The sequence below is a fragment of the Asterias rubens genome, chromosome 3 (genome assembly GCF_902459465.1).
Source record: "Asterias rubens chromosome 3, eAstRub1.3, whole genome shotgun sequence".
NCBI lineage: Eukaryota > Metazoa > Echinodermata > Asteroidea > Forcipulatida > Asteriidae > Asterias > Asterias rubens.
In genome coordinates, this window is record NC_047064.1 from 20719804 (window position 1) to 20954981 (window position 235178).

The 235178-nt window shown below is 38.7% G+C and overlaps 11 protein-coding genes, 1 long non-coding RNA gene and 13 other non-coding genes across 28 annotated transcripts; 11 read left to right on the forward strand and 14 right to left on the reverse strand.

The window, feature by feature from the left end:
* Positions 1–9956: 9956 nt before the first annotated feature.
* Positions 9957–14269, reverse strand: LOC117287808. 3 transcript variants are annotated; one of them, XR_004518849.1, is made up of 5 exons: positions 13683–14269; positions 13197–13273; positions 12643–12712; positions 11560–11646; positions 9957–10635 (listed from the first exon to the last, which is right to left on the reverse strand). It is a non-coding gene; the product is annotated as an uncharacterized LOC117287808 (long non-coding RNA). The 3 variants fall into 3 exon arrangements; XR_004518848.1 differs by having other exon boundaries at positions 13678–14269; XR_004518847.1 differs by having other exon boundaries at positions 13197–14269.
* Positions 14270–26303: 12034 nt separating this feature from the next.
* LOC117288478 (microfibril-associated glycoprotein 4-like) lies at positions 26304–27263 on the reverse strand. Its single transcript, XM_033769355.1, has one exon. The coding sequence runs from the start codon at positions 27261–27263 to the stop codon at positions 26304–26306; it is 960 nt and encodes a 319-aa protein (XP_033625246.1).
* Positions 27264–45726: 18463 nt separating this feature from the next.
* Positions 45727–65682, reverse strand: LOC117288551 (vacuolar protein sorting-associated protein 16 homolog). Its single transcript, XM_033769451.1, has 23 exons — positions 65585–65682; positions 64701–64795; positions 64083–64180; positions 63744–63872; positions 62682–62826; positions 61803–61918; positions 61164–61283; positions 60653–60783; positions 60093–60187; positions 59849–59925; positions 58855–58980; positions 57177–57304; positions 56595–56630; positions 55209–55317; positions 53834–53968; positions 53378–53486; positions 52452–52549; positions 51195–51299; positions 50495–50572; positions 49308–49477; positions 48399–48495; positions 47530–47633; positions 45727–46343 (listed from the first exon to the last, which is right to left on the reverse strand). Exons 1-23 carry the CDS (start codon positions 65632–65634, stop codon positions 46202–46204), a joined length of 2493 nt encoding a protein of 830 aa, XP_033625342.1. The 5' UTR covers positions 65635–65682; the 3' UTR covers positions 45727–46201.
* A 500-nt stretch (positions 65683–66182) lies between these two features.
* Positions 66183–66255, reverse strand: Trnar-ccu. The gene has a single exon. It is a non-coding gene; the product is annotated as a tRNA-Arg (tRNA).
* Positions 66256–66540: 285 nt separating this feature from the next.
* Trnar-ccu lies at positions 66541–66613 on the reverse strand. The gene has a single exon. It is a non-coding gene; the product is annotated as a tRNA-Arg (tRNA).
* Positions 66614–66777: 164 nt separating this feature from the next.
* On the forward strand, positions 66778–66850 carry Trnar-ccu. Its single transcript has one exon. It is a non-coding gene; the product is annotated as a tRNA-Arg (tRNA).
* A 201-nt stretch (positions 66851–67051) lies between these two features.
* On the reverse strand, positions 67052–67124 carry Trnar-ccu. Its single transcript has one exon. It is a non-coding gene; the product is annotated as a tRNA-Arg (tRNA).
* A 533-nt stretch (positions 67125–67657) lies between these two features.
* Positions 67658–67730, forward strand: Trnar-ccu. Its single transcript has one exon. It is a non-coding gene; the product is annotated as a tRNA-Arg (tRNA).
* A 204-nt stretch (positions 67731–67934) lies between these two features.
* Trnar-ccu lies at positions 67935–68007 on the reverse strand. The gene has a single exon. It is a non-coding gene; the product is annotated as a tRNA-Arg (tRNA).
* Positions 68008–68303: 296 nt separating this feature from the next.
* On the reverse strand, positions 68304–68376 carry Trnar-ccu. The gene has a single exon. It is a non-coding gene; the product is annotated as a tRNA-Arg (tRNA).
* Positions 68377–68680: 304 nt separating this feature from the next.
* Positions 68681–68753, reverse strand: Trnar-ccu. The gene has a single exon. It is a non-coding gene; the product is annotated as a tRNA-Arg (tRNA).
* Positions 68754–68894: 141 nt separating this feature from the next.
* Trnar-ccu lies at positions 68895–68967 on the forward strand. The gene has a single exon. It is a non-coding gene; the product is annotated as a tRNA-Arg (tRNA).
* Positions 68968–69230: 263 nt separating this feature from the next.
* On the forward strand, positions 69231–69303 carry Trnar-ccu. Its single transcript has one exon. It is a non-coding gene; the product is annotated as a tRNA-Arg (tRNA).
* Positions 69304–69594: 291 nt separating this feature from the next.
* On the forward strand, positions 69595–69667 carry Trnar-ccu. The gene has a single exon. It is a non-coding gene; the product is annotated as a tRNA-Arg (tRNA).
* A 277-nt stretch (positions 69668–69944) lies between these two features.
* On the forward strand, positions 69945–70017 carry Trnar-ccu. The gene has a single exon. It is a non-coding gene; the product is annotated as a tRNA-Arg (tRNA).
* Positions 70018–70308: 291 nt separating this feature from the next.
* Positions 70309–70381, forward strand: Trnar-ccu. The gene has a single exon. It is a non-coding gene; the product is annotated as a tRNA-Arg (tRNA).
* A 1825-nt stretch (positions 70382–72206) lies between these two features.
* LOC117288479 (trace amine-associated receptor 1-like) lies at positions 72207–73190 on the forward strand. The gene has a single exon (XM_033769357.1). The coding sequence runs from the start codon at positions 72207–72209 to the stop codon at positions 73188–73190; it is 984 nt and encodes a 327-aa protein (XP_033625248.1).
* A 1491-nt stretch (positions 73191–74681) lies between these two features.
* LOC117288584 (heparanase-like) lies at positions 74682–84638 on the reverse strand. Its single transcript, XM_033769496.1, has 11 exons — positions 84253–84638; positions 83158–83272; positions 82570–82728; positions 81460–81605; positions 80980–81147; positions 79366–79540; positions 78284–78532; positions 77220–77334; positions 76716–76843; positions 76033–76185; positions 74682–74957 (listed from the first exon to the last, which is right to left on the reverse strand). The coding sequence occupies exons 2-11, from the start codon at positions 83253–83255 to the stop codon at positions 74795–74797; spliced, it is 1554 nt and encodes a 517-aa protein (XP_033625387.1). The 5' UTR covers positions 83256–83272; positions 84253–84638; the 3' UTR covers positions 74682–74794.
* A 3929-nt stretch (positions 84639–88567) lies between these two features.
* On the reverse strand, positions 88568–100013 carry LOC117288366 (organic cation transporter protein-like). Its single transcript, XM_033769204.1, has 11 exons — positions 99397–100013; positions 98579–98682; positions 96927–97081; positions 94059–94227; positions 93224–93368; positions 92709–92806; positions 91515–91723; positions 91005–91113; positions 90202–90410; positions 89062–89189; positions 88568–88669 (listed from the first exon to the last, which is right to left on the reverse strand). Exons 1-10 carry the CDS (start codon positions 99814–99816, stop codon positions 89080–89082), a joined length of 1728 nt encoding a protein of 575 aa, XP_033625095.1. The 5' UTR covers positions 99817–100013; the 3' UTR covers positions 88568–88669; positions 89062–89079.
* A 4447-nt stretch (positions 100014–104460) lies between these two features.
* LOC117288583 (organic cation transporter protein-like) lies at positions 104461–120447 on the forward strand. 2 transcript variants are annotated; one of them, XM_033769494.1, is made up of 10 exons: positions 104461–105053; positions 111874–111977; positions 112692–112846; positions 114174–114342; positions 115626–115767; positions 116558–116652; positions 117864–118072; positions 118504–118612; positions 118874–119082; positions 119664–120447. In XM_033769494.1, exons 1-10 carry the CDS (start codon positions 104634–104636, stop codon positions 119801–119803), a joined length of 1752 nt encoding a protein of 583 aa, XP_033625385.1. In that variant the 5' UTR covers positions 104461–104633; the 3' UTR covers positions 119804–120447. The 2 variants fall into 2 exon arrangements, with proteins under 2 accessions (XP_033625385.1, XP_033625386.1); XM_033769495.1 differs by lacking the exon at positions 112692–112846 and having other exon boundaries at positions 104879–105053.
* A 484-nt stretch (positions 120448–120931) lies between these two features.
* Positions 120932–135680, reverse strand: LOC117288480 (NADPH oxidase 5-like). Its single transcript, XM_033769358.1, has 14 exons — positions 135622–135680; positions 133323–133443; positions 131839–131989; positions 129480–129690; positions 128459–128664; positions 127542–127742; positions 126862–127052; positions 126148–126342; positions 125155–125287; positions 124247–124674; positions 123183–123326; positions 122437–122649; positions 121710–121970; positions 120932–121089 (listed from the first exon to the last, which is right to left on the reverse strand). Exons 1-14 carry the CDS (start codon positions 135678–135680, stop codon positions 120958–120960), a joined length of 2646 nt encoding a protein of 881 aa, XP_033625249.1. The 3' UTR covers positions 120932–120957.
* Positions 135681–139971: 4291 nt separating this feature from the next.
* Positions 139972–158914, reverse strand: LOC117288481 (NADPH oxidase 5-like). The gene is made up of 14 exons (XM_033769359.1): positions 158862–158914; positions 154357–154465; positions 153777–153927; positions 151382–151592; positions 149988–150190; positions 148063–148263; positions 146682–146872; positions 144537–144731; positions 143848–143980; positions 142767–143377; positions 142192–142320; positions 141564–141776; positions 140696–140956; positions 139972–140166 (listed from the first exon to the last, which is right to left on the reverse strand). The coding sequence occupies exons 1-14, from the start codon at positions 158912–158914 to the stop codon at positions 140035–140037; spliced, it is 2793 nt and encodes a 930-aa protein (XP_033625250.1). The 3' UTR covers positions 139972–140034.
* A 7716-nt stretch (positions 158915–166630) lies between these two features.
* LOC117288189 (coiled-coil domain-containing protein 13-like) lies at positions 166631–186826 on the forward strand. Its single transcript, XM_033768930.1, has 15 exons — positions 166631–166704; positions 168082–168335; positions 168989–169060; positions 169326–169431; positions 170182–170417; positions 170983–171105; positions 171570–171674; positions 172627–172839; positions 173519–173695; positions 174118–174324; positions 175039–175211; positions 175934–176038; positions 176731–176862; positions 177492–177740; positions 186125–186826. Exons 2-15 carry the CDS (start codon positions 168132–168134, stop codon positions 186291–186293), a joined length of 2271 nt encoding a protein of 756 aa, XP_033624821.1. The 5' UTR covers positions 166631–166704; positions 168082–168131; the 3' UTR covers positions 186294–186826.
* Positions 186827–192494: 5668 nt separating this feature from the next.
* Positions 192495–209181, reverse strand: LOC117288532 (zinc transporter ZIP10-like). The gene is made up of 8 exons (XM_033769428.1): positions 207866–209181; positions 200652–200901; positions 199562–199737; positions 198798–198998; positions 197699–197900; positions 197098–197409; positions 196192–196379; positions 192495–194045 (listed from the first exon to the last, which is right to left on the reverse strand). The coding sequence occupies exons 1-8, from the start codon at positions 208424–208426 to the stop codon at positions 193896–193898; spliced, it is 2040 nt and encodes a 679-aa protein (XP_033625319.1). The 5' UTR covers positions 208427–209181; the 3' UTR covers positions 192495–193895.
* A 491-nt stretch (positions 209182–209672) lies between these two features.
* On the forward strand, positions 209673–230181 carry LOC117288242 (zinc transporter 2-like). Its single transcript, XM_033769020.1, has 7 exons — positions 209673–210556; positions 212864–213010; positions 214253–214406; positions 222552–222882; positions 223484–223589; positions 225010–225144; positions 227246–230181. The coding sequence occupies exons 1-7, from the start codon at positions 210055–210057 to the stop codon at positions 227392–227394; spliced, it is 1524 nt and encodes a 507-aa protein (XP_033624911.1). The 5' UTR covers positions 209673–210054; the 3' UTR covers positions 227395–230181.
* The last annotated feature ends 4997 nt before the right edge of the window (positions 230182–235178 follow it).

Genomic DNA, 235178 nt, shown 5'->3' on the forward strand with positions numbered 1-235178 from the left:
TCAAACACTTTTCATTGACCAACTCACCCAAACCAAGGCAACATGTCCCTTTAAAGGCAGTGGACACTGTTGGTAATTACTCAAAATATTTATCATCATAAAACCATTCTTGATTACGAGTGGGGAGAGATGGATGGTATAAAACATTGTGAGAAACGGCTCCCTTTGAAGTGACATAGTTTTCGAGAAAGAAGTAATTTTCCACGAATTTGATTTCGAGACCTCAAGTTTAGAATTTGAGGTCTTGAAATCAAGCATCAGAAAGCACACAACTTCGTGTGACAAGGGTGTTTTTTTCTTTTATTATTATCTCGCAAATTCGAGGACCGATTGAGCTCAAATTTTCACAGGTTTGTTACTTTATGCATATGTTGAGATACACCCTCTGTGAAGACTAGTCTTTGACAATCACCAATAGTGTACACTGTCTTTAAGATAGCTGCTTAGTGACGTCAATGCGTAAAGGCAATTGTAAGGTCTCTGCATTCAAGTAGAATATTCTACTGCCATTTACCATATTTACACTGACTTTCGGCCGAGAGTCCCAAGTCCCAAGTCCAAGCTTTAAATGTAATAACGCTTTCTTGAAGTTATCCGTGAGGACCACTCCTGGTAGATTCAATATTGACACAAATAATGAAGGTGCTCTGCCCGACTCCCAACATCTCCCGAGAGGTTTCAAGTAAACTAGATCAGGGTTTTAAGAAATGCATCGGCTGCGGATCTTGACAGATGAAGACTCTTAAAAGTTCCTCCCACACTTGATGGATGTTACCGGCAGGTAAACACGGTGAAGTCCTTGTTATTAAAGGGTGTGGGTACTTTTTGTAGGACACAAAACACAATGTCCACAAATTTACATGAGATAATGATGGTAGAAAGCTTCCCTTCAAATATGACTTACTGAGGTGCTGTAGTTTTTGAGAAATGAGTAAAACAAGTCACGACAATAATTTTCGCCTCAAATGAGAATTTTTTTTATTTTAGCATGTTATTTCGTGACATTGTTTTACTCATTTCTCAAAAACTACAGCACCTCAGCAAGTAATATTTGAAGGGAAGCTTTCTAATATCATTTTATTCAAATTGTGTAAGTTTAATGTAAATCTGTGGACATTGTGTTTTGTGTGACAAAAAGTACCCCAAGCCTTTAAGGTTTAATCTGTTGTTTTCTTGGCCTTTGCTATAATGCATCATCAAAGATTGTCCGAAAGATCAACGCCTCTGCCCAAGATTACTTTAGGTCCTCAAAAGTTTTTTTTTTAAAAAGATCTTACTGGGAGTACCTGCTCATTTCTGGGCCAAATTTCACAAAGCCTGCAAGCACAAAAAAGTTGCTTAGCCCAGAAAAGTATTGCTTAGCAGAAACAGGTTACCAGCACAAATTACGTTAAGTTCGCATTGTTGTGGCTGGTGCTCCAATCAATTTTTGTTAAGCAAAGAAAATTTGTCATGCAGTATTTTCTGCTTCAAACAGCTTTGTGAAATTGGACCCTGGATTCATTTGAGAGAAGCTAAAGTCATGTAAATAACGAACTGCATTAATGTACAATGTATAATGTACATCATGTATAACAAAATAACATAAGCTGTATTAACTATCATGAGAATTGTACATTTTTTAGAATTCAGTCAAATACTTACCTGTATTCATACAAAATTACATGTACCTCAATTTGTTGATTCACAAACTGCTTTATGCAGATTATGGTTATTCATAAATTTAAAAAACAAAAACACATTTTTTGTTATTAACTTGCTCAATTTCGACCTCTGACTTTTCGCGGAGTGGTACAATGTATAGCTTTATAAAATGTGATCATCTGAAATGAAGTTTTAGTGAATAATTATTAGCACCTTATTTTGTGTTGATGGTGCTTTGTGCTACGCAATACGCATTGACGCAAAGTTGACAGATGAACTAGCCCCATTGAAGGGGGGAGGGGGGGGGGGGTTCTACAGATGCAAAACTATAAGAATAGATGTCCAGGTAACCCTTCTGAATCATGTAGCGTTCCTATCAGTGTTTTTTAGTATGTAGACTCCTTGTAGATGCTACATGCAGCTACCCTTGTAGTCCTTTACAAGCTGCTTGTACAACTGGGACCTCTAGATGGCAAGTGGATGCAAACTTACCAGGGGCCAATTTCATAGAGCTGCTTAGCACACAAATTTGCTTAGCATGAAATTTCTTCCTTGATAAAAACAGGATTACCAGCCAAATTTCCATTTGTTTCATAATGCTCGTTACTGGTTTTCAGCCGTTGTTTGCTTATCCTGAAAATCACATGGACATTTGGTTGGTATTCCTGTTTTTTCATCAAGGCAAACATTTCATGCTAAGCAAGTTTTTGTGCTTAGCAGCTCTATGAAATTGGGCCCAGGGCCCAATAGCTCTGCCTGTGTTAGCAATGGTCATTGAAAGAATTGCTTGCTAAAATGGCGCCCAGTGCATACAATGTGTATATCAGCCAGAGTGCTTTGGATACCAGGGGCTGATTTCATAAAGCCTGTAAGCACAAAAATATGCTAAGCAAAGAAAAGTATTGCAGATACTTACTAGCCAAAATTACATAAAGTTTACATTGTTGTGGCCACTGCTACTCTCAGTTTGTGCTTAGCAAAGAAATTTGCCAAGCTAAAATTGTCTGCTTAACAGCTTTGTAAAATTTGACGTGAGTAACGGTATACATGAACAGGCAATGCTGCCACATTGCTATACAGCATCGTCGTAAAGATAACACCTTAGTGTAACCAAGCCTAGACTGATCAAAAATCAGGACAAGTATGTAGTTGCTGTTTAAAGTGAAAGTTCAGCTGCAAGTCTGTGCTTTGCTCTTCGTAGTTTTTTTATCGTAGAATTTGCAAGATTTTTTTATTAATTAACTAAGCAACTGCACTGACAGCATTTTTTGTAAGAAAAAAAAGTATTTTTCAAAAAACGAGCTTTTTATTATTGTTTCATTTGAATTCATGTGCATCTTTAATTGGTACATGTATCAATGTTGCGCTGTGAGGTTGAACCCGTAACTTTTAATAACTGTACAAGTAGTTGAGAAACTAAGTCGAGTAAGGTTGTTTTTTAATAACATTGTATGACTGTTTTCCCTAAAAATAAACTGGTAAAAAGCAAAATGGATGGTTGATCAGATGTTCAAATATTTGATAATATTGAAAGAAGTTGTATCAGTTATAGCACACTTATAAGGTGCTCAAGGTGCTTAAAGAAAAAACACAAGACATGTTATTGAAGTTTTATAAAGCCATTATACACAAGAGAGATATTGACTATCATCTTGGTAAATCTTTCTCGAATCTGTTATGCACAATACATTTCTAACCTTTTTTTTTTTGCAATTGAAATTTATTTATTTATTTAATAATTTAAAACAAAGTACATGTGTCGGTGGACACTTCAATTTTCAATGTGAATCACACACCGATGTTGAAATAAGAAAATTATTTTAAAATACCTTTGATGAATTGCATAAATCAATAACTTGTGAAAACGCAACTTTGTAGACACCAATACTAATTTTAGTCATTGTGAAGTCTGGGGTTAACTTGGCTGGATTGGAACCCACAACATTGTGATTCTAACCTCTTCACCAGTCACAGTGAATTTACATACCTACATGTACATGGAGTGGTTTTTATGTCCAAAGTAAAACTATCATTTCCGGTTCTACTTAATTGCAGAAGGATTATTGTTTTTGAAAATAAAAACACATTCCATGTTTTATTTCATTGTAATAAGTACAACTTTTGAAGAGCCTTCACCCGAGTTTAGTCAATATGCTCTATTCCACCATTCTAGCAATGGTTTTCCTTTCTCTACAAAATCAAACAAGGACATTTATAAATTTATCCTCCCTTTTTAAATATAATTTTTACAAATTTGTACATTTTAATTTAGTTTAGTTATTTGCATTTGATTTTGATTGTGATAGAATCCTAGCATGAAAATAGGTGAACAAACAATTTTTTTGGAATTCGTGGAACTGTTAAACCCATGTTTTGTTTATTCACTATGCTGTTTGAAATTTATTGAAGGATGCTAGGTCCGATTTTTGGCCCTTTTGACCCGAAAATGTAGATTTAAATTTGAAATGGCTAGCTTTATAAATTCAACAAAAGTTATATAAGCTTTCATTAAAGGGATTGTACAAAAGAATGTGCAAACGATAATGGTAGTTAATTATAAACTAAAAATGAGTTATTGATCGAGATCATGACATTGTATGTTTGTCTCACATCCATTAGTCATGTACATTGTACAAACAACCTTTCATCTCACATCTGTGCATCTTCATCAGCATATACAACGGGTTTTGTTTATTTTTCATTTCCCAACAGCATCTGTCAAAAAATCAAAGAAATATTCCTTTCAGTGAAAGATAAATAAGTCCATGCAACTCTAAATACAAAATATGTTGACTTTTTGTTTTCATTCAACATCTGTTATTTTCATATTCTTAAACAAAAAGTATAAACCTGAGAAACTAATGTTGTCGAGCTGCTTAAGGTTACCAGCCATAAACCTATACCACTGGTGTTGTCTTTAACCCCTTTCACACGAGAGCAATTTAGCAAGGGTCCCCTGCTAAATTGTAGTATGGTTGTACAATTTTTCAAATTGTCCGTTGTGAAAGGACAAACAAAATCATTCTACTGTCCAAGTTCTCTTGCGAAATCTTGTCAAACATTGCTACATTTTACAACCATACTAAAGTTATCAAGGGACCCCAGTTAAAATGCTGTCGTGTGAATAGCACTTTAGACTGGTTGCTCACTCAGTTTTTCTCAGCAGTCAGCAGCTCTATGAAATTAGCCTCGGCGTTTGTCATTTATGATATTGATTTTCGATGCATTTAACCTTAAAGTGTATTTTTGTTTGAATGTATATGTTTTTAATAATACAAAAAATGCTGCACACCAACTCCATTATGGGGAAATGTATTTCATTATTAAAATTAGTCTTGATTCAAGAATGACTGTTTAAGATTGGTTTCACAGCTGTGATAACAATACAAGGAAATGATGATACTGCCAGCTATGAATCAGTAGTGAGTGACAGGAGGAAAGACTAGCAGATGTGTTCACATCAGGAAAAGATGGCAATGTTTGGCATTTCATTCTAAAAGTTCTTTGATGGTGCTTGAAGAAAATGGTTAAATTAAGGTTAATACTAATTGTTTATTATCTATGTTCTATTTATTTAGATTGCTATTTTTATTTTTGTTTGTTGGAGGAAGGATAGGTACACACGTATGAAATATTGAAATCAATTGGACATTTTAAGAAATTTTATGCAAGTTCAATTTTCTTGTTATTTCTAGTTTTATTAGGTGATGATAAAATGTGGTTAAAAACGAATTTATTTTATATCTGTCAATGTTTTTTTATTGAATGACTTGACACATTGGTTATAAAATAAATTGACTTTAAAAAAGGTGACACCTTGTGGATAGGTTGCTAGAACTTATTTTCTTAATGTCATGTCATAAAAATTCTTACGATAAAGAAGTGGGAAGGATCTTTTTCTTGTAAACCCAATTTTAATTACAAAAGACCAGTTCAAAACCAGGGCTCAATTTCATAGAGCAGCTTAAGCAGAAAAGATTGTTAACCATCCAGTAATAAACTATTTTTAACACAAGTTCTGCTAAGTTCAATTTTAATAGCAGGAAACCATTCATGTGAAATGGTTTATCGGTTGGTAACCTTATTCTGTTAATTAACATTTTGATGAGCTTAGCTACTTTTTTATGCTTTTAAAAGCAGCTCTATGGAATTGGGCCACAGGCTTCACCTAAAATCACATTAAGATTCTTAACAAGGTAACTGCCAATGTAAGATGTATTTTTTTTTTTTTTTTATATAGGGAATCACCTTTTACATTGATGATAACATCAGTTAATGTTATCTCAGCAGACTGTGCAAGTTTAGTGGGAATTTAGTTGCATTAAGCGCGCAAAAACCAAACTCACACCCTCAATGGAGCTCAAATGCACACTAGACTTGTACAGTCCTTACTGTGTATGAAATTTCATGTACATAAGGAATTGTAGAGATGTTACCATGTAGTGTATAGCATAGTAATTCATAAGTAATTATGTCAGAATATATTGTTAGACTTATTAATAATTACCGATAGTGGTTCATATTAAATGTAGCGCTTGTCAACAGCAAACTGTAGCCTCATTTGTCTGCATGGTTTTTTTTATTGTTCGTTGCAACTTTGATATTATATTGATTTTGTTATTAATTTAAAGGGATTTTAAATTTTGGTTGTTGGGACCCACTGTTTGCTTCAATCATAGTTTGAACTTGTATAAACCATAAAACTAACCCTAGAAAATACAGTTTCAAAAGGCGGTAGCGTTTTTTTAGATATTTTCCACAATCTTAAAGACTCTGGACACCTTTGGTCATTAAGAAAGACCAGTCTTCTCACTTGGTGTATCTCAACTAATGCACAAGATAACTAACCTGTGAAAATGTTAACCTCGAAGATCCCGGAGCATTCTATTTTCCCTCGGCTTACCTTGGGCGTCATAGTTTTAACCATAGCACTCGAAGCAGTCAATATTTGTATACTCTCAACATCTCCCAATTACTCATACCCAAGTAAGTTTTTATGCTAATAATTATTTTGAGTAATTACCAAGTGTCCAGTGCCTTTAAGCGGTTATGTCCATGCAGGAACAGTAATCTGCTATTAGAAAATACAATCTGAAAATCATTACCGTCAGTAATGATTTTGGAGTTAAAAAGCGATATATTTTTTCATAAAACATCTTTATTAAAACCCTGCATATGGTTCATGTTTGTTGGCAGAAATAACCTTCAGAAATTGACAAACTCTATGTCGTGTATGGAGAAAATGACTATTAGTCGTTTTGACATTGTTTTCTCTGTTGTCAACCAAGGGGAATCTGGCCTTAGTGGATTCACATTACATTTATTTTGAATGGCTTCCATTACGTTGAAACTTGTATAAAGTTACTGGTGCTTTTTGTTCACTTTTACAGTGACTTTTACACACCAGGTGACTCCATTGTGTAGTACGCTTTTGTTCTGGTTCATTTTATAAGCTTTGAGAAGGGGCTGGAATGCAGGATTTGAGGAGCTTAACAGCTAGTGTTTGGAGGATGAAGAAGATGGAACCATTGAAGGATTTGACTGGGGGTTGACTTCTCAAGACGAAGAACATAAGACCATTGAAGGAGTTACCTGGTGGGTGATTTCTCTACATGAAGACGTAAAACCATCGAAGGATTTGCTTGGCCGTTGATGTCTCTAGACGAGGAACGTAAAACCATTGAAGGAGTAGAGTTGCCTGTTTTCTCTAGACGGAAGGAGATAAAACCGTTGAAGGGTTTTGATGCCTCTAGTACTTCTTTAAGGAACTGTAACACTTTCTAGGCAAGTCTTTGCAATGTGCCGACAGTAGATGAGGATGTACAGCTTTTGATCTGATCCAAAGCTCAGTGAAATTCAAAGCTCGGTGAAAGCTCACTGAAACTCAAAGCTTGGTGAAACAGCAAGATGGAGTGATGACCCATGTGCCGACAGTTGACAACGATGTACAGCGATTGATCCGATCCTGAGCTTAGTGAAACAGCAAGATGAACTGATGACCCCTTCTCTCTCAGTTCACACACTCCAGTACTCAACTCCAATAGCACTAAGGTAGGGTATTTTATTTTACTGTTTCTATGTCTGTTGTTTGTAGATTTATTGGTAAACTGTTCAACATCTTGACTAGGTAAAGCCCGGTTCATACTTCTTGCAAATGCGTATGTGATTTGAATTTTTGCTTCACAAATTCACAAAGAATAAATCTCAACACTTGAGCTGTGTTCAACTCCTGCGAAACAAAGGCTGCGAAAACAGCCATGTGATGTCGCATTCGCAGTCACAGTAAGTATGACCTAGGCTGTAGTCTGTCAAAGTTCTGAGCATTCTGTATATTTTTAACAAATTGTCGATAATTAGGGAAGAGAACAGATTCCAATGAATGTCAAAATGATGCCTCATTCAACTATAATTGATTATTTAATAATTACCACTACTAACATAAAAAGTATTTACTACATATGAACAACAATGTCTGCGTTAATTGCTTGTTACGAGATGGGTGAAACTCCCATCTGGCTTCAAATTTCTACGGCACCCAAGTTTATAACTCTGTAGATCGGCATCAGTTTAATTCTAAGGCTATACATACATTCCAAGTACACCATGGCCCAATTTCATGGAGCTGCAGAAACAGCAAAATGTTGCTAAGAAAATTTCTTTTTATGCCTTCTCACAGCTCTATGAAATTGGCCAGAAATTAAGTCTTGGTGCAAGACGTTCTTATACATTATCTACAACTCAATAGTGCCTGGCACCTCACCATTTGTTAGAAGCAACAAACCAGTCAAACACGAACTCAAGTTTTCTAAACAGTTCCCCCTATCGTTTGATGGTTCGAGTCGTAACAGTGTGCTCGTATAGGGGGAAGTGTGACAATAGAGTGTTAACTTAGGAACAACGTCTTGCACCAAAACTAATTAGATATAAACTACATCATGGTACATAAAGTAGGCACTAGATAATACTATTCCTATCAACCCCTACCCCCCCCCCCCCTCCACTCCAAGTCTCCTGACAACTTTCTTAAGCAATTACCTCAGCCAATATCGAGCACTGTATATCAGTTAAGAATTTGGTACTTTTTGTTTTAACTCGTGAGTGACTTAATACTTGTGTGTCAAGACACCATCGTAAGAATCGCACAGCATTGGGTAAATTTTGCAAATATTGTGTATTGCGATTGAATCGGTAATCACATAGTGCACAATTATTCGGTTATGGTTCATTAGTTGTGGTGATATATTAGGTGAAGATATTAGTGTGCAAATGGGAAGTTATTTGGGTGCAAAGTATTGTTTGTGAAATTGTAGCACCAAGTGATTACCGATTTTGTTTTTTTAACTGATCACTGTATTTGATCGACGCTGTACAGCTCCCTTCTCTTTTTGAGCAATGCGGAGCTGCATTCAAGAGGAAAAGTGTATCTGATAAGTGTACTTGATTGGCTGAAATAATAACCAAGTAGGCCAATGAAGTTGTGACCCTAGAGTCTCTAGGTGTCATTGATTGGATGAAGAGAGTTGTGAAAAAAAGAGGTTCCAAATGGGTTTGACCCTCTGCAGTGCCTTGCAATTTTTTTTTTTTAAACGCAAGAATTTTGAGAGCAACTTTTGCTTTTAAAGTATCTAAAATTTGTATGAAGTACTGGGATATATCATACTGTCAAGTACATATTTTACTATAAATTTGAAAAAGTAATGAAAACGCAAAAATAGTGGCACAATTATTTATTGTCTTTAAGGATACAAGACGTCCCAACTCTCTGAACCATTCTTGTAAAGGCATTTTCTTTATGATCCCTCAAATGCACTTGAAAGCATAAACACCCAAAAGCTATAACGTACTAAGATAAAACTACATATTAAGCCCGGTTTATTCTTCCTGCAAATGTGAAGCGAGTTTAACGTCACAGGGCTGTTTTCGCAGCGAAGGTTTCGCAAGAGTCAGCCCAACTGTTGGGAAATATTCGTTGCGAATTTGTGAAGTCAAAATTCGTATCACATTTGCATTCGCAGGAAGTATGAACTGGGCTGTACATATTGAAGATAGTCTGTCCCCTCTATGCAATGAGAATAAGAACTAAACCAATCATAAAACTCAAAACTTTTATCACGGTTTGACCATCTAGTTTACCATATACACAATATCATTTTCAAAGGTCTTATTCTCATTGCATAGAGGGGCCAGACTATTTTTATCCAAGCCTCTGTTTGGCTAGTGAGTTATATGAATTGATCAGGGGAGAAACTAGATGGTTGCAACTTGATAAAAGTCTATAGGTCTACAAAGCCATGTCCGAACTGGCGGCTACAGCTACGACTAGATTTTCACTTCATCAAGCTATGAAGTATAGGACGTTCTTAGAAACGCAATAGCAATAGTCGTAGGCGTAATCGTACTGGGCTGTACATATTGAAAATAGTCTGGCCCCTCTATGCAATGAGAATAAGACCTTTGAAAATGATATTGTGTATATGGGAAACTAGATGGTCAAACCGTGATAAAAGTCCGAGTTTTATGATTGGGTTCTGAGAACCAAACCTCATTTTCAAAGGTCTCATTCTCATTGCATAGAGGAGCAAGACATTTTTCATCCAAGCCTCTGTTTGGCTAGCGAGTTATATGAATTGATCAGGGGAGAAACTAGATGGTTGCAACTTGATAAAAGTCTATAGGTCTACAAAGCCATGTCCGAACTGGCGGCTACAGCTACGGCTACGACAAGATTTTCACTTCATCAAGCTTTGAAGTAAAGGACGTCCTTAGAAACGCTATAGCAATAGTCGTAGCCGTAACCGTAGCCGCCAATTTGGATACAGCCCACGGCTCTAGTTGTCACTGTGATCCGGATGATGTTGATCCTCCTCTTGATTAGACTTGCTCCAGTCAGTCCTTAGCTCTTGTCCATAAGATCCTCAATCCAGCCAGAGTCTTCTCTCATCATCTCAGGCTGATGTCATCATGATGTCATTATCAAGACTGTCTCCCAATCTGCAGTTTGAAATAACTAAACAGATTATTATTTGATCACTCTCACTGAATCTATTAAAGATGCTATGTCAGATTTTTGGCCGATTTAACCCAAAAATTTTGATTTAAAATTCAGGTATTTTGATGGGGGGTCGAGAAAGTTACAAGCTTTCATTTGAGCCATTGCTCGAAAAAGTCCGCCAATAATTAGTAGCAGTGAAATAAAGTGCTCAAAATTAGTTTTTGTCGGGATCCCGACAATATATCACGTGACCAATTCTTATGTGTTTTGTAAGAAACATTTTAAATTTTTGTCATGGTTCCTGACCATTAAAAGTAAAAGTTAAACTTGTTTTCGTTAGAGCGATTGATACTCTTTGGAATACCATTCACTCAAAAAATATATATTTTTTACTGTTTGGGGCCAAAAATCTGACATAGCATCTTTAAACAAGGTCAGCAGCTTAAACAAAACCTGCAACGCATCTCCTCCGTTTCTCCGATAATGTTTTCTTTATCAATGAGTATGAGTCACCATTTTGTGAGGCTTCATTTACCATCAATTTTGAGCCTAAAGGATACTGAAAAAAATCAAGTACACTATGGCTGGCATGGATCGATCCTTTATTTTGTAAGAGTTTCATTGAAGAAGTAACATCAAGTTTTGGACGGACTTTCTAAAACACTGAGCAAGTGGGCCCAATTTCAAAGAGTTCCTTAAGCAGAAATAAAAGGCCCTGTAAATTGTCTGCTTAGCAGAAATGACCAGGATTCGTGAGGGGTATTTTTTCTCTTTATGGATGTGTTCTTGAGAAAATCTTGTGCATGATTGTCTACGAACAGATGGTCTTTCTTACAAAATTTGAAGGAAAAAAATGCACTGAGCTAACGGATTTCAAGTGCTTTGAATTCGATAAAAACTTGAAGGTCAAAGGTCTCAGGTACCTGGTAGTGGTCATTCCTACTATGACGATAAACATAGATGACATCAGTCAGGCAGGTTCACTAAGATCACCATCTTGCACCAGAAAACTGAATACAAAGAAAATAAGTAAAAGTGGTTTTAACATTTTGTAGTGAATTTTCAGATTTTGAGGAGTTTGAGAGCAAGCATTTAAGAACTGCTAAAATTCAATCCAAACTTTTGTTCAAAAACAAACACCTGTATGATGTGATATCAGCCAACTTTCTCCCTTGAAGACTAAAGTCCAACGTGTGGGAGATTAATTTTAAGAAGTAACTAACTAAAACTAGTGAACTTCTGGGTACAACCAAGTGTAAAATTTCTTTTTTGAGAAGTGTTGGCTCTGAAAAGAGCTGATGGGGTCTGGATGTTTCAAACAGAATATACCATAATTGAAACTAGTGAACTTCTGGGTACAACCATGTGTAAAATTTCATTTTGGAGTAGTGCTGGCTCTGGAAATAGGGGGTGTTGTCTGGATGTTTCAAACAGAATAATCCATAATTGAAACTTATAGTGAACTTCTTGGTACGACAATGTGTAAAATTTCTTTTTGGAGTAGTGCTGGCTCTGAAAAGAGCGGGTGTTGTCTCGACGTTTGGAATAGTATACTCTGCTTGTCTTCAGGTGGGTTTCCATACCATGCAGAGCTTCAATTGTCACTTAGTTAATTTGTTTGATGATCACTTGTAACTGTTTAAACCAATCATATCTCCAAGCAGCCTGGGGTAAGAGACCGTTTGTAAAGCTCTCTTTGGTAGTTAAAGGCAGTGGACACTATTGGTAATTACTCAAAATAATTATAAGCATAAAACCTTTCTTGGTGACGAGTAATGCGGAGAGGTTGATGGTATAAAACATTGTGAGAAACCATCTAAACGCACACAACGTCGTGTGACAAGGGTGTTTTTTCCTTTCATTATTATCTCGCAAGTCAATGAACGATTGAGCTCAAATTCCACAGGTTTGTTATTTTATGCATATGTTGAGATACACCAACTGAAGGCTGGTCTTTGACAATTACCAATAGTGTCCACTGCCATTAATTTCCAGTCAAGCGTTACCTCAATTCAAATCGATACATTACCAAACTCCTTCCCATGCCAAAGTGACAATGTCCATCGCCTCTGGTATCTGTGATAACAAAGAAGTTCTAAAGACATTAACAAGAAAGTTGCCATTTTATTTAATAAACAATGTTTACCAACTAAATCATCAGTTGCTACAGTTTTTTTAGAACTCATAAAAATAAGTCAAAACTTTTGCTCCTTTGAAGGTTTCAGACCCAATACATGGGAGACTGCATTTTTTTTTTAAAGTAAAGTAATAGTGTGGAGTAATTTTCTTCAATTTTTGATGGTGTTTGAAAGCAAACATTTTAGAACTCATAAAACTTGGTCAAAAATTGCCAACAGCAAACATTTTGAAGAAGTGAAATCGGCTATTAAGGTGCTCCTTTGAAGATGTCAGGTGCAATGTGTGGGAGATTTAAACTTGTTGATGATCGACTGCGTCCAAATGTTTGTACTAGGTGGGCCGAGAGACCTTTGTAAAGCTCTCTTTTGATAATTCTCTTTTCTGATCAAACTTTACCTTGTAACTTAAATTGATACTTTACCAAAATCCTTGCCATGTCTGAAGTGAAAACTGCATTGATGAAGAGACCTCTGGTATATGTGATAACGAAGAAGTTCTCTAAAGACATTGAAAGAAAGTTTAATCGTTATAACCAATGTTTACCATTTTAGTTAAACTCAGGTCAGTTGCTACTGTCAACTAGTTGGACTTTTGTTTCCAACTGTTGTATCCAAACGGCTTGAGATGAGAGAGATTTTTTTCATGAATTTTAAGATTTTGCAAAGTTTGAAATCCAGCATTATAGCTACTAAAACTTCATCCAAATTTTTCGACCAACATATGACTTTAAGAAGTGAAGTTGCTCCTTTGAAGATTTGAAGCCCAATGTATAGGAGATTAAGTCTTTTAATGGCTGCTTCTAATCGTACCAGGTTGGGTGAGAGACATCCCAGTTCTTAAAAGCTCTCCTTTTGCGATTAACTTTCGGTTAAACTTTATCTCAACTTAAGTTAATACATTACCAAACCTCTTGCCATGCCAGAAGTAAAGAGCAGTCACCTCTGGTATCTGAAAAGAAAAAAAGTTCTGAAGAAATGTTAGCATTAATTTTTTATAAATCATGTTTAGTTAAGCTTACCCGATAACTCACCCAAACATAAAATCTACTGTGTCTGAGAGATGGCACCATCAGATATGTCCAGAAATGAGGAGATATCGGATGGTGGCATCTCTTAGACACCTTAGATTTTTAGTTTGGTAAGTTGAAGGTAAGCTCAACAAGAGTCAAAAGGAAGGATTGGGTACACCATGGAGGAAGAAAATAGATTCTTCCTCCGTGGTTACACCCTACCATTACCTCATATCTTACCAACCATCACTTTCTGAGCGTCCAATTCACCACAGGATGGAAACAAGCTTTCTGCTGGAACAAAAATAAATCAAGTTAGTTGAATTTAGGGCGAAAAGGAGTTATTCAGAGGGAAGAAAACGTTTTTTAGTCACTGGGAAATGAACGGGTGTTATTCGCTGTGAAAGGAAAAGTTGGTTATTTTGGTCCGTCTACCCACCCTGAACTTACACGGCCACACCTGACCTTACCCGACCTCACCTGACCTAACCCAGGCCTGGAATTTCATCTTTGAGAAGGCAAGGCCATTTTCATTTTGAAAAGAGCACTTCAATTGTAAAAATCTTAAAGTCTATGGGAAACTTTTGAAAGGGCACCAAGGCCAAGGGCAACAGAGGTCATGGCCACCGTGGCCTTCATGAAATTCCAGGCCTGTTTAGTCATACTTAACCTGTTGGTAATCGGTGTGTACTTCAGGTAGTTTGGTCCATCTCAGACCATCTCAGACCACCAATCATCTCTGCAACCAATCTGTTGAAATACAACACTTAGTAATTGGGTCTGGCCCCAGAGATCACTCTGGCCCCCTATTCGTCAAATTCAACACCTCATCTGTATTTGATCTCTATAAATATGTGTACTTTAATGTATAACTTTGAAAAAAACTGTGTCATTACCGTTGAATGTTAGAAATCTGTTTGTAGGAACCCTAACATTCATACCTATAACACTAGGGCTTCAGATAAACTTCAACTAATTAAAGTTAGGACAACTCTCTACCTTTCAACTGTAAGATATCAGAGACCTCTCCTTGGAATTAAATTTGATCTTCATGCCCACTTACTTAATTAAGAGTTTGTAAGAAGTACTAAAAAAGCAAATTCTTCTTAGTTAACGATAACTAGGAGCTTTATAAACTTTTACTTAAATTGCCATATAACTCAATATTAATAAAACTGTGGATAGTTATTTATTCTTCTTAATTGTATTTTTTTACTTGTCAGGTTATGAACAATTATAAAATTAAATTACTCAATAAGTAAACCACATAATTATTGCTAATTTATCTATTTTTAAAACTCATGATTGAAACTTGTTAATTATATGTCTTCTTTTCGTTGAGGCCAGACCCTGTGCAAGCCTAGGCTTCCTGTTTGCGACCTCCTTATACTGTTATTAAGTTAGTAACTATTAGTTTAACCTTACATTGTACATGTACAAATGGTATGGAAATAAAGCTGAAACCTGAAACCTGAGAGTTCTATTTATTTATTTATTTATTTATTTCCTTTATTTACCCAGGGTAATCCAAATGGGTAAAAATAATTAGTTTCCATTTGGGCCCTGCAAACAAACTAACATATTAAAAGTAAACTTAAAATCACGTGATAAAATTACGATATAAAAGCATCCTCTTCTTAGGTTACGATAACTAGGAGCTTTATGAACTTTTACTTAAAATATTGCCATATGATTCAATATTAATAAAACTGTTAAGTTATGGATGGTTATTTTTCCTTTAAATTGTATTTCTTGACTTGTCAGGTTATGAACAACTATAAAATTAAATTACTCAATAAATAAACCACGTAATTAATGCTTATTTATCTATTTTCAAAACTCATGATTGTAACTTATTAGTTATATGTCTTCTTTTTGTAGAGGCCAGACCCTGTACAAGCCTAGGCTTCCTGTCTGCGACCTCCTCTTACTGTTATTAAGTTTGTAACTATTAGTTTAACCTTACATTGTACATGTACAAATGGTATGGAAATAAAGCTGAAACCTGAAACCTGAGAGTTCTATTTATTTATTTATTTATTTCCTTTATTTACCCAGGGTAATCCAAATGGGTAAAAATAATTAGTTTCCATTTGGGCCCTGCAAACAAACTAACATATTAAAAGTAAACTTAAAATCACGTGATAAAATTACGATATAAAAGCAACCTCTTCTTAGGTTACGATAACTAGGAGCTTTATGAACTTTTACTTAAAATATTGCCATATGATTCAATATTATAAAACTGTTAAGTTATGGATGGTTATTGTTTCTTTAAATTGTATTTCTTGACTTGTCAGGTTATGAACAACTATGAAATTAAATTACTCAATAAGTAAACCGAATTGAATATTGCTTATTTATCTATTTTCAAAACTCATGATTGAAACTTATTAATTATATGTCTTCTTTTTGTAGAGGCCAGACCCTGTACAAGCCTAGGCTTCCTGTCTGCGACCTCCTCTTACTGTTATTAAGTTCGTAACTATTAGTTTAACCTTACATTGTACATGTACAAATGGTATGGAAATAAAGCTGAAACCTGAAACCTGAGAGTTCTATTTATTTATTTATTTATTTCCTTTATTTACCCAGGGTAATCCAAATCGGTAAAAAATAACTAGTTTCCATTTGGCCCTGCAAACAAACTAACATATTAAAAGTAAACATAAAATCACGTGATAAATTTACGATATAAAAATTTGCGTAAGTATTTAAGAATGTTACTGAAAATTAAAAGCAATATAAACAAAATTAAGAGTAAAACATATCACAAGAGTGATATCACTAATCAACCAAGGCAATTAAATAAGACGTAAGCCAAGTGATCACTAAGATTACATTTAAACGAAAGTTTCTTCTAGGCCAATTCTATGCCCTATCTAACCAACTTACCATATACTTACAACAATCACCTTTTACACCAAGACGGGTTGTACATGTATGCTTCGTCTTATTCTTCTTTTCTTCTTCGTAGTTCTGGTTTCTCCTCCTCCTCCTTTTTTTTTTTTTTTTTTTTTTTGCTCGCTTCTCAATTTATCGTTTGCCTGCTGCGCACGCTCTCAAACTAAATTTAATTCAAATTTTTGTTTTCATTTGCTAGGCTTGCATATCGATTCGCTAAAAATCAATTGATAAAATCCTTTTGTCAGAAATATTAAACGGTTAATTTAAGTCAAATAAATTAATCAATTTAACATCCCTAACTGAAAGAATTTATCAATGATTAGTTTACTGCAAATGTACCATATGTTAACATGGTTTTACACTTGGGGGAGGGGGGGGGGGGAGGAGGTGTCATTTAGTGCTTTTGGTTTTTAAAATAAAAACACTAATTATAACTAGTTTGTGCATCAGGCACACTGAGATAATGTTTTTTCTTTATTGTTTTCATATCTTTAAAAACTCTATTTTTTATTTGTTATTAAAAAAAAAAAACTGACTACAAAATTACCTTTATAAGTTCTCTAAACTGCTTGGGACACAAGGGAATTAAACTTTAAAATGACAACAAAAGATGGTTATTGGCTTCCTCCAAATCCTGGGAAATGCTCCAAGAGAAACTATTTTAAGGCATCACTCTGGCCACGACCAAAATGCCCTCAAATCAAGAAAACTGGATCAGAATAAAAGTGGATGGCTTCACCATTGAAAATATTAGTAGACAACACCCTGTACGACTAAGGGAGGAATTGGGTTAAACCTTTTCTAACTAGTAGCTACATGTACCTTCTTAAAGTTTGACAGCCCTCAATAAGGGCAAAGCCAAACTGCCATGGGCCTTTTGAAAGGTAGCACTTAAGTTCTAGGCCTTCTCTATGTCCCTCTAACCACTTACGTGCCATAGTCACCTTTAACATCAAGAGTGGATGAGATGGGACGTCTTCTTGTGTCTTCGTCTTCTTTCTTCTTCCGCTGCTTTTTTTGCTTGCTCCTCAATGTGCGCTCCTCTCATGCGCAGCAACCGAAGCGTGGTAAATTTGCTGCGCGCATTTTCTACTTGCTCGCAATCATTGATAATATTTATTGAGAAGAAATACTAAATGCATGATTTAATTTAACCATTTTAATATTACGAAAATTATCACCTATCACGTATACTTCAAAATGCTCCATCTTAACATTGTTTGACACTATTTTGGAGCAGTCTCGGTAAACACTATCTTACATTTTTTCTTTTTGTAAAGTTTAATTCTGATTTTTTTTTTATCTAGCTCACTTAAATAGTAATTATGCACCTTATCTTTTTGATTGCAGTCAATTGATAACAAGTTTTCATCAGAAATATTAAAGGACTAATTCAGCTTTCCAAATTAACCTTTTTAATATTCCCAACTGAACAAAATGTATCATCATTTAAGTCTATACTACAAAATGTTCAACCTTAAAGTACTTAACTACTTGAGAGTTTGCTTCCATTACTTATGATTTTTAGTAAAACACTAACTTGTTTATAAAAGTTATTCTAAGGGAAAACAATATTCCAAGGGAAAAAAACTGTCGAGTGGTTTTCAATATCCTAAGTTTCCTAGAGTGGAGAATTATTTAAAATTATCCAAACGCTATAATTTTGTTTATAGTAAGCTTCAAGATTTTTAAAATTAAGTTATCAATGGGTCTCTAAATAATTTTGATAATTATCGAATTAAGCAAATGTATAACTTTAAAATGACAACAAGTTCAGATTCTTCAAAACCCTGGGAAATGCCCAAGAAAAGGTTTTTTAAGACATCACTCTGGCCACGACCAAAATGCCCTCAAATCAAGAAAACGATAAGAAAATAGGGGATGGCATCACCATTGACAATATTAGTAGACAGCATCAACAAGTACTGAGTTGAACACCATGTAAGGAATTGGGTTAAACCTTTGCTTACCATTAATAGCTTTCTTTTTAAAGTTTGCTCGCCCTCAACGAGGGCAAAGTCAAACCTATTGAAAGGAAACACGTAAGTTCTAGGCCTAGTCTATGTCCCTCTAACCACATCTGTACCATAGTCACCTTTCACTTCAAGAGGGGATGAGATGGGATGTCTTGTTTCGTCTTTGTCTTCTATCTTCTTCCGCCGCTTTTTTTTTTGCTCGCTCCTCATTCTGCGCTCCTCTCATGCGCAGCAACCAAAGTGTGGTAAATTTGCTGCGCGCATTTACTACTTGCTCACAATAAAAAAATTATCAAATTTATAAAGAAGAAATTATAAATGAATATTTTAAATTAACCACTTTAATATTTTAACTAAAAAATAGTCATCAATCGCGTTTATCGCAAAATGCTCCATCTTAACAATGTTTGACAGTATTTTCGAGCAGTCTTGAGAAACGCTATCTTACATTTTTCTTTTTGTAAAGTTTAATTCTGAACAAATGATCTTGTTCCATTATACGGTAATTGTTTTTATACACCTAATCTTTTCTCTTTCAATCAATTGATAACAAATTTTCATCAGAAATATTAAAGGATTAATTCAGCTATCCAAATTAACCTTTTTAATATTCCCAACTGAACAAAATGTATAATCTTAAAAGTCTATATTACTAAATGCTCTATCTTAATTTTTCCCATTTTGGTTTTGCTTCTATATTTTTATAAGGCTACAAATGATTTTTAGTCAAACAGTGTATGCATCAGGTGCATACTGAAGTATCACTTTCAAAGTTTTTCTTAATTTTAATAGGGATGGGGCTATTTATTTTTATAAAAGTTATTCTAAGGGGAAAAAAATACTTCAAGGGAAAAAACTGTCGAGTGATTTTCAATATCCTAAGTTTCCTAAAGTATAGAATTGTCTAAATTTATCTAAACGCTTTAATTTTGTTTAAATAGTAAGATTAAAGATTGTTTTAATTTTATCAATGGGTCTCTAATTATGTTTGCTAATTAGCAAATTAAACATGCGAATGTATAAGATTAAAATGACAACAACATCAGCTTCTTCCAAACCATGGGAAATGCTCCAAGAGAAACTATTTTAAGGCATCACTCTGGCCACGACCAAAATGCCCTCAAAACGAGAAAACCGGATCAGAAAATAGTGGATGGCATCATCATTGACAATATTAGTAGACAACATCAAAGAAAACCGATAGGTATTATTAGTGATGAAATGGGTTAGATTTTCGGGTTAGATTTTCGCTTACCACTTAACGTCATCTTAATGATCTTGTCTTACCACTTTGACGACTTGTAAACCCATACCACACAATCCATAGACATTTCTTCACCCAGAGGGCATGTAAAAGTTTCAAAGTTCTGACAACAGTCAGAATAAAAGTTTCAAAGTTCTGACAACAGTCAGCAAAAAAGTTTCAAAGTTCTGACAACAGCCAGCATGAAAGTTCTGACAACAGTCAGCAAAAAAGTTTCAAAGTTCTGACAACAGTCAGCAAAAAAGTTCTGACAACAGTCAGCATAAAAGTTTCAAAGTTCTGACAACAGTCAGCAAAAAGGTGCTCAGTTCTGAAACACAAAACCGAGTCACTTTAAACGACTTTGACGACTTGTCTTTTCACTGGGACGACTTGTAGCCACTTGGACGACCTCGTTGTAACCTTGGACGACTTGACCAAACCCATACCACACAATCCATAGATCTTCTTTCTTCGCCCAGGGCAGTGGGCATTAAAAGTTTCAAAGTTCAAAGTGACAACAGTCACAAAAAAATGTTCAGTTTTCAAATTTAAGCCACATTTTCAAGCTATTTTAGTGCGGTGTATGCAAAGAGCATCTCACACCAACTTGACGGTGCTCGCAAGCAAAAAGCGAAAGTTCAACAGGAGAATGCAAGTCCATTTTGTAAAAAGTTAATGTTCTACAGTTCTGGTTGTCTTAAAAAAATGTACAAACCCCCGGAACCTTCTAGCCCTACTCGCAAGCTCAACGTCAGAGTTGGTCCATGCCACCAGCGGGTTGGTTGACTACACCGGTGACAATTCTGTCCAACTTGGAGGAATTCTCAACTAGCAAAAACTCCGTGGGAGTTTTCAAGCAGGTCGTAAACTCGACTACAAAATTAGACTAAAATGTGAGAGTTGCTCGTGAGAGGCTTTTGGTAAAAAAAACTTGACCAAAAGTCCTCACTTTCGTCTGAAGTTTTAGGTACATTTTACCTTCAGAAGTTCATAAATAATGTTCTGAATGTGACTAGTGACTACTCAAAGTTAGAAACTCAGTTTGTTTCAGTGAAACTTTGATAGAGTTCAATCCGATAAAAGCGAGGTCCAAATTCAGCCATGAAGATTCGCCATGTTGCCCGTTCGCCGACTCGTGTAGAACTAAACCATGCGGTATTCGCTGCGTCTTTTTTCCTGCTTTGTCTTTTACCAGCCAAAAAGCGCAGAGACGATAAATTAGAATAACAATACGATTTGCATATACCTCAATTGGCTTGGTAACATCTGGGCCAATAACAATGTAAGGAATTTCAAAACCTCAGCCCGATTGGATGATAGACCCGCCCGGTTGCCTTGCTCTGGCGGTGCAACTTACGGTCCGTTGTAGAATAGAATTATGAAATAACTGCACCAAGGATAAAAACTATAATATTTTTTGAAAGTTTTTCGCCCCAAAGTGTTTTTAAATTGTGTTGGGTTAGAGAAGACCGCTCTAAAAATGCAGGTGGTACGATTCCCATCCAAGGGGGCCCTGGCTTTGTTTCTCCTCCAGAGGGAGACTCAACAGTAAAAGGAAGGAACAGCGCAGAAATCTACGTTTGCACCGATTACTGTCTGTGTTGGCAAAAACACTTCATTGTTGAAGATCATACTAAGCTTAGAATTTATCATCCGCTACACATCTGGGCCAAATTGCAAAAAGATGTTAAGCAGAAAATAATGCAAAGCTAATTTCTTTGCTAAGCAAAAAATAAGTGGGACACCAGTCGCAACATTCAATATGGAATTTTGGCTAGTACCCAATTTATGTTATAAGCACGATTTGTCTGTGCTTAGCAAGGATGCTTACCTGCTTTATGAAATTGGACCTAGCCCAGACCCCAATTTCATAAAGCTGTGAATCTGGAAATTCTGCTTGAAAAATTTTCTTTGCTCAGCGAAAAGATAGCTGGACAGTATACAATGTAAACATATTATAATGTCTAATTGAGTTGGGGTGGTTCTGTTAACATTATTAAATGTTTGGCTATTAGGGGCCTACGCAGTTTTTGCTTAGCAATTTGTTTCCTGTGCTTATAGCCAATAGCAAAGGTTTCCAATTTCAAAAATATTATAAGCATTAAACTGGCTAAGCATAGAAAAATCTTGCTTAACAAAAACTGGTAACCAGCTAAAATTCCAAAAGGTGAATTTGTTGCAACTGGTGTCACACTAATTTTGCTCGGCAAAGAAATTTGCTCTGCAGTATTAACAGCTTTAGGAAATGGTCTAAAGTGTCAATAGGAAAACAATTATTGTTTTCATCATGAGAGGCTAGCAATACGATTTGCATAATACTATAATGGGAGACTTTTTGAAAGCTCTGCCACTAGAGGGCAGCAGACCTACCAGGTAAGGGTGCACAACTCCTATAGCGAACAATGGTAAATGCTAAAAATTCACAAATACTCAACAAATATTTAGAAGTCTCTCAGCCTCTTGAAAATTAAATCAGATACATTGTCATACAACTAAACTTCAGATTTCTTCTCAATTTTTGGTAGGTCAGCATTTTGGAATTTTTGCTAATTACCCTAGAAGAAACACTCCCAAAAACTCATGCACACCGCTTGTTATCCTTGGGGAACTAGTGTCCAGTACGTCCTGTTCCAGAACAGTTTGGTTTATGCTGGCATTGTGTTATGAAAAACAAAATACAGTTTGGCTAAATCTAAATACAAAATCACAAACACGCAAAACAAAAGGTATTTGCTGTCAGTGACCGTCACTCATGCTTCTCCAATTCCTAAGTTGTTGACATTACCTGGTGAAGAGCGCCCTCTCTTGGTGATTGGCAGATAGTCTAAAGTTTCCCATTGGCTTGGTAACATCTGGGCCAATAACAACAATGCAAGGAATTTCTCGAAAGCTAAGAAACCTCAGCCCGATTGGATGATAGACCCGCCCCGTTTGCCTGACTTGCGGTGCAGTTTACGGTCAGTCTTATAATAGAATGATGAAATTCATGCACCAAGGATAAAAACTATAATATTTTTGGAGAGTTTTTCGCCTCACATTATTTCTAAATTGTGTTGGGTTAGAGAAGACTGCTCTAAAAATGCAGGTGGTTCGATTCCCATCCAAGGGGGCCCTGGCTTTGTTTCTCCTCCAGGGGGAGACTAAACAGTAAAAGGAAGGAACAGCGCAGAAATCTATTATTGTCGGTGTTGGCTAAATCATCTTCATTGTTGAACATCACTCCACCCCTATCATTAGGTCTACCACACACCTGGGAAAATTGTCATAACGCTGTTAGTGTAGCAGAAAATACTGCTTGACATTTTCTTAGCTAAGCAAACAATTAGTGGGGCACCAGTTGCAATCATGTCAACTTTATGGAATTTTTGCTGGTTACCACTCTCTGCTAAGCAATATTCTTCTGTGCTTAGCAAGTGTTTTTTGTAACAGGCTTCAAATTGAGCCCAGGGTCCAATGCCCAATTTCAGAAAATTATGCATCATGACATTTTCTTTTCTCAGCAAAAATTGAGCGAGGCATGAGTTACAACAATATAAACATTGAGTTCTTGCCGGTGTCGTATGCAATTGCAATACCATCCGGAGGACATTATTGCATATGCAATAATGTCCGCTGGACGGTTTTGCATAAAGTATACAATCGTGTCCTCCCAGACGCTGCTGCATAATGCCATCGTGTCCGCCCGGACACAATTGCATTATGCAGTTGTGTTCGCCCCAGTGCAAAACCGTCCGTGCAATAAATTAAACGCCCTTCGATTGAACACATTCGCAATTTTTTTTTTGCAAGCTAAGTGCATGTCATGAATGCCATAGGAAATGTTCGGCCGTCGGGTATTCGCTGCAATCATAAAATACGTGAATATTCATGCTGCATTTCGCTTACGATGTCCACTGGACGGTTTTTGCATAGCAAAATAAGATTGCGAATGCAAAAGTGTCCGGAGCGGACAGTATTGCATGGCGGACACAATTGCATCTGACACCAGTACTCAAATTCTGCTATAGCAATGTGTTTCCGTGCTTTGACAAAGTTGTTATTAAATTGGGCCCAGCTGGGTCCAATTAAATACATCTTGAAATAAAATACTTCATAAATCCTGTAAGCACGAACAATTTTTTTAACAGAATCTGAATAAAGTTTACAATGAATTGCAACTGGTGTCCCACTCAATTTTGGCTAAGGAAAGAAATTAGCTAAACAGTATTTTCTGCTGGTGAGCTTAATGAAATTTGGTCCTGGATCCAGTTTCATGGCTCTACTTACCTAAGAATAATGCGCTTGTAGCACACAGTTTCTGGGACGTGAGTACAATGTTAAGCAAATTTATGAAATCGATGTTTAGTTCAGTGTGTTGATTCTGACTGAACCGCCTAAACATTGTACAATGTGTTGCTTTATAACAAAATCTTACCTAAATAAAAAGAATACCATGGTAAATTAACCTTTTAAATCCCACACTGCGTTTGTCCAGCAGTAATAGATCAGCGCTTATGCATACTCATTAAAATTTTATTTTTTACTTTTTCTAATGACCAAATATCATGCCTGCTGACGGAAAGGTCAGGTGTAGAAACATAAACAAACACAATGTTTAGGATTGACTATTCTTATTCTACTGTTTTATTATTATTATTGCACTATTGGCTACAACCAACGATTCGTTTTGTACAATCAAATGGCAACAGCTTAATACCTGGTCACGTTTAAAAGAACTACACTCCAAATTACTATCAATTTGACAAGTAGGCCCATTCTCCCCTTAACAATAATCTTGTACCGGACCGGGATATCTAGCAACATCACTGTTATCTAAATCGTTAGCTATTATGCAAAATTTTTAATTAATTAATCAATTAAATAATTAATTTTTTCAACAAAACCTCCTTAAATGAAGAAGATACAAAATATTTTAAATTATTAAAATAAAAGGTGCATTCATAAACATAACCCTGACACTCATGATGGACGACCCCCATACCATCCAGACAAAGTATGAAACAAATTGATCTGAGCAGCTGACCGAGAGTACCAAGATCATCACATGCAAGACACTGGTTACGAAACAAAACTCAACTGAGACTATCACACCATAGTCTATAATACATACTTTTTGGTCAGATTTAAATTTCCTTCTGAAATAATGCAATTAAAGTCACCTGGAAATAGAGCTTCTTTTTTTTCAAACATAAGAGTATTATGTTTAGTAACAATAAAACAATTTTTTTAAGTAATTGTTTGTATCGATTTATATGTTTAAACAATAGATAAAGTTGTTTGGTACGTACAGTAAACACACGTGCAAATACATTCTAGTCCAAGTCGTGAGTTTGTACGTTTCGAAAACAATTTATTTCTTGCATTTTTCCGGCAGTGACGACCAAGTGTAGTGCTGCTAGATGCAGCAAAACAACTGAAGATGGGGTCAGTCTGCATGGCTGGTCAGACTCGCAAGAGCAATAGTACCTAGTGGTACGGTCCGACGTCTTTTTCAGCGCTGTGCAACATTTTCTCTTCTAATATCGCGCCTCGATTGACGTCACGAAAAGCGCCCTCTCGGGTCGGGCCTACCCTTAAATTTGTAAATAAGATAAGAACTAATTTTTTAGAACCTTATTTAACTGTTTATTTACATTCCTACTCATCCACTAGGGACAAAAGCTTTATTTTGACAAAATACCACTTCCAGGTAACTTTATGCAGCGAGAAACCCTGTGCAAGCTAAAACTATTTTTTAAATATAACAATTAAAAAGTGTTAAAGTAGTAGTTTTATAACATCATCAAATGCTTTCGGGCAAACAATGTGCAGCCTTTAAAATGACATATTTTTATTAAACAAAAACCTGGTTAAGTCAGCCCCAAAAAGAAAAAAAATAGGAACAAAACAATGCTTCAATTTTATTTAAAAAAAAAACATTTAATCCCTTCAACATCAGGGTTGATCAAGTACAGCGGGACTGATAACTAAAAACCCCGGGGTCAGAGCTGACCTGGATCCTAATTCCTAGGTATCCGGACCACTTTATGGGTCAGGCTGACCCCGAACCGACCCAGAAACTTGTTCAACCAAGAACTTGGTTTGAGCTTGCATCCTGCGGCATTTTCGTGACCCCTAAGATCCGGTGCTCCAAAATCTGCACTGTTTTTGTTGGTTTGTTTGGAGGGGGGGGGGTACACTTCGGTTGCTTGTACTCTAAACACATCAGGGTCGTATTGACCCGGATTAAAGGTCGAGGGGCGTGACCCATTCCGGATCAAGCCACATGACACATGACACACGGATCCGGGTAAAGTCTGACCAGTTTTTACAGTGTAGAAAATATTAAATGTATTATTCTATTAATATTGTCAATAGAGATGATTCTTTGGGAATGCCAAAAGTTTGGGTTTATACGAGTTCCTTCATGGACATGTAGCACTTTTTCATACTATACCAGTCTTTCTTCCACTCTTGCCATTGCAGCCCATGTGCAACTGGTTCCTCTCCTTGCTGGTAGTATATCCCATTCAGGTGCGAAGAAAGACATCCCTTGAACCACCATGCCCCACCAGCTCTGACAGCGCAGTTTGCAGATTCAAGATGTTCAAATACGTCATTGTCCCTGTCCTTGGTTGTGAAGTTTAGTCCATTATGCCACGCCAGAGCATCACCAGCAGGACTGTTGGCATCGAAGGAACCAACGTGAAGGGTGTATAGGTCACCAGATACAGCAAACTCTTTGTAACTCGCCCAAGCCGTTCCGTTCTCCCAATCCGTTAGGCCTACTCTTAGTTCCCATTGGCCCGACTTAGTCAGGGCTTGCAGGATGTCATTCCCGAGCCAGAACTCACCAGATGGATCGCCAAAGCCAGATTGGTAGGTGGCCCAGTCGCGGTAGAAGTCAACAGAGCCGTCTTGTCTTCTCTGGAACACAATCCAGCCTCCTTCATCAGTTTCCATGTCACAGTAGACCCGTATGCCATCAGTCAGACCAGCAGGAAAGATGGTATAGATGCCATTATCACGATGACCAGCTGTGTACCACATCTGGCAACTGGTGTACTGGTTACGTGTCATATCATAGTAGGCACTTCCATCCAGCTGGATGAAGTCAGCAGGACTGTGATCTCTTGTAGCGTTATTCAACTCACAAGATTTGTTACTGATGTGGTAGTTGAATGAGGCACACTGTCGATCAGAAGAGCAGTCTCGCCCACAGAACACTGGAGAAGATACAGTCTTCCATTCATACTTGTGATTTATCAAAGTGTGGTTGTACGTCAAGAAGAAGATGGATTCCCTCCATTGAAGACACTGGCATAACTTTACCAAGAATGCCAAAATCCACACTGAGATGGTAGCCTTCATTTTGAGGAGCGATATCAAAACAAACAAACTTGTGTCCGCGAGCTTTTATAATATTGTCTAATAATCTTGCCTCAAACTTGACTCCAAAGCGCATTTATAGGTAACACGTCTTAAAGCTGTCTTGATAGTTTGATGATTAAAGAAGTTCGAAGACGACTCTAATCATCCTAGTGTGTGTTTGGTTCTTCAACAAGATGTAATTGTCTAAAAGTCTTGCCTCAAACTTGACTACTAAAGTTGCATTGGGTTACGTCTTCACGATATTGATGGTGGTTTGACGATAAAAGAAGACGACTCAAAATCACCAAGATGTGTATTCTGCCTCCAACCGCGTCTTGAGTGAAATATTTTGTGCGAATCTTCGTTTATGAGGAGCTTTTGATGAAGTATCGTGACGTACATTAAAACCAAGGCAACCAATCAACATCGTGTTTGTAAGTTAACAAGCCAGTTTAAAGCGTAAAAAGCTTCAAGATTGCTAATTTAATTTTATACACGTATAAAGAACAAAGGAAATACAATAAATTATTATCTATAATGAAAAGGTATCAACAAAGTACACGCAACGTAACTGCAGTAAATTAGTTAAAGGTTTTAATTAGCTGTCCATCTTGGGTCACTTGATGGTCAATTTTGCCGGCGATGGTCACCTTATTGAATTAGTTGATCTTTCAGCTCCAATATAGTTGAAACCAGGGTACAAACCTGGACAGGTGTTATTGCTATAGGCACGTGCTATTATTTAGGAGCTTTCGTGATTGTGGTGTTGCAATTAATAGGAGCCTTCGTGATGGTGGTGTAGCAATTAATAGGAGCCTTCGTGATGGAGGTGTTGCAATTAATAGGAGCCTTCGTGATGGAGGTGTTGCAATTAATAGGAGCCTTCGTGATGGAGGTGTTGCAATTAATAGGAGCCTTCGTGATGGAGGTGTTGCAATTAATAGGAGCCTTCGTGATGGAGGTGTTGCAATTAATAGGAGCCTTCGTGATGGAGGTGTTGCAATTAATAGGAGCCTTCGTGATGGAGGTGTTGCAATTAATAGGAGCCTTCGTGATGGAGGTGTTGCAATTAATAGGAGCCTTCGTGATGGAGGTGTTGCAATTAATAGGAGCCTTCGTGATGGAGGTGTTGCAATTAATAGGAGCCTTCGTGATGGAGGTGTTGCAATTAATAGGAGCCTTCGTGATGGAGGTGTTGCAATTAATTTTTAGTCAACATGCTACAGTTCCCTTGACAGACGTCTTCTGTGCTTAACACGACCCTATAGAGCACGTCCATGGGCAGCCCTTAAATCGCAGAACTCTGAAAAAGCACACCATGAAAATGGGCCCTTGCCGGTTAGTCACGCAACTGCTCAATTTCACTGGTATAACGATAATGAAAATACAATTACTTTGGTCCTTCATCAACCCAACTTTTCAAATTAAGCTGAAACTCGCGGTTTCAGAACAAAAGGATAATAGCTATTAGCAAGTGCTGCTTGCTGGCGGCCGATCCTGAGCAATTTGCACAACTTTTGTTTGTTAATTAGTTAGCCTACACTTGAAATAGTTTTACCTAAGTAAAGGGTAAGAAGAAAATTGCTAACTGTATTAAGGACACGCCCTGTTTGCACCAACTAAATACTTCTTATTTTCTCTTTTAAGCAGGTGCATAATATACATCACTAAATAAATATATTACAAAACAGTTTTCATGGCTCGGGAGGCTAATTGTTTTGTTTTGTATACTCCCCAGAGACTATTAAAAGACACTGAACACTATTGGTAATTGTCAAAGACCAGTCTTCTCACTTGCTGTATCTCAACATATGCATAAAATAACAAACCTGTGAAAATTTGAGCTCAATCGGTCATCGAAGTTGCGAGATAATAATGAAAGAAGAAAAAAACACCCTTGTCACACGAAGTTGTGTGCTTTCAGATGTTTGATTTCAAAACCTCAAATTCTAAATAAAAAATTATGAGGTCTCGAAATCAAATTCGTGGAAAATTACTTCTTTCTCGAAAACTATGTTACTTCAGAGGGAGCCGTTTCTCACAATGTTTTAAACTACCAACCTGTTTCCATTACTCGTATTAAACCAAGTAAGGTTTTATGCTAATAATTATTTTTTCCCTTTAAACAAAGGCATCGAGTTCGAAGCATTGAAACAACTGAACAAAGTTTCTCAGACAAAGTGAAGTCTGTCCCTTTGTTTGATTATATGGCTCAATAAGAGGAAATTGAATTTGTCAGGTGAAACATCTTGGTTGTCAGGGTGATTGGCAGCCACCCCACCCCACCCCCGGAGATTCCGTTCCCAAAGATTATGTTCCCCATTGCAGCAAGCTGTGTACAAATTTCTTCCGATAGCGCCCTCCTTTGAATCTCTGTGCCAATTTTATCTTGGTTTCTGAGGGTTTTTAGTTCATTCTATGGTTTTTATTTTTTATTTGTTGTCCGTTCCTCTTATCGTTGCGGTGTTTTGTTGTGGGTGTAGTTTTTGTTTTCAATAGTCTGGTTTTGCTTGTGTTTTAATGTTTTCTGTTGTGTGATTTTAAATGTTCCAGTGCAATCACCTTTTTAAATGTTATATTGTATAATTATACTTTTTATCGTTGGCAGGGGTTTGGTTTTACACATCTTTTGATGACAGTTTTTATACTTTTGTTTTAATGGCACTTTTGGTAATTACTCAAAATAATTATTAGCACGAAACCTTACTTGGTAACGAGTAATGGGGAGAGGTTGGTAGTATAAAACATTGTGAGAAACGGCTCCCTCTGAAGTGGAGTAGTTTTCGAGAAAGAAGTAATTTTCCACGAATTTGATTTAGAGACCTCAAGTTTAGAACTTGAGGTCTCGAAATCAACCATCTAAACGCACACAACTTCGTGTGAAAAGGGTGTTTTTTTCTTTCATTATTCTCGCAACTTCGCTGACCGATTGAGCTCAAATTTTCACAGGTTTGTTATTTCATGCATATGCTTAGATACACCAAGTGAGAAGACTGGTCTTTGACAATTACCAAAAGTGTCCACTGTCTTTAACCTTGACAGCCCCTGTACAACATGTAACTATTGTGTATGTCTAAAGATTTAAAATAAATAAAATAAATAAAAATCCTCCTCCAGTCCATTATGCATGGTTTCTCCTACAAACAGTTTTCCATGGGACACTGGGTTAAAGGAACACGTTGCCTTGGATCGGTCGAGTTGGTCTTTGAAAAGCTGTAATAACCTGTAATAACCCGCCCCTTTGAAGCCCTAAGACTAAGAGGGATTTGACAAAAAGTGCGTCTAAATTAAAGTTATTATATGCTGCATTTTTATTAAGCGTAATTCCCTTTAAAGTGGTGGAATGCTGCCTAAAACTCTACGAATCCAAAGATTCTCTTTTTTTTCTGTTGTCAACCATTATTGTACGATGCTCAAACACCAAGGAAATGTAATTTTTGTTAACCATGCGTGCACAAAATTTGTGACTGTAGCTTTATTTTTTGCATTAGGGGCCTAGTCCCTTTAAGAATTCCATATTTTATCAGCGGGATATAGCTCATAATGTTTTCTCACAAATCAAGAATAATGAAGGTACATCTCCCTCTCTAGTCGACCGAGGTTGGAATCATGTTGAGATTTGCTTATTCTTGTCTATAAGGCCTCATTTATCTGGGTTACGCCGATGTCCCTATAGCAATAGGAGACTTTCCAACGCTAGGCGGCAGCAGACATACCGGGTAAATTTCCATTGTTTACGTAGTTCTGAACATGCACATAATTCTGAGAACAATGGATTTACCCGGTAAGTCTGCTGCCCTCTATCGTCCCAGAAAGTCTCCCATTACATCTGCATAGCTGAGCTTTTGTCTTCCCCCTGTTTCACATTCCATGTTTTAGTGACCAGGGCTCTATTTTAAAGCCATCGGACACTTTCGGAACAGAAAAAGAAAAGAAAAAGTTCACAGATTTACATAACTTACAGGGTTTACAGAAGGTAATGGTGAAAGACTTCTCTTGAAATATTATTCCATGAAATGCTTTACTTTTTGAGAAAACATTTTAAACAATATCAATTCTCGATATTGAGAATTACGGATTTATTTTAAACACATGTCACGACACGGCGAAACGTGCGGAAACAAGGGTGGGTTTTCCCGTTATTTTCTCCCGACTCCGATGACCGATTGAGCCTAAATTTTCACAGGTTTGTTATTAAATTTATATATAAGTTGTGATACACGAAGTGTGGGCCTTGGACAATACTGTTTACCGAAAGTGTCCAATTGCTTTAAGCTGTAAAGCAGAACATACTGCCGGGCAAATTTCTTTCCTGAGAACAAAAATTAGTTGGGCACCTGTTGCAACATTGTAAACTTTATGTAGTGGGGCGGCATAGCTAACCTATCGTGCATTTTGTGATAAAAGCATCAAATTTGGCACAGATGTAGAGAATAGTATTTTGAACAAAACTGGATATTGGGCCATCGCAAATTCCGTCCCTAGGGGCCGTGGCGGCCATTTTGAAAAATGGCCGCCAAATACTACTGTTTTATGGGCATATTGGCTTAGAAATCAACACCAGAATTTACAAATGTCATTAATAGGCACTTATCATCTTCTGAAATGATTGTGTAATAATTTAAGCAATGTTAAAAGCACATTAAAGGGGCATTTTGCATCTTAGAGGGGCATTTGGCCACTTTTCACCAAAAAAGACCGCCAAATACCCGTTTTAGGGGCATGTTTGCATACAAATCAGCACCAGCATTTACTAATGTCATTAAAAGGTACTTAACATCTTCTGAAATGATTGTTTAATAATTTAAGCAATGTTAAAATCATATTAAAGGGGTATGTTGCATCTTAAAGGGGGTATTTAGCAACTTGTCATCAAATTCTTCCATTTTGCAATCGTCTTTTTCACATAATAAAAACACAGCAAAATAAAAAACTCAGCAAAAAGCTCTGGAATGATAAACCTATCCTTTTTATCCAATTAAATTAAAAATTGCAAAAATTGTTAAATATTAACACCCCTTTAACTCATAAGTTATGTTAAGATCAGTAGAATAATATTATGATTGTTTCTCAAGAACCTAAAAAATGGTTCACTAGTCATTATCAACTAAAAATGTCGATGTCGGGATTGCTGTACTATTATTCGGCCACCGGGGATCACAACCATGATGGAAATATTGAAGCTACGATCTCCCATTGTGGTCAGTTCAAATCAACTTGTCACAAGGCCCCTTCACATTCCCCACACACGTCTGTGCATTCAAATGCAGATATGATGCATGTGCACTTTTCTCCACACATTCTTGTGTTGCAGTACATCTTACGAGTTCATAGCAGGCTTGGGAGGCATCTGGTAGTGTTTTCCAATACGGTTCAAACAGACCATCATCTGTCTCGGTCCAGCCCCATCTGGTGAAAGGAAGTGCTGGATTGAGAAGCATGAGACAGGAATCTAAAGAGCTCTGTCTTGATGCTGTCTACACGAAGACGTTCTTGCAAATTCTTGGTATGGCAGTTTCTGCAACTGCACGTCTGCGTATGCCCTTCTCACGCTTTGCTCTAGCTGTACCTATCAGGAAATTGTCAATATACGCGATACCAGATCGACACGTGACGCTTTATGAAACTGTGAGGTAAATGTTTGTAATGAAGGTATTGTTTGTATATTTCTCAAAGTCCTTAATAGCTGCAGCAGGCCTTATCATCAGTATGATAACTGATCCATCAAGAACTATGCTGCTAGTCATAGGAGCCTCAGAGTGTTCCTCACTAAATTGTTCCAAGCACACAAGAAGATCACTTTTGGTACATAGATACAGGTTTCTGCCACCATAGAGTGCTGGGGAAATGCTTGGTTCTCGTGTCAACAAAATTCTTCCAGGTTTCCGTATCTATTCTGACAGTCAATATAGAGCAACTGAGCGAGAAGAGTGCCAGGTCAGATTTAAGTGAAGTTATCTGCTGCTTTCCGCTCATGGTGGTTGGTTTTAGTAAAGCGTTTAAACAGCTTCAGCTTACTGGATGGATCACATCGTTGAAGGTTTGACCTTTCCATAAGACATTCTCTGATGAAACCTTTGAACTGTTCTTAACCATTTTCTTAGCATGTTGCACACTCTGAACATGGTCTGCAATCTCTTACTAGGAGGTCAGTGCTCCATTCTCGAGGCAAAGCCGATATCACAGAGACAGGTGTGGATGGCACACGATGCCAAGAGAAGGGAGTTTGCAGCGGATCTACAGAGTGGTGAGGATATAATGCACTTCTTTAAGATTGCCAAGCAGATGGCAAGGAGCGGCAGGATGTGACTGGTGCGAACGGTGTCAATAATGACGATTGTAGCATGGTGACGGATAGTGACCTTCACTATCCGTCACCAGCAGGTGTTGAGAAAATACACGGAGCGGTTGCTTTATGTGGAGAATGAGTGAGACAGGGAGGTGGAAAGTGGAGTGTGGAGGGTCCTTTTTGCCTCCTCTGAAGCTCACCAAATCTGGGAAGGCCGCTGGTCTATCCGGAGTGTCATGGTTGGTGAGAAGTTGAATGCCTCTACAGGTGTCAGCTTACAGTGGTTGACGGCATTTTGGCAGAATTACACATTCCCGCATGCAGCACAACATCTTGGTTCCCCTGTTTATAGTGAGGGTGACCCTTTGGAGTGTGGCTCTTTCAGAGCAATCAAGATCCTGGATCAGGCGATGAATGTGTGGGAGAGAGTACTTGAGGTATGGCTGAAGAAGCAGGTGGAGATTGATGAGATGCAGTTTGGCTTTATGCCGGGAGAGGAACTACTGATGCCATTGTCATTGCCAGGCAGGAACAATTTCTGGCCAGGAATAAGACGCTATACCTCAGATTTGTTTATCTTGAGAAGGCTTTTGACTAGGTACCAAGGAAGCGGGTTGGTAAGGAGTGGCTGACAAGAGCTGTGATGATGTTTTGCTTTGGTGCTAGTACGGTGGCGAGGACAGGCACAGGGGATAGTAGGAGTTTTAAGGTGAAGGTTGTTGTATATCAGGGCTCGGTACTGAGCCCCCTGGTGCTTGCTACTGTTTAGATGTGGTGTCACAAAGACGTGAGGCAAGTTGCCTGGGACATGACAGACGACCTGGTTCTTATAGCAGAGACAAGAGAGCAGTTACAGGCAAAGATGGCAACATGGAGAGATTTTCTGGGTCTGAAGATCAGTGCTGGGAAGACCAAGGTGAGGGTTAGTCAAGTCAGGGATGGGTCAATGACAAGCTCTGGTGTATGGCCTTGTGGTGTGTGTGGGAAGGGTGGTGTGATGGTAGTCTTCATGCTGCCAGCGTCACGTTCTCCTGTAAGAGATGTCGGGGTGATAGTTCACAGCGTGAGGAAGAGAGAAGCGGGTCCAGAGGTCTGTGGCGACATGTATGAGCTAACTGGGTGACATGCTGGGTGCAGCATTGACATCACGCATGAGGAGTGGATGGGAAAAAAAATTGACACCAACGGCGCAGCCCCTGAAGATGATGGGCCAGGTAATACACGACCTGTGATGACTGAAGCTTCATGGTGTACGGCTGCGAAACATGGCCCATGGGGGTGGGGCACATCCAGCAGATGGAACGAGCAGAGGTGAGAATTATCAGGTGGATGTGTGGGGCGTCTCTGGCTGACAGGCTGTCAGTGAGGAACTGAGGAGGAGAGTCAGCATCGGGATCAGCATCGTATTGGGGAGGCACAGGCTGAGGTGATTTGGCCGTTTGGAGAGATAGGAAGATGCAAACTGGGTCATGAGGTGTCTCAGAATAATTGAGGGTGGGCCCACTTCAGTTTGCCGACCAGTAAGACGTGGCAGAGCTCTGTGTCAAATGACATGGAACTAACTGCTTGACACCTCTATCTGCTTGTACAAAGTGTGTAGTTACTTATTGATAGTTGCCAACAACTTTGCAGACCTGTTAAACAGTTTCGTAGCCGCATAGAAGCTCACTTTCAAGAAGATTTTGCATAATGATATAGAGACAACATTGGCTTTTGGCGGCCATATTGGCGGCCACTTTGAAAATTGGTCGCCAAAATTACTCCTCTATCCGTACAAAGTGCGCAGTCACTTATTAATAGTTGCCAACACCTTTGCAGACCAGTGTTGTAGCCTCGTAGAAGCTCACATTTAAAAAGATTTTGCACAATACTATAGAGACAAAAGTGGCTTTTGGCGGCCATTTTGAAAAATGGTTGCCAAATTTACCCCTCTATCTAAAGAAGGTACGTCGTCACCTATTAATAGTTGCCAACACCTTTGCAGACCAGTTAAACAATTATGTAGCCGCATAGAAGCTCACATTTAAGAAGATTTTGCATAATAATATAGTGACAAAAATGGCTTTTGGCGGCCATATTGGCGGCCACTTTGAAAATTGGTCGCCAAAATGACTCCTCTATCCGTACAAAGTGCGCAGTCACTTATTAATAGTTGCCAACACCTTTGCAGACCAGTGTTGTAGCCTCGTAGAAGCTCACATTTAAAAAGATTTTGCACAATACTATAGAGACAAAAGTGGCTTTTGGCGGCCATTTTGAAAAATGGTTGCCAAATTTACCCCTCTATCTAAAGAAGGTACGTCGTCACCTATTAATAGTTGCCAACACCTTTGCAGACCAGTTAAACAATTATGAAGCCGCATAGAAGCTCACATTTAAGAAGATTTTGCATAATAATATAGTGACAAAAATGGCTTTTGGCGGCCATTTTGGCGGCCATATTGAAAAAAAGGGCCGCCAAAATGACTCCTCTACCGTACAAAGTGCGCAGTCACTTATTAATAGTTGCCACTACCTTTGCAGACCAGTTCAACAGTATCATAGCCTCAAAGAAGCTCACATTTAAGTAGGTTTTGCATTAAAAATAGAGATAAAAGTGGCTTTTGGCGGCCATTTTTTAAAATGGCCGCCAAAGCCACTAGGGGCAGAAATTGAAATGGCCCAATATCCAAATATTTTTGTACCATATTTATTGACCTATATCCCAAATCCCTTGCTTTTATCACAAAATGCACGATTGTTATTAAATTTTGTGTTATGCCGCCTCACTAATGGAATTTCGGCTGGTAAACTGGCAAGAAACATTTTTGCTGTGCTTTAGCAAGCTTTATGCTTACAGGCTTTATGCTTACAGGCTTTATGCTTACAGGCGTTATGAAGTCGAGCCCAGGGCCTAATTTCATAGAGCTGCTAAGCACACAAATTAGCTTAGCATGAAATTTCTTATTCGATAAAAACAGGATTACCAACCAAATTTCCTTTTGTTGCATATTGCTTTTTACTTGTATTCAGCTGTTGTTTGCTCATCCTGAAAATCATGTAGAAATATGGTCAGTAATCCTGTTTTATGGAGACAGAAATTTCATGCTAAGCACTTGTGCTTAGCAGCTCTATGAAATTGGGCACAGGTGATAAACTGAGAGACAGGGGTTATTTGATGTTTCTGTTATAAGTGCATGCTGCTGAAGGCATTTTTTCTTTTTTTAGTGGATAATGACAATCAAGTTGATTATACTTTCGGATGATAACAGATCCATCACAATCTATAGTAGTTGACGGTTGAATAGATTGGTCTTTTCATCTTAACTCCGACAGGTGTGAAACAGTAATAGCCTATACCTCACATACAATATGATGTAAATTAACATTTAAAAAACACTAATGATCATCTTCTTCATCGAGAAGCACGAAGCATGTTGCCTACAAAATGTACATCTACAAGGTAAAATTACTGTTATAACTTTGTTCTAATGTTTTGCTGATAATTTTCTCTTCTAGCAAATTCTCAACTGTCGTCCATTTTTATTTTTCAGAAGTGTGTTTAATTTTATATTATGAATGGCATACGATTTTCAGGGGCATTCTCAATAAAATAAAAAGACAACTCATTAATGAATTATTTACATCTCATAATAAGTATGACTTTTATTAGTACAGTTCAAAATTATGTCGCCTAAACATTACTTTGTATAAGTAAGTATGACTTCACTCAGAAATCATTACTTTATTAGCATATAAATAGGCGAGTTTAATTCGAACCAGTTCTAGCAGCATTATTCCTATATTTTGTCGAACTGTTATCGTTAAACTTCAAGTACTAAGTATGGGTTTTAAACCGGTTCAGGAATTGGACCGCTATACAAACACCGTAAAAGAGAGTTTGAAGTATTTTATGGTGAATTTATTAACGACCTGTTTATTTAGTTAGTTCAGCTTAAGGTGTGTAACTCGAGAAGATTACACCTTTTAAGTGTGTTTAACCAAAGACAACTCATAAACATGTGCTAAAGTTCAGGTTTTATTTCGTAGTTACGGACCCAGTCTATCAAAAACTCTTTATTTATTCATTTTTTAGAATCTATGAACATGACCCCAGGGGTTAGTCAAATAGCTAAATAACAGCACAATTGTAGATTAGAGTTCAGTGTGTGGGAGTTCCGTCCTCAGACATTGAAGGCCTACAACTTAAACTTAGACATTGTACACCTTAAACTTTACAATCCAAACCGTGAAATAACAGCAACTCTGTGAAAATATTATTCTTTCCACATGTTTTACCAAAACCCAAGTCTAAGGGTATATAAACCTCCCTATTGGTGGGAGGATCTTATTATATTCACGTGGTTTTATTTCAGAGTAAAAAATATTACACACGAGGTAGTTTGGGTGATAATCCTCTATTCACTTTCCCGATTTATCTTGAAAAAGCCACTTGTACCACAACTGTCTTTCTTCGCAATTTTTTGAGTGCACTTTCCCTCTCACTTGATGAGAGTTTATCTGGTTTTGTTTAAGAAAATACTGGCCAAAATACCACAGTTGCTGTGACTAGTTAGTACCCGCTCATTTCAGACTATTCAGCATGAGCCCCAGGCGGTCTATGTTGCTGGCCCGTCAGGAGGACAACATCATTTTCGTCTCACACGATCAAGACAAAAATATTGATTCTATTCATTGATTCACAAAGAAGAAAATGTTAAGTGATACGTGCTTGGTTGGTAAACATGCGAGAAGTAGTATGGAGACAATGGAACATTTAACGTGAGCCTTGGGCCGTGATTACGCTCTGATCGACTCGTTTGGTGTTACTAGGTGCCGAGTTGACACCTCCAAAACACCAGTGCCAGTTCCATGTGAAAGGCTTGCGAGTCAACCTCCAAACTTTCAGTGTCTCAAAATAATTGTTATCATAAAAAATGGAGAGCTATTGATAGTATAAAACATTGTGAGAAACGGCTCCCTCTGAAGTTACAAAGTTTTTGAGATAGTGGTTATTTTTCATTCAAATAATAAAATACTTCAGGCCTTGCCCTTGTTAGGCATATTGAGAGCACACACACATTTTGAGCAACAAGGTTGTTTATTATTTCATTACTCTCTGTAGCAACTTCGACGACCAATATTGAGTCCAATTGTGGACAGGTTTGTGATATTGTATGCATATGTTGAGATACACCAAGTGAGAATACTGGTCTTTGACAATTACCAATGTGTCAAGTGTATAATGTCGGTAGTTCGTTCTGGGCGAGACGAAATTATCTGAACATGCATGGTTCAAGAAAACACAAGCCTTTAAAATGAGTTAGCCCACAGCTTAACATGGGTGCCCCACTCCCTAACCTGCCAGTCATTGAAGTTACTGTCGGGGTTCTTTTTTTTTGAGGATGCATGCACCTACATCAACCCCACTCACTGAAGGGTCCTTGATCAAACCATAGAGTAAAGGATCAAACTACACACTCGTTTTATTTGACATCTACTCGTGGTATTTGGGTTTATATTGACACTGTTTTCCATCTCGGACTGGCCTTTGTCTCTTGTTTGCTGTTTGTGCCTATGATTTGATGTAAAGCCTATTGTCGACTAGGTTGTGAAACACTGTCGAAACGGTGATCTGATAGTATACAACCGAGTTTAACTATCCGCCATGATGTTCCTATAGCTGTAATCACACGAGTGTCTAAACTCTAAAGCCAGCACAGACGCAATCTACAAAAGCTATTTTTCCTCAGTCGTATCGCAAAGTTGTAAGTTGTACTCCTTTAAATATCTTTAAATCAGCTTGCTGATCTTCAGGAATCTTTTCCAGGCTTTGAGGTAAATACAGTTAAAATTTGGAGGCATTCAAATGACTGTCTTTATCTGGGGTTTCCTCGAGAGGAGTGAAGGATAACTATGCAGCCTAGCCGTCTTTAGAATCACTTAGAAACAAAATTGCATCACTGAAAAGGAAAAACTACATAAATTCTTACATGGTATAATAAATAGGAAGTTGACACTTGTATAAATATTTCCGTGTGAAACGCTGTCACTTTTTAAAGAATTGTATGAATGAGTAATTATCTTATGTGCCAATTTGATGCTATCACTTCGAGAATGCAAGAACCTGACTTCAAATTACCAAGGAATATATTTCACCGATTGTTTTTGTCGATCACTAGTTCACCATTCATACTGAACGTCTTGATTTCCAAGACGTGGTCAAACTTGTAGAATGCATCTTTACACGCTATGCTCAGCCATAAAAGAAGACGACCTTGTTTCATTATTTGGTAATTATTTTTTAACAATGACCATCGATTTATGACTGCATATATACACGATGAGTCGTGGTTACCAACGTCTCACAGTAAGCTTACATCATCTAAATAATTAAGGTGACATTATTGACGGCGAGTGTGTATGAGTAAACATTGCGAGGTTAATAGTGTGAGATTGCTAGGATCATCAAACCACATGTACGTGGCAACTTTATCTGCCAATGGATGTTAGCACCAAGCTTGCATCAGTCATTTCTCGACCGTCTTGCTCTATGGCGTTGTTAACAATGAATTTGAGATTACGGAGTGAATAGATTGAGTGTCTGGAGCAATAACGCAACTAGGTCACTGGTGGCAACATTCGGTCAATTGTCAACTGTGGAATCGGCCCGGCGGTCGGATAGGAATTCAAATCCCACGATCTTGCGATGAGACATAAGTTTTAAATGAGAAGGATCAAACCACATATAACGTGACAAACTCTTCTCTCAATGAATGTTAGTACCAAGGTTGAAACAGAAATTTATCAATGGTCCTTCTCTACGGTGTTTTATTAACAATGACTTTGATTATGAACTGAATAAAATTAGGGTCTGTGTGGAACTAAAAGAGCAACAACGTAACTTGGCTGATGGCAGCACTAGGCCGATCGTCAACTGTGGAATCAGCCGTCGGATTGGAACTTAAACCCCCACAATCTTGCGACTGAGGACATACTTTTTAGTCTACTCGAGTTGCCGCCAACATTTCCATTGTGATTGGTGTTAATTTTGAATCAGTGGAGTTGACACTCACAACGATGTCTCGTCTGTTGCTGATAGTTCTTCTTGATATTTTGGAGGAAAATGAATGAGAGCCTAGTTATCACCGGCAAACATCATAAACCTGTTGTGAAGCAATTAGTAAAAACTGCCGTGGTATGTATAATAAATGGGTGCGAAATCGACACATCACTCCTTAATTTTTAATAAACTTGAAATTAAATATTATAAATGTATATTAATACTTTATTCTCCACAGAAATCCCTTGTTCCACCTACAGGGGAAGCAGACTCATCACTCGTTCATTATTAACTTGAAATCAAGAATTAAAAATTAAAATTATGTTTGTATTCTGTCCAGAAATCTCTTGTTACATCTGACGGGGACGTAGCGTCGTCATCACCCGCGGATGCCACCATGCCAGAGCCGTTAAGCCTCGTGGGGATACGCCATGAGCAGAGACGGGTAGCAGCCCTGCTAGATGCTACCAAACAGTTCGGTGTCGCTTTGCCGGTACGGAGAGCCCCCTTTTAAAAACTCTCCTCCTTTTTGTAACTCTCATTTTGTTTATAATTTTCCGGTAACTTCCGAAAGAATTGCCCCAAACTTACAAAATCAGGGCAGAATAAAACTTTAGTTATACGTTTTGGTTATTACAAAAAAAAAAAAAAAAAAATTGTATAAAGCTTCTAAAAACAAAATAATTTTGAATCTGAGCATTGTAACGGATGTAAGATACGTTTCTCAGATTGAATGTGTTTCCAATTACGGATTATTTTCTGCGTGGACATATCTCCGGATTCCGGCGATATCTCAACAACGCAAACCACCCTTTGTAATGAGATTTTCACAGTTTTGTTTTGTTGTATATTCATATAGGATTAAAACAACAGAACGGTTAAAACAAACTAAAGGTACATTCTTTCTCTTCAAACACTTTGAAGATTTGAAAATGATGATTCGTGGTGAATTTTGTTTGAAATTCTTTCTTTTTCCCCCCATAGACTCGGCAAGATGGAATTCCTTTTGAAGATTTATACAAAAGTGACTATTATTTACAAATGCAGTCTGGACTCGGACAAATGAAAATTACCGGAACACAAAAGCAGACGGCCATTTCATTGCCAGGAGGGATTGGCAGTTTCGTAAAAACACACGGTAACCAGGCGAGTAAAGACTGGGCACTAGACAAGGCAGATAAGACATCAACGGCTGTGTTATCTCTCGATTCTACTGAGGAAGGCTGGAAACAAATACGAGATGTCAGACAGAAGAGAGAAAGTTATAAGAAACGGAAACAACTTAAAACTGAAAAGGGAACTTGGAGTGGGAGTGGTAAGAGGTTGCATGACTCGGCCGATGGAGCAGTAGGGTGGTCACCGGATCAGGCAACCAGAGAGCAGTGGACACGGAAGAAAATCCGGGCGGATCGTGAGCTGAGCCGTGAGCTATCCTCACGAAGGTCTGATCCGAAATCCACACCCAGCGTGAATTCTTCCGAGATGCGGTCCGGGAAAGGTTCGAATCGGTCGGCACGGAGTGTTGACTACCGCCTGCCGAAACGAGTTGCCCAACCGGGAAAGTTGGCGGCTCCCGGTGGGATAACAGAACACGATGGAAACCGTGGCTCTATCTACGGGAAACCGTTGCTGCGTTACAACCACGGAGACAAGGGGGCCGACTTGAACTTAAGTTCACAGAGATCACCAAATACAAGGACAACTCAGGGTGGTAGCGAAGGCCAAGGGAAGACTTCAAACCACTTGAGCTACTTGGGTGCTTTGAGAGGTAGTGACCGAGACAGTCCGTTTTATCCTTTCCCACCGTCTGTCTCGCCAGCGAGTACATGCTCGGACTACGAGTTCGATCTCTCCGGGAGAAACTATAACACCACACCCGCGGCTGCTGATGAGCGGGGGAATCCGGGGGTCCGTACAGGGGCTGGGGATGGGTCGGAGGCTTTGGGTTTTAATCAAGGGATGAATCATAAGAGATCATGGCAAGATGGACTTTATAATCAAGCATCAGATGCTTCAGCATCACACCGTGGAGATGGCGGTGTTTACCCGGCCTCGATACCCACTGCATCGAACCACCTCCCTCTTCCCAGCACCAGGCAGCGGATCCACGGAGAACAACAACGGCGTCGAGAGTCTGAACTAGCGGTAAACGCATACCGTGATGCCTACACGAGGGCACTCGCCGTGGCTCGGTCCCGCCGTCTACCGGACGATTTCACCGGGCTGGGTACGCGGACCACGCCTGCTTATACTTTCTCCTACTTCACACACGTGCCAACTTGTAAATGCCAGAAATGCTTGGACAGAATATTCCTACAGGACTCTGGGATGAAGACGAAGAGGAGTAAGAAGAGAAAGAAACCTCAGGGGCTAAAGCTTATCCTTGGAGATGTGGAACTAAATGATTATTACAGATAAGCTATAAATAGAAATAGTTTTCTGGGACAGGGTAATTTTACAAAACTTGGTGGCACTGTATGCAAACGGAAACTTTGGCAGCGAAAAAGATAAGTACTGGGAATGTAAACGAATGTCCTCATTGGAAATTGCCTGGAACTGGCTGCCTGTAAATTGCCTTGTGTTTCTGTGACATTATACCTTTTATATAAAGATAAAAACTAATGATGCGACTCATAATATAGGTTTTCTCGGTCAAATTCGGCAAATGAGCAGTCAGTTTAATTTTCATGCGTTCGAATTAAAGCTGTTTTGCTTTTTCAGTTGTTACTGCGTTTCAAATTCAGAATTCGGCCATTCAATTTCGTTTTAAGTCGAGTCAAATTCCTTAAGCACTCTGTTCAATTTAGCGTAGCGTCATTCTTTTTCGTGACACACACACGCCTCAAGAAGCGTCTGCGAATTTGAAAGCTGCTTTGATGAATTGTTAAATTGAATGATTATTTTGTTAATTCGAATGACGCAACATTACATTTAACTAATCCCAAAACGAAATCGAATGACCCTTTCGAGTAGCATTCGATTTTGCGCGAAATAGAATAGCTTGGTGGTTAAATTGGCTGCTCTTTTTCCGAAATTGACCGAGAAAACCTACATACAAATGCCATTAATAAAAATTTTAAATATTTTGAGTAATTTGGTATGATTTAGCTAAGAACCAAAGTTTAGACATAGACAATTTGTTGTCATGGAAACTCTAACCATGAAGTTGTTCTGTGCTATAGAAAATTAGCGAAAGTCTCCATACATAAAAAATAATAATTGTTAAACTTAAAATCATCTTAATCCGGGCGAGAGTCACTGCCCACAAAAGGTTTTGGAACTAAGATCAACATTTTAGGAGGTAAGTTAAAAAGGCATCTCAAGCTTTTAATAACCCCATTGAGTTATAGATTCATACGAGCACTTTACAGAAGTAGATCAAAGTGCAGGATTTCTTTATATCAGGTAGAAATGAAATACCATTTTCCACTAGGCAGAGCAAAGAAATCCTCCGAGTTGAGGTAAAGCTCACCAATTTCCAATCCCTATTTTTTTTTTTTACTGTCAATTTATTTCCCGTTGCGAAGCAACCAACTTGAAACATCTCGTAAACAAGAGTCATTTTTATTGTTTACGGCCGTCACTGTTTGTGAAAGGAAACCAATACATACAAATAACCTTGTATAAACTAAAACCAAGCATGGTTAACACTTCATAATATCCAATCATGGCGCAAACTCTCGAAGTTTCGGTGGCTATTGTCAAGTTGTAAACTGTGTTTGAAGATCGTGATACATCTCTCCAAATGTAAATGGTTGTCCTCCCAACTAGTGGGATTGGGAACGGAGGGGGTGGGGCAGGGAACTCTCCGCCACAAGCCCCACTGAGTGACGGATTTGGGCGTTTAAGGCACTGGATAATTTTGGTAACTACTCAAAATAATTGTTGGCATAACAACTTACTTGGTAACGAGCAATGGAGAGCTGTTGATAGTCTAAAACACTGTGAGAAACGGCTCCCTCTGAAGTAATGTACTTTTTGCGAAAGAGGTTCTCACTCAAATATTCAAAGACTTCAGGGGCTATGTCTGAAGCTTTTTTGAGGCATCTGAAAGCACAAATATTTGTGCCACAGAAATGTTTTTTTTCTTCATTATTCTCTTGCAACTTTGATATACAATTTTTCATGAGATTTGCTATTGTATGCATATGTTGGTATACACTCAGTGAGTACACTGGTCTTTGACAATTTCCAAAGGTGTCCAGTGCCTTTAAGAAGCTACTATTATTCCTATTATGATCTTGATGGTACATTTTGAATGATTAAACACAACTAGTCAGGAGTCTAAAAATAGTAACCACTGTCAAAGTTTGATAGATTTAACTTTTGTCCTTGCGTTTTGGGGGGTACAAAATTGATGGTATACATATTTATGGATTTTCAGTAGATAAAGTAATTCATTTACTATTCTTTTCACAACACGAATAGAAATAATAATTAAAATGACAAACAAGTATTTATGTCAGATATATACATGTATATACTTATTTATCATGTCTTGGCTTCATCCAAAAGAAATTCCCCCAAAATAAAATAGTTAAAGAGGTGTAAATCTCCTCATAAATTCTAAAAATTTCAACAAAAATTAAATAAAGATATTTTGATCCAGTTGTGTGTCTGTCATTGAAATTCCATCTTTAGTGGTTAGATAACTGCTCCAATAACAGAACACTGATTTTGACAGCGAGTTTTTTATTGTCCTAATTACAATTTGTTGGTTATTATAATATTTATTGCAACTTGCTAACTCCCATTGTGTTAACCCAATTTCATTGCTACTCAAAACGTAAGTGGGGTACCAGTTGCAACAATGTAAACTTAATGGAGTTTTGGCTGGTGACCAGTTTCTGTTAAGCACGATTTTTCCGTGCTTAGCATGTTTTTATGCTTACCTGCATGGCTCTGCACCATTTCCCCCTAACTGTGCAATCACCGCATTGCTGCACTAGCAGACCCCTGTTAATGGATACATGTATATCCACAGATTTACATTAAACTTACACTGTTTTGAGATAATGATGGTAGAAAGCTTCCCTGAAAATATTACTTGCTGAGGTGCTGTAACTGTTGTGACACTGTTTTACTAATTTCTCAAAAACTACAGCACATTAGCAAGTACATTCATATTTTAAGGGAAGCTTTCTACTATCAATATCTTGAAACTGTGTAAGTTTAATGTAAATCTGACGAGTACCCAGACCCTTAAGAACCATGTCTTGCTTCTAGCTACATAGCATTCAGTTCAAATAACTGCTTAATAATGCAGAAGGTCAAATTTTCAATTCCACTGGAGGTGCCTGGACACATTTCCTGCAATTGGCAAGGCTCATGAAGCACAGAGTATACATTGTTATAAGGCAGATCATTGTCGCAGGGCAACATTATCATTATTTTTTAATATAGTATTTTTATTCCTAAATATATTACACTTTTCATAATGTTCTCCCCATCCATGGCAAATGGAATATTCCAAGTATTAAATTCAGCAAGGCAGGATTGTTCCAAGAATATCCAGGAGGGGGGGGGGGTTGCATTTCAACATCTGTTCATTTGAAGTTATAGTTGATGATTGATGGCGGGTAAGTAGGTTTCTCACTGGTATCCTGCTCACCTCTTTGCGACCAACTGTGCCTTCATGCTTTGGATCTTAGCGCTTAGAGTTCGGTTACCAATGCTCTGACGCAGTACCAGGTTCAAGTCTTCCTCGTTGCGTTGCTGGAACGCTAAATCAGCAGCTTCTTCAAGCGATCTTCAACAAGATGTAGAAACAAAGATCAATCAATTCACAATGGAAGACTTTAGGGCTTCAAATTGCAACATGGTCAGAGACCTTCTGAGAAACCAGCCGTCGATTTCACAAAGAATTAAGACTCGTCTTATCTCGAGTTAGGACGAGTAACTCGTCCTACCTTAGGATTAATCTTAAGGTCTGCATGCTACAATGCAGGGCTGGGACTCGTCATATGTCCGAAAATTAATCTTAAGTTAGGAAGAAGTTGGTGAAATAGACGGCTGGGCCCAATTTCATGAGCTGCTTAAGCAGAAGAAGAAGCTGAGTATTTACAAAACCATGCTTACCAGACTAAGGTTACCAGCCGAAATACTATGTGACATTCAACATGTCTGACTGGTATCCTACTTACTTCTGCTAAGCACACAATTTGTAAGCAAACATTTTTCTTTTCCCAAAAACATTGTGGAACAAAACAATTTAGATATAAATGTAGCCCTACATGTAATCTTTATAGTGGTGTATGATATTATTAACTGGTTTATGAGAAGTAAACCAGTCATTTTCAACCCGAGCGCAAGATGCAAAATTGACGAAAAAGGGTTGAGTTTAAAGGATTTAACCAATCAAGGGAGCTTGCTCAAACTTCTGCTAAGCATAAATGAGCAGTATACCAGTCACAAAGTATACATGTCAAATGTTATTTTGACTGGTAACCTAATTCTGGTAAGCATAATTTTGTTGGGCTTAGCTGTTTTTTTTGTGCTGAAAGGCACTGGACACTATTGGTGATTACTCAAAATAATTGTTAGCATAAAAAATTACTTAGTAATGAGCAATTGTGAGAAAGGCTTCCTCTGACGTAACAAAGTTTTTAAGAAAGAAGTAATTTCTCACTAAAATATTTAAATTGAATAAGAGACCTCAGCTGAGGTCTCAAATTCAAGCATCTGAAAGCACACAACTTGTGCGAATAAAGGTTTTTCTTCTTCCATTATTCTCTGGCAACTTTGACGACCAATTGAGTTCAAATTTTCACAGATTTGTGAATATTATGCCTAAGTTGGGATACACCAAGTGTGAAGACTGGTTTTTGACAATTACCAAAGGTGTCCAGTGCCTTTAGGCAGCTCTATGAAAATAGGCCCAGGGGAATGATTTTGAAGGAGTTGTTGGGTAGTAACGAGATCCGATTGTAACTCACCCCATACGTATGTACATCTTGACTTTGTGTTCTGCAGTGACTCTCCCGATGTACTTATTGGCCTCGTACTTGTTGGCGTGCTTCATACAGACTTCAACAAACGGCTAGCGAGGTTAAAAGAAATTAGACATTAGTATTCAGAGAGGACAGTAATCATCAAAGTGGTAGCTTAGACTTGGACAATTGTAAATAATTATTTCTGAGAGGTAACGAGTGAAAAAGACACTCGACACTATTGGTAATTGTCAAAGACCAGTCTTCTCACTTGCTGTATCTCAACGTATGCATAAAATACCAAACCTGTGAAAATTTGAGCTCAATTTGGTCATTGAAGTCGAGATAATAATGAAAGAAAAAAACACCCTTGTCACACGAAGTTGTGTGCTTTCAGTTGCTTGATTTTGAGACCTCTAATTCTAAGTCTGAGGTCTCAAAATCAAATTCGTGGAAAACTACGCTACTTCAGAGGCAGCCATTTCGCACAATGTTTTATACCATCAACCTCTCCCCATTACTCGTCACCTAGAAAGGTTTTATGCTAATAATTGTTTTGAGTAATTACCAATAGTGTCCACTGCCTTTAAGCCCAGTTAACACTTCTTGCGAATGCTTCGCGCCCCCAAACAAAACTCTTGCATCAAATTTGGAAAAATACACATTCGCAGGAAGTATGGTGCCCTGCTGATTTTTGGTCAGCACACAAAGAAGAGGTTCATAAAATTCGACACAAATCATTTTCTTTTTTTTCTTCAGAATACCAATCTAAGTTTGTTTACATAAACACTTGCAGAATTGACAAAATTCGTTGCATACAGAAGACATTTCAATTGATTTCAATTCAAAATGGTTTTTTTTTTCAAAAGGCATACCTCATATCCGATTGGTGACTTCTTACTCTTTGCAAACCTCTCTAGTTCTAACCAATCACCAGCGCTGGCTAAAGCATCAACCTTCATCCACCAGAACCTAGAGTAGAAACAGAGCAAAAAAAACTTGGACAAATGCAACTGAAATCTCCCTAGGCCCTTTTTCCTACAGTCCTCAATCCACCAATAACTGCCACTCCTATAGACCGTATTGAAAATGACGTCACCGTTCAAATATCTGACCTACAACATGGCGTCTGTGCGTGCAATTGTGCGTGCATGTGCTGTTGAAATCAAACCAGGAATGCTGCGTGCTGCGTGCTTCATTGATGTACGCGTTTGGACGCGCATACGGTTTGCCCAACAAGATGGCGACTTTCATAGCAAAAAGGGATTATTCAATACGGTCTATACTATGTCACCAAATTGATTGGAATGGGATCAGATTGGAATGCTTGACTCAGTGATAAGCAATTTTAGTCTTGACCACCTGCCCCCAGTCCTTCTGAATCCTTCACTTTGGCAACAAGGATATTGATCCAATTCCAAGACTTGTCTGGAAAAGTTCTGTTTCTTATCTTGTCTTTACTGCACAAACCGCCGCCACTGGGCTATAAACGTGCAGACCCTCATGCATGCATGCTCCTACTCAAATTTTTTATTCTCAAGGAGGGACTTAAAATTATAGGCGTGAGGGACTGATTCAACCTGTGGCGGGAGTGAGTTCCAGATTGGTATAGTTCTTGGATACAAGGAGTAACGGTAGTTTCTTCAGATGCCTTGAGTACCTTTTTGGTCTATTATGTGGGCTATTGTTAAAAGTTCTATATAATTATAATGATTTACTGAGGAAAATTACTGATTCGTAATTGAGTGCAACAAATGTTTGAACTTTAATGATAAACCCCATACCTCTTGTCTGGAACTTTGAATTCTTTTCTGAGTTGCTCGGCTAACTTGCTCATATTCTTAGAGATCAGTTCATGCATGGTGTCGTGTAACGTCTTGCCTATATACGTCACTTTATACTGCTCCTCTAACTTCTGTTGATAACCAAGAAGTTTAGCTTGCTCTTCAGCTGCCTGCAAGACAACATAAAAAACGGCTGCATTGAAAGACTAAGGCTTTGGATACATACGTAGTTTAGCTTGCTTTTCAGCTGCCTGCAAAACAAAATAAAAACGGCTGCATTGAAAGACTAAGGCTTTGGATACATAAGTAGTTTAGCTTGCTTTTCAGCTGCCTGCAAGACAACATAAAAAAACGGCTGAATTGAAAGACTAAGGCCTTGGATACATAAGTAGTTTAGCTTTCTTTTCAGCTGCCTGCAAGGCAACATAAAAAACGGCTGCATTGAAAGACTAAGGCTTTGGATACATAAGTAGTTTAGCTTGCTTTTCAGCTGCCTGCAAGACAACATAAAAAACGGCTGCATTGAAAGACTAAGGTTTTGGATACATAAGTTGTTTAGCTTGCTTTTCAGCTGCCTGCAAGACAACATAAAAAACGGCTGAATTGAAAGACTAAGGCTTTAGATACATAAGTAGTTTAGCTTGCTTTTCAGCTGCCTGCAAGACAACATAAAAAACGGCTGCATTGAAAGACTAAGGCTTTGGATACATAAGTAGTTTAGCTTGCTTTTCAGCTACCTGCAAGACAAAATAAAAACGGCTGCATTGAAAGACTAAGGCTTTGGATATAAGTGGTTTAGCTTGCTTGTCAGCTCCCTGAAAGACAACATTAAAAAAACGGCTGCAATCAGAGACTATTCACCAAGCGGTTTCTTTTACTTGCACACATCAATGAAAAAGACAAAAAATAGGGAAAATATTAACAAACCCATCACCAAATCCTTGTTTTGGGGAACTAGGTCCAATTTTATGGTTTTGTTTACAGTAATCAATGAATCAGAGCTTAGGACAGCTTGTGCGCGTGTGTTATCCACAGTACTAAGCATTCTTTACGTATACATGTACAGCTAGCGCAGACAACTTGCGCTTGGTCTGTAAGCAAAGAATAGTGATCGCACAAGCAGAATTCAGCGGTAAGCAGATTCATGGGGACCCTATGGGTTATAGTGTCAATTGCTATTTGTTTACCTTTGCTGCTAGTTCATTCCTTGCCTTGGTGTAGCTATCTTGAGCTTGGTTGAGTTTGTCTAACTTCTGCCTCATATCCTAATATCAAGAAAGCACAAACATTAATATGGAACGAATTGGGAGATTCTGTTGAAATCTATTTATTTGTTTATTTATTTATTTCCTTTATTTACCCAGGGTGAGCCAAATCAGTAAAGAATAACTGGTTTCCATTTGGGCCCTGCAAAAATACATTATTAAGAAAAAACAAACTAACATAAAATCATATATTACAACAGTATCATCTAAAAATATCCAGTTATAAACTATAAAGGGAACCCAGAGGGCAAATTTTTGGCTAAAAATTTCTTTAGCGGGAAGGGAAAATGACTGGGGAAATACCAATAACTTTAAATTTCACCCAGTAAAAAAGGACAGAGTGGAATTTGTTCCAAAAACTTAAGGTCTAGAGGGCTCAGTTGGTAGAGCCCTGGCATTTTAATCGTGAGGAAACTTTTCTTTGTTCATCCCCAAACCTAAAAATCTATTTTGATATTCAAATGTTTCTTAATTACAATTTTGTCCGACATGGACATTTATGCCCCGACAAAGTTTTGGGATGTAATGATTTGTTGATTATGTCAACATATGTTGTTGAAGTTACTGGTCCACCTCATAATAGACAAAAAGATCCATACTAGACATTTTACTAAAGACTTACTGAAGTCTGGAAACTTTCTGCGACTTGACAGTTTCCCATCTCCTGGAAGTCATCGTTTTGATAGTGAAGATCTGACAAAAGGGCTGGGTTCTGTTCTCGACAAAACTACATCAAAAAGAAATAAAGGTTCAGTCAAAAAAATTACAAAGTACGAAAAATGTCATAGAGCTTGTAAGCGTATCAGCAGATGACTGAGCTTAGCAAATTTATCAAGGAACCATTCAAATACCAGGTATTATATGGTATTTTTGTCGGTAATTATTTTTTGCTCAGGAAAAATGTTGAGCAAGATACTAAACAATAATTGCGTCTCAACATACTTGTTGATTTAGCTTAGTGTGCATTATACTTGGCAGCTCAGGCTGCATACACACAAGGGAGTTGAGATGATTTATTGGAATGCAAGAAGTGGCCCAGTGACCAGTGCCTGATTTTAAAAGGCTGCTTAAAGCCTGTGGACACTTTCGGTAAAAAGTGTCCAATGGCTTTAAGCATGTGCATGATATACATCACTAAACAAATACATTACAAAACAGTTTTCATAGCTCGGGAAGCTAATTGTTTTGTTTTGTTTTTCAAAACAATATATTATTCCCCAGGGATTAAAGATACTGGACACTACTGGTAATTGTCAAAGACTAGCCTTCACAGTTGGTGTATCTCAACATATGCATAAACTAGCAAACCTGTGAAAATTTGGGCTCAATCGGTCATCGAACTTGCGAGATAATAATGAAAGAAAAAAACACCCTTGTCACACGAAGTTGTGTGCGTTTAGATGGTTGATTTTGAGACCTCAAATTCTAAATCTGAGGTCTCCAAATCAAATTTGTGGAAAATTACTTCTTTCTCGAAAACTATGGCACTTCAGAGGGAGCCGTTTCTCACGGTGTTTTTTACCATCAACCTCTCCCCATTACTCGTCACCAAGAAAGGTTTTATGCTAATAATTAATTTTGAGTAATTACCAATAGTGTCCACTGCCTTTAAGCAGAGAATATTACTCAAACATTTTCTGCTAAGCAGAAATGAGCAGGATACAAGTCACAAATTGTACTTGTGACATGGCAGTTTGGCTGGTAAACTTATTCTGGCAAGCATAATTTGCTTGTGCTTAGCTTTTTTTGTGCTAAAGCAGCTCTATGAAATTGAGCCCTGGTATAATAAAGCTTGAAGAGCAAGGCTAATATTTTTGGATTATAAGAGCCGATATATTATTGTTATTGAAGAGGTGTTGGTCTGAATGTGTTGACCTACCTGCATAAAGAGGCTCTGTGCCATTGGATGGTTTCTGAGTGACATGAGGAAATCACCCATTGGCATCGTCTCTTTCATCTGGAGTAGAACCATGTACACTGTATGAAGGAATAGGGAAACTTCTGGTTAACTCAATGGACTGGTCAAGTCTAGCTTTGTAGATAATTATGACTGATCCTCAGAAGTTATAACTACCATTTGTGGTGTGTCGTGGCCAGGCGGTCTAGTTTTAAGGACCCAAGCTCTGGGCCCAATTTCATAGAGCTGCTAAGCACACAAATTTGCTTAGCATGAAATTTCTTCCTTGATAAAAACAGGATTACCAACGAAATTTCAACGTGATTTTCAGGATGAGCAAACAACAGCTAAATACCAGTAACAAGGAATATGCTACAAATTGAAATCTGGTTGGTAATCCTGTTTTTACAAAGGTAGAAATTCCATGCTTAGCAAATTTTTGTGCTTAGCAGCTCTATGAAATTGGGCCCTGGTGTTGTCTGCAGCAGAGTGTGGGTTCGATTCCCGGTAATGACTCTTGCACCATTGAGCAAGGCACTCAACCATAAGTGCTTAGTGAAGGTAGTGCATCCTGCTCTACAAGCCAGGCCCATATTGGATGATACCCATGACGACATCATTACGGACTGTGAAGGGGGTAATCGTTTCAGCAAACTGGGCCCTGGTGGCAGTTGATTTGGGTCGATAGCCCAAATTAGTTAAGTGTACATGTAGCCCCCACCTTGAAGTGGACATCTGTGTCTTTCTGATGTTAGGTGATCTCTCATTAAAAAGAAAATTAGACAGTAGACCACTGCTAGGGCAGAACGCTGGGTAACAACTCATCGCATTGAAGCAATTGAGGCAATGCCAGAAGACCTAAGCCCAGCAATGCTCATCGTTAAGACATATCCCCCTCTGAGACTTACCTAAGTCAGTATCACCACTCTCTATTGCTTTAATAAGAGCAACTTTTTGGTCTCTCATCGTCATCAACAGAGGGACTTGTTCAGCTGCTCGAGGTTCATATTCCAGAAGCTGATCAAACAAACACAATATGCACTCAAACTGTTAGACTTTGTTTATGGCGGTATGCCTCGATCCCGTGAGTGATTCACTAGAATTGATAACAATAATAATAACAATAATAACAACTGCACTTCTATAGCGCCTAACACCTCCAAAAGAAAGTCTCTAAGCGCTCAGAGGAACAAAAGAATAATTATGTATACGATGAATTGAACGGAGATGTTTTGAGAAGAGTCCTCAATCTGAAAAAATATATAATCAGTTTACTGGAACAGTCCTCGGTCCAACAGAATGAAACAATACACGCAGTTGGATTTTGAAGGGTTGCCGTCTACTAGGATTGACATAATACATACCCTGACGGCAAGTTGGGTACGCCCACATTCCGAAGCCTTCTTAGCAATCTCAGAGTAAGCAATCCCTGGCGTGGTGTCAAGCTTACTCTTTATATCTTGAGCTATCCTTTCGTCCGCTATATGCTTCTGCAATACCTTCATACAAACAGGAAATTGCACAAGTCATTGTATGAAACAAGAAAAACCATTAGAAAACAAAAATATTAGCTGCTTTTTATATAGAACTCAAATCTGACACTCGGTGACCCTTGTGGCGCTCGTACATAATGACCCCTCGTCTTTGGGACAATTGTTTCATTCAGTTAAAGGGAAGGTAACACATTTGGTAATTGTCAAAGACCGGTCTTCTCACTCAGTGTATCCCATCATGTGCATAAAATAACAAGCCTGTGAAAATTTGGGCTCAATCGGTCATCGAATGTTGCGAGAAAATGATGAAACAGAAAACACCCTTGTTGGAAGAATTTGTGTGCTTTCAGATAGGAATTAAAAGACTTCTAGCTTTAGTGAGAAATTACCTCTTTCTCAAAAACTACATTACTTCAGAGGGAATCGCTTCCCACAATGTTTAATATGACCAACAGCTCTCAAATGCTCGTTACCAAGTCAGTTTTTAATTTAATATTTGTTTTGAGTAATTACCAAACGTGTACCTTCCCTTTAACCATCTCAGCTCCCTCGGGAGTATACAGCCTTTGCTTAAAAATATGTAGCGCACTAAGCTAAATCTTTCACAAGAACCATCTCTGCCCTCACAGGTACCCCTTTACCCAGTTGAAGAGAAGCATTTACAACTAAGTATCTTGCTCAAGGACACAAGTGTCATGATCGGGATTCAAACCCACACCCTGATGACTCAGCTACCTGATTTGAATTCGGTGCTCTTAAAGGCAGTGGACACTATGGGTAATTACTCAAAATAATTATTCGCATAAAACCTCACTTGGTGACGAGTAATGGGGAGAGGTTGGTAGTATAAAACATTGTGAGAAACCGCTCCCTCTGAAGTGCCATAGTTTTGGAGAAAGAAGTAATTTTCCACGAATTTGATTTCGAGACCTCAAGTTTAGAACTTGAGGTCTCGAAATCAACCATCTAAATGCACACAACGTTGTGTGACAAGGGTGTTTTCGCCTTTCATTATTATCTCGCAACTTAGAAGACCAATTGAGCTCAAATTTTCACAGGTTTGTTATTTTATGCATATGTTGAGATGCACCAACTGTGAAGGCTAGTCTTTGACAATTACCAATAGTGTCCACTGTCTTTAACCAGTCAGCCATGACCCCCCTTTAAACTGACTGGTTAATTATACATTTTTTGTTTGGGAAAATACAGCCAAGAGTGGAAGTGATAAATGAAGGTTCTTAGGTACCTTGTAGCAAGCCCAGTGTGCGAGTATTCTACTCTCTCCATCAGCCTCAGGTAGTTTCAAGAAGCGACTGATGTGCATGGCGAGACACCACTGACGTCGCAGGATCAACCTGGACAGATAATTCAAACCAAACATCAAATAAAACAAATTTGTAACTAACAGACTTTATAAACGCTTCATTAAATAAGTTCATCTGGATTGTTGATAATCATTAATTACGAGGTTCATTTTTAAACAATTTGTTTAAATAGTTTTAGCTAGTTACGTTTCACTCCTAAGCTTGTGAGACCCGTAGTCTTAAAGGCAGTGGACACTATTGGTAATTACTCAAAATAATTATTGGCATAAAACCTTTCTTGGTGATGAGCAATGGAGAGAGGTTGATGGTGAAAAACATTGTGAGAAACGTCTCCCTCTGAAGTGCCATAGTCTTCAAAAAACTATTTTCCACGAATTTGATTTTGAGACCTCAGATTTAGAACTTGAGGTCTGGAAATCAACCATCTAAACGCACACAACTTCGTGTGACAAGGGTTATTTTTCTTTCATTATTATCTCGCAACTTTGATGACCGATTGAGCTCAAATTTTCACAGGTTTGATATTTTGTGCATACATGTATGTTGAGATACACCAAGTGTGAAGTCTAGTCTTTGACAATTACCAATAGTGTCCACTGCCTTTAAAAGCTCCAGAACATTTATGACCAACCCACACCTACCATGCCTACAGCGCCCTCTATGTCCACCAAGAAAGGGTATAAAAGGCAGTTCAGCATTGCACATGGTCACCAGTCTAAAGAAGCTCATAGCTTAGGAGTGAAACAAAACTAACTCAAATAATATGGAAGTAACACCTACATTATTTTTGGATTTGTAAAAATGAACCTCAAAATTCATGGTTTAACTCTTTCACCACGAAATTTATTGTGCAACTGTGACGGATATTGGGAAAACAAATCTTCTTATAAAGCTCCTTCGTTCAAGGCCTGGTAACTTCCTATGTTGTAACTACAAGATGTTTCATACTAACAAAAAACTTGCAATACAGGGTTCTCCCAATGCACAAGCTAGCGTATCAGGCCGATATTGCTAAACAAAACATTTGATTGCTAAGTACATGTAGCTACATGTATCTAACAGAGATGCAACTTTTTTTACTTGAATCGGAATTACGACTTTTCTGATTTCACCTCCAAAATCAGTTTTTTTTTGCTTAAAATCTGAATATGTATAAATCGGATGGAAAATATTAGATTTTTTCCCGATTTATGCGTCCAAAACGACACCACAGCATTTTTCAGATTTGGTTGTGTCTCTGATTTAAGTTACATCCGTTTGTAAGTAAAATAAAAAGTAAGACAAAAATTTAAATAAGAAAATCTTACCTGTCGATTAACACTGGTAGAGTCAACCGTTTGAGTCTGCAAGAACACCTTCAGGAATCTAATTACTTTAAGTATTTCTTTATGCATTTTTGGTTGTTTCTTTTTCATTTTTGGTTGTTCCTTTTTCATTTTAGATAACAAGTAGCAAGTTACTGCAGTATACTGGAGTGGAGTGTCAAACTTTTAGTATTTACAATCACTATCAAACAAAGGGATCATAACCAAGATGGCCAAGTGTTTTAGAGCATTGAATTCAAGTTCTGGTGGTTCAGTCACCAGAGTGTGGGTTCGAATCCCGGTCGTGACACTTGTGTCCTTGAGCAAGGAACTTTACTATAATTGCTTCTCTTCACCCAGGGGTATAAATGAGTACCTGCGAGGGTAGAGGTTGATATTGTGTGTGAAAAAATCACTGGAGTGCTATGGTTGCCCTAGGCTGTTTACTCCCCAGAGAGCTGAGAAAGATTAAAGGAATGTTATTGGCCCAATGAGCAGGGCACTTATGTAAAATTGTAAAAATGCACTATATAAGAACTTGTAATTGTTATTAATATTTATTCTTATGAGGGTAGCAAAGGATACTGTTCATAGCTGAGTGGAACTCCAACGTGGTACTCCCTCACCGAGTTGAGAACTCTCAGTAATTTACACATATTGACAAACTTCTCTGGATTCAAGTTGGTCAAGAAACACTTGCCGAAGGAAGCAGCCTGAAAAAATAATAAAATCTTGATGAAAATAACCGATAGAAAAAGGCCCGGTAAGAAAACGGTGCTGACCCATCATAATACACTGGTCACTCTTTAGTTTACATTCATTTGCAATAAGCCATTTACGAGTTGCGACTATAGACCATGTGACCGTCTCTTAATTAATTAGCAAAAGCTTGCCCCTAGTCTGAGGAATTCAAATGTAAACGGTACATTGTGACTAAGCAAGTCATTGTTCCAGACATTATTCAAATCTAACTCGCAAATGGCTTATTGACCCATAGAGATTTGTGCCCATGTCAGGTCAGTGGAGTTATGCGCGTGACACAGCGAGGGCTCACTCTAAACCTACTCAACTCTTTTATTAACAGTATTAAACAAATAATGCAAAGCTTATGATAATAAAACATCATATTGTAAACTGGGTGCAATTTTACTGCAGTTTTCACTCCTCAGATGCAAGGCTATTTTTAATTAATTTTTTTAATATTTATTTATTATTGACATCCAACAGCGGATAGCCGCCACTTACAGGAATCATTAAAAACTATGTATAAATATAAATATTATACACATAATGAATGTTTATGAGTGCAATGGTGCGAATATGTTCATGAGTTGAAAGATGGAATGTTCTATTCAACGAGGCGGAGCCGAGTTGAATGGAACATTCCAGCTTTCAACGAATGAACATATTCGCACCATTGCACGAATGAAAAACATTCATTATTTGTTTTATATAACATCCAAGTAGAACTTTGTAATTTTGATTGAAAGATACAACTTTCAAAACAAACAATTTCAACTGTAGAAGCCGAATTTTACTATGCCTTCTTGCAGTAACACCTGCTGCGTTACCAAAGACACGCGCACGCAGTGATGTTTTACTCAGCTTTTTCGTTCCATCCGAAAAGTACCATTGCACGCTGGCAGCGTGCCAGCGTGCAATGGTACTTTTCGGATGGAACGAAAAAGCACGGTGAGTGACTCAGCGTGCAATGGTACTTTTATTTGCTATCACGTGACGGACAATCCTCCAATCAAATGGCAAGGATCTGCTTGGGTGTTATATAAAAATATATAATGAATAGGATAGATGGCCTTAGCTTTCGATCCAAACCGGACCTTCTTCAGAGGCATAAAACAAGTACAAACAAATACATATCCATTTATAGAAAAAGAGAGGGGAGAGGGATTAAGGGAAGGATAAACAATATAACAATATATAACAAAAATTACACAATATTCTGCTTAACAATCGCACAGTGTGGATTGATTTTACAAATTTTAAGCAAATGACTTTTGCTGGAAGAGGAAGACCAAAAGCCCGATAGACTGACAACATTCGTGCACTGAAAAGACATAACATGCTTGAGCTAACGACAACAGCTCTGGACAAGGAGGCTTGGAGAGAGTTTGTTTCTCGGACCACCACGGGACGGCAGAAGCCAGAAATGGACTTAAGAGAGAGAGTCTTTCAGTGAGTAAATATCTAAAAACAAAACTTACTTGAAAGATCTATTGATGAACTTTATGACCAAAACACTCACCCTAAGAAGCATTCGTTGCGTTGCGGGTTCGTACTCACACCCCGCTGCTTCAATAGTCTGATCAACGGCCAATGAGAGCTGGTCCTTCACCATCCGGATATACTCATCAGCTTTCTGACTTTCTTTCTGTCAAAACCAAAATGGAGATTAGTGTTATTTATTTAGGCATGAAGGTTTGCTGCATCCTCGCTACCATGGGCAGTGTGCCATGTCGACACCTCTCACCACTAACCCCTGGTAGGAATGTACTGAGACACACTATTGATTGGCTGACTAAATGCTTTATCAAAAACTTTGGGCCCTTGTCTAGCACTAAGTACATGTGTGTCAAAAAGCAAGTATTTGATTTTAAGAAAAGAACATAGTTAAAACTTTTTTTCAGGGCGGTGGTGTTGCCGTGGTTGTTATCTTTTCTTGCATTCCACCTCTAGGATGACAGTTCGAGTCCTGTGGATTGTTTTTTTTTTCTGTCCCTACCAGATTTCCCTACTGAAACTTCCTCTCTTTGTCTTCTCTCCATTTAGGTTCAAAGTGATTAAGTTTGCTTTTCTGAGAGTGTTTGGCTTCAAAACTAGAATTGTTAAATGCAATGCAATGAAACTTGTATCTCTTTTAAGGAGAATAGAGCCCTGGACATAAATTTCAACTAATAATAATAATAATAATAATAATAATAATAATAATAATAATAATAATAATAATAATAATACAGCATTTTTAAAGCGCACTAAATCTGTAGAACATTCAAAGGCGCTGGTCAAAGAACAAGAAGAAAATTTCACTGTATATCTACAAAGGCTAATCTGAAGAGATGGGTTTTGAGAGAATGTTGGAATCGAGAGATGTCATGTGTGTCCTTGAGATGTTGAGGCAGAGAGTTCTAGAGGCGGGGTGAAATGTTACCGAATGCCCTGTTCCCGTAGCTGGATAAACGGGTCAGAGGAACATAGAGCATGCAATTAGTGATATATACGTAAACAGGTGCATGTCATACCTGAAACTCCTTAGATGCCTCAAAGAGCATCGCACCGGGTGCCATGGAACCAATCTTAAAAATCTCCTCCACAACAACTGTCAGAAAAAGAGGGGGGAAAAAAAACACTTATTTATTACTAAATATATTGACATTCGTGCAAAAGGCTTAGTATAATTAACAATTGAGACTAAAAAGGTTTTTCTTTGTGGATTCACAAGATGTGAATGGTCAACAAGACAACTCAGATGATATAAGAACTCACCTGGTACTCGTTGCAGTAACTCGTGAGTGTGAGTGTCAACGATACGTACTCCATCTGCTTCTGGTACCAGGTAGGCATCACTGTCCATGTTGAATGTGACTCACGAAAGTTAAGAAAAATGTTGTAAAAAATTGTCATGATTATTTGTTACATTTGGCATGTTTGGCGTGTCGAAGCAGAGCAGACAAGAGCACCGAACTTAAGCTCTGGTGTTTATGATCAGCAGAGTGTGGGTTCCAGTCCCGGTCACTTGTGTCCTTAAGTACGCCACTTAACCACTGTTGCTGCGTCCTTCGGATGGGTCGTAAAGCCGTAGGACCAGTGTGTTGTGAATGCACGTAAAAGAACCAAGGGCACTTATTAATAAGAGAAGGGGTTTGCCCCAATGTTTTTGGTTTGATTGGCAGCATATTATTGCGACGCAGCACCTTGTAAACAATTACATGATGCTATGAAAAGGAATAGGTTATGGGTAATACCCTGGAATGATAATATTAATAGTGTGAAAATAAAAAGCAACAAACAAATCAGAGATTTCTTAGAGATATTTTTAAGGATATTTGATCCAGTCTTTGTGAGGACCGATGACCAGAAGGAGGTTCTCCCAGTAGCCGACCACCGCTCCGGTGCCGCACCATGCTAACTGCTTGGGTCTCATCTGACTCTTTGTGTCAAACTCACAGTAACATTTCTACAGAACGGAAACAAAAATTGAAACCAAAGTCAGACGGAGAAAGCAAATTCGACAAAATTTCTTGAGATAATAAAGTATAATTTTTTCTTTTTTCTTTGGAAGATCTACCCCCCTCAAGGGAACTCGAAAAACTCCCACAAGTGAATATTAACAGCCAATCTCTCTTATATAACCATTGGTTTAACATCTATGAATATGAATTGCAAAAATCCGAAGGACGAAGCAATGGTTAAGTGTCTTGCTTAAGGACACAACTGTCACAACTGGCACTCGAACCCACACTCTACTGATCAGAAACACCAGAGTTTGAATGCGGTGCTGTTAAACGCTCGGCAACGCCATTTTCAAATCAATAATAAAAAATAATTTGATTCTACCTGAAGATCAGAGGAACCAATCCACAGAAGTCCAGTGTCAGCAAAGAGAGCTAGGAGACGGTTATCAAACGAGACGGCCATCTCAATGAAAGAGTTGACGTTACTTCTTGTTTCTAGCATCTAGAAGACAAAGAAATTACCACTCAATAAGTCAATGACAATGCGAATATTAAAGGGAAGGTTTAGGTTTGGTAATCAATCTTAAAAATAATGGCAAAAAAAATTTGCTGGGTTAGAAGTACAGCAGCTTGTGTTAGAATGAAGAATTTTTTGATAAACATTTCACTTTAAAGTACTGTCAGACTGTGGTTATGTAAAAGGATAGCAGTTTTTATACCCCAAAATTTGAATCTGACAAACATTACTGTTAGCAACATTTTCCACATTGTGTACTCTAATTATGGATTATTCTCTCTGCTTGGATATTATCGCTCTGTATGTTTGGCAACATCTCAACTGTTTCTTACATAGCTATAAAAAAAGTCAATGTCATATTATCCTAGAGTTTCATTAATGAGATTTTACAAATTGTTGCATTGAAACCAACGAATCCTTAACAATACTTTGCACTTTAACCTAAGGCCTTAAGAAAAAGACAAAGAAAATTTGCTGAAGATAAGATAGTGGACATCTTCTTACCTGTTCATGTACATCTGTGTAGTCCAGGAGGAATAATTGTCTTTCTTTGGCAAGAAGAATCTGGGTGTGTCTGTCTCGGCAGATGATGGACCAACTACTGGGAGGACAGTCTAGACCTGTAGAATGAAGAGTGGAGGTCGCTAAGTTAAACTAATATAAGGATGGTTAAGGAAGATGGTGCAAAGTTCAAAATCATGTTTTTGGGTTTTTTTTTACTTTTGTAATTATTGTTAAATGCTATTGAAATGGCTGATGGGAGACTTTGGAACTCTAGGTGGCAGCAGATTTACCAGGTAAATTTCCATTGTTTATATAGTTATGAGCATGCACTCATTTCGGAGCACAACGGATTTACCTTGCAAGTCTGTGTCAAAGAAAGTATCAAATTTTAACACTCTCCTCAAGAAGCCAAGAGGACAGATTTGCGAGAGAAAAAAGTAAAGATAAAATAATACAAATTATACAAAGGAAATGGCAAACTTCATTTAAATTGGTAGGGTGCTTTTCAGTTTTCTGCCAAAAAAAGGAAGGAAATCAGCTAAAAAGTTGCATGCTTAAAGGAACAGTCGTCGATTTCACAAAACTCTTCCTAACTTAAGACTAATCTTAGGACTTAGGACGAGTCCCAACCCTGCACTGTAGCATGCAGACCCTAAGATTAATCCTAAGTTTGGACGGGTTACTCGTCCAAACTCGAGATAATTTCGAGATAATTCAATTTTGTTTTCACAAGATAACTCACAGAAAACTATCCTTGATCTGCAACCAGTAATTAAAAAATCCGTAAAAAGTTTACTGCTCATCAAAAACAAAACGAAACTGAAAAAGAAAAAATATATGATAAAATACAAAATAAATCCAAAGCAGGAGTGATTTTACCTGGCACTTCAACCATTTTACGGCTATGAGGGTCGTCAATGTTATTGATGACAAAGAATCGATAGCTTCCAGTGAGAATGGCAAGACCCGTACCCACGAATCCCTGGAAGATCTTGCACTCCAAGACCTTGGTGTCACGTGCCTCCTGAAGAAACAGCAGGAAAGAGAAGCTATATGAGTGAATGGATTGGACTGACGGGATGAAATGGAAGGGGGAGTTGTAGGTTGGTAGGTTCAGATACACATTTATTTGCATACTGCTATACAAAATAACGAGAAGTACCTTAGGCCGAGTAAAAAAAGAAACATGTTTGGCGTCCCCGCCCGGTTCCTTTTTAAAGGCCGCCTCCTTTTTAAAAAAAATTTTAAGATTTGTTTTTTATTTTATGAAAAAAGGGTTATTGTAAACGATCTTAGCTAAAACAATCTGAATGTCTTGTCTGAATGTCTTGACCAAAATGTTTCATTTATGTATAGTGTGTTTGAGCAGTAGAAAAAACAATGGATATTTGACATTTTAAAAATAATGGCGGCCATCTTGAAAAAAAATTAAAAAATAAAAAGCCCCTCCTCCTTCCTTTTTTTAAGAAACCCGGACGCTAAACATGTTTCTTTTTTTACTTGACCTTATTGGGGTAAAACATTAAAGAGCATCCAGCAGGATTAATGTATTAAATAGAGTATGTGGCTGTTTTGACATGTTTGATAAGCAGAAGCTTGTAAAACAGCCAGATGAAAAAACAACCCACAAAAAACAGCCGACATACACGAAAACAAAAGGACAGTTGAACATTAGCCTTGATCGCTACACTGACACAAGATACAGATCAGAGATAAAAACAACAAATTAATAATTTAGCGAAAAGAAGGCAGAACATGTTAGCTTGGAACAGGCTATAGGGATCACGGAAGAAACCATGCGCATGAGCCTGGTTCTAAATGGTCAACCACAGTAGTCAACCAATGGTCGACCAGCCTGGGTTCGAGTAAAAATACTCAAACTTTAGTTAACCATGGTGTACACTCGAACTTGCTCCATGACGCATCTTACTCTGTACTTACCTGACCAAGACTGAAGTTTCTCTGGAAAGTTCCGAAGATGTCGTACACTAAGACGGTTCCGTCGTCTTGTACGCAGAGAAGATCTTCTCTACTTGACCATCCCATTTGCAACAACTGGCCACTATCCCACTGGATAGAGGTAGAAATAAAAGAATCATCAACACAATGAAATCATGGCTTTGTCTAGAGTACATCTTTGACAATTGGCAATAGTGTCCAGTGTCTTTAAGACAAAAAAAAAGATCTTAAGGCACAAAGAGTAGCGGTACTAAAAACTGAAATCTTTGCCTCTCAATTAGGTCATTAGGTGCTTCTTTGAGACCAGCAATTACTACTTACCCTAAACTGTGAGATTTCTCTTCCAGATGATGTATAGATGTAGACAGTTGGGCGGGTGGAACCTCGGACTCCTGTCTTACTGTCATCACGAACAAGTGCTGAAAAGAAACAGGAATGAAAGCATTTTGACAGAGTTATGAAACTTTGATCTCAGAAGGTTGTAAGGTTTGGTAAGCAACCCACACACAGATAGAAGTTGCACGTTTGATACAGTACAGTTGACTCTACAATGTATCTATAAGCTGCAACCGCACCATGATACAGGCCTTTATGCTTCAATTTTGAAAGGGCAAGAGCACCAAGGAATTTTCTTCTTGGTTAAGGGCACCCTATTAGCAAATTGTAAATTTCTACTGGAGCATTTCATGGGCACCAAGGCAATGACTAGAGGGCATGGAAGCAATCGCCTTTGTTGTTTTCGTGAAGTGGGATCGGGAGACAAATAATACTTATCAGGGCTGGATTTCACAAAGAGTTAAGACTAGTCTTATCTCGAGTTAAGACAAGTTACTTGTCCTAAATTAGGACTAGCCACCTGTTTTTATATCTCCTTGGACTAGTCCTAAGTTAGGACTAGTCCTAACTCTTTGTGAAATCAACCCCAGGACTTCTACTTACCGATGGGTCCTCCGTAGGGGGCGGCAGCCACCTTGAACTTCTTAAGGTCAGCGACCTCTTGCCAGCTTCGGTCCATACTGTACAGCTCCAACTTCCTGTTTGGTTAAATTTTAAATGACGTATTATTTTAATTAAGCAGTTAAACTGAGCAGTGGATATTTTAGTCAGCTTAAAGGCATACTTTTGAAGAAGCTAGAACATCACCAAATATGCGAAGTGACTGGGTTTTTTTTGTGCTTGAGACATTTTACCATGACAAATCTTAGTCTGTTCCTTGCCAAAATTGTAAACTCCTCAAGGGGTAAAGGTGATTTCGCATTTCATGAAATGGGAATCAGATTCAGACCATTTACAATTTTGGACTTTATCCTTTGACTGGGAGAAACAAATAAAGAAGAAGAAAAGTAAACAAAAGGGAAAACTTTCCGTATCCTGTCACTACTTTTTCACTTATTTTTTACCAACGCAAAATAACTTTGAATACCTCAAAGTCAAACAATTGAGTAAAATCATTTAATTTTAATAATTATAATATTATTATTTATAATTTAATAAATAAATTGGTCTTTTTAAAAATTTTAGATATCTATTTTTTAATTAATAACAAATGAAAAAGTGATGGGAGGACGAAATCTACCCCCCCCCCCACCACCCCACAAAAAAAAATAAAAAAATAAGAAGCAAAGAAACACTCATACTCCTTTTATGAGCCAGGTGATAACAGTAACAAAAAATAATGTAGCGACCAAGGCAGCAGAGAAAAGGGGGCAGAGCTATTGTCCGGTAACTGGGCAAACTAAATGGCTCCCACAAAACACAACATTTTGCCTATGACCACCGTACACCATTTACAGTAACAATTGAAGTGTTTGTATCTTCCTTACCGGTAAAACACCTCCCCTAAGGGGTTCCAATCACCAGTAATGTGCGCCATTGTCTTCGGTTCTGGATCTCCTTCCACCGAAAATCACATCACTCCTTCTTTTTTAATTATTTTGTCTAATAAAAATGGCGCCCTCTATTGATCCTACCAGTCATGACAATAAGCGCGGCGCTGCACTTCTGACAAGGCCTACCTAAGCCGTAGAAGTTTTAAAACAGAGAACAATATGGGAAAGTTTCTGTATCCTGTCACCGCCTTTTCACTCGTATTATATTATCAAATAAAAATAGTTATCGACCCAAGCAGAGTTCCAATGGCCATCCATAACAGAAGGCTGGCTTTACCCGCAGCCGAATAATTTTTCAACAATCACCCATTTTTTGAGATGATGATTTTTAGATAGATAGAGGGGGTACCGATTTAATATCGAGGCACTTTTTGAACCAGATTCAAGACACGTGTCCAGGCTGATTGTCTGGACCAGATTTAGGCAGTTTTGGGAGTTGAAATTAACATGAAGTAATAATCATTTCAATCGTTGTTGTATGTTCAAAATAACAACACTAAGAAGATGAAACTAAAAAGCACGTTCACGTTTCTATCCCTGGCGGGACTCGAACCCGCAGTCTTCGGTTTAGGAGACCGACGCCTTGTCCATTAGGCCACAGGGACGGTGGTGGTTATTTTAATTTGACGACGATTTTTTTTCCCCTTCTTTTTCTGTAGTTTGTTACTCAATTTTTATTTTGGCTTGTTTGCATCGCAATATTTAACAATAATAGGCCTACCCGCTCATAAAAATGCTAATCAGTTTTTATACTAGAAAGGCAAGCTGGCTGGGTTGGTTATTAACATCTAAAGGTTAAACATCAACTGCTGAACAAAATTTCTAAATAAAAAAACTAATGTTTTTTACAGTGTTAAAAACATGAAGTTTGCCACCGATGAAAACGCGTTTACCCCTGGCGGGACTCGAACCCGCAGTCTTGGGTTTAGGAGACCGACGCCTTATCCATTAGGCCACAGGGACGGTGATTTATTCGACGAGGATAATAATAATGGCTCTCTGCAATGCGTCTACTTCGAAGGTTTTTCAATAAAACGCAATTGAAAAAAATATTAACATAAAGAAGAAAAACCTTTCGAAGCAGAGACGCACGTTGGTGCTTATTGTCGTCTGGATTAACCACCGCAGCCCCTGTGGCCTAATGGACAAGGCGTCGGTCTCCTAAACCGAAGACTGTGGGTTCGAGTCCCACCAGGGGTAAAGGATATCCATATTGGGGAAAACAACTTTTTTTCTTTCTGAACACTCCTTTAAAAAGAATATCATCTAATAGTTATTTCATCTGTTGCAATTACTAATATCTTATTGTTCGACATCAAACGCAGCACGAAAATATGAACAATTTCTTTTTAAAACTGTTGTTAGAAAAAACAGTGATTTTCCCCAATATGAAAAATCCTTTACCCCTGGTGGGACTCGAACCCACAGTCTTCGGTTTAGGAGACCGACGCCTTGTCCATTAGGCCACAGGGACTGTAATGGTTAATGCTGCTCTCCTCAAACACAAACGCGCGGCTGTGCTTCGAAGTTTTGTTTAATTTTATGTTTTATTGAACTTTAATTGTTTGCTATTAATCTAGTATCGCGATGGCAAAAAATCTGCTCATAAAAATGCATTGCAATTTTTAGACATTATTTAAACTGAGGCAAGCTGAGTGGCTAGCTTTATCATGTTGTTCAACATGCTGCAAAAAGAAAACTTAAACCATTTACAAACATTTCCTTTCAAACACTGAAAATCAGTTGTTTTTCACAACTGAATATGATTTTACCCCTGGCGGGACTCGAACCCGCAATCTTCGGTTCATGAGACGGACGTCTTGTCCATTAGGCCACAGGGACGGTGATTTATTCGACGAGGATAATAATAATGGCTCTCTGCAATGCGTCTACTTCGAAGGTTTTGCAATAAAACGCAATTGAAAACAAGTATTAACATAAAGAAGAAAAACCTTTCGAAGCAGAGACGCACGTTGGTGCTTATTGTCATCTAGATTAACGACCTCAGCCCCTGTGGCCTAATGGACAAGGCGTCGGTCTCCTAAACCGAAGACTGTGGGTTCGAGTCCCACCAGGGGTAAAGGATTTCCATATTGGGGAAAACAACTTTTTTTCTTTCTTAACACTCCTTTAACAAGAATATCATCTAATATTTCATCTGTTGCAATTGCTAATATCTTATTGTTCGACATCAAACTCAGCAGACGAAAATAATTTATGAACAATTTCTTTTTAAAACTGTTGTTAGAAAAAATTGTGATTTTCCCCAATATGAGAAATCTTTTACCCCTGGTGGGACTCGAACCCACAGTCTTCGGTTTAGGAGACCGACGCCTTGTCCATTAGGCCACAGGGACTGTAATGGTTAATGCTGCTCTCCTCAAACACAAACGCGCGGCTGTGCTTCGAAGTTTTGTTTAATTTTATGTTTTATTGAACTTTAATTGTTTGCTATTAATCTAGTATCGCAATGGCAAAAAATCTGCTCATAAAAATGCATTGCAATTTTTAGACATTATTTAAACTGAGGCAAGCTGAGTGGCTAGCTTTATCATATTGTTCAACATGCTGCAGAAAGAAAACTTCAACCATTTACAAACATTTCCTTTAAAACACTGAAAATCAGTCGTTGTTCACAAAATGAATATGCTTTTACCCCTGGCGGGACTCGAACCCGCAATCTTCGGTTTAGGAGACCGACGCCTTGTCCATTAGGCCACAGGGACCGTATGGTTACTTGACGACGATCGTACTGTTCTCTGCAACAACATACGTGTCTACTTCGAAAGTTGTTCTTAATCTTTCATATTCATTTTTCATTAAACTATGAATTATTTACTTTTTGCACCGCGATAATACAATTTACAATTAAAGTGATTTAATACAATTAATTCTTAAATGCGATAGGCAAGGTGTTAGGTTGCTTATAATATTTATGTAAATGGTCAACATCAAACGCAGCAGAAAGAACACTGTTTAAATGAAAATAATAATTTATTTTTAAAACAAAATATTTGTTTCCAAGCTCTATACCCCTGGCGGGACTCGAACCCGCAGTCTTCGGTTTAGGAGACCGACGCCTTGTCCATTAGGCCACAGGGGCTGCGGGAGTAACTGCATATGAAGGTCATTTGAACAAGAAGAAGGGCAAGTGTTCTGAGCGAGGAGGGGCAGCTGTTCCCCCTGCTCATCTGCTCCATAGCAAGCTATGCCATGTGTAAAGTGTGAACCGAAGACCATGCAAGTCCCTGTGGCCTAATGGACAAGGCGTCGGTCTCCTAAACCGAAGACTGCGGGTTCGAGTCCCGCCAGGGATATACGCCTATTCATTGTTGCAAAACTGCAATTTTAAACAAACTTTATGATAAAAAGTTAGTTAGCAGCAATTGATGTTGAACATTAATATAACCTTTCCACCCAGCTTGCCTTTTAGCACCAAACTGACTTGCATTTTTATAAAAGTAATATAGTTTGTGTTTAATGACAACTCAAATAAATAAATAAAGACAACTCTTTGAAGTAGAAGAGTGTTAAAGCTTGCCGGAGAGAATTGCGCGATCCTCGTCGAATAACCATCACAGCCCCTGTGGCCTAATGGACAAGGCGTCGGTCTCCTAAACCGAAGACTGCGGGTTCGAGTCCCGCCAGGGGTAAACACATTCCTGGAGGGTGGAAATAATTTTTAAACGCCTTTTTTTGAAATAAATTATTTTGTATTTAATTAAAAGTTTTCTTTGGGGCAGCAATTGATGTTGAACAATCAGACATAATTGGTAACCCACTTAGCTTGCCTTTCAGATAGGTTGGACTTGACATTTTTATGAGCTGATATTTATCGAGATGCAAAAAAAACCGTTTAATTTATTTAAAAGAAAAAATCGAAGAAGACGCGTGTTCATACTTCTTGCAGAGAACAGCATTATGATCGTGGAATAGCCATCACCGTCCCTGTGGCCTAATGGACAAGGCGTCGGTCTCCTAAACCGAAGACTGCGGGTTCGAGTCCCGCCAGGGATAAACGCCTATTCATGTTTAAACAACTATTTTTTTAAACAAACTTTAGTTAAGGTTTTTTTTTTATAAAATTTTTTTTTTTTGAAGCAATAGATGTTGAACATTAACTATTAGCTTTACACCCAGCTTGCTTTTCAGTTTTAAACTGTCCTTCATTTTTTGAGAAGTTTTTCATCTTCGCGATGCGAAAAGGCACAAATTGTGTTAAATAAAATGAACAATTAATTAAGACAACTCTTTGAAGCAGAGAGATTAGCGCGACCATCGAATAACCATCACAGTCCCTGTGGCCTAATGGACAAGGCGTCGGTCTCCTAAACCGAAGATTGCGGGTTCGCGTCCCGCCAGGGGTAAACACATTCCTAGAGGGGGGAAATAATTTTTAAACGCTTGTTTGAAATAAGTTCTTTAGTATAATTTAAAGGTGTTATTTTTTGGCAGCAATTGATGTTGAACAATCAGACATAATTGGTAACCCACCTAGCTTCACTTTCAGTATAGGTTGACATGACATTTTTATGAGCAGATATTTATCGCGATGCAAAAACAAAACCGTTTAACTTATTTAAAAGAAACAATCGAAGAAGACGCGAGTTCATGCTTCTTGCAGAGAACAGCATTATGATCGTGGGATAGCCATCACCGTCCCTGTGGCCTAATGGACAAGGCGTCGGTCTCCTAAACCGAAGACTGCGGGTTCGAGTCCCGCCAGGGATAGATTGTATCAAACTAGTTTTGTTTGCCAATAGTCACGTAGCCTTTTGAAGGCATCGTTGATCAACAATGGTGATAACCACACGTTGTTAAGATGGCAGGGGATGGTGATAAGAAATTGAGGATTGTGAGAATCTTTTTCCTTCCTCAAACATACTAATAAAATGCAGTTGTTATCAAATTTATTTCAAGGTTTCGCATAATTTGGTTCTTTTAATATCCATGTGACATTATTCGATTCGATACAATTTGATTTCATTTAAAAAAGTTTTTTTCGACCTGGATTTCTATATGGGGAGCTGCCTGATTTTTCTTCACCTATTAATGTGTTATTTACGCATTGTCGTTTTCCCGCGCAAAAAAAAAGATTAGATTACCGTAGTCATGGCGCATCATAATGTCACGTGATAGCTTTTAAGACACTGGACACCTTTGGTTGTTGTCAAAGACCAGTCTTTTCACTTTGTGTATCTCAACACACGCATAAAATAACAAACTTGTAAAAATTTAAAGAACTCAATTGGTCGTCGAAGTTACGAGATGGAAGAAAAAATACCCTTGTCACACGAAGTTGTGTGCTATCAAATGCTTGATTTCGAGACCCAAAATACGTTTTTGAGGTCTCGAATTTAAATTCAAATACTTTTTTGGTCGAACTTCTTTCTCGAAAACTACATTACTTCAGAGGGAGCCGTTTCTCACAATGTATTTATACTATCAACAGCTCTCCATTGCTCGTTACCAGGTAAGTTTTTGTGCTAAAATTTATTTTGAGTAATTACCAATAGTGTCCAGCACCTTTAATGCCTCTTGTATGGTTGGATAGCGTGACGTTAAGATTCAGGGAGCAGCATCTCGGCACGGGTTTTGTTTCATCTATAAACATTCAAACTCTATTCTATACCTCTTCGTTTCGAAGACGGCTGGTGAGACAGCAAACCAACAAAACTACCGAGCAGGCAAAACAGAAATCTCTAAAAAGCTGAAATCTGTGTTAGTAGTTCCATTGGTTCGCTCACTCTAACGCTTTAACTTGACCTTGTCGGAACGGCGCTTTATAAAATTAACACTCTGTTGTATGTATGTATAATCAACGTAAGTGTTTTCTTTGTTTGCTTTTTGGTACAAAAGGCTGAATTCGATTTCCTTTCATTTGATTACGATATGACAATGACAACGATTTAAACGAAAAAGAAAAAAAAGAAGAAAAACAAGGGGGAAAAAGAGGCCGCTCCGCAAAATTAAATTCGGAAGACAAAACTCAATATTTATCTTCTTGAAGTCTGTTGAATTTACACGGTCAGTATGCGTAGTTGCGTGTGTAAAATGCAATTATTTTAATGGATTCGACCTTTAATTTGTGACATTCTCACAGTTGAAAAGACATTAAATGAGTACGGTGGAAGGAATCATCAAGTCAGTGTGAATCCCGAGGCATACACGGTGGACCAGTCAGACCAACGTCTCGGCTCAGATACATCAACTCTGCAGACTTTTGTCTTTATAAAATCAGCAAATTGTAGTTAACGTATTCATTTTCCTGAACCGAACCGAGTGCTATACGCCATGGCATACAACAACAAGGCTGTCAAAGCAATGAACTCCAACTTCGAAGACTTTTGTCGCTAAACACAACCAAAGCTGCAGATTCGGATTTCATTTTCCTGAGCAGCACCGACACACCACACCATGGCCTATAAGAACAATTAATGCCGTCAAAGCAATGAATTTCAGTTGAAGAATTTTGTCGCTACCCCCCCCCCCCTCCCAGCAAACTGCTGCAGTTTCTGATTTAATTTCCCTAATAGGGCTGAGTGTACGTTAAACAATGGCCTACGACAACGCTGTAAAAGCATTGGATATTGTTATTGCTTGCTCTGCCATATTGGGAAACGGTTTGGTGATTTTCGTCATGACGGTCAGACGAAAACAGTTCACGTCTGTCACCAACAGACTCATTCTACACCAATCCGTAGTGGATTTCGTGTCCGGAGTTACGTTCCTAGGGCTCCGCGTCATTAAAGGTCCGGGCTCTTTTGTGGGCGCAGAAGTTGGTGACACCTTTTGGGGTGTGCTCGTTTGTCGGTTAATAGAAAGTGATTATTTCATCTGGGGACTGAATGTGACGTCGTCGTACAATCTGGTGGTGATATCCCTCGAGCGTTTTCTTGCCACGTGCTATCCGGTCAAACACCGCAACTACTGCTCACTCTTCAAGATCAAAGTTTCAATGTGTGCTGCTTGGATCATTGGCTTTGCGTATTCAACGCGCGTCATTGCAATGAGACGCGTACACCAAGGTATGTGTGTTCCTGTACGGTTTTCAGCTGTATATCTGATACTACCTCCTCTTTTAGTTGAGTACATGATTCCTGTGACTCTGATGGCATTTTCGTACGTGAAGATATATCTCATGCTGCGACGCAAACTGGCTGGTGAAACCAACGCGAACCAGCGAGGCCAGGGAGTGTTGAGCAAGGCAAAACGCAACGTACTGAAGACCATGCTGATAGCTGGTACCCTGTTCTTTGTCTGCTGGTCGCCCATCATGGTAGTGAGATTTCTAATTATTACCACAAACATCGAATATTTAGAGGTTGTTTTTATCGCATGCTATGGGCTCGTCATGTGCAACATGAGCGTCAATCCAGTCGTTTATTGCTTCAAGTATGAACATTTTCAAGTTCAGCTCATGCATCTGATACGGAGCACATTTCGTCGCAATCGTGTTCAGGCTGGAGGTGAGACTAACCCAACGCCTCTGTCCATAGACCCAATACAGCCAACAAGAGCAACGCAGCTAACAATGTGAAGCAAATAAAACTGACATGGAAAATGTGGGTCTGGCTCTGCATTTTCTGCCGTCGATTTCACCACTCTATTCCTAACTTAGGATTAATCTTAGGACTTAGGACGAGTTCAGTTCCTTATCCTAACACGTTAGCACGAATTGACTCCATCCTATGCTAGGACAGGTTACTCATCCTAAACTCAAGATAGGGTTAATCGTAGCGTTTCGTTCAGAATTATATGTACATCAACAAATATAGGTCTTATCTTTGCCTCTGCTTCAAAACATTGCATAAATCGGAATGGTTTGTTAGAAAATTAGTAATTTGGGGTAATTTTACCTATAGTCTCAACCGACCCCATGAGGGTGACAGGGTTTAAAGTAATACAACTCGACGTTTTATTTGAGACGACATCTTAAACTTGAGATTTGTCCTTAAAGACAGTGGACACTATTGGTAATTGTCAAAGACCAGTCTTCCCACTTGGTGTATCTCAACATAAACATAAAATAACCAACCTGTGAAAATTTGAGCTCAATCGGTCGTCAGAGTTGCGAGATAATAATGAAAGAAAAAACACCCTTGTCACACGACGTTGTGTGCTTTCATATGCTTGATTTCGAGACCTCAAATTCTAAACTTGAGGTCTCGAAATCAAATTCGTGGAAAATTTCTTCTTTCTCGAAAACTATGGTACTTCAGAGGGAGCCGCTTCTCATTATGTTATACCATCAACCTCTCCCCATTATTCGAATACCAAGTAAGGTTTCATGCTAATAATTATTTTGAGTAATTACCAATAGTGTCCACTGCCTTTAACCTTCAGGAATTGATCAATTCAAATTAAGACATGTTATTTTAGACTGCTATGTTGACATTACTTTATTAATGTTAAGAACGCCCTTGGAATAAGCTATTATTGACTTGAGAACAGACTTGTCTGCAAACATATTTTGATATCAGACTTGATTTCAAAGGAAAGAGACTTATACTGCAAGCATGGCACAATTTGGACCCCAACTTTGATTATCCAATTACCCTTATAGTCCGCTGTGCTTGACCAGCCTGTCATTACACTCTCAAAATGTCACCTAAGAAAGCCCATAATATTCTGCTTCTACGACTACATGCATGTATATTCTTTCAGCCGAACATTATTTCTTCAAAAATCCATCGACCAGCCATGCATTATTAACAAATGAGTTAAAGATGCTATGTCGGATTTTTGGCCCCAAACATTTAAAAAATAGATTCTTTTAAGTGAATGGTATTTCAAAGAGTATCACCCGCTCTAACGAAAAACATTTTAACTTTTACTTTTGATGGTCAGGAACCATGACAAAAAAATTAAAACGTTTGTTATAAAACACATAAGAATTGGTCACGTGATATAATAACTGTCGGGATCCCGACAAAAACTAATTTTGAGCACTTTATTTCACTGCTACTAATAATTGGCGGACTTTTTCGAGCAATGGCTCAAATGAAAGCTTGTAACTTTCTCGACCCCATCAAAATACCTATTGAATTTTAAATCAAAGTTTTGGGGTCAAATCGGCCAAAAATCTGACATAGCATCTTTAACATTATTGGCGCTCTATCTCTCTCTCAATCGCTGTAGTTCTCATCCAATACAGGATTCTGCCTTTGCATTATTGACAACGTAGAACCCATAGGACAGGGGTGGTAGAACTAGCTGACGCCCTCCTTTGAGTCGAACATGTTTTATTTCCGGTAATGTCCTGTCATCGACCATCGCCAACAAGTTGTTATTCAGCTCTATTTGTCTGCAAAATAAACACAGCAAAATGAATTACTTAAAATTGTTTCTTAAAGGGTCTATGTAACTTTTGTAGGACAAAAATCCCAATGTCCACAGATTTACACTAAACTTACACAGTTTGAAGATAATGATAGTAGAAAGCTTCCCTGAAAATAGTACGTGCTGAGGTGCTGTAGTTTTGGGGAAATGAGTAAAACAATGTCATGAAAATTATTTTAATCATTTACAAACGTATTTTCATGACATTGCTTTACTCATTTCTCAAAAACTACAGCGCCTCAGTAAGTGATATTTGAAGGGAAGCTTTCCACTATCATTATCTTCAAACCCTGAAAGTTTAATGTAAATCTATGGACATTTTGAAAAAGTACCCAAATCCTTTAAATTAATTGCCTTTAATAACATGAGGTAATCGCGTAGTCACATGACCGGAAGGCCACTTCAAGGTGGGGGACGGCCATAGACTTGACTGAATTGCGCTGCCAACCAACATCAACTGTCACCAGGGACACGTTGCCAGCTTAACCCACATGGTTGAAACAGTCTGTAAGGATGTATGCATCATCCATTAGGAGCCTGTTGTGAGCAGAATGCAGTACCTTCCAAAACTGTTATGAAGCAATTTTAAAGTGTATTGCTCAAGTTATAACCGGGATTCAACCCGACACTTTGCTGCTCTGACCATACCAGAGCTTGGGTCCGGTGAACCAGACCGCTCGGTGCATTACGCAATATTGGCAACTACGAACTAAATGAACGTCTTAATAAATTTTTGATTTGGCTAAATAAACATTTGTTAAATCATTGCAGTACCCGCTGCTATAACATAGGATTCAAACTGCCTCTAGCTACCGGGAAATCTCGGTGGTCTAGTTGGTAAGACACTGCTGTAGAATTGCAAAGGTCTTGGGTTCAATTCCATCCCACTCGGGTAATACACCTGTGATGCATCCACAGAGCTCGGGAAAATACCGAGTTACATTGCTTACACACATCGGTGTAAGGTTAAAACCAAGTTAATATGAAAAAAATAATAAAAAATGGACGTCGTCAACTTGTTGCTGCTGCATTTTACTTACAATGACGTCATGCCCAACGGCCCATGCGGCGTTAGTAAATACTGATCCACGTCTTGTCCATAGAGCTCTTGAAGGAGCGTGATGTTCGCCGAGTGGCCCTTATGCAAATTCATGACGATCAGGGTCACTGCGCCTGCGTCGTAGCCACTTTTTCTTATGATGATTAATTGAAGAAACAAATAATAATGAATAAAATAAAAAGTAGTATAATATGTTAATATTAATTCGGAATCATATGCATGCAAACGTGGGCCGTTTTGACTGTACATGTAATACAAAAGTCGGGTGGACGTAAGCACAGGTATACATGGGTTTGTATGGCCTTCCCTCTGAGGACATTTTTCAATAGAGACAATAGGTCCTCACTAGTCGGTTCTTTGTTGTTTTCATGGGTCCTCACTAGTCATTTGTGTACAAAACCAATAGGGATTGCTTCAATACATGAACAACAGAAAGAACAATAGGTGTCCTCTAATGTAATGGTCAAACACGTGTGCATCATTGTGTGTTATTCTTTTGTTTTTCCTGTGTCCCCGCACTGAACGGTATCCCAATATAGTTTGTACACACATGTCCTTGTGGAGCACCAGTCTTTTTAAATTCCGTCATGGAGTCCTTTTATTTCCCCTTTCTTGTTCTGTCCTTGGTCTAACTCCTAGGTATACAATGAGCCCATTACTTACTCTGTTGATGTACAGTGTGCATACACACGCACAATGCGATCATCTTTACTCGAGTTTGTGTTGACTACATTTGCTTCAAGTACTGTGGTGTTGACTAGACGCTTGTAGATGTAAGCGGACCAATAAGTCTGTAAAAAGGTGTCGGAAATAAGTGCAATTTAGAACGAACCCCGTGCAAAATGCAAATAATGCTAAGTCCTACAGCAGGGCCAAATTTCGTAGCGCTGCTTAACGGTAAGCAAATTTGCGTGCTTACTGTAGCAGAAAAATTCGCTTAAGCCTTGGCGTATTTCACAGGTTAGCAGAACAATTGGGCGGCCATATTGCGTGTTTACCGCGGATTTGCATTGTGACGTCATTTATTTTCGTGCGGTAAGCACCAGAAGGTTAGCATGCCTTTTCGTGTGCTTACGGTTAGCAGCGATATGAAATAGAAATTGCAAAGTAAGCACAAAATCTGCCGCTAAGCAGCGCTATGAAATTGGGCCCTGAGCTCATGCCTACCGGTTTGGGGTCGAGGTTGTCGAGATCCAGCATCGTGTAATCACTGCCGTACAGGGCAGCACGCATGACGACATCGAGCCCCATCTTAGCACTCATCCCAAGCTTATCTAGGAGCCTAGACAAAAAGAAAGGAGTTATCCTATAATAAGATGCCATTTTAAAGGCAGTGGACACTATTGGTAATTACTCAAAATATTTATAAGCATAAAACCTCACTTGGTAACGAGTAATGGGGAAAGGTTGATAGTATAAAACACTGAGAGAAACAGCTCCTTCTGAAGTGACATAGTTTTCGAGAAAGAAGTAATTTTCCACAAATTTGATTTCGAGACCTCAAGTTTAGGTTTTGAGGTCTCGAAATCAAGCATCTGACAGCACACAACTTCGTGTGAAAAGGGTGTTTTTTTCTCGTTTCATTATTATCTCGCAACTCCGACAACCAATCGGGCTCAAATTTGCACAGGTTTGTTATTTTATGCATAATTATGTTGAGTTACACCAAGTAAGAATACTGGTCTTTGACCAATAGTGTCCAGTGTCTTTAAGCACGAAACCAGGATTAGGTCAGTCAAGCTCAAGGATAAACAATACCTACCCACTCCCTGGCCCAACTTCATAAAAGTATGAAGTTGGACCAGGGAGTGGGTTGCTTTTTTACTGTAAGATATCCATTTTATATCACTGCTAACCGTAAGCACTCGAAAAGGCATACTAACTCCCTGGTCCAATTTCATAGCGCTGCTTAACGGTAAGAAAACATCAGAACAAATTGCTAAGGTGCAAGCGTATTTCACAGGTTAGCAGCAGAATTAGGCGGCCATATTGCGCGTTTACCATGGATTTGCATTGTGACGTCATATATTTTCGTGCGGTATTAAGCACTGGATGTTTAGCATGCCTTTTGTGCTTACGGTTAGCAGCTCTCTGAATTGGAAATTGCACAATAAGCACAAAATCGGCCCCTAAGCAGCGCTATGAAATTGCGCTATTGAAACTGTTTTGATACATAAGCAAGGAAAATCTGCGTACTATTAGGCAGTGCTATGAAATCGGGGCCTGCTTACATAAATCCTGCAACGTATCTGTCAGATAGATTTTTGGCTCCTCCATTGTAGGCACTGCCCGTTTCTCCCAGCATCGGTTTAGCTTCTTTCCCATAGTACTTGTCAACCGTAGATTTAATTAGGTTGATTTCACCCGGAAGAACATCAAGTACTTCCGGGTCAATGAAGTCATCCAAGGTAGCAGTGCTGCCATCGAGGTAATAGCAGTGAAAGGTCGTACCGTTCGTTGCGTTAGTTGCCGCAACAAATCTATTCATAAAAACATACGATTATTTTAGACGATAAAATAAGCATATAAAAATTTCAACATTAAGTTGTACCCGCAAGTTTTTTATTTGGAGTTTCTTCTTATCTCTTCACACCATGCAAAGCTTCAAACAATAGTCAGTTTCCCTACGGGTTTATACTTGATATTTTGGTATTTGAAAAAAATCGCGTCTCTTTATAAGGTGTTCTCCAGGCTGCCGCTTCCCAGGTTGTTATCGTAATATTCTATCAATTATGTTGAGTAATTACCAATAGTGTCCAGTGCCTTTATGTAGAGCACCATTATTTTCAAACCGTGTAATTTTGTAGACGATTGTGTTGTACAAAAAGTACACAAATAACCCTTTAAAGGCAGTGGACACTATATTGGTCTGGTTTTTTTTAAATAATTGCTAGCATAAAACCTCACTTGGTAACGAGTAATGGAGAGCAGTTGGTAGTGTAAGACATTGTGAGAAACAACTCCCTCTGAAGTGACGTTATTTTCGACGAATTTGATTTCGAGACCTCAGAGTAGATTTTGAGGATCCCGAAATCAAGCATCTGAAAGCACACAATTTCGTATGACAAGGGTGTTCTTTCTTCCGTTATTATCTCGCAACTTCGACGACCAATTGAGATTAAATTTTCACAGGCATGTTATTTTGTTTGTTGTGATACACCAAGTGAGAAGACTGGTCTTTGACATTTACCATTAGTCTCCAGTGTCTTTAAAGAAAACCGACCGGAAAGAAGGGGATTACCAATAAAATGACCGATTTGGAACCAAACTTCACTAAACACAAAACTGAACATGTATCATAACAACGTTGAACCTTTCCAGAAAAATTGTTGTAACTATGGCTCCTCTGATGTTTATATCTGGACCAAAAATGACGGCGTTGCGATAGTTGGATCTCTTGTTGAAGATGGTTCTTAAGACGTTGAAGTCCTGGCCAATCTGTTCTCCGGATAGACTGATGTTTGCGTGACTTAGGTAGCTGTTGGGTTCTTTGATATCAAATAAAAAACGAGGAGAACAAAACTGATTATTTTTTAGTTTGAGTTGAATGCACTGGGGTCGATTTCTCAAAGAGTTAGAACTTACTAGTCCTATAACTAAGGACTAGTCCTAGGAGATATTTAAAAATTAAAGCTAGTCCTAAGTTAGGATGAGTAAGTCGTCCTAACTCAACATAAGACAAGTCTTAAAGGCCATGGACACTAATGGTAATTACTCAAAATAATCATTAGCATAAAACCTTACTTGGTAGCGAGTAATGGGGAGAGGTTGGTAGTATAAAACATTGTGAGAAACGGCTCCCTCTGAAGTGGAGTAGTTTTCAAGAAAGAAGTAATTTTCCACGAATTTGATTTCGAGACCTCAAGTTTAGAATTTGAGGTCTCGAAACCAATCATCTAAACGCACACAACTTCGTGTGACAAGGGTGTTTTTTCTTTCATAGTTATCTCGCAACTCCGATGACCAATCGAGTTTTGACATTTACCAGTAGTGTCCACTGGCTTTAACTCTTTGTGAAATCCACCCCTGGACACGCTTAGTAATTACTCAAAATATTAGCATAACCGACAACTGACCAATGGGAGACTTCTGGGACGATAGAGGGCAGCAGACTTACCGGGTAAATCCATTGTTCTCAGAATTATGCGCATGTTCAGAAATACGTCAACAATGGAAATTTACCCGGTATGTCTGCTGCCACCTAGCGTTGGAAAGTCTCCTATTGGTCGAACAACGGAGAGCCGTTGATATTATAAAGATTTGTGAGAAACGACTCCTTTTGTAGTAACGTATTTTTTTTAGGAAGCGGTAGTTCTCACCAAAATTAATACTTGAATGAGAAAGACACGTCAGGCCCTTAAGCCTTTCCAAGGCATCTAAAAGCATACACATTGTGTATCAAGGGTAATTTTCTATCATTATTTTCTTGCAACTTCGATGACCAATTGAGCCAAAATTTTCACAGGTTTGTTATTTTTATGCACATGTTGCGATCGCATACTGGCCTTTGACAATATTATCAAATGGGGCCGTGTCGTCCTAATCAAGGCATGGTGTCGTCCTAATCAAGGCATGTCTGTTTACGTTGAATTGTGAACACTCACCATCAGTTATTGCACGTGCGCATCCGTCCCTCCGTTTTCACAACATGAGCTTTCCCTTATGCATTTTAATTTTAGGGTGTGCATTTTTTACAACATGGCTATGGTCACGTCACACAAGGCAATTCGCAGGCAACCAGTTCTTGTCAATTTCCAAGAAGAAAACCCATTAAAATTTTCAATGTCCGCAAATTTGAACAAAAATTAATGACCCATGCGCCATACCAAAGTGGTCTTGTAGCATGCACTGCAGTCGGTTGCCTGTGCAACTTGCCTCGTGTGGCAAGGCCCGTAGGGACGTCAGAGAGCCAGACCTAAACTCATACCGTTCCCTAATTCCCATGCAGGCACATCGTACGTGTTGAAGTCTAGGAGCTTCTCCGTGTTAGTCGGGTCCCATTGTCCATCCTCTGTACGTTTCAACTGGTTGAGGGCGTAGACGAGGTGCAAACCAGTAGCCAAACAAAAGTCATTCAGTCTAATCCAATCCTGTGCTACGCATTAATTTGGGGGAAACAAATTGCATAGATCAATGAATAATATTGACACAAAATTACAGGATTTCTGAAAGTAAGTGTAGAGACAAATTTAATGGTTTCCAATTCTTCTGCAAAATATATATATATATGTTCTGCGACTTCATTTGTGGTAATGCCTATATTATAACAATCAAAGTCGATACTATTACAAAGAAAACAACACAATTGCAAAAGGGGCGATTCAACATTAAATAAAACAGTAATATTTTATTTCAAGTTGTATAATAACACTAAATCTCTATGCTGGCTTTCTAATATAAAACTTACGACATAAAATTGTCTGTTTATGATGATTGCGTTTGGCTACTTCTTCTTTGCATGGATTTTGGAAGGTGACGAAGTCGGAACTCGTGCCACCAACACGTAGGTAAGCTGGTGCCAGTCCCCTCATCAGAGTCTGCAACTTGGTTGAGCTAATAAGGGGATAAACATTTATACGTTACGTGCAAGAATTGTACAAAAGGCAGTGGACACTATTGGTAAGTACTCCAAATAATTGTTGGCATAGAACCTTACTTGGTAACGAGTTATGGGGAGAGGTTGATGGTATAAAACATTGTGAGAAACAGCTCCCTCTGAAGTACCGTGGATTTCGAGCAAGAAGTAATTTTCCACGAATTTGATTTCGAGACCACACATTTAGAATATGAGGTCTCAAAATCAAGCATCTGAAAGTTGACGAATGTTGACGTCACAAATTCGCAGCGTAAAGTTCGCAGAAGTTGCCCTCCGCTCAACTCACTTGCGAATATCGCTGCGAAAGGAGGGTTGTGACGTCAAATTCACGTCAAATTCGCTTCGCATTCGCATGAAGTATGAACCGGGCTTAGCATGGGCTAAGGAGGATCATTCAAAAGAGGGCGCTAGCAGAAGAAGTTTGTACACAGTTTGCGGGGGACCGAATCTCCGGGGGGGGGGGGGGACACATAGAATCTCCTGCCACACCGATGCCATTTGAAGAGAAATATGCATCCGGAGATGTTTCTCCCCTGATGGGAGGTTTGGCCAAAAAAAAAAGCGCTGAAGGAAGTATAGTTAATACAGTGGTATAATTATTATGTGATTTGAGGCATTGCACGGTCAATATGTATATCCCTACCTGCCAGGTAGATTTTGTTCTTTAGAGAACTGTCTTGCTATATATTATATCTACCGCATAGAAGGTTTTTTATGGATTTCGATAAGTAGTTTGCCGTGGGGGGGGGGGGGGTTGGGGGGGGGGGGGGTCATTCTCTCGCCACACCATGAAGACTATAGAAGACGAGGAGAGGCAATTCAATTGATAGTTTAACCACTAATTTGAAAAAGAATTATAACCAAAGTTCATAATGCCGTTTGCCATTTTCCATTTTCAGGCAAAATGTTGAGGATTTTTACCTGAAGTTGAAGTTTGTCTTATTGAAGATGGCACTCTCGACGTTGTGGGACAAAAATCTTGTATCCGTCTTGAAGATCGGCAATTTTAAACTTACGTTGACCTTATAATCTAGAACTCTGGTCGACAAATCGGGGATCTCGTTTATTCCTAGCATAGGCCTACGAGAGAAAAGAATAATTGTTTAATATAAATGATTACAAACTATCCCTTAGTTTGATGTTAAACCCGAATTCAGTATTATGAACTTGAACAATAATTATACAAACAAGAACAAAACAAACTTTGCAACTTTTATAAAAAAAAAACAATTAACTTATCTGCTCCAAATTAGGAAAACCGACAACCGAAGTCAGATTTTACTGACTCTATTCAGCTTATTCAGCTAGGTATAGTCAATGACAAACTTCAACAAGAATCCGTCAGCATGAAGCGTTCTCAAGCGAACACATTACCTTCGTGAGTCACTTGTACAAAGAGGGACGAAGGAGCTGGATTTGATGCTCAGATTCTCCCTTTTCCTTTTACCAACATTATAATACCATAGGGACGTCCATGAAGCTATTGGATTAATATGAGTTAGTTCTTACCCTTCGTGTTGTCTGAAGCCTGTTACGTCAACCTTGGGGAGCAAGAAGACGGCTTGAGCGAAGACTAAGACCAGGAAGGTGGTGACATGACGTAACATGATGATGCCAAGCAATCCTGGTAAAAAAAATACAGATTTGATTGTCGTTAATAAACACTATTTCGTCTTGTGATCAGGGAAACCTAGATCGAAGCATTACTAAAGGAACACGTTGCCTTGGATCGGACGAGTTGGTCTATAAAAAATACGTTTTAACCGTTTGTTATAAAATAATGCAATGGTTGGAAAGATGTTGTAAAAGTAGAATACAATGATCCACAAAAATGTGCCTCGAATTTGCGTGGTTTTACCTTTACTTTGCAAACTAACACGGTCGGCCATTTACGGGAGTCAAAAATTTGACTCCCATAAATGGCCGACTTGACTCCCATAAATGGCCGACCGTGTTAGTCGACGAGGTAAAAAGAAAACCACGCAATTTCGAAGCATGTTTGTGTGGATCATTGTACATGTATTCTACTTTTACAACATCTTTCTACCCATATGCATTTTATAACAAACGGTTACAAACGCTTTTCAAAGGCCAACTCGACCGATCGAAGGCCACGTATACAGACCCTTGTCACGATTGGGTGGTTTTTCAAGGTTTGGTGTATAGGCCTAATAGGTGTAGTGGTGTGTACACACATCACCAATAAAACTGTGTAAATCAAAATGGGATTCGATTGAATTCAAATAAACTAGCCACATGAAAACAACAATATGCAAACAGATTCAATGGTTCATATTTAACAGAAATTCAATGTGCTGCTGATGTTCTTCCTCGATAAGTTATTATACAGTGATTGTTTCGGGAGTCTCTGCAACTCTTCATTTTATTTTTTATTTTTTGTTAATAAAACCCCACAACTAAGGCATACTGCTCAACACACGTCACTGTACAACCTTTGAGGAAAGTTGTCTTTCCTCCAAGGTACAACATATCAATGTGAAATCAGTTACCGAAATGAGTTTTTAAACTTCAATGACAAATTGCAATTCAGAACTTCATGCTATGCAATCAATCCAGTAATTAAGAGTGATATTGACAACTTACCTTTTCTCTGTGTCGAATTCTTTGGAGTGTTTGTTTTTGTATACACTTTTTAATAACTTATGCAGACTGACTTCAACTAACATAGGAATAAACCGACTAGCTTGGTGTTGTTTTTTGTCCCACTGCTATGCTTTAGTTCTGCCTTTATGGAACCCTTGCATGTGGCAAAAATGCTTGAGTGTTTGTGTGATCGTACGCTTTGGTGCGCTGTGCTTCCTTTGTCGATGTTTTTATTGTCTGCTTGGATATCCAATCTCATGTATTCTCTAGAGGATTTCAGCCGGGTGCAATTTTTTGTTTTCTACCACATGCTGGCTACGGGGTCAACAGTGAAGGGATCCGGGAAAGCGCTCATACTTCATGCGTGTATGCGATGGCCAGCGTGTGGAACGAAAACCAAAATTGCCGGCCACGCTACTTCTGTGTATAGACGATGTGACCTGTGACATCACATGTTTACAAAAGAGCCACAGAGCATGGACTGCCTGCAGGCAAAATTTGTACACAGCCTATAGAAGGAAATCATAAAATCTTATATTTTATGGAGATTCCACTGTCTAACTCTTATCAACTTTTGATATGATGAAATGGGGCACATCTCAAAACTTGTCCAGCTTTTACTTTCATAATTCTTGGATTTATGTGAAAGTTATGACATAAAAAAGTCAACTTCCTGCAGGCAAAGTTTGTACACAGCCTAATACTATAGAAGGAAATCATAAAATCGTATATTTTATAGAGATTCCACTGTACAGTCTAATTCTTATCAACTTTTGATATGATGAAAGGGGGCACATCTCGAAACTTGTCCAGCTTTTACGTTCATAATTCTTAAATTTAGGTGGAAATTATGACACAAAATTTCAACTTTCCCATACAATCTGTGCAGTATCGTGCCTCAGTGCCAGAAAACTCAAAAAAATGTACAAGGTCACACTTTTTGTAAAAAAAAGTTCACATGGTCTAAAATTTAAAGCCTTTATACACTTTCGGAACAGAAAATAAAGTTCACAGATTTAAAAATAACTTACAGGGTTTACAGAAGGTAATGGTAAAATACTTCTCTTGAAATATTATTCCATAAAATGCTTTACTTTTTGAGAAAACATTAAAACAATTATCAGTTCTCATAGCGAGAATTACGGATTTATTTTAAACACATGTCGACACGGCGAAACGTGCGGAAACAAGGGTGGGTTTCCCCGTTATTTTCTCCCGACTCCGATGACCGATTGAGCCTAAATTTTCACAGGTTTGTTATTTTATATAGAAGTTGTGATACACGAAGTGTGGGACTTGGACAACACTGTTTACCGAAATTGTCCACTGGCTTTAAAGTGTTTGTGAATTTAATGTTAAAGGCCTTTTAGTCCTTTATGATGCAGCCATCTCGAATTTCTCCCATTGATGCGCCTTGATCACCCAGCAGGGTGGATATGTGCGCATTACAAGTCTTATTATTATTATGATTTATTATTATTGATATCAATGTTACCAAACCGAGGATAGACGTACAAAGTAGTCTGGTTCCTCATTGCAAAATGATTATTGGCATTTATTATTGTTATTCGATACGAAAAACATGACCGAGATGGAGGGAGCATGATAACGGTCTATATGCCTTCTGCCCCAATGTCAGGCAGTACAGCAATGTAGTCTACTGAACTAGCTTCCCTGGCTCGACCCCGGTCCATTCCACAGGGCCCTGCTTGGGGACTGGTAGCCTGAACGTCTGACGTCGTTCTTCGAGGCTCGTGAATAACGCCAGAGACCGGCCTCAAAATTTGCAAAACTGGCGTGTAGTTTGACCTCTGACCTCGGTCATTTCACATACAGATACGCAGTCAAATTTCATTGCGGATTCGAGAGCAGTGACTATTTGGGCATCTAATGTCACTGCGCGTATCCAAATGATATCAGTGTATCCAATGGAATCACTGGATCATAGCGGCAGCGATCTGTCTTTATCCTTGCGGATAAAGACAGGGACCAGTCTAGTGGATTGGGTCACTTGGGGGTGACCCGAGGTGCATGCCGTTACCACGAGATAGCGAGTGTCATCATCATCATCATTCGGCATAGACTTGCGTCCGTGGCCGCCTCGTCCTCAGGTTGTAATGGTGGCGCACTCCTGGAGTTGCCGCCATCACCTGGTGTCTTTCAATCGCTTCTCGTCTCAGTTCTTTGACGCTTCTTCCACTCCACTTTGTGACGTTGTCTATCCAGCGCAGCTTAGGGCGGCCTCTGCCTCGAATTGTGCCTGTAGGCAGACCATCTATAGCTGCGCCGGGTAGGCCTCCCTGTCTCATCACATGAGCGCACCATTTCGCCTTCCGCTCTAAGACCTCATCACTCGTGAGACACCACCGTCCACCAATCAGTTCAGCCAGCCTTTCATTTGTGATGAAGTCTGACCACTTTATGCCCAGCAGGGTTCGCCAAATCATTCTGCCAAAAGCATCGAAGCGCTTTAGGTCAGCTGCTTTGAAGGTGAGTGTGGTGGAGTTATACAGCACTTTGGCAATAACCAAAGACTGTACTAGCTGTAACTTTGTGTCAAGGGAAACACGCGAAGATGCCAAGTATTTGCACTTCCGAAGTACTGCCTTTCCGATCCCTTTTCTTATCCGGACTTCTTCGCTGTCATTGAGATTGTGAGTTATTGTTGTGCCAAGATAGCTATCACGTGGTATAATGGCTCCACGAAAGGTGATTGTCGAATCTGTTAAAACCTTCTGGATGACGAGGTACTCTGTCTTACCCGGATGTTGTATTACAAGGCCATACTCCTCTGAGATATCTCCAAGAATGGCAAGCATGTCCTCAGCATGCTTTCTGGAGAGAGCCATCAGGACCAGATCGTCAGCATATCTCAGCTCTTTGATGTTGAGACCACTCACATCGGGGGCTCTCATCAAGCATTCTGTGTAGAGGCTGAAAAGTGTTGGAGAGAGTGGGCAGCCTTGTCTCACACCAGCTGGGGTGTCAAAAACCTGTGTGAGTTGGCCCTTCCATCGGAGTTGACCATTTGCATTCAGGTACATGTCTTCAATGAGTCTCAGTACATCACCCTCAACACCGAGTTCGCTAAGTTTTGCAAACATGAGCTCGTGGTTAACTGAGTCAAAGGCTTTTTTGTAATCCACAAAGACCAGATGGAGTGGAGTTTTGGCAGTGTAGTAGGCTTCCGATACTGATTTGAGAAGATATGCGGCATCTGTTGTACCCTTTCCTTCACTGAAACCGCACTGTGTTTCGTTGACTTGAAACTGTGCGATTTTCTTGAGTCTTGCCTGGATGAGGTTGAGTACAATTTTACTCGCATGACTGATGAGTGCCAATGTTCTATAATTGCTGCAATTCTGTCTATCTTTCTTCTTGTGTAGAGCTATGTATATTGAATTTGTCATGGTCGTGGGCGAGTGTGATCGTTCGATTAGCTCTTGTCAGGGGCTCACCCGAGTGAGCACCGCGGGGTTGACCCCGGGAAGCTTATCGAACGCACCCATAGGAAAAGGAATTCTCTGCGAGCAGGATAGTTAAACGTTTTAGAATGTGCACACACAAGTCGTACGATTAAATTATCTGATTTTTGTTTACAACTTGTAACATTTAATGCATTAATTCAGCTCCATTGATGTTCCTAAAAGTTTTAAGAATATATATGGTCACACTAATTTGTCAATTCTGTTTTTATTCAAACTAGAAGTTTAGCACTCATCTATGAATGAGTGAACTGGACACTATTGGTTTTTACTCAAAATAATTGTTAGAATAAAAACTTACTTGGTAATGAGCAATAGAGAGCTTTTGATGATATAAAACATTGTGAGAAACGGCTACCTCTGAAGTAACGTAGTTTTTGAAAAGGAAGAAATCTTTTTCAACGAATTTGATTTCGAGACCTCAGAATTAGATTTTGAGGTCCCGAAAGCACACAACCTCTTGCGACAAGGGTGTTTTTTCTTTCATTATTATCTCGCAATTTCGTCTCCCCAATTGAGATCAAAATTCCACAGGTTTGTTATTGGTGTCCAGTGTCTTAAATCAAGACCACATCTTTAAAACTACTGTACGTTCGATATCTGGAATATGTTTGCATTTGGTGTCACTGCTGCTAGGCTCAGGGTTGCCCTAAGGCCAATTTCGTAGAGCTGCTTAAGCACAAAATTTGCTTAAGCACGAAAATAGCTCGCTTATTTTCACATGTTACTGGCAAAAATTTCATGCCGTATACATTGCTTGTGACTGGTATTTAGCTGTTGTTTACTTGGCTTAGCAATTGAGTGGAGTCTTGGCTGGTAATCTGATTTTACTAAGCAAGGATTTTTTTGCTTACGCGAAATTTTGTGCTTAAGCAGCTCTATGAAATTGGGCCCTGTTTCCTTTGGTGTCATCAGGTAGAAACTCTGTCTCTCTAGAGACACAAACGAGAAAAGAAGCACAGAGATGTATAATTAAAGTGCAAGACTGGTACAAAGATGTGCAATTTTTGCCAAAATATGGAACAACATTCAACGGCCACGCATCTCTCCCTCTTAAAGGCAGTGGACACTATTGGTAATTATACTCAAAATAAATATTAGCATAAAACCTTACTTGGTAGCGAGTAATGGGGAGAGGTTGGTAGTATAAAACATTGTGCTCCCTCTGAAGTAACGTAGTTTTCGAGAAAGAAGTAATTTTCCACGAATTTGATTTTCGAGACCTCAGAATTAGATTTTGAGGTCCCGAAATCAAGCATCTGAAATCACACAACTTCGTGTGACAAGGATACACCAACTGTGAAGACTTGTCTTTGACACTTACCAATAGTGTCCGGTGTCTTTAAACTTCTGTATGTTCCTCATCTGGAATATGTTTGTACTTGGTGTCACTGCTGCTAGGCTCAGGTTTGCACGATTCCTTTGGTGTCATCAGGTAGAAACTCTGTCCCTCTAGAGAAACAAACGAGACCAAAAGCACAGAGATGTATAATTATTGGTGCGAAATTGTTAAAAAAAAAACATGAGTAGTTTAATTTTTTAAATAATACTTCCCCTTTAAATCTAAATTGACTTTTAAACAAAGAAGACACTAAAAGTTCCAACATTGTAACGTAGGGGTTGATCACTCTTAAATTTTGGTACTTGGGAAATGCCAGGCACCCTCTGAAAACTTGGTCCAATTTGTATCCACGTATGCCTTTCTACATGGACGTGCAGAGATTTTTCTTTGTGATATGTATAGCGTGATTCACATTCATAAGAAGTTTTTATCAGAAAACAAAAGATAAGGGGTGGATTAAAAAACAAAAATTAAGAATAGTCTTTTCTCGAGTTAGGACGATCGTCCTAACTTGGGACTAACTTTAAAGACACTGGACACTATTGGTTATTGTCAGGGACCAGTACACTTGGTGTATTTCAACATGCATAAATTCACAATTCTGTGAAAATATTTGAGCTCAATCGGTCGTCGAAGTTGCGAGATAATAGTGAAAGAAAAATACCCTTGTCACACGAGGTTGTTTGCTTTCAGGTGCTTGATTTCGAGACCTCAAATTCTAAATCTGAGGACTCGAAATCAAATTCGTGGAAAATTACTACTCTCTCGAAAACTTCAGATGGAGCCAATTCTCACAATTTTTTATACATCAACCTCTCACCATTACTCGTTACCATGAGTAAGGTTTTATGCTAATAATTATTTTGAGTAATTACCAATGGTGTCCACTGCTGCCTTTAAGCGTTTAATATCTCCTACTAGGTCTTTTAGTTGGGATTAGTCCTTACTCATTTTGTTCCATGGTTAAATAGACCCCTGATGTCATTAATATTTTATTTTAAAGGTTTGAGATTTCTTTAAAAAAATCTTGTTTCAACAACATTGGTCATTTGGCCCTATGCAAGCTGTGTTACATAGATTCAAACAAAAATTGCCGTGTTTTTGATATTTCATCCAACTCACTTCCAAATATTTCTCCTTCTTCAATCGTTTCTGGTAAAGGTTGGTTCAGCGTCTCGGGTAAAAGTAGAGTGAGTGCGCCCGCTACGACAGCACTGGTACCGAAGATGACCAACGGAAGTGGTTCCCAGAACTTGCCGAGTAAGAGGATGACCGGGGCCAGGGTACCACTGATCCTAGCTGACATGGATGATAAACCAACACCGATGGTTCTGTGTATAAAGCATAAGAAATAACCTTAACACTGAACAGACAGGTACATTTTACAACGCTTGGTGGCAGCAGACATATTGGGCCGGGTAGCATTTTATTCTGTAGTATAGAGCTGCCATCCTTAAAAAACTGTTCTGATTTTTGTTTAATGAGATCAATTTAGAAATAAAAGTCCACATAGAAAAGCGTTACGACAGTGGCAATTTTGATGTACATAAAAACAAATTGCGGTCGGGTAGTCAACAACCATACAATGACTGTTATTAATCTTGCAGTTTTTTTTATGCCAGCACACGCTAAATTGAGCAAAACCGACGCAATAAATTGGAGCTACTGTACACTCTGACACTATCCCTATTCTCACTTGGTGTATCCAAGAAAATACCATTGGTGCACAAATTTGTGGACTTTCAGATGCCTAATAAATAAAGTATTTTAATGTTTTGCGTAAGAAATCAAATCAAAAGCTACCTTTACTTCAGAGGGAGCCGTTTGTCACATGTTATATACTCTCAACTCTCCCTTACTCCTTACAAAATGAGTTTTTATGCTCACAATTTTGTTTTTGTAGTATCAAGCGCCTATAAGGTTACCTTATGGGTGTTGGGTACAATTCAACAGACAGTGTGTAAATCGCGTTGAAAGAACCTGCTATGCCAAACTTTCCAATCATCGCCACTACAGCCCGTCCAATACCAGGAGCTACACAGTGGAAAACAGAACAAAAAGCAACAATAGTATTCAGCTGGGGGAAGTTGACGTGAAAAAATTCCCTTAACTCCTTGGCACTTTATTACACAGCTCTGGGAAGGGCAGAGTGAACCCCCGTGTTAAAACTATAATGGTTAAGTGTTTTATTTAAGGACACATGTGTCATGATCGGGACTCGAACCCACTCTCTGCTCTGATCAGATACAACAGAGCTTGAGTTCTGTGCTTTGCCACGACAATTCCACTTTCACCTTTCTGCTACGAACACCGTTACAAATTTTTAAATTATTACAAAGCCCGACTTGATTCAAGTCTAACCTTACGTCAGGCATTGCCTGTGAAAAAGTTCTGCTTCTTTCACCATGCATATAACAGAGTTCCAGACTACTTACAGATACACGACGTAATGAGACACGCCAATCCAGCAATACCCAAGTAGCAACAGACTGATATACGACGACCGAATCTCTGCATGAAATACCAACTGGAAATGAAGGCTGGGAAATCAACAGCTCCAGATACGAAAGCAGCAATGTATGGATCGATCCCAAGACTTGAAGTACTAAGAGAAAGTCCGTAGTACACAAACCCGGATACAAACCTGCCGGGAACGAGGTGGATTAATATCAGGGGACGTGTCATAAGCCGTGTCCGAATCGATGGCCACAGCTACAGCTACGGCTACGTCGACTATACGGCTTGATGCTAAAATGTTGCGATGTACGTCCTCTAAACTGTGCAAGTTTTGAGTAACCAAACGTGTTATAAGCAACGACGTGGGACCAAAGTGGTTCCCCATAACAAACTGTTTTAATAATAATAATAATAATAATAATAATAATAATAATAATAATAATAAGACTTGTAATGCGCACATATCCACCCTGCTGGGTGTTCAAGGCGCAGATACGTTTTAATACGCGCGAGACTTCGACGGTTGACGCAGGATGACGCAGAAATCTACCTGTAGCCGTCACTTGGACACTTTGGGACGCTGGGTGGCAGCAGACTTATCAGAACTACGTAAAACAATGTAATTTTACTTGGTTAGTCTGCTGCCACCTAGCGTTCCATAGTCTCATATTCGAACACGACCTCGAAACAAATCCTTTACGTGCACTACTACATTGTGCATCAAGACCTACGGCACAATGTCCCATCCGACAGCTAGGACAATAGCTATGATAATGGTAAGTATCCTGTTACGGTCAGGAACACAAGTGCCACGACTGGGACTTTAACCCACACTCTGCTGATTAGAAACACCAGTAATCGACCTCCGTGCTCTTAACCGCTCGACTCGGTTCGATTACCCCTATTTTTGGCATTAACATAATGTTGATACACTAATCTGTATTAATCTAAATCTGGGACCAATCTGGTAAAAACAGGATTACCAACCAAATTGCCACGTGATTTTCAGGATAAGCAATCAACAGCTGAATACAAGTATCAAGCAATATGCAACAAACGGAAATTTGGTTGGTAACCCTGTTTTTATCATGGAGTACATTTCATGCTAAGCAAATTTTTGTGCTTACAGTTAATAACACGCCAAACCTCTAACCGAATGCACACTTACGCACCAATTGTACAATAGATTAATTGTCTTCTTCCTCATATTTGGTGTTCGGAACAGATCGATGTGGGTCGGCTGTCGACTCGTGGAACTTTCAGTGGTTTTCTGTGAAGAGGGATAATACAATAATTATGTGAAGAGATGTTATAATTATGCAGTATATAGTTTAAATTACCAGCCAAAATTACATAACGTTTACATTGTTGCAACTGGTGGCCCACTCATTTTGTGCTTAGCAAAAAAATTTTGCTAAGCAGTAATTTCTGCCACAAGCTTTATGAAATTGAGCCGATTTCACAACTCTCTCAAGACACAGCTCTTAAAAAAACTAGTTAGGCTACAGGTAGATTAAACTCTGTAATAAATGGGAGACTTTCGGGACGCTTGGTGGCAGCAGACTTACCAGGTTAAATCCATTGTTATCGGTAATGTGCGCACGCTCAGACCTACGTTAACAATGGAAATTTACCTGGTAAGTCTGCTGCCACCTAGCGTTTCAAAGTCTCCCATTGGGCTCTATACCTCCTTTTCATCATGGTCCTCCGGATCGTCAAATAAGTTTTCTGGGACTTGAGTCCCGTTGACCTCAGCAATTGTATCGATGACCTTCTTTGCTTCCTTGTACCTTTTCTTCGAGATGAGCCATCGCGGAGACTCTGGAAGAAATCTTTGAAAAGGGATAGCGTTGTTAAAGACCCCGGACACTATTGGTGATTGTCAAAGACCAGTCTTTCCACTTGGTGTATCTCAACATGCGCATAAAATAACAAAGCTGTGAAAATTTGAGCTCAATTGGTCGTCGAAGTTGCGAGATAATAATGAAAGGAACAAATAACTTGTCAGACGAAGTTGTGTGCTTTCAGATGCTTCATTTCTAGACCTCAAAATCTAAATCTGAGGTCTCGAAATCAAATTCGCGGAAAATTACTTCTTTCTCGAAAACTACGTCACTTCATCAGAGGGAGCCGTTACTCACAACGTTTTATACTATCAACCTCTCACCATTACTCGTTACCAAGTAAGGTTTTATGTTAATAATTATTTTGAGAAATATTGTCCACTGCCTTTAAAAGAGTTCGTATTGCTGCTGCTGTTGTTTCTGCTGATGTTGTTGCTGCTGCAGAAACAACAGTCACATTGTACATGAAGCACTTGCTTTCCAGCAAGCGCGGTCTTTACAGTTTTTGTTTTAGTTCAAGGTATTTTGTCCATGTGTTTTGTGTTTCACAACGGAATGGAAAACACGAGGTTTACATTCTCTTATTTAAATAAATCTTATTTAAATCAAACGAGAATGTCATTCTATAATACATATTTTGAAAAAAAATAAACATGTTTGAAAAACATTGATACTTACATGAAATATAAGAGGAATATCGAAATTGGTAGAGATAGTGCTAGCTGAAGATGACGCCACTCACGAAGAAGATACGCAAACAGAGACAAGAGTACGTATCCCAGTGCAAAACACACTGATAACATGGTACCCACCTGCACCCGGTAATCAGGACCAACAATCTCAGACACTGTGCATTCAAACAAAACAAACTTGATATGATCATGAAGATGGAAAATTGCAACGGGAATGAAGAATAACATCATTTTGGTGTTACCATGTAAACGCCGATGTGTGTTGCACTGTATATTCCGTATCGTCCGGCAGGGCTCTCTGAAAACGATTACAGGGATATTACTCGGGTAAAGGTACGCGTTGCCTTTGATTGGGCCAGTTTTAGCTATAAAAAGGCACTAGTTATGAAATAAATTGAAATAAAAGAACAACATTTTCGACTTCACAAAATGGCGAAATGTGTTAGTTCACGAAGTACAAGGAAACCATGCCCACAATGTTTTAGCATATTTTAACGTGTAGAAAACATGAATCATTCTACTTTTTATACAATTATTTTCGTGCGTAATTATTTTTCTTCATATCAGAACGATTTATAGCCCAAATCGCCCAATATAATGCAAGTCAACGTAGCATGCTAAATACAGGCGATAACGAGAAGACATCAAAAATGGGCTCCGAACTTGTTTTGCTTTCTAGAGGTCAAATTGATAACTTTACCCCATGATCATCGTCCAACAATGATTATCTTCAAGCAAACTTGAAAGCTCGATTCGGATTGTACATTTCTATAGCAAAAAGAGTGCCTATCTTTCTTATCGCACTTAAGCTCACCCGTTCCAGACAGGCGCTCCATAGTCAGTCGCGCCGAACCAAATAGATAATGGATGCGTTCGTTTAGCTTCCCTGGGTCGACCCTGGTATGTGGCGTGGTTTTTTTCCAGGACAAACGTGTGCAGATAATAACCCACGTTCGTCCTGGAAAAAAAAAACCGCCACACACCGGGGTCGACCTAGGGGAGCTAAACGAACGCACCCAATAGGAACAATTTAAATGGAGGTCAATCAAAATAATTTTTAGTTTCAGACATCAGTTGACCTTTGGCTGGAGATAAGAACACAAACAAACGCGCCGCTGACCTCTAAAGTTGCAGTGTCAAAGCCGGTCAAAGAATTGTATTGTTGGAATGTGTGGAAGTGATGGTATTTGTGTTTCGCCCGTATAGTAAATATTGTATGGCACGGGCCTATATACATAAATGATTATCACTTGGTGGGGATTCGTGCCAAGTACCATGTTATACATAAAACACAATAATAATGTATTTGAGATGAAGTATTATTGTACATGTACATGTACATGTATATTAAAGGTAGTCACATAATCTCTTGCCCCATCTTTACATGTATTCATGGGTACAACTTTAGGCAGGTCACACTCTGCTTGCATAAAAAAAACCTCATACGATCCACGCGTTTGCCGCTAGTTGTACTCGACTCGTGGACGCCGCCATGACAGCTACCGGAGGGTAACGGATGACTCAATACGGCACTAAAAATGGACTACTTTCGCTTGCTGTGCGCAGGCATCGCATGACGTAATGCTACCGTATTTGGTCATTCGGAAAACTGAACACAGCGGAAAGTTGAAACCGCCACACCGGTGAGCCCCTGGAGTGACGTCAAAGCTATTCGAACGCACCGGGGGCAGACCGGGGTCGGCCCAGTGTAGCTAAACGAACGCACCCTATGATGCTGGAGGACATCGTCTAATTACCATACATTTTCATAAAATTTACATCATAAAGATCGACGTCTGAAACCAAGGCGTGCCAGATTCCGGTTTCTAGCGCGTCCAGTCGCTCTTAACTGCTTCAGAGTTCAAAAAATTTCATTTCAACATGTCAGGTCGAACTTTCATTTAATTCGCTAAACTTTGGTTCGATTAGCCTCTAAGGGGCCAGTCTGGAACAATGATTGGCCGGGAATATGCATGGCGTGTCATAGCTTATATTACCATGTGTATTGTACGGACACACTCCGATATAGGAGTGCGTTATTTTTGTGTGAGGTTCAAGAGCTTTAGTGTACTCATTTGCATTTAATTTTTAACAATGATATTATCGCCGTTATGGGTGGATATGAATACACGCTCTGATAAAAGTGACCAACTATTCAAAGTTTGGAATCGTTTTCTTCATGTTGGTGTGATAGCTAATTGTATAGACAATGGACCTTGTGGAGGCCTATAAACCAGTTTTAACAGCGTATACCGGTACTGTTACAGCTTGCATTTTTGTTTGTTTATTGGTGATGTTTGTTTTCTGTGTTTGTTTTGTCTCAGTTTACGTGGTTCGAAGGTTCATCCCGAAAAGTCTGACTTCCATCGACGTCATTAACCTTGCGATAATGTAATCATTAATGGGTCATGTTTTCATTGACATATTCAACTTCTCCTTGTAATGCTCTTGGCCCATCTTAAACGTTTTGTCTTTTTATAACTGATTTACTTTATAGTTAAATGCACCGGACACCTTAGTTTACTGTCAAAGACATACATTATTACTACATGTATCCAAACATAATGCTTTCAATAACAAATCTGTGAATATTTGAACTCATTTGGTCATCGAAGTTGCAAGAGAATAATGAAAGAAAAGGCACTTATGCTGCACAATGTGTGTGCTTTCAGATGTTTTCTGGTCTGAATGGAGTATTTGATTTATTATTTGCGCGAGAAATTACCCTTTTCTCAAAATCTACGTTACTTCATGCAGAGGGAGCCTATTTTATACTAGTAACAGTTCTATATTGCCATAAGCCTTACCAAGGCATATTTTAAGTAAATACCAATAGTGTTCAGTAACTGATTACCTAAAATGAACGCCATCAAATATATGCCGTAGTTTCCTGCTGCTACAAAGAACCTCATGGCAGCGAATGAAGCAAAGTTCGGCATGAAACTAACAGAAGTTGCTGAGACGAGTGACATTGTGACACAAACGAAGAACGTTGGTCGCCTACCGGCCCTGGAATTCAATTCAGAGAAACGCTCAAAGTGAAACTCACTCTCACGTGTGTAATATTTTCGTTTTTCATTTCCTTTAAAGGCACTGGACACCTTTGGTAATTGTATACAACAAAATAAAAACAAAATAAAAAATATTATTCTCACTTGGTGTATCCCAACATATGCATAAAATAACATTATCTGTGAAAACTTTGACCCAATTGGTCCTCGAAGTTGCAAGAGCATAATGAGAGACGAAAAACACCCGTTGCACGAAATGCGTGTGCTTTCCCCAGCCGTAACACTTGTGTCCTTAAGCAATACACTTAACCTTTGCTTCGTCCTTCGGATGGGACGTAAAGCCGTTGATCCCATGTGTTCTGTAACGATTGTAAAATAACCCAGTGCCGTTATCAAAAAGAGCAGGGGTTCGCCCCGGAGTTCCTGGCTGTGGCTGCTGTATGCGCCGTAGCACCTTGTAAATACTTATAAGGTGGTACATAATAGGGTCTCAAAATACATCACTGCAATAACCTATCTTTCTGAAAGATTGTATGTACTCGGCGCCTTGAGTACCTTGTTTGGTAGATACGTGCGCTATATAAGACTTCGATACTTTTATTATTGATATTATTATTTCAGATGCCTAAAGGCTTCAGGCTTGAAGTCTAATAATATTTTAGAAAGAAATTAATAACTCTTAAAAAACAAACAAAAACACGGTATACTGCAGAGTGTCAAGTGCCTTAAAGGGTATATGTACTTTTTCCTAACAAAAAAACACAATATCCACAGATTTACATTAAACTTACACAGTTTGAAGATTATGATAGTAGAAAGCTTCCCTTGAAATTTTACTTACTGAGGTGCTGTAGTTTTAGCATGTAAAAACGTATTAAACAGTTATGCTATGGATTTGGTATAATATCATAACTGGTTAAGGGGATTTTACATGCTAAAATAATTTTGGTCTCATGAGACCAAAATTATTTTGTGACTTGTTTTACTCATTTCTCAAAAACTACACAGCCTTAAGTAGGATTTGAAACTTTGCATGGTGGAAGTAAGATATAGAAAAGTTTGCGGTAACACCATGTAATAACAATCTCTCAATGAGTTGGGGTGGTTCTGAAAAGAACCGTTGGATTAACTCGACGTTTCGATCAGTATGCTCTGATCGTCTCCAGAAGACGATCAGAGCATACTGATCGAAACGTCGAGTTAATCCAACGGTTCTTTTCAGAACCACCCCAACTCATTTAGAGATTGTTATTACATGGTGTTACCGCAAACTTTTCTATACACAGCCTTAGTTAGTAATATTTGAAGGGAAGCTTTCCACTATCATTATCTTCAAACCCTGTAAGTTTAATGTAAATCTGTTGACATTTTGAAAAAGTACCCGAAACCTATAAACCAGAGAGGGTACAATTTGCAATACTATAGAGGACATTATCGCATCCAATAATCTTTTGAAATGACTCTATGGTACCAGGGCAAAAAGAGGACTACGAACCAATCAGCAACTGCTCCCCAGATGAGAGATCCGCTGAGGAAACCGGCAAAGAAGACGGACTGCGCGATACCGGACATGTCGGCCTTAGCACACACCAGATCAAACTGATAGATAGAATCAACAATTAAAATACTAATTAAATAATAAATTTAAATGTTGTATTCAAAGCACATTTCAAAGTAACGTCTTAAAGACACTAGACACTATTGGTTATTGTCAATGACTAGTCTTCTCACTTGGTGTATCTCAACATATAATGCATAAAATAACAAACCTGTGAAAATTTGAGCTCAATTGGTCGTCGAAGTTGCGAGATAATAGTGAAAGAAAACAACACCATTGTCACACGAAGTTGTGTGCTTTCAGATGCTTGATTTCGAGACCTCAAATTCTAGATCTGAGATCTCGAAATCATATTCAAGAAAAATCTCTTCTTTCTCGAAAACTACGTCACTTCAGAGGGAGCCGTTTCTCACAATGTTTTATACTATCAACCTCTCCCCATTACCCATTACCAAGTACTGTTTTATGCTAATAACTATTTTGAGTAATTACCAATAGTGTCCACTGCCTTCAATGCACTTTGCATTGGTGCCCTGGTCAAACCATCTATAATACTTCCTGTGGGAGTATACAACCATAAACTGCTATGACACTCCTGCCAATATCAACCTCAACCCTCGTAGGTACCGCTGGTTGAAGAGGGGCAATTAAAGTGAATCGTTTTTCAATGACCGGGATTCGAATCTACACTCCAATCATTTGACTTGTTTCGAATTAATTTCTACAATATTGTCTAGTGATCTTTGTTTACTTACGTCTTGTATGACAGTTGTTTTATACTGGGATCGATCGTACTCCCACCCTGCATCACACTCGATGGTTTCATTGGTCCAGCCATCATCCTGACCGTCCGTCAAATTGGAGACACCTTGCTCCGGACTACTCCGAGCATTGAGGTACCGCTCGCATTCGGAATACACCGTGTTCCCATCCTCGTCGACAGTGAACGGTAGGGTTAACTCCTTTTGCAACTCCAGACAATCCGACTCTAGAGAGCTACAGTTTAGAGATTGACTTTCAGGAACAGCACACCAATGGTCTGTCTTGGCCGCCAGAAACACCTGAGCTATGGCGTGCTCCGATAGGGGTATAGAACACAGATACAGCAGTACTCCAAGAACTTTCTGATACTTGCCAAAAACCCCGATCTCTACTAAAATATCATCAAACTTCATGGTTACAATTAATTAACTTTAATTAACCAAGGACTAAGATGAAATGTTTCGCATATACTCCACTGAAGGTTCCAGCTCTTGTCGTAGTAGTACATTGGACCATCATTAATAAGGAACAAAGGTTGCCTTTGGTTTGCTTAAAACACCCCAACAAACAAAACCAACAAACTGAAACAAATCAAAATCAGGTCATTGGTACCCGCCCACCTTGCACAGTGCAACAGAACGCTTCCCCAAATTAGGCCTTTGGGGTCTTTTCACCCTCTAGGCTTACAACTGTTTCGTCCACGTGTCCACTTTCCGACCAACCAGGGTGTGCATAATAATAAGATTTTTGTTAGAGTGCCATAAATCTATTTTTTTTTATTCTGAGGAACATATGTTTCTAATAGGCCTTTGCTAAGTTTTTGAATTATGAGACTGGTTTAAAAAAGGATGATGCAGCACAAAACATTTTCGTGAAGGCAACACTCATAACCAAAATATACCGTTGGTTTTTGGAAACGTTAGATACAATAAATACAATAAAATAAGCCTGTTAAAAAAAATAATTCATTTCAAATGGAAGTGGTCGCTTTTTTTGAGATATCACCAAAAATCCGGAGCGAATAATCTTCAGGCAGGAGGAATAATCACAATGGAAACTACGGAAACCTGAGAACCATCACCGCCTCTCAGATTCAAATTATGGGGCAAGAAAACCTGATATCTTACACATGTTTATTAATCTTTTTACGTAACCACACTACTTTATACTATCGGAAGCTGTTGTAGACTTCTAATCAAAAGTTTGTCTTGTCATTTATTTCAAGAGTGTTTACCAATAGGAGACTTTCCAACGCTAGGTGGCAGCAGACATACCGGGTAAATTTCCATTGTTTACGTAGTTCTGAACATGCGCATAATTCTGAGAACAATGGATTTACCCGGTAAGTCTGCTGCCCTCTATCGTCCCAGAAAGTCTCCCATTGTATTAGCATATATTTAGTATATATACCTTCTCTTTAATGGCACTTGGATATTTGAGAGCACAGGCACCGTGCGAAAAGAGCCTTGTGAAGATTACAAAACTTGGAAATTATGTTTACTCTCTGATCAAAATTAAGGCGAACAATAAGACAGTTCCTGACAATTCATTAAGGTATTATCACTTATTGACCTACACTTCAAAAGCAGTGCTTCGCTAGATTCGATTATTTATTTCTCATTAAAATAACATTTCAGACCGAAACAATTTAAAAATTGATGTTTTCTGCCATCATCATCATTAGACCGTGTAAGTTTAATGTACAAGTGCAATCTCCCTTGTTTATTTTCTTACCAATGCTGTAATGTTCCTTTAAGAGTTCCAACAAGAGTATTGTCTATTTTTAACCATCCCCTTGGTCTCCCTAACCATCTCCCATGGGTCGTCACTGTTGCGTGCGGCAACAAGTTTTGTTTGTCGCAGTTCTGAGTCGTCCCCCTAGTGCTCTAACGGCAGGTCAAGGCTGCGACCTAGTTTCCATGCGTCATAGTCCGTTAACACCTGTTGACGTTTCTCAATCTTGAACTTAGGACTGATCCCATGTGCTTCCTCGCTGAAATCATGTTTACAAAGTGATTATGTCAAAAGTATGCTACTGAACACAACAAAGAGTTGTAGATGTTATAAACACATCGGGACAATTGTAGTGAATGCAAGTGCGCCACCAATCTTACTTTTACCCATAGAGATAATTTTATATGCAAGAAGCATTACCAGTGCGCACTCTTGTTCTTATATATAACTCTATGCTTTTACCTGATAGGGGCCTACAACTTCCCTGTTTAGACTGGTCCCCTGTCTTTCTTATTAGAACCAGTGATTTCATTGGATGCAATGATTTGATTGGGTAAACGTGCAATGAGGTGAGCTTTCCGTATCGGTGCTTTGATTGGTCTGAGGTGATGTATGTGCAGCTGACAAACATTACCTCGGACCAATCAAAACACAGGTATGGAAAGCTTACCTTTGGTCGTCTGCATGTTGTGTGATGTGCACTGTGTGTACTGTACAGTGTACTTGCCCAGTGTATATGATTTGACGTGAAATTAAAGGGCCACACCGGCTCACCATTTTACGCAATTTAGGGGTGTAGAATCATAAATAATGTTTGTATAGATGGTTGCTGTAAACAAAAAATCATTAAAATGTCACGCAATTAGCGATTTTATTTTTTAAACCCCAAAGCGGTAAAAGGCCACGGTATACGTGTTTTCAGCCGTTGCAACTGTCAAATCTTCGTGACATTGTCGCACAATGTTGTAAGTAGACTGGTGCTTTGTTTATAGCAACGTTTTACTACGACGCAGCATAAGGATCCAGTCTATCCATGTATTATTACCTTAGCTAGAGACCACTCTCTGGCGTTTTTCACGAGCCTTGAAGTGTGACGTCATATGTCAGGCTTCTTCCTTCATGTTGCGTTTACTGTAAATGTTTTCGCGACATGTTACCGTTTTTTTTTCCTTCCATTTTTAGCTTTGAGCAAGAGAGGACTCTTAATGTTCTTCCCTGTGGGTATTTATCTATATAGACCTTTATCACGGTGTGGCCATCTTGATTTTACTCCAAAGACGTAATTTTCCACGAATTTGATTTCGAGACCTCAAGTTTAGAATTTGAGGTCTCGAAATCAAGTATCTGAAAGCACACAACTTCGTGTGACAATTTATTTCATTCATATCTCGCAACTTCGACAACCAATTGAGCTCAAATTTTCACAGGTTTGTTATTTTATGCATATGTTTAGATACACCAAGTGAGAAGACTGTCTTTGACAATTACCAATAGTGTCCACTGTCTTTAAAGGTTTTCGATGTTGAATATCACATGTAATACTCATTATAAACTCGTTATAATATTTTTTGGTTTTGGTCCCCTAACCTAAACCCATCTGTGTTAGTTTTTATGAACGAATATTTTTTATCTAGTTATAAAATTTTATTGTAATTCCAGTTTTCGAAAACATCTGCACTTTACACAATCTGCTGGTTGATAATACAACGCATACAACAACAAATACATAAAAATTAGTACCAGTGAACACTTATTAAGCCCTTAGACGTTTAACGACTTGATTAAAGGCTAAGTTTAAAGCACTGAGTTTGAAGGCTGTTGTGAGATCCTTTCATCCTTCATAACAAACCCGCTAAGGAAATCCGATAATTAGACGTGGCTCTGTGTGTTTTGAAATAACATATACAAAAAAAAAATCCAAAGTCATAATCATATGCTTTCAAATATCAATATATAAACCAAAAGGGAAACTCCCTTGTAGTTTAAACTTGGTATTTGAAAAAGGGGACATAGCCACTTGTAAGGGAATGTTAACCATATAATACGGACAGTATTGCATGGCGGACACAATTGCATCTGACACCGGCATCATAATCCAGATGACGTTGGTTCAAATACCACCAGTCTATAGTCAATTTGTCTTTGTTCAACCCAAAATCATTTAGATTGTTTGAATCGCAAACAAAGCATATACACTGGTGACACGTTGTAAGCTGCAGGTTTCGAAAACAACTCTACTAATCATAGTGTTCAACACAAATGGGACGCATCAGGATGTTTTTAATTAAAATGTTTTAAATAATTATTCTCGTGTCATTTTCCAGCCTTGACATGATCAATTGCGATGCCCTTGGACTGTGCCCCTGTTCGTGTAGCCTTGTGTCAATGCTTTCGTGGCTTTGACAGCTTCGTAGAGCCGAGATCCCAAGCGACTGGAAGAGGAGACCACTCGGTACGTGGTATCCACTTCCAGTCGCTTGGGGTAGCTGTTCTATAGCTGTTCAGGCTACTGGTCGTATGGTGTACCCAGAATGGGGCTGTTCAATGGTTCAATTGAGTTCCACTAAAAAATATTCTCACACAAAAAAAGGTCAATGGAACAACTGAGGCAACAAGTCACCACGATAATGCGTTCAAATGGCTCCTTCTTGATGCACACTCATTGTTATTCAGTTGGGACCATGTCCCTTTTTTTTTAATTTCATTCAGATGGATTCGTTCCGGTGATTAGATAACACAAAATCCAACCCGATCAGTTCCTCTCTCTAAATGCAAAGAGTGTAGAAGCAGTCTTTGAAGAGCCACATGAGGGACAACTCTTTTTCAATTAGTTTGCATCTTTTTGAGTGATTTTTTTGTTCACTCTGTCCTGGAGTGAAACCCCTCTTAAAGGAGTGAAATAACCACCACTCTTTTTAAAGAGCCCACATGAGGGACAACTCGAAATGTAAAGAGTGGTGTTTTCACTCTTTTACATTAGAGAAATGCAGAACGTGCAATACAATCCATATGGTGACGATGCTTTCTGAACCACTCCCCCCTTCCGCCCCCGAAAACTCTCATATCAGAAACTAAGAGCAAGAATCCTTCCTCTAAACACAGATTTCTCCACTAATAAACCCGAGTAAACCATGTTACTGTTGGTCTTATTTCGGACCGCACGTAGCATGGACAATCTGAAGATTTCCTTCTGCTGTCGTTTGCTTAGGTTCAACTTGTCATCGCTTGAAAGCACAGCCACACAAAAACGTACATGTTTTCTGAATAATTGACATCTGAAACCTGTCACGGGTGGTTGGGTGTTGCTCCATTGTAGCAGCCAACAAATGGATGTGACTACCCTACACTGCTGTACAAGCAGTAGCGTTAGTTGTGCACAATTTTGTAAGTGCGGCATTAACGTTTTGCGATCTGTTGTTGACACACAGTCTCTAAGTTTCGAGGCCTATAGTTCGTGGCATTCCTTCCCGTGAAGCCACACCATCAGACCACAGGCATGAAGTTTGATAACATTTTAGTGGAAGTAGGCATTTTCGGACGGTATCAGATAGTGTTGTGTCTACTGATTGCTTTAACAGGAATTCCTTCAGCATGGCATGCTATTGGCCAAGTGTTTCTGGCGGCCAAGACAGACCATTGGTGTGCGGTTCCTGAAAGTCAGTCTCTAAACTGTAGCTCGCTAGAGTCGGATTGTCTGGAGTTGCAAAAGGAGTTGACTCTACCGTTCACTGTCGACGAGGATGGGAACACGGTGTATTCGGAATGCGAGCGGTACCTCAATGCTCGGAGTAGTCCGGAGCAAGGTGTCTCCAATTTGACGGACGGTCAGGATGATGGGTGGACCAATGAAACCATCGAGTGCGATGCAGGGTGGGAGTACGATCGATCCCAGTATAAGACTACGATCATTCAAGATGTAATGTATACTCATCATTTCTCTTTTCTTAGTACAATTTTTGGAATTATTGGCAAATTTTCCGTTTCTTGCCATGGGTTAGTAACTTATTTTGACGAAAAGGAATACCTCATATTGAAAAGTTAGATATTATTTCATGTCGTGACGAATGAAACAGTGGTGACATGACACGAAAACTGTTCCGACTGTGGGAAAAAGAACGTGAGGCTATGTGACCTTCGGGCACAAAAAGAAGGATCAACCCCTTTTCCAGTAAAGCCCCCCCCCCCCCACCCCCTAAAAGAGAGAAGAAGAAAAAAAGGGGACAAAAAGAGCTACTTTTTGCGGAAGAACCCTCAGCGCTAGCTTAAAGGGACACGTTGCCTTGGATTGGGCGAATTGGTCTATGCAAAATGTTTCTAACCGATTGTTATGAAATGCATATGGTTGGAAAGATGTTTTTAAAATAGAATATAAAGATCCACCCAAATATGCCTCGAATTTGCACGGTGTTCCATTATACGTCATGAACTAACACGGCACGCCATCAAGAAGTCAAAATGTTTGCCTCCTCAAAATGGCCGCCGGTATTAGTTTGCAAAGTAAGAGGAAAACCACGCAATTTCGAGGCATATTTGAGTGGATCTTTATTTTCTACCTTAAAAACATCTTTCTAACAACATGCATTTTATAACACACGACTGCAAAACTTTTCATAGACCAACTCACCCGATCCATTTGCTAATTGCTCATGGTTCGATGTATATTGATGGATTAATTTTTTGTATTTTTAATATTTCCATTTTATGGGTTTAGGCCCTATATAGTATATCTAGGTCTGTTGTTTCTAATGTTTTGTCGGTTATTATTCGGTTTAATAGTATTTTGCCTCTATGGTTTTAATTGGTCTTGTTTCTGTTTAGCCTTTTAGTTTTTATTGTTAGGCGCATTGAGGAATCTTTTTTTCATAATGCGCCTTATAAATGTTGTTTATTATTAGGCAACGTGTCCCTTTAAAGGAGGCTTAGCGCGATTTGCACTCCGCTGGGTCTACTGCCAGGCTATATATTATAATAATTAAACAATTTTGTCTAATAAGCCGTTCTCTTGTTAGGAATTGTTTGGAAAGTTTTACTTTACTCTGCCTACCAAACAATCTGTACACTGAGATGTTGTTCCGTATTTACTTAAAGACACTATTGGTAATATTGTCAAAGACCAGTCTTCTCACGTGGTGTATCTCAACATTATACTTAAAATAACAGACCTGTGACAATTTGAGCTCAATTGGTCATCGAAGTTGCGAGATAATAATGAAAGAAGAAACACCCTTGTCACACGAAGTTGTGTGGTTTCAGATGCTTGATTTCGAGACCTCAAATTCTAAATCTGATGTCTCAACAAATTCGTGGAAAATTACTTCTTTCTTTCCATTACTCTTTATACCAAGGAGGTTTTATGCTTATCATTATTTTGAGTATTCACCAACAGTGTCCACTGCCTTTAAGAATGAATGTCACGAGACTTTACTTTATAGTTCAGGTCAGAAATGGAATGCGCCGAGGGGCCATGGGGCAGCGTTACCAAGCTCATACAATAGGAGACTTTCCAACGCTAGGTGGCAGCAGACATACCGGGTAAATTTCCATTGTTTACGTAGTTCTGAACATGCGCATAATTCTGAGAACAATGGATTTACCCGGTAAGTCTGCTGCCCTCTGTCGTCCCAGAAAGTCTCCCATTCACATTAGGTTTAACCGTTTTATTCCAAAGTGAGTGGCTATTTACCTTTTATCAAAATACCACACATTCATTCACGATCATTCCTACAGAACTGAACCTTGGTATGTGTTTTGAAAAGAGTATTGTGTGACTGGTGTGCCATTAAGTTTGTCTGGATCGTTCATCATTTAATAGATAATGAGCGTTCGTTTTTCGAATCAAAGAATGTTAACTTAAACATATTATTTTAGTTACGTTTCACTCCTAATTTATGAGCTTTATCAGACTGGTGACCATGCCCAATGCTACAGCCTTGTATACCCTTTCTTGGTTGTACAAATGTATATAAGATGGCGCTGTAGGCGTGGTTTTGGGCTAGTTGGTCATAATGTTCTGGGGTTTGTTGTTGCCCCGTCATCGTCTTTGTCGAAACCCTTTTCCCCTGGCATGTAATTTTCTAATGGCCTCTGCTTTGTGTAGAGTTTATCACGTGTCCTTTCGGTTGGCTGAACCAGCAGTTGGGTGCGATAAAGGCATGGTTTTAACCCTCCAGTGCCCCGCCCTTGAGATTCATACGAATGCCACGGCGAACTGCACCCAGTAGCCCGTCGGGAAACGTGGATAGCTCATTGGTAATGTTGATAAATGAGTACTTTTGCAAAGCCAATAATGTTTCCAGATATTGCAGAGACAGTTTGACCCAAACAGAATTTGAGGTTTCGAAATCAACCATCAAAATGAACACAACTTCGTGTGACAAAGGTGTTTTTCTTTCAATAATTTATTATCTCGCAACTTCGACGACCAAATTGAGCTCAAAATGTCACATGGTTTGTGTGTTCTTTTATGCATATGTTGAGATACACCAAATTAGATGATCTTTGACAATTACCAATATTGCCAACCAAAATGATCTATTGGTATACACAAAATTGTTAATTACCTGACCTATCGACCCTTGCGGAGTCTTTCTCAAACTGAACAGGTTACTGTAACATAGCAAGCGTTTTTCATTCGATTTAACAATTCTTGTGTCATTTAGCTGAGATAGTAAATAAATCCGAAAATAAATCCGATATTCTCGATATCGAGAATTGACAAGTGTTTTAATGTTTTCTCAAAAAGTAAAGCATTTCATGGAATAATATTTCAAGGGAAGTCTATCACCATTACCTTCTGTAAACCCTGTAAGTTATTTGTAAATCTGTGAACTTTTATTTTTTGTTCTGTTTAGAAAAAGTGTCCAATGGCTTTAAAGGGTCACATTGCCTTGAATCGGGCGAGTTGGTCTTTGAAAAGCATTCGAAACCGTTAGTTATAAAATGAACATGGTTCAAAAGATATTTTAAAAGTAAAATATAAAGATCCACACAAGTATGCCTCAAATTTGCGTGGTTTTCCTATTACTTTCCGAACTAACAAGATCCGCCATTTCGTACGGGTCAAAAAATTGTCTCCACAAAATGGCGTACCGTGTGTAGTTCACCATGTAAAAGGAAAACCATGCATTTTCGAGGCATGTTTGTTTGGATCATTGTATCCTACTATTTAAACACCTTTCCAACAGTATGCATTTTTTTAGTAAACGATTTCAAACGCTATTGATGGACCAACTCATCTGATCCAAGGTAACAGATGAATCGTAGCGCTTTGTGAAATCGGCCCGTGTATCTTTAGGAATGTCCTTTCCTTTATTCTCTTTCGTTTGTGTTGAGGCTAGGGGTCCACCCATCACAAATCGAACTCTGTATACTTTTTATTATAAAGATTACTATTTTGTTCAACTCCTTTCGAAATGACAATAATTGAGTCCCTTTCGTGGCACAGTGGCCTTGGGAAAGGTAATTTACCATTTGTTCGTCCTCCTTTATAAATTGAACACCAATCCAGGGTTCAGGAGTAGTCCTACATGCGATGGATTGGCACACATAACAGATGGGGTTAACCCCTGTGTTTCTGGTAATTGCAAACAGGTTTCCTGAGGCTCAAAACCACATCACACCGACCTCGTTCTCACTACGTTCTGGGCTTAATAAAAATAATAATAATATTCGATTTTATATAGCGCTTTATACACCATGTCTCATGGACGCTTCCAACATTATTATCCTTTTTACTGGGGCCATTTCATTCCTGAAACCATCTCAGCTCCCGTGCCGCCAAATATGTAGCGCACTATAGCTAAACCAACCACACGAACCATCTTTGCCCTCATGTTCCCATTTACACCTGGGCACAATTTAATAGAGCTGCTTAAGCAAACAATTTGCTTAAGCACGAAAATAGCTTGCTTATTTTACACATTTTACTGGCAAAAATCTCGTGCCATGTGCATTGCTTGTGACTTACATTTAGCTGGTGTTTACTTAGCATAACAATTGAGTGGAGTCTTAGCCGGTAATCTGATTTAACAAAGCAAATATTTTTTTTGCTTAAGCAACATTTTTAGCTTATAAGCACCTCTATGAGGTTGGGCCCTGGTTGTAGAAAAGCAATTGTGGTGGAGTATCTTGCTAAGGGACACAAGTGTCACGACCGGGATTCGAGCCCACGCTCTGCTGAACAGAAGCACCAGAGCTTGAATTCGGTGCTCTTATCCGCTCGGCCACGACACCCCCATGAACTTAAACTGTGTGCACACGAAGTGAACATATAGTTTTTAGAACTAGTTTGATGTGACCCAGCCTTAACGAGCTACAGTGATGAGGTTCACTTTATGAGGCAGCATTATGGTTTCTATTCTAGATATTAAAAATCATACAAATACCATAAGGTTTGAGGAACCATTAATACCACTACTACTAATAATTATAATAGTTATAATACAAAATAATACAAAATATTATAAAACAGATGTTTATTATCGACCACAATAATAATGCAAAATGGAGCATGAATCAATAAAAACACAGTGCATTAAACGGCCGGTGCAGATGCAATTGTGTCCGCCATGCAATACTGTCCGCTCCGGACACTTTTGCGTATGCAATCGTGTCCTGGGCTATGCAAAAACCGTCTGGCGGACATGTACATGACTCTACATGTATTATGTGCGCATGTGAGCGAGCGTGCATGCACTGAGCCTGAATGTATAATGCAGCATGAATATTCACGTATTTTATGATTGCAGCGAATACCCAACGGCCGAACATTTCCCATGTCATTCATGACATGCACTTAGCTTGTAAATAAAAAGGCGAACGTGTTCCGTCGACCAAGGGCGTTTAATTAATTGTAAGGACGGTTTTGCACGGGGGTGCGGACACAACTGCATATGCAAATGTGTCCGGGTGGGCACAATTGCATTATGCAGCAGCCGGACGTACACGATTGCATATGCAAAACCGTCCGGCGGACATTATTGCATATGCAATAATGGCCGCCGGACAGTATTGCACAAAGGACGAAATTGAATGCGACACCGGTTTGAAATTATTATTATCTATGAAAGAAAACATCAATATATACGGTCATTCTTGTAAAATAGATGTTAAATTTGCATCGGGGATAAAGAATATTAATTTTGGTTTTTACCCATACACCGATGTGTGTTAGCACTGTATACTCAGTACTTTCCCGAGTCCTGTGAAAAAAATATCACAGGCATGTTACTCGGGTGGGATTCGAACCCACGACCCTTGCAATTCTAGAGCAGTGTCTTACCAACTAGACTACCGAGGTTGCCCGGCAGCTAGAGGCAGTTCGAATCCTATGTTTTGGCAGCGGGTACCGCAACGATATAATAGATGTTAAATTTGCATCGGTCATTCTTGTTTAAAAAAAACCGGAATAAATTATTGAGCGATTAGGGTATTAAATAAGGTTTCATTTTGTTGGGACGGGACATTCTATCCAAACCTCGCGTGTATTCGAATTTCGACTAGATACAGCGCGACCTGGATTCGAACCCACAAATGTGTGAACGACATCATTTGAATTAAAATGACACATTTTGGTAGTGTATACGGCACTTGGACGAATGCACAAGTTGGAGTTCACACACGTAGGCCTATTTTTGGTTCCGCTGAAAGAGTTATTCTAAATGGCAGATGTCATGTCCATACACCAGTGCTTTTCATCGAGATTTTTAAAGATTAACAGGATTACCCAAGGAAAGGATTCAAATTGTGTTCAATAAATCTTTTTTTGTTTCCTCTGTTGTTGTTGTTGTTGTTGATGTTTTTTAATGATGGCAATCCAATACAAGTGCCTAAAAGATAGTAAACGTTATAAAGGGGGGGGGGGGGTAAAAGACATGAGAGAAACAAGGAAAAATCACAAGGTTTGACAAACCCACAATGACGAAAGAAGTTGAGATAATCCTGTTGCACTTCTTTTTTTTTCCTTTTTTTTTAAGTACCGGTATTAAAGCAGGATACAAAAAGGGTTACCAAGTTAAGGCATTGATGGGGGACTCCATTCGTGCTGTACTATTTGTTTTTCGCTTATTTTTGAAAAAAACATCGACAAGAACATGTCAGGTGAATTAAGAAAGCTCACGCGATGGTAAGCAATGGTATTCGGTCGAATTGCGATACTAATTGCGTTGCACTAAATACTGGTTTCCTGTCTCTTAATACTAAGAAAATAACTTTACTTCTTTATAAGTGACAATTTCCACACCACCGGGAAACTTTGCATCAAAAGTATGTTGTGTTTGTTTTATTTTCTCCACCATTCTGTCAATTAACGACAGTGGACACTATTGGTATAAACTCAACATAATTATTAGCACAAAACCTTACTTGGTAATGGGTAATGGAGAGAGGTTGATAGTATAAAACTTTGTCTGAAGTGACGTAGTTTTCGAGAAAGAAGTAATTTTCCACGAATTTGATATCGAGACCTTAAGTTTAGAATTTCGAAATCAAGCATCTGAAAGCACACAACTTTGTGTGACCAGGGTGTCTTTTTCTTTCATTAATATCTCGCAACTTCGACAACCGATTGAGCTCAAATTTTCACAGGTTTGTTATTTTATGCATTTGTTGAGATACACCAAGTGAGAACACTGGTCTTTGACAATAACCAATAATGTCCACTGTCTTTAATTATAAAACTTAATTATAAAACTTCGTATAAAACTTATATAAATTTTGTTGATAATTTTTCTTTTCAGTTCGACCTCGTCTGCTCCAAACAAACTCTTCCTAGTTTGGCGCAGTCTGTCTACTTCGCTGGGTTACTCTTCGGATCTTTGTTTTGGGGAATCGTTGCAGACTGGTGAGTTTGTCTTCTTATTGCGATTTTTGATGTATTCCTTCCTTGAGTTGCTCTTAAAAAAGGGCAATCGACACCTTCATAGCTGTCAAAATTATTTCCCACTTGGTGTATCCAAACGTATGCACAACATAACTGATCTGTAAAAATATGGACTCAATTGGTCATCGAAGTTGCAAGAGAATAATACAAACAACAAACATCCTTGTTGCACAAATTGTGTGCTTTCAGATGCCTTTAAAAAGGCTTCTGACCTGAAGTCTTTTAATATTTGAGTGGGAAAATACCCCTTTATCAAAAACAACTTTACTTCAGAGGGGGCCGTTTCGCACATGTTTTATGCCATCAACAGCTCTCCATTGCTCATTACCACGTAAGTTTTTATGCCAACAATTATTTTGAGTAACTACCAATGGTGTCCAGTGCCTTTAATTGGATGGCAACAAAGCCCGACAAAAAGTTCTTTAAAAAAAATCTGTTTTCGAATAAAGAAAAGGAAGCTTTGCATATTTTTTGTATACGTGTAGGACTGTTTTGATTTATGTGAGCCAATTACTTCTAGACAAAACTATCGAAACGTCGAATGTCTGATTAACGTCGACTTGTAAAGTGATCTAAGGTGTCTGTCGTTTGTTCAAATCGGCCTAATCAGTGCCCCGCAATATGACTGCATTTGTATTTCCTTTTAACTTTCGCGAACACTTTTCCTTTCTCTAGGGCTGGCAGGAAACCTGCTTTCTTCCTCAGTCTTTGCGTTGCTGTTGCAGCCACTACTGCTGCGGCATTTGTCCAAAACATAGCATTCTACACAGCGTTGCGGTTCTTCATTGCTGCTGGGAATTTTGGCGTGTATCTGATGGCCTTTATCATTGGTAATCCCCAAAGATTCTTTGCCTCTTTGACATGTCTAAGATTGTGTCTAGAAGAATAGTCTATTGAGGATTTAGTGAAGGAATGGTATAGGTCTCCGACCGTCCACCCACCACCCACTGGCGAGGTAAACTATTGGACCCTTCTTGACCCCCGCCCCACCCTTCGAAATACCGTGTATCTTATCATGGAGGTAGAAATCGCTGATGTCCTTTATTAATGGTAATCCTTCGAGACTCTGGCCCTTTGACATTTCTTAGATTGTTCTCAGAAGAATAGCTTATCGTGAATGACTGGGATGAATGTAGTAGGGCTCCAATCGTCCACTTGGCACTGCTTCAGCCACCCCACCCTCTCCTCCCCTGAACCCCCGCCCCCACCCCCAGGAAACATGTTTGGTGAAGCCACTGGCCTTAAGATGGAACCGCTTGGGCTCAACAACCTGGTACCATTAAGGCGACATTTTGTATTGTAATAAATACCAACCAGTAATTGAAATTGGTAAAGGATCATTTTGAAAGGAGCATGACTTGACCAGCTGTGCCAAAGAACATCAGGGATGGTACAGATCATGATATGTTTTGAAAGTATCACAACAATCTGAGGAAACTTCAGACGATCTTCAAGCTTAAGAGTGATAAATATTTATTCTTCAAACATTTTCACGTTAACGACCTCCAGGTTTCCAATACCAACTTTTCCGGGTCGCAATCTCGTTCTTGGGGTGACCTGTGAGGTGCATGCCGTCACCACGAGAGGGCGAGTGTGATCGTTCGATTAGCCCGATCAGGGGCTCACCCGATCCCGAGTGAGCACCGCGGGGTCGACACAGGGAAGCTAAACGAACGCACCCACTATTGAAAGATTACAGCATACAGTTGTATAGTTAACGCAGTAAGAAGGAAGTCTGGGTAGATAAAAGTAGGCCTATTTATTAACTTTTAGCAAAGAAAAATTACGCAGATTCCGTTTACTCCGAAATGTCTTTCTACAGACCTCCAACTATAAGTAGAGAGAAAGCCAGATCAAAACAACATACCGGCATGAACAATATCGTAAACTTTGTGTTGTTTTGACCCCACCTTTACCTTTTCCAAAAACGGTTTACTAACTAAGAATTAACAATTTACATCTTGTGGAAAGGTTTGCGATAACACCATGTAATGACTATCTCTAATGAGTTGGGGTGGTTCTGAAAAGAACCGTTGGTTTCAACTCGACGATTTGATCAGTATGCTCTGATCGTCTTCTGTTCTCCAGAAGACGCTCAGAGCTTACCGTATTTCCACCATGCAAAATTTCAAATCCTATTATTCTATATCTCACCAGTTACGGAGATCGTTGGGCCAGCTTACCGGACCATGGTGGGGACGATTCTAGCAATGTTGTTCTCTATAGGGTACGTTCTGTTGGCGGTCATGGCGTACAGTCTACGCGAATGGCGCCATCTTCAATTAGCCATCTCCATACCAACCTTTATCTTCTTCGCTTTTTTCTTGTAAGTAATATTTAATGTGATATTTAAATATGGTACGTATTTCTATTTGTGTATATATTTTGGTACACAAACCGTCCAGCGTGAGCAGCCGCACCCTTGTTAAGATGCTGAACAGGCTTTGCCAAGTAGCTGAATGGATGCAGATGTTGATGGTGTGGCTACACAAGGTCAAGTTATCTCATGACAGATTCATTGAAAGAAATACACTGAAATTTTCTGTCTGACTCATTCTGGGTCAACAAAATGGGATTTTGATGGTAGTATTCTAACGTCAGTTTGAGGTGTTCCCGACGAGTCAGTTTTGGTACAGATTTCGGGGATCAAGTTGACTCAGATATAGGGTCGGGTCCTACGGAACCTGGATCCGGATCAATTCTTATCCAGAAGGTTGAGAAGTGTATATTTAATAGGATTTCTGTACAATCTAAACCAAGAAGTCAGGTTTCAGACTTCCGACCATCCGGTATCGACCAGCTCACCCGTGAAATTTCTCGGTCGCCTTAAAAGTTGGGTCAGGGCTGACCCTAAATCGGGTCAGACATGACCTTAAGTGGTTCAAACATGGCCTAAATTGGTTCAGACTGACCAAAATCGGGTCAACCCTGACATGAATCAAGTCGGGCCTGCACTAAATCGGGTCATCCCTTGCATTCATCGGGTTAGGCATGGCCTAAGTTAGTAATATACGTCAGTTTGAACTATTTACTGGTCATTTTGATGCAGTTTGTTAAAAATTTGAACTTCTATAACAACATTTCGTTTACTTCAAAAGTTTCATCTGTCTGAGTGTATAGCTTTATTTGACCGTCTTTATTTATTTAAAGGATTTGGGTACTTTTTCAAAATGTCCATAGATTTACACTAAACTTACAGGGTTTGAAGATAATGATAGTGGAAAGCTTCCCTTCAAATATTACTCACTGAGGTGCTGTAGTTTTTGAGAAATGAGTAAAACAATGTCATGAAAATACGTTTGTAAATGCTTAAAATAATTTTGGTCTCATGAGACCAAAATTATTTTCGTGGTTTTGTTTTACTCATTCCCCAAAAACTATAGCACTTCAGCACGTAATATTTTCAGGGCAGCTTTCTACTATCATTATCTTCAAACTATGTAAGTTTAGTGTAAATCTGTGGACATTGTGTTTTTTGTCCTACAAAAAGTACACACACCCTTTAAACAATTGTTTAATATTAGTTTGTTTATCACCAAACTGATATTTCAATGAATGTTGAAATCGTTTTAGAAGAAAACTAAAATGAATTCAACATTCTATCTATAGCTTTTTGCCAGAGTCTCCACGTTGGTTGATATCAAAGAAGAAATTCAAGCAAGCCGAGAAGATCATTAAGTCCATTGCAAAGGTGAACAAGAAATCGGTGCCGGAGAACATGTTCGTCGAAGAGGATACCATACAGGAAAAGGTGAGAATAAACCGATGGTCTCGGGCTCGAATCCCACCTGAGGGATTGATGGTTTTATAATTCAGGAGCAGTGGTAAACGAATGCCATCTAGTGTTCAAGTCATCATCATACCCGGCACGCTCATGTAATCTTTCCCTCCCAGCGTCCCACATTGGGGAGAATAATTAGAAGGTCGTTGGTTCGAACCCTTCTTGTTTCAATGGTTTGTTTTTTTCCATGGATTGTTTCCATCGTTGAAGAGCGTGGGCATAGGAATGTCGTATATGTACCCGGTCATCCTCGTACACGACACGCTCTAGTAATCTTTTCCTCCCAGCGTCCCATATTGTGGAGTGTATTTAGAAGGTCGTGGGTTCGAATCCTTCTTGTTTCAATGGTTTGGTTTTTTCCATGGATTGTTTCCATCGTTGAAGAGCGTGGGCATAGGAATGTCGTCTATGTACCCGGTCATCCTCGTACACGACACGCTCTGGTAATTTTTCCCTCCCAGCGTCCCACACTGTGGAGTGTATAAGGTCGTTGGTTCGAATCCTTCTTGTTTCAATAGTAGATTGTCTTCCACTAAGTCATACAATCAATTTCACAACGAGCTAAGATCGATCTCACTCGCCATAAAATGTGTCTTTGGGATTTGTGAAATCGACCCCAGGTCGGCCAAATCCGTTACCTGTGTTTTGTATCATATGTCATTATAACACAGTTTAAACATTGAAAATTGTTTAACTATTAAAAGACAAAAAATTTATTGCAGATTTTCTTTCTATTTCTTCTCTCCACGTCTTTTCACAGGAAACTAATAATATTTTGACTCGTCAGCCAACTCAGATTGACCTTTTCAGAACTCCTAACATGCGCAAGAAAACCCTCAATATCTTCTTCAACTGGTAAGGAAAAACAAATCTAAAAACCACCAGTAAAATCGACGATTTCATCCCTTTTATGCGCCTCGAGCATCCCTATGTGTGGATATGTGCATTCATTTAAACGATTAAACATGACTTTTTAAACCTGAAATATATATATTTTTTTTTTATTAATTGCGCAAGTATTTAAAAAATGGTTTTCAAGAGATTAAGGGAACCCGCCCCGCCCCTAAAAGGGAGCCTTCATTTGCATAAACGTGACGTCATGTCGGTAACCCGAGCCGTCGGGCCCCCTGGCTGTGTGCATATAGAGACGTGTGGCCTGGTACCTAGGCGCGTGTAGTTAGGGACCAGACTCTTTTTGCCGACGATATGTTTGAATTCCCGACGTGACGTTGATGGTAGGGGGCGGTAACAATCCACAAAAGGGGGGGGGGGCATGACATATTCGCTAATTACGCAAGTCAGATATGTCGGGAATAAACAAAACACATTTTCTTGATGTTCAATACAAATATCAGATATAAATGACAGCAAAATTAACTGTTTTATTTTAATTCACTGCAGCATCCCTCTAATGAGGTTCAGCTGCACGTAACGCTAGCAAATACGTGAACGTGAACGTCAAACAATCGTTGTGCTTCTTCGCCACTTTTTGGGCTTACTGCATGCTCTACTGCACGTACGTTACGTACCTGAGGTGAACAATGGTAACTTCACGTATGCTAACGAGACATAGTTTTCTGACGTTCACGTTCACGTTCCCGTTCACGCAAAGCGTGCAGCTAAACCCCATGTTATCATTAATCAGATACATCACGTTGTATAATTGTTTGAGACAATCATGGGGTAACACTTTGGGTCATCGTTTTCTATACTGTATTTCGTTCGTAACCGTTTCGAAAGTTTTGTCCTTATTTTTAATTTAGGTTACTTCATACTCAAAAAAGGCCCATGGGCCGCTCTTGTGGCTAATGCAGCACTTGCCAGCCAGAGGCGAAGACATCCCCTACTGGGTCGAGGATCGGCCCCTCAACTGGGGGCAAGGACACCCCCCCTTGAAAGAGTCATTTGTTGTTACTTTAAAACTCGCCTAATTAATTTTACTCAGGCCTATGTTGCATCGATACTTTGTTGCATTGTTTTCACTTTCAACAATTATAATAATGGTAAAAATTAAAATCGAAAAAAATTATGGCAACAATAATTTTTTTAGCAATGCTTTCTTTAAGGTTTGTGAATAGTCTGGTTTACTATGGACTCTCCTTGAGCACATCAGATCTAGGTGTTGATGACTACGTGGCGGCTTTTATATCTGGAGCAGTGGAGTTACCAGCCTATTTGTCCAGCTGGTTTACTATACAACGTTGGGGGCGCCGTCTCCCCTTGGCACTGTATCTGGCAACTGGGGGCGTGGCTTGCCTAACTACTATATTTATTGGTTAGTTAAATTGCTTGATTGGACATTGTTTGTTGGTGTCAGTGTAACAGTTGCTTGAGATTTGTTTGTTGTATACTTTTTGATATTCCATCTTTTTGTGCTCTTAAACCCAATGACACCCATTCTAAAAAAAACAAAAAACAGGTATGAGTATCCAGGTGAAAATACGGGCTAAGAAACTTTACCCAACGGGAGACTTTCTCGGACGAAAGATGGCAGCAGACTTACCGGGTAAATCCATTGTTCAATTATGCGCGTGTTCAGAACTAAACTACGTAACGATGGAAATTTACCCGGTAAGTCTGCTGCCACCTAGCGTTGAAAAGTCTCCTATTGTGTTAGTTTTGCTACCGACTAAACGACAAACTGTACGGCGCACAATGTCTAGTTCTATTTTGTAGTTTTTCTTTTTTCTTGTTTTATCATAACAGAGCCGGGTGTAGCCAGGGCGGCAGTTGCTATGTTAGGGAAATTCGCCATTTCCGGTTCCTTCAACGTCATCTACATTTATTCGGTGGAATTGTATCCTACACCCGTTAGGTAAGACCAGTCATTCGAACATTCATTCATTCATGGATTATCATACGGATTTACAAATAGCAGCCGATTTGCAAGTAAATTAACAATAAACATTATAGCTCATTTAATACTTCATGCAATTAATTTTAGTAAAGGTTTGGGGTAACACCACGTATGACGCAAACCTTTCATCGTATTTCCACCATGCACAGTTTCAAATCCTACTTATTCATGCGAATTGTTTTGTTAAACTTTTTTTTTTTTTTTTTAACTTTTGACCAGGAGCATGGGTATGGGAATGTCGTCCATGTTTGCCCGTATCAGCGGCATCATCGCCCCGGTCATCCTCATCCTAGGAAACTTCTGGAAACCATTGCCTCTAATTGTCTTCGGAGGTTGTTCCTTACTCGCCGGAGTCTTGGCTCTACTTCTGCCTGAGACTCTCAACCAAGACTTGCCGGAGACTATCCAGGAAGGAGAAGACTACGGAAGTAAGTTATCCTCGTTTTATTTTTTATTTTTTTGAATTCACTGTGGGCCGAAGGGAGTTTATTAATAGAGTTGAGCAATGCTTGATATGCACTGAAAACTGTTGGTATTTACACAAAATAATTGTGAGCATAAAAACTTACTTGGTAGTATAAAACGTTGTGAGAAACGGCTCCCTCTGGACGTAGATTTTGAGAAAGAGGAGATAAACTTCTCACTGAAATTGATAAGAGACTTCAGGCCTGAAGCCTTTTAGGCACACAAATTGTGCACGAGAATGCCTGGGGCTTTTCTCGGATTAAAATTTGTGTTAAAATAATCCCTTTCTCTAAAACTACATTACTTCAAAGGTTGTCGTTTCCATCAAGGTTTTGTAATATCAGGAGCTCCCCAGTGCTCTTTACCAACGTTTAATGACCATTTTGGGGGAGTAATTACCAAAGTTGGTAACCTCCCTTTAACAAAACTTATTAAGGGTGGGATGGGGGTAAGGAATCAATCAAATCCAATAAATCAATAAAATAAAATTGTTTGAGTAGTAATGTAAAAGTTAATTGAATGTTTCTTGTTTTCCTCATTTTAGAGGGTCAAGGCTTCGGACTGAAAACCCTCTTCAAGAAACCGTCTGCACCCGAGGTAAACGACGCAGACAACACAAATCAAAACTATAAGAAGATTCCGACAGACGAGAAGAAAGATACCAATGTGTCCGAAGTGGTTTAAATTGAGGTTCAAATGTATAATGGTTTCGGGAACTTGTTCATTTTTTAACAGTTAGAAGGGGTAAGAACTAAATGGCGTTTAGATAGCTATAGTGTTTTGGCAGTGTTGGCAGCCAGCTAGAAAGTACACGCAATCTTACCATGACCACGCGTCGTTTTGCCCGGCGAAACATGACGTGTACAGTGTTTGGTCAACAGAGGGCGATTTGAATGTAAACATCGGGGACACATCGTCTAAAGCTTATCAATGGTGGCCATTGCCTCTAAACTGAGAAGGGGTGGACGCGGAACAGACTATCCATGTTTTGCCTACATCTGGTTTCAGTGATATCGGGAAACTATGCCAGTACGGTATGAAGACCCTTCATGGGGACATTGTGTTATTGCACGAACTTTAGAATTAATTAGACAAAAGTTATCTCTTGGCCTACTTTTGCAGGGTGACACCCAGTTATATGCAAACAATTTCAATTTCTTACATTTGAAACTTTTTTACCATTGTTACATTGTTTAAAGTTATCCTAAAGTTTAAACTAACAAAATTAATCATCACTTAAACTGTCTGTATTCTAACCGTGGAGACTTGAGATGAATATACTATACAATGATTTTGTTCATTATCGTTGATTAATAAAAAAAAAAAAAGAAGATGCTTGCTCGTAAACAAGTTAAATTTAATCCAGTAATAAAATGGCATTTCATTTATGCTTGTGTAGTGAGTGCATCATAACAACAACATGTGAATGCTTTTAAAAAATTAACGGTAAGCGTTAAAAATAGGTGGCTTTTAGACGATTTTATCGCTGTGTGTAAAATCATTGGGCGTAGGTTTCACAAAATAGTAATTGTTTCTTCTGTGTTATACATCAACAAACAAATATAAAAAAATCAGAATGAGATATCACGATTATCTGAACCAAGGCTCATGATTGATACCCACCCCCACCCCCCCCCCCCCAACAACAACAACGACAACGACAGCGACAGCGACAACGACGGAGAACTTTGTGGCAACACATTTCCTGTTTTCAGCTTTATCTAGAAGCTCTCTTTGTGGAATTTGAAGCCGAAGGTATCACAGTGTTGTTTGATGACCGATCCTAAAGCTGCCGCTCCGCAAAAGTATGGCAGCACATTTCCTGTTCTCAGCTTTTTCTAGAAGCTCTCTTTGTGGAATTTGAAGCCGAAGGTATCACAGTGTTGTTTGATGACCGATCCTAAAGCTGCCGCTCCGCAGAAGAACACCGACACCTTGCCTTTTTTCTCAGACTTGATCTTTGTAAATAGCTGCAGAAGATTTAAAACAATATACACCCATTGGAAAACAAAATGAGACACAAATTAATGCTTTTTAAAGACACTGGACACAATTGGTAATTACTCAAAATAGTTGTTAGCATAAAAACTTACTTGGTAACAAACATTGGATAGCTGTTGATGGTATAAAACATGTGAGGAACGGCTCCTTCTGAAGTAACGCAGTTTTAGAGAAAGAAGTAATTTTCCATGAATTGATTTCGACACCTCCAATTTAGGATTTGAGGTCTCAAAATCAAGCATCTGAAAGCACACAACTTCGTGTGACAAGGGTGTTTTTTCTTCCATTATTATCTGGCATTTTTGACGACCAATTGAGCTCAAATTTTCACAGGTTTGTTATTTTATGTTAAGAAACACCAAGTGAGAAGACTGGTCTTGGTGTCTAGCGTCTTTAAGTGTACTTTCACACCATTTGCATGATGAAATAATAATTTAATGGTAATGGAAATGTAACAAGGATACTTGATGCTTCACTCTTGGTTATAAAACAGATGTGATTTCAATTACAACATATCGAGTTCCTCGACGTTTCGACAAGTCTTCACCAGGAGAGCGAATAATACACTCAATGTATAGAAGCGCTTTACCTTTTTCCAGTCAGGTCTCCCCGCCTGCAGTTTGGTCCGAAGTCCCGTCAATAAGTCGCGTTCTTCCTTCTCATGGACCAAGTCTAGCGCCATTTGGAGGCCAATATTCTTCAGGTCAAGTCGCTTCATACCGGTCATGAAGAGGTGGATGTCTAGGAACCGATCCAATGAGTATTCACTCTGTTGATTCTCCAGATGTAAGAGTAGGTCAACGAACCATTCAAAGGCCATGTAGTTACGGTTTAACCATATGAAATCAACCTGACATGAAAGAGATGGATGGAAATCCAACAGTCAAACAAAACTCGTCATGATGTAGGAAGAAACTAAAAATAAAAGTAAACTTGCGGGTACCATGTTTAAATCTCGTGAGTGTGAGTGTTGGCTCTGAGAAGAGCCGGTTTGGTCTCGACGTTTCGAACAGTATACTGTGCTCGTTTTCAGGAGAAACATGATGTGTACGAATTCATCCCAGAACCCTAAATCAAAGATCCAGACAGTGAATAAATCTAAGAGTTAAAGAGACCTCTTGCATTGGTCGCCATCTTTGATAATACATGCACGCGTGAAAGAGTATCACTGATTGAGATTATTCACTTTCAATTGTTTCACGTCAAAGATGGTGGTTAATGGCGTCATTTGCAGTCCATCTATTCTGACAACTCTTCAACTCAAGCCCTTTCCATATCATCACTTTGGACCGTGTACCTATTGTGACGTCACTTACCTTTTTGACCCTGAGGGCGCGCTTCTGGCTCTCCAGATCCACCCAGGAGTGGTTGCAGTTCGGGCACTCGTGGAGGATGTTACGATGTCTGTACATGATGGATTGGAGAATGGAAGCGTATGGAGTGACACCAATTCCTGCTCCGATCATTACGGCATGCTCTGAGTGGAAGATGCTGGTGCTTGGGGTACCGTACGGTCCCTGTATGTGAACCTATGGTAAAACAACAACTTTTAGGACCCCGGCGCGGCAGTGCCAACGTGCCAAGGAACAGTAACATAGTGTTGTTTGATGAAGATGTTTGGTTGTAACATAATGACGTCAGCATTCACGCAACTTGTCGAAGATAAGAACTGCGCAAATGGAACTACACACTCCATTAAACATCAAAATGTATTACATTTAATAGGTCATAGGCCAAAACCTGGAAATAGCTCATAACAAGCTGATTTGTGTTGATAGGTCCAGGAATGCGCCTAGAATATCACACTAAAAGTCCCCGCAATCCCACTGTTTGTTCTGTCAGAAATCCAAGAACGGGCGTAAAAAAATGGCTGCTCTTTGGAATCTTTCAGGCAGGCACGCCGGATAACCGTAAGCACGGTTATTTTCTACCCAAATCAGCACGTTCTATATCTGCTAGGCTTGTATCTGGTTTCCCTCAAAATGTACCCCATTCCAAGAAATATTTCATGTCTCAATGTTTGCACAGGGAAAAATGTCTTATTGAACCATGCAATACTTACGCGTATTCGACCCTTGGTTTTCAAATCGAATGTGATATTGCTGGATTTACGACGAGTTTCGTCCACCGAGATTGCTGCTGGTTGTTGAGTTGTATCATCCATTGTGGATTGGGAAACTGTACCGTGACCATTAATAGCGTTACCCTGCAGAGAAAATTACAAAATAACTCTTACAGGAAGATGTGGTTAACTTCTCATTCATAAATACCTCAGACAGTTTCGCTATTCCTATTGGTGGAGAGCGCGTCACGTGGGGGTGTTTAAACCTGCGATAAATGACCAGTGTTTATAACCTGTTGTGAGAAGATACTCCGCGCTAGTCTTGATGCAAGACGTTTCTTGTTACGGGCGATGCAGGCGCTGTCGGTGAGTTGGCCGCGCTGTGTTTGAAAGGAAAACCAGAACTTGTTGCACCAAGACTATACGCGCATGCGCACAAACGGAACTTGAAACTGTCGTAAATAGGCATGCAGCACACGGACGTCGTACATGTACATGTTAGATGTACATACCATGGAGGTAGTTAAACAAACACAGAGCTCAAGCACGTCGGGCACGGATAAGTTTTACAGAGTGTCTTTTACTTCATTACGCCTTTTAATCAAAAAGGTATTTATGAATGGGAATAAAAGGTCAAATTGCTGTGTGATAAAGGCCCTCGCCTTCGGCTCGGGCCTTTATCATACGGCAATTCGACCCTGCCTGTTTTAAACGGGCGTGAAAGAACCCTAACCGCTATCCTTTTATTCCTTTATCAGTTCTTGTTGCGTCAACAAGGACTCTCAGAAAGAAAAAAAACAACTTAATTTCTGTACGAATAGCCAAGGACTCAATGGGGAAGAAAGGAAATGTTAGTTTTAGATGTGTGAGGAAAACCCCAGAGAATTATTCCATGGAAAGCCCACACATTCAGGTCGGGACCGAATTAGACCCAATTTACATAGTGCCCCAGGCGTGATTCAAACCGGGGTCCTAGAGGTGAAAGGCGTGGAAAGACACCAAAACGCCAACTGAACCCGACATCACAATCCCACCTCATTTGCATCACCTATTTCAGTACTCACTTGAGTTTCTTCTGATTTTTCCTTGTGAGTGTCTTCACCTGTATCTTTAAGAATCACCCCTTTAGTTTCTTCTCCAATAGCTTCAACATCAGCAGAAACCTTCACCGAAGCATCCAATGGCATCTTCTTGGAGAAACGGTAACCCTTACGACTGATCCTCAAAACTGGGCGTGGTTTCTCTTCATCCTCCTCCTCGTCTTCGGAACCATCTTTAGAGTCACTCGAAGACATGTCAATGGCAACCTCTTCAACCGTGAAGGTGTTTTCATTTTCGTCTCCATCATCCATCGATTGTAATTCAAAGCCGCCATTTGTGTTTCCTCCTTCCACGGTGGATTTATTAGATTCAGACGTCAATATGGCGTCAAATGATTGATATAGTAACTTAGTCCAGTTACCAGCGGACCTAATGTGCAATGATACAGAATCTGCCAGAAAAAAAACACCAAAACGATAATTTACTTGTATTTTTTATTGTTCACATTTATTAATTTGAAGCCTGAGTAAATAAAAAACAAAATCTTAGCTGCAATAACAATCCATTCTGAAATTATTAACGTGACTCATGTAAATTGTAAGGGCCATCTCAACGAAGCAAATTTTACAGGCAACTTGGAGGCAACGAACTGCAGTGCATGCTATTTTGTTATGACCATTTTGTAAGCACATGAGTCATTCTTCAAACAATGTCTTAGGATCCCAAACGAAAAAATTGGAATATTCAAACGTTACTGGATATTCTTCTTGGAGATCGCCTAGAACTGGTGGCCTTTAAGTTTTCTCATGTGACATGAGTCAGATCATAGACATGCTTACTGGTTTGTTTGTTTAATTACATTATACCATGATGTTTGAAATAAACGTGTACAGTTCCATATTGGTCTGGAACATGTTGACGGTAAACGCACCTATGTCTTCCGGAGCGCTGCTTATTGTAAACGGATGCCACTCGTGTGCCGCCATTTTGGGAAGTTGGATGAAAAGGTAGTCGCCTGCCTTGAACTTGAACTGCCGTGGTCTCGTCAAGACTAAGTGGGTCACCTGTTATTTCAACATAAACTTACGTCAGTTTGTTGAGAAAATAAAGGAGTGTATAAATTTGGTTTGCGGTAACACCATGCGTGTCGTCAGGCTGACGATGACTAGAGCAAAGTAGTCGAAACGTTGAGACCGATTTAAGAAACTGGCTCCGCGGTAGTACAGTTAATCACGATCCTATAAGCTAAAGTAGTAGTCACAGCATATTTTCTATACCATCCGACCGGGTAATAGTTAAAAAGCAGGACAGTTCTTTTCAGAAATACGTTTTTCAAGCTAAAAAAAATTTCGTCTCATGATCATTGAGATGAAAACTATTTTCCTGACATTGTTTTACTCATTTCTCAAACGTTTTCAGGGACGCCTTCTGCCATCACTATCTTCAAAATGTGAGTTTAAAGGCAGTGGACACTCTTGGTAATTACTCAAAATAATTATAAGCATAAAATCCTTCTTGGACTTGTGGTAACGAATAATTGGGAGAGGTTGATAGAATAACACGTTGTGAGAAACGGCTCCCTCTGAAACGTATAAAGTTTTCGAGAAAGAAGTATTTTTCCACGAATTTGATTTCGAGACCTCAGGTTTAGAATTCGAGGTATCGAAATCAAGCATCTGGAAGCACACGATTTCGTGTGACAAGGGTGTTTTTTCTTTCATTATTTTTCTCGCAACTCGACCGATTGAGCTCAAATTTTCACAGGTTTGTTATTTTATGCATATGTTGAGATACACCAACTGTGAAGGCTGGACTTTGGTGAATCTGTGGACATTGTGTTTGTTGTCTACAAAAAGTATACCCAGACCCTTTAAGATGCTTTAGCAACATCATTCTCAACTCATAAATATAAATTGATACTCACACCAGATGGGAGCAGGTTAACTTCCCTGACGTACGTCTTGCCATACCGAAAGCGCTTGACGATTTTCATCTCACTGAATTTTTCCAGAGTTAAAAAAAGGGCCGGACCCAAGAACCAATACCAAAATCTCGGAGCGTGTAGGATGAGCAGAAATAAGAAGGCCATGTAACAGAACTTGTGAGTCCAGAAAAATATCTGTGGAAATATAAATATCAATCTAACTGATTCATAAATAAAGCAGACATGTTAGAGCATTATTAGGAAAGCAAATTTCAAATATTTTGGGCTTGTTAACAAAATGGGCAGCGGCCGATACCCCAAAACTCTCTTAGAAGGTCACAAGCAGTTAGCAGACCCAGAGGTAGACCGGGAAAACAATGGCTGGAAGATATCAAGCACTTCTGCGAAGAGGTTGACATACCATCTGTGGCAGCAGCAGGACACCTAGCAAGGAACAGAGACCTATGGAGACTCTTAGTTGGGAAGCCATCTCCGGGATCTACCTCGGGAAGACGGCTATGGTTGTGATGATGATGATGATGTTAGAGCCTGACGTCAGGCATCGTCACATTATAAGCCCAACTCGCAGAGTGGGGGAGAAACTGCATTCGGAACACCGTGAAGGAGAGAAGGGGGTTAATACTGGCTTCTTATAAATAGAGCTCAGGTCCCGTCATTGTAGGCAAATTCATTTTAAGTCAGCTTCTCACTTACCTCGAAGTGTCCAGACCGTCTGACGCACGAGAGCGAACCGACAATGAGGATAAGCAAGACCGCAACGAGGATCCAGCCCGTGATGAAGGCACTTCCCTCTAACCTACCGACTCGCAGACCAACTGGCATGAGGGATGGATTGGTGAATAGCAGTTCTACCGCCGTGAAGTTTTTATACGTTTCTAAAATCACTAAACACAGCCAAACAACAAAATTCATATGAATGCCTGGAATATAGGAATTGGTTGTTTTATGAAATGTTGTTATAAATCATCGTACCTTGACTCTATATAATTCCCGGGTCATAATTGACCCGGAATCCGGTCCCAACCTCACCCATAATTGGAGTAAGGCAGACCCACAAACTGTTACAGAAATTGGGTTTAAATTCGGAATTTGTCATTTCTGGATTTCTTTTTAAAAGATTCAAATCCACATCCTGATTGGTCAGACCCCGAGCTGGATCCGGAATTCTGTGTACGTACACAATAAGAGAGTGATATTCGTGTGGAGGCAATACGCTTATCTAATTGTGACAATAAACTGTGGATTTGCTGTAATCACTGCATGTGTGTACGTTTTTCAGTAACCACAGAGGTAAACAAAAATTGTTTCGCGTATTGGAGTACTGGAGTTAACTTTGTCTCGTTTAATCAATTGTTTTTATAAGAACCACTTACGTGCGTTTCCAACGTGCCCAAACGTATGCGTTATTCCAAGGATAAAACACGTGTAACCGAGTATTTTATGGATAACAATGGTGTCGTCAAATGGTAGAAAATGATACAACCAGGTCGATCTTAAGAAACTCAGGGTCTTACGGAGCATAAACACCACAACTACGGAGCAGTTGAAGTTGAGCGCATTACCACAACCACGAGCTGCAGGGAAATAAGAGTGAACGTAAGATTACGAGAAAAACTATCACTCATTGAGCTTGAAAAAGACACACGAGGGGTTGAATAAGAAAAGTAAGCCACCAAGAGTTTGCACTTGAGGTTTGTTTTTCTTTTTTTGTCTTTATTCTGGGTTGTATCCCTTCCCTCATTTTTTTCTTTTTTTCTTCTTTTAGGGGGGGGGGGCTGTATTTTTTGACGGGGTGTTTTTTTTCCTTTCTTTTCATCCTTTCAAACAGTCGATTTAAAAATATAAAGCAGCAACCCAATTCGAAGCTTCCTGTATCACTCAGTCTTAGACTCATTGCTCAAAGTAAGACTGTATGTACACGTTCATTAACTTTAAATGGTGTTTGAAGCTTTGCATAGGGCCTAACTACAATACTAGAAAATAAACTTGCGGGTACAACCATGTATAATATCTGTTTTAATGGAATGTTGGCTCTGAAAAGAGCCGATGTGAATTAACGTTTCGAATATTATGCTTTGCTCGTTCTCATGAAGGCGAGCAGAGTATACCGTTCGAAACGCAAAAATAACTTCGGCTCTTTTCAGAGCCAACATTCCATCAAAAGTGATATTGTGTATATGGTTGGACCCGCAAGTTTACTATTCAGCATGTATAGTTACTTCTTATTATTAACTGTGGATGGCTCGGGGAACATGAACAAGTTTTGAAATTTTCTAAAAGGTAAACTCACCAATGAGAAAACTCCAGTTAGAATCCGGAGTGAGTGAATATACATACGCTGACGCCACGAAGAGGCCGATATTGACGATGGCTATTACGTGTATAATTGCAATCCGCTTAGCGTTATTTCTTATGTCGGAAGCTAATTTGGTCCTGATACCAACTCGACCTTCCTGAATTTTGTCAGTGTGTTTGGATTTAAACCAAGCGGATGCACTGTGAAAGAATATTGAACATAACAATGACATAACAATTAAAACTTATATGGCGCTATTCCGTCAAAATCATAGCGCACTAGAAAGAAATTAACATGGAAAAAGTCTTTTGGAAATAGCGGATTGCAGATAGAGTAACAGATTCCCTCATGACAGCAGGAAGATTGTTCCAAATTATTGGCCCAGCTACACTGAAAGCTTTTTGACCTAGAACTTTGTTTGCTCGGGGAACATTCAAGCGAGCAATGTCAAGTGTGGACCGAAGAAATTGCGGAGGAGTGTAAATTACACTAGTGTAATGACAGTAAAGTGGACATATAAACGAGGTGTAGTTTTGTTCAAGCATTTAAAAACAAGAAGAACAATTTTAAAATGGATTCGTTCTCTAATAATTGGTAGCCAATAAAGGTCCCTAAGCATATAATATAATAATGTAACATCTAGGTCTTCTTGTCTGTCTCTTATTTACAAATGTAAGCTCTGAGAAAGATTCTGCTGGAGTCGAAACTTCTCTGAAATAACATGATATTGTATTATTTGTATGGCACATGTTCCGACACCTCTGGGTTCCGACACCCCCCTACAATGTATGTTCATAATCGTCTTCCTGATCATTATAGCTAGCATGCATGCCAACCATAAACAAACTATGCCATGGAATTTTTTTTCTCGAGGACTTTTTCAAGTTTAGCTGGTCTATTAAACCCAATTACTCTTACGTGGATCACAAGGGGGTGTCGGAACAGGAGTTTTGGAACAAGGAGTGGTCACTGTTTGGATTACAACTCTCTTTCACCTTAATTGTTCGACACTTACCCCAGTGAGAAGTTTTCTATGAGGTCCGGGTAACGCCCCAAAGCAGTCAAGAACTCATCAAATGAGATGCTGTCGTTGCTGTCTTGGTCTGCACTCGTGAACAGTGTATCTGTCAGATGATCTAGCTTGTTCTGACTTAGCTGTACCGAACTTTCATCCATTCCTGTCTTCACGAGACTCCTCAGTTCATCTTTGTCGATCTCACCATTGTCTTCAAGAAGGAAAGTACAACGTGGCAAAGATATTGCTAGTAAAAACAGTCATATATAGTTGGAAATTGTTGAGGTGCTGCATAATTGTTGTGTTTTTTTCTTTTGAAAATGAAAGATGTCTCTTTGGAAAAAGCTACCGCTGCAAAGTTCTAATTTAAAAACGTGAAATCATTAAATTATGGGCCAATGTATAGGCCTATACGAGGTGCTTAATGTCAACAGTACTGGGCCAATTAAATGCAAATGTGCAACGAGTATTGGGCCAACCCTCTGCCAGATAACGGGCCGACTCTGGGCCAATAGTGACACTGTAATGGCCCAATACAGAAGTGCCAGATTGACCATAAACGTTATCGGGCCTGTACTACTGTGTGAGTTATGGAAACTGCATTGGGCCAATGTGCAAAATGTAAATGAGCCAACCCTCAAACAGATATGGGTCAACGTAGCACTGAAGTACTCACACGATACTCGCCAGTATCGTGTGTTGTTAAAACGTAGCCCCGTCCCTAAAATTGGCAAGATCCTAAATGGATCTTTAGGGTATACATAACAACTGTGGAAAGTTTCATGCTTTTACCAAACAGTGCATTTTCCACATATGGGCCTTAGTTATAGTAGCTGGACTATATCAGTCCGTTGGCGTGTTTGCCAGGTTCTCTGGTACACAACCATAATGACCATTTGACTCTAAGTTACAAAAAAGGGTACCCAGCTACTATTTTCTGTCATGCCTAAATTCGGCTCGAACAAAAATGGAAAATCTTAGTGTAAAGGCCTACACTCAGGAACCTCCACCAAAGGTACAGTGGTCATTCATTTCCATGAATACATCCAAGGTTTGTTCACCTCTGAGCATTATAAACCGAACTAAAAGGCAGTTGACACTATTGGTAATTACTCAAAATAATTATTAGCATACAACCTTACTCTGTATAACGAGTAATGGGAAGAGGTTGATAGTGTAAAACATTGTGCGAAACGGCTCTCTAGTAACGTAATTTTCGAAGAAGTAATATTCCACGAATTTGATTTCGAGACCTCAGAATTAGAATTTGAGGTCTCGAAATCAAGCATCTAGAAGCACACAACTTCGTGTGACAAGGGTGTTTTCTTTCATTATTATCTCGCAACTTCGACGACCAATTGAGCTCAAACTTTCACAGGTTTGTTATTTTACGCATACGTTGAGATACACCAAGTGAGAAGACTGGTCTTTGATAATAACCAATAGTGTCCAGTGTCTTTAACACATGAATAGGCAACATAATGGTAAATCTGTTTGTCCTTGGTTAAAGATGGTTGCCCCAAGGAAAAACAAAAAAAAAGGTGTTTTCGAGACAATAGATGTTTATCCAGGGAAGGGCGTAGGAAACAAACTGGTGGCTGGGTTTACACAATCTAAATGGGATTAGAGTTGCTCTTAGGAAGTCTGGTAGCACTGGGAATAATGACAAGAGCAGAACTACACAATGTGGCGGCTTGTTTATGCAATGAGAAGTGTGCACTACAATCTCACCATATTGCAATAGACCTTTTCGCAAATACCGGGGCGCGTGCGTAAAGCTTGGAATTAGGTGCATTGTGGTCTAGCTGGTATCCAAATTTGATCCATATATATATCCCACAATGCACCTCATTCAACAGTCTGCGCTTGCGCATTGGTATTTGCGATAAGGTCTATGTTGAGATTCGCTGGTTCAAGAGGGCTTTTATACCACTCGTAGCTGTGACATGTTTTATAAGAACTGTCTAGACCGCGCTCTCATATCCAGCTGGTTTTAAAAAAGATAGATCGAAATGAAACGTTTTTCTGCAGAAGTAGTAGTGTAGCTGTAGCCAAAACATCAATTATTCTGGAATTTGTTTGTATCTCCCTAATTGTACGGAGGCCTAGACATGATCCACTTCTGCGTCGATGATTGTTGCTTTCACTTATCGTTTTCTATGTGCGTTTGAAGTTACATCGACTACATGTACTGTATCCTCCTGTGCTAGACCAGCATGTTATAATTATAACAAAGTATAACTATCCAAGCAGAGAGTGTATGGGTTATAATGGGGTTTTTTTCCGGCTCCCTGCCCCCCCCCCCCTCCCTTCCCCACCACTCCCAAATACACCACCTTTAGAAATGTAAACAACTTACTGTTCAAGTCGTACACGTCGAAGAAGAATCTAATTTTGTCTTCTTTTGTTCCTTCGTTTAGAAGGAATAAACCATCCAGCATTTCACTTTTGGATATCGTGCCGCTTTTATCGTCATCAAACATATCGAAGAAACGATCTGCATAGAACTCCTACAGAACAAAAAGGGGGTTAAATATTAACATCTGACATTAATTCGTTAAAAATCCCTTTTGAAATTTGGACAATCTGACTAAACAAAACTGTTTAAACAAACTCATATTAATTAACAGGTTTCTCTTAAAGGCACTGAACACGTTTGGTAATTGTCAAAGACCAGTCTTCTCACTTTGTGTATCAATATGTATGAAATAATAAACCTGTGAATATTTAAGCTCAATCGGTCATCGAAGTTGCAAGAAAATAATGAAAGAAAAAAACACCCTTTTTGGACGAACTTGTGTGCTTTCAGATATGAATAAAATCCTTCTAGAATTGAACATTTAAGGGAGAAATTACCTCTTTCTCAAAAATTACGCTATTTCAGAGGGATTCGTTTCCCACTATATACGTTTTATACTATCAACAACTCTCCAATGCTCGTTACCAAGTCAGTTTTCAAGTTTATACTTGTTTGGAGTAATTACCAAAGGTGTACCGTCCCTTTAACAACATAACGTCGTAGTTTGTAATGATAAATTTTTGTTTGATGGAAAGTGCACTCGATGTTATGTTGGTACAACATCAAAGTACACTTGAAGTGCCTGGGTTAAGGAATATAAAGGGAAAGTATACCTTTGGTTTTTTGAACCAGTAGAACAGCTGATTTTTTTTTATATGTTTTTTTTTAAACATATATCCGCATTACTTCAAAGTGAAATGTTTCTCAAAATGCCTTTCACTATGGGAAACTGATGTAAGCTGTTTAAAACCAAAGACGCAAAAGAACACAGAACAGTTGTCGTGAAAGAGTACAGACCTTCATCACGGTGTGGCCATCTTGATTTTACTCCAGCATTCAATCTCACTGTAACCAAACTGAGGCTAGATGAAATAATAGTCTGGTGCCATGCGAAATGAATGTTTGCATTCATTGCTGTTACTGGAAACAGGGAATAAGACCAAGATGGTGACAGCGTGAAAAAGGTCTACAGGGGTTAACCCCAGCTTTTCTGGTCACACCGAGTATGTTTCACCATGTTTCCTCAGAATTTAGTGCTCAAGTGATAAAGTCCACTTATAAAGCATCCTTGATTTCATGACAAGAAATAATAATAACCTAACATGGGATGAGAGAAAAATCAAATGGTCCTCATTGGGATTTGAGCCCAAGACCCCTGTCACTCCAGGCGAGATGCTCTACCAACTGAGCTACGAGACACAGCGGTGTACGCTCTCAGGTTTTCCCTAAAAACAGTAGTTTTCTCTCTCGGGATACATGGATGCGCAACTGGGCAAATTAACAAACACAACATTTTGATTTGGTAATATGATTATTATCCTTACATTTCGTACTTGTAGAGCCTTCTTAAAGCTCTTTCTGTCTATGTCCAAATCTTGACCGGCAATTTCTTGGAATCGGGCTTCTGCCCACTGCAGCCACTCGGAGTCCGCGTCCTCGTAATTTCTGACAAGGAGTAGAAGAAAAACTGAAGCATTCGCAAAATGTGCACAGCCGCAATCATAATGTACACTTATTGTTACAAACACCAACTGAACAATAAATAATTACTGGGTGACTGTTTATAGATCTTGTATTTAAAGTCACCTGGAAGTGGTCTTTTTCAAAATAAAGCTTTTGTCACTAATATACGTGTTTTGATTAGTGGAATGTGAATAAACAGTCAACTAAGGTTTTAAAAAACAAAGACACCAAATGAACAGCATGTAAATATTAATAATGCAAAGTTCTTATAAAGCGCAGTAGAAATGTACAATTTCCTCGTAGGGTGCCCTTTTACCAAGAAAACAATGCCTTGGTGCCCTTGCCCTTTAAAAAATAACGTGCCTGTGTGTTGCTGGTTGGTTTCATTTTAACAACAAAGTTCACAGATGGAACTCCCACATGTACCTAAATATAATGGTCCCCAACTATAGAACGAATCGATATGCTAAGAGGCTGAGTTTAATCCCATGTCTTTCTAAACACTCGAATCAATAGTCTGAGACTGGAGCTTCTAATCTATAAATATCATAAAAATGAAAAATAATAATTAAAAAAATGGTGGTAACAAGCTACAGATTGGAGAAAAGGTGTGTCTTGTAAACCCTTTTTGAAGGACAGAACAGTCTGAGTGTTTTTTGATGGGGACAGGCAGACCTTTCCTGAGGCGGGAGGCAGCAGTGTAGAAAAAGGCTCCGAAGTGACATGATTCTCAAAATGCTTTCGAAAGTTCTTGTACTTTTAACCGAATAATTTGTATTGTCATTAATATTTAAAAGCGATTACCACAACGTATTACTCCCAATTAAGAAAAACCTGGTTGATCAACTGTTTTGTTTTATACTTTACTTGGCCTAATGAGCTATTCGAGGGCGGGAACCTGGCATAACGAAACTAAACAAACTCGTTTTCTGTTCACCCCCTTAGTTTGACCACCGTGACATGACAGGTCTGTGGTGTTGTCTTTTTACCAATGATGCATGGCTCAAACCTTGGAACTTTAATCCAACAAACCAACACAACTCTGTGTATGCTTATCCGATATCCACCATGACGCGGTTCAAAATGGGTGTATGGTACATGGAGGTAGGAACATACCCCATGGTTTAAACAAACGAAATCAGCTTACGTTAAAGGCAATGGACACCTTTGGTAAATGTCAAAGACCAGTATTCTCACTTGGTGTATCCCAAGATGTGCATAAAATAACAACTATCATTTGAACTCAATTGGTCGTCGAAGCCGAAGTCGCAAGAGAATCATGAAAGAAAACCACCAATGTTGCACAATAGTAAGCTTTCATGCAGATGCTCAGACAATGTTTCAGGCCTGAAGTCTTTTAAACTAGATTCGAATTGAGTAAGGAGAAGGCCTATACCTCTTTCTCCAAAGTTGTAAGCTATCCAGGGAGCCGTTTATCACAATGTTTCATACTATCAACAGCTCCCAGTACAAATTAAGTTGTTAGGCTAACAATTATTCTGAGTAGTAACCAATAATGTCCATCAGTGCCTTTAATTAGACAAACACACATTAACTGATAACGTTGTTACAGTTATACGGACACCATGCGGACACTAACACTGTTCAAACTGTGTGGAAAGGGTTTGTTTTATCATTGAATGTTCAAGGTTTTATGATTCTCTGAAAGGTGACAGCTCGAATGCAAGTATTGTTCCTGCTGCGCTATACTTTGGCTGATCGATGTAGCTCGTTAATCAGCTATTGTGCAGTAAACTCTATTCCACAGCTCATACAGTTTGCTAAGCGTGAAGATGGATTCCAGTTATTCATGTAAACACCATGAGGCAGGTTGTATCAGCTAAATTAAAACAGCTTCGTCACCATAAAACTCATGCCATGTACTCTCTGCATTCAGTTAAAAATTACCAAGATATTTTCTGTTTTAAACTTTCTAGATGATCAAGGTTAAATTTCATCAGACCTGTAAGCACAAAAATGTGCTAAGCTCAGAAAAATTGTGCGAATAGCAGAAAGTAGGTACATGCCAAAATTCCATAAAGTTTACATAGTTCCGACCAGTGCTCTACGCAATGTTTGCTTAGCAATCTGCTATAAGCAGTTTTTTCTGCTTAAACCAGCTTTATGAAATTAGCCCCAGCATTGATCACCTCTGCTTACCTCTTACGTCGGTGCAGTTGCCGACTTCTTCTCGATTTCTTTCTGAAAGACGTGGACATCGTTTGAAATACTTTGTGGAGTTATAGTACAGAAAACACGCCAAGATTGCTTTTCGATCGAAGAATATAAGACACAAATTCTAGAAAATGCTCTGGCGAAAGTTTATCCACTCAGAAGCTGTTAGTTATCCAAAGAATACTCAAAAACTGTTTCTAGTGTAGATTTGTTGATGTCATAGTATTGCATGATGGAGGTGTGTATACCACTGTATTGCTTTACGTAACACATACCAGTGGGGAGGACAACTTATTGTTCGGTGTGATTCTGTGCAAGGTTGCAGTGACAAGGGCAGTCGTTGATTGGGGGAACTGTACACGTGACGTTAATCCCTAATACCAACGTTTATGCAATGCAAACCTCTCGAAGTCTATCATTTATATGCACTGAATCATATTTTTGTTTCAATTGTCATAGATTTGTGAGGCTATTATAGGTGTGTAACCTTGTTAAGTGATGTATTGTGCATTTTAAAGCATCAAGTTTTGCACCACGCGTTTGACTTCTTTGGATAATGACAACAGTATTTTGTACGTGTTGACTGCCATGTATAGTAAAGAAATTTTACAAACGTTGGAGGGCACATCAGACTGCCACATTTGTATGAATTTAAGCCACCCCCCATATATACTGGACAAATATGTCTCCATCCTTTGCATTAAAAACATTCACAGATAGGCCTAAACCAGAAAATAAAACATTGAATGGGAACACGAAAAGTACAGAATGGAAATTAAAATGGTGACAAAGTCAATGGTAATACAAAGTTTGTGCAAATAAATTTACCTTACCAATTTACGGAACCTAAATGAAACCAAGTTTGCATTGAACGTCAACCACCTTACTTTTATTAGACAATAATTGTTACATTTTCTGGCTACCGTCACCCCCCCCCCCCCTTAAATATAATATACCAAATAGTTTATGAGATTCCGATTACTAATCAGGGTCAATATTGGCAGTTTTCCACATTGTCTTCGTTATTATTAAAAATGGTATATATACTCTGGTAATTAAAGTAAGTAAAGGTGCTTAATGTGAAACATAAACGCCGGAATTAACTTCACTCTTTCATGATTATCCTCCAAAGAGGTAGGGCCCGTCCTAAGTCCTAAGATTAGTCTTAAGTTTGGAAGAAATTTGTGAAATCGACGGCTGCTACCGAAGTCACAAACAGCTCATTTTGGTATTAACTGGGATTCAGTCTCAAATGCTAAGTAAAACTGTGATGTCACAATACAAATCACCAAGGTAACACTGACAACTCATCTTATAAGATGAATCTTGGCGCTCTGTTAAATTGAACCCATGTGGATTTTAGACAGAGTTGAGACTAGTCTTATCTGGAGTTAGGACGAGTTACTCATTCTAACTTAGTACTAACTTTAAGTTTTTAGTAACTCCTACAGATTTGTAGGACTTAAGGGTTATGGGACTAGTCCTAATTAGGACTACCTTTGTGAAATAGACCCCTGGTTCAGTGGTTCTTTTGCGTGCACTTATAATGGACCTACGACTTAATGTCCCATCCGAAGGACATAGAAACTAATTATCATTGCTCAAAGACACAAGTGCCAAGACCGGGAGTCGAACCCACACCCTCCTTAATTATTAACCTCTTAACCACGACACACCATAAGAGAACAATGAGTAATTAAGGTTTATCAGAACAATGAGCTTAATGGTCTCGTCATAGAGTATTTACTTGTTGTTATCAGTAAATCTGTAATATTGCCGGATTTTAACAAGTTAATCTTTGATAAGGGAATTATTTTTGGCTTAGTTTTAAATCACACGTGTCTTACTTTGGTACAGTATTAGGGAAAACACTCCCTGAGTCCCCAATGTTGACATCAACGTCTATTATAATCGATCCGGTAACAACCATCAGAAGTTCTAAAATGTCCGCTTTAAAGGAACTTGGCACTATTGGTAATTGCTCAAAATAATTGTTAGCATATGAATTTACTTGGTAAAGAGCAATGGGGAGCTGTTGATAGTATAAAACATTGTGAGAAACGGCTCCCTCTGAAGTAACGTAGTTTTTTAGAAAGAGGTAATTTCTCACTCAAGAAGACTTCAGATTCTGAAGCCTTTTTATTCTCAGTATATTTACCAACATAAAGACCAATATCAGCAAAACTGGATATTAAAGGCACTGGGAACCTTTGGTAAGTGTTAAAGATAAGTATCCTCACTTGGTGTATCCCAACATACGTGGAATAAGAAATCTGTGAAAATGTTGACTCAATTAAATGATCATCGAAGTTGCAAACACCATTGTTGCACATGTGTGTGCTAAGAGATGCGTATTTAAGGGCTTCCGGCCTGAAGGATGTCAATATTTGAGTGAGAAATTGGAGTGCTGTGTGAGTTCACGGCATACAGGAAAACTGTGCAATTTCGATGCGTATTGGTGCTTTCAGATGCCTTTTAAAAGGCTTCAACTGAATACTTTTATTATTTGAGTGAGAAATACTGAAAGAAAAAAACACCTATGCCTTAAATAGCTTCGGGCTTGAAGTTTTTGTAATATTTGAATTGAATCAGGATCTACCTCTTTCTGTACAAAACTTTACTTCAGAGTAGGCCGTTTCTCGCAATGTTTTATACTATTAACAGGTCTCCATTGTTACCCAGTACGTTTTTATACTAACCATTATTTTGAGTAACTAGTGTTCAGTGCCTTTAACACTGATCCCAGGTCACACTGGTCAAGACTTTTATGTGTCAGTCCTCTGGGACCGGGGGGGGGGGTAGATAACGCTGTTAGCACCTTCACTTTCGTCACTGACAATTTTTGTAGTATAATACTACGTCTTTGACAAGCGTCACAAACAATTGATAGAACCCTGTCCCGTCTAAACCACTGGAATGTACAAGTTATCAAATAAGTTTTAAAAAACAGTCTTCATATTTATTAAAATGTTGTTTCATTAAACTAAAGATTTAAAGACACTGGACACTATTAGTAATTGTCAAAAGACCAGTCTTTTCACTTTGTGTATCTCAACTCATGCATAAAATAACGAACCTGTGAACATTTGAGCTCAATTGGTCGTCGAGGTTGGGAGATAATAATGAACAAAAAAACACCCTTGTCAAACGAAGTTGTGTGCGTTTAGATGGTTGATTGCGAGACCTATAATTCTAAATCTGAGGTCTTGAAATCAAATTCGTGGAAAATTACTTCTTTCTCGAAAACTATGTCACTTCAGAGGGAGTCGTTTCTCACAATGTTTTATACTATCAACCTCTCCCCATTAAAGTAAGGTTTTATGCCAATAATTATTTTGAGTAATTACCAATAGTGTCCACTGCCTTTAGACCCAAAATAATATATATACGTACAAAAATATATCCAGAGTATACAAATAATGTTACTCATTCAAATATTTGTGAATTTTGTATTGTCGAGAAAAACACATTAATATTCCGTTTATTTAAAAATTAAAAAAATTAAAATATATTACTTAAATAGGTATTGAAAAAATATATCCAAAACATGAAAATTATTTTAGTCATTCAAATCTCATGTCAATTTTAAAATGCCGAGAAAAACACATTTAAACTTGTCTGGGATAAAAAAAAAAAAAATATTACTGATATTAGGTATTGCTCTTTATGTTCATCACTGGAACCGATATAGAAAAAAAAGAAACACTTTATAATTGGCACATTGAAATCCATTACTTTACTTGTCATGCATGTAATCAATTCTGTGAGAATCTTTATAACTAAACTATAACGGGTAAACTGCATAAGGTTTCTATTCACACCAAACCTTAACCACACATTTCTAAGGTAGTGTAAGCTATGCTTGCAAAACTGTTGCAATTATATATTGGCAAGCTTATAACCCTCTGCATATCGAGATAATGTGCAACATTGATAATGCGGGCTGTGTTCGCCAGCTAGGTGTGTTAATCCCTTGAATCAAGATAAGGTACAAAATTGCGGCATTGGTAACGTGGGTGGTTTTCTTCCAGGTGTGTTTAATCTCCTTGAATCAATATACGGTACAACATAGTGACGTCATATGTCTAGTTCAATAACTGAATTGTTAAGCTCGTTTTGTTTTGTTTTCCTTCTTCTTCTTCTTTTTTTTTGGGGGGGGGGGGGGGGTGGGGTGGGGTGGAGTGGAGTTTGTTTGGATGTAGTTTGTTTCCTGATTGGTCTTTGTTATGTATTTAGGGTTGTTTTGTTTACCTTTTCTTTGTATTAAGACAGTTTATAACATCTAAAAGAGACATCTTTCCCTTTTGTCTATGACACGATGCTGACTCTCTAGAAGCTAGCCTGGGCCCCTGTCTTTATTCACGAGCCTCGAAGAATGACGTCAGACGTTCAGGTTATCTAGAAGCTCTCTTTGTGGAATTTGAAGCCGAAGGTATTACATTGGCTTTTGATGACAGATCCGAGAGCTGGTGCTCCGCAGAAGAACACTGACACCTTCCCTCTGTTCTCAGACTTGATTTTTGTGAATAGCTGCAGAAATGGTGCAAGTTAATGCTATTAAACGTCAGTTTTCATAGAAGGAAGAATCTTGAATCGTTCAGATTAAAGGCAGTGGGATAATTATTAGCTTAAACCTTACTTGGTTGCGAGTAATGGGGAAAGATTGATAGTATAAATAGTATAAAACATTGTGAGATACGGCTCCCTCTGCAGTTATATGAAATTGGGCCCATGTTTTGAGGGACGCAAGTGCCAATAAAGAATCTCAATTATGATTGAATTTTGCTAATTAATTACCAGGTTTCTCCGTCTCTCACATGCTGTACCAACCGGTGTGCAGCCAGTAGACCGAAAACACATTTTAGTTAATAACTACTCGTTCAATTCCCAGCAAAAACAGGTGCAATGACGTTCTATCAGACAGACCCGATTGACTATAATGCCATATGATTAGGCAATCTCACCCATGACTCGAAATCTCCAGTTAGAAAACACTTTATATATAGACTTGTGCACACAAAAAAATACTGCGAATTTATAGTGGAAATAAGAATTCTACCTTTTCCCAGTCGGGTCTCCCCGCTTGTAGTTTAGTCTTGAGTCCCGTCAATAAATCACGGTTTTCCTTCTCATGGACCAAGTCTAGCGCCATCTGGAGGCCAATATTCTTCAGGTCAAATCGCTTCATACCGGTAATGAAGAGGTGGATGTCTAGGAACCGATCCAGAGAGTATTCACTCTGTTGATTCTCCAGATGTAAGAGTAAGTCAACGAACCATTCAAAGGCCATGTAGTTACGGTTCATCCAAATGAAATCCACCTAGAATGCAGGAGAAGGTATGTTCGAACTTGTTCAAAATGATTTACCATTTCCGACTTGAAAATGATTTACAGATTTACCATTTCCAACTTTCATAAGGTTTTCAAAATACTTGAATCACCAATTATATTCAAAGATTAAAGATTCATTCAAAATATTTATTGTTATGATAAAAAGCATTACATTTTGTTAAAGAGATGTCACTCGTGGACCTTTACATGCAGGTGTCTTCTTTAAAATGTATGCTTCAAGGCACGGCACCTTAGACATTGTCAAAGACCGGTATTCTCACTTGGTGTATCCCAACGTATACAAGCAAACAAGGACATCAGGGAAAAGGGGGAAGAGGCAGACAAAGAAGAAGGAGGGATGACATTAGCTCTAGGCAGGACGAGAACAGCTAGAGATGAATGGCAGATTCGTGACGAGGGCTACATCCTGGACAAACACAGCCTAAATTCAACTAAAATCCAACAAACATAAAAGACATTAAAGAAGCAAACCTTCTTGACGAGTGGCAGATTCGTGACGAGGGCTACATCCTGGACAAACACAGCCTAAATTCAATTAAAATTCAACAAACAAAAAAGACATTAAAGAAGCAAACCTTCCTGACTCTGAGGGCGCGCTTCTGTCTTTCTAGATCCACCCAGGAGTGGTTGCAGTTCGGGCATTCGCTGATAATGTTACGATGTCTGTACATGATGGATTGGAGAATGGAAGCGTAGGGAGTGACACCAATTCCTGCTCCGATCATCACGGCATGCTCTGAGTGGAAGATGCTGGTGCTTGGGGTACCGTACGGTCCCTGGATGTGAACCTTCCAAAACAAAAAACAGGAAAAAGGTTTCTTAAAGTCGCCTGGAAATATATTGTTCATTTTTGTTTACATAAAAGTATATTATGTTAACAAGCAAACAAATTGCTGGAGTGATAATTTTTCGAGATCTATATTTTGAACATAACATACAAAGTTGTTTGGCGGTGACTCCGCCCATCCTTTTTTGTAACGTCATACGTCAACCGACGCAGATTGACTATTTAATATCGACCCCTATATTTACGTTGTACAAGACAATCAACAATTTGTCACGACTGAGACTAGAACCAAACACTCTGCTGATCAGAAACACCAGAGCTTGAGTCAAGTGCTCTTATCCACTCGGCCAGGACACGCCTTCAATCCAACTCAGCCGCCGAGGACATTAAAGTTTACATTCAAACATTTTACTTACTCGTAATCGTCCACCTGCTTTCAAATCAAACTTGACATTCGGCTTAACGAAGGGCTTGCTCTTGCGTCGATCGTAGTTCTTGTACGAAGAGGGCGAGGTTGGTTCGATCTCAACCGTCACTGAAGCGCTCTTCAAAATAAAAAAATAATATCAAAAAATAAACGTTTGATCAAACAAAAAACACGATATAATACGCTCTTAAAATGATTATGGGAAAGTCAAAGGGCATTTCGAATCCTATACATTATTGATCTCAACAATTGCAAGCAAAACATAACTCAACATGACAAAATAGTTTGGCAGATATTCTTTACCAAAGTGCAATTATTGATGTGAATACGACATTGGATAAGAATAACCACTTAGAATGAATAATTATATAACTTGGTAGGATTTGAAACTTTGCATGGTGGAAATAATGATATGGAGAGGTTTACGGTAGCACCATGTAATGACTATCTTTAGGTTGGGGTGGTTCTGAAAAGAACTGTTGGGTTCATTTCGACGTTTCGATCAGTATGCTCTGACCGTCTTCTGAAAAAAAGTTTATTATATAACTTTGGTTGTCAACTCACATCATTTCCTAAAGTGAGTTCAGCAACATCAGAAGTGTCCTGGTGTTCATTTGCAAATCTGGCCTCCTTCTTCACCACCGCCACTGCCTGCTCAACCTCCATCTCGTTTTCATCAACCTCCTTCTCGTTTTCATCAACCTCCTTATCGTGTTCATCAACCTCCTCCTCGTGTTTATCCTCTTCTGCTTCATCGTCCACCTCATCCTCCTCTTCCTCCCCGGTTTTCTCCATTATGGTCGGAGCATCATGCGCCTTTTTCCACTCAGTCGTGGGTAGCTCTTCAGGAGGCTGGTAACTGACTCGTCGGATCGTCAAATGAGGGCGCACTTCATCCTCCTCAAAATCCAACTCGTACTCGGACGAGTCCTCATCTGATCCATCCATCCCTGAATGGTCAACCTTGTACTCTTCTACCGTGGCGACGTTTGCCTCTTCATCCCCACCATCCGTTGGTGACATTTCAAATCCTTTGTTAACATTCCCCTGGTTAGAGGTTAGTGAAGTGACGCTGATATGCCCGCGTTTAATGGAGTGTGACGTCATGAGGTCGAACATGTGATAGAGTCGCTTGGTCCAGTTGCCGGCAGAGCGGATATGCACAGAAACAGTATCTACAGGCAGGATGAAAATAATAACAATGTTATTACCTAATCTTTTAATACTGATAATACAAAATTTGTATGTAGTGCTTTATCACAATCATAGGGTATATCAAAGCGTTCGGTATTGTCCTGCAAGGTATGTGGAACTAGCGTTTTTAAATAAAAAGGTTACAATAAATTGGTTTATAAATTGATTTATTTATTTAAAAATGCCGTTGCAGCATACCGCTGAATTGCGACATAATTTACAATAATTACAAAATATTACATTTTAGTTATTAAAAAGCTTTCAAACATTGATATCAAAAAAGGAGAAAAACAGCTAAATCTGTAAAAAAAAAAGTTCACTGAGCACAAAATGCCATGTTGCTGCCTCTCAAAGGGCGCCATCATGCTATGTGCTAATGGCTGTCTTGTTAAAATAAGGAATCGCCGTAAAATTAACCCAAGAGCATTGACTTAAAGTTTGATTGGCTCACCAATTTCTTCCGGTGCACTGCTTATTGTAAACGGGTGCCACTCATGCTTCGCCAGGCCGGGAATTTGGATGAAGATGTAGTCGCCAGCCTTGTACTTGAAGTTCCGCGGTCTCGGCAAGACCAAATGGGTCACCTGAAAGCAAATGTTACACAGACTTTCTCAGTATGAAAGTTTCAGTAGTGTCTGATGTTTCTAATCGGCCACCGTAGTACTGAAGCACTGGTGGCCCATTATTACACCTGACCGTGACCGAAGAGAAGCACATTATTTTCTTTCCGCGGAATCAAACATTTTGAAAGATTTTGACTTAATTGGTCATCGCGGTTGCAAGAGAAAAATGAAAGAAAACAACCCATTGTTGCATCATCTGATAAAAGGCTTGGGCCTGAAGTGTTTTATCATTTGAGTGAGAAACTACCTCTTCCTCAAAAACTACGTTACTTCAGAGGGAGCCGGTTCTCCCACTGTTTTACACCATCAACAGCCCTTCACTTACCGCCTAAGTAAGTTTGTATGCTAACAGTTATTGAGTATTTACCAATAGTGTCCATCGGGCGTCGATTTCACAAAGACGTAAGTTAGGACTAGTCAGGAGTTATTACAGACTTAAGGCTAGTCCTAAGTTAACTCGAGCTAAGACTGTCGTCTTAACTCTTTGTAAGGTCCACCCCAGTGCATTTATACTTACCCCGGAGGGTAGTAAGTTAACTTCCTTGATGTACGTTTTTCCAAATCGAAGCCTCTTGACAAGCTTCGTCTCAAAGACCTTCTCAAGGATGAAACAAAACGCGGGAAGAATGAACCATAACCAAAAGCTGGGCGTATGGAGAATGAGCACGAACCAGAAGAGACAGTAACAAATCTTGTGGGTCCAGAAAAACACCTGCGAGTACAAGAGACATGGCAATAAAATACATGGCCCAATTTCATGGCTCTGCTTACCGCCGAATTCTGCGCTTACGATCACGATTCGCCGCTTACGTGCAAGCGACGAATATCTGCGCTAGCCTTGTAGTAAGCGTAGAATCCATAGTAACGCGGAGTCCGCACGCCCAGAAGCCAAAATTCCCTGCTAACCCGTTAAATACGCTTGCAGTTAGCACTGAGTTCCCTGCTTCCGTAAGCGCCGATTCTGTGCTTACGGTAAGCAGAGCAATGAAACTGGGCCCAGCTCGCTATCGCTGGGGCATGGTCTTATAACCCGAGCGTTGTTATAATTATACAGGACACCAGTATTCAGAATGAGGAAAATTACGTCTGTACACATTGCTCTTGCACCCTATGATGCCATTGTACACTAATCAACTGTCCATTGTAAACAAATAATCAGTTCCCCTCCATAATAATTATTTTTCGCTTGTTTGTTTACTTACTTATTTAATTGCTTATTTATTCACTTAATTATGTCGTGTATTATTTATTGATTGACTGATTGTTTGTGTAATTAATTAACTCACCTTAACTTAACTAAATTTAACTTAAATGCATTTATAAAGCGCTTTACCACTGTTTCAAAGCGCCGTACAGTCAAGTAAAAACATTAAAATGCAGGATTAAAAAACATGAGCAAAAACAGCATTATGGTTTTTTAAAATACACAGCAGTTAAAAAAGTAGCAAACATTTAGTAAAAACATTGCATTACAAACAATCATATTACACGGAATAAAATACCAAAATAAATAAGCGACCCCCATTTCGTCAGCAATTTCACGAAGGGCTAAAAAGTCCTCTGCAGCCAAAAATGTCTGTTTCGAGAAAACCGCGTTTTAAGTTTAGCTAATTTTGAAACTACAAGTTGGTAGATTATTCGAAATTTAATCTTTGAATTTTTTACATGTCAGGGAAGAAGAGATCCTAAATCATACAAATCTGTTTCAATTTTGTCCCTAACATGTTTAATTAATGAGTAATTATTTAATTAACAAAATGTTCTTTTCGTGGAAACGTTACAAAACATGGTCTGCGTGCAGCACGTCGTGTATAAATTTTTTGGCTGTTCGTGAAAACGCAAAAGCCGGAGCACCCACTTTTGGCACCTTACCAAGGGATAATTACACGTGTAGAGCAATACACTTTTCTGCACTTCGTGAAAACACAATTCCGGGTGGTGCTTATTTTTTGTCCTTTTAAGTTTTTGGCTCGTCGTGAAAACGCAAAAGCCGGCGCGCTCATGATTGGCACTGTGCCAGCTTTACAATCAACGTGGTAACGTATAACAAAAAATTCCAAAAAGGTTTTTGGCTCTTCTTGAAAACATAATTCCAGGTTCTTGAGGTTTTTGTCATTCATCAAATTAGCGTAATTAGGAAACTACACAGTTTTGAGACCTATAACTTTGTAAATAGTTAGATCCCGATCACAATAGTCAAATCCACCAAAAAAATCAAAATCAGTTTTTTATCGAATTTTAAGGTTTTTGGCCCTTCGTGAAATTGGTGACGATTTCTGATCAAAAGGACACAAAATTGGAAAAAGGTAAGATCTCCACTGCGACCGAAAAAAGCACACTATAAAAATTTACATGACAAAGGGTCAAAATCCAGCGAACCACAATATTAACTTGTTTATTTATTGTTCACTTTTTTTCTTTTCTTTTTTTTTACTCATAATGTTTTTTAGCGTCTTCGTTTATGTTATGATTTTTTCCCCTTACATTGTTGCCTTGTTTGTATATTCTGTACTTGTACTGTTGAGGTCGAATAAATGATAAAGAGGGTTGTCTGAAACTCAATGGTGTTGAGATAAACCCATTACTTTTTCAATTGTCGTTTGAAGACAACAACATACAGCAACTGTTGCTTCGGACTTGCGTTTTTGCTTCACCCACTCACCTGAAAGTGTCCAGACCGTCTGACGTAGGGGACCGAACCGCAAATGAGGATCAGCAAGACCGCAATGAGGATCCAGCCCGTGATGAAGGCACTTCCCTCCAGCTCACCGACTCGCAGACCAACTGGCAGGAGGCCCGGATCGGTAAATAGCAGCTCTACCGCCGTGAAGTTTTTGTAGGTTTGCAATATTACTGTATGAACAAACACAAACATAATCATATAAAATCCCGTATTAAAATTGACCTGGATTCCGGGTCCCGGGTTCCTGCTCCTTTATGGGTCATTCTGACACGGAACTAACCCGGAAAGTGGTTTAAAAAGTGGATCAGGAGTAAAGTAAACACTAAATTAAAACGGCTAGCAAACTGTTGATTGTTGCTAAGCATTCCAGTTTTTGTGGTTAGCAGTGGTAAACTGATTTCTCCGGTTGAGTAATGCTACTCTCACACTGGGGAGAATATGCTAGCGAATGTGCTTATCGAACGGAAATATTTACGAGAGATCGCCTATTACGTCACAAGACCGGACGGTCACCTCAAGGTGAGGTCTGTACACTTAAAGGCAGTGGATACTATTGGTAGTTACTCAAAATAATTGTTAGCATAAAACCTTTCTTGGTGACGAGTAATGGGGACAGGTTGATGGTATAAAACATTGTGAGAAACGGCTCCCTCTGAAGTGCCATAGTTTTCGAGAAAGAAGTGATTTTCCACGAATTTGATTTCAAGACCTCAGATTTAGAACTTGAGGTCTCGAAATCAACCATCTAAACGCACACAAATTCGTGTGACATGGTTGTTTTTTTTTCTTTCATTATTATCTCGCAAGTTCGTTGACAGATTGAGCTCAAATTTTCACAGGTTTATTATTTTATGCATATGTTGAGATACACCAACTGTGAAGGCTAGTCTTTGACAATTACCAATAGTGTCCACTGCCTTTAATTTGGGATAACCAAAATCAACTGTCACCAGACACACGTTGTCGCCTTTACTCCTTGGCTGAAATAGGGTTGTCCCCGTCACAGTATGGCGGCATGGGTGTTATCCTCTAAGAGCCCGCCTGGTATTAAATACTCTGGACCCTATTGGTAAAACCGTCTTCTCACTTGGTGTGTCTCCACATAATAAATCTATAAAAAAACAAACCTGTGAACATCTGAGCTCAATTGGTCGTCGGAGTTGCGAGATAATAATGAAAGAAAAAAACACCCTTGTCACACGTAGTTGTGTGCTTTCAGATGCTTGATTTCGAGACCTCAAAATTCCAAATCTGAGGTCTCGAAATCAAATTCATGAAAAATGTAGGTATAAAATGTCTTTCCATTTTTAAATTCATGCGCAGTAGAGAAGGGAAGTAGCCCAATTTAAAATGAACTTACGTGCATTACCGACGTGCCCAATGGTGTGTATTATGCCAAGGACAAAACACAAGTAGCCGATTAGTTTATGAATGTTGATGGTGTCATCAAATGGTAGACAACGCAACAACCATGTCGTTCTTAAGAAACTCAGGACCTTACGGAGCATCAGAAGAACAACCACGGAGCAGTCGAAGTTTAGCGCACTGCCACAACCACGAGCTGCGGGAAAAATAGTAAACATCTCTTGGTTATCAAGATATTTGCTTCACCTTTTTTATTTTAGTATTGTGTTTATTTAAAAGCAATGCCGCCGATTTAATCTTAGGACGTAGAACGAGTCCCAACCCTACACTGTATAGCATTCAGACCTTAAGATTAAAGTAATGTCGAGTTACTCGTCCTAAAAACTTGAGATAAGACGAGTCCTAACTCATTGTGAAATCGACCCATGGACACTATTGGTAATTACTCAAACAATTTGTTAGCATAAAAACTTACTTGGTAACAAGCAATGGAACGCTGATGATAGTATAAAACATTGTGAGAAACGGCTCCCTCTGAAGTATAGTTGTTTTGATAAAGAAGTAATTTTCCACTTAAATATTTAAATTTTATTACTTTGTGTGGCATGTTTTTTTCTTCCATTAGTATTTCGCAACTTCGACGACCAATTGAGTTCGAATTTATACAGGTTTGTTATTTTGTGCATTATGTTGAGATACACCAAGTGAGAAGACTGATCTTTGACAATTACCAATAGTGTCCAGTGTCTTTAAAAGCACTGGAGACCAGTGGTGTATAAACCTTACATGGTAACGAGCAATGGAGAGCTGTTGATGGTATTAAACATTTTGAAAAACGGCCCACACTGGTTGTTTTTGAGAAAGATGTAAATTTTCTCACTCAAACATTAAAAAAGTTGACCTTTTTGAAGTAATGTTGGCGACAAAAGGGCGCTGCATGTTTGCGTAAACTGTTTTTTGTGAAAGGGTAATTCCGCATTGAGAAATTACGATCAACATACACAGCTAAGAGAGGTTTGTGGGACACCATGTGAATATCTCGTTTGAGTAGTGAAAACAATCAGAGCATACTGATCGAAAAGTTGAGTCATTACCTACACCAGTTCTTTTCAGAACCAACACTGCTCACTTGGTGTATCTCAATATATGCATTACATAACAAATCTGTGAAAATTTGAGCTCAATAGGAGACTTTCCAACGCTAGGTGGCAGCAGACATACCGGGTAAATTTCCATTGTTTCGCTCGTTACCAAGTAAGGTTTTATGCAAATAATTATTTTGAGTAATTACCAATAGTGTCCACTGCCTGTTAAGAGAGATTCATAAATACCTCGGACAGTTTCGCTATTCCTATTGGTGGAGAGCGCGTCACGTGGGTGTGTATAAACCTTTGTTTATGACCGGTAAAAAGTGTTGAAACATGGGCGTGACACGCCTGCTTGCACATGTACTTATAAGACAGTTTCTTCGTTCCTATTGGTCGAGAGCAACGGCCGGGAAAGTTGTGCCACATCACGCGATATGCGCGACGCCCACGGCATTCCCTTTTAGAAGTTGTTTACCCGAGGGACGCGGAGGGCTTTACCATTTCATAGCTGGAGGGGTGTTGGGTTGAAAGAAATAATTGAACAATATAATTTTTGCATTTATTTTACTTTTTGACCAAAAGTGTTGATGTTTTTGGACCGAAAGGTATTAATGAATGGGAACCAAAGTGGTTTAAACCCGCCGAGGCCTGGTTCTTGATAATTTACCTCGACTTCATCTCTCGGTTAATTATCGAGAACCAGGCCTTGGGGCTAAACCACTAGTTAAAAACCTCTTCACCACACACTGATTCCCTTATTGTTCACATGGTGCTACCGCAAAACCTCTCTTAGTTAATACTTCCACCATGTAAAGTTTCAAATCCAACATACCAGCTAAAAAAAAACAGTTGGAATCCGCCGTCTTGGAATATCTTATAACGGCTTCGAGGACAAGAATGAGATTGATGAGGAAAATAAAGAGCAGAAATCCGATCCGTTTGATGTTATTCAAGATGTAGCTCGCTGCTGTAGTGTGGGAACGAACGTCTTGATTCGTTTTCTTGACTTGAGATGATTTTAACCATGCTGACGCTCTAAAGAGAACAGAAAATAACTATAAGGGTTTGCAAATGTATTTATTATCCTGTTTTAATGGGAGACTTTGGAACGCTAGGTGGCAGTAGACTTTCTTGTAAATGGGGTTGGTCTTTTAGATGGTGATTTTATAGGGTAATCCCTTTAAACCATTTTGAGGTACGGTGGACACAATCCAATCACACTATTGGGTATGGGTAAATTTGTTTGTATAAAACCGAACCACGCAGTATGTAATCCAATTGTCCACCATAGCTCATATTAATACAGGCTGCTGCGTGGGTTTTTTTTTCTCTCGTAATTCTTTGTTAGCATGTGTGTTTTTTCTCAGTCTTCTGTTGATTGCAATGTTTTGTTTTTAAACGGAATGAATAAATATAAACTTGAGATATTTTGATGAGGTGGTAATACAAACAAAGTAGACATTTTGTTTCCTAATTTCAAAATATCTTCAAGATGAACTACACACAGCTTCTAATAGGTTTTGGGAATGTGCCCCATTCCTAACGTCAATAAAATGCAAGATTGAATGATTTCTTTCCTTGAGAAATCGTGGCTTCAGGAAGTCAAGGCTCTGCGACTCTTTTGTAAACATGTGACATCACAGGTCACATGGTATAAGATAGGAAACATTCTGTTTACAGGTTTATACTGGTAGACTTGTGCACAAGTCGTTAATGGTCCCACACGGTGAGATAGTCGAGTTGTGGCGCCGTGCTCTCGCGCGATCTGCTGGTTGCCCGACTTCAACTCCCCATTAACTGGGACCGCAGTCGTGAGAGCAGCAGCCTCGGGGGCTAGACTACCGCAGAAATCGCGGTGCTAGTCGGGACGCTATCACAACGAGCGACAGACATTTAACAACTTGTCCACAAGTCTAATGGTTTGGGAGTGAAGTTCAATATAGAACTTTTAGAGAGTATAGTTACTGGTAGCGAGCCCACTAAGTGGGCGTTCCCCTCGTTGGGAACGCCCCTAGCCTTTTGTTAAGGCCTTCGTATAGCTTTGACAGATTCTTCTCCTCCACTCCCGTGTGTGGTCTCCCGTTCCAGTCACTTGGGACCCCAGCTCTACGAAGCTGTCAAAGACACGAAGGCCTTGACAAAAGGCCAGAACGCCCCTCGATTAAGAATTACTCCTCTTTTTGAGTTAACCATTAATTTATCTGCAACTCAAATTATTTGACCAACCCGATTGAGAAGTTCTCCATGAGGCCTGGATGCCGAACCAACACTTCCAAGAACTCATCAAATGAGATGCTACCGCTGTTGTCTTGGTCTGCACTTGTGAACAGTGTGTCTGTCAGATGGTTTAGCTTGTTCTCACTTAGCTGTACCGAACTTTCAACCATTCCTGTCTTCAAGAGACTCCTCAGCTCATCTTTGTCGAGCTCACCATTGTCTTCAAGAAGAGGGTTAATACAAATGTCATCATCTAAAGAAGTATCCCCTCCAGCTAAAACAAACTCATATAGACCTTTAACATACTGCCTCCATCTTGGTCATGCTCCTCGTATCAAATAACTATAATGAATGCTAATAATCATTTTTACAAAAAGGAACCAGACTAGTTTGTTCATCAAGCCTCGGTTTGGTGACATTGATATGCAGGTCTACTGACAGCGTTTGGTTAAAAGCACTTGACACTATGGGTTACTCAAAGTAATTATTGGCATAAAAACTTACTTTTGAACGAGCAACGGAGAGTTGATAATAGTTTAAAAGATTGTGAGAAACGGCTCCCTCTGAAGTAACGAAGTTTTTGAGAAAGATGTAATTTCTCACTCAAATAAAGAAAGACTTCAGGCCTGAAACCCTTTTTATAGCCATCTGATAGCACACATATTGTGCAAAAATGCCTTGTTGCAGAAACAAGGCCGTGCAAGGGTGTTTTCTTTTATTCATTTTTCTCTCGTGTATTCTTCGATGATGAATTGAGTCAAAATTTTCATAGACCCGCTATTTTATGTATGTTGGGATACACCAAGTGGGACTACTGGTCTTTGACTTTACCAAACGTGTGAAGTGCCTTTAAGACGTTTAAATTAATGTTGGTCATTATTTGCCTTTGACTCTGTATTTACCTTAAGCCGTTGCAATTAAGTTTATTCTATTTACTCATTCGAGGGAAAAACTTAACAAGTATGCGCCGTTTAGTATAATCTACTAAATTTTAATTAGGCAAGGCAATTCCTATAGATTCCTTGTTTTTAACAAGTGAAATGACAAGCATTTCCCACTAACTCTATGGAATATTCTGCCAAGCTTCACTCAGTATGCCAATTAACGTAAAAATATCCGTGACATGATATTTTAACAAAATCGTAAAAACTTGTGACCTACAACCGTTTCGGTTAACGGAGCGAGGCGACGCCTTAATGTTTCGCCGATTTCTAAAAGTGTTTTTTTCTCCAAGCTCTCTCTGTGCTTTAGTCATATCTCTTGTGTTAACATTCAACAGCCCCAGGGGCCAATTTCATAGAGCTGCTTAAGCAAAAGAAATTGCTTAAGTACGACATAGCTCGCTTATTTTACGCATGTTACTGGCCACAATTTCATGCCATATTATACATTGTTTGTGATTGGTATTTAGCTGTTGTTTACTTAACACAACAATTAAGTGGAGTCTTGGCTGGTAATCTGATTTAACTATAAGCAATGATTGTTTTGCTTAAGCAAAATTTTGGGCTTAAGCAGCTCTATGAAATTGGGCCCGGTGCATATACGAATGCGATGTATGTTGACCAACGTTATTCGCAACGAATAATTCGCAGGGGTTGAGTTAAGCTCAACTCTTTTCCGAAAACAGAGTTTGGGCGTCAAGTTCATGACAAATTCGAAGGAAGTATGATTGAGGCTTACATCGCCCATGATGCGATAAACATGACATTTATGAACCTTTCAATCATTTCTATGCATGGCTGACTGAACGACCCCATTATATTTTGCATTTCTATAAGGACCTTTATAAAAAAAAAAAAAGTTGTTGATGCAAATTACAAATTTCCAGAATATTGCAAGTTGTATGTGACGTTAAAAGTGCAAGTAGGTGTCAATGGCTAGACATCTACACTCATCCAATTGTTAAGTGTTTTCAATTGTTCCAATTCTATACGAACAGGGAAACGGTGGTTTCTGACGGATTGTCCTTTCCAGATAATTTGAGCTGTAAAAGTTGTTGCATTATGTTGCCCACCCCCAGCGTGTAGAGCAATCGGGACCTCCTACTTTTAGTCCCTCTTTTGTTTGCACTTGCTGTACTGTTTGGCACGCATTGGGGACCTTCACCCAATCGGGAACCTAATAAACCTCTTGTGTTACAGTCTACCGGTTTGGTATTATCTATAATATTTTTAAAGAGCAAGTTTGTTTCCGAGTGGGGTGAAGGTTGCATAATACGACGGGTCAAAGTAAAATGAATATCATCTCAATTTCAAAAAACCATTGTTGAAAAAACAATTGTTGAAAGATTACTTTCTTTTCCACTCATCTTTTTAGAGCAAGTTTTGAACGTCTCGTAGTTTAGAACTCTGTACACTTCAGTTTGTAATATTTCTAGTAAGACCAACATGATGGAATATCTTACTGTCCAAGTCGTACATAGTGAAGAAGAATTGAATCTTGTCTTCTTTTGTTCCTTCGTTGAGAAGGAACAAACCGTCCATCATCTCAGCTAAGGATATCATGCCAGTTTTATCCTCGTCAAACACGTCGAAGAAACGATCTGCAAAAAACTCCTACAAACGGAAAGATTGACTTCAGAAATAGTATCTCAAAATAAATTTTAGCATACTCTGACTACGAGCAATAGAGAGTTGATAGTATAACACATTTAATTGAGAGAAACTGCTCCCTTTGTCAACGTGTTTTTTAGAAAGAAGTATTTTTGTTCTCAAAATATCTGAAAGCACACAAATTTTGCAAGAAGGGTGCTTTTCTTTCATTATTTTCTTGCAGCTTCGATGACCTATTAAGTTCAAATTTCCACAGACTTTTTATTGTTAGCATTATGTTGGGACACACCAAGCGAGCATATTGGTACTTGCTAATTGCAAAGGCGTCCAGTGCCTCTAGAGCGAAATCAGTAATAAAATAAATACCAACGATGAGTCTTTATCTAAAGAAAAGAAACTAGTCTATGAAAGTCAATCAGCTCCACCACTTACATTTTTTACTTGGAGGACCTTTTTGAAAGTTTGCCTGTCGATATTTTGGGCACCTTTGAATTTCTTAGCCACCCAGGCCAGCCATTCGTTATCAGCATTGCGAGAAGGCCTGTCAGAAGAAACAAAAATGAGTTATATATCAAAAATGGGGGGTTGTACAAGGTTTGTTTGTTTGTTATTTGTTTTTGTTTTTAACCATTCTATGTAACGTTTCTGAGATGTTTGTCTTTTTCCGTATTTCTTGCGTACATTACAGGCAAACAACTACACATATCTTTTTATTTTGATGAAAACTAAAGACTTGTCTAAATAAAAAAATAAAAAATTCTACAGCTCAAATTTTCAAGGTTTTTCGTTCTGTTTCCTTCATAAAAAAAAAACATTTATATAGCGCCAAATCCATTAAAAATGCTCCCAGGCGCTTTACAACAAGATAAAAAAAATGTATGCATCTTATTGTCTAAGATTACACAACAGAGCAACTATAACAAAATATAAGAAAATCACGGGCCCATTTTAAATTGTGAAATGTCGTAATGAAGTAAAATATCATAATTATTTTGTCAGGCATTAATCTTGTAAAGAAACTAACTTTAAATTACACCCTTTTTTCCCTCGCTAATTATAACTCAGTGGACATTATTATTTAATGCGAGTACTTGCATTATTGCACACAGTAGATGCCGCAATGTTAGACAAATCTCACAATACATTTTTATTTCCAACCGCCCGACCAGCCCAATAAAGTATTGCCAAAAAGACCCAAACTCTACAGCTCAAATTTTGAAGGTTGTTGGTTTTGTTTCAATTGAGCCTCTTGTTGGCCTTAGATTGAACCACAGAGCATCTAGAATGCACAAGTTGGCACAATCAACAACAAAAACAGTATGTAAACTTTAGAATAATACTACTTTCATTGATATTATAGCTTAACTAAAAATGTTAAACGTTGTCCTAATAAATCTGCAAGGGCCAAGTGTATTGAATAAGGGGACTGTATAATATGTCGCCAAACATGACAAATAGATCAACGCAACAGTTTTTTTTTTATATTTCTTTATCAAACTACACAATTCAAAAACCTAAATCATTTTACACGAAAAGTACACTCAACCCGTCTTTAAAGGTCAGTGTTATTAAGGGGACTGTATAATATGTCGCCAAACATGACAAATAGATCAACGCAACAGTTTTTTTTTTATATTTCTTTATCAAACTACACAATTCAAAAACCTAAATCATTTTACACGAAAAGTACACTCAACCCGTCTTTAAAGGTCAGTGTTATACATGTAGGAATGCTTTCTTTTTCTTTACATGTGCGGAAAGACTATTCAAACCTTACTGATCTGGAGGGTGGTTATGTGAAAATGGCTTGGCGATGTGGGATTAGGACAAAGGTACACACACGATTTGAACTTATCACATACCAGAAAAAGATTCGTGGTCGACATCATAAAAAAAAATGTTTTGTATAATGAAACATTATTCATAAATACCTCAGACAGTTTCTTCCAATCGGTGGGGAGCGCGTTACGTTGGTGTGTATAAACCTTTGTTTATGACCGATAAAAAGTGTTAATTCATGGGCGTGACACGCGACCTTGCACCTGATCTTATAAGATAGTTTCTTCATTCCTATTGGTCCGAGAGCAACGGCTGAACGGCTGAAACAGTTGTGCCACATCACGCGATACGCGCGACGCGCACAGCATTCCCTTATAAGGAGTTGTTTACCCGAGGGCGGCGGAGGGCTTTACCATTTCATAGCTGGAGGGGTGCTGTGTTGAAAGAAATCATTGAACAAAATTGTATTTTTTGCATTTATTTTACCTTTTGAACAAAAAGTGATGATGTTTTTGACCGAAAAGGTATTTATGAATGGGAATCAAAGTGTGTTGAATCGGTTTTCAGCTAGCGGTTTAAACCCGCCGAGGCCCAGTTCTTTATAATTTACCTCTACTTCGTTTCGGTAAAATTGTCAAGAACCAGGCCTCGTTGGGATTAAACCACTAGTTGAAAACCTCTTCACCACACATTGATTCCCTTATTCAAGGTTAACGGTAAAATCCTGTAATAACTGCTTCGCCATCGAGTTACAGTGACACGTAGTCCTGGAGGTGTCCAACCGATAGTCCGAAGGTGCGTTAGTCCGGATGTTCAGTAGTTCGGAGGTTCGATAGTCCGATCACACAAATTTCCCATAACAGGGGGTTCATAGTCCGAAAACGAAATAGGGTTCGTTAATTCGAACATTTGATGCGATAGTTCGAAGATTCATTAGTCCGAATGTTCATTGATCCGAAGGTTCACTGGTCCGAAGGTTCGGTAGTCCGAATCGACGATAAGGTCCGATAGTCTGAATCGACGATCGAACCTTATTGTCAGTTCGGACCTAATTGTCAATTCGGACCATCGAACCTTCAGACTATCGAACCTTCGGACTACTTCGGACCGTCAAACCTTCTTATTTTCAGGCGTCCTGAATTTAGTGGGTTTTGGGCTATAAAAAAGGCGTTTGTCATGAATTGAAGTCACATGGGTCGAGTTCAAGCGAGGGACTCCTGTCGACCATTGGTCGATTTTGCCTGGTACCAATGATGTAGGCCTATTGAATGGATAGGTTACCAAACATTGACAAGCGGTTGACAATGGTCGACGCTCGAACTTGCTCGAAATTATTTCTGACCCCTCAAAATGGCGGATCGTAGTTATGGAGTGAACGGAAAAACCACAAGATTTCGAGGCAGTTTTGTGTAGATCATTTTATGTTACTTTTAAAGGCATTGACACTTTGGGTTTTTACCCCAAACTATTGTTAACATACAAGCTTACTTGGTGATGAGCAACGGAGAGCTGTTGATATTATAAAACATTTTGTGAAACGGCTCCCTCAAAGTAACATGTTTTTTTAGAAAGAGGTAATTTCTCACTCAATAATATTAAACGACGTCAGGCCTGAAGCCCTTTTTCGGCATCTGAAAGCACAAAAACCTGTGCAACAAGGATGATTTTCTTTCATTATTATCTTGCAACTTCAATGACCATTTCATTCAAAATTTTCACAGATTTGTTGTATTATGCATATTTTTATGTTGGTGGGAAACACCAAGTGAGAATACCGGGTCTTTGACATTTCTACCAATCGTGTCAAGTGTCTTTAAAGGCAGTGGACACTGTTGGTAGTTACTCAAAGTAATTTGTAGCATAATGGTTACAAAGTAATTGAGAGCTGGTGATAGTATAAAACATTGTGAGAAACGGCTCCCTCTGAAGTAACGTTTTTGAGAACGAATTGATTTTCCGCGAGACCTCAGATTTAGAATTTGAGGTCTCGAAATAAATCATCTGAAAGCACACAACTTCATGTGACAAGGTGTTTTTTCTTTCATTATTATCTCGCAACTTCGTTGACCAATTGAGCTCAAATTTTCACAGGTTCGCTGTTTAATGCATTCGTTCAGATACACCAAGGGAGGAGACTGTTAATTGACAATTACCAATAGTGTCCGGGGTCTTTAAATCATCTTTCCAAAAAACGTGTTTTAACATGTTTAAAAAAAATATTTTTTACAACAAACGCTTATTATATCCCAAAGCACCCACCACAAGGTCACGTGTCCTCTTAACCCTGACGAGTATTGTTTACTGCTTCTTTCTTAAATCCTTTTAGAGAGTGGTCAGCAACAAGAACTGCGCTTATAAATCAAGATAAGAGGATTTTTACAACTCCAGTTATCCAGTCTCCAAAATTTATTCTATAGAAATTTGAGTTCTTGAGAAACAGCTAGTCGTAAACAACATGGAGTAACTAATAACAGGCCCTACCCGGACATTGGAGAGAAGCTATGTATCACAAAATTTGCTAAATGTGACAAATCAATCTCAAACATCAGGGAAAGTTCGGTAATTGGAATTAAGCTCAAAATCTATGAATTTAAATTATTTTGTCAGATAATATTAAACGCGGACATTAATTAACAACAAAATGTAAAGTTAGTTTATTTTATGGAAACGTTACGTGAATTAAATAATCAAATAAGACCATTTATTTTACTTATTTACTTGTTTTATACTATCTTATTTATTTGTTTACTTATTTGTTTATTTTTCGTAGTTATTCTTGTTTGTTTATTTATTTGTTTAGTAAGTTAATTAGTTAGTTAGTAAGAATTTACTTCTTTCTCAAAAACTACGTTACTTCAATTCAGAAAGGAGCCGTTTCTAACAATAATTATGTTAGACTATCAACAGCTCTCCATTGCTCGATACCAAGTAAGTTTGTATGCAAATAAAGATTTCGAGTAAGAACCAATAGTGTCGATTTCGCCAAGAGTCAGGACTAGTCCTGAGAGATTAGGAACAGTAATTTATCCTAGACATAGTCTTTAATAACTCATTGTGAAATTAACCCCAGTGCCTTAAATACAAAGAAAACTGTTTCAGACAGCGTACCCTTTATAGCCTATACCCGTATGCCTAGGCAATAGCCTACCTATACTCACCTTAGCCGGACATCACGCTGGCTCTTCGTGCGATCTTTAAAAGACTGCGACATCTCAGCATGAAGTATTCAAGCCAAACCTTTATAACCGTTTTGGCGACGTTTATCATCAAGCTCTCGATCTCCCGAGTGGGGACAACGTTCCCGGCTTCCAATGCTCCGTCAAGTTGAAGATGTCACAAAATGTCACAATCAGCCGTCGGTGACAACTCGTGGAGTTGATGAGTTGTGGCACATTAAGACGAGTCTGTGACGTTGTCTTAAACGCTACCTTTTATAACATGTACAACGCATTGTGTACTTGCATGAATAATTTCAAAGCATTTTGTTGCATTGGTAGAAATTGCAAAACCTTTGTTCCTAAAGGTTGAGTGAATATGCAAATACAAGTTCAGTGTGCCCCAGCATTTTAACACGATGTGAAAATCTAGATCACTTCTCATGTGTATCACACTTATAATAGGATTTTTTTTTATAGCGCCTGTTAGGAATAATCTGTTCCAGTGACAGATTTCATTGTGACGTTACAAATAGGCCCAAGTTTTAAAATGGCAGTCGCTACTTCACCAAAGGATACCATCAACTGTTTTGTGCAACCAATTTAATTTGTGATAAAAAGACATAATGACAGGCCGCTATTATTTCTGGTGCATGTTCCCCATACCTCCATGGTTTACCATAGGTCCTCTGATTTGTGAGCGAGTTCCAAATTTTTCTCAAAAATAAGTTCGGAGAATGATGATCTCAGCATGGACATGATGGAGGTACATACGCCGCGGCCGTCACATGGCAAAACAATGCAACTCGAAAATGAGCATTTTAAGAAAAAGTGCTTCAAAGATTCATCGTCTGCCATTTTTTAATGTATTTCTCTATTCAACTAAAACTGTTACAGAATATTTGTGAGTTGTTGACATATCAGCCAGAAAAAAATCGTTTGAAAAGAACAAATGGTTTTGTTGTTATTAATATTTAAGCGAAGTTACATTGTCTAATTGTCTAATTTGCCACTTTTGTTATTTCATTGACAATAATGCAACTTATGTTACTAATATTAAATAATGTATTTTTATGGCAAAACAATGCATCAAACATTAATTTAAAAATCATTAGTAATGTTCTTCCCGAAATTTCATGGCAAAACAAAGTATCTTATCTTACTTCCCATAAATTGTCCGCTTTCCCAAAATATTTCCTACCAAAACAATGTAAACGATTTTAAAGGTTTAACACAAACGTCAATTTATGGCAGAACAACGTATCTAATTGTACGATCCTATTAAACTGTGTAAAACAATTTATTTTAAACAATTGTATCACAAGTATTTATCAACCAAAAACGTTGATTGTCAAAATATGAATATCCCTTTTAGGAAGAAACATGCGGCGAAGAAGTAATTTTCGATTGATTCAAATGTAATTTTTGTTTATTATGACTTTACAAATTTGGTCAACATTATTCACATTTATGAACTTTATCGAACAACAACACATCAATAAATACAACTCAACTTACAATATGTAAGTATGAAAACATCACTAAGGCAGTTTTGATCTCATTAATCAACCGAAACAAGAAATCTTGTTTTCGAACTGGTTTGAATCTACTATTTTTTTTTTTTTTTTTTTTTAATAAGTGATTTGGGGAACTGGGGAGAAACATAAATTTAGTTTCCGGCTCATTACGGTGAGGTTTTAAAGAGTATTTTAAGGATTTTGTAAAAACAAAATTCATGTTTTGCGGTACAAATTTCTAATTAGCTGTTCCGACCTACCGTCGGAACAGGTGTTGTTTTCGTCGAGATTTTTATTAGCTGTTCCGACCTACCGTCGGAACAGGTATTGTTTTCGTCGAGATTTTTATTAGCTGTTCCGACCTACCGTCATGAGTTGTGCCTTCTTGAGATGAGTCTACGCGTTTGAATATAACTGGATGCAGTCACTTCCATGTTATTGTTAAACATTCTCTATGGTAAATGCCATACAGTATGTAACTATCATGAGTTGGGACTTCTTGAGAGGAAGTCTACTCATTCTGTTTTCCCACCATCGTTCAGAACCCATAACAATCTAACCGAGTTCCGGGCCCATATACTTTGCACGCGACAAAGTACGAAGGTTTACGGATTTCGTTCAAACGAACGTGCGTAATTGAATAGGGGTTTTTGACGACGACGACACACCATCGTGTCCACAGATTTACACTAAACTTAAACAGTTTGAAGATAATGATACTTGAAAGCTTCCCTTAAAATATTACTTGCTGTGGTGTTGTAGTTTTTGAGAAATTAGTGAAAAAACTGTCAACGTATGACTGGGACCGAGTTGGTTTGGGACCGAGTTGACCGGGTTCGTTTTTGAGAAACGAGTGAAAAAACTGTCAACGTATGACTGGGACCGAGTTGATTTGGGACCGAGTTGACCGGGTTCGTTTCAGGCGACGAGCGTGGACGACGAAAATAGAACGCCTGGGATTTGGACTCATTTACGGGTGAAGTCACCTTGTTTGCGCCGGGGACCATTTGCCTAAACTAATTCAAGTATTTCGCTTTCTTTTCGGAAATTATACCATGCCATACAAAAACTCTTTGGCAGGAATACAAAAGCAGCGATTTTATTATGCTGACGTTTCACTTGTGGTTGAGTGGGTCATTTGTTTAGAGCTGCTTATAATAAATAGGCAAAACATTTTGCTTTATAAAAATGCAGAAATTGAGCAGAATACCTGGATTCACGACTTGTACAAAATGAGGAATGGTATTTGCTGTGTTTAGCTGCTTTTTGTGTTTTAAAAGCTATATGTAGTTTGGTCTGGTCCTGTGCCAATGACTTTTTAAAGGAAGAAACGCAGCGCTTACGTAATCAGGGAATTGTGCTTACGCTAAGCGTAATTAACAGCTTAGCAGGGAATGTGTTCTTGAGCGTCACAATTCGCAACAAAATATTTATTACAGTTAACTAATTGTGCTCAATTCCTGTGAAACTGTCACTACAAAAACAGTGACTTAAAAATTTGATTTGCATTCACAGGACAACCGTGCTTTATAATTAGTTGTGCAAAAGTAGGCCGGGGCGACTAGTGTGCTTAAGTGTTAAAGTCGCGACTACAAATTATTAGAGAAGTTTCGCAAGTGGCGGATACAGATACAGATACGGATATGATAACCGTAACCGTTCACATCAGCCATGTGTTGAATTTTGTTTCGCAAACTATAGGTATGTTTCACTTGAGTCGCTCGCATTCATCATGAGTGTTTTTCTGACATACGTATGACCGATTAGAGACCCCGTGTTTTATACACTACATTTTCGCATCTTTTTGCTTGCAAATGACTAAACAAATTCTATCTATATCAAGTACGATGTGAAAGCTATTCCGTGGAAAATATTTTTGATCGAGGACAAAAATACAACTAAAAATCTGCAAAACAGTATCCATTTATCTACGACGTGTATAAGCTCCCGTATCCTGTACGAACGTATATGCAAAATACGATAGTCGCGGATACGCGTCACTTGAACACACAAAGTGTCGACGTATCGGTATCTGTATGTTTATCTGTACACTTGCGAAACCTCTCTATTATTTGAGTCGCGACTACTGTTTTTCTCTACTCCATTATAATCATGCCCAAACGTTGACTACAAAACTAGTCCTGACTACCTGTTTGGTGAAACAGTTGTGTTGCTTACTACTAATCGCAACATAATTAATGTTGCGCTTGCAGCACATTGCGGCACAAATCTTGAGAATCCGTAATTTATCTCGACTAGTGTCGTAGTTGGGTTTGAGGTGCGACTAGTCGAGTAGTAAATTTCACTAGTCACCTAGGCCTATCATGATGGGAACTTGCATACTGAAAAATCCTGTGCGAATGGGCCCAATATGCTCTGCTCTGGAAGCAAATATTCAGTGCTATCAGAAGCAGTGTTTTCTGCGCTTACGTCAAGCGAAATAGACTACTAAGCAGGGATTTATTTTGTTTGTGTGCTTCCAAGCTCGCACTTTGTATTCCGTGCTTGCACAGTAAGCAGAAAATGGTGATCGTAAGCACAGAGTTTGGTGGCCGTTAAGAGTTGAGCGAAATCCACTCGTGCTAAATCAAACATCAAACCACTGACCAAATACAAGGATTTTATCCTTAATGTAGTTTTTTGTGACATGTAATTTTGTTTTTAAATTCTTGATTAATTAACCACGTGACCCTCATTTGCATATTTAATGGCGAATCTTTGTAACACCATATCTCTAGAAGTACCGGACCGAGGTCAACCGGAAGTGGAACTATATCTCAAGTAATATACAACCGATTTTCAAACTTTTTTCAGTTTTAGACTCCTTGGGGATTGGAGATTAATTTTGAAAAACCGTGACCTCAAGTTGACCTCTACTTCCGGGTCAACCCGAAGTGGGACAATATCGATTTTTCAAACTTTTTTCAGTTAGAGACTCCTTGGCCATTGGAGATTAGCCTTAGGTTACCGTGACCCCATGTCGACCTCTACTTCCGGGTCAACCGGAAGTGGCACGATAACTCAAGACACTATTCAACATTTTCAAACTTGTTTTCAGTTATAGACCCCTTGGTCATTTTAGCACATAATCCAAACAAAAGAACACGGAACAGCTTTGTGTTTGTTCACAAACACCTAATGTCTAGTTATTCTTTGTTTCCGCCTAAACCCCCATTGCATTTGTACACGTTTTTTGTTTATTCCTAATCTCCCAAACCACAAGGTCAAAAGAGTTAAATCATATATCAAATTGAAGCTTAGAACTTGAGCTTAATTCTAAATGTCACAAATGTTAAAATTCTTAATTAATTAACCACGTGACCCTCATTTGCATATTTAATTGGGAAATCTTTGTAGAACCATTTCTCAAGAAGTTCACGGCAGATTCTTACCCTGTTTGTTGGTATAGACTTCTTGGGGACTGGAGATTAATTTTGAAAAACCGTGACCTCGAGTTGACCTCTACTTCCGGGTTAACCGGAAGTTGGACTATATCTCAAGTACTATACAACCGATTTTCAACCTTTTTTCAGTTTTAGGCCCCTTGGACGTTAAAAAGAAACTTTGAAAAACCGTGACCTCAAGTTGACCTCAACTTCCGGGTCAACCGGAAGTGGGACCATATCTCAAGTACTACATAACTGATTTTCAAACTTTCCTTAGTTTAAGACCCCTTAGGCGTTATAAATAAACTTTGTCAAACCGTGACCTCAAGTTGACCTCTACTTCCGGTTCAACCGGAAGTGGGACCATATCTCAAGTACTTTACAACCGATTTTAAGACTTTTTTCAGCTTTAGAACCCTTAGGCGTTAAAAATAAACTTTATAAAACCGTGTCCTCAAGTTGACCTCTACTTCCGGGTCAACCGGAAGTGGGACCATATCTCAAGAAGTACACGGCCGACTTTTAAACTGTTTGTGGTTATAGACTCCTTGGGGACGAGATTAATTTTGAAAAACCGTGACCTCAAGTTGACCTCTACTTTCGGGTAAACCGGATGTGGGACAATATCGATTATTAACTTAAGTTAGAGACTCCTTGGGCATTGGAGATAAGCCTTAGATTACCGTGACCCCATGTCGACGTTCAACATTTTCAAACTTTTTTTCAGTTATAGACTCCTTGGTAATTTTAGCACATAATCCGAGCAAAAGAACACGGAACAGCTTTGTGTTTGTTCACAAACACCTAATGTCTAGTTGTTTTTATTATTATTCTTTGTTTCCGCCTAAAACCCCATTGCATTTGTACACGTTTTTTGTTTATTCCTAATCTCCCAAACCACAAGGTCAAAAGAGTTAAATCATATATCAAATTGAAGCTTAGAACTTGAGCTTAATTCTAAATGTCAGAAATGTTAAAATTCTTAATTAATTAACCCCGTGACCCTCATTTGCATATTTAATTGGGAAATCTTTGTAGAAGCATTTCTCAAGAAGTTCACGGCAGATTCTTACCCTGTTTGTTGGTATAGACTCCTTGGGGACTGGAGATTAATTTTGAAAAACCGTGACCTCGAGTTGACCTCTACTTCCGGGTTAACCGGAAGTGGGACTATATCTCAAGTACTATACAACCGATTTTAAAACTTTTTTCAGTTTTAGACCCCTTGGGCGTTAAAAAGAAACTTTGAAAAACCGTGACCTCAAGTTGACCTCAACTTCCGGGTCAACCGGAAGTGGGACCATATCTCAAGTACTACATAACTGATTTTCAAACTTTCCTTAGTTTTAGACCCCTTATGCGTTATAAATAAACTTTGAAAAAACCGTGACCTCAAGTTGACCTCTACTTCCGGTTCAACCGGAAGTGGGACCATATCTCAAGTACTTTACAACCGATTTTCAAACTTTTTTCAGCTTTAGAACCCTTAGGCGTTAAAAATAAACTTTAAAAAACCGTGACCTCAAGTTGACCTCTACTTCCGCGTTGACCAGAAGTGGCACCATAACTTAAGACACTGTTCAACATTTCAAACTTGTTTTCAGTTATAGACTCCTTGGTAATTTTAGCAAATAATCCGAGCCAAAGAACACGGAACAGCTTTGTGTTTGTTCACAAACAACTAATGTCTAGTTATTCTTATTATTCTTATTATTATTCTTTGTTTCCGCCTAAAACCCCATAGCGTTTGTACAGCGTTTTTGTTCAGGCCCCTACTCCTAAAGTATGAGGATAAAATAGTTAAATCATATATCAAATTGAAGCTTAGAACATAAGCTTTACTCTAACAAAAAAGTGTTAAAATTCTTAATTAGTTGAACTAAAAGGCTACATGTTGTTGGAGTTGGTGCTGTAGCATTGCGCATAGCATGCTGTTAGATGGTCTAGATCTAGCCATGAGATCATACTGTCATGCACATACCACCATATCTGGCAAAACAAAACACTGCTTCACATGTATTACATTGTACGAGTCCTTTACACATTAAAAGATAGGGAGTAATGAAGCATCTTGTAGATACATTGTTTTGCCATGTAAATAGTCTAACATAGAATGAAACATTTCTGTATTTCTTTGTTGGCAAAAACGGTGTATCATACAGATAAGGCGTTCTGCCATGTGAACACTACCGTAGTGGTAAAAATTTACTAAACCCAAAACACTACATCATAATGAAAGCCTCTTCTACCAGATAAACACTGACGTGCTGAACACATAGCTACAGTCAAGCAGAAGACTGCTTCTTATAAAAGGACCGTTTTGCCATAAAATAAAGTGCAGAACAAAGTATCTCAGTCAACATAATGCGTTTTGCCATACCAAAACACACAAAAAGGCAAAAAGACCACAATTTGTATAGTTGTATCTTGATAATGGAGCCACGTGCGAAAACGAGACCGGGCTATACGAAAAGAGCGCCCCCAACTTACCCAGACAACTGTTTTTCTCAAAAACACCACAAAATTAGTTGCACTGTTTTGCCATAAGACGGCCGCCCGTCCGTTAGGCAGCTTCGTGAAAAAGAACTTGTGGGGGATTCAGCATTCCCCGAAACTTGACGACTTCGACAAGTTACAATCTTACCAATGGCTGAAATCAATAACAACCAATCCAACCATTAAACCTGGTTTTTCTGTCCAAAAAGGTACAATTTGAAAAGTAGCCCCCCACTACAGTCCCGCCCACCCCATCTCGCCAACTTAGCAACATAGGGCGCCCTCTATCGTTTCCTGTTATTATAAGTGATTGGGTAAGTCGGGTGCCTAGTAAATGAACAATTGTAATTCAGTTATGGTGCGTCTAGGAACTTCTTGACATTGTTGGAATTTTTAGATGCTGTTGTACCTTGATACATGTTGCGAAGGAAAACGTAACGGCAAAAGGTTTGTTTACAATACTTTTTGCACGATATTTAATTTTTTCTCATATGAATTGAATGACCACATACACGATGGATATTGATGTTGTTTTTCAATTTTAATTTCACTTCTTAAATAAATGTATTTTTCATTATTTTTGTTGGGTAAGTTCCTGGGCCAGGCTCCATGATTTTCATTTTTCTACCTCCATGATTTTACACTCCATACACACAGACACCAGCAGTTGAGTTAGGGAGTCCGGCACTTTTGAAGTTTTTCCAGAGCACCTACAAAAAATTGGTATCAATGGAAAGCTTGTCCCATCATGAGTAATTTGATAGTAAAGAAAAAAAATTGCTAGGTTCATTTTTCACAAATGACAAAGAAATATAAATAGGGATAACAAGTTTCCGTATTTTATGGCGTTGCGCCACCACTTTTTCATTCGATATGAAATAATAATATAGTAAAGTATCTAATTTACCTCGATGAGATGTCCCTTTTTCTAAAAATTAGTGAAAAAGTGGGGGCGCCATACGGAAAGTTATCCATAAATAGGCCTTATTATCCTTAAAAGTTGTTTTTCGGGCGGGGGGGGGGGTGGCGTCTTATTAATTTCACCATTTTGTTGAAACCAGGGACGAAGCACTTGACAACAAAATTGGTCGATCCATACCTGCGCGATAAATTTCAAATTAAATAAACAAATAAATTTGTAAATAAATAAATAAAACATGAGTGCAAATATATATCTGATGTCAATTTTGAGTAGTTTTTTGTTTTGTATCCTTTTGTTTTCCTTCGATTAAACATTAAAAAACAACAATAATTGACTTATTTTTTTCTGTTTTGGATTTTCTGTGGGACCAAAAGAAAATAACAATTTAAAGTTAACCACTTTTAAAGAGCGTAAACTATTATGTGTGCAACAACAGAGCACGATGGTAGAAATAGATGAACAGATACATGTACCGCCATCATAAGCTGTGCTCTAGTCTGTTCTAACTCTCAATTTCATAAATTCATAGTTGTCAATCAAACGAAAGATTGTAAACGTGCAAGTTAAATGTGTTTGTAATAATAAATATTAATTTAGGTGCTGGAAATCAGAGCTGAGTGTAAGTCTAACATTTTGAATTCACTCTCCTCACCCCTCAGCTCAGGCTTGAAATTTCAACTTTGTGAAAGGGCAAGGCCAATTTAATTTTGCAAAAGGGTACTTCATCGGAAAATCTTTAAAAGTTTGTGTGAGACTTTTAAAAGGGCTCTGAGGCCAAGAACAAGGGGCAACAGAAGCAATGGCCTTCCATCGCCAATTTCCAGGCATGTATTCTGCCATTCAGTTGAACAAAAACAATTATTTTCATTCTTTTTTTCTTGCATATGGATCAATTGTCACAGATCATCGACCATGCTTAATTCTCTCCGCTGAGTGTTTACGGCATTTCATCATGGACGCCACAGACGATACTCTCCGTCAGCAATTCCAGGCTCTTCAGGAGCAGCAACAAAAGAAACTACTCCGACGAAAACAGCGACAAGAAGAGAAGAATAAGAAGGAACTAGTAGCTAAGGAGAGGGAAGAGAATGGGAAAAAGACCAAGGATGGATCTGAACCCGGTGGTCTTAGGTTAAATGATGACCTAGAGTTAAAGGTGCGTGATTCTACTTAGGCCTAAATAATAATAATAATAATAATATTGGCTTCTTATATAATGCTCAGGTCTGTGCGCAGTGACGCTCATGGTGCTTCAACATTATTACCCCTGATCACTTGGCCTTAAATCATTTCTTAAACCATCTTAGCTCCCTGGGGAGTATGCAGCCTGTGCCGCCAAATATGTAGCGCACTAAGGTAATCAATGGCAAGAACCCACTCTGCCCTCACAGGTGAGTAGAAATTTCAAAGGGCTGTTTAATTTCAAAGTGTTTTTTACGCATCCTGCAAGATCCAACTTGCCTGGTTTTGCAATATCGGACTTTTCAAACTTTAGATCGGACATACCACCATAATCAGAGTCGGGTGTTGAGTTGCCATAATGAGATGGATTGTGTTACAATTGTGATGAAGGATCCTTGCAAGTAACCACTCAAGAAGGGTAAATGGAGGATTTGAGACTGTTGCGGTTGGTACTTTGGTGTTTTAGATGTGTACTTTCCACATCTATCCAGCTACTTGTCATGCCAGCCTATTCAGTATCTAGACAAGGGTGCGGCTGCCGACGGTGGACGGTTTGTGTGCTCAATGGGTGCAGAAAAGACCACTCTGAAGAGGGTATGGATTAAATCTTGTTCTTTTTATTTTCAGTTGAGTGAACCTGTTATAAATGACATTAAGTTTGATGAGGAACTTACAGCTCATCTCAACGGTCAGATTAGGGTAAGTTCAGAAGTTAGAAAGTCAATTTGCTTCAGGAATAACAAGAAAATTACAACTATTTGTCACTTTGAGTTAAACCTTTTTACCCATTGATATCTTGTGAGTGTTACCTGACTTTTGCTTTAATTGGTTATGGTACTTTTTGTACAACACAAAATACATAATGATGGTAGAAAGCTTCCCTTGCGCTGTAGTTTTTGTGAATTGAGTTATTAGTTATTAACAATTTCACGAAAACATTGCTCTGTGATTTCACTTTCTCAAGGAGCTTAAAGATGAATCGGGACGGTTATACAAGCTTCTGAGTGAGAGAGACTACGAGATCAGGAAGCTGAAGAAACAGAGAGATGAGGACAGGCTAGCTCTAGGAGGTAAATACAAAGCTCAGAGAGCATCCGATTCTTCCAATTCGTGTATCATGGATAAGGTTAGGTTGTCTTAAGATGTGTAAATAGTTCATGGCCTTTCCGAACCATTTATTTTGTTGGCAGGGAAGTTATTCTGGCATTTTTGTTGAAACTGCTTTAAATCAAATTTAAGTAAACGCCAGATTTCAAATCGGTGACTTTTAAGATGCAAAAGGGAGACCCCCAACCAATGTTGTAGTGAAACATAGAATTCCAAACAATGAGACCTAGATCTGTCCATCTGAGAGCGGATCAAGTCCTCACAAGATCAAGACAAGACCTAGCTGAGAATGCAAAACAGATTTGTAGACATTTTTGAGGCATGCAACAATGACATAGATTCCCAACAATGAGACCTAGATCTCTCAACCTGAGACCGAGAAAAGTTCTCGCAAGATCTGAACCAAGCATAATGGGGCCTAAATTCATAGAGCTGATTAGGTAATGCTTAGCAATGTTCTGCTTAGCAGAAATGAGCGGGATACCAGCCACAACTTGTACATGTGACGCTGTATTTTGGCTGGTAAGCTTGCTGGTAAGTTTGCTTAGCTACCTTTTGTGTTGAAGCAGCTCTATGAAATTGGGCCCAGCTTGGGCCCACGCTGAGACTCGAGACTGCCAAAACGGTCTTGAGGCAGTTTTGAGAACTATGACGGACACTGCCATCAACAAAATCTGATGAATGAAAGTTCATTGTGGATTTCATTTTTCAAGGTGGAGGGTTTGCAAGTGACACCGCGGCAACCAAGATAGTGGACCTCTCCAAGAAAAATCGAGAGCTGACAGCGGAACTGGAGGGTGAGAAAACCAAAGTGAAGCAGCTTCTTCGTAAGGTCAGAGACAAAGAGAAAGAAGTTAGGGAGGCTCTTCAACAGTCACAGCCTGGAGAGATTGGAGGCAAGAGCACCCATCAGAAAACGCCACTGAGTGAGGAACAATCCATCGACCAGGTATTTTTTATACACCCTCCAAATATTCAGAGATTTCCTGCTAGTATGAAACAGTCATGTTAACTTGAAAAGTCTCAAACATCTGCCATCTTTTGTTGCATCTATTCTGTCATCAATCACTCCTGGAATTTCATCTTTGAGATGGCAAGGCCATTTTTATTTTGCAAATATGGCATTTCCATTGGAAAAATCTGAAAGTCTATGGGATCTTTTGAAGGGGGCACCAAGGCCAAGACCAGGGCAACAGAGGCTGTAGTGCCAGGTAGTTGTGATCTGCACATACCAGTATGCTTCGTTTTTGACAGGGCAAGGGCACCAAGGCAAAGACCAGGGCACTAGAGGCTGTGGCCTCTAAGTAGTTGCGATCTTCACAGACCTGTACACTTCGTTTTTGACAGGGCAAGGGCGCCAAGGCAAAGAACAGGGCACTAGATGCTGTGACCTCCAGCTAATGGCCAGCTTGGTCAATTCTAATTGAATTGAATGACTTGTATTGTGTAGTACCTATTGTAGTTGTTACCAAGTTTGTTTATGAAGAAAACGCCGGATGTAATTGTTCCACCAGGCAGCGTCGATGGCTGCAGAGTTGAAGACACTTCAAGACAGCCTAAACAAGAGCCAAGCCAAGCAGACCGACTTCAGGAATCAAGTCAACTTACTTAAACAGGAACTCAAGGTGGCTCATAAGGTAATCAAGTGACAGAGTGACACTGTCTTGGTGTAAAGGAATGTTGGAATCTGTTTGATTTTATGTCCGTCACAAGTTCAGGAACCTAAAAAATCCAAAGAATGTTTGAACGTTATTGAGACCTTACATAGTTTGTTTGAATGCCATGTGGATTGTGTTTCAACGATAAATCTGTTCAAGCTGCCCAGGAATCGGCCTGGATGGCACAGTGTATTTCTCACATTGGACAAACCCGTGGTCACAACATCTCGAGCCGAGTTCGGCCCGAGTAGCGTCAATTATTTATATTCATTCAACTAAAAAAGTGTGTAGTACCTGAGAAACCTAATCTACTTGACAAACTGGAACTGGTGACCATAGAAGTAGGTGGGGAAAGATACCACTAAGTCACCCTCCCCCCCCCCACCCATTCCCCACATCTCAAAATCTGTAATGAAAAATTGTTTCTTTGTTTGTGTTTGAAGGTTCTTTCTAAGGAGCTAGGTGAGAATGTTAACATTCAGAACCTCCTGAATGATAGCAGTAACTGGAGAGGTAGAGCTCAGCAGATTATTCTGCTGCAAAACAAGGTAAGTAGAATGTAGAGTCAGTTTGTGGAAACCCCCAGCTCAGGACTATTAAGGTCGTTAGGCTCTTTGGGCTCAACCTTGCTTAGGCCCCCAGAGGACAGGGTTGCTGGCTGGATGCTCCGGGTGGCGATAGCTGTGCCCTGCAAACTTTACTCTTCTTGCGCAGATTTTTGCAAAAAAATACCAGCTGATCGTCCGATTTTTCGAAAAAGTGGAGGATGAGGGCCTTTTTATTTATTATTTTTTATTTGTTTTATAAAAGGGTCGCTTAATATTTCAAATCAAACAGGCCACCAATTCTTCAATTTGAACCCACCGCAAACTTATTTTTAATCTGTTTGTTGCATGAGCACTATTAAAAGATTTGCTGGTAGGCATGCACTTATATTGTTTTATGAAACAGATGGTTACACGTGTTCGAGAGCATCACAGTAGATTCAGGAAAAACCCTTAGGCCACTCCCTTTGAAAGGATGGATCAAAGAAAAACTTTTTTATTTTTATTAAAAAAAAAAAATCGAAAAAACAAAAAAATAGTTTTAAAAAAAGCAGGCGGCCCCAACTGGTGTTTTGTTTTATTTGGCCTAAACTTGGGGTATCTTCCCTCCAGACATCAACAATATAGCAAAGCATTCTGATGTTGTAAACATCAAGTTTTTTTTTTCTAGAACAGATTTAATGTCCATGCTTCGCTCGGAAAAAAATAGCACTGATTCAAGAGTGGCCGCGAAGAGCTGTAACTTCAGGTGTCTACTCATGTTTGTGCACCATACCATGTTTTGGTTCCATGAGAATGAATTTGTGATCATCTTGATAGTTGGTAGTAGTCAGCTCTCTCTAGTATTTGTGGATATCTTGGGAAGTCATTAATAGTTAGATATCTTCTGCTTCCAGCTTATGAGACAAAATACTTACCCCCCCCCCCCCCCGCCCTCTCAACTTCCTCTCACCAGGTCTCTGAGCTGAATCAACAAATAGATCAGTTTAAAAGTCGCCCAGGGACTGAGATGAGCTTGGAGGAGCAGTTCATGACGATGGAGTTCTCTGAGGGGAGGTCGTCTATCACGTCTGCCCTGCCGAGAAGCACCAAGGGTGTAGGGAAGATGGACGAACGTCAGAGACAAAGACTCAGACAACAGGAGAAGGATAAACGAGAAGAGAAAGAGGTGAGATGTTTATCTAATATACTTTCTCCTCAGATTGATTTCTCCGTTTTCAACTGTAATTCTGCTATTTACCTGGTTTTTTTTGTCTTGTTTTATTATATCTAAGATTAAATTCATAAGAAAATGAAGATGAAACTGTATGGAACACCCAAGATGGCAGAGTTGGGCTTTCAAAACCAAGGATAAATGTTTAAAAAGCAGCCTTCGCACTCGGAAACTTTCGCGTTCGCAATCTATCACGCTTTGCGCCCGCAAGCTTTCACGCTTTGAGCTCATATTTTAGGTTTTTCTTCCCAACAGCCTATCACATCCCCGTCTCCTGAAACCTGAAAGATTTATTATATTTCTATGCTGGTACTCGCTAAAAGCCTGTTCAGCAACTTACCGTTGATTGAGGTGTGGTGCCTTTAACAGACCGATCCATTGCTCCGCCCCATTGCGTATTGACCAATCACAACGCAACAAAGGTCCAACACTAATGTCCGACATGCGTGCGAGTATCTTAGCTGTGCAGAAAGGCATTGGAGAGCCCCATGTGTTCTTGCTGACACGTGTGTCGTGGACGGAGCCTACTGGACACTTGTGCAAGGTGCTCAATACATTATGTTGTGCAAGTAAATATTACATTTTTCTCAACCACATTTGACTCCTTTCACAATCAAAATCGTCTTTTTTTCAGAAAGCAACTATAGAATTGAAGACTTTGGAAGAGGATTACCGTAAGCAAAAGGAGAAACTTGATGCGTCCAAAGCGCGTAATAAAGTGTTGTCCAATGAGGTGAAGGCATTGAAGCAGCAGAATTCCACGTTGCTAGACAAGGGAAAACACGACAATGAGCTGATTGAAGCGCTACTGGTGAGTAATGGTCGCCAAGGTTGAAAAAAATCCACAAAACAGCAAGGCTTGTAGCTCAAATTATTTACGAGACCAGACATTTGTGATGCAGTCAAGCTGAATGAGTCGATTGTCAGAATCATCAGTGATCTTCGGAGTTAGTTTTACTTCCAGCCGTCTAAAAATAATTTACTAAACAAAATTTAAATCTTTTTTCACACAATTATTTAAGAGTATTTGACAAAAAAGTTGTAAATAATGGTGAAAAATCTAACGTTAGATTCGCCTTCAGAGAGTCCATAATAAATCTCTTTTCTTGGTAGAATGTGGTTCTAAAAGTCAGGCATGTGATTTCTTAGGATTTGTCCCGACTTCAGGATTATTTTTTTTTAAAGTAGCTCCTGTGTTTATAACTATCGCTGCTGTACTGTTTCAATTTCCAGGGCCAGCAGGACCAGCTTAAGAAGCATCTAGACCTAAGCACCAAGCAACACCAAGATGCTAAGAAGCTCCAGGAGCATGCTGGTAAGCAGCTACAACTACGCAGCCAACAGGAAGCCAACACGGTAGACCAACTTAGACTCATCGTCAAGGAGAAAGAGGCTAAGGTTCAAAGGCTGGAGGATGAAGTACTGGAAATGAGAAGAATGGTCAGTTTAACGCCTCCCCCCTTCCCGATCTCTACCCCCTTCCCATGGCTCCCTTCTCCCTGACATCCTCTTGTGACAGCCTGGAAATTATTGAGAGCATTCTCTTTAGTTCATAATGTTTTCATTGAAAAGTGTTTTGTGTTTTACTTCCCAGTTTAATAGGCATCGTGAAACTCACTTATTTAAGTTTTCTCCAGAAGATGATCGGAGCATACTGATTGAAACGTCGAGTTGAAACCAACGGTTCTTTTCAGATCCACCCAAAATTATTAAGAGATTATCATTACACGGTGTTACCGCAAACCTTTTCTATATCACTTGTTTAAAATGTTTCCTTTGTGGTTTTTATTTGTTTTGTTGTAGCGCTTTGTAACAGCTGGAAAAGGCGCTTTGCTGAATGCTTGTTAATAATGTCCATAATAATGTGCACATTCAGGATGTTAATAATAATAATACAACATTTATTATTATTTGCATTTCACCAGAAACATGTTCAAAAACACACTTTACTAAGATACACTCGCAATAAGTCACCACAATAGAATAAAACAGAAAAGAGTAAAAACAAAATATCATACACAAATACATGTAAAACAAAACTTAGCCTAAAGCTTGATCAAAAAAACAAAAAGTCTTAAGCTTAACCTTAAAGACAAAAAGACACTTTAAAAACCTCCAGACTCAGTTTTTGATATTTCATATTTACTCTTTCAGCAAGAACAGCAGCTTCAGAGGTTGCAGCATAACGGCTTTACCGACACACCCCTTGACAGACCCCAGAGCAGAACCCCAAGCAGATCCCTCACAATCACATCAATGGATAGACCACTTAGTGCAGAGAGACACAGTGGGTTGTCTCATGGGTCACCAACACCTCCGCAGTCAAGGTAACGTAAACATTCTTGATGTTCTTATCTAATAAGCCATTTGCGAGATAGATTGATTAATTACTTAGATAAGGGTTTTTTTTTGCCTTTGCTTTTTAGATTGTTTCTCTATGAAGCGCCCTGAGCGTCTTTTAGGCAGACTTTGTCGCTATATAAGTTTTCTTTATTATTATTTATTATTAAGATCATGACTGGTACAATGACTTGCTATAGTCACAGTGGTAACTCGTGATCAAGCACGTCATTGTATATTAAAATCTAACATGCAAATGGCTTATTTATTGATATATTTATAGATCATGTCTGGTACAATGACTTGCTATAGTCACAGTGTAACGCTTACATTTGAATACCTCAAACAGTTGCTACACTGTATGTCAAATGGGTAGGGGCAAGCCTTTGCATAACAACCTCCAGATGAGCAGACCCTGGTACCATTGCGCCAGACACATCCATTCAGAATTGTGTATGGCTGTTCACCCTCTCTTACAAACAATGCAAAAGCTTGCCCCGAATCATGGGACATGGCAACTGGCGATTGTCTGAGGAATTCAAATTTTAGTGGTAACTCGTGATCAAGCACGTCATTGTATATTAAAATCTAACATGCAAATGGCTTATTTATTGATGGTCTAGGACCTCAAATCTCATCCCCAATAAATTTATACAAATTATAACCTTTTTCCTACTTTTGACCACTAATGTTTCAAATTTGCTTTTAGGCAAGGGATACGACCTCCAACCGGCCAGCGGGGATCATCTAGACTGAGTAATGGAGATACACCAAGTAGAGGATCCTCAAGGGGTACACGGCCCACCAGTGCTGGGTAAGTTATCATTCAATATCAATTACTCGTCAAATCTTAGTTGTAACTTAAACGTACTGGAAACTTTTGGTAATCATCTAAGACCAGTGTTGGTCTTACTTGGTGCATCGCTTCTTTTTGCAATATTTGTATCTGCCTTTTGTGACTTTTAATTTGTTTGATGTTTATGGTGCTTTTAAACTTGTGCGACGATGTAATTTCTTCTTTTGGGAGAGTAGTAAAAAAGTTTCTAATGTTACGTGTTCTTAAAGACACTGGACACCTTTGGGAAACGTGAAAGACCAGTCTTCTCACTTGGTGTGTTCAACATATGCACAAAATAACAAACATATGAAAATTTGAATTCAATTGGTTGTCGAAGTTGCGAGATAATAATGGAAGAAAAAACACCCTTGTCACACGAAGTTGTGTGCTTTCTGATGCTTGATTTCGGGACCTCGAATTATAAATCTGAGGTCTCGAAATCAAATTCATGGAAAATTAGTTCTTGCTCGAAAACTACGTTATAGTTCAGAGGGAGCCTTTTCTCACAATGTTTTATACTATTAACACCTTTCTTCGCTTGTTACCAAGAAAGTTTTTATGCTAACAATTATTTTGAGTAACTACCAATTGTGTCCTTTGCCTTTAAGTTTTGTGTTATCAATTACATCTTTGTACTGACTTGATTCATTTTGTGTCACCCCTTGAAGGAGCGTAACATCAGCATCAGGTGAGGGGTCCGAAGACTGGAGGAGACAGTTACAACAATACAGGTCACTGTGTCAGGTTGCTGAGGTAGAGCGAGATAAGCTTATGGAGCTTGTTCAGATCCTTCAGAACAGGTCAGAAACATTCTAGTTTGAAGATTTCAAATTTTCTCAAAACCTCCTAATTATTTCTATTCATTTTTCATTTAATTTATTGTGATTGTGAAGCCAAGGACACTCAGAAAAGCAAACTTAATCACTATATTAGCCAAGAACCAAATGGAGAGAAGACACTGAAGAAAGTTTAAACACTCTCCCCTCGACAATCCATCCCTCCAATAAATTTGTTTTCCATTTAAAGACACTGGACACTTTTGGTAATTGTCAAAGACCAGTTTCTCACTTGGTGTATCTCAACGTATGCATGAAATAACCAACCTGTGAAAATTTCAGCTCAATTGGTCGACAAAATTGCAAGATAATATTGGAAGTTGTGTGCTTTCAGATGCTTGATTTTGAGACCTCAAAATCTTATTCTGAGGTCTCAAAATCAAATTCGTGGAAAGTTACTTCATTCTCGAAAACTATGGCACTTCAGAGGGAGCCGTTTCTCACAATGTTTTGTACCATCAACCTCTCCCCATTACTCGTAACCAAGAGAGGTTTTATGATAATAATTATTTTGAGTAATTACCAATAGTGTCCACAGCCTTTACATGCCTGAAGTCGACTGTTTGTGACACTCACTCTCTCTTCTTTCACAGGGCTGATGATGCCAACATCAAAACCACCGAAGCACAAAGCAACCTTCAAGAAGTCAAACAGAGGAACGTGTGGCTTGAGAAACAACTAGGCAAGGTCAAAGTTGAGAGTAGCAGCGGTAAAGGGGTGAAGAAGTCATTGACGGTGAAGTCAACAACGACGATGATGTCAGGAGGATACGTAACAGATGAGGAGTTGGTGAATAAGGAGCTGTCACTCAACCACCAGACTCTAGATGAGCTACAGACAAGGTAGGTTCATGTTTATTCATTTGTTTTCATGAATTATTCATATATTCGGTTGATTGTGAGAGGGTCTATTAAGCGGTTGCTTTAATATGTAATGGTTTGGCTTTACTCTGACTTTGTACCTATGTTTGGAGGTGAGTTAACCATTCACATTGTTTGTGACTACGTATATAAATTTAGTATTCATCGATGTTTGCTAGGTGATCAAAATGATAAGTAATTCAGCACGCAGACATCTAACCATGTAGGCACTGTGAGCAATGGACTATATGAGTTTATATTTTTGAAAATGTATCCATTTTTGCCAGGTGATTATTCTTTTGAATAATTATGTATGCAAATATCTAACCATTAGTACTGGGCGAGTAGTGAAATTTTGTTATTCGGATACCGCTGGCCAACTATCCGAAATTAACCGGATATTCGAATAGTTTTTTCGCCGCTAGAGGGCGCTATTAAAAAAAAATTTTTTTTAAAATGGGATCTTATGGGCGGATTGATATTAGATTTAGACAGTGTCACTCGGTTCATTCATAAAATGACCGGATCTAATTTAAAGATGGCGATTTGCTTTTTCTTCTGATCGTGATTGACTCTACGTGAAGGAAAACTTTTATAATCTTTGAACAAAATACGTCGGAAATGTCATTGTTTTAACTCTTCACGGAGGTGAGCATAGTTAAATACTTAATTTATGCTGTTTTATGCCGTCTTAATAGAAGTTTCATAAGGATTCAGACAAAACATTCATATCAGTTGTCGCCCGACGTCCGCGGATATTCGGATATTAAAGAATATCCGGTTACTTGGTTGTAATTACAGAACTATCCGGTTTATAAATAGGTATTCGCGCCCTATGCGGATATCCGGTTAAGAAAAAAAAGGCATTCGCGGTTACGGATAGGAAAACCTATTCGCCATTAACCGGATATTCGAATAATTCGCCTAGGCCTACTAATCATGTAGTCATTGTTAGCAAATGACTATGAGTCTATGTATTGAATATTCATAAGTGTTTGTTAGGTGGTCATACTTATGAATAATTCAGTATGTATACAAACAATGAAGACACTGTTTGTTAGCAATTATTAGACAATGAGTTGGTATATTGAATATTTATCCATGTTTGTTCGGTGGTCATATTTATAAATAATTCAGTATGTAGACATCTACGTACATGGAGTCACTGTTTGTTAGCAATGACTATGAGTCTATAATGAATATTCATCCAGGTTTGTTAGGTGGTCATGAATAATTCAGTAAGTAGACAAACCAGGAAGTCACTGTTTGTTAGCAATTGACTTTGAGTCTATGTATTGAATATTCATCCATGTTTGTTAAAGGTGGTCATGAATAATTCATTATGCATACATTAATCGTATCAATATGAAGCGCTATAACCATGCCATGCGCCAGGCCCGATACTTCACGGAGGCAACAAAGGCGATTGCCTCCATACCCCCTGGTCATTGCCTTGGTGCCCTTGAAATGCTCCAGTAGAGATTTACAATTTCCTCAAAGGGTGCCCTTTACCAAAGAGAAAATGTCTTGGTGCCCTTGCCCTTTCAAAAAACGAAGCACACGGGCCTGCCATGCAGATACTGTATGTTAGCTCTTGATCATGAGGCTGTAATTGTTATAATATTTATCCGTGTTTACTAAATTGTCGTATTTATAAATAATGCAGTATGCAGACATTAACCATCTTAGTCATTATCTGTCATGTCTGTTAGTAATATGAGGCTACATATTGAATATTTATGTTTTATTCATACTCATGAATTATTCATTAAGCAGAAATTAACCAATAGTAGAAGGGACTGTCCATGTGGTCACTGATTGTTGGCAAACCGACTTATATACGTGAAGCTATTGAATATTCATTTATTATTCATCATCATGTCATCTATTGTAAACCAGTTCAAGGCTTTTCAACATTGAACAGTTTTCATGCATATAGTTTGTTTCGTCCACAGTTTGTAAACTTGTCTTTATTTATAAACCTAAATAGTTCAAGCTTGGATCATGTTTTCTAAATTATTATGAAGCATTGTTGTTGTTTTTTTTTTAGCATATCTACATGAATTTCATGGGTCGAGATTGAAGGGTATGGCAATATTATTTGTTTGACCACGAGTTTGCCAAGATTAAAAGTTCTATAATAGCCTACGACAAGGAGTTGTTAAACAAGTTTTGCTTAGACAAAACAATTTCGGCAAGTTTCTAAGATAAGAGAATATTATATACAAGTGTTTTCTTTTCTGTGAGGTGAATGTTTTCATGCTCTGTATGGAGTTCCTTGAAGGATTAAAATCAACATAAATTCACAGCAAATAAAAACAATGTACAATTTTTTTATTTTTTTTAATTAATATAATTATATAAATTAACAAACGAAAAAGATAAAAACAAAATATGCAGCTGGCCGAGATCATTCATTTCATTCATAAATAAACTACAAAGCTGTTTTTTTCTAGACAGGGAAAGCCACTGAAAACTACTGATTTTGGCTACATTTGGGCTGAAATATCTGGTTCATTTGAGGCATTAATTTGTTCTTCAGTGTAAGGATTATATTATGAACCCATTCCAAAGCTTTTGTGGTTGGAGAGGAAAGCTGCCTATTTTTAATAAATTTGTCATCAGTGATGGAGCAGTAAATTGCAATACGTCAAGCTGACAAGTCATCGTTTACACTTTTGTTAAAAAGCATAAAGAGATGAAATTAAAGTGACACAATGCCTTGGATCGAGCGAGTTGGTCTATTAAAAGCGTTTGAAACCATTTCTTATGAAATGCAAGGTTGGAAAGATGTTTTAAAAAAGAATATAATGATCCACACATTGCACGGTTTTCCTTTTAATTTGCAAACTTTAACACGGACGGCCATTTTGTTGAGTCAAAAATTTGACTCCACAAAATGGTGTGTCGTGTTAGTTCACAACGTATAACAAAAACTGTGCAATTACGAGGCATATTATTTGTGTGGATCATTATATTCTACTTGTAACACATCTTTCTAACCATGCATTTTATAATAAACTGTTTTGAACGCTTTTTATAGACAAACTCGCCCGATCCAAAGGAACGTGTCCCTTAAGTAATGAACCACAAGGGAAATTGAGACAAGATAATTTATTGACAGCTCCTTAACGCATGAGTGGCGACAGTTGTATAGATTGAATAATATGATGAACTAATTGGAAAATAAATGTTAATTTTTGCGTCAGTGACAAAGAATACAATTTGCTTTTACCCATACACCGATTTTTATTAAGCACTGTATACTAAGTACTTTCCTGGGCGTGGTTGATAAAAACATGTACAGAAAAATCACTCCGATGGGTACTTGGGCAGATGACTTACATGTACCACTAGGCCATCAATCTAGACTGGTGGCAAGTTCGACTCCAATGTGTTAGTATCGGGAACCGCTTTACTACAAAACAAACTCTGTTTTCTTTGAGTAGTTATTTGCATCGCCTGCTGCTACCTTGAGTCCTTGATAGACTTGAGACGGAATCCACGAGACATCATCCTTCACCATCCTTCATCTTGACTCGTTTTCAAGTCTTGCAACGTTGACCACTAACACAACTTGAAGACTGTGACATGGAAAACTACAGCTGTGAGATGCTACCTTGAGTCCTTGTTAGACTTGAGACGGAATCCACGTGACATCATCCTTCATTATCCTTCATCTTGACTTGTTTCAAAGTCTGGCAACGCTAACCACTGACACAACTTGAAGTCTGTGACATGGAAAACTACAGGTGTGAGATGAACAGTACTTGCACAGCAAGTATTCTTATCTATGTGGTGAGCCCTATCGGTTTCCTGACAAACGGTCTGTTCATCTTCTTCGTTGTCTGCGCCAAGTCGATGCGAACACCCTTCAACGCCGTCTTGTGTAACCTCTCTGTGAGTGGATTTATGTTCCTTACCTTATCGCTGGCGTGGGCTGCGGATCCGGAGAGGGTGCACAAAGTATATTCATTTTTTCCTGTTGCCCGCATTGCCTCCGGTCTGTTTGTTACCATGATCGCCATGGAACATCTTCTAGCGACGTTCGCAAAAAAAAAACGCTCATCTATTTTCCGGAGCAATTGCCGTCTTGCCGTAATATGTGTCGGAACATGGATCTTTGCTGTGGTTTGTACCGGACTTATAAATTTGTTTTTTATTGTTACCAAACATGCTAGATGGGAAGCTAGAATAACCATTTTACTGTCGGTTATGCTCCTTATGGCAATGATATTTCTCATCATTAACTTTGTCTTGTACTCCTGGACTTTAACAAGACTTTGGAAGCGCCCTCTAGCAAGAGCCGCTTTACAACGCAGAGTTGTTATCAAGTTAGCCATCACAACAATTGCTGTACTCGCTTTCGATACTATTCACCTAGTGCATTTAACCTTGCATTTAGTCGCCACAGAAAAGAACATGGATGCAAATATGATGGTTGCGACTTCAGTCATGGTAACTGTTATGCCATTTGCGTATGGTTTTCTACGAACCAGACTAAATGTAATTACAGAACTGAAAAACCAGTGTTGCTGTAATTGCTGCAAGGAGCTTCACGAACTGACACCGATAGCTACTCATCAGCTTTATGGCCGAGTAGTAAACAGCTCTCCAACAAACATGTGTTTAGAAAATGGAACAAATGACCAAGCTGCCCCACAGACTACTGCCCCAAAGACTGCTGCCCCAAAGACTGTTGCCCTAAACAGTACTGCCCCACAGACTGCTGCTCAACAGACTGCTGCCCCACAGACTTTTGCTCCACCGACTACTGCTCCACAGACTACTGCCCCAGAGACTGCTGCCCACCAGACTGCTGCCCCACAGACTGCTGCACCACAGACTGCTGCCCCACTGACTACTGCCCCACAGACTACTGCCCAGCAACAGACTACTGCCCCGCAACAGACTGCTGCCCCACAGACTGCTGCCTCACAGACTGCTGCCCCACAGACTACTGCCCCACAGACTACTGCCCCACAGACTACTGCCCCGAAGACAAGTGCGCAACAGAGTGCTGCCCCACAGACTTCTGCCCCACAGACTGCTGCCCCACAGACTGCTGCCCCACAGACTGCTGCCCCACAGGCTGCTGCCCCACAGTCTATTGCCCCACCGACTACTGCCCCACAGACTACTGCCCCACAGACTGCTGCCCCACAGACTGCTGCCCAACAGACTGCTGCCCCACAGACTGCTGCCCCACAGACTGCTGCCCCACTGACTATTGCCCCACAGACTACTCCCCTGCAACAGACTGCTGCCCCACAGACTGCTGCCCCACAGACTACTGCCCCACAGACTACTGCCCCACAGACAAGTGACCCACAGACTGCTGCCCCACAGACTACTGCCCCACAGACAAGTGACCCACAGACTGCTGCCCCACACACTGCTGCCCCACAGACTGCTGCCCCACAGACTGCTGCCCCACAGACTGCTGCCCCACAGACTGCTGCCCCACTGACTATTGCGCAACAGAGTGCTGCCCCACAGACTTCTGCCCCACAGACTGCTGCCCCACAGACTGCTGCCCCACAGACTGCTGCCCCACAGGCTGCTGCCCCACAGTCTATTGCCCCACCGACTACTGCCCCACAGACTACTGCCCCACAGACTGCTGCCCCACAGACTGCTGCCCAACAGACTGCTGCCCCACAGACTGCTGCCCCACAGACTGCTGCCCCACTGACTATTGCCCCACAGACTACTCCCCTGCAACAGACTGCTGCCCCACAGACTGCTGCCCCACAGACTACTGCCCCACAGACTACTGCCCCACAGACAAGTGACCCACAGACTGCTGCCCCACAGACTACTGCCCCACAGACAAGTGACCCACAGACTGCTGCCCCACACACTGCTGCCCCACAGACTGCTGCCCCACAGACTGCTGCCCCACAGACTGCTGCCCCACAGACTGCTGCCCCACTGACTATTGCCCCACAGACTACTCCCCCGCAACAGACTGCTGCCCCACAGACTGCTGCCCCACAGACTACTGCCCCACAGACAAGTGACCCACAGACTGCTGCCCCACAGACTGCTGCCCCACACACTTCTGCCCCACAGACTGCTGCCCCACAGACTGCTGCCCCACAGACTGCTGCCCCACAGACTGCTGCCCCACAGACTGCTGCCCCACTGACTATTGCCCCACAGACTACTCCCCCGCAACAGACTGCTGCCCCACAGACTGCTGCCCCACAGACTACTGCCCCACAGACAAGTGACCCACAGACTGCTGCCCCACAGACTGCTGACCCACAGACTACTGACCCACAGACTACTGCCCCACAGACAAGTGACCCACAGACTGCTGCCCCACAGACTACTGCCCCACAGACTGCTGACCCACAGACTACTGCCCCACAGACTGCTGCCCCACAGACTGCTGCCCCACAGACTGCTGCCCCACAGACTGCTGCCCCACACACTGCTGCCCCACAGACTGCTGCCCCACAGACTGCTGCCCCACAAACTGCTGCCCCACAGACTGCTGCGCCACAGACTACTGCCCCACAGACTACTGCCCCACAGACTACTGCCCCACAGACTGCTGCCCCATAGACTACTTCCCTACAAACTACTACAAGGAGTAAAGCCAACTTAGCAGTGACCATTATGACCCTCTTGAATATCAGAAGGAGTGAACATGGTGAATGACTTAAACTGCGGCACTTTGTAATCGTTCAAAGTTTACATCAAACTATTTGACATTAATTGTACAACAACATTTTACTCTATTCATAAATGCTTTCAGTGTAGCTGGACAAATACATGATTTGGAACAATCTTCCTTCTTTTATTAGGGAATCTTATCTCTATTTCGTAAGGCTCTTAAGCTCTATTTTGTTAATACTTGCTTTAATCCATAATTTATTTGATGTGTGCTTGATGGTATAGTTGGTGGTGCACACTTTCTACAAACACAGTATCATTTTGGTAATAGTCAAAAAACAGTATCCTCGCTCGATGTATTCCGACATATGGCATACAATAACAACCCTTTGAAAGTTCAGGTTCAACTGCTCAGACAAGTTGCTCGAAAATAATAAAAGAAAAACATTCTTGTTGCATAGAATTGTGTGCTTTCAGATGCCTGACAATGGCTAGTTACATGCCTGAAGCCTTTCCGATTTTAATTATTTTCGTAAAAAAAATGACTTCTTTCTCTAAAACTACATTACTTCGCGTTTCTAACAATATTTTATAAATCAACAGCTCTCCAGAGCTTGTTGCCAAGTAATTTTCTATTGTCATCACATTTTGTGATTCATGACCTCCCTGTAAACACTGACAGTAGTGAATAGTGGGACATGGGTGGGTTGGCACACAAGCTTGCGGCAATGTTCAGTAGAAATAAATTGACTTACCGGTACATGTATTTCACTTTGTGGGCATCGCAACAATAATGGGTAAACATTTATCACCCTATTTAGGGATGAAAGTTTGAAAACCAATTATGTAGCAGTTATCCTAATGTGTTTTTATACTTATATCAATCAATCACTATGTCCCTGATGAATAATAAAAAAAAGTCCTTGAGTTTCTTAAAATACCAGATATTTCCATGGTAAATGTGGCCCCAGTGTGTCTGACCTAGTTTCTCCCATCAGGGTTTAAAGCAGGACACCAGACTTTCTGCTTCTTCTCACACATACATGTACATGTACACTCATGATTTGCTGAAATGTAGAACAAGGAACCAGTCCAGCAGCTTTATTCCACTAACATGTACTGCTATTCTTTGGGACTCAAGCTTATAAGCTTTGCTTCTTGGTGAGCTCCCTCTGCAGTATCATAAAAGTGTATTTATTTCATCCTGGCTTAACTGTATTATTTTGAACATGTACATATATAATGGCCTGTTTTACAATGTTACCAGTGAAACAATAAACGAACAATTATAAGCTAAATATTGTATTGTGGATACAGTGTACACCCAGATATGTTAAGTTGATTTTTTTAATTTAGTGTAAATTGTCATGCAATGACCTTTTGATCACATTGTGATAATGTTAATTATCTTCAAGTACGCGCTAATCCTCCAATCAGATTCGCATAATGGAGTGGTTATACAAAACCTATATTGCACGGCTAATATCACTACGTGCGTCTTGTGTGTTCTATGTCACGCGCCAAGTGTGCTTGTAGATAAATACGTTATCACATGCGCGCTTGTAGAAATACTTCGGCCTCGTTGGATATGGGACGCAGAAGCGCTATATTTTTTCTATATTCCGCTCCACTTGTGTGATAACTTATATAAAATATACCATTAGGCCTAAACATTTAGCTTTCTGCTAGGGTTAAAACATCAGGTCATTAATTACTGTGTGCGCTAATATTTGCTGTTACAGATTAGGGATTCAGATGGATGAAAACAACGCCTTGAAGTCAGCCGTTAAGAGCACCTTGAAAGCCAAAGAGGAAGATCTTAAACTTTATCATGAGATGATGAGACAAACCAAGGAGGTTTTCCTCCAAGGATTACGTCAGTTCAAACAAGCCAACGCAATAAGCAGCTAACAAGAATAACTAAAGCCGGGTTCCCATTGGATTTTTCTTCTGCGACACACAGAAAGTTACTGTGCCTGGCTTTGGTGTAATTCTACCGTTCGTTCCCATCTGGGCTTGATTTCACAAAGCACTAAGATTCATCAGAAGTTGAGTTGTCAGTATCGCCAAAGTGATTTGTATTGTGTCATCACACCAACAGTTATGATTGATTAGCAGTAAAGATCAATCCTAACTCTTTGTGAAACCGACCCTAAGGACTTATATCCTGCGGAGTTTGCATATAGCGTTTTACAGCGTGGTTGCGGTAGGTTTACAGCGCAGAGCTGAGCTGTTCACATTGGACTTTGTAGCGGGCCTATTAAGTTACCGTAGCTGCGCAGAAGTCTTCTGCGATCTCTTTCGCATGTTAATTTTACATCACAGTCGTGGTAAGTTGACAGGGAGATCAATTTACCATGCGTCCCCATTGGATTTTATTGTTTCATTCTACAGAAAAGTCACGGTACTTTAACAACAACAAAAGTTTCAATTGGAACTCGGCTTAAGTGATGTTTGAAGCTTTGCATGGTGTTGGAAATAAGAAATTATTATTATGATTATTATTATTAAAAAGATTTATATAGCGCAATTCCAAAACAGACCAATGCGCTTTACAATAAACATTGAAATTAAATACGAAAGAAAGCAAATTTATGCACATACATAAAAAGCACAAGAAACAGCACATTAAAGAAGTATAGTAAAAATGTGCAACATAAAAAACCTATGGGAAAAGCTTTGCAAAGAAAAAAATTAAACCAGCAACTTTAAAATAGCTAAAATAGCATAACAATAAAACATTACATGTAGTACACTTGCTGGTAAAGTACAAACATCTTCATGGAAGAGTGTTTGCTCTGATAACAGTTGATGTTTTCTCAACCTGGTTTCAAAATTTCTTAGAAAGTTAAAAAGAATTATTAATAATTACACATGTCCAAATATTGACATGGATAAGGATTTGTTTTGTGTTTGTTTAACAACATTCAATTTGTTTACTTTGAGCGGGTCTTTTTTCCTTGAGAGATGTTATCATTTGTGTTTTCATTCATGTGTCAAAATATTTCAAAATATGTAAGATTATCCTTTGCTTTCTGATAATGTAAGAATGCAGACACACAAATTCTAGTCAGTTCATATACCAGAAAAGTCACAGAACTGACCTCGGTGTTTAAAATGGTTGAACTGTTTTATTGGGATTGTTGAAACATCTCTTTTTTGCTAGACGGTTCTTTTCCTTTACAAATGCAATGGACCTTACAACGTAATGGAGCAATTGTTTACTCAAGTGCAAACACAACCGAGAAGGGATGGCCCAGAAAATTCTTGGGAACAATTAAGGGTTATATCTTTGAAAGGATTGTGTCACCAGACAGTATTCATTGAGGAAGTATTTCAGATTTGTTCCTTAGATAAAAACCCAGATGTATTTAACACAGTCCTGCTAGCTAGGTTGTGATGTAAAAACTCATTACGAGTTGGTTTTCGAGGCCAAATTTGTGTGATACTATTTTTCTTTTATTAAAAAACAATAATTGACATTATTTTTTAGATTTTTTTCTTCCAAACTGACATCAGGCAAACTTTCAGTTCTATTTCATTTTTTTGCTGCTATTTATTCTGTTTTATTTGTATGATGAGAAATTGTCTTAACTGATGATTTATTTTTTTAGTTTTTGGCTCTTTGAAATACTTAACCGTCCCAGCAAAGTGCAGGAACATTGTCAAATGTACAAATGTAAATATTTTATAGCAAATAATTGTCTGCTTTTGTTTCGTAATAATGAGATAATGATACGAATTATTGATTGATTCAATTAGTTTAAACTTGTCCAGTAAACAGAGTCCGTCCATTGACTTAACTGTATTGAATTGTAAGAAATAATATCCAGAAGATTATTAAATATTTGTTCTGTTAAGAGCTTCTAAAATGCAAATTACATGTACTTGTTGTTATTCATAATGTTATTACTCTGTTTAATTAACTAGGAAAGACATTTGATGTCACCCGCAATGCAGAAGTGCTGTTAGTTTTCACTTTGGTTTCATATTTTACTGAGGTGTATGATTTTTTTTTTTTTTTTTTGTCATTGATCCTTCTGTTGTAGCAGTCCTGCTGTAGATCTCACAAAGAGTTAAGACTAATCTCATCTTGAGTTAGGACGCGAGTTACCTAACTTAGGAATGGCTTGAAGTGTTGAATAACTCTTAAAGAGTTCTATGACTTAGTTCTCAGTTAGGAGTATCCTTGTGAAATCAACCCTGATGCCCTTTCTTGTGAGTGCAAGGGCAAGGCAGCTCGTACAGACTTTTCTCAAAATGGTCCGACTGGCTAGTTCAGTGTTGAAAAGCATCCCTATTTAAAGGAACACGTTGCCTTGGATCGGACGAGTTGGTCTATAAAAAGCGTTTGTAACCCTTTTTTATAAAATGCATTATGGTTGGAAAGATGTTTTAAAAGTAGAATACAATGATCCACACAAGTTTGCCTCGAAATTGCGTGGTTTTCCTTTTACTGTGCGAACTAAACACGGTCGGCCATTTATGGAGTCAAAAATTTGACTCCCATAAATGGCCGACCGTGTTAGTCGACGAGGTAAAAGGAAAACCGTGCAATTTTGAGGCATGTTTGTGTGGATCATTGTATTCTATTTTTACAACATTTTTCTACCCATATGCATTTTATAACAAACAGTTACGAACGCTTTTCAAAGACCAACTCGACCCGATCCAAGGCATTGTGGTCCTTTAATATGAAAGAGGGGCTTGTAAAAAAGCTGACGGACGTGTGAAATGACAGTCGAATCTTTGCATGGTGGGAGTATAGTCATGTGAGATTTGTGGTAGCACCATGTGGAAATCATTTTTGAGTAGTAGTGAATCTGAGAAGAGACGGTGGTTGACAAACCAACTTTTCTATCAAATATGCTCCGATCTCTACAGGGGGACGGTCAGAGCGTGCTTATCAAAACCTAGTCACACAATAAGTTAAAGGCACTGTACACTTTTGTTAATTGTCAAAGACCAGTCTTCTCCTCACAAAAATAACAAACAAAAAATTTGAGCTGGTCATCCAAATGCGAGATAATAATGGAAGAAAAAACACCCTTGTCACACTAAGTTGTGTGCTTTCAGATGTTTGATTTCGAGACCTTATAATCTATTTCTGAGGTCTCAAAACCAAATTCAAATATTAAGTGGTTACTTCTTTCTCGAAAACTATGTAACTTCCGAGGGAGCTGTTTCTCACAATGTTTTATACCATCAACAGCTCTCCATTGCTCACTACCAAGTCGATTGTTATGCTTTAACAATTGTTCTGAGTAATTATCAATAGCGTCCACTGCCTTTAAGAGGGAACCCAGCCTCATTTGATGGTTCTCACATTTGATATTGTGAACAGGGTTCGGCAAATAGACTATCCAAGAAGAACGTTGTCACTCAGTCAGAAAAGAGTTAAGCTAATGACAATACACAGGTTTTGTTCTTTTAACCACAATCTTCTTTAATTACCATTTAACCTTGTCTTAATCACCATCATTATATCTACATATTTCATATTTCAAATCTGTGACCATTTTTACAGACACCCTGTATTCCAACAACTTTACATTTATAACCAACCTAAAGAGTTGTCAACAAATTTTGTATACCTTTAAAGAAAAATTACAATACCCTGCAAATATCTTTTCAAAATTGAATTCAAACCACAGGAATCTTTTCATTCAACTTAATGTTTAACACCTTTCCCCCTGAAATGAAAATATTTAAGAAATACTTAGTGAATAAATGATTTAAAAACCATCTACTTTAATACTATATTATAGACCTTATTCAAGAGCATACATTCTCATTCTAAATCTGGATTAACTGTGCGTCATCAAATAATTTTAAAAAGTTATGCAAAAATACATATTAAACCTTTAGTTTCTCATTATTGGTAGACTGGTTGACAAGACGTTTATGGTCCAACCCGGTGAGATAGTCGAGCTGTTCCCCTAGATCACCGCTCTCGTGGGAACTGCTAGTTGCCCGACTTCTAGGGAGTAGAAGTTCACCAGCAGTTCGAGCACCAGCAGTTCGCGCGACAGCAGTGATCTGGGGGAGCACCGCTGCAACTCGACTATCTCCTTGCGTGGGACCATTAACGACTTGTCCACAAGTCTACATTATTGGTGAACCATTCTGGTTTGGCTGGTATTTAACAACTTTTACTTTGATGAAAGTTTGTCAAAACATTTGTTTTATTGTACCAGTTGCTGTTTCAAACCATTGTGTACACAATAAAGGTTCAAGTTACTTCTTCTACTGTTTGAGTAGCACCACAGTTTTATTTTTAGATCAACAGAAAAAAGTGAAAAGCAGTCTAGAAATTCATTAAAGGGAAGGTACACGTTTGGTAATTACTCAAAACAAATATTAACTTAAAGACTGACTTGGTAACTAGTATTGGGGAGCTGTTGGTAGTATAAAACATTGTGGGAAACGACTCCCTCTGAAGTAACGTAGTTTTGAGGTAACTTCTCACTAAAATAATAAAAGACTTCTAGCTAGAAGTCTTTTATTCCTATCTGAAAGCACACAAATTCGACCAACAAGGGTGTTTTTTTTTCATCATTTTCTCGCAACTCTCCCAATTGAGCTCAAATTTTCACAGGCTTGTTATTTTATGCTTATGATGGGGTACACCAAGTGAGGACACTGGTCTTTGACAATTACCAAACGTGTACCTTCCCTTTAGGAAAAAAACTATAAATAATAACAAATTTGCGAGTACAACCATACATGTATTCAATCTTAAAGGAACGTTACAGAATTGGTAAGAAACAAAATTGTGAAGATCACAGATTTACATCAAACTTACACGGTCTAATGATGATGATAGTAGAAAACATCCCTTGAAATAATTATGACTGAAATGTCATATTTGGTGAGAAATAAATAATCAATTTTTGCGTTTGGAGTTTATCGCTCAGTGAGCGTTGTATTCATTTTTTTCTACCATCGATGTCATGCAAAATGTGTAATCGGTTTTTCACTATTTTCTCGTGACCCAGATGGCCGATCGATCTCAAACTTCTACAGGTTTGTCAGTTCATGTAGATGGTGGATTACATTAACTGATTACACTGCCAGCAACTGTTTTGTTAGCAAAAAAAACAATTCTGTAATGTTCATTTTATTGAGGGAATGTTAGCTCTGAAAAGAGCCAGTTTGGTATCAGCATTTCAAACAGTATACTGTGCTCCTCTTCAGGAGACAAGTGTACAGTATAGTTCATCAGAGCATACTGTTCAAAACTGCGAGACAAAACCGGTTCAGAGCCAACACTCCCTCAAAAGAAAATTAATACATGGTTGTACCCTCAAGTTTACTCTAATCATTCACGCCATGCAAAGCTACAAACATCACTTAGAAAATCATTGTTACACATTCTTTTTAAAGCCACATTGTTTACACTTTTAGTACAAACTGGAATGTCAAAAAGGTGTTGAATATTTTGAAGGCACTACGAGCGCTTTGGTTTCAACTATTAAATCACCTAAAAACACTATTTACGCAGAACTCAGAAATGCCACTCATCATGCAAATTAACACAAACCATGATGATGCGTGCCCACACCACTGGGTAGAAACTGTATGATTTGATTTGCCCAGACATTAGGGACCTGATGTCACAGATCTGCCTAGGCAATAAAGCACAACAAAATTACGCAGAGTTTTCTGCGGAAGCAGCTGTATGAAATTGGGACTACAAAACATACATATATATATTGCAGTTAAAAGGTTTTTTCATATAGAATGGGAAAACAGAAGAAGGTAGTTAAAGAACAGTTTAAGCATAAACAGAGTAAAAATGTGTTAAACGGTGGCACAAAGTCTCTTTTTTCAATTTCAATTCCAGTCAAACATTTCAAATCTAATTTAATTAGGCATAATCTGCATTGAATTAACAATCTATCCTTATGGCATTTGTTGTTGGCAGTGAAATTAAATAGGATACACTCAAAGGACTTGGGTACTTTTTGTAACATAAAACACAATGTCCACAGATTTACATTAAACTTACACCATTTAAAAAATAATGATAATAGAAAGCGTACCTCAAAATACTTTATAGAGACTTGTTTTACCCATTTCTCAAAAACTACAGCACCTCAGCAAGTAATATTGTAAGGGAAGCTTTCTACCATCATTATCTTCACACTGTGTTGCAAGTGGACATTGTGTTTTGTGTCCTACAAAATTGTACTCAGACCCTTTACGTATTCATAAGGAATACATTAATCTATGTAATTGGTGGCCTTAACAGAAGGTGGTGCATGATTATCAACAACAAAAATAATATTAAAAAAATAGGCAACATCAGCGTTATTGAAAATATACATGTATTACATACTTTAGTAATCACAAAACTGAGTAAAATATATTAACCTGTGAAGAGGCCATATCTGAGGTAGTGTCTGCGGCTATGACTTGAGAAGCATTATAGCAACAGCTTCAGCCATAGCCACATCAGTAAATTCAGACACAGCTTTAAGGTTTCAAATTCTCCCATACAACAAGCACACTTTAATACACCCAGCATCACTCCTGCTGTTTTACTTATAATTTTGTAGTATTTTGTTAACCTCTTCTACACAAAAAAAATTATACAAGAAATAATGAAATATAAGTTACTAAATAATAATAGTTGTGTAAGATAACATACTGTGGTTGTGTTTGCCTTTTACTGATGTAGTAAAAATACCTTTCTACATGTGCAATATTTTTAGGGGACATTATTGGGATGTAAGGTTGCAACAGACTTATATGTACCAGGTAAATCTATTGTTCTCGGAAATGGACGCATGCTGAGAACTACATCAACATTGACAATTTACCTGGTAAGTCAGCTGCAATGTAGCGTTCCAAAATCTCCCTTTCTTTCAATTTTCAGATTTACAGGTGAAAACTCGACTACAAATAGCTAAAAAAGGCAGTACAACTTTGAAGAACCAAAATATGAAAAGGAAAGTTTTGAGGATATCAAATCTTAGAAGCGAAATCTTACACCATCACATCAGAGTGTCGTTGAGGCATTCAAGATTTCCCAGTGGTTTCTTCCTCTGTGTGTCACCTCTGTGGACCCCAGTTCGAATCCCACAATGGACCTGAACCTTGCATGTGGATTGGATTTTTAGTTTTCTATCTGACCCCATGGGTTTTCCTTATTTGGGGGTGCTCCTCCTGAAGCTAAAACTTACATTTGTTCGATCCGTCTTCTATACGCAGGCATCTTTAAAAGCCTATCAAAGGTAAACCATAATTTATTTTACAAGGGACTAATTCCCCATCTGTCCTAAAACAGGTTTGAAACTTAGACTTTTTTCCCTCGCAGTTTTGATTTTTTCTTTTTATAAAGAAAAGCGTAGAGATATTTCACCAACTGATTATCAGCATTAACTAGTGATGAAAACAATTCTGTTTCTCAATGTCATTTAAAATAAAACAAAAACAAAAACCATATATATAATAACAGAGGCTTGAGGTAGGCCGGGTCTAGACGTTGTGTCTTTAGAGTTGACTCTTTTAGCTTCCGAGTTGCTTTCTCAACCAATCCTCTTGAAGTCCAATGAATAACATAATACAAACGCCCAGCGCTGTACCAAAACCCTGAAGAAGCAGCAACTGAAGCTTCTGTCCTGGTCTGCTGCTCAGTGTTTCAACCAATTCTGGGAACTGCAAATTGAAAAGAAATCACAGGCATATTACATGTACATTCAATTTTATGTTAACTGAAAAACCCATGTCAGCAAAACGCTAACCCCCTGTAAATATTCACACACTTTGAGGTAACATGAAAATGTGGTTGATTTGCTCACAGTTGATTGCGCACATGTTGATTTGCGCACATGTTGATTGCTCACATGTTGATTTGCGCACATTTTGATTGCTCACATGTTGATTTGCTCACAGTTGATTGGCTCATCACAGTTGATTTGCTCAAATGTTAATTGGCTTACAGTTGATGGGCTCAGGTTAATTGGCTTACATTTGATTGGTTCATATAGGTTGATTGGATCACATGTAAGATCTGAGACTATGCATGCGTGGCATTAGATGTTAAAGCCATTGGACACTTTCGGTAAACAGTATTGTCCAAGTCCCACACTTCATGTATCACAACTTATATATAAAATAACAAACCTGTGAAAATTTAGGCTCAATCGGTCATCGGAGTCGGGAGAAATTACTGGGAAAACCCACCCTTGTTTCCGCACGTTTCGCTGTGTCATGACATGTGTTTAAAATAAATCCATCATTCTCGCTATCGAGAATTGATATTGTTTTAATGTTTTCTCAAAAAGTAAAGCATTTCAAGGAATAATATTTCAAGAGAAGTGTTGAACTTTTTTTTTTTTTCTGTACCAAAAGTGTCCAGTGGCTTTAAGTATTTTGAGAATTTTAGTACACTCTGGTTTTCCTTTCTCTACAGCAACCCTGCATTGTGTTTGTGTACTTAAATTCAGTGGGTGAGATGAAAATCTCAAATTTGTGAGGTGATACAGCAAATTATTTATAGACAAATTTAGAAGTGAATGTTTCGGCACAAGTCTTAAGAATGTCTATTTATAAATACAGGAAAATTCCTCAAAAATCACAGGGCCTGTTATATGCACACAAACTGGTACAAAAAAATATTTTGCATTCGTCGCAATACCACATCTTTCAGTAAACATTTCAACAATAAAAAATTATCAGTAAATTACTCGTTACTTCAGAGTGGTGTGCATCGGGTTCCGATAAGACTTGAACTTGGTCCATGGTTCATTCCTTAGTCTTCCTGAGAGTCACGCGACTGTTTCAATATTTACAGTTTGGTTTACACTTGCCTCTTGAAAGATATTATTGCTGTTAATACCTGTTTGAATATGAGCCACATATAGGCTATCATCAATGTAAACCTGGTACAGACTTTTGCACACTTCCGTTTGCAGGTATCCCTCACATATTGGTTTTTCTCTGCACGTCTAACTTTTGTTGTAAATCCACGGACACTTGTTTGATCATTATTGTTCACTTCAGCTCAGATTTGCAGTTTTACAACTGTGTATACAATGATCTCAATCAAACATCAAACTTGTCCATTGTTTAAAAACTGTATTACTTATGATGGCAACATTTCTCATATAATGTCCACCACTTTTCTATTTTAACACATTTTTCCAGTTACTTCAATAAAAATTAAACAAACTGTGCGAAAAGTTTCAGTTAGGACCCCCTCCACAAAAAATGTTTTGTACATCTCTCAATTGTGTTGTATTTTTGGGCACAAATTTATGATAATTTGAAAGGTCTGAAATTTACGCAATGTGTGTTTGAAAATACTGAAATAGTATTTACAAGATATTGTCAAAATTATCTGGTCCCCAAGGCCATTTATCCCATAATAAAACACCTGACTGAAAATTTCTGCAAGTCTATAAAACCATTTTATGTACAGTCATGGTACAATCGACCTTGGTATGGGATTACACATGCTATGCAAGGGGTTTGTTTTATGATAAAGCCAAATAACAAAAAATATCAGTTAATCACCCCCCCCCCCCCCCCCCCCCCCCTCATCATTTTATAAGGCCACATCCTTTTTTGAATTTTTTTTATTTTCAAAATGACAAATAGTCACAAAAAGTATTTCTACATAAAGTTAGTTGTGGCTATAAACTGAAGAATTGGTGGCCAGTTTGAATGTAAATACATGGCGGCCACCTTTGAAAGAAAAATTAAAAGGCCCTCATCCTCCTCTTTTGGAAAAAAACTGGATCATAACCTGGTAATTTGTTTTACTAGGCCTCAAGTCACTTCCATTCACCCATTCACTCACCAGATCCACAAGAGCAATGTAGATAAACATTCCACCAGCGAGGGCGAATATCCACATGCTTAGAGCCTCAACATTGCCAGCAGCAATACCGATGGCCAGGCCCATGTAGGCTAGCACCGAAGAGATGGCTTGGACAAACAGCGCCTGCTTAATGGTCATGCCGGCCTTTAACATCACAGCAAAATCACCTGCAAAAACAAATAGGAAGAAACTTTAAATAAAGATGTAGGATTTGAAACTTTGCATGGTGGAAATACGATAATGGAAAGGTTTGCGGTAACACCATGTAATGACTATCTCTAAAGAGTTGGGGTGGATCTGAAAAAAAAACATTGGTTTCAACTCGCAGTTCGATCAGTATGCTCTGATCATCTTCTGGACGATCAGAGTATACTGGTTTAAATCAATAGTAAACAGTATAGCGGGTACAACCATGTGTACATCTCTTAGGGTGAGTGTTGGCTCTGAGAAGAGCCGGTTTGGTCTCGACGTTTCGAACACTATACTCTGCTCGTCTTCAGGAGAAACAACAAAGTTTAGTCATAGGAATGCTTTTGACAATCTGAGCAATGTTTTATCACAAAAAAGTGCTGAAAATGTTTTCTTACTTTCTTCACTTTTCTTGAAGTCGTTCATTCCAAAGATTATGGAAACAAAACAAAACAGGCTCGACTGACATCCTTAGGTTTTTTCCAGAGGAAAGTTAGGACCCAAGTTACAAAACCAACTTGATGGTAAACAATTAGGTGTTCATGCAGCAGTGCCGAACACTCTTGTTACTATCATTATGGCAATCAAACTTACGGAGCCTTCAAAGTGACTAGCACTGTGACCCGTAGGCCTGAAGATACCTCCATTGAGAAGATGATGATGAAATATTTAGAAGTTTGACAATAATTTCCATACCTAGCTCATGGGGCACCTCATGACACATGACTGCTATCGATGTGCTTAGACCCCCAGCAATGCTGTCTGCGAACGCCGCCCCGACAACAAGTCCGTCGCAGAAGTTATGCAGTCCGTCACCCAGCACCACGATCCATGCAAGCGTGGCTATGCTGTTCTTGCCCATTTTAGGGACGTCGTGACTGTGTCCATGGTGATTACCGGGACCAACTTCTGGATCTGGCTCGTGGTTGTGACGATGAGATGAGGTTCCTTCTTGCTCCAAGTGACTGTTCAACTCCACATCGTCTATGAGGAGCATACTGTTCCGAACTGTGAATGGAAATTACATCAACAAGAAATGAGACAATTGCGAACTGATTGTTCCCTTAGCTGTGGCGTGTCATGACCTAGCGGTTAAGATCACCATCTCAAGCTCTGGTGTTCAGCAGAGTGTGGGTTCGAGAGTTGTGACACCTGTGTCCTAAGCAAGACATTAACCACGATGCTCCGTCCTTTGTATGGGACGTAAAGCCGTTGGTCCCGTGTGAGCAAAACTGATGAATGATATTGTTTAAAATTCAACCCTCTCCCATCTCTTCAAAATATTTGATTTTCTTACTGATTTCTTTATTGGCATCTCCCGGTGTCATGGCAACAACACAGTGGTGGCAAAGTTTTTTTCCTACAGCCTCGTTACCCTTCAGCATGTTGTACTCCACTTCTGGAAGATTGGCGTGATTGTCGCAGGGGTAGTGACGATTAGGATTAAGAGGTTTTTGGCTCCCACTCTTCTCAGTTCGGTGTTTTTTCTTCCTCTTTGCCTGTGAAGGAAATAAGAGTCTTTATAAATAAACTTTATTCTGACAATTCAAGACTTGTTAAGAGGACAAAAATTGTTCTTGTTTAACTCTTTAGAGACCATAGCGGCCAACGGCGGCTTGTGTCAAAACGCCCATACCGGCTGAAATCGGCCTCAAGATTTTACCCACTTCCAAACTAAAGACCACAACATTGATTACAACGTTAATATAGAATCTACAATTCAAAAACAAAACCATTTATTTTTGTTTCTTTTTTACACAATAGCTAAATAGACCATTGCCGGCCACCTTTTACCCTTGGCACAGTTTCATAGAGCTACTTTTAAAGGCAGTGGACACTATTGGTAATTACTCAAAATAATTATCAGCATTAAACCTTTCTTGAGCACGAGTAATGGGGAGAGGTTGATAGTATAAAACATTGTGAGAAACAGCTCCCTCTGAAGTGACGTAGTTTTCGAGAAAGAAGTAATTTTCACGAATTTGATTTCGAGACCTCAAGTTTAGAATTTGAGGTCTTGAAATCAAGCATCAGAAGCACACAACTTCGTGTGACAAGGGTGTTTTTTTCTTTCATAGTTATCTCGCAAACTCGACGACCGATTGAGCTCAAATTTTCACAGATTTGTTATCTTATGCATATGTTGAGATACACCAAGTGAGAAGACTGGTCTTTGATATTTACCAATAGTGTCCAGTGTATTTAAGTAGCACAAGAACTAGCCAAGCACAACAAATTTGTGCCAGAAATTAGTTCCAAACAAAATCACCATTTTAATGTACCTGTAGCATTTGTGACTGACATCAAGTTTGTTGCTTAGCAACAATAAAAAACATTTTCTTTATTTTGGTTGGGAATTTTAAAATCACATTTTTGAATTGTTAAATTAGACATACCTTTTTAGTTTTTCTTGCTTGTTGGCAAACTCCCATGAGTTGCTCAATAATAAAAAAGGAGAAGATCCCAACGAGGACGAAGAAACCTTTCCAGACAGCGTTGAGGGCGTGCTCCTTCTCGTTCTCAATAGCCTCATGGGAGTGGTCATCATCGTCGGAACTAACGGTGGACGTATCATCATGAACATGAATACCTAGAGACTGAAAGACAACAAAGATGCAGGGATTAGATTGGATGAAATAAAAAATTCCTGAAAATGGCTCTTGTTTATGCCTGGTTCCACCTCGTTCCAGACCCAGAACATCCCAAATGAAATGGTACAGTTTATTAGGAGGTTTAAAACAGACTCTGTGCATGACCCCCAAAAAAATATACTAACAGGTTTGGATACAATTTTTCCTTTTGGTGATTGCTTGACTTCTTTCCAGACAATTACGACTTAAGTGCTCTTAATAATTGTCAAATACCAGTACCGATATGACCTCTTTCTCAAAAACTACGTCACTTCAGAGGGAGCTGTTTCTCACAATGTTTTAAATCATCAACAGCTCTCCATTGCTTATTACCAAGTACACTTGTTTGTATGCTAACAATTATTTTGAGTAACTACCAATAGTGTCCAGTGCCTTTAAAAAGACTTCTTAACTCCTGAAAATTCGAAAACATCCTAAAAAATCACACACCTGAAGATGTCAGTTTAACTTCCTCTTCTTAATTTCCGTATCAATAATTTGTATCAGTTTTTCTGCAAACAATTACTTACATGAGGAATGAGGTGCATCAGGGCATCTCCAGAGAGAGTTCCAACTGCCATGGCAACGAGGACGGATATCAAGCGGTGGTAGCCATTAGGAAAGCGTTGCATACAAGGCACAATCAAGATGCACATTATGGACGTAAGACTGATAAGAGTAATCGCTGCGATGCCATAACCCCAAACTGGAAAACAACAAGACAAATCCAATAATATGATGTTTTGTTAAAACTAGTACAGATTTATGGCAAAGAAGTATTTACTTGGTGCTTTCCACCAATTAAGAAATGTACAAACTGCTTGATTTTTTGTCTTTCTTTTATGAAATAATAACAAGCATTGCTGCTTTGCTGAACTTTGTATTGCTGATCATTCTGGAGTTCCCTGTTTCTATACATTTTGGCAGGCTAATTGTTCCAAGTCAGTGATCCCATGAGGGTCCATATAGTGTGTGTGTTTCAGATTTTTTGTAATCCTGCGGTAAGCTATTCTCAATCAGCACTATTTATAATTTTGGTAGTTTTTGACATATTATTATTACTCCAACAAATATACATAATGCTGATCACGCTTTATTATAAACACCCAAACAAATTGAACTATACAAACATCTACAAAATATTGGGAGAGTTGAGTTTGAAAAAGCTACGGGTACTTTTGTAAAAGTGAAGATGAAAATGACAGTGACAGCTAGCTTTGATAGTGACAGAGACTTGGAAAGTGCCTATAAATTAGAAAGTCGCAATAACAGTGACAATGTCCTTAGTGGCAATGCCCTCAATAGTAACGTGACTTTGACAGGGAAAATTACCCTGATTGTTACAGTGAATTCGACAGTAACAAGATATCAACAGTGACAATGCCCCAGATAAGTGACAATGTCCTGAATAGTGTGACAATGGCTATGACAATTACATTGGCAGTAAACAATGCTCGGGATGACAATGACATTAAAAGTGACAATGACTTCATAAATGATTTAGCTATAGTGCCAATTATATTGATAGTGACAATGGCTTATAGGCAATGACTTTGACATAAAAAATGACAAGTTTGTTAAAATGACAATTTTGTTATAGTGACATCATGCCATACTTACTATGGCCAGGGACATGCTGGTTTCCTACTTCAGTGTTGTTTGTCTCTGCATGACCATTAGTGGCATCTTCGTGACCGTCATGATTGGTGACAACCTGGTGACTGTCACCGCCATTGATGGGAAACTGCATGCACACATGGCTGTCTAGCTGCTGCAAGAGTACCGGGCACATCTGAAGGAACTCCTCCTGTGTAAGTCCCGTCGAGGCCTGGATATCGAAGATACCCAGTAAGCCATCTGGAGAAAGGCACTGCGACAAAATGACAGGAAAATCAGGAAATTAATGATGATATTGAACCTGTGCATCCAGCTGTGATGTTGACATAATGAAACAATTACTGACCCAATTAAATCTCAGATTAAAAGTAGGTTTCTAAGGCAATGAGCATCTCTTATAAAAAAAATAAGAATTCACCAACAGTTCAGATAAACTTTTACTGGTTTTTATTTTTCTCCACATTTTAGGCTGGATCACCTAACAAACAAAAAAATTAGTAAAAAAAATAAAAAATAGTAGTTTTTAGTATTAGAAATATTTCAAGGAATAAGCATTTCCCATCATAACACATGGATTCAGGCTGGCTGCAGTCTTGTTTAAGAGTAAAGCAACATTTTCCTTAGTTGTTACATGGAGGTTGTTATGACAGCCAGAAACCCAAATTGAACATTGTCTACAAAATAATTGCTACGATCAAACTGTGAGGTGGACTTCCAGTGGTGTTTCTTAAACGAAAAACATGACAAGATTGAACTGAAGCAAAGTTCAAATCGTGGAGACCCGATGAAAAGCAACCTGAAACAAAACTTTGGAGGTAAAAACAACTTTATCTAGTGTCATGTTGAACGAGGGACAACTTTTCATTTGAAACCGTTGCATTTCAAAGTTTTAAGTTACAACACATGTTCATTCGGTGATCAATCCGTAGACGTAGGCGTAGCCGTAGGCGTAGCCGTAGCCAAGCTCAACCAGCCTAGACCACAGAGAAAAGACCATGGAGTTTATCTTTCTAAGCATGGCACAGATCCTGAACGTGCAGAAATGATTTTAACAAAACAAGTCATCATGAATTAATCATATTTTTATGTGAAAGAAAAACCCTAATGATGGTCGAACATAGACTATCGTATAACCTAAACCGGTATGCAACTATGTCACCGCCAAATGGAAGTTGTTTTCATTGAGTTGGTTTGATTTCATTTACGGGTGGAAACACCAAAATTACATCAGCAAAATAACCAGCGTATAGTTTTATAAGAGGCAAAATATATACAAAATATAAACAGCAGACTTTAAACAATAGGTTCAAGACAGGACAATCGCACACCCGAGGGATTGCAGAAAAAGTAACCTACTGTCAAATCGTTTTCCAATCGCCATAAAACAAGATTAAAACATAAGAACATTTTTTCTTAAAGGCAGTGCACACTATTATCTCAATTAAAATAATTATCAGCATAAAAACTTTCTTGGTAACGAGTAATGGGGAGAGGTTGATAGTACTAAACAATGTGAGAAACGGCTCCCTCTGAAGTGACGTAGTTTTCGAGAAAGAAGTAATTTTACACGATTTTGACATGATTTCGAGACCTCAAGTTTAGAATTTGAGGTTTCGAAATCAAGCATCTGAAAGCACACAACTTCGTGTGACAAGGGTGTTTTTTTTTCTTTCATAGTTATCTCGCAACTCCGACGACCAATCAAGCTCAAATTTTCACAGGTTTATAATTTCATGCATTGTGTTGAGATACACCAAGTAAAGAAGACTGGTCTTTGGCAATTCCCAATAGTGTCCATTGTCGTTAAGTCTAGTAAAAGTAAGAGTTTTCTTCTCCAAGTATACACAATCTAGACCTATGGCCTATAGATAAAACTGTCACTCAAAAATATAACGAAAAGTAGAATCAGCTGTTTACCAACCCTAAAGGACGTATGGTGTGCAACAAAAATATAATGTCTGACGTTTGGACCCTATAGCATAGCAGAGTCATTCTCGAGGGCATAAAGCCTTGTGTATGACCAACTCTATATTGTGTTAACTACATGATGAACGCCTATAAGAACATCGTATGAACACCACTTTCACCATTTTCAAGAGATCAAAATTTTAAGAACGTTTTAAAATTATATGCCCTTTTCCGACTGTTAATTTGTGGTATGTATTCACGCATCATTGCTGTTAAACTATACCAGCAAAAATATCAGCTGATTATTTAACAGTTAGTAAAAGTTGTTTTGCGCCTTTTTATTGTGGTAGACTCCAGAGTCTTGGTTCAATTTAAGAACGATCGCATTTTCGTCTGAACAACACCCACACAGGATTTCCAAGGGTTATATTTTGACTTTCAGGAACTGATGCAGTTTCGAACCACTTTGCAATTGCCGCCATCGCCGAGGCCATTCATGCGAGCACCACACGCAAAACTCTCAGCCAAGGATTGGTCTTCATCGTTGTTAGTGAGGCGTTGTTTGGGCTGTAAGCAAGAGGTCATCCCCAAAAAACCAACTTGAGATTCAAACAATCTTAGATTTGTCCAAGATCAACAGTTAGAAGACCTCCTTTGTATACCCTCGATCCCTGAAGTGTGATATCACTTTCGGATAAAATGACAAACAACAGTTCAACTGCCAAACTAACTATATAACAGAATTGTTTGAAGCTTCGGTGTTGAGAAATCAGAAGAAACTAAATTTATATAGATAGATAAGAGAGTAAACTTGCAGGTACAACCAATGTGTACTTGCGAGGCCAACTCTATGGTTATTTCATCCACTGACCACACTGACCACTGGGAGGAGAAAATAAGCCTGCAGCTATACAAGATGTACTTTGACAAGGAATTCTTGGACAACACCCAAATCGACTAAAAACACTATTTTAAATCACAATGTCAAGTCCGGCGGGCTATTGACGGGCTAAAAGTCAACCATACCCGTCAATCAAACAGGACAAAAATCCCTATCCCATTTTTGGTGAAATGAACGCACGAACTGCAGAAACAAACCCCAGTATAAAACCACCTACTGCTTGGCGGGAAATGGCTCTATTATGGTAAAATGCACGCAGCTGTGATCACGGATACCGCGTCCTGCGTTAAGACAACAAAAACAAGGTGAATTTCACACGGATTCGGACGCTCCCCTGGGACAAGTTCTTTGAGGTGCAGAACGTTTAAAATTCCATTAAAATAATCTGTTGGTACCAATATAAAGTGTCAGAATACACCCTGGATCTTACTGAAAATATGCGTGCTGGGTGATCTTAGTCGACTCTCCTTTCATTATCAAAGAAAATGGAGTAAACAAACCAAATACTGAAATACGGCCCCTGGGTTGGAGCCTTGGGCATGACGCAAGATGTGACGTTCACTGATTGGATCAAACTTTCAAATATATTCAATATTACTTTGAAAATACCAGTAGATATAGTCAGGCCTGGATATACAGTATTACCAAAACAAACACGGGACACCCTGGCTAACGAAAAGGGTGTCAGCCAAATGTCGGGGTCATTAGATTAAACTCTTCGCGCCGAGAAGAATTAGCGCCCTGCTGTCAATTACCAAACTACACACATTTTAGGTCATAAGTTCGCAGGTGTAATGCCAATGAAAAGTTTTGATTACGTTTATTTTGTAGAGTGAACAAAGTTTGTCAAAACAAAATAGGCGTTCGTGTTTTTCGCTATCACGGTCGTACACAAATTGATATGCCTGCTCACAGTGACGCCAAGTCAAACTGAGAACCTTCCGCGAAAAAGTTTCAGATAAATCTATGTCAAGGTTTTTTGTCTGACAGTAGTTTTTTAAAGACACTGGGAACTATTGGTAATTGTCAAAGACCAGTCTTTTCACTTGGTGTATCTCAACATATGCATAACATAACAAACTTGAGCTCAATTGGACGTCAAAGTTGCAAGATAACAATGAAAGAAAAATTACCCTTGTCACAAGAAGTTGTGTGCTTTCAGATTTTCGAGACCTGAAATCTAATTCTGATGTCTCAAAATCAAATTCGTGAACAAAACTTCTTTTTCGAAAGCTGTTTGACTTCAGAGGGAGCCGTTTCTCACAATGTGATATTTTATCCACCTCTCCCCATTACTCGTTAGAAAGTAAGGTTTTATGCTAATAATTATTTTGAGTAATTACCAATCGTGTCCACTGCCTAAAACGATGACGGATTTTGTTTGTGCAAATGGCATTATAGGAAAGATTTTTAATTTCCTAAATCTATACTTGAAATGTAGCTGTAAATCGTGGGTCATTTATTGGCAAAAATAAAAAGGATATAGCATCCTACAAGCAGATCAGGGAGGCACACCTCAGAGCAAGCAGACAAACATGAATTTCATATTAATTCAAAAGATAAAAACCGTGGCACAGCCTTCAGCCTGCAGACTGTGCTTTACTTCGCTGAAAAACAAATTGCTCGTCTTTTAACCAACACAGAAAATATTGTCATCGCCCCCCCCCCCCGAAAAAAAATATATATATATATATATCTCATATATAAAAAAGAAACCTAAAACCTCATCGTCAAAAATGTTGAAAGTTGTCATAACTAAGTTCTTAATGTAATTTTTGTGAGCAGTTCTACATTAAATGCACTGGACACATGTCTGGTAATATTGTCAAAGACCAGTATTCACACGTCACTTGGCGTATATCCCAACATATGAATAAAGTCAGTTAAACAGCTATCTGAGCGGAATGTTTTCAACGGAAATGGTATTGTAACTTGTTTATAATGCACTTGTTCACCATTTCAATGTATTTTTGATATGTGCACACTTCTGAATTTTTCGTAATTACCGATTAAAAAATCCGGCCCCAACCTAAAGGTTTTGGAAAAACTAAAAAAACTTCTGCCGTTGAGAGCGCGCGTCAAAGGACAATGCCGCTGACGTCATCTCTGGGAGCTTGCTTTGTTATCCCTCCACGCTGCAACAAAGCGGCTTTACAAATTGGAGCTCCCAGAGATGACGTTTTGAGAGTGATTACGTAACAGGGCTTTTCGCAAATCTCTCAGAAAAGCACTGGATAAGGGCATTCAAAATGATTGTTTTTTTTACACAATTGAAATCTTTTTATAGTCATATGACTCGATTTCCCTATTCTTAGAAAACATTTTAAGTGAATTTTAGCAAAGTTTACGACTTGACATTTTCGTTCAAGCAGATCTTTAACCTGTGAAAATTTTGACTCAATTGGTCATTGAAGTTGAAAGAAAATTATGAAAGAAAAACACCCTTGTTGTACAAAATAGTGCGCTTTCAGATAGGAATAAAAGGCTTCTGATCAGAAGTCTTTTATTATTTTAGTAAGAAATTACCTCTTTCTCAAAAACTAAGCTACTTCAGAGAGAGTTGTTTCTCACAACGTGTTATACTTTTGACAGCTCTCCGTTGCTCGTTACCAAGTAAGGTTTTATGCTAATAAAAATATTGAGTAATTACCAAACGTGTACATGAACCTCTAAAAAGACATTAATTTGTTTGCACTTTCTTGACTTTTTATGGTCCCCTTGCATAATCGGCACCTGCTAACTTGGATTCCAACCCTACCATAAATAATAGTCCATTGTTTGCACCCGTCAATAACGAGAGTTTAAGTTTCTTGTCGATTCACTTTGATGAAATTTGACGAATGAATAATCACAATGAATGACTAATCAAAATAGAAATGCCCTCTTTTGATCTTGCATCTGAACTCCGCGTAAACGTACAAACATTGCTCGTCACGGCCAAGAAATTTCACCTTTATTTCTCAAAAACTTGTGGTTCGAATCAAAACATGGTTCATACAAACCGAGCATGTCACAAAAAGATCCGCAGAAAAGGTTGTTTATTGATTTTTTTGTACAATACATTTAAATCTGTTATTATAATGGTTTATCAGCGAAGGATTATCTTGTGTTAAAAAAAAAACATGAACAAGCTGCAAGGGGGAACCCAATAAATCTCTCAGAGCGGTAAATCGAAACCAAGATAAGGTATCAAATTACATAAAACATGAGGCAATAACTCTTAAGTTTCTTCCTGGACCTATGTCTTGGTTGGAGCTTTATGTGTTGGGAGACTTAAAAAAGGACTTTTGTACATTCTTGTGTCACGGCCAAGAAATTTCAGCTCTATTTTTCAAAGTTTTGTTCAAATCAAAACATGTTTCATAAAAACCGATTATGTCATGCAAGCATGTAAGCTTGATCTTAACTGAGACAAAATTTGTGATTGATCCTGAAGAGCTCACGATCCCGGAAACGAAGAGGTCTATAATATTATTTGTTCCACTCGGTTGATAGATTGGTACTGGACACTGTTAGTAATTCTCGAAATAATTATTAGCCTAAAACCTTACTTGGTATAACGAGTAACAGAGAGCTGCTGATGGGTTAAAACATTGTGAGAAGATGGCTCCCTCTGAAGTAACGTAGTTTTCGAGAAAGAAGTAGTTTTCCACGACTTTGATTTTCAGACCCCAGAATTAGATTTTGAGGTCTCGAAATCAAGCATCTGAAAGTACACAATTTCGTGTGTTTTTCTTTCATTATTATCTCGCAACTTCGACTAATTGAGCTTAAATTTGTACAGTTTATGCATATAATGTTGAGATACACCTCGGTCTTTTATCGATAATTACCGATAGTGTCCAGTGTTTTTAAATGAAGTGAGTAGGCCATACGTGTACTATGATCTGGGTAAAGAAAAGTGATGAATTAAACCACAACAAAATCTCATGTTTTAAGTGCCTTATTCGTTCGCAACTTTTTATTCAACCATTGTGACCAAAAAGTAGTAAGTTCTTTTGATACAAGAAACCCTTTTTGCACAGAATGTGCAGGAATTCAGTTGAGAAAGACCGTTTCTAATTATCTTTATTTTATTTTTTAGAAACATTTCCGTATTCCGTCACCAATATATCGAGTTTTTGTTTTCTTGTTTTTGTTTTGTTTTTTTCCTTAATCTATACTTAGAATGTAGCTGTAAATCGTGGGTCATTTATTGGCAAAAATAAAAAGGATATAGCATCCTACAAGCAGATCAGGGAGGCACACCTCAGAGCAAGCAGACAAACATGAATTTCATATTCATTCAAAAGATAAAAACCTAGACCTGTTTTCTGGATGTAGGCTATTGGAACTAAATACGGGAAGACAATTAATTGGTGGCGTCCAGCGAGAAATTTGCCACTATTTTTATGTAATAAAAACTTACCTGAGTTAGTTGTTGCTGTTCCGACTTAGAACTGGAGTCCTCCCCAACCATGGGCCTAGTCGGTCTCACACGCCCAGGAAGCTCACCATCCCGTAGTTCCCGGTCTGCATCCCCGGGTTGATCTACCGGCATAGACGGTGACCCTCCCCCGGAAGTTGCCGTTTCTTCATCAAGGTGTTCATCACTAGTCGTTTCTGTATCTTGGTCATACCACTCTATGTGATGATGATGATGATGATGATTATGCTTACGGTCCGAATCCAACCCGGGCACATCCGTTCCATCGTACCCGCCGAGCCCGATGCTCCCGACCAGCTCAACAAAGCCCTGGAAGCTTATCCGACCAGAGTCGTCTCCGTACTTTTGGAAAAGTTGACGGAGAAATTCTCCATTGTCAATATTATCAGGCTGACCGTCACCTTCGTCCTGGAGACCCGTTACAGCATCTCCACCCAGTCTGTCCCTCGCGAAACCCTGGCAAGGTACATGTAGCATGACAGAGCAGAGAGCAAACAGAACTAATGATGCTGCCTGAATCATCCATCGTGAGAGGAGGACCATCTTAGGTCTGAAGAGTTTTCAATAAAATATCTTACTTAATTCTATTAATCGTATCTTCTTCCAATTTATTTTTGGAAAGAACACAATTATTAAGGCTTTCAACAAAGTTTCTGCTTGCAATCTTTAAAGAGGAATATTATTAGACAAAGTCACAAATCGTTATCAAGTTTTCAAAGTAATGCTGTTCTGTAAACTCAGACAATAAAGTGGCCACAGCCTTATAGCAAGATGGGTACCTCCGAAATGATAGCAATGGGGGTGTGTATGATGATAAACTTTCTCTGACGTTTCCCTTTTTTTTTTTTATCCTTCAGTGTTTTTCTACTAAGCTTGAGCTTATAAGTCAATCGAGGCGTATTATCAAGAGAGTCACTCAACCCAGGTAAATTGAGCCAATCGCACACTGCGGGTGGGTTGTACCATGGAGCAATCACACGGGCACTATAGTATCATGTGCAAACAAACATCCAACGCATCCACAACACGTACGTCTCCACGGCATGCTCAGCCGGCCTTTACATCCATATTGAACGAAACAAACACACTCGAACAAAGAACATTGCTAGTTTTTTTCTACAATTCCGGACATGTTTTCTTTGAAATAACTCTTATTTTACCCATCCTCCCCGTATGTAGAAACCACGTGGTCCATCCAACCCATCAACACTCAAACTTGGTCGATTTGTTGCACTTGGTCGTGATATTCTCCGCACGGTTCCAAAAGAGATTGCGACGTGCCGTGTGCACTGCCAGGCTCCAAAATGGCGTGCCGTGTGAAAAATGTTCACACGTTGACGAACGACATCCTGCGTTCATTCATTGTGCGTGACGTCACTGACCTTTGACCGTTCTATTTTTATCGGCGAGATAATAAAGAAAGGGACATTTATAATGAATTGCACTGGTAGTCTTTTAACCAGCCGTTGTTAGGTTTTGTAGTTGTGATGTACAGTTTATTTCCATTGTTTTGATTGTTATGATACACATGAGCACAAACAAATGTATTCGATCTCCTCTGCCATGAATAATTTAAATACTATTATTTGGGTATAAATGTTTGGATGATTTATAATATAAATCACCGTGGAAAAAAAAGAAGGGATGCACACCGGCGACATACCACTAGCGAGAAGTGTCATTTTGAGTTGGATACTAATCTTGTTTTTATGCAACTAGGGCTGCGGCGTATAGACTGGTGCCCTTAGAGGTTGTTACTACTGTTAACTTTGACTTGATGTCTCTAAAGTCGTGTGTGTACAAAACAAACATACGCGTGGAACTTCAGAACAATTATTATTTATGGCCAAATGAATTATTTTCTATCAACCATCAACCAAAAGTTGGGCTAGTTCTGTTCGTTCTGTTTGTTCAATTCTAGAAAAGGGACTGTTCCATAATCGGTTCGGTATTGTTTGAGTGTTTCAGTTGAAAATCTGCCACTGAAGTGTCGAGAGACTACGACTACGAGTACGAGACCCGTTTTGCACTACTTTAAGTGGAACTCCATATTGATGTCTAAAACTAAAGTGTGGACCTCAAAATGACGGTCCGAAGTCCAAATTCCGACGTGGGCCTAACCATGTGTAGCAGGACTCGTGTGCAGTTGCTTTAGTTTTTGTCAAAAAGCCATGAACAGAACAGCTACACAGGAGCAGAGTGGAGGTTTCGGTGGCGCAGTTTTACTTGTGGATGTTGTCGGTGAAAAGTTCGAAGGAGACGGGTCCGGCGAATCATCACAACCATATTCCTCCATGTCACAACTAAGTCGGAGAAATGGTAGTTTTCCACGAACTTCCAGTTCCAACACAGAGTTAATGCTTACTCGTGCTAATTATAACACAACTCAGGAAAGTGAACGTGCTAATAATTCAGAACTAATCATGGCTAGTGAACTATCATCCTGTGTAAGGATTGTTCCCAACGACGAACAGAATCACACCAGCTCAGCGGAAGATGACCCTCCCGTGGATTTGGACTCCAAATTGGAGCAGCAGAGCACTGACCACTGTCACGCCACTTTGTTGGGCCCAGGAGGGACCGGTGCCGACATGTCCACAAACATAAGAGCACAGAAACAACTCATTTTTGCTGCGGTCGTGTGCTTGATATTTATGATTGGAGAGTTTGTTGGTATGCCAAGAAGTGTAAAGTTAAATTTGACAAACTTCGAAATCCTCATTATAATGATATTACTACATGTATTAAAAATAGAATAGAAAAGCAACTAAACGTAGATCGTCGTAGAACTAGAACTGTCTTTAATTTATTTTTCTTTACAAAGTCTCATAAATAGTGCAAATTTTAGTAGTACTCCACACTAGCTTTTGGATCAATTATAAAATGATACAAAAGATTTACACTGCAAATTACTTCAGGCAGAACAACATAACTAATGATTTCATTTGTTTTCAATTGCTGAAATTCTAAATGAGTAACAGAGACTCACAGGGTATCAATAAGTGCAGCGAACGACTACTTTGCACCAGTGACCAGTTGTGGTCAAATTCCTTTTTTACTTCTGAGTGAATAAGATGTAGGCCTAAAATTCAATACAAGTTAAAATGTGGCGGTAACTACCAGCAAGTTTTTTTATTTATAACCATTATTTATATTTTTTAAAAGAGAATTATCAAACAAAAGGATAATTCATAAATACCCCAGACAGTTTCTCTACTCATATTGGTGGAGAGCGCGTCACGTGGGGGTCTTTAAACGGTTGATAATGACCAGTGTTTATAACCGGCTGGCTTCCGCGTGTCGTCGCGTAAGATTATCACGCGGAACACGCAGTTCATAGCTATGTAACAGCGCTTAATCTATTTCTAAGTGCGTGTGCTTGTAACCTATTTCTAAGCATACACACAACCCACGGGCAACATATTCTTCACAAAGTTTTTGTAAAAATATTTCAAACCTCAAATTTTCAACTGTCAAAGTGTCTGTAATTGTATTTCTTTTTTACTTTTTTTAACAAAAATGGCATTTATGAATGGGAATAAAAGAGTAGTGACTCATTCTAAAACCTTGCAGGGTTGTTACCGTGCATTAAAAGCCCTCCCCGAGCCTTCGGCTCGGGCTTTTATCACACGGCAATTCGACCCTGCCGGCTTTAAACGGCCGTGTAAGAACTTGTCTATACCCTTTTATTCCCTTATTTATACAATATAAACAAGATGTTTATTTTATATTCGAATAAGAATAGTCCACCTTGCTTATATGGCTCTCTTTTAAGACCTGTGTTTTCATATAGACTTATAGTCGACTATGATAAGATCGCTGTAAAATAGAACCATACTAGCCCAACAAGGTGCCACTGGGATTCAGAGGTGTTGTTAGATCTGAGAAGACCAGGAATTAGCGACTTTGAAAGAAGGCTTGACCTCCAATGAAGCCAAACGCCCTCTGCTGCTCTGGTATTGGCCTCCAAAAAGAACGTGTCCTTTAAATTAGCGTCAATGACGGTGTGGGTTGAACGATGACCTGATCGCTAAAAGATTGAGTTTCTGGGCTTTAATCACTGGTAACAGAATCTACTTTTAAGGCACTGATGGACACTTTTGGTTATTGTCAAAGACCAGTCTTCTCACTTGGTGTATCGCAACATGCATAAAATGACCATGAAATAATAAACCTGTGAAACTTTCAACTCAGTTGGTCGTCAAAGTTGCGAGATAATAATGTCACACGAAGTTGTGTGCTTTCAGATGCTTGATTTTGAGACGTCAAAATCTAATTCTGAGGTTTCAAAATCAAATTCTTGGAAAATTACTTCTTTCTCGAAAAACTATGTTACTTCCAAGGGAGCTGTTTCTCACAATGTTTTATACTCTCCATTGCTCATTACAGTATGTTTTTTTTTGCTAATGATTATTTTGAGTAATTACCAGTTTAGTGTCCAGTGCCTTTAAAGCCATTGGACACTTTCGGTAAACAGTATTGTCCATAGGCCCACACTTTGTGTATCACAACAACTGATATAAAGAATAACAAACCTGTGAAAATGTAGGCTCAATGGTCATCGGAGTCAGGAGAAAAAAACGGGGAAAATCCATCTTGTTTCTGCACACTTTGCCGTGTAATGACATGTGTTTAAAATAAATCCTTAATTCTCGACAACGAGAATTGATAATTATTTTACTGTTTTCTCGAAAAGTATTAAGCATTTCATGGAATAATATTTCAAGAGAAGTCTTTCACCATTACCTTCTGTAAACACTGTAAGTTATTCGTAAATCTGTGAACTTTTTTTTTTTTTTTTTCTGTGCCGAAAGTGTCCACTGTCTTTAAGAAAGACTTTTTAAATTAATTTGCACCTGTGAAGATGAAATTCTAGGCGTACAATGACAATGAAAGTAAGCTTACAAAATTTAAATCAAATAAAGAAATTTCCACAGATGATCATAAATTCATTATTTTATATTTATTTCCTCTTAATAGGTGGCTACCTTTCTCAGAGTTTAGCAATAATGACAGATGCAGCTCATCTTCTTAGCGACTTCACAAGTTTTCTCATCAGTTTATTTGCGTTGTGGATTGCACGACGACCCCCAACTTCACGTATGTCCTTCGGTTACTTCAGAGCTGGTATGTAAGAATCTTTTGGCCAAAATGACTTTAAAATATTGTTGATTGAAAATACATGGATATTAGTTGCGATAACGTAACCCTCCTGCTGATGGGAGGAGGGTTGCGTTATTTGATAAAATTTGAAGTGTGTGCATTACATGTATGTTGAAGTGAAAGGCCTCGCAAAGCTATCCAAAATGTGTTATTTATTGTTGATTGATTAACAAAAATAACAAACTATTTTGATATTTTTTTCAGAATCCAGTAGTGGCTCATGCTCGTCCAAATTCAAAATTCAAAGATTTTTACACAAAATAATTTTGCTGTCAATCAGTCCTATTTCACAAACTTTTCTTTCATTTTTCGGTGGAAAATTTGTGATCTCTTAGTAGGATTTTTTTTTTTTTTTTTTCTAGTAAGAGGAAAAACTAAATGTTTTCCTTTAACTACATGGAGATACCAGCACTTTTAAAAGCCTTTATTGTTTTGTTGTTAAACATCTTAGTTTATGGTCTGGAATTACTCCCGGGTGGTGAGAAGCAATTAATGTACAGTGTCTTGCCCAAGGACACAAATGTCACAACCGCGATTGAAACCCACAATCTCATGGCTTGGCCACTAGAATTTGAGTTAATTGCTCTATCCACTGTGCCAGAACCAGACTGGCCACGACATAATAATTTAATATTGAGACCTTGGATTTAATTGTGATCATTTTAATTTGAAGTGTACATGCAGGACACATGTTATGTACATGTATGCATAAAGAAAATAATGTTATTAGTTTGTTATTATTTTGTTATATGATGATTAATATCAGATGTGCTTGTTGCTTTTAGATAAGTAACAGAAACAAATTTTAATTTAGTTTTATTCATTTGTTATTCTTCAGAAGGCGATCAGAGCATACTGATCGAAACGTTGAGTTGAAACCAATGGTTCTTTTCAGAACCACCCCAACTCATTAGAGATAGTCATTACATGGTGTTATAGCAAACCTTTCCATATCGTATTTCCACCATGCAAAGTTTCAAATCCTACTCATTTGTTATTTTGTTTGATTTGATGTTTAATTTCAGAGGTTCTTGGTGCTGTAATAAGTAACAGAGACAAATTTGAATTTTATTTTATTCATTTGTTTTTTGTTTGATTTGACGATTAATTTCAGAGGTTCTTGGTGCTGTAATAAGTAAAGAGAGAAAAAATTTGAACTTAATTTTATTAATTTGTTATTTTGTTTGATTTGATGGTTAATTTCAGAGGTTCTTGGTGCTGTAATAAGTGTTTTGACTATCTGGTTGGCTACCGGCGTTCTCGTATACCTCGCTATCTTGAGATGTATAAACCAAGATTATGAAATCAATGGTGAAATCATGCTGATTACTGCTGGTTCTGGACTCGGCATCAATATACTGTAAGTTCAATCTTTCTGTCTGGACCAGGTCCAAATTTCATAGAGCTGTTAAAAAAAAACAGAAAATACTGCTTGACAAATTTCTATGGTGAGCAAAAATTGATTGGGGCACCAGCCACAACACTGCAAACTTAATGTAATTTTGCTGGTAACCTGTTTCTGCTAAGCAACACTAATCTCTGCTTAGCAAGTTTTTGTGCTTACAGGCTTTACAGGGCCCAATTTCATAAAGCTTGAAAGCATAACAAGTTGCTAAGCACTTGCTTATCAGAAACCGGTTACCAGCCACAATGCCTTAAAGTTTACTTTGTTGCAGCTGGTGCTCCACTTATTTTCTGCTTGGTAGAGAAATTTGCTAAGCAATTTCTGCTTTTAAAACCATTTTAACGGCTTTGTGAAATTTAGAAATCTGAAAATGGACAGGCGCCTTTTGAGAGGAAGTCAAGTTATCAAGTTTGTTCATGTTGTTAACACTGGGAAACGAAACCTTAGCGTGAAAACACTTCCCACTATCTATCTACACATTGTATCTCTGGTTTAAAGTATTTAGCTTGTTGGTGTTCGACTAGGTCTTTTTGTTAAAACCATTCATTGAAGTTTTCAAGACACCAGTATGGAACCTTGAAAGAAAATGTTGTACCAACTTTTATAATTATAATAATAAGGACATCTAATAATGCGCAAAAACATATAAAACCAAGGGCTGCTCATGGCGCTAATAAGAGTCCTTGCTCTATGTAAGAAGGAAGGTTAGTTAGCGCCATTGGACACTTTCGGTAAACAGTATTGTCCAAAGGCCCACACTTCGTGTATCACAACTTCTATACAAGATAACAAACCTGTGAAAATTTAGGCTCAATCGGTCATCGGAGTCTGGAGAAAATAAAGGGAAAACCCACCCTTGTTTCCGTGCGTTTCGCCGTGTCATTACATGTGTTTTAAATAAATCTGTAATTCTCGGTGTCGTGAATTTATAATTGTTTTAATGTTTTCTGAAAAAGTAAAGCATTTCATGGAATAATATTTCAAGAGAAGTCTTTCACCATTACCTTCTGTTTTTGGGCCCATGTCACATAATCAAGGAAGAGTTTTTATGTAATAAACAGCTACTTAGCCATCCATGAGCATGGGGTTATAAAATTGGCCCTCATTTTATGCCGACGCAAATATCAAGGTACAAACATTGTATAACTTCTGGTTCTAATTGTATTGACACTTAAGTCAGTTATCAGAAAAACAAACAGAAGGCGGCAATGGTGAATGCCCAGATGTAACGACAAATCGATAATCTATGTAAACAGCATCTTGTTTTATGCTAAGATAATGCAGTTTTTATTATCTTTTTGACTCAAGGCCATAAAAAAAACAGTTATTGGATTGAAAATGTAATGTAGAACAGTTAGGCATGATACTTTATGGAGGCAACATAGGCAATTGTCATCATGCCCTCTGGCCTTGGTGCCCTTAAAATGCTCTGACAGTAGAAGTTTTCCTGAAAGTGTGGGCCTTGGACAATACTGGACAATACTGTTTACTGAAAGTGTCCAATGGCTTTAAGCAACAATTTTCTGCGTAGCAGAAATGAGCAGGATGCCAGTCACAAATTGTACATGTATGTCGGGCAAGCAACTTGTTGTGCTGAGCTTAATTTGGTGTCTAAGCAGCTTCATGAAAATGTGACTCGCAACTTGTCTCATGTGACTCGACACGTAATAACAAACAGTCCAGAATAATGTGTCACATGTTTGATTACATCAACATCTCAACTATCGTTTTTGTTGAATTCTCACTTCCTGAGGCAACTTCCATGGAGCATTGTTTCACCTACATGGCGATACATGTAAATTGTATCAGAAACGTGGTTACCACAGGATGTGATACTGTGTGTAGGCCTGGCGTACTGAACATGTATTATTGTATAGTAACTTTGTTATTTATTATGTTTATTGACAGTCTGCTTACCAACCATGTACAATATACAGTGTGTACTATGAATAGTACCTTTTGTTATTTGTTATATTTATTGTGGAACTAGTATAAGCTGTTTCACAAACTGCTTACCAACTGAAAGTACCTCCACGTATAAATGTTTAAAAAAAGTTAATGGCCTGACGTTTCGACCCTAGCAGAGTAATGGCCTGGGGTTTTGTGTCTTCCACTATTAGGCTAAATGACAACACTACCTGACTACACACAAATGGAACTAGTACTGTCATTAAAGCCTTTGAGGAAAGTCTCTGACAGGGTCGAAATAGCAGGTTACATAACTACTATACAAACTCAACAAGCTAAGTACATGTTGTTGATAACACAATTAGCTTTTGGGGGTTTCATCCTGTGGTCAATTCATCCTGAATTCCGTTGATCTACAGGTTGGTAAGATCCTCTTTGTGAACACAATCCAACACCAAGGTAGCTCTATACAACCCAACCATAAAGGCAGCCTGTAAGCAGAAAGACCTGCTGGGGAAAGTAAAAATACTGACTAACAGAAAACAGATTACTAGCTAGAATTCCATTAACTTTACATTGTTGTGACAGATGCCCACTCAATTTATGCGAAGCAAAGAAACTTGTCATTTGGCAACTGCAAAACAGCTTCATGAAATTGGGCCCTTTTCATCCTGAATTCATACTGAATTCCATTGATCTACAGGTTGGTAAGATCCTCTTTGTGAACATAATCCAACACCAAGTTAGCTCTATACAACCCAACCATAAAGGTAGCCTGTAAGCAGAAAGACCTGCTGGGGAAAGTAAAAACACTGACTAACAGAAAACAGATTACTAGCTAGAATTCCATTAAGTTTACATTGTTGTGACAGATGCCCCACTCAATTTATGCGAAGCAAAGAAACTTGTCATTTGGCAACTGCAAAACAGCTTCATGAAATTGGGCCCTTTTTGGGGTGGTATCACATTTAAGAGTCCCTGCCTGTAGGAGTGTACCAAGTGGTGATTCATGGGTTCTCAGATCTTCTTCTAAAAAATTAGAGTGATACATCATCATACCAAACGAATAAATCAAAAATTTTAGTTTGCTGACGCTTTCGGTTTTGGAGTTACCAGTTATCAAAGTTTCGGCCTAAAAGCCCTCGAGAAACGAATAGTACATTCCCTGTAAACACAAAAATGTGCGCCAAGGTCATCCCAACAAAAGTAAAACATTTTTTGAAACCTCCAGTTGGGCTCATAACAAAAGTAAAACAAAATTTGGGATCTCGTTGGCGCATCATGTTACGCGCACCTGAACCTTTGACGAACAGTGCCCTCGTGCCATTTTCAACGCCTCATAACTCAGCGCGCCTATAAGATCCCATGAATTAAACAAGTTCAAATGAAAGAGCTTGCATCCCTAAAACAAATTTAAGCGCAAAGTGCAAAATTTTCTAAAGTATTGTCATTCCACACATTTTGGCCTAAATTGGCACAACATTCACTTTTTTCATCACTGTAACAGAGATACCAACATACACGATTTGGGCGTAGCAAATACGATTTCGAGCCGTGACTACGACGCTACGATAATACTCAATAAAACACGCCAAACAAGCCGGCCAATATAATTTTATTAAATCGTACAATACATGCAAACAACTAATGAACTATGAAGTGGAAATACAAATTAAGAAAAATATCAAAACAATTGTAACAGAAAAGAAAAAAAAACACTTTTAATTTTAGAACGCAGTGTTGAATAATGTACGTGTCTCGACGTAATGATTGTTGCGTGCCCTCCCCCGCTGGCTGGGCTGGCCGGCTGAGTGTGCATTTTTTACGCTAGTGCATTTGTGCAAGATCGTACCCATTGATCTCTATTACACGATGGGGGGAATAGTGCACACGTGCGTGGGGAATGAGGTTGTGTGTGAGCTAACGTGCCACAGTAACCTCATTCCTCATGTATCCACTATTATTGTGCCCACGCTGGCTGTACATGTACCTTATCGAAGCTTGGCAAAAAAAGTACGAAGTAATGGCGACAAAAAAAGGAGACCTTCTGAACAAAAATACCTTCAACTGAGTGGCCTGTCAGGTCTAAGCTAGACAGTTTCCATGTTTTCCTACCAGTAACGGTAGCCCCGATGTCCAGACAATGCCCAGACAATGTCCAAAATACGGACACGTATTTTTTGCCCAAAATCCGGACACGTTTTTTTTTTTTTCTTTTTTTTTTTCTTTCTTTCCTCACTCTCCCAATAGCTTGTTGTTGTGTTTCTGATCATTAAAAAAAAAAAACCCATATTCTTTGTAACCTTTGACCTTGGCAACAGTTACCAACCAACATTAAACTAACACCATTTGTAAAAACAAGTCCAGTCTATCTCTTGACCAAAATTCATTTTGGAGACCTATCCCCTTCATGGTTTGCCAACATTTTGAAATTGAGGGATAATTCTCACTTTCGGTTGCCACAGCAATGCATAAGTATAGGCATGTATTGTGAACTTTTGATATGTAATATTTGTTAGCGCCACTCAAATCCCATTTGGTTTTTGCTTTTTATGTGTTGCTGAGCATCTATATAATCATAAAACGCAGACAATTTAATGGGATCATATTGGCGCGTGGATTTCTAGACGACGCAAAATCGCCCGAAATAGGCAGTAGTGTAGTTTCATATGACCTTTGACCTTTGTTATATTGGTAGGCCAACATGATCCCAATTATTTTTCAATTGAAATCTGTTTAGGAACACTCAACTTAACCAAATACAAGAAAACATTGATGGGATCTTGTTGGCACAGATACTTACAGTGATGAAAAAAGTGAATGTTGTGCCAATTTAGGCCAAAATGTGTGGAATGACAATACTTTAAAAAAAATTCAAAAAATCTTTTGACATGCAAGTTGCAGAGATCCCAAGATTCTTTTTTCATTTGTCATTAGATGAAAACTGTTCCAATACCCAGTTGCCATAAAAACAATTTTTTGTTGTTGGCGCGCAAAGTTACGGAGGTGTGAAAACGCAATATATTGGTAAAATTTGAACTTTGACCTCTATTATCTCTCTGCGCCAACGAGATCCCACTCACTTTGCACTTAAATTTGTTTTAGGGATGCAAGCTCTTTCATTTGAACTTGTTCAATTCATGGGATCCTATAGGCGCGCTGAGTTATGAGGCGTTGAAAATGGCACGAGGGCACTGTTCGTCAAAGGTTCAGGTGCGAGTAACATGACGCGCCAACGAGATCCCGAGATTTTTTTTTTACTTTTGTTATAAGCCCAACTGGAGGTTTCAAAAAATTTTTTACTTTTTCTGGGATGACCTTGGCGCACGTTTTTGTGTTTACAGGGAATGTACTATTCGTTTCTTGAGGGCTTTTTGGCCCAAACTTTGATAACTGGTAACTCCAAAACCGAAAGCGTCAGCAAATTTTGGATTTATTCGTTTGGTATGATGGTGTATCACTCTAATTTTTTGGAAGAAGATCTGCGAACCCATGAATCACACCCCCCCCCCCCCCCCCCCTAATTTGGTACATTCTTACAGGCAGGGACTCGTAAAGCTTAATTCAATTCAATTCAATTCAAAAATGTTTATTAGAACAGGTATCACACTTTTAAAAGCACTGAAATGCACGTGTGCAAACATCAAATATGTTAAAAAAACACATCAGTGATCGTTTTACTTTGACAATCCTTAATCCGACAAAATCAATTAAAACATGGTGTTGTTGTTGTTGGAGTTTGAAGGGATGGGGTTTGAATGTGAGCGATGTGAACTTCTGAGAAACAACCTGCATTAAAAAATATATAAAATCCCTCGTGATAATCAACAGTTTTATTATTCCTTAATTAATCTCTACAACTTCAATTAATTGCACACAAGAAGAAGTGGTTTAGCACTATAAGACTATACCTTATTACCACCAAAGGTGCATTGATGAGCTTGTGTAGCAACACCTACTTCATCAGATGTAGTGATGGAGACAATCCAAGAACATGTACAAGCAAGTGATGTTTGAATGACTGCAATATTACAAAGGTTGAAAACAATCAAAAACCAATCACTAAGAAAACGATTGAAAACAAAATATGTACATACTTCAGTATACAAGTATAATACATTTATGGTTAACTTAAACTGTACACAAATCAGTATTTTGTTGTCTGCTATTTTGTATGAATGAAGGAATCTTTTCATCTGAAATTAATTAGCCTGCAAAGTGCGTAACAGGGTACTCTGTATGTAGATGATACTAAACAACAAGGGGCCATTTTCACAAAAGTGACTTTGCGACATCGCTGACTTTGCGATTAACTAAAGTCATTGCAGTTACAATGTAGAAAAAGGAAAATAAATGTTTTGTTCGAGGTTTAAGTAGTGACCTTTGACATGCATTGTACCCCACCGGAAAAAAATTATCATCTAGGCAAGGTGGATGGCGTTTCATGTCAAGATTTTGTTGCCATGGTTCGATTCAGAGGAATGTAAAAATTGCAGTTTTAATGTAAATTGTTTTATTCTGTGCCTTGAAAACAATACATGTAGAAGGACCACAGGCACTCATAATTTTAAAGTTCACGTGAAATCAAGTTCAACTTGTTTTATTAAATGAATTTTTTATTTTTTTTTTAAATTTGTGAAAAATATTATGTTGTTTAACATATTTAACTGATATACACAAGGAAAGTTTTGTCAAATTAAATGTATAAGAAATAATATTTTTTCTTTCTGACGACTGTAATGTCAAACACTGTGAACTGGATGAATCATTTGAAATAATCCGAAAGATTATTAAAATCCGAAAGATTATAAAGTGCTCATCATAAAACATTCTATAAAATGGTACGCTCAGTTTTATTACTTTATTAAGCTTGTACCAGCACTATTACAAATTATTGAAGTAATTAATATCCTGCTGATATACTTAAAAAGGTCAAAAGGAGGAAACGGCTTTTCAACAACTTTCTTTTTCATTTCTCAAAAGGCTTATTATAATGTTATAAGGCCTTAAACAAGATGCAAATGACATATTGTTTAAAGGAACACGTTGCCTTGGATCGGTCGAGTTGGTCTTTGAAAAGCGTTTTGTAACCGTTTGTTATAAAATGCATATGATTAGAAAGATATTTCAAAAGTAGAATATAATGATCCACACAAGTATGACTCAAAATTGCGTGGTTTTCCTTTTACCTCGTCGACTAACACGGTCATTTGTGGGGGTCAAATTTTTGACCCCCATCAATGGCCGACCGTGTTAGTTCGCAAGTTAAAGGAAAACCACGCAATTTCGAGGAAAATTTGTGTGGATCATTATATTCTACTTTTAAAATATCTTTCTAATCGTATGCATTTTATAACAAACGGTTACAAACGCTTTTCAAAGACCAACTCGGCCGATCCAAGGCAACGTGTTCCTTTAAAATCTGGGGTCGATTTCATAAAGAGTTGGGACTAGTCCTAAGTGAAATTAAAAACTTAAGGCTAGTCCTAAGTTAGGACAAGTAACTCATCCTACCTCAAGATTAGACTGGTCTTAACTCTTTATGAAATCCACCCCAAGGGTTATGTCACACGAGGCAATTTACAGGCAACCATTTCCAGGCAATCTCCAAGAAGAGAATCCATTCACATTTGAATGTTCACTTTTTGTTTCTTGGAGATCGTAAGACATTGTTTCAAAAACTACTCATGTGCTACCCAAGTGGTCTTGTAGCGTGCACTGCAGTTGGTTGCCTCCAAGTTGCCTCTAAAAGTTGCCTCGTCTGACAAGGCCCTTAGGCTACTAAAACTTCCTGGGGGCTAGTAATCTGCAGTAATACTACATGAACATGTAGTCCCACATACACCTTTCAGGAAAATACTGAATTAAAGCGCCTTGAGCGTCACTGAGTGACGGATTTGTAGCTACCCCTAAGAAGCCTTTTTCATGATCAATGTTATTATTATATAGGATTTGAGGCATTGCATGATGAGGTATCAATGTATATTTGGTTTGCGGTAACACCATGTGTGTATCTACTTGCCAGGTAGAGTTGTTCTTAGAGAACTGTCTTGCTTTATTCTACTGCCGCGGAGTAGATAATCGGAGGTTCGGGAGACTTCTCAGTTCTGAAAAGAACTGTCCTGCTTTTTAACTATTACCAGGGCGGAAGGTATAGAAAATAGACTAATGTTATTATTATTCCCTACACAGACTTGCAGCCGTGTTGCACTTCACCGGACACAGTCACAGCCATGGAGGTCTAGGGGGAGGGGGAGGCCACGGCCACAGTCACAGTCACGGCGGGGATCATGAGAGTAACGCCCCCTACCAGACTCTTCAAGAAGACCAAGATGATCAGCCTCTTAGCATCCAAGCAGATCCGATACGGATTGTGGATGCGGACACGGACGAGGAGTTGAATCCGGCCAAACCCAAGAAGTCCGAAGGGAACATGAATGTGAGGGCAGCATTTATACATATACTGGGTGATCTGATACAGAGCGTTGGTGTCTGTATCGCCGCTGTTATTATCTTAGTCAAGGTGAGAGTTTTTTAAAGGTTTTTTAAAGGCAGTGGACACTATTGGTAAATCCTTTAAAAAAAATATCAGCATAAAACCTCACTTGGTAATGAGTAATGGGGAGGGATTGATAGTATAAAACATTGTGAGAAACGGCTCCCTCTGAAGTGACATAGTTTTTGAGAAAGAAGTCATTTTCCACAAATTTGATTTCAAGACCTCAGTTTACTCATAGGGTGCCCCTTTACCAAGAAGACAATTCCTTGGTGCCCTTGCTCTTCCCAAAGTGAAGCATATAGGTCTGAAATGGAATTAGCTGTTGCAAACAACTTACCAACTAAAAGGTCCGATGGTATAAATGCAAAGTCTTCTTTCGAGAAATAATAATAATAATAATAATAATAATAATAATATTTGGGGGGCTAATCATCCTTACTCTCAGCTAATAAGAGCTGCAACGTGTTCGAGAAGCAGGCATGCAAGGGCGCCTTTGGCTGCCAGGGTCAAAACGTCAGACCATTAGCTAAGTTTAAAGGTTGAAATTTGCATTAAAATTATGCAATGGTTAGCAAATATTTTATTAGTAGCTGAACTTGGTAATTATTTTTGTTTTCTTCCACAGCCTGAATACAAAATTGCAGATCCAATCTGTACATTCATCTTCTCCGTGCTGGTCTTGGTGACAACAATCTTGATTTTAAGAGACGCTATCCAAGTCCTGATGGAAGGTATGATATGCCAGAGTTATAATGAAAAGAAAAGTATCGTAGTACATGTAGTGGCTACTTATATACTCATATCAGACGCTCATGGTGCTCCAACATTATTACCCCTGGTCACTGGCCATTTATTTCATTCCTTAAAGACAGTGGACACTATTGGTAATTGTCAAAGAATAGCCTTCACGGTTGCAGTATCTGATCATATGCATAAAATAACAAACCTGTGAAAATTTGAGCTCAATCGGTCATCGAACTTGGGAGATAATAATGAAAGAAAAATAACCATTGTCACACCATGTTGTGTGCATTTAGATGGTTGATTTCGAGACCACAAGTTCTAAACCTGAGGTCTCGAAATCAAATTCGTGGAAAATTACTTCTTTCTCGAAAACTACGTCACTTCAGAGGGAGCTGTTTCCCACAAAGTTTTATACCATCAACCTCTCCCCATTACTCATCACTAAGTAAGGTTTTATACTAATAATTATTTTGAGTAATTACCGATAGTGTCCACTGCCTTTAAACCCTATCATCTCCCAGGGGAGTATACAGCCTGCTATAAATATGCGCCACTCAGTAAAATCAATCACAAGAACCATCTCTGCCCTCACAGGCACCCATTTTACCCCTGGGTGGAGAGAAGCAGTTATAGTTAAGTGTCTTACTCAGGGACACAAGTGTCGCAACTCCCGAACACACATTCTGCTGAAAAGAAACACCAGAGCTTGAGTTTGGTGCTCTTATCCGCTCGGCCACGACACTCCACATGACCGAGATTCAAACCCACACACTCATGACTGAACCACCAGAACTTGAGTCTGATGTACTAAACTACCTAAAACATCAGCTCAGCCAATCAAATCCATTGAGTGGTCAGCCGTACCCAGGATGTTTTAAATTAAGGACCTACGCTTTTATTTTGAGCCCTGTGAAAACAATCTGCTGGCATATAATACTCAGGTGGGATTCAAACCTACAGTTGTGTACGAACTCGCCATTCTAGGGCAGATAACTATCCAATAGACCTATGAAATTGGCCATCTTGGTTGGCCATTAATGGAGGAACACTGTCATGACTTAAAACATATGTGAAATTTGCATCAGGGATAAAGAATATTTATTTTGGTCTTTACCCATACACCAATGTGTGTTAGCACTGTTTACGGGATAGTACTGAGTATACAGTGCTAACACACATCAGTGTATGAGTAAAATTCAAAATTAATACTGTCAAGTGACTGTAGTGTCCTCGTGTGTTATGTGGCGCAGTGCGCATTCTAGGCAAAGGGGCATTTACATATTAATCATCAATTTTACAAGCAGACTTTCAAAGTGGCAAGCAATCAGACAGTTGCCGATGGTAACTTTGGGGTCAATAGTGTCATCCCTTATATCTATGATTTTTTTTTTTCTTCCTCTATTGCAGGTGTTCCAAAACACATAAACATTAAAAATTTAAGAGCTGATTTGAAGAGTTTACCGCATGTAAGAATGGCCCATGGTCTTCATGTGTGGTCGTTGACGACAAATCAGGCTGCAATGGCCGTCCACCTGTGTGTTGGTAAGTGAAACATCTTTTGTTAGGTACAGACCTACCGTCAATTTGCAGTTTAAAGGCAAAGTCCTCCTTTGTTTTTTTTGGACCTTTGCGATTGTTTTTATCCTACACATATGTACATTTATGGGCATGTCTATGCATTTAAATCGAGAACTTTAGCAAAAGGGATCCAGGGAAAAGTCACACCGAGGACAACCTTGATTCGATTTTGTTTACAGAACCAATGGGGACTTCTGAAAAACAATGGGAGAACTATAGAGAAGTTCCCGGTTGACACCATAAACACAGCTGTGTGTACATGTAGATGTACGTGTATACAATCAAACTAATGGTGATAGTCTCATTTCTAAAGGTGGGCGTGTTTTTTTGAGATATCTCTAAAAAAAAATCCTTAGAGAATATGCCCACTCATAAAGAATAATCCCTTAATCTCGGATTCAAATTTGGGGGCATAAAAACTGATACATGTATGTCTTACACACCCACTTCAAAGTGAAACAGTCCCCAGAAAGCTTTATTGTATCGAAAGCTCCTGTAAGCTTCTAATCGCAATCTTTTATTGCCATTAGATTTAAGAGTGATAACCACACAAATACCTTCTCTGCATGCTGGTATGGTTTTCACTTGATCGTGTCAAGTCGGATGAGGTGTATGCAGCTTTAGTGATCTATTTATAGAATATGAGGTCACGGTTCTACGCGAGATCTCAATGTACAAGAGCTCGGTTAATTTGGATTGCTTTTTTAACATTGATGACTTAACGACAAACGTAGGTAATATCGATCAACTTTTCAAAAAAGCTAGTCAATGTATTGTGTTGAGCAGAAATAGAATGAACGTACATGTGATCAATAAGAATCTAACAATTTTACAATAATAATATTAGTGGCTTCTTAGGGTCATATTACTAGAGGCAATTTACGTGCAACCTGTTCCAGGCAATCTCCAAGGAGAAAAGGCATTCCCATTTGAATGCGATTATTTTTCTTTTGTGGATCGTAAGACAGTGTTATAAAATTGACTCATGTGCTACCAAAGTGGTCCTGTAGCATGCTCTGAGTTGATTGCCTCCAAGACGCCTGCAAAAGTTGCCTCCTGTGACAAGGACCTTATAACATCGCTCAAATCCATCACCCGGGGACACTGATGGCGCTCCAACATTGTTAGCCCAGTCATTGGGACATTTTTATTTCATTCCTTAAACCATCTCAGAGCTCCAAGTTAAATCAATCTTAAGAACCATCATTACCCTCACATGTACCCATTTACCCCTGGGTGGAGAGAGGAAATTATGGTTTTGCAAAGACACAAGTTTCATGATAGGGATTCAAACCCACACCCTCATGACTTAACTACCAGAATTTGAGTCTTTTTTCAAAGGACTAAATCGCTTCTCTCTTCAGCTTAGGAAAAGGTGTCTGTTGGCCTCCGTGGAAACCGCGTCCCCATTCAAATATGTTCGTAGCTAGTTGCGCTGCCTAATGAGGGTAATTGGGTCTCAGAATCCATCATTGGGTCTCAGAATCCATCACTGCAATAACCTATCTTTCTTAAAGTTTGTATGTATACTCGGCACCATGAGTACCTTGTTTGGTAGATTCGTGCGCTGTATATGACTTCGATATTATCAATGAAGTGGAATTTGGACATGTTCCTGAGTTGATCCTTCCAGCGTAATGGACCAAATACCATTCTTGAATCAATCAATCAATCAATGACGTAAAGCGCTCACCTCTCACCTAGGTGACCCTGGTTCGATTCCAGGCCAGGGCCATATTTTATGTGAGTTGAGTTGTGCGTTGGTACTCTGCTGTGCCACAAGGGTTTTCCCAGACCATCCGGTTTTCCTCCCTTGGCTCCACTTTCGATCTTGGCTGTGCTCCGTAGTCATAATGGGTTGATGTGGCTGTCAGCAAAAGGCGTCCTTGCATGCCTGCTTCTCGAACACGTTGCAGCCGCATCCTTCGCAATTCAGCTTTTAGCAACGATAAAGGATGATTAGCCCCCCAAATTGTTAAATTATTATCAATCAAAAACAAAAACTGGTATAACTGTAGACTGACTCAAATGTAACAATATATCTGTTTTTGTTTTATTTTTCCAGATGCAGGGACAGATAGTGAACAGACTCTTCAAGAAGCGTCTCATCTGATCCGAAACAAGTACAACATCGTCTTCTCCACGATCCAAGTAGAGCATTACAAACCAGACATCATGAACAACTGCGGCCGATGTCGGGAGCCAACAATATAGAACTCAATCATGGTACATGTACATCATCCTTCAAAGCCTGGTTCAGACTTCATGCAAAATACATGTAATAATATCTAGGAGAAGACTCTAGACTCATGGATATAATTTGACTTGAATGATGAAGATTGCATGTAGCATTGTCTGGCAATCTCTTTGGAACAGCCTCCCATTTCAACTCAGATAAGCAGATATTTGGTCTCAATTTAAAACACATCTCAAAACCTGTCTATTGTGTGGAAATCATAGATTTGCTCTTTGGTTGTTTTTGTGTATTTGGCAGTGTTCTTGGTTTTTTTTTTGCGTCATGAGTGTCATCCTTGACAGACATGGTGCTCTATAAATGTTCAATATTATTATTATAATTATCAATTAATTGAATAATCAATGTCATACTTTGAAAAGGACAGTGAATTGAACAAATTATAATTTGGATATTTAAAAGTCAGACTTTTTTTTTTAAGCAGTTGGTATAGCAACTGCTCACTGACCAAAATGATTAGCCTTCGAGAAAGACTCTGCTAGGGTCGAAACGTCAGGCCATTAACTATTTTTTGCATTTATACTCTCGGTCCATTTGGTTGGTAAGTTGTTTGCAACAGCTAATTCTATTTTCTCAAAATGATTTGTGTTAAAGGCGGAAAACAAGGCGATGGTTTTCATGTTTTAAACCCATGCAGAGTCTTCCTCAAAGGCTAAAATGAGAAAGATGTTGCTTGGGTTGAAGCATAGGGATGTTGCCACGCCCAGCATCTAACATCAATAAGAATGTATTTCTATCAGCAGCTTGTTTCTTGAAAATCCAACCACTGGACCAACTGACCCAGCAACTTGTTTCGTGTATCATTTCTTAAGACATCTCAGCTTCTTTATGAGTATGCAGCCTGTGGTGCTAAGTATGTAGCGCATCAATCTAAATCAATCACAAGAACCATCACTGCCCTTACATGTACCCATTTACCCCTGGGTGAAGAGGAACAATTAAAGCAAATGTCTTGCTCAAGCACACAAGTGTCATTACTGGGATTCGAACCCACGTTATTTGGACTAAAGTTTGCAATTTGGGGATACAATTTTATCCCAAGGACAATCAATGCATCTGCAATGTGAGCCTCAAGAGCTTGTTTCATGGACCAATATTTGTAGGCAACTTGTAGGCCCAATCTCATTGCGCTGCTTAATGTTTCTGCTGACTGTACCAGAACAGGCAACTTCGAGGCCCAGTCTCATTGCGCTGCTTAATGGTTAGCACTATTTCTGCTGACTGTACTGGAACAATTTGCTTAGGTGTGTAAATGATTTCACATGTACAGCGGTTCTATGAACTGCATGGAAAAGGAACACTTCTGCAGCACAAGCGGCAGTTTTCTTTCCAAGTTGTATGAATCCAAAATATACATAACATTTATGAAAATTAAAACGTTGGGTTTTTCCTCCTTTGAGATTACCTGAATCTAGCTGCTTGTAAATTGGCATATTATTATGTGACATGGCCCTTAGGAAGCTTGTACAGAACCCTTTATTTGAGCACAATTAAATACTTAAAATTCAATTATTTTAAGCTCAGATTTGTAATTGATTTAAAAATGATGTACATTTTGAGCAATAACGGTACCTATGCAATTATAAAATACAAAGTTTCTCATGTAGTTTCTAATGTAGTCAGTGCACAGTAACAAAGACAAGGGTGCTGTCCTTGAGTACTATCATGATAATACATCGTGGTTCTTTTCTTGTTAGGAGAACCTTATTTTATAAGCCTGCAGGAGACACAATTTTTTTTTTATCGGTATTATTTTAATTGTCTTTCAGAAGTGCAGGCATAACTAATCTTCTACGCAACCTGTGTCAATAAAAAAAAATTTTTTGTTTGGTACTATTTAGAGAAGACTGGCGTTACTGATTAGCGGAAAAGAAGATTTTCAGGTGCTAACTTGTTAGTACATGTACCAAGATCACTATTAAAGGGGATATATAAGTTTGGTTATCACTCTAAACATTAATGGCAATATTAAGTTACTTGGTTAGAGAACTACAGCAGCTTTGGACAATATTGGATTGTATAAAGCATTTTGAGAAAAGTTTACTTTAAAGTAATGTGGTTGTGGAAAACTAACATAGTATTTTATCCCTAATTTTGAATCTGAGAAACATATCTGTCAGATATGTTTCTCAGATTTATTCCAATTATGCTTTATTCTTCCTTGGTGGACATAGTCGCACCAGATTTTCAGCGCTATCTCAAAAAATGGGACCACCCTTTGAAATGAAATTTGCATGTTAGTTTTATTGCATACATCTACCTACATTTTTTTTTAATGGTTAAACCAGTCGATGGTTGAAAAAGACAATGTATACAAAAATATTTTACTTTGGCTTTAAAGGCAGTTTGTTCAAGCAAGCAAACAATGGTCAGTGTGAACATGAAGTACTTTGGGGAAGTATTTTAATTAATTTTGTGAAGTCTATACAAAACTATGTAGATTATTTAAGACAACACTTATAAAAAATAGTGAAAAAATTTATCTCCAACTGGAAGTTAAAAGTTACACTCCCTTGAAAATATGTTTATAATTAGCTTTTCCGTAAAAAACTAATGCATTACTCTACAAAACTTGTTGGTGGTTTTACAGTTGCTTCATGTCTTTTCAATTTATGTTTTTCGTGTTGAAATGTTATTTCTTTGGCAATTTAATTGATCGTGGTGCAAAGTACACTTTGAAATTATTTATAATTATTTTGTAAATTATGATGATGAATGATAAATGAAATAAAGAAATGCTTATAACTTGCAAGACTATTCTTTTTTGAAGATTCCATTCCAACCCTTTTTTGTATCAGCACATGATCACAGTAAGTGTCCATTTTGTTTTTAAGGCAATAATGTTCTGGGGTTGTTGGTTTAGGGGTGATTTTTGAAATGTTGCTTGTTCAAAGTTTTGAATTTATTGCACTGGATATCAATTTTACCCAAAACTGCAGATGGAATGCTTTTTCTTAGGCTCTCGATTTAAGTATCAGAGTGTTTCTGGGTTAAGAAGATGTATTGGTATAGACTTTTCACCAAACTTTGGCTTACTCTTCGGTCAAGTTTAAATCCATGTGTAGTATTGTGCATGTACAATGACAACAGAGGGCGCTGTGGAAGTGCAGTGTCCTCAAATTTCTCAGAGACTATTAATTTGTTTGCCTGGATGGATGTAACTGATCGAGGCGCGGTATTTGAATGGAAATGGCTGCATCGGGGATCGATGGAATGGCAGAGGGCAACGAACGTCCGACTCTTGTCATAAAGGTTAAAGCTATGAATTCTATAAGAAAGTTATTGTTCGCGGTCATCTGGAGTATTATCAATAAGTTTTTGGTGGATCACCTAAACCCGCAGATTCCGCCCGCAGCCTACACAAATCAGTTGTCATGGACTATATTTTTTATTGCACTGTTGGCATGACCCGACATGTAAGATGGGTACCAGCCTCTCCACAGCCGTGTTATCAAAATAGGTTTACAACCCCATTCTTAATGATGGAGACACTTATATTAATAATCGTTTTCAAAGGTTCAAAATTTGACTCTTCAAAAGCTCATCTTTATAAAGTCAAAGATCAGGCGACAATATCATTTGAAAATTCAGTGTTCAGCTGGGAGTCGGGTAGTCAGGTTTGCTCGATCGTCACAGTGGTTTATGCGTCCCCGTCACCTCTAGGACCCCGGTTCGAATCCCGGAGGGGGGCCTTGGTTTTGCATGTGGATTTGTTTGTTTAGTCCCTAACCGACCGCGTGGGTTTTCCTAAAGGGTTTTTCAATTTCTTAATTGGATTCTCTACAAAAAAAGTTGGTGTGATATTTCCATAGCTTCCCGGGTCGACCCCGGTGTGTGGCGGGTTTTTTTTTCCAGGACGAACGTGGGTAACTATCTGCACACGTTCATCCTGGAAAAAAAAACGTCACACACCGGGGTCGACCCAGGGAAGCTAAGCGAACGCACCCATACATTTAGTAATTCAACATGCGCCCTCAGTCGTTTGAAATTAGCTATTTACATCACGATGCTGATCAAAATTTTAATCTTGAATGAACTTGACTGCGACAATGATCTGATGCCGAATGGTGAACTCATCACTGTCTACTTCTGAAATGAAAATTAAATAATGAAAACAAAATCTCTGTACAGCTCGTCCTTGCCAGTTTCCCCTGCAGTGTCATTACATGAAAACAACAGGTGTTCCCCGTCAATTTAAGCCAAAACATTCACGCATGTTTCCCTAAATCATTCAAACTTGGGTTGTTGTTTTAGCTGCCATTATTGCATGTCAGTTTCGTTTCCGCGAACACATGACTTGGTTTGTCTCATTCATTCAGGACCATGTCATAATTGTTAAGCAGAACTCTTGACAACTTTCTTTGCTCAGCAAACATTCAGTGGGGCACCAGTCGTAACCAATTTAAACTTTCTGTAATTTTGGCTGGTAATCTGTTTCTTGTTAAGCTATACTATTATGTGATTAGCAAGTTTTTGTGATTGAAAGCCTTTATAGGCCCACTAGGTAATGTGCAAGTAATGTTTTGTAGACAGTCAATTAAAGGCTACATTTTCACCTTTCTTCAGTTGAAATTCTACTTTTAAGATAACCAACTACTATTATATATGTAAATTTTTGTTTTGATTAATGTAAATGTAATGTTTGACCAACAAAACTGAACGAATTGACCCCGAATGACATAATTACTTCGAATTATTATAAATAATATGCTAAACTGTTGAAATTTAAATTAATCACTCTTTTTACTGTTATTTTCCTATTCGCCAGTGCATTTATTTTCAAAAACAATTGAATGAGCTGGATGTCAACCGAATGAATTTTTGTTGTAATCAGCCGGAAAAACTTACGGTATTAAAACATAATTAATATAATTTTAATTCTTGAATGTCCTCCGTATACAAATTATACCCATATTCATCGACAGAGCCGTTCAATAATTTCCACCCACGTGTTGTTAGAGTTTGGCGCCAATTTGTTAATCAAAATTGTTTCCTTAAAGAGTCTCAACACTTTAGCCCTTATTGATGTAAACAGAACGCAGTGCGGCAATACCACGAACTAAAGTTTATATGGCTATTATTGGTTTTAAGAGACCAGTTATAAAATTGCTGTTTTCGATATAATACACCGTGGATTAATTTGGATATATTATTATTATTATTATTATTATATGTCTTCAAGTCTGTACTCACCGTTTTCGTGAAAACAACGAAAATGTGATTTTTATTTTGTCGTTTGCGTACAGGCTTGTTTATCTGATTGGAATCATCGAAATAAGGAGTGATTTTGCGATGTCTCAAATTGTCGCTATTTCGATCAACTTGTTGGCAGCATGAATCTATGAAAATAGCTTGTTCAACCCTATAGGAACCTGTTTGGTTGCAACGTTTCTGTGGGACCAATGCTGAGGAGCCTTTTTCAATGAGGGTTTGTTTTGCATCTTTTTAAAATGTTTTTTTTTTGTAATCTAATTGGGTTTTTTTCTTTTTCTTTTCCCCCCATTTTGATTACGTAGTTTCTTCTATACGAAAGCTGAAGACACGCAGTTTTGTTGTTATTGGTTATAAATCATAAAATGCTACCACTATCCTTGTTATTCATTGTATTAATTTCAGTTCCCTGTTTTCCAGTTTGACCCATTTTATCGTCAGTACGCAAGCTGTTCCCTCAATCGAGTATAATATCCCGATGGAATTATTGACCCGGGGTCCTCTAACTCTACATTGGGTGTAAAATGATATCAAATACATCATCAGTTTAACTGGTATGGAAGTTGTTAAAATAAATGCACAAGTAGTGCAAGGATATTTGAGTAAAAAAAACGCATGTGGTTGAGTCGTTTTGAACAGGAGTTGACCTTACCTTAAAGACACTGGGACACCTTTGGTAATTGTCAAAGACCAGTCTTCTCACTTGGTGTATCTCAACATATTATGCATAAAATAACAAACCTGTGAAAATTTGAGCTGAATTGGTCGTCGAAGTTGCGAGATAATAATGAAAGAAAAAACACCCTTGTCACACGAAGTTGTGTGCGTTTAGATGGTTGATTTCGAGACCTCAAGTTCTAAACTTGAGGTCTCGAAATCAAGTTCGTGGAAAAATACTTCTTTCTCGAAAACTACATTACTTAGTACAGAGCCGTTTCTTACAATGTTTTATGCCATCAACAGCTCTCCATTGCTTGTTACCAAGTAAGTTTGCATGATAACAATTATTTTGAGTAATTACCAATGTTGAAGTGGAGCCGTCATATCGAGCGATTTTGGATTTTGAGAAAAGTTGCACTAAACTTGAAGGGTATTGCATTTACACAACGATTTAACACGAGGTTAGAGAATGACCCACCATGTTCAGATATGGACTATAAATTAAAAAATGAGTGAAAACACAAAATCAACCTTGGTGAGCCTTTCTGCCTTTGTCCTTCACCCGTCATGGGGGATCTATGTTTATGTTTTGATAACATACAATGTACTTTTGATTGAGTGGAAGGAAATCGACTCTTACTTAAGTGTTGAACTCAAACCTTAAAGGGACACTCTGCCTTTTTTTTTAAATGAATAATATGGTCAGAAAGATGATCTTTTTCAAGTAATATAATGATTCACATAAAGGGCATGGAAATTCATAATTGAGATGGCATGGCCATTTTTCATTTTTCAAATGGCACTTTTATTTGAAAGTCTTCAAGTCGTGAAGGGGCACCAATGCCAATACCAGGGTCAACAGAGGTCACGGTCTCTGTGGCCACTGTGTCATTCCAGGGATGACACAAATTTTAACTCCAAATATTGACCAGTTTTCCTTTTACTTCTTGAAAAATCGGGTTCTTTCAAATGGCGGACAGTGTTGGTTCACAAAGTTCCAACAAATTTTTATTTTTAAAACATCTCTCAAACCATATTAATTTCATAATAAACACCTTTAATAGCCAAATTAAAGGCAAATCAGCGCCCCTTCAAAAGTAACGTTGACGTTTTGTCTGCACATACCTTTTTTCCAATATTTTTTTATTCTTTTTTCTTTTTTCTGGGAGGATGGGGTATGAATGAAGAAATCTTGTGAACAAATTCAGTCATGGTATTAAAGGTACGGTCATCCTTATCACCTTCACAACAGTTTCACTTTCGACAACACAATTACGGTGATTTGTCCATGAGAAATGTTGCTATGCAATTCAATGATAGCCATGTAACCAAAAGTAATCCCCCACAAAATGAATTGAATTTCGAATAGCCCTAAAACTATACATTAGCCAGCCTTCGAGCATTCATTCAGTTTTCTGCTGGTGGAGCTTTGTCATCACCGTCAACTCAACACTTACTTCAGTTTACTTTGTAAATAACACTTCAAACACACGATATGCACGCAATGTATTTAAAGGCATTGGACACTATTGGTAATTACTCTGATCTAAATAAATAATTGTTAGCATAAAACCTTACTTGGTCACGAGCAATGGAGAGCTGTTGATAGTATAAAACATTGTGAGAAACGGCTCTCTCTGAAGTAACGTAGTTTTGGAGAAAGAGGTATTTTTTCATTCACGAAGTTTTTAAAGACAATAAGATGGGTAAAGAGAACAAAATACAAGTACATACATTTAGGAGAGAGAGAGAAAAGAGAAAAGAACAAAGTGGCACCCCTGATGGTTTAAAAAAAAAAGTAAACTAAATTACTATCGAGTTAATCTCCTGATGCCACAATTTATTTAAGAAGAGACAATGTAAAAGGATATAA

Excerpts from the sequence above, each read along its gene's own strand:
- LOC117288478 (XM_033769355.1), bottom strand. The coding sequence starts at position 27,263 with ATGAAGGCTACCATCTCAGTGTGGATTTTGGCATTCTTGGTAAAGTTA.
- LOC117288551 (XM_033769451.1), bottom strand. The coding sequence starts at position 65,634 with ATGGCGCACATTACTGGTGATTGGAACCCCTTAGGGGAGGTGTTTTAC. Across the intron at positions 58,981-59,848 it reads AGGCATCTAAGGAGTTTCAG|AAAGAAAGTCAGAAAGCTGA; the intron begins GTATGACATGCA and ends TGGTTTTGACAG. Across the intron at positions 46,344-47,529 it reads AAGATGTACATACGTATGGG|ATCGCTTGAAGAAGCTGCTG; the intron begins GTGAGTTACAAT and ends ATCTTGTTGAAG.
- LOC117288479 (XM_033769357.1), top strand. The coding sequence starts at position 72,207 with ATGGCCTACGACAACGCTGTAAAAGCATTGGATATTGTTATTGCTTGC.
- LOC117288584 (XM_033769496.1), bottom strand. The coding sequence starts at position 83,255 with ATGTTACGTCATGTCACCACCTTCCTGGTCTTAGTCTTCGCTCAAGCC. Across the intron at positions 76,186-76,715 it reads GCACACTGTACATCAACAGA|AAAAAGTGGCTACGACGCAG; the intron begins GTAAGTAATGGG and ends AATCATCATAAG. Across the intron at positions 74,958-76,032 it reads CCGTTGGGCATGACGTCATT|ACAAATAGAGCTGAATAACA; the intron begins GTAAGTAAAATG and ends TTTATTTTGCAG.
- LOC117288366 (XM_033769204.1), bottom strand. The coding sequence starts at position 99,816 with ATGAAGTTTGATGATATTTTAGTAGAGATCGGGGTTTTTGGCAAGTAT. Across the intron at positions 90,411-91,004 it reads TTGTACCCAACACCCATAAG|AACCATCGGTGTTGGTTTAT; the intron begins GTAACCTTATAG and ends CTTTATACACAG. Across the intron at positions 89,190-90,201 it reads AGAAGGAGAAATATTTGGAA|AGGGACAGAGTTTCTACCTG; the intron begins GTGAGTTGGATG and ends TTGTTTCTCTAG.
- LOC117288583 (XM_033769494.1), top strand. The coding sequence starts at position 104,634 with ATGAAGTTTGATAACATTTTAGTGGAAGTAGGCATTTTCGGACGGTAT. Across the intron at positions 111,978-112,691 it reads TGGGGAATCGTTGCAGACTG|GGCTGGCAGGAAACCTGCTT; the intron begins GTGAGTTTGTCT and ends TCCTTTCTCTAG. Across the intron at positions 118,073-118,503 it reads CCTAACTACTATATTTATTG|AGCCGGGTGTAGCCAGGGCG; the intron begins GTTAGTTAAATT and ends TTATCATAACAG.
- LOC117288480 (XM_033769358.1), bottom strand. The coding sequence starts at position 135,680 with ATGTCCACGTCTTTCAGAAAGAAATCGAGAAGAAGTCGGCAACTGCAC. Across the intron at positions 133,444-135,621 it reads CAACTGCACCGACGTAAGAG|AAATTACGAGGACGCGGACT; the intron begins GTAAGCAGAGGT and ends ACTCCTTGTCAG. Across the intron at positions 129,691-131,838 it reads CGACGTGTACGACTTGAACA|ACAATGGTGAGATCGACAAA; the intron begins GTAAGTTGTTTA and ends TCCTTCTTGAAG.
- LOC117288481 (XM_033769359.1), bottom strand. The coding sequence starts at position 158,914 with ATGTCGCAGTCTTTTAAAGATCGCACGAAGAGCCAGCGTGATGTCCGG. Across the intron at positions 143,981-144,536 it reads TTAACTTACTACCCTCCGGG|GTGACCCATTTGGTCTTGCC; the intron begins GTAAGTATAAAT and ends ATTTGCTTTCAG. Across the intron at positions 142,321-142,766 it reads AACTCACTTTAGGAAATGAT|AGCGCTTCAGTGACGGTTGA; the intron begins GTGAGTTGACAA and ends TTTATTTTGAAG.
- LOC117288189 (XM_033768930.1), top strand. The coding sequence starts at position 168,132 with ATGGACGCCACAGACGATACTCTCCGTCAGCAATTCCAGGCTCTTCAG. Across the intron at positions 171,106-171,569 it reads AACTCAAGGTGGCTCATAAG|GTTCTTTCTAAGGAGCTAGG; the intron begins GTAATCAAGTGA and ends TTGTGTTTGAAG. Across the intron at positions 176,039-176,730 it reads ACACGGCCCACCAGTGCTGG|GAGCGTAACATCAGCATCAG; the intron begins GTAAGTTATCAT and ends CACCCCTTGAAG.
- LOC117288532 (XM_033769428.1), bottom strand. The coding sequence starts at position 208,426 with ATGGTCCTCCTCTCACGATGGATGATTCAGGCAGCATCATTAGTTCTG. Across the intron at positions 198,999-199,561 it reads TGATGCACCTCATTCCTCAT|TCTCTAGGTATTCATGTTCA; the intron begins GTAAGTAATTGT and ends GTTGTCTTTCAG. Across the intron at positions 194,046-196,191 it reads ACATTGCTCTTGTGGATCTG|TTCCCAGAATTGGTTGAAAC; the intron begins GTGAGTGAATGG and ends TTCAATTTGCAG.
- LOC117288242 (XM_033769020.1), top strand. The coding sequence starts at position 210,055 with ATGAACAGAACAGCTACACAGGAGCAGAGTGGAGGTTTCGGTGGCGCA. Across the intron at positions 213,011-214,252 it reads CTTCGGTTACTTCAGAGCTG|AGGTTCTTGGTGCTGTAATA; the intron begins GTATGTAAGAAT and ends GGTTAATTTCAG. Across the intron at positions 225,145-227,245 it reads GGCCGTCCACCTGTGTGTTG|ATGCAGGGACAGATAGTGAA; the intron begins GTAAGTGAAACA and ends TTATTTTTCCAG.